This window comes from Salarias fasciatus (genome assembly GCF_902148845.1).
Source record: "Salarias fasciatus chromosome 7 unlocalized genomic scaffold, fSalaFa1.1 super_scaffold_4, whole genome shotgun sequence".
NCBI lineage: Eukaryota > Metazoa > Chordata > Actinopteri > Blenniiformes > Blenniidae > Salarias > Salarias fasciatus.
Genome location: NW_021941229.1, coordinates 16,665,532 through 16,919,013, shown reverse-complemented (window position 1 = coordinate 16,919,013; position 253,482 = coordinate 16,665,532). Strand labels below are relative to the sequence as shown.

At 42.7% G+C, this 253,482-nt stretch overlaps 9 protein-coding genes across 25 annotated transcripts; 6 read left to right on the top strand and 3 right to left on the bottom strand.

Annotated features, from left to right (window-relative positions):
• Positions 1-22,834: 22,834 nt before the first annotated feature.
• On the bottom strand, positions 22,835-60,785 carry LOC115383483 (probable E3 ubiquitin-protein ligase HERC1). The gene is made up of 80 exons (XM_030085673.1): positions 60,710-60,785; positions 55,992-57,003; positions 54,785-54,880; positions 54,514-54,696; positions 54,016-54,228; positions 53,650-53,748; positions 53,348-53,444; positions 53,089-53,232; positions 52,823-52,950; positions 52,556-52,700; positions 52,280-52,451; positions 52,047-52,181; positions 51,744-51,909; positions 51,407-51,532; positions 50,786-51,010; positions 50,490-50,642; positions 50,085-50,217; positions 49,374-49,577; positions 49,079-49,297; positions 48,368-48,541; positions 48,065-48,179; positions 47,836-47,953; positions 47,539-47,734; positions 47,133-47,433; positions 47,010-47,052; positions 46,879-46,924; positions 46,213-46,466; positions 45,673-45,861; positions 45,465-45,585; positions 45,099-45,339; positions 44,806-44,972; positions 44,494-44,646; positions 44,299-44,396; positions 44,070-44,165; positions 43,388-43,555; positions 43,053-43,292; positions 42,860-42,943; positions 42,387-42,612; positions 41,108-41,393; positions 40,069-40,814; positions 39,413-39,626; positions 38,654-38,823; positions 37,474-37,557; positions 36,324-36,510; positions 36,113-36,240; positions 35,780-35,988; positions 35,430-35,689; positions 35,274-35,326; positions 35,003-35,188; positions 34,236-34,401; positions 33,912-34,161; positions 33,489-33,720; positions 33,132-33,409; positions 32,879-33,006; positions 32,531-32,658; positions 32,017-32,244; positions 31,770-31,897; positions 31,473-31,672; positions 30,945-31,059; positions 30,672-30,800; positions 30,453-30,551; positions 30,131-30,304; positions 29,750-30,034; positions 29,421-29,486; positions 29,202-29,327; positions 28,973-29,111; positions 28,585-28,766; positions 28,124-28,279; positions 27,694-27,816; positions 27,371-27,473; positions 26,881-27,050; positions 26,640-26,778; positions 26,392-26,561; positions 26,067-26,236; positions 25,646-25,811; positions 25,459-25,535; positions 25,119-25,371; positions 24,850-25,002; positions 23,464-23,769; positions 22,835-23,386 (listed from the first exon to the last, which is right to left on the bottom strand). Exons 2-80 carry the CDS (start codon positions 56,970-56,972, stop codon positions 23,201-23,203), a joined length of 14,397 nt encoding a protein of 4,798 aa, XP_029941533.1. The 5' UTR covers positions 56,973-57,003; positions 60,710-60,785; the 3' UTR covers positions 22,835-23,200.
• A 2,346-nt stretch (positions 60,786-63,131) lies between these two features.
• esm1 (endothelial cell-specific molecule 1) lies at positions 63,132-65,004 on the top strand. Its single transcript, XM_030085674.1, has 3 exons — positions 63,132-63,783; positions 64,091-64,234; positions 64,408-65,004. The coding sequence occupies exons 1-3, from the start codon at positions 63,477-63,479 to the stop codon at positions 64,500-64,502; spliced, it is 546 nt and encodes a 181-aa protein (XP_029941534.1). The 5' UTR covers positions 63,132-63,476; the 3' UTR covers positions 64,503-65,004.
• A 9,539-nt stretch (positions 65,005-74,543) lies between these two features.
• Positions 74,544-130,928, top strand: arhgap24 (Rho GTPase activating protein 24). 3 transcript variants are annotated; one of them, XM_030084783.1, is made up of 10 exons: positions 74,544-74,986; positions 84,135-84,350; positions 95,415-95,502; positions 121,072-121,194; positions 125,085-125,292; positions 126,734-126,866; positions 127,751-127,824; positions 127,924-128,045; positions 128,315-129,500; positions 129,681-130,928. In XM_030084783.1, the coding sequence occupies exons 2-10, from the start codon at positions 84,150-84,152 to the stop codon at positions 129,943-129,945; spliced, it is 2,400 nt and encodes a 799-aa protein (XP_029940643.1). In that variant the 5' UTR covers positions 74,544-74,986; positions 84,135-84,149; the 3' UTR covers positions 129,946-130,928. The 3 variants fall into 3 exon arrangements, with proteins under 3 accessions (XP_029940643.1, XP_029940644.1, XP_029940645.1); XM_030084784.1 differs by lacking the exons at positions 74,544-74,986; positions 84,135-84,350; positions 95,415-95,502 and adding an exon at positions 105,246-107,150; XM_030084785.1 differs by lacking the exons at positions 74,544-74,986; positions 84,135-84,350; positions 95,415-95,502 and adding an exon at positions 118,227-118,299.
• A 6,743-nt stretch (positions 130,929-137,671) lies between these two features.
• mapk10 (mitogen-activated protein kinase 10) lies at positions 137,672-169,649 on the bottom strand. Of its 8 annotated transcripts, none has more exons than XM_030084786.1 (14): positions 169,342-169,649; positions 156,894-156,965; positions 155,511-155,680; positions 151,760-151,889; positions 151,255-151,313; positions 150,675-150,813; positions 149,779-149,944; positions 148,929-149,000; positions 144,786-144,968; positions 142,966-143,090; positions 142,131-142,157; positions 140,824-140,887; positions 140,579-140,656; positions 137,672-137,934 (listed from the first exon to the last, which is right to left on the bottom strand). In XM_030084786.1, the coding sequence occupies exons 1-14, from the start codon at positions 169,342-169,344 to the stop codon at positions 137,792-137,794; spliced, it is 1,431 nt and encodes a 476-aa protein (XP_029940646.1). In that variant the 5' UTR covers positions 169,345-169,649; the 3' UTR covers positions 137,672-137,791. The 8 variants fall into 8 exon arrangements, with proteins under 8 accessions (XP_029940646.1, XP_029940647.1, XP_029940650.1 ...); XM_030084787.1 differs by lacking the exon at positions 148,929-149,000 and adding an exon at positions 145,837-145,908; XM_030084790.1 differs by having other exon boundaries at positions 156,868-156,965; positions 169,342-169,479.
• Positions 169,650-173,193: 3,544 nt separating this feature from the next.
• ptpn13 (protein tyrosine phosphatase non-receptor type 13) lies at positions 173,194-212,326 on the top strand. Of its 5 annotated transcripts, none has more exons than XM_030084782.1 (49): positions 173,194-173,512; positions 178,637-178,756; positions 183,201-183,367; positions 184,912-184,977; positions 185,391-185,576; positions 185,858-185,945; positions 188,044-188,661; positions 193,396-193,488; positions 194,859-194,958; positions 195,833-196,049; positions 196,704-196,778; positions 196,890-197,061; positions 197,424-197,574; positions 197,696-197,834; positions 198,169-198,321; positions 198,459-198,641; positions 198,758-198,920; positions 199,229-199,664; positions 200,228-200,328; positions 201,613-201,666; positions 202,197-202,286; positions 202,421-202,528; positions 202,634-202,765; positions 202,858-203,345; positions 203,797-203,913; positions 204,974-205,067; positions 205,170-205,255; positions 205,399-205,567; positions 206,347-206,561; positions 206,664-206,762; positions 206,845-207,218; positions 207,332-207,491; positions 207,583-207,738; positions 207,950-208,121; positions 208,262-208,472; positions 208,610-208,695; positions 208,783-208,835; positions 209,007-209,162; positions 209,371-209,536; positions 209,655-209,744; positions 209,826-209,932; positions 210,027-210,082; positions 210,184-210,281; positions 210,431-210,579; positions 210,670-210,760; positions 210,846-211,183; positions 211,276-211,491; positions 211,577-211,639; positions 211,734-212,326. In XM_030084782.1, the coding sequence occupies exons 2-49, from the start codon at positions 178,642-178,644 to the stop codon at positions 211,809-211,811; spliced, it is 7,695 nt and encodes a 2,564-aa protein (XP_029940642.1). In that variant the 5' UTR covers positions 173,194-173,512; positions 178,637-178,641; the 3' UTR covers positions 211,812-212,326. The 5 variants fall into 5 exon arrangements, with proteins under 5 accessions (XP_029940642.1, XP_029940640.1, XP_029940639.1 ...); XM_030084780.1 differs by having other exon boundaries at positions 210,181-210,281; XM_030084779.1 differs by having other exon boundaries at positions 203,797-203,928.
• A 1,216-nt stretch (positions 212,327-213,542) lies between these two features.
• Positions 213,543-219,378, top strand: sdad1 (SDA1 domain containing 1). 2 transcript variants are annotated; one of them, XM_030084769.1, is made up of 22 exons: positions 213,543-213,747; positions 214,046-214,150; positions 214,243-214,341; positions 214,448-214,558; positions 215,368-215,439; positions 215,533-215,633; positions 215,716-215,773; positions 215,892-215,966; positions 216,152-216,253; positions 216,340-216,409; positions 216,501-216,604; positions 216,797-216,854; positions 216,933-216,991; positions 217,070-217,146; positions 217,235-217,332; positions 217,418-217,494; positions 217,777-217,906; positions 217,984-218,075; positions 218,182-218,369; positions 218,479-218,563; positions 218,927-219,088; positions 219,169-219,378. In XM_030084769.1, the coding sequence occupies exons 1-22, from the start codon at positions 213,658-213,660 to the stop codon at positions 219,211-219,213; spliced, it is 2,058 nt and encodes a 685-aa protein (XP_029940629.1). In that variant the 5' UTR covers positions 213,543-213,657; the 3' UTR covers positions 219,214-219,378. The 2 variants fall into 2 exon arrangements, with proteins under 2 accessions (XP_029940629.1, XP_029940628.1); XM_030084768.1 differs by having other exon boundaries at positions 217,981-218,075.
• Positions 219,379-220,075: 697 nt separating this feature from the next.
• nup155 (nucleoporin 155) lies at positions 220,076-232,116 on the top strand. Of its 3 annotated transcripts, none has more exons than XM_030085262.1 (34): positions 220,076-220,291; positions 220,510-220,678; positions 222,007-222,144; positions 222,279-222,375; positions 222,459-222,529; positions 222,612-222,704; positions 222,821-223,084; positions 223,180-223,253; positions 223,326-223,417; positions 223,523-223,620; positions 223,925-224,092; positions 224,178-224,278; positions 224,433-224,603; positions 224,715-224,825; positions 225,045-225,139; positions 225,217-225,302; positions 225,779-225,920; positions 226,021-226,087; positions 226,190-226,305; positions 226,631-226,734; positions 226,892-227,025; positions 227,416-227,607; positions 227,846-227,984; positions 228,068-228,203; positions 228,286-228,439; positions 228,546-228,650; positions 228,763-228,917; positions 229,013-229,142; positions 229,233-229,346; positions 229,446-229,566; positions 229,813-229,923; positions 230,210-230,346; positions 230,716-230,822; positions 231,296-231,434. In XM_030085262.1, exons 2-34 carry the CDS (start codon positions 220,537-220,539, stop codon positions 231,432-231,434), a joined length of 4,104 nt encoding a protein of 1,367 aa, XP_029941122.1. In that variant the 5' UTR covers positions 220,076-220,291; positions 220,510-220,536. The 3 variants fall into 3 exon arrangements, with proteins under 3 accessions (XP_029941122.1, XP_029941123.1, XP_029941124.1); XM_030085263.1 differs by having other exon boundaries at positions 220,144-220,291; positions 220,489-220,678; XM_030085264.1 differs by lacking the exon at positions 220,076-220,291 and having other exon boundaries at positions 220,537-220,678; positions 231,296-232,116.
• Positions 232,117-233,517: 1,401 nt separating this feature from the next.
• ora5 (olfactory receptor class A related 5) lies at positions 233,518-234,657 on the bottom strand. The gene has a single exon (XM_030085188.1). It carries the CDS (start codon positions 234,655-234,657, stop codon positions 233,518-233,520), a length of 1,140 nt encoding a protein of 379 aa, XP_029941048.1.
• Positions 234,658-235,568: 911 nt separating this feature from the next.
• zdhhc8a (zDHHC palmitoyltransferase 8a) lies at positions 235,569-245,764 on the top strand. Its single transcript, XM_030085440.1, has 10 exons — positions 235,569-235,741; positions 241,909-242,030; positions 242,145-242,302; positions 242,660-242,832; positions 242,919-243,021; positions 243,107-243,198; positions 243,300-243,423; positions 243,543-243,648; positions 243,778-243,890; positions 243,977-245,764. Exons 1-10 carry the CDS (start codon positions 235,614-235,616, stop codon positions 245,291-245,293), a joined length of 2,436 nt encoding a protein of 811 aa, XP_029941300.1. The 5' UTR covers positions 235,569-235,613; the 3' UTR covers positions 245,294-245,764.
• The last annotated feature ends 7,718 nt before the right edge of the window (positions 245,765-253,482 follow it).

Genomic DNA, 253,482 nt, shown 5'->3' with positions numbered 1-253,482 from the left:
TCTGCCACTCAAAAAGCGCCATTGAGCAAATCTGCAGCTTCCTCCACAATGTGGCCTGACATGCCCACGGTGAACCCACGCAACGAGTCCTTTCATGGCTCCACAAAACTGCAGCTGGCTGAGTACACAACTGGAGAGGACATTAGCTCAGATATTTTGCATGTTTGGTCGTGGATTATTATGTAATGATCCAAATGTTATCGTAATTGAAACAGACATCCCTTAATTTTTTTATATATATTTTTTTAATTTGTGCTTTTTCTCTCTCAGCTGGGTTTGTGTTGGACTGGATTAGTTGGCATGCCAACTGTTTCTCCTACACAACGCTTGTGTAAATTCAGTTGCTCTGTTAATAGGGAAGGGGACGAGTACTGGGAGGGAAAAAAAAAAAAAAAATTGTTGCATAAGATTTATGGCTTAAAGTAATACTGATATTGAACAAGTGCAAATCCCAGATGGCCCATTCACGTGTCAGAGTATACGTGAAACACAAATAACTTCACCCGACAGAGAACATGCGTCATGGAAGAACACGTTCATATGGGGTAAATCGGCTTGGCCAAATCTCATCGTTAATTCACCGCATCATCGTTCATCTAAATCTGTACCATAATTCTGCCAATGAAGCAATACTGAGCTAACACAGGAGCCAGAAGTGAAAGAAGTAAAAAAAAAAAAAAAAAAAAAGGCCTTGCCAGGTGATTGTTTTTTGTTTTATTTACACATTTGTTATAAAAAATGAAGAAAACCAAGATCAACATTTTCATTTTTTTTCTTTTTTGTTGCGCAGCTGAAAGCTTTAATATTCTGTATGTTGTGCTTTAAGCTGCAGATTTAGGATAATTCCTGGAGGATTTATATAGCGCTTTATGATATAATACAAAATATCCAGAAAACGCTGCACCCAGTATCCTGTTTCCTGCGAGGTAAAATATGTCCCCAATTCTTCTGATGGTCTCATTGGCCTTTCTGAAATTGCATTGTGTGTCTAAGATTACATCCAGTCATCTCTGCTTACGGTCAATACCTCATCTGGACATGAGGCATTACATACCCCTGCACTGCCAGCTATTGCTTATGCCGCAAATAGCATCAGCCTGCTCCAGGATGGCTGCATTGTGTTACAATGCCCTCCTGGACCATTTTCCTTTTCTGCAAGTCATTCAATGTAAAGCTACTTTTCTTGTGCGTTTTTCCCAGCTCACAGGCAATTTCTGGAAAGATTTAGAGAACATGTTTAAGCCATGTTGAATAAGTGATCTGAAAACTTATTATAGCTGTTCTATTTGATTTTGTCTTCATTGTAAATTTCAGGCAGAAATCTGATTAAATCACAGAAACATTCAAGAGATCGAGCTCAATAACTGATGCAAATTAAAAAATATATATAAATCTTCCACCTTCTGGACCGGGCGTGTCTACAAATTCACTTGTCCTCTTTGGACTCCCTCGTCCCATGACTGACTACTTTAATTAAACCATGATTGGGGCTGGGAAGATGGTAGTGTTGTAATAGGATTGCGAGCTTTGGTCTGCGTCCAGCTGAGTCTATCAGGGTATCATGGACCTCAGGGATGAGGCTGAGGCCTTGGACAAGAACCAGCAGAGGCCAAGGTTGATTTAATCAGCAAACTGACTTGTACAAACAAATGAGAGCATTAGGAAGCTCGGTCAACAAGATGATTATGAAAAAATGACGTGGTGTAGGGCTGTAACTATTAAAATGAGCAGCCCAATTACACAGGAGTGGACACGGGAGCGCTGCTGTGATAAACTGCAGCATTAAAAACAGGAATGTAATCCCCCCCCAAAAAATTGTTGCTTGGTTACAGTTTATCACCAGATTACAACACTGATCACAGACTGTTAGGAAATAACATAGAAAATAAAACATTCCTGTTTCATTAACGTCACGTAGGTTGCAGTGGTAAGGGGTGAATTTAATGCATAGTTTGAATAAATAAAGCAGTTATGTGTCAATGAGGTTAGTGAGACAGCTGGCATTACCTAGTATATGATAATTACATCCACACAGCCGCGCTCTGGTTTCACCTTTACAGATTAAGCGGCTCCTAGGCTGCAGCTGCACTTAACCTTTAAGCTCGTGTAATGAAGTAATGGTTATCTAACGCTGATCAGCACCACATGAAGGAAAAAGATTCCATGTGTTTCGGAGCTAATGAGGTCCTGTGAAATGAACCTTCAAGTGGCTGGAGTTGTTCAGTGGAGATGTGGCTAAAGAGGAACAGGTTCCTGACCCGCGCATTCGAGAGACAGAATGAAACCCATAGACTGAATTCACAGCCGCAACTGTTCATTATTTTCATTTGCTGCTTTCTAATCAAAGTGACCCTTGATCTGTTTTGCACAAATATATAATATTAATCTTCTTTCAGCTTGCATTTGCAGCCATAAATCATGACACCCTCTATCTCATCATTTCAATATTTTGATAATACAACAATTTCCTGAAATGCTAAAATCATAAAACAAACTATAACAACTGAGAAGATAAACTGTACAATCTGAGCTTCAGTTCATTTCCTTCCCGGCTGATGTACTTGATATTGAACATGTTTGTTTGCCAGATCTGAGTTTTCAAGGTGTAAATATGGCTTCAGTGTTAATGAAAATGAGAAGCTGATTGCTGGAAAACTTTGTGTCCATGCAGAGTGACTTCAGTCTGTTGCAGAAGGAGAGAAATGTTCAGGACAGGCTTTATTCCCACTGCAGAACTGATTTACAAGCTTGTTGTTGCATACAAAAAAGTGAATAAATCCAAGCACTAATCGTCAATAGACAGAAAGTACTTGCCAATCGAACTGCAAACAAATGTTCAACTTTCCACCAGCTTTAAGAATCCGTTCACTGTTCCTGTGCACAACTTTACACTTTATCCAGGTCAGGCCACAGGGTGCTGGGGTCAATCCCAGCTATCAATTAGAGAAGGGGGGGTCAAGAAGGACTCACACACACACAAACACACACACACACACACACACACACACACACACACACACACACACACACACACACACACACACACACACAGTCTGAACAGTATAGAACTCCAGCAGACATATAGGGAGATTTCTTTCCTTTTTATTTTCTTCTTGAATGTAGTGCACTCTAAATATTTGCATTTGCAGTATGAAATATCTTTCAGCAGGTCATCGGTGTCATGCAGTGTTGAATTAAGCTGCAGCAGGTAACAGTCAGTCCGAGTCCCCGTACTGGGCTGCCTGCCGAACCTGGATGCCACCCAACACTTTCACACTTTCGCAGTTCCTTACACCTGAGCCTAATCAGCTTGGGGGACTTCTTTCTTTTTTTTTTTTTTTTTGGGGAGTAATTCATTCGGAAACACTTTATTTCCACACATATTTCCCCTGCGTCCTGCATTGTTTATTTCCAGCTTGCAGCACTTATCAAATTGATTTTAAGTTCATTTATGGCGCATTGCTGCAACATGTTGGATAGAGCCTCTCTAAGCTGACATTTTCAAAAACAGTTCACAGTCCTAAGTGGCATTTCTCCTCTGCTTTATTAAATGTTGACCTTTCTTAAGAAAGTGGACACAGTTCAGCACAACATATGGCGGCGGTGGGCTGTAGTGACACAGTTACAGAAACCTTTGCCCCGGGACCACATATGCCTAGACAGTGGATCAGGTGTTGATGCACCATTGACAGACTTTCTCTGCCTAATTCCAGATTTGTGGCATACACAGTGTCCACTTGCTAAGCGTAGTAATCCGAAAGGATTGGCAAGTATTTTTAGTAATGGATTTACTGACGTCCGTTGATCCCTTGATGGGTGGCGTCTTTTCGAACAGTCATGGAAGGGTGAGCCACTCCAGTCTGGGTGAGTGAAGTGTTTGTCAGCGTGCACGTTTGGGCCTGTGTGTGTGTGCGGCTGAGAGAAATAAGTTAATAGGGACTAATTTTAAGTTTAAAAGGTCGATTTCTGAAGAGGGAGCTTCAATCTCTGGAGGGCTTCTGCTATTTAAAGATACATAAGAGACAAATTCTTCTTCAAAATACGACATACAGATACAACAAACATACAGCCAAAGGGTCCGATCTGGAGTACAGGTATACTGTTCATTGTGTGAAAACCACACAGGTCTTTCAGCAGAATATCCCTAAAAAGTTGAATTGTTTGTTGTATTTGTCAGTGAAATAAAATTTAAAGAAAAAAAGTATTTCAAGGGAAGGGCGCTTTCTTGACATTCTTGTATATTTTGCAGCTGAATTTCAAACCTTTAATAAACCTATGACAGTGAATTTGCATTCAATTTTCTTTGTTTTAGGTTTTTTTTTTAGGTTAGTCTGACGAAAATGCTCAGGGGCTAAAGGTATATAAACTCTTTGGGTGCGTCATCAAATGCTTGAGAAGTCAATAGTCACAGGTTTCTTACGTTAACCACCAAAAAGGGTCCAGACTGTGGCTCACTGATCCTCTGCTGTATTTAAACGACCTTCATTGTGGTCTTTTGAGTTGATTGCGATTTAATAGGACATTTTAAAGTTCTATTATCAAATTTGTTTGGCTAAAAAAGAAGAACAACATTGTAAATGTGAGAGGGATTTCCCCATTTTTAAGGCATCAGAAGTTGCTATTCTTATCGTGCCTGTTTGAAACTTCATTTTTTTGTCTCAGCCTTGAAGATCAGCACACAACGCTGTGACAGTCAGGGTTCAAAGTTCAGTCAAGAGTGACATAATTTAATAGTTTTGTTGGAACTGTTGGAAAAAAAAAAAAAACCAATTCAACTTTCACGTAAAAGATTATACAAGATGTATTCCATCTTAAAAGTAATCCCAAACACATTTCCAAACATCGCCTTTTCTGACCCGCACGTACGTTTTCTCAAGACAGATGTGTCGACAAAGTGCCACGGCTTAATGCACCGATAATTGCTTGGACTCGTACCAGCACACTTTAGTGTTTCTCTTCCAAGAATCAAGGCGAAACCAGCAGGGAACAGAGTGTTTTTCACCTCCGTGAATCTTTGGAAACAATTTTGTCAGGCAATTATAGAACCAAAAGGAAAAAAAAAAAAAAGAAGAAGAAGAAGAAGAAGCTTTAATAGTGTCGGTATTATGTAACCAAACAGAGCTGTGAGCAGTTTAGAAGTGAGGGGCTCAGGAATATTAGTGAAGGTAGACGCTTCTGGAAAAACTCCCATTTTTGTGTTGCCACTTTTATCATTTTGGGATCTGAACTTTCAAGATTGACTCATTATTGTTGGTAAAGAGATGTCAAATTGAGGTGTGGGTATTGATTATTGCGCCTGTTTTCTCCCCCTGTGCTGCAGCCTGCTGCATCCAGTGGACCCTTTCAACCAATATACTGCTGTTTTCCTCATGCATTTCTATTTTTTCTGCATTTGGCAGTCATTAAATTCCTTAAAATTTACACATATATTATTTTACTTCATGGCTTAATCTAAATGTTAATTATTACGCTGAAAAAATCAAATCGCCTAAATGTTGAAATCTTGCGATTTTAGAAGTTGTCGGGGAAAAACCCACAGTAATCCATGGTGATATGAAGTTTTCCAGCAACCTGACAGAGCGGACCGCAGCCGCAGACGAGTGTGTGTCTGTCCCTGCTTCAGGGAACAAGAGGAGGGAATTACTTTAGATGAGTTTGGGTCGTTTTAGGGTAAGAGGATACGACGCGTTCCTGGTCCAAGAGCCGGGGAAATGAAGTGAGGGGTGACTCTGCTCTAAGGCAGAGCAATAATACGCAACCTGACGTCAGCAGCTCCTTCTGCCTCATCCTTCCTCTGAGACCAAATCCAGGAGCTCCTCTCAGACCGCAGCCACACTTCAGCCCTCCCTCATTCACAGCCGTCTCACCCAAAACATCATTCGGTTTGCTAGATGTTCCTCTGTTAAGGCTCTTGTGCGGTCAGAATTGTGATGAAAATTCAGCACAGCGCGTCTCTGGATGAAAATGAAAGCATGCGTCGAGCCTGTGCAACCTCCAGGTAAAGGTCTCCAGCTGAGCGCGAGGTGAAGAAGAAGTCAAGGTCATTTCTTAGTCTCTTTAAGTAATCGCTAAACTTTCTCGTCCTGTCCGTCAGGCTGCATTTAATCCCAGACCGACTGGAGTAAGCTCCACCAATCAAATGCTCCAGTTTTGGGTAAATCCCCATGAAGACGCTCGGATTTGTGTTTGTCTGGGATGAAAAACTGCTTACAAGATACCTTCTTATAAAGGAGTGCATGTTTTACTGTTGATAAGGCTGAAGGAGACAGTATCAGTTCTTAGAAAGTCATGCATGATCACTTGTTGGATCATTATTTAACGCCCTGGTTGTCAGGTGCTATTCCCGTCAAATATTACAACTGTATTCATCAAGAAAACGCCCGATGGGTGGAGATGCAGCTCACAGTTTAAATCTGTGGGCTTTGCAGCTTCTCAGATCATCAAACTCTCCTTTTTCTCTGGCTGGGATGTTTTGTTGATGTTCTTGTTCTCCCTGATCTCGTCAAATGAGCAGCAAAGCAAATGTATTCATCTGCTTCGAAAACACATGAGAGGCTGTTCATTGTTTTCTACACATGATAGTTACTGCAGTCTAGAAAATACCAGCATGGCCATTTAAAGAAACTGAGAAAGGAGATTATAAAAGCCAGAGAGGGCTGGAGACATGATCACAGGGAAAACACCGAGAGACAGACAACCACAAACACTCATTTCCATGTATTTTGACTATGAGAAGAAACTGAAAGTTGGACTCAAGCCACACCTAATCTCACTCTGTGTATTTAGCTTTAGCGAGCCAGCACATCATTGAATAAAATACTGATAAAAGTGACACCTTTACAGCTCTGAATACATTGAAATAAACTGAAACACTGATAATTCCCTTCATGCACATTCACAGGGGTTCAGAGAGGAACTCCATTTGAGATGCTGATGGAGTAAACGTAAGAGTTACTTCTTTTAGCCAAGTAGCTCACGTAAGGTTTACAAATTATAAATATGCCTGTTATAAACTATTCGAATAAAAATGGTGCAGCAACTCAAAACATTTTAAGTAGTATTTTACTTTTTGAAGTACCTTAACCTGACTTGAGTATCTTCAGAAAAACATTATTTACTTATTTGCAGTTGATTACCATTTGAGCAATCAGACCGGATTTTTCCCTCCTCCTCACGGCTCGGGTGAACTGCTGCTCGGACAGGTCTTGGATTCCCGCAGTCGTCTAAACCGATGCAATATTTATTGAGTCCTCTGCAACCTGAAAGTGAGATAAGAAGCTCCTGGTCACAGTTATGCTATCAGGATCCCTTAATGTTTAATTGACCGTTGGGAATCAGGTTTTTGATGTGTGTGTGGTGTCGGTTTAAACGGTCAGCTCTGATTAAACATGTTGTTTCACCAGTCGTCTATATGACTTGTTAACAGCATGTCTGGTTATGGTGAATGTGTATCTATGTCAGGATGGTCACAAATTGATGCTACTTAAACGCACAAAAAATAATGTAAACAAACAGTTTAAAGCCATTTTATAAAGTTCCGTTTTTAATCAGGACACATTATGACCGGGTTACATCGCACGCCTGTACCTTCAACACTCATTAGAGGAAAAAAGAGGCCTGTAACAAAGCCTTAAATCCAGGTTAAAGTCTTTTGAGCTCATCCTCATGAATTATTAAGTATCCGACAATGGCAAGGTGCCCCAGTTCGATTCCAAGCTAATGAATCTATCACTAATGACTCACTTAGCTCATCAAGCTCGACATCAGTAGACTCAACATTTAAGCAGCAACACTTCAGCAGGACTGCTTGAGCTGGAAGTGTGAGCCTGAGGTGTTGAAGCTCCTCTTCTTCCTCCCGTTTCTTCTCTTTTATTTCCCCAGATGAGGTGAGGGAGGACGCACAGTTATTAGTCTTGTGTCTATTACCTTCCCTCTGTTATTCCTCTAAAATATTGATGCTTTAACGCGCTCGGCTCATTTGTTTTCAGTTTAATCAGTGGTTTATCATGGTGGATTCATGGGGTCATTACAGGCCTCATTATAAGAATGCCAGATTTGTATTGGTGCTTTCAGTTGTGGTTTCAGAGTAACAGGTGTTTAAATCACCGCCATGTTATTTCTGTGTGATCAAACTCTCCAAGTTCATCTGATTGAATTGAGCGCCTGATCAAAAATTCAAAAGTGCAAAACCAGTTTTACAGATCCGTTTACAACAAACTAATATGTAAATTTTCTGTGATCATGCAAAGCTGCTCAAGAGTTTTCAAGAGTTCAGTCTGTGTTACATAATGTTTCCATTAATGCGTGCAGTTCTGATTGTTTTCGTGTTCTACCGCACACAAACCACATTTGCAAAAATCCTGGTAATGAGTAAAATGTTATTAACATTTTAGAAGGAAGGGTGTCACCTGGGCTCCAATGCTCCGAAACCATACAGCGATGAACACAGTATGTGGTCCTTCATTATCTTGATTGGATATGCAGATTTCACAGAAAGAGACTCTGTATGGATCAGAACTGGTCTCATATCTTTTTGTCAGCATTTATGTTTCCAAGAAGTGTGAGATGATGGATATTGAACTCATCTTCAAATTCACAGTATACATATTGAAAAAAATAACTAAATTTCAATTAAAGTATGTTAATGCATATGCCTCTCCTGTCTGTGAGTGTGGGTGAGTTTTCCTGAATCCCAGCTCAATATCTGATAAGCATCAGATCATCATTAAAAACTAAAGAGAAAACGTGTGTCAGCTTAGAAAATGAATTCGCTATAGAATAAAAATGCTAAATCAAGATGAAATACCACACTGTGGCGCCACATTCAGTGAATATTCACTTCTAACTTTTCCGTCTCACTTGTTCTTTGCTTCACCTGAATCATTAGTGAAATAATTCAAACCTTTTGGAGGTGTGGAGATTTCCTCTGGTACAACATTGCTGATACTCCCACATACATTTGTAAAGTGTCTTCACTGTTAAAAACTTTGGAATAAAAATTACTCAGGTCTATTGGTTCTGTACTGCACCACACAGCTGAATCTAATGAAGAAAGTTCAATAACAAGCCCCTCACTGCCATCAGGTGTGTTGAAACACATGCACATGCTGACAATTAAAAAATGAGTTAATCAGATTTGCAAATTGCATCCTGTCATTTGAACTTTACACACTGTCCTAACTTTTTTTTGGCATTACAGCTGAAAGTTCCTTTTGTTTGTATTCTCTTTTTGCTTTTACTTATTTTTTCCTCATCAATTGAGACATAAATAACAGCCTTTACGATATAACAGTGCTGTCAGCTTGTCATAGAAGTCTATTGAATATATTTAAGTGATCTAGAAGTGTCCATCATATCACATTACTTCTCCCTTTATGCCTACTGTGCATAGCATTTATCATTTGTGACATATAATCATTCATTATGCCTGCCGACGTCAGCGATACTGAAGAAAAACAATAGCTGCCACCATGCGCCATGTGAACGGTTCATCATTACAGCAGATAGGAAACGTGTCTGCTCTAAAGGAGATTTATTAAAGTATTGCTGTAAAGAATTATTCCGCCATTCTGATAAACATCAACGCAAGCTGCTTTGAGAAATGCTTCTGCTGCGGAGCCAGCAAGAGGGCACAGCATAAATATTGGTATCTGCCATCCACCGCTGATAAAACCATGAGCAGTAACTCCAGGCCCTCCAGCTCATTCAAGCTGATTATACAGTACCTGGACGGCGCACGGTGGCAGGAAGCCAACAGAAACAAATGGCTGGTGGAGATAGGATGGCTGGAGAGGCATAAAGGTCACATATTGTTTCTCAGGGGTTGAAGACAGAAAACTGTGAGCTAAAGTTTCAGTAATTAGCGAGTTTGTACTTTGACGTGGACTGTTTTTGGAATGGGTGGCACCTGCTTTTTGTTTTTCAGTTATTCAATGCTACGGATCAATTTTGATGATCCTTATTCCAGTTTCATTCCAAGAAATGAACGAACTCTGCTTTTACTTCTTTCTGAACCACTTGAAAAAAACTAATTTTTAGGTTAAGTAACCAAAAACCCTTTTAAATGATCTAATTCCTTTGATAGAGATATGAGTCCATCAACTTTAAATACTGCTTTTGCCACCTCAGAGCTGTGAGGAGCTGGACTGATTCCCAGATGATTATAACAGGATACACATCACACATGTGTCACACACAGAGACTGAACCGCAGCGCCGGACACAGCAGGTGTTGAGATAAACACTCCTTTCACTAACAGGAAACACAAAAAAACATGACTAACCAAGTCCACACAGAGAAGGGAAAGAAAAACAGATGCACAACTGAAGCCCAACTTAAAGTGCAGCCGCCAGGTGCAGACGATCACACAATCAGGCACAGGTGAAACACATCAGGGCAATCAGACACGAGGGGGCGGAGCGAGAGGCAGCGGAAGACTTCAGAGGAAACGTACAGGACAGAAAATGTGCATTGTGACAATTGGAAAAAATGCATTGAAATTATCTTATGTCAGATTTAAATTAAAAAATGAAAATTAAAAAAAGTAATTGAGACCAAAAAAATATATCAAATCTCATATATAGTTGTTCTCAAGAGTGACAAGGTTCAATTGAAATAGTCAAAATTGTAATACACTTGTGAATTAGTCTATTTCACAAAGTCCCTAATTCAATCAGGGGTTTTATTTAGAGTAGTGACTGACTGGCTCTGGATCCAGGCATTAAAATCCTTATCAATGTAGGAATTCTGTATTTTGTCCAGGTCTTCAAATCTACATTGAACAGCTAAAAACACATAATTTAGACACAATTTAAACACATAAAAACACACTAATTAGTCTCTTTATGCAGTTATTATTATTATTATTATTATTATTATTATTATTATTATTATTATTATTATTGTAAACCATCATTAATGCATCTCAGCTATGCACGCAATCATTTTTCTTGCATGGCGATCGAGCTGTCATTCTATGCTGTCGACATTAGATGTGTGATGGAAATGGCTCTAATCTTTCCCCGGCTATAAAACAACTGCCATTTCGATAATTAATCCATCTGATTTGGGAGGAGGAGCCGAGACCGAAGCTCACTAATGAGGACCTGCTATGTGGACGTGCAACTGGTCAGACACGCATCTGTTCCTCTCTGCAGGGTTGGTGAGACACACATGTGCATTGCTCAAAACTATATGCTTTATATAATTAGCCGTTTTTTTTTTTTTTTTTTTAAATGCTTGAAAAAAAATCATCCAAAAACAGAATGAGTACACTCACACCTGCTTGCACTCTGTGTTTTTGCGGATGTACTGTAACATCCAGGATAGTGGATGTTCCTTTTTTCTATTATCCATTGCTCTTATGTTATAAATCTACCGTGTCAGGTCAGACTTCAGATGAGTCAGAGTCAGTAACCCCTACTTACATCACACAGTCATGTATCACATGTGGAAAAAACCTTTGGCTCTGCAGCTGTAACCCCGCTGACAGAAAGCTATCAATTAATACAGAAGGGATCCAGCTGAGTGGTTACAAACTGTCGCTGTATATCAGACTCGGTGGTTGCGGGAAGCCGGCAGCATCCAGCCGCTGACTGATGTTACAACCATGCGAAGGCTTTCAAGAAAATGAGGTTTCAGAGCCAGAACATACAGGAACTGATTGATTGCTCCTAACTTTTCACCTTTATGGACATTAGACCAAACGCTCCCTTCCACTTCGGCGCGCTTGTTTCTCCCTGAACAAGGTTGTTCAATAGAAGGTCAGACTGAGGTGTCACTAATCAGGAAAGCATCGCGCACTTCTCGCTGTATATTTTTTAGTAAGCTCCTGCCTGAGGTTCCTTCCTTCACGGCCGTACCGAGACGGAGCGTCAGGGTAGAAGCCGACGATGAAAGCTCGCCAACAAACACCCCATAATGTTCCTCGGAGTGCAGCAGCAACAGAGGCAAAAGTAAACAACAGCTGTGTGGGACATGTGACCGAGCGCCCGCCACGCAGGGAACGAGCCATATCATGATTGATAAGCCCCGGCATCGCCTTAATTGAGGAGAGCGTTATGTCAGCCTGACACATAGCTGCATACTCTCCTGCACACATCCATGCATACTTTATGGGTGAATTAACATCGCACGCAACAGGACACACGCGCTCTCCACCGCAACATTTATTTGCTGCTCGTTTCTCCGCCCGCCTTCTCTCACCGATTCCTTTGTGCTCGCTTTCTTACAGCTCATACGCCAAAGAAATGTGATCTACAAAGACTGGAAAAGCCTGTCTCCGCATGATATTTAGCTTCAGCATAATACTAATAATGTAGTCAGTGGGGCACGAGAGGAACAGCTGGTCCAGCAACCCGTCCACCCCCTCTTCTCTCTGCCAGCATCCTTACTCCAGGAGGTCAGCTGTGCTGTTCTCTCTTCTTTTCTTCTTCATTCTTTAAGTAAAGTTGCAAACGTTTTTCCATAAATAAGCTTTGTGATGATTCCGTATTTCCAGAGGATAGATCAACATCTGATACACCTTTTGTCTGTCATAATGTCAAACGGGGATTTTTACGTCCTGCAACGTCTCACAGACTATGCAAGTGAGAATAGAGAATGAAATTTTATTAGGAATTATTAGTGTCGTAACGGGCAGATGGATGGGTGGATGGATAGATGGAAGGACTGACTCTCACAGTGCTGACCGGTCTGTCCAGGTGGGTGTCGACGTGTTAGAGCAGAATAATGGCGTCCTCTGTCTCGCGTCACGCCTGGTAGGCGAACTGGAGGGGGTCCAGGTGAAGCTTCATGAGTGTCAAATCTATTAACAAACAGACTGAGTTCATCGGTCCATCCACAGATCCATCCACGCCTCTCTCGGTGGTCTGTTTGCAGCTGCTGATTGTTCTCATTCAAGTCCAGACCTGTCTCATGTAGATTCTCCTGGAGTTTTCCATCCAGCTGCCTCCTATATTTCTCTTTAGCCGCTCCGATATTTTTTATCTTCTACATTCATGCTATTAGAAAGTTTCTTTCTATGAATTGCTCATAGACTATATTGTAGTATTTTCCAAGAGTTCAACTGAACATTTCCATTCACTACAGTCGCTGCAATTTAGATTCATATGTAGGGTTGACCGACTGAGCAGACAGGTGTAAACTGAGCGAGGCTTGTGTAACTCTGAGGTTGAATCGTTTGAGATTTTTATTTGGAAAGGTGAGCAGATGCTCTCTAGTATCGCTGTGACACTTCTCTGGATCTGTGAGCTGGGATTTGTTTACAAGTGAACCCAGGGCATCTGACACTTAGTGCGTAACACAAGAACAATGCCCACAACACACACACACACACACACACACACACACACCAGCCCTGCAGGATGAGACTTGATCACAGACACCTCAAGTGCAAAAGAAAGGACAATCAATCTGAGCCGAGATGAAACTGTTGGGTCCATAGCAAACAAATGCTCTGAATGTATTGATTATGATCATCTAGACCTTTGTGAATCAAATATCAGAAGGCAACCAGCGGCATAGATTCATACGATCAAGTGGATTCATAAGATGATGTAACTGCAGCCGGCACTCTTCCAGTAACAAACTGAAATACACCTTCAGTCACACAAATGAAAATTTCACACCTTTTCTCTCTCTCTCTCTTTTTTTCTCCTTCCATCTTGCAGAATATAAACATGAGCATCACCGGCGCTGAATGAATGAACAGGCTTACCTTTGCAGGTTTCAGATTATACACCAGGCACAGTTCACCGGGTGATTAATATTGCAGTTAACCAAGTAGCTGAAGATGAATCACAGGCTCCGCTCAAAATATAATCTTCACAGCTTTGATGTCAGCACAACTGTATACAAAGACTTTTATGTAGGTCAGGTTAATAAATCGTATCCTCACAGATTTTCCAATATACAGTGAAGGATTTCAGTAATGTCATGACTATCCAGAGTAATAAAGTGGAATTATTTAGCTCGGACCTTAACGTGTAATCAGCATTTGATCCCCACCTGGATATTCTAAAAAAAAAATAATGTAATCCAATACATCAGCCAAGGTTGTGTCTGGCCGGTTTTCAGCGTTACAGTGATCTGCAGCCTCTGCAAACAGTCACTGGACTTGATGTGTGAGACAACATCAGTGTTTCACACAGCATCAGATTGTGAATTGCTGAACACCTCCTAATCATTATCGCACCTTTCTGCTCCTCTGACTTACAGTTCTTTAATCCATCCAGCAACGCTCACTCCAAGGCTCTTTTATTTGCCAAAGGTAGTATTATCATGCACATGAGATTCTCTTTCTGATTCCTGTTGAATTATGAGCTCAATAGATTTCACAGACAAAGGATTTAGAGGCCAGACGAAGGATTTCTTTGAGTAGATGGAGAATATTCCCTGTATTAAAAATTTAAGTATTTCAGGTTTACTATTTGACATTCAAAACCAGTGAATCAGTGAATTTGATTCTGAAGTTCTTGGAGAATGGAACTCTGTAACTGTTTTAAACTCTGTTCATGGAAGCTTTCCTGAAATAATATGTATCATGTTTTTAATTATTATATTTTTAAAAACAATTTCCATGTTAAAACTAAACTAAATTTGCAACTTTCTTTGCATTTTTCTTCTCTTTTGCTCCTCTTGTCCCATCTGACTTGTAGCATTTCTCGCAACAACGTGTTAAAGAAACTGAGCTGCAGGAGTCTCTTGCAGTACATCCAGAGATAAGAGGGGAGGAATCTGTGGTGATGCAGATTATAAAGGAATATAAATGGCTCCATATTTTGACACAGAGCTCTGTGGGTCTGTGTGATTCCCCTGCAGCCACAGTCTGGTGGCCGGAGTGTATCGTGTGTTCATACCTGCTTGTTAGCGTGTAACATGCTGTTTGCAGGCCGGTGCTGCATGTGCATTAATCCAGGTGCCGGGTCCGTGTTGTACCACGCAGCCCTACTTTGTTTGGTTCCTCAGGCCCGCTGGGACCGTAACTAGGTCCCCTTTATCGTGCGTCATCATCTCGCCGTCCCTGCTCTACGCTGTGCGAATATTTGTATGTGGTTATTGTGGAGATTTATGAAGTTGTGTTGTCCCAGAAAATATATGTTTGAGGATCTGTTAGCAATCACCACATGCATGATAATTTGACGTGTATCATTCACTGCATCAGTTAATTTACAACTTTTTTTCTGACAAAAACTCCAAAGTAAATGGAATTATTTGTAAAAACATAAAAAACAAAAGCACAAAAAGTGTTCATCTACAGATCCATCTACTACTTTTAGAAATTCTTACATCTACCTTGCAAAAAAAAGCTTAATTTAAAGGCCAGTTCATTTATATGTCTCTTTGTTCACTAATAATCATGGTCAAGCCCATCAGACAAGAACACGGCCAGATGGCGCCCGCCAGATGTTCATGATTACTGAGAATACAAAATGATTCCCGATTTCAACATCATTAGCAAATAGAAAGCGAGGGGAGGGGTGTGAAAGAAACTCCTGTCCCCCCCCCCCCCCACCCCCCCCCCCCCCCACCCCCACTCCCAAAGTCTCTTACCCAGATGTTGTTGCGTAACAACTCATTGAATTTGAAAAGCGCCCGTTGTTTAGTATTGGCTTCCAACCTCTGGAAGCCGCCAGCCAGCTTTAGTTGTAGGAGGCTGAGCGGCTGCCCACTGCTAGCCGCGGGAGGCAAAGCCCCAGCCTTCGACGATGAGCTGTCTGCGAGCCAGAGGATGGACGGACGCGCTGCTGTGCAGCGCTTGTAAGCCAGAGATATTAGACAACCGGCTCCGGCTCCGCGCAACAGTCAAAAGAGATGACGTATCATAACATGGATTGAAACGAGAGAGGAAACACTGAGCCTCGGAGGGTATCTGGTGTCAGTTACACGCAGGATTTCATTCACTCTTTTCAGAAAATGGCGAGCCAGCCAATGTTGCCGATTGGCAGCTCTCCCTGTTGTGATGGGGATGACGATGTTGCACTGATGTGTGTGTGTGTGTGTGCATGTTTGAAGAACACAGATACAGCCTGAATAAAGTGATTAAAGTGTTATTCTTATTATATGATATATTAGTTAATAGCTAGTAATTATACATCACTATTGGCTGCTGTGTCAACAGTGGGTCATACTGTTGTCCTCTTCACCTTTAAAAAAAAACTAAACAATTCTGGGTAAAACTGTAATTCACAAATCAAGTTAGTTTTAATGGCTCAAAGTTAATTCTAAATCCGTCTAAACAGACATCTGGTGTTGTCGCAGTGCCTCAGTGCTACCAGAGCCAAAGTGGTGGGATACAGGAACATCACTCTCCAGATGAGATTATTTGTCTGGTGACCCATGTGGGGAAATTAGATTGTTGCAGAAGTAATGGTATTGAGCAATGCTGCAAATGCTGCTGTGAGGGAGCCGATGCTTTTAAATGTAGTCGGGGGAAAAAAAAAAAAAAAAAAAAAAAAGAATAGAGGGGAGAAAAAAATCATGGAAGAACTGTGATTCTTGTGATACATGAAAATGAAACGACTATCATTTTTATGTGTAACTATGTAATAGATGACAGGCATGAAATATAAAAATAGAGTTAATCCTACCATACAAATGTTGATACAATAAACTGGAAGGACAATCAAAGTAAATCATATTTAAAGTCATTAAATGAGTTTATGAAACCAGTTTTATGAATTTGTATTAGAGTTAATAATAGTTATATTATACATTATCCACAATGAACAATACTTAGGAAATAGTAAGTTGGTAAGACGCTTTGCTGAGCATGTAACTAGCAACCAAGCCTTATGTAACCCTGCGAATTAAACAGGCACATCTGATACCTGTGATTTAGAGGCTTCCTCTGATTCATTCAACAAAGACACTCCGGTCTGAAGAGATTGTGTTGCTCCTGCAGACTCTGCTGCAATATTAATCAGAGCAGTCTGTCAGGTTCCCACCTTCCGCTGCTTAAATTCTCTCTAAGTCCCACTTGATCTTCACCAGCACCATAAAGTATGCTCTCTCATGACGGGTAAAGTTTGACAGTGTCAGTATTTTCTTAAACCACCACTTCACCCCATTTAGATCTAAAAATTCACTTCAGCAGATACAAGAGACATCTGACCCGGAATATCTTGGGTGTACAAAGAGAAACTTTTAAAATGTTTAATTTAGTTATATTTGGTGTGACGTCCTGAAAAACAAAGCAAAAAAAAAAAAACCCATCAAGTTTCAGTCAGAGGTATTTTAGCTGGTTCAAGTGTCAAAACGGGTAATTTAAAACAAACAGTATGTGCTGGTAAAGTGTTTCCCTCATGGAGTTAAGACAGACATGACTTATTCTGGCCTGAGATAACATTTATTGATTTTTTTTAACATTAAATGTATTAAGAATTAAATGTATTTTTAGAAAAAAAATGCAAAAACTGATAACAATAACAGCAATACTGCTGCTACTAATAATACGAATACTACTACTAATGTGAGGAATAACAATACCATGGCACAATTTCTTGACAATGTTGCATCATTAATAACTTTTGAGTACAAAAGTATAAAAGAGGATTAACCCTAACCCTAAAGATATTACTCTAAGATAGTTAATACATCAATACAATGAAATTACAGCAAATAAAATACTTGAAAGACAATAAATGGTGTTGTAGAAAAATTCTGCAGGTTTTTACTCTTTCAAAGCTCTTCCTTTCATGCTTTGGTGGCTGGTTTTGGTCCGCGGGCCTCGTGTTTGAAACCCTTGCCTTCAGATTCTAGTCAACTTAACTTGTTGCCTGTAAAACTTTACTTTCCAAACAATTAACCTTCCATGTGTGAAGCCGTGTGAACACTGTGGCTGTAAGGCGACAGCCAATAAATTACCGTGCTTTCAAACTGTTCGCATGATGTGAAGTTTCTGTTGCGTCAGGTTTCCCAGCAGCAATCGGAAACAATAGAGCTTCATGTGAAACACTTAAAGAAATTCAGAGGTGAAATAAAAGCTGCGGTCTGTAGCAAGGAAATGCATGTGTGGCGTGAGAGCCAAACGGGTTGGCAGTGCTGCTGCCTGCACCTGCAGCCAAGCAGCTTAACTTAAAGTAAAGTGGCGTGATACCAACCCAACCTGCCAGAAATAGGAGGACATATATCAGATACACGTGCCAAAAAGTGTAACTGCTGAGTGGCCTCACTTTAAATTACGATAATTCATACAGGAAACACTTTTCACCGTGTTCTCTGCTCCGGACTGTCACTTATTTGGCTCGTACGGCATCGCATCGACCTGTCACTCAGCTGGCAAAGCAGGTGAACACACTGGTGTCACATCGCCGCCTGAAACTGTACCAGAGTCTTAAGTGTCTGCGAGCTACACGGGTCACGCAGCGCCGGCCCCTGTCCTGTAACGGGAGGAGACGAGGTGCCAGCCGCCGTGCTGAAACAAGCCCTCACGTCACGTCACCGCCTCACCTCGGCGGTCCACTGACCCGCACACAAGTGCCCTTGTTTTTCACGGCGGCTCTAATCCAGTCACCGTTTGCATCAAATGAGTTTCTGTGATTTTTTTTTTTGCCGGGGGAGGGGAGGGGTGTGTGTGTGTGTGTGTGTGCAGGTAGGGGATCAGGTGAGCACTCGCAGTCAGGTTTTACCTCGGCAAGGGAAATGTAGGTCACACTGTCAGGAATCAGGATGGAGAGACCTCATTCTGCAGGGCCGGGACTATTATTCCACTACCAGCAGGAGAACAAGTCAGGGTTTAGCAGACAAGTGCAAAAATATAGATGTTTACGTTTTTATTCAGTCTGTTGGTACAGTTTTATGAGTCTTGGGATGGATTTAGACATTATTCTGAAAATATTTCAGCAGAGGAGGAGATGAATTAATCACAGAGGGGGAAACCACCCTGCCAATGGTTTGTTATAAACTACATTTATCTGTGTTTTATAGCAAAATCCTCACATTGAAGAAGAAAAATATACTTTAAATCACTTGATTTTCTGCTTCAATATCATAATGTAACATATTCATGAAAAATATGTTGGTTTTTATTGTGATGTTCTCTGAATTCGTCACTTTGACTTTCAGTTTGAGATCCAAATATTTAGCATTTAGAAGACTTTAGATCCATTTGGGTTTATAGAGGTAACAGCCTGCTTTTACCTGGACATAAATATAGATTATTGATTTGGAACTCATTTGTGTTTTGACATTTTATTTTAGCTTTGATAGAAGTAGTTGATTTAATACTGATTTGGTCAAATGTAGAGACAGTTTAGTGCCATCTTCAATACTTTATAAGTACCATATAAGACACTCACAAACCCCTCAGTTTTGGCGTAAGGATATATCTATTTTTCAAAACTTTAAAGTCTGTATAAACACTGTACAGATGACACAGTTGAATTTCTGTCACAGTGGCCCCAAAAACTGACTAAAGTTACACAAATTCCACTATTTATAGTATATAATATGGTTTCACTTCAAGAGACTTATTTAGGAAAATACACTCATTCATTAAATGGAGCTGAGGCAGACGACTTCATTGATGATATTTCCATGAGTAGCGAGAGTTCACCGTGTCTCTCGCTGCCTGCATGTTTCATTGCTAACAGGCTCTCGTGTTTTGAAGGGACGGTTTCCCCTCTGCTCCTCTCTCAGAGGAGCCCTCCCTTTGATGCAGGTCATATTCTGCACTCGTCACCCCCACAATCCACATTTCTGTCACTTCTGACGGATGTGAAAACACAGATAAATTAGGAGATCTCCACAGAGTCCTTTGAACCTGAGAAAAGACTCTTTTTTTTTTTTTTTGTGAATGCACCTGGGCTGAAACGAGCGTAGGTGGCCTAGTTAGAGTGTTGGCACGCAAGCAGTTCTTTCTCTTTAAATAATATCGTGATGCAAAGCGAGGCCAGCTGCACTTGTGGCTGGAGGAGGAAAAGCCATTTAATTTCGGCCCATAACTAGAACACCTCGGTCCTCCGACATGTTTAATAACTATGTAATTTGAACGCGTTGTCGCCCATTTGTCCTGATAAAACAAGCCGACACAGAGAAACAGAGCGACTGACAGTGATACGCACGATCAGCTGTGGTGGATCTTTGTGTGTGTGAGTGTGTGCAGATGATGATCTCTGGACAGTGGTGAGTGCAACAATCACACTGCCCTCCTGTGGGACTAGGAAGTGCCGCACGCTCTTTATGTTAACAGGGCAAAGCCAAGATCTGCAAGTAAAAAATAAAGTATATAAACTACTATAAAGTGCTACAATGATCAGGTTTAGTGACGAAGCAACAGATCAGCCTTCCTCCACACACTGAGTTCCTGTGCTGAACATTAGTCAGCCCCAGCGTTAACGCTACACCTGCTCATCGACGCACGTTTTAAATCCGCCGACCAAAAACCGGACAGCAGAAGACGAGAAAAACTGTCAGGTCCGATTGGGTTTTAATTCATGCGGCGATACTCAGATGGCCAGGATGTGACACAAACAACATGAAAGACACGTCCCGTCTTGTGACAACATCTCAGGCTGTTGCTGGTAGAATAAGGGGCATTATTTATCAGCGGCTGAGCGTCATTCAAACACCACGGCCTCCTGGAGGACTTGTCACTCATCGCAGTGTATCCGTCTCCTGATGGCTGCGTGCAGCGGACTATTGCAACACATTACAGAAGCTTAAATCATGTCAAACTTGTATCTTGATAATGATACTGCAATCTAACGACGTCCACCGTCACAAAAAAAAAAAAAAAAAAAAAAACGTTTTGAGGCTCATGGGTGAATCTGACTTGCTTGGAGCAGTGAAAAGTTGAGAAAAGGTTTTGAATTTTACTGTTCATGTGCTATGAGTCTGGAAAGTCAGAAACTGTTGTGACTCAAAATCATTTCTCATAATTACAGATTTCAAATATGTTCATTATTCAGATAATGAATAGTTTTGCCCTCTGCTCAATTCTTTTGATTATAGTTTGTCAAGAATTAAAAGGGAGAAAATCATGGCTCTGACCCCCCCCACCCCCCCCCCCGAGGCTCTCTGCAGGAACACAGCACTCTGAAAACTCCAGTTGTAACGGCTGAGTGAATTACAAAACGGTTCTTTTTGTGCGAGTTCAAAGTATCTCTCAGGTCCAGATAATCTCTTTATGGGGGAGACATCTAAATCACATTTTAACAACTTTAGTCTGATCCTGTAATTCTAGCCAGGATCTTTTTTTTCCCCTGTATTTTTGGTTGCATTTGTGTGGGTGGAGTTCCATTTCAGCTTAACCTGTGATAACGCTGCGGTCTCTCCCTGAGTGACCCCGGCGTCTACACGCATCTGCAAACAGGATTTCACAAAACACACTCGAATTCACACCTGCTTTAGAGCAAAGACGCCCAGTCAACTGAAAGCAAAGCAATAAAAACCAGCGCTAAAAATCTCTAAACAATTTTTCCCCTTTTTTTTTTTCCCCCCTCGCCTTGGCCTTTCCAACTTTGCGTACCTGTTTGTTTGATGGATGGATGTTATAAATACACCTAGTGAGGCTTCTCATGAAGCAAACCCCCCCCCCCCTCAGCTGCAGGGCTGCTGACTGCAGGCTGAATTGTGCCTCAGCGGCCACACAGTGCACAGGGAAACAGATGGGTAATAAGGTCACAGCAGACGTACCTCTCACTAGCAGACAAATTGCAGACACACCAGCTGTGCTGACTCAGGACAACATTAGACTACGGGGAATTGAATTAAGATCTCTTTTTTTTTTTTTTTGTGTAAAATCGAGAAGTTGTTGCTTTATCTGGTTTGCATAGAAATAAGGTGTGGAACTGGTTTTAGTTGAGGGACCACAAAAGGTTTGCTTGGACAGCAAAATGACACCAAATCATGTTTTCACTTTGCTTTTAAAGATAAAAATACAAGAATTTCCTGAAGTTGTTCATATTTACTGCACGTTCTTACGCAATCTTGTTAAAATCTGCTTTGATGTTATCCTGGGAATATTACTGCTGCGTGCAGTTTGAGTCGATCGTCCTGTTTGAAGTTTGAAGTCGGTCTGATCTTTGATCGGCTTTCAGAGATGTGGCACCTTTTTGTACAGCTGTTCAGTGACTCAATACACCATCTTGTGGTGGAAACTTGTGTTGCAAGACTAAATTGTTAGGGACAACTTGTATTACTTGATTTTTGACAAGCTATACCAGAGACATATCACAAGATCTTCAAGATTAAATCACGGTGGATTTGTCACGTTCCGCTTTGATGCCACATTGACAGACTAAATCAAAATGTCACAAGGCACACCTTTAAAGCCTGTGTTCTTTTAAAGGACAATGTATAAATGTTTACCTCCTTTTTGACAAGTTAAACAAAAACACACGATCTTGTCTTAGTTGCTGTTCATTAGATGTAATTTTTAAGTATTCGATTTCCAAACAGCGTCAGAAATGATCTTTTACAAGTGCGTTTCTGTTCTAAATATAGGTATGAAATGATCCTATTGTTGTGAAGGCTGGTAATGATTGTCCTGCTGCGTAGCTGCTCTGAAGTGCTGTCAGGGCTCATCACAGCACCTCAATGGATAAAAACACATTGAGCTAAATGAAATCTATTTTTAGCCACTGCTTTTAGTCGGAAACCTTGTAAAGGTACTGCATTCAGCTCATCCCATGCAAGGAGGTTCATTTTATTTACACAACATACAGATGGATTTCTGGGCTGTAGAAAGTAGAGGGTTGAAATTTAGGATAATAAATAAACGGCTGAAGTTGTTCACTTTTTTAAAAACTGACTTGGTGAGTTTGAGCAATTTTCAGCATTGTGATACAATATCAGCATTAAGATGCAAATAATTCACAAACAAGGCCTGACATTCCTTATTTAAACACTCTTTATTTTACAACAATACTGCCTACAGTATGTGGGATAGATCATTAAATTATTACATATTTTCAAATACACAGGCACGAGAACTCCTTTAGTGTGGCTTATTCACCGATGCTCTGAAAAATCTTTTCCTCTTCCCTGTAGTAGCTTTGATTCAGAGAAAGCACTGCCATAATTACACCACCTTGCACAGTTGGAAAAATCAAAACACGCATCTTTAAATTAACCGACATACAAACAGGACGCTTTCACCTTACAGGTTTTGGCGGATAAAAATCTGTGTTCAGTGCATAAATGTGCATGGCATCGAAGAAGATACATTCATCACCCTGTGGTCTGCGGCTCTCTGCTTTCAGTCCTCCGTGTCCGAGCTGTCCGCCGGGTCGGTGTTGTGGGTCAGCATGTAGTTGTCCATGTCGATGGAGGGACAGTTGTGGATGGAGTAGCGCAGACGCTCGGCCAGGACGGCCTGGCCCGTGTACGGGGGCAGACGGAGCAGGAAGAAGCAGGTCTGAGCAGTGGGGAGACCGTTGATGGGCTGGAAGTGGAAGTCGGTGTTAATGACGCTACTCTTAAGCACGTGTTGCGGTGATCGCTGGGCCGCGTTCACCTTACCCTGTCCACCTTGATGATCTGGAACTTCTGCGTGATGTCGGCCGGGTTGGAGGGCAGCCTGGACCTGCCGGAGACGAAGCGCAGGAAGAGCACCCGCTCCTCGTTGGTGAACTCCTCCAGACTCTGCCAGAACCAGCCAATGAGCTGGTGGCTCTCGGTGATGTCACGGTAGCGCACCAGCTTCTTCAGCATCTCGACCGAGACCTCCGGCAGGCCGCACACCAGCTGCTCCAGCTGCTGCGCCGTCAGCAGGGAGAGGAGGGGCACGGGGATGATGGTGGACATGCCCTCTCTGACTGCTGCCACCTGCACATAACAGAACAGCCTCAGCTTTGATACTTCTGAGGGAGCAACCACGGTGAAAACAACAAACGGGCTGAGCGGCGAGTGCTGATGGAAGCTGCTGGATTCTCATGGCTGTGCTGTAAAAGGAGAACTTCACACTGACCTGTTAGTACACTCACATTAATACCTGTGTGATCCATGCTAAAGCTACATCTTAGTGCTTCAAGAGTTTTTGCGTGTTTGCAGAATATATATTAAAAAGGTCAGAGGTATGATTGATGGACCGGAAAGAGATTTCAGATGGAAAAAGTGAAGGTCACTGCATTTGATCACCTCCACTTAGTGCCTCTGAGCAAGGTCAATAATCCCCAGAATGCTCTCTGGGTGTGCAGCACTGCTCCTTCAGGATGGGTTAAATGAAGAGAAAAATGTCACCGTGCTACAGAGTTTTATTTTCTTTTAGTAGATCAGGAATCACTTTCATTATGCTTTTTTTTTCCTTCTGACAATGTAAATCTATCTCTAAAACGTCTCAATACTTCCCACAGCCAGAAATATCAACTCCAGCTGCCAAAATTAATATGAGGGGTATTAAGAGAATTATATTTCAGTGCTAAAAAAGACAAAAAAAAGGAAAAAACTCTCAGCTGCTTTAAATACAGTCTTGTACAGTTTTCAAGACTATACTTAGCAGGAGTCTACATTTAATGTTACAAATACAATTAATTAAACAAATCTTTTCCAGTACAGCTGAAGAGTGTTCTGGTCAGTTTTTGTGAGTGTTGTTTCTGACCTTCAAAGTTAAAAAAAAAAAAAAAAAAAAAAAATGGTGTAACGCAGAGGCAAGGCGGCTTCAGGAATGATGGGAAATATAATGACTGCGGTGTAATGAGCTATTAAGGACTCCATGAGGGCAATGGGTTCTCAGTGAGTTACACCCTCAGACAGCCAGTCTTTTTCTAGTCTCTGTATTTGAGTAGATATCATCAGTATTAAGCCTGGACCTAAATATATCTTACAAAAAGCGAATCGAACTAAAAAGCTTTGAGCTGTTTAAAAATGTTGGCAGTATGCCACATTTTGACATATTCTTCTGCAAACCTGAGAATCCATCTCATGCAGCCGGTAGTCCAGAGCTCGCTCCACGTATTCAGTCCGGTTGGTGAAGGTTAAGGAGATATTTTGACCTCCGGGAATCACAGGGACCAGCCTGCCGTCGGCACTGTGGGCTGTGAACGAATCCAGCGGGATCATCTGCGGGACGAGATACGACAGAGGGACGGATCAGAGGAGGAGGCGACAGGTCGAGAGATAAAGAAAGTGAAGTTCATCTGAACCTTTGCAGCGAGTCAGTTCAGATCGTTTCTCACCACATGGAAGTTTTCCTCTGTGATTCCACTGTTTTCCAGGTGGAGGATGCCTTGTAGTGTACGATATGTGAGCAGGTCGACCTCCTCCAGGTCAGACCCCGCCAGAGGCATTAAGCACAGCTGCTTCCACACCCAGGGGGCCAGATGCAGGTCCAGAGGTTTCTTGGTGCGTATGGCCACTGCCATGAGAATACCCAAGAACCGAAACTGGACCATGTGATCCTCTGAGCGGGCCGCCGGATTCAGCAGGAACCTGGAAGCAACGCCGAAAGCCGAGATCGCTTCATGTTAAAACCATTGTTTTGTGAGACGAGCTACAAGAGTAAATAAATATATGCACCTGTCAGTGTTGCAGCCCACGTCTGCGAAGCTGTTGGGAGTGTGAATCAGAAGATCCACCACACCAGACTGCAGCTCCTGGCACAAACACAAACTAACGTGTCAGCGCGCATAAGAGCAGAGCCCGCTTCAGCCCGCCTCACTGCCTATCGCGCACGCTCTCTCGACCTGTGCGGTTTTCATCCTACCTGACACATCTCAGTGATGGTATCATCAAACACTCCTCCGGCGTCGTCTGCTCCCTCCCCGACCAGCTTGACCTTCCAGGCTCGGGACGGCAGCCGCAGCTCCAGAGGATTCAGGCTGACCACCTGCTTCGCGATCTGCACAAAGATGGGCTTGCTGGACCGTCCTCTGTGGGAGTACAAGAAGGGGACAGCGCTGTTGTAAAAACACGCACTACAGTAAAAAAAAAAAACAAAGGAAAACTTGCATTAGAAAATTTTTGCAAGCGAGCCGCTAAAGACAACTTCTGACATTTTGCCAATCAGCCCGTCTGGCTACTTGTAAACACAGCAAGTTGATTTGGCGGCGTCCCGTTTTTCCTCAAGCCAGCCCCTGCGGGCATTCACATCCTTCCGACCGACCAAATATCATGGTCGTCCTTACCGCGTGGAAATCCGCTTCACAGTGATCTGCGGCCCATATGTTTTGCCTTGGGTCATTGTTCTGACGATGGTGCGCGCAAGAGGCAGCGTGTTGACCTTGGGTGACAGGAGGCCTCTGAGCTCGCCCCGGATGATGGCTGTGGTCCCTGAACTATAGCGTGAGGTAGACACCTGGCAAATAAAACGCAGGGAAATAAATCAGAGCGACGATTCAAAACAGGAGCGAGGAATAGAACAGAAAAAAAGAAATGAAAGTAATTCAGTTATTTTGGATTAAGATTTGTACATGTCACATTTCCAAAGGGTAAAAAGGAGACGGGACGTACCACATTCCTGGTGTCCAGATTGAGCAGCCTCCAGGATTTATACATGAGATCAGAGAAGTGGTAGAGGACCCTGAGGCGCATGCTGAGGACATCGGGGCTGCAGTCTTTCAGAGTGTTGTACTGGGGAGGGACTGACTGGGGAAGGCCTATCTGGAAGTTTCCAGAGCCACCTGCGGATGAAGATACTACAGATGTCAGTCCAAACCGTAGTCCTGTTTGTTAAAGAATTGCAAATTTTAGTTCCATACCTGAGTTTTTCATCGAGGTAGATGGGGTGGTCCATGCTGAACTGTGACAGCGGCCAGCAGAGATCTGTCTGATGTTTTTGCCCTGAAGGGAGGTGATGAGCGTGGGCTCCTTCACTGGGTTGGCGTGTCCGAGGCCGAGCTTCACACAACATTAAACAAAGTATTCTTAAAACGATCTCCGATGCTCAAACAAACGTACAACCTCTCAGTGCATCAATTTCTGGCGAAACACGCTGGTTACCTGTCCTTCGCTGTTGCAGCCCCAGGCGTAGACGTCTCCAGTGATCGACAAGGCAAGCACATGTTCACAGCCCACGGCGACGTCCTCTATGAACAGGCCGTCCAGGGACGGCACCATCTGAGGGCAGGATCTGTTCTTCAGCATGGAGTCCGGCAGGCCGATCAGACGCTCTGAGGGAGCAGGGGAATCGATAAATGACTCCATATAGGAAAAAAAGGTTTTGTTTTGGAAATGTGACAATAGCTAACAAGTGCACTTTTGATGAAACCACCTCAGAAAACAGCCCAAAACACATTTGTTTGTAATTTTAAAGTTCAATTGTTATGTTTAAAATAAATTACTTTATAATGACTACATGTCATTACATCACAAAAAAACCCACGAATGAATGTTCTCCAATAAAATAAAAGTGAAAACAGTTCTGAGCATTTCAGATATCGTGTAACTTTGAAACACTGAAACTCAATTAACCCCCAATATGAAAATGTACCTTGTCCAAACGTGTAAACATGTCCGTCTGAAGCCAAGGCCACAGAGAACTGAGTTCCACAACAGACCTTCTTTATCCCCTTGTTACACAGCTGCTCCACTTTCTAAATATAGGAAAAAACCAAAGACAATATTTCATCTTCAGTGTAATAAAGTAGCAGCTCCAAATCCGATGACTCAGTAAAAGTAATAAAGTAAACTACTTGGTATCAATGAGGCAGTGGTAGATGTATCTCCAGGGAAGCAATTAGATGAAGTACCACAAACAAACCGGTCGGTCTTTGCAGTATTTCTAAATGTGAGTTATTGTTAGAGTCAACTTACCTGAGGGTAATATTTTGCAGTGGAGGAACCAATTCCCAATTTTCCGTAATCTCCATCTCCGAATGCCCAGACGACCATGCCGTCCAGGGACAGCACCAAGGTGTGGTTCAGACCGCAGGACACCTGAGAAACAAAACCCAGCAGGGGCGTCTGTCATTTTGGTTCAGGAGCTTCACACTGATGTAGCTGGGCTACATCGGGAAAAACACCGACATTGCTAATGCTACTTTGCTAAATATATGTATTATAAAGTGACCGGCAGTGGACAAGTTATGAACAGTAGTTAAGGTTGATTGAAAAAATGTTGTCTTCTTTGTGGCTTTTACACTCAGCGGAGACATTTCCCAGGCTGGACTGAGCTGTCTCGGGGGGACAGAGTATTTGTGTTTTAGACCCCTGGTTTAAAGCCATCCTTGTCCATTTTTCCTACTTGTCGAACGTGATATCCCTCTAGTGCGGCGACCCTTTCAGGCAGCATCTTGTTGGACGTTGACCTTTGACCCAGTCGGCCCGATTCGCCACTGCCAAAGGTGAATAACTTCCCATCTGCAGTAACCACAGCTGAATGCCGGAAGCCACAGGCAAGCTGGGAAAACAAGGCAAAGTATCATAAGAACTACGAAGAACTTTGTAAAAACAGTAAACAGTAACAATTTTTGAACATAACAGAAGACCTATGATGGATGGAAGGTCTAATTCTAATAGAATTTTTATAGCACTCTGAGACCATCAAGATAATATTCCAAATAAAATGTAATCTCATTATTAGGTAGAATGAAGAACTGACAAAAGTCTGAATGCAATCTCGTCCAATCCAACCTTGTTAAGGCTTACAACACAATGCACTATAAATTGTAATAAAAAAGTCAGAAGTGCTGAATGTGTTTCCACCTGAATGACTTCCTCTCCTTGTAAGGCCTCTATCTGTTTCGGTCTCCTCTGCCTTTCGCTGTTTCCGTGGCCCAGTTTTCCAAAATCGCCATCTCCCCAGCTGAACACCTCCCCAGTCTCAGTCAGGGCCATCGAGTGTCCGTCTGACCCGCAGGATGTGACCAGCTGTGTCACCACATACCCTACAGACAGAGAAGGGTCACCCAGGCTCAACTTAGAAAGGCCATTATAAAAAGAAAGGACCAAACAAAAGCCTGAACCAAGGTCAATACAGTGAAACTTTCTTTCAGCTGGAGACAAAAACAATGTGAGGGACTGAAGAGAAAAGTTAGTTTTAACAGACAAAAGGAGACTGGCTCGGATCTACGTCCCCTGATGAATACCGCACCTTGAAAAGCTGAGATAATGGTGGGGACGTAAAGATCATCAGAATTCCCCTGGCCCAGTCTGCCGTACTGTCCTTCTCCTACGGCGAGGACGGTCCCATTGGACTGGAGCAGGAAGGTGCAGTTCTGACCGCACACAACCTGAACGGAATGAGGACGCCCACAGAAAGAGAGACCGTTAGAAAGCAGCCGGGACGCCACGGACTGGCCGGAGTGTAACGCCGCCGCTACCTGTTGTGTCTGTAACAGAGAGGGTGCCACGGTGGGCATCATCAGGTTTGTTCCCATTCCTGCGAGCTGCCCGTAGCGTCCGTTCCCCCACATGTACACCTCGCTCTTCCCTCCCTGTTGCCAGTCCTAAGAAGCACGAACGAATGCAGTTGATTTTATTAAGCGCCATCAGAGCAGGCTCAGTCAGTCAAGCCGTTGGAGTTGAAAATCGTTGAATACCTCTGGTCTGCTGGTCGCCCACGACATGAGCTGCTCATCCATCCTGAAGCTCCACTTACTGTTATCCTATTAAAAAAAAGCACAACGGTTTAGGTTAGCTGGGATTCCTGTGATATAATAAGAGACACATCTCAAAACATGAGCGCATCATTAAAAAGGTGATGTCGGTTATTTTTAAAAAAAAAAATTTTATAATCATGGCACCTGGTTGAGGAAAGAAAAATATTTCGTATTTTTAACTTCAGTTGCTGGAAATAATCAAGTAAATAAGGAGGATTTTCAGCTAAAAACTTGCACCAGTTACAACAATTATAATCGTCATCACTCACCAGTGCCTTGGCGATTTCAGTGGGTTCCACCTCTTGAAACTCCGATGCAGTGAAGGATTCTGGGAAGGCGGTACCGCTGGCGATGGCCTCGGCGCTGCGCACAGTGGTGGCGTAAGTGACAAGCCAGCCCCACTCCGGCGGGCAGGCGTGAGCGTCAGGGCAGGAATGGTGTGGCGGCCGGGGATACGAGCAGAGGTGCTTCTCTAAGGACAGTCCCACCGTCAAGGAGGCCAGGCTCTGCAGGAAGGCACTGTGGACCAGCTGGTCACCTGCTGCCACGTGAGTCTGCATGAAGAGGAGCGATTCGCAATTAAGTAAAAGCAAAATAATAAATAAAATATCTGCCAAAATGCAACTTTAAAGAGTATCTTAATTAATGACCCGCTCATAGCTGAACTGCTCCTGCAACAGTAATGGCAGCCTCTCCAGGAAGACAGCCAAACAAGGTGCTCGATTTAGACCCAAGATGTTCTGGCTCCTGAGGACCATCCGGCAGGAAGCCAGGACATGATTCTGGCTGATCCAGTCAGGAGTGCAGCAGATCAGCAAAACATCCTGGAAGATGAATGAACATTTTACTCAAGTAGCGCCACAGTACAACACTGGCTGAAAAAAAAAGCATGATCACATTAATTAAAGTACTGTGATGTTCTTTCTTTCTCAGCATTTAATGGAAATTAACACCATGATTGATTCAAATTACCTTTGACCTCCCAAAGCAGGCAGCTACACCAAGAGTTGGGATCCAGGTTGTGCTGACAACGGAGCCCAAACCTGTAACAGTCTGCAACACTGACCCGTCCTGGAGGAAGCAAAGAAAATCAGGAGGATTAAAGTTAGGAAATGAAACTGCTTCAAATGCTCTTTGCACAGAATTTAGGTCAAGAAAAGGAAGCAGCTGCAGTGAATCGTATTTACTGACCTGCAGGGACCAGATGTTGAGCAGTCCTCCGATTCCTCCAGAAACTAGTGCCAGCCCGCTGGAGCAAAATGAAAGAGATTTGACTGCTGTATTGTGGCCGTGAAGTACAAACGCACACTTTGCACTATCCTGCAGTGAAATGAAGAAGAAAACAAGAAGCCGAAATCAGTTTTATGAAGGCAAACTACGTAAAAGAGTCTGAGATGATCGAGATTGCATTTGAAGTTTTAGGTTGTGCGCAGCACTGAAGTTGCTCACAAAATCCAAACCGACCTTGACCTCTGAGCCTTTATCCTGACCACGGGAGCTGTTTGAAATGTTGGGCAAAGAAACAATGGTACCCCCCTGTGGCAATGTCCAGACATGCACAGAGCCATTCTGACAGCCCCTGCAGGAACATGGAGAATAAATTAGAAATCCATCTGAATACAATGGGGAAAGGTCATTTTTACATGTACACTGAAAAATCACAAGCTTATTCTGTTCATTCTGTAGCTTCTGATGCAATACATATATATTTTTGAATCTGTTGTTTCTCCACATAAATACAATTAAAGTTTAAAAAGGTTTGAAACATTCTATTTCATCTGTTTTGAGTGGAGAAATAATTAACAAACCAATCAACCTCTCAATGATATTCCTATATTTGAGATGCACCTCAACAACAAAATGAGCTGTTAGCATCAGATTACAGTCCAGATATAGACACCAAGAGTGCTGCATATCTATATTATCAGATTTGTTTAAGTTTTAGGAAAATCTGCTCCAAACAAAAGTTGAAAAATGAGTTTATTAGCTCACACAGCCAGCATGAGTCGGGGGTCGGGTGCTCGTCCTGCAAGCGGGCACCATTCGGCGATGTTGACGGTGCCAGGATGGAGAAGAGAGTGGAGGACCGTCCAGGTCCCCCCAGAGCGCCCCAGTATCCTCACGGCCTCTGATCTCCCTAAACAGAGCAGCAAGTGTCCTGTGGGGTCCCACTTTAGGGAACTGACATTGTCCTGTAAAGTGGAAAAAAAAAAAATTATTCCAAGATCACACTTCTTACAAATTAACCTGTGAACACACAGCAGCCACACAAGCATTCAAATGACAAACCTGGAAAAGTTGAAGCATCACAGGTTGCTCATTCTCATAAGTCTCAGTTGCGGCCAGAAGGACCTTCCCACTGGGATAGCCCACCGCAAAAGGTTTGTCCTCACTGTGCCACGCGACACACTGGGGGGCTGCCGAGACAGGAGGGGATCATCAACAGACGTCCTGTCATTGACTTAAGCTAACTCTGTTTCACTAAACAGAGGATTGAAACATTAGCTGGGCTTGGACTCAGCGCTGCAATCCTTACCCTCTTTCCTATAACAGTGGGTGAGTTCAGTGCTCTTTACAAGCAGATCTAACTCCTGCATGGTGATCTGCAGCCAGCAGAGGGAGCCATCCAGACGTCCCACCAACAGGCTCTCAGTGGGTCTGTTCTTGGAGGCAGCCAGCTGATCCAGCACCCACAAGCTGAAGGTTTGAGCCCAGCAGAGAGCCGTGACCCGGGAACTCTGGCCCTCCACGTGGCAGAGAGACCCTGAGGAGGAGCACAGAAGGTCACATTGAAGCAAGAACTGCTTTAACCTCGAGATACCTCATCATCAATTTAGTTAGCTGTTTCAAAATGATTTTATTTGATTTGAAAATACTGAAACTTTTGGCCAAACCATGGCCTCTGTCATTGCAAATATTGCAATTTCTTTATATCGTATTCGATTTTTGCATCTGCAAGAGTCTAGTTTTCAAGCAGGATGTCTGTAAATTAACAGTTGTAGCAAGACATTAACACAGAGACCAGTTCAAAAAGGGGTACATATGTTTACCTCTGATGTTCATGATGTTTATGTGTTTGTTCTCAGGAGCAGCCAAAAAGTTTCCCCCTGTACTCCAGTACACAGGAGACATGTGATGGCATCTGCCAGTCCTCTCACTGCTTGATCTGTCCGTCTTACTGCAATGGATCACCACAAGAAAACATTAACCTTCCACAAACTAATTGTAGAGCACGCTATTTAATCGACAGCAACTCCTCAAAAAGCCCTAAAGTTCATGTTTTGCCTCAAAGAACACAAAAATCTGTCTCACTGTTGTGAAAATTATTTGAAAAATTTGCATGATACAGTCAACGTATTCATCTAGATAAAACTCACAATAAACCAAGCAGATATTACCTGGTGATACAGGAGAAGGTGGCCTGCAGCTCCACGGTGTTCTGGCTGATGCTCCACAGCTGCACCACCTTGTCCTGGGAGCATGTGGCCAGCAAACTCTGGTCACTGCTCCAGTGGCAGCTTGCCACCTGAGTGCAACGGAAATATGGCAAAGCCCATTTAGCTACAGTCCTCATGACTAATCGTGAAAACAACAGAACACTTCAGGATCCCTCCAATGTGAAAGGAAAAGGAAGCAGCGGCCGCAGCTCACCTTGTTGTAATGCCCTTCCAGCCTCTTGAGAGGACATTTGCGCAGGTCACCAGCCAAGTCGCAGTATGTCTGGGGCCGATTAGGACTGTCCCGTCCCGAGACCGCCAGCGCCTGCACCAGCTGCTGCGCTGCCCACTGGCGGTGTTTACTGGTCAACCTGGCAGACAGGACGCACGCCGCCAAGGCATTAGCGAGCTCCAGGGGGCCCACTCGAGCACTCAGATGGGGTAAAGGTGAAGGAGGCAGGGACGAAGAAGACACCCCTTGGTTTCCTAAATCTGGGTCAAACAGACACACACGGATGTGAATAAAGCTGCTTTGAAACGATTAAATGTAACACAGCTGGTTTTCTCTCACCGTTAGGGTCATGTTCAGTTCTATCCGCGCTGTAGGATTGGACGCTCTTTTCGGTGAGCAGGGACACCAGGCTCTGTGTGACCAGGAACGTGGGGGGCGTCTGGTCAACGTAGTCCCTCTGCAGATGCTGCGCTCCCTGCGTCGCGACTGTTAGAGCCGTGCTGAGACACCCTCTCTGCTGGGGGTCGCTGATGGCCCCGATGTTCACCCCCGTCGCTGCTGCCATGAGGTCCTGAAACCAGTGATATTAAAATAAAAAAAAAATTTAAAAAAAAAGATGCAAAATGTAAGATTCTGTCTTTTATCTGTGAAGAGGGGAGTGAAATCACTTATATATTAAAAAAAAAACAAACAAGTTTAAACATTTACTTTAAATTGCAAAAACTATAATGGTTTAACAGTAATCAACTGCAGAAAACTGACCTGAGTGCAAATCTCCACCAGCTGTCTGAAAGCAGTGGGGCTGTGGGACACCACGCTGCCTATTGCTGAGGTAAGAAAGCTGAGGCAGCTGGGACTGTGGCGCTCTGTTGTCAGTCCCTGCACACCTGACTGGCTGTTCACACAGGTGTGAGCTCTGCCCGCGGCTGCTAACGTCATCAAACGCACCAGGATGCGTATGTCTGCCAGGCCCAGGGACTCCAGCCCGTTAGACTGGCTGCACAGCGACGCGCTGGAAAACAAGGGAGGAATTAACTCTGGAAAGGACGCGAGCACCAAAACATAAAATATTCTCGTGACATTCACCTCGAGGCGGTCTGAGACAAGGCTCTCATCACCATGCTGTAGGCCAGCAGGATCTGAGCAGTGGATGTGACTCTTCTTAAAGCTTTGAGCCTATCGTGAGAGTCTCTCAGAGATACTGCTTGCCGTCCAAGGCTGAGAGTGGTCCTCTGCTCAACAAGGGCATTGCCTGGTCAGAATAAACAATATCAAAATGAAATCCATCATTTATACAACAAATGGTTATTAAGTGGGACATAAATTTTTTTTTTGCACGATTCAAGAACAGGCATGAAAAAGCCAAAATGCTGATTTGAACGCAGTCAGATTGCTGTGTGTGTCTGTGTGTGTGAGCGCTTCAGATGGCCAAATGAGTGATGAGTCACTATGTTGCAGCAAGTTTAATTAGGGTTGAACACTCCTGCTGCCAACAAGCACAGAGGGACTGTGGGTGTCTGTTACGAGCGTGCTAAACTATCATCAGAGGAATAAACTACATAATCATTCACTGCGATATTAACTAGAGGACACTCAGCTTCTCAGTAACTGTGACCTAAATCTCTACGTACGGCCAGAAGTTTGTTATAGGCAGGTGTGCTGGGACAAAATCTGAACAGCGGGGTGGATCATTTGACGCAGCATGGTAAATAAGCTTAACGACTACATAATGTGTTCGAAACTTATCTTATCGGAAGAAAAAAAAAATCTTGCTTATTTGTTCATGAAAGTGCATTTGGCCTTTTTCTTATTTCAGTTCTGTACCAATTTGCCAAAGTTTGAAAATAGATTACCTTTTGGAGCTCCTTTTACAGAGGTGTAAACCAGGGCTCCGAGTGGATCCGGCTCCATGAAGGTGATGGGGTCTGGGACCAGCTTCTTTTCTGTCAGCCCCAGCGGCCTCAGCAGGAGCCCGAAGTCCTCCAGTCCCGTCAATTTGTCTGTTTCAAACTCATCTTGATGGCTCATTTCCCAGTCATCTGGACAAAACACAAGAGCCGTTCATATTATAGAGGAAATCAGAACTCTACATCCTGCTGCACAGTGAAAGTGCGTTTTCCCTACCATCAGAAGTGCTGTCCATTTGGCCAATCAAATCAGATGTCAGACCTTTAATTCTAAACAACAAAAAAGAATATTTTGTTCATATTCAATAACAATCTTTTTGCCTACATGCATAACATTTTTCATTGATCCATCAGTTCTGTCGCTGTGTTGTACCTTTCATATTTGGAATTCGGGTCGTTCATATTTGCGGCCAGATATTTCTCTCTGCACGAGTGGCAGAGAAGGTAGAAGGGGAAGTTGGAGCCACACTCTCCTTTGAACCACACGTCCACGTAGGCCCCCGTGCTGTCGTAGCCCTTACGCGCAGCACTCTGCCCGCAGCCCGGGTGTCGCCGCTTTATGTGATTGTTGAACTGCAGTGTGAGGGTGTCGCACAGCTCACACTTCACCATCTGACTGTGTTCTTCACCAACCTAAAAGAAAGGAGTCAGGAATCATGCAGGAGAGCATAAAAGGTCAAAACAGACTGTGATTTACTTTTATGTCTGATAAGATGTGTTTACCTCCACTATCTGGAGCGTGTCTCTCTCCAAGCTGAAGAACGACGGGGTGAGCAGGTCCTCGTAGGTTTCTTCATGGTACGGGTCGTCCATGTAGCCCAACTCAGACTCTTCCTCGGCAGAATAAGGGTGAAATTCTACCTGTTCTGGCCAGTCAGTAACTGTGGCGTGCTGCTGGTAGAGCTGTGGAAGGGGGTTGGGTGACGGCAAGTCTGGGAAAAAAATTAAAAAATACACAGTATTAATTAAACACAGTATTAATTGTTCACTTTCTCTACCAACAATAAAAAGAGCTGTGATTTGCATGTCGAATTTTTGTTTTGAATCTCAACACACCAGCTCTTCGGAAAGACGTCCTCTGAGTGGGGCCTGAGCGACGGCGCCGTGCTGGAGGAGGCCTGTTTCTCGTGAGATGGACATCCAAGAAGTTCTCCCTCTCTATCCAGTCAAGCCCTGGCAGCAGGCTGTCAAACAGTGAGACAGTCTATGAATACATGTATGATGGGAAAAAGGACACAATGGCTATTTCCTTCTTCATATCCTTGACCTTTCGTTGGCTTGGCTGCTGGGGCGCTCGGGACACTGCACTGTCTCGGGCCCATCTGGGGACGGGGTCTCGGGAGCGCCCTCTGGCCTTGGTGTCTCAGCTGCCTGCTGCTCCTCAGTCAGGGGGTGCTCCAACATCCAGCTGGCCAACACCTCGATGGTCTGGGAGTCCAAGTCACCTGATACATCTGGGAGGGACCACAGGGAAGTTCAACTGTCAGAGTTCAAAAAGAAAAGATGGATCGTGGAGCGCTGCATCACTAAATTATGTCAGACATCACCACCCAGTGACCATGATGCTGTGTGGACAGAGGTCAGTCTGGCACATCTGCTCTGACTGGCCTGTGATGGAATAAGTTCAAAAAGGCTGCGTATGAAGCCTAAAAAGAGGTGCTTAAGACATGATTATGTCAATGATTATGTTGACATAAAAATGTTTTTTTTTCTTTAAAGGCATATCTATAACAGTCCCCCACCACTGGAACCTGATAGAAGGAAGGAACTTAGACCCAACTCACAATTTTCCCTCTTTTCTGTGTCTCTCCACCCCTTCTCTGATCATATCTTGTTTTTTTTAATGAAAATGCAAAATGCTACAACAAGTCCAACTGGTACTTTTTTTCTGCTTTTGTCTAATCAAGAGATAAACAAACATTTTAACTTGCAATTTGTGGTGTAGATGCACAAAATATCCACAACAGATTGACTTTTATCATGCAGTGAAATTGAACCTTGTGAACCGAAGTGCAAGAAATTTCAAAATGTGCTGCAGTGCAAATTTGAGAAAAAGGTTTTCCATTAGGGTGGAAAACAATCTGGAAAAAAGTCAACTATATAAAGGAGTCACTGAGGTTACAGATGGATTAAAGGCAGTAAATCATGCGGATGAAACATGTCGGTTTGCATCCATCTAAATCATTAAGAGCATTATGTTGATTCCCAAACTATAGATTAGACTTTGTTTTATTTTATCTCACAGAAAATGCATTTGCAAAAGCTTTTTTTTTTTTTTTTTTTTAAACTCCACTTACATTACAGGAAGGCTGCAACACATAGTGAAGGACAGATGTTGAAAATATAAAGCAGGAGAAGCAACAACAACAACAACAACAAAATAAAAATTGCATCACACGCACTACACAAAGCAGTACCTGCTGCCTCCATGGCCCAGAAGATATGTCTCATAGTGAATCCCATTTCTAGCAACCGACTGGTGACAAACATTTGTGTCCGTTCTGGTGGTTGAGGAGAAAAGGAAAAAAGTGCACAAAAAAACAGAAAACAAAAACAGGTTCCACAAATCCACTCTGAAATGCATACTGTTGTGGAACAGACAACGGTCACATTTTGACGTGTATTGTTCCGTTTAGGCCCAATTCTGGATGAGGAACAGCCTCCACTTAGTTTCACAGTAACTTGTGAGACTTCCGGATGCCTAAGAAATTTACCAGCCTCTTAACTGAGCGGTACATTAAAATAACTCTTCTCAAAAAGTTTCTAATTTTTTTTTTTTAAATGACAACAACATAAGTGACAATTACAAAAAAAGGTGCCATTCAAGCATGTGAGGGTATGCATGCATTTGACAGGTTTAATATCGGTCCAGTAGCGGAGTAAAACCCATGCTGTTGTGAGCAGCAGATCTGCTGTGAACCATGGTTGAACATTTAAGACCATGCAGAATACAGACAGTTCCCACCGAGTTACCACTCAATCTACTTTGATCATTTTAATTTCATGCGGGACTGAGTCATTAACTTCAATTTTTATTTAATAGCAAATTTTAGCATGAAGCCAGCACGAGAGGACACAAAACACTGTTGACCTGCCAGACTGAAACATGGAAAACTGTTCGCTTAAAACGATCACTTAATTATTTTCTACAAAAATACTTTAAGATTCAGTCCTCTAAATTAGGGGTTTCCAAAGTGTGGGAAAGTAATTCCTTCCTCAAATAGTACCACACTGGGCCATCCTGGACTCCAACTGTCATGATTCATGTCAAATTGACAATTTTGGTTGAAGACACACACACACACACGCACACACAAATAAAGTTTCAGAATGTAAGGCGTTAATGTTATGTAGATCCAAATGGCAAAAGCTGTTCTCATGCTAGTTAGCTGCTTTAAATTTATATATAAAGCATGCAGTTGTAGCCGTTACACTGCTTTTCTTTTTAAATTGATTTCTTTTCAATAATTAAGATGAAAAATAAGCGGTATTCTCCCTCACAGCTCTGCGCTGGCCCCGCCCACACTTTGAAAACCACTGCTCCACACTGACTTCCAATAGACTTTCCTTCATTGACGTCTCTGCACGCTTTCTTACCCAGACTGCTTCTGGCCTGTGTGCTGCAAGGACCAGGTTCCATGAAGCTAGTCTGCTGTTCTGTGAAGGCGTCACAGGAAGCAGAGCTGGCCAGGCTGAAGCAGGGGTGTAGCACAGGGGTCGTGCTAACCAGGCCCGTGAGTGTCGGGAACCGAGTTAGCACCATGTGCCTGAAGGAGGTGAAGATACAGTATATACAGTAATAACACAATGGAAGCAGTGCTGCACTGCCAGACTGACTAAACACCTGAAAGCATAAAAAGTAAGCTTCTAAGAAGCTGTATCTGTACCTTCCAAAGAAAAAAAAATGTATTCATACATATGAGCTTTATGATCATCTCAACACTATCAAGGCTAGTCTTCAATTTGTTGTCAAAACAACAAAATTGCTTGTCTGGATAGCAATACAATAATTTGTGTTTTTATTGCAGAGTGCTGAAGCTGCTTGCTTATTGAGAGCAGAAGTAACACTGCCAAGTGCCCAAAGTTTCAGCTCGCTGGGTTAAAGAGAAGGACAAGCAGGCCTCAGTTAAAGACAGAGCAGGCACAATGACACTCTTGATGCTTTTTATATCCTAACTCACCCATTCCCTGGACTTCAGAATGACTGCTGCTGCCAAAAGATACAAGTCTGTAGCGACTGGCGTCGACATAAAAACTGGCGATATTTAATGCATTTTTTCTGAAAATCTACTGGACTATCATTTCCATGCAATTTACTCCACCCAGGATTTACCGTTGAAGCCATTCCATACTTACTGGAGGAGGCTGATGGGAAGAAAAGGATTGAAATTATCGAGCGCATCTGCCTGCAGGTTTGCTGGCAGAGAAGATGCCAAGTCGGTGTTGGAAGACGAGGCAGAGGCTCTGTTTGACTGCCCAAAAATGGCAGTGCCTTCCGACCCCGCGCTGTACAAAGAAACGGAACTGGAGGACTTGGAGATCGGCTGAGAGGACGAGTGGTGACCAGACTCTGCAAGAAAATAAGTAGCAATCAAGACACGTTTTCATCTTTGTTAAAGTATGAATTGTTCCAGGACTTAATAAGCAAATAGAAAAAAACAATCTTTCAGAGTCTGAGTTCACTGCAGTCCATTTCCCCATCCTATATAGCCCATTTATCTAAGTAATCATGAACAGATGTGTTTCACTGTACAATCCCTCCTCAATAACCACCTGTTAAGAACTGATTTGAACTTGTGTTCATGTGCGTCCATGTTTCGGCTTCAATATCGAGCTGGTATTATTCAATATTATTATAATTATACTCATAATTATTATCATTCTAAGTCAAATTTTACATATGTGTGCATGTGTGTGTCTACTGTGGCCGGGTGACCTATCGAGGCTGTGCCCTTCCTTCAGCTCAGACCCTAAGACGTATAAAGTGATGGAGAGTGCCTTCATGTGTTTACCTTTCCGTTCTTTGTCCTGCAGCTTGTTAATGGCTCCTTTGTATATCATGACTTGAGCTCTCTCCAAGTCGGCGAGCGACACGGTCTGCTTGATGGGGCAGGGTCTGACGGCCCACTTCACCATGCTCTGCACCACGTACTGCAGCACCGATCTCAGCTCGGCGCTCTCGTCCCATTGTCTGCCGCTCGGTTTGGCCTGGTCGGGGTTGGGGCTACAAACGGGACTCGCCGAGTTGGGTGGGTCCCCTCGAGGCACGAGTAGCAAATCCGACAGCTTCTCGCAGCTAAAAATGACAGTCAGGGATTTCAAACCTCCGATGAGAAGGTATGAGACTCTAACGGCTCTCAGTTCGAGCGCGAAGGCATCGACTTTGGAGGAGTGGGGAGGATCGGTAACCCTTGTGGCGTCTTTGGTCGGGGATGGTGTCGGGAACGGGTCCGTCTCAACCTTCTGCTCCTTTGAGTTCTTCCTCTCCTCTTCTGTGAGCCACCTTCCATCCTCTGATATTCCCTCATCCAAGAAGCTCTGTGTTTCACTCTCTCTCGCGCTTTCCTCAGAGTAATTCCTTCTTGGGGCCGGATGGGCCGCCAGCCACCCCTGCTCCTCCAGCAGCCCCATCAAATAAATCAGATCTAACAACACCGTGGGCTTGAGGCCTCCGAGGCGGGTGATATCGCAGCAGGATATATCACAGGGCTCCAATGAGGTGATCGGCGCATCGCTGGGTGACCAAGAATTCATGGAGCTTAGTTATTGGAAAGGATGGGGAGAACCCACAGATACATCATGGAGTGACACCAGGACGGATTCAACAGGGATTAATTGATTTAAGAATGAAGAGGAAGAAGCAAGAAGAAAGCAAAATCAGCGGGGCAAACGATGAAAGAAAAGTAAAAGTTTAGACAAATTACAGAGAGGAAGAGAAATAAAAACTAACGGAAATAAACTAGAGTAATATTCATGCTGAGAGACAAGAAAAATATAAAAATTGCTTAATGGTAGTTAATGAGAAACATCTCTCATATGTTTTTGTCATACCTGATGGAGAGTTCGGCCTCCTCCCACTGAAGCTTGGCCAGAGAATTTCCTTCTTTCAGGACCCCGAGCACAATCGCCCTGCGCCCACTGGGCTTGTGTCGGCACAGACCTCCGGCACGGATGCCGCTGTCCACTCCTCCGATCACGGCCAACACCGGCCACACTTGAGTGCAAAGAGCGGCGAGCTTGGCCTCTGATACGGAACGCCGATGAGCCAGCAGCTCTCGTGTATCATCGACAGACAGGTCTCTGTCGCTTTCACTCTCTTCTCTTTCAGTGTGGAGGCCTGCAGGAAACGGTCTTTTGTGAATATTTTATGATTAAAATGGTTTGTCAGGGTCATAATAAATGAAAAAAAAGCTGAAAAACTATCACAGAGAAGCAAATAAAAAAGTGCTGGTACACTGTGAGTGAGATATTGCATCCACCTGAAAAGCTGACATCAGTTTGCATCCATAAATTCATAATCAAACATTCATACTTGTGATGCAGTTCGCTAGCAAGATTTAACTTAACCACAAGCATTTAGAACTCAAAGACATCTACTTTTTTATTGTGGTCTCACACCTGTTAAGTGTGGACGAGAGAGAAGAACACAATGTTAATCTTTCACTTGACATAATTTATTAACTCCTGAGCATGAAAACATGGGGAAACCATTTTAGCATAACTGAAAAAAGAAGGTCGGAAAAAAATCTACAGGATGTTAAAAGGGAGATAAATAAATGCCAATTTTCAGATGAAATGATGCCTGTGTTTTATCTTGTCATATGTGTGTTTCACTTTGTGCAAAAGCAGGAGCTTTCAAATGAACTGTGGCTGCAGTTTGAGAGAAATATCCTCATGTGTTACAGACAATAAATGCTGATGTCAGCACAATTCTGGAGAGCATGTCAATTAAACCCTCTGAACTGTGCATTCTTAACACAGACATGGTGGCAGGGAGACCTCCTTCTCAGGGTGGTCTGTTTTTTGACTGTCATGTTCACACCTGCTCTGCTGCATCACACCGAATACCACAATTCAACTGGATCAACCACAAAGTGGCAGATCAGAACGTAGGTTCGGATCTTTTCAGCAACAAGAGTTTAGCCTACAGCTGCCCCTAAATGTACAGAAAATTAATGTTCTGATTTAAAAAGATGAAATGAATAATTAATACATTGCATGTCATTACCAAAGTCCAAACATTTAATAAAATCTTCATTTTTCCTTCACTGAGTTAATTTTGACTAAAGAGAATCCTCAACATGCTCAGCTTGTGAAGTTTGCGTCAGACCTGGACTGAAGTTTCCTGAGTCGTCCTCTCTCAGCAGGGGGCCGATCAGATCCAGGTGGGTGTGAATGTGCTGGTTGATGTGTGGGGACCACTGGTCACACTGATGAAGCCTGCGCAGGAGCTGAACCGTTGACTCCAGCAGCACGGTGGTCCGAGGGCTGCAGAGTGGCTCCCCGGCAAGAAGATTACTGGGCATGCCTCTCATCTGAAGATCACGCAATGCCACCTGGGAAGGATCCATTGAGAAAGAGCGTCAGTTCCAAAAAATTCTGAACAGATTTCTTTTACATCAAAAGAAACTTGCTTCTATGTAACAGATCACGAGATGGATAATCTGTTAATGCTGGTTGTGTTTGAAGCGTTTATGTCATCAACAGGAATATACAATGATTTCTATGTGCTTTAACTTCTTTTGTAAATTGTATTGGTGAGCGTAAGAATGACCAGTGAATGCACAGAATAAACAGTGATACCTTCTCTCCAGGATTGCTGCTATAAAACAAGACACAAGGGTACAGTTCAGAGGCGATCACACCTTCAAATGCCAGCTTTGGGTCCTTGGGGGGAAAAGAAAAAAAAAAAAAAACACAAATTATTTGTGGTTAAGGGAGAAAATGGTCAGTTTAAGGTAAAAACTATATATTTATTTAGAGTGTTTGGTCAGACCTTGTCATTCTTAGCAAACGATACAGTGTGAGCCTCCATGTCCAGGATGCAGGTGATGGTGTCGCCCTGTGTGAAGGAGGGAAGCGTGCGGACCAGCTCTCCTCCATGGTACAGGTTTCCACTGTAGGCGCGGTACAGCCACATGTCAGTGGTGGTGTGGTGGTTGTGATCTCTGACCGGCCAACGTGAAACGCCGACGCACGTTCCTTCATTGCCTCTGTTCTCTTTGGTAATGTAGAACTGTGGAGAGAAACAGAGACGGAGAGAGTCTCTCTCGGCAAAGAAAACTGGATCGTATTTTTCTCTTAATAAGTGAAGCAGATATGAGTAATGACCTTCCATATGAAACAGCCAGAGGTTATAGCAGTGGTCGCCAACCCATAACCTTTCCCTCCTGAACCATGAGAGAGGATGTTCCCATTTTCCAACGAACAGCAGACCAACTTGTGCGGGTCGAAGGAAAAATCGCCAATGGGAATACATTCATCGTAGCTGCCACGCTTCTACAAAACAGTGTGATGGAAAGATGATTAGGGAATGTATAGAATGAAAAACTTCAGAATGCAAAATGAAAGAAACAAACTAAGCGCTACTGATGTGAAAAACATGAAAACGACCAAAAGTTTACCAGTTATTTAACTGAAAGAGATTTATATTTCAAATTACAAGAATATAATATTCAATTTCAAAGCCCTGTTTGATTATTGATGTGGCAAGTTTGACATCAATATACATTTTTAAGCATTCCTCCACCACACCACCAAGGACAACAGGCCCGTCTGTTCCTTCCAGTACTGCTGTTTTCAGTTCTGGTGCTGCCAGGATTACATCTGATTTATACTTGAGCAAATTTTTGGCACTCTTTTGCAATGTTTTACCCAAAAAAAGCATTCAGTGACAACAGATCTTTCTGAAGTAAACACAGACATTCGAACTGAGTGATGTGCGTTAGCCTTTGACGTAAAACATACTAATCTTGCTGTAACTGACATGGGAAATCTATTAATAGTGGATTACCCCTGTTTCTTTCTCAGCCATCTCTTCGTGGTTCCTCTCAGCTAGTGGTTCCTCCCACATATAAACAGACAAGAGCTGAAATAGTTGTTTAACAATCTACAAAAAGAAGAAGAAGCACAAACATCAGTGAAAAACAATTCAAAAAACTAAAAAGAGACATAAATATGATAAATTCATTAATTGGTGTGTTTTTTGGGGAAGCTTTACATCTTCCATAGTAATAAAATACCTGTTCAATTTGAACAGGCTCAGAACAAGCAGGTAACAGTCTTTCTAAAACATGGAAGGCCAAAAGCTTCGTGCGAAGGTTCTGGAAGTGCGGAGAGGCTGAAACAGAGAGGAGCAAGTTGTCATGAACTGAAGCAGCTGAACACACGTATATACGTAAATATGAGTATTTACAGTTATCTCAAATATGTCTCACCTGAAGAGCACTTATGTGAAATAATGGCCATGAGAGGTTCAATCCATTTTACAAAAGTAGAAAGTCTTTTCATGACTCTTAATGACAATATACGCCTCAGAAATACTAAGAAGTCTGCAAGCTGGGATTCAACCACTTTGCTACTTTCAGCACCTAAAAAATGAAAGAGAAAGAAACAGACAACAAGAATGAGTTCACTGCATAGATGATTTATAATTATTATTACATGGCAGTAGAATATATTGTGAATAAAGAAAAATGAAAGAAGAAAAGTTTTCATCATTAAATTGACTATAACTGAATTTGCCACACCATTGTGGCTGGTGGTCTTACTGCTGGACTCCATATCCATCCTGTCAGGCGTCCCTCTCTCTGCAAGTTGTTGTTGCTGAAAGTTGTGGAGGATATTCTGGAGCTGCTCACACATCACTTCCATTAAAGCATGGGAAACATCCATCGGTAGCAAATCCTCACAGGAGCTGAGAGCACAGAATAAATAAATAATAAAGCAAATGCAGTAATAGTAAAAAAAAAAAAAAAAAAAGTACCACTGGCAAGGTCCTGCATACTTTGTTATTAGGTGTTTAAACTGTGTTCCTTCTCACCTTGCAGCTACAGTCAATATCTGAAGCAGGCGGGCACAAGCTAGTCTGACAGCCCCACTGAGAGGCATGCAGCCAGATGTCGAGACTGAGAACCAGCCCTGGTTCAGCAGCGCACAGCTGTTGTTGGTCAGCATGGAAAGGATTTCCAGGATGCCGCATTTGACGATCAGCACCAGATCCACAGGTTGGTAACAGAAATTTAGTGCAAACATTGTAGCGAGGAGAAGGTGCTGGCAGGAACCTGAGCACAGCAGAGGCAGCGATTTGAATACAGGCCAAGAAAAATCAAAACTGCAGTGAGGAGAAGAGCTGTGTTGTTCAAATAAAAGTGTTGCTTTAAGCAAATAAAATAGATGATCAACACACCTGGATGCTTCCTTTCTAATTGGACCCTCTGTTTAAGGACACGCACCACCTGCTGGTAGAAGGTGTGAGCTGCAGATTGCAGCTCTTTCTGTGTACCAATAGAAGCTGACTGCGTCCCAGACTGGATTAAAACAAAAGAGAGAAACATATGAATGTCTGTCTTTTCATCTTTCATCACCTACACTGACAGGATTGCTGTCGGATGTACCATGTAATGCTGAGTCTCATAATTGGCTCCAGAGGAGGAGCTGATGATTTGTGTTCCCAAAGCAAAGCATCCGGAGAGAAACTGAAGCTGCACAGACTGCAGCAGAGCAGGAGACGCCGCAGATCCACCGCTCTTCTCCTCCATCGTCAACAGGAAGTACGACATCTCACACAAGGCCTCCAGACGCATCTGACCGTAACGCAGACGGTTTGAGTCGATAGAAAAGGCAATTAGATTTTCACACAGAACAGAGGCATCATTTCAATGGCTCAACAGTCATAAAATAAACAAATATATCAAAATGGATATTTTCATCTCACACAGACTGTAGCTCTGAGCAGCATTTCCTGTCATGTATTTTCCATATCTTGTTGAAAGCTCTGAATAACATTCACCTACTTTATTCAACAGGTTATGTGGAACCCAATTAATATATGAAACCAAATAAATACAAAATATAAATGGGTTAAAGTTTCCCGCAATGTCTTTGATCCCAAAGCAGTAATGACTCCCTTCAGTAGCAGTGACAGTAACAGTTACCTCAGCCCGCTGTTGCTGCTGCTTTATGGCAAACGTAATGGCCTTCGGATCTGCCTGAGCGCAGGTCTGTCCGGCTGGGAGTGCCGGTGAGGAGGAGGGTGAGGGAATCAGGTTTCCACAGACAAACTGGAACACCTGGTTAAGAATGGGCAGAGTGTTGCTGCCACTGTGAGGCGTGGTGGCGGTCGGGCTGATGCACTGACGCAGGCGATCCCAGGCGTCTTTCATGATCCCCAAAGAGCACAAAGGCAAGCCTGAAACAGCCACAGGGGAAAAATGACAGTGTTGTGTGTCTTTCAAATATGTCTTAACTAACAAAAACTAGAACAATACGTGAAGGACTAATTTCCTCATTATTTAATTAAGAAAGAAAAACATCCATTTATTTTACAGTTTTTTGATTGGAGACAAAAATTTCACAACAAAATTTGAAAACGTCGTTATTCTGTTTTATTTATGAGTGTTGATTAGTTTGACTATCAGTGATAATCAATTTGTCTGATGTGCGCCTGTACATGTGAACTGTTTTGGGACCATAAGCTCTTTGGTCCAATCAAACCAATTTTTTTGTTTGGAGTAATCTTCCTATAATACAGACGTCTCATCATAAATGTATGGTAAAGTCATCGAATGCTGCAGTTTATGATAAAAGACATTTCCACTTACCCATTTTGTTCTTCGGGGATACTGAGGAATTTTTGGACTGATCGCACTAAAAATAAAAAAAGAACAGCATGTTATTGCGAAAAAGAAATTGTGTCATCAAATGTATTTTTTTTGCACAGTGCAGAACTCACCGATTTCCGACCATGAACGGCGCTGGTGTAGGATTCTGTCTTCCTGAAAGCATAATGGCACCGGTATTTAGAACTGACATTTCTGAAGCCAAATCAACACAAAGTGCACCAATCAAACTCCACCTTGCAGCACTGTTAACACCCTGTGTGGTCTCCGGGTCGCTGGGCTCCACCCATGCGGGCCTGACCCCGAGCACGAGGAAGAGACACCGGGACACCACCAAATGACAGGCGGTGGGGAAAGACAAGCTTTCCTCAGACTCCCTGTGACTCTCGCACGGTTGCTTGGGATCCGGCTCCCTCTCTGGGCTGACTGGGCTCTCCATGCTGCTGGGGAGGGTGGAGGTACCAAATGACTCGTACACAGTGACGTTCTGCTGGACCTGCATGGCTTCCCGGGCCGCCATGAAAGACTCGAGGACTTCTGCACAGAGAGGACAGAAACCGAAGAATCAGAAGTGTGAGTGCTTATTATTTGAAAATATCTACCTGTGAGTATTAACATTACAAAAAAGTCATGTAGACTAACCTGACAGGTACATACGACGGTTTCCAAATCTCTCCTCGTCTTGGACCTCCTCCTGGTTGTGATTTGAAGGCGGGGGCACCTGCACCTCGCGGCTACAGTGGCCTACTGATTGCGGCTCGTGATTCTTTCCCGTCGACTCCACTGAGGTACCTGGCTCCTGCCTTTCTGTATCAGGACTTTGGGGAGACTGAGAGAGCTGTAATTATAAAAAATATCGTGCTGTAAATCTAGGCAATAACTGATCAACCTTTTATAAAATAAACAGTGAAAATGAGTGAAGTATTTCAGCAATATTACCTGTTTGGTGGTTGCTTCCACCTGCGACACCCTCGGGGAGTTTTTCAGGGCCAATAAAGTGCTTCTGATTTTATAAACTGTTTCATAAACATCAAACAGCATCTCAGACTGCTCATATCTGCCACAAAAAGAAAAGAGTGATTTAGAAACAACATTGTGTCCACTGTACGGCACAAGAAACATTTTCTCATTTGTACATTTCTACATGCAACGCATTCGCAGTACTGACTTGTCCTCCCAGCAGGCCTCGCTCTCCAGTCCAGTGTGCTTCAGGAGAGCAGCCAGACTGCAGCGACATACAAGCTGCAGGAGAAAATCACCTGAAGGGTCTCCGCTCTCCCACTCTGCAGAAAAAAAATAAAGAAATCAGTCACAATAAAGTTAAATAAAAAAGGAAGAAAACAACAGAATTTTCTGTTAAAAATAAAAAATATAAATATATGTTGGAAAAAAATGATTTTCAATATAACAATTAAAAAAAAAAAGTTGACACATTCACAAACTTAAAAAGACCTGCATGCAGTCCGAGTACCTTTGCTGTGAGCGTACTCCTCCATCTTCCACCACAGGCTGCCGGCGAGTCCTCTGGAGGCTCCCAGAGCCAGCTCCAGCAACATTCTGGTTTCTTCGGTCAGACACAGCTCCGTCAGCCTGGTGTTAGTGCTGCCCAGCAGCGCTAACTCCGACAGCCATGCCAGGCTGGAGTCTGCAAGAAGAGACCAATGAAGAAAAACTGAGAACTACATTAATGTAATAGAGACTATAAATTCTGCTTTTTTTCATATAATGTCACTGAAGGCATCTTTTGTCAGGCTTGGGAGTTTTCTGTGAGTTTGCATGTTCTCCCACTGTGTACGTGGGTTTTTTTCTCCACCCTCTCTTGTTTCTACCCAAAAGTCTAAAAAAGGCATCTGAGGCTAACTGCCGACTCTAAATTGCTCAGAGCTCTGAATGTGTTTGTGTGTGACTTTCTGTCTCTCAGTGTTTACCCTTTGGTGGACTGGGACCTGTCCAGGGTGAACCCTGCCTTCACCCGAAGTAGCCGGAATGGGCTCTAGCTCCTTTAACCCGAAGAGGGATAAACCAGTACAGAAGACGAATGGCGTCTTAATCTTAGATGTGTGCCTTCGAAGAGACGCTCTAATACTTCCCATCATGCTCAAATTAAATCTTGTGATATAAACAGCATTTGGCAGGTATGTATTTATGAGACATTTGTAGAGCCAGACGTAAGTTTTCCTACCCAGCTGTTCAGAGTCCATTTCAAGACCGTTCCTGAGGAGGATATTTGATAGCCAGATCTCTGATGCTTTTTCCTGGAGTGAGGGTGCCGGGCCTTGCAGCATGCCACTGAGGCAGCGGCCGGCTGCCAACGCTACGGACCGTTCCAGGTCCAACAGCCAAACCCATCTGCCCTCTTCCTCCTGCTGCTGTCCGACGCTTGTGCTTTCATCACTTTTATCTATGAGGAAAAAAGCCAATAAGTCATCTCATCACTAATAGGAGGAAAGATTCCAGATAATTTAAGAGTCACTGACTTGAAGATGTTTTCTGAGCTTCCATTCCAAGTTCTTGTTCTTCCAACAGGACTGTCTCTGGTAGCAAACTGTTGAAATCATTGAGATGCTCCAACAAGTCAAGTAGATGGCTCAGGAGCGGCTGGATGGTACCCAGGGGCAGCAGCAGCAAGGAGTACATCACCTGGCACAGCAAGCTGCCAGCCACGGAGTTGTACAACACCACTGGGACAATAAATGAAAACAATAATTGAAACAAACATAAATTACAGAAAACTGCATGCAGGATGCAACAGTATAAACCCTGAAATGAGCTGCTCTGACAAAAACAGAATGTCAGGCTCTTTGACTCTGAACCGCATTGTATCAAACGAGGCTTTCTTACTGTGAAAAACAACAAAATAAAGAGTACAGAACATCAGCATATCAAATAGATATACTCTGCTGTGATCTCCAACTATACCCAATTTCATCTTTTTCGGGGAAATGGTAAAACAAAAAAAGGCTTGCAACTACGATTGCTTTCAAATCATTGTTGAAGACTGTTTCAACAGATTCTGTTCATCGCAAACATCACAACTCTGGTTGTGACTACATTTCAGTGTTGTTTTTGAGATCTAGAATGAAGATAATGTCTGTAAACACACATTCTGCTTAGGCGACAACTGTTACAAAAAATAAATCAAAGTAAGGAGTAACTACAATCAAAGCATTAACAGCTATGCCTCCTACCGTGCAGTTTTTTGATGATTTGTTTGTCCGGGGAACTCTCCTTCAACAGTTCGGTTGACCTTGTGAGTGTTTCAACGGCATAGGGGAGCAGCAGGTCAAGATGCTCACGAAGAAGCGTGACACTGCTGTCATCCTGCAAGGCATGAACAGAATAAACATGAACAGCATTTGACTTTTTAAAAAATCATTATCATGCTCTGTTTTATTTTGTCTTGTTGTATTTTGCACATTCGTAAGTGTGCAGGTCTGGTGATTTTTTTTTAGCCACGACTATATTACTTGTGTATTAAATTTGTTGGCTATGCCCACAAGCATTTCTAACTGTGTGATTGTGTGGACATTTTCATATTTCTTAAATATTTCTTTATAAGTGTTTGATAATGTTTAAAAGTTTCTGTTTATTACCTCTGGGCGGGAATGTATGTAGCAATGGGCGAACAGGTGCTTCTGAAGTCCAGACAGCAGCTGGTGGACGTGGGACGGAGGATCAGTTTGTCCCTGGCTGTCACCACAGAGCTGCTTGTCACTGTTTTTCTCCAACTCCCCAAATTGTTGCTCCTGTATGCAACAATTTTCACCACAAATTGTCATTTACAAGCCACAAGCATCTCATACATGTATAAATGAAAACAAGGCGCAATTATTCTACAGTTAAACCTGTCCTGCACACACATCGATGCAAGAAGTCCGGTGTTCCATACCGTGTAAAAGTCTATGCTCAGCAGCAGAGTTCTCAGCAGCACTTCGGCTAATCGAAGAGGATCGTTGGCTTCAACAGAGCTGGAGGAAGAGGGTGGCCGGGTCGACAGAGCCGGTGTCAGAGGAGGCCCGAGGGCCGCCACCTCCCCAAAATTGCTGTAACCGAGTAGGGACGCTACATGGCTCTGGTCCTGGAGGCTGCTGAGAACCATATCGAGCTGCAGGCGCTGTGGAAGACACAAAAGGGAAGAAGAGACAACTTACTCAGACGTAATCCTTTAAATCTGGGACAACCAAAAACATCTCTGCAGACAAGTACTAATGTTTTCACAGTTACATGTTTTCACAACATTCAAGCAGTCTTCAGCACATAGTGCCTAGCAACACTCCAAGCTGGCACTGCGATTTCAACAAACAGAGTTTCTAGCATGGGCTATCCATCCATTTTCCAGCCAGTTCTCTGGATCACACCCATGCAAATACCACAAAAAAACAGCAGCAAAATAACTTTTGTATGGAAGCAGTTCCCATGTAAGTTTAACCTTCATTGTATAATTAATAAAAGTATAAATGCACAAAAAATAAACACCAATGTGAGCGCAGCATCTGAACCGAAAACATACCTGTCCTTTGGAAAGAACATTTAAACTCTGAGGGCCCTGAGGAAGGAGGCAGAGGAGCAGCTCTGTTCTCTCCCTGAGTGGAGGCAGCAGCAGCGATGCCCCGATTGACAGCGTTTTCAAAACGGCCTGATTATCAGACAGAAATGACAAAAAAGAAGAAAAAATACACGACTGAACCTGATAAACCAAAACACTGTGACAGCTGCTTCTTGGTATACATCTATTTATGTGGCACCAGAACAGCTTGGACCAGCATAATGAAAGACATATGAAGCACAGTCCGTCTACGGATAATTCATATACAAGTGACCAAAAGTATAATATGAAAGTAATTTACTTGTTGAATGGAGTCTGGCATGTCTGTGTCTATTAGTCTGAAGAGCAGGTTCCTCAGGGGCCGGCCCTGAGCGCCCAGCACCATAGCACCAGTTCCCCCAGCGTGGGCCAAGGACAAGTGGATTGACAGCAGCTTCATGCACAGCAAGAGAAAGTGATGGTGGTCCCTGAGGAATGGACACACGCAGCATGTGATTGAGGAGGACGGAAGGAACAAGCTTATTAAGAATTGTTTTCTTTAAAGGACAGTCATTTCGTACGTTATGCTGACTGAATATACAGCTACTGTAAAGTAATTTCATGCCTTTTAGATAAGAAAGGAGCAGGGGGCGTATCATTACTGATGCCATCACAGTAAGTTTCCAGGAAATTGCGTAGATAGGTGAAGGTGCTCTCCTCCAAGTCGACACAAAAAGGCCTGTGCCACGCCACCAGTTGCCTAGAAAATAAATAACAGAATTTTGTCTGCATTGCAATCACTTGGAAAAACCCAAACAAACGTATTTCTCTTTGTTTCAGTTGAGATGGAGGTTCTACCTGTCAGTCGGCACTGCGGTCCAAGCCAAACTGTGAGAAGTGCCAGCAGTGATTTGCTGAATAGAGACTCCCTCTAAACCCAGAACTTTCTTGGGTTTGGTGATGGGCGTAGAAGTGTGGCCCTGGCCACACTGGCCCATGGTGTTATTCCCCCACGCGTACACTTCATTCTCTGATGACAGAAAGAAGACAAATGTTTCAGTCAGAAAACTCGGCAAGTTAAAAATAATAATAATAATAATAATACTAGCTAAGAAGAATGTAAAGTAATCTTACCATGAGAGAGAGCCAGACAGTGGCTGTCTCCACATGAGATATCAATGATTTTGGTGATGCTCAGGTCTTCTATGAACCTTGGCCTCAGAGAGGTTGTTTCAGAGGAGCCACATCCTAAACATGAGCCGCAGCCCCATGCAAACACCTGCAGAAATAACACAAATATATAGGAAGGATTCAAGCAGTTAGCTCAAATAGTCTTTTTTTAATGCCTCACATCATTAAATGAATACAATGGAATAACCAGTTAAAAGCTGTATTTATCACCTGTCCTGACGAGGTGAGGGCCAGAGAGGACTGGCTGCCAGCACACACTTTCCTGATGATGAATCCATGCAGGGCCTCGATGACCTTGGGCCGATACACGCGATTGGTATCTCCGTGACCCAGCTTACCTGCAAGGATGAGTCATTACACCGCATCAGCATCACTTCACAGTCGCTCCAGAGAAATCTGTCAAGCTTCACGTTTAGGTGAAGACAGTGATTTCTATCACTGCATGAAGGCGCTGTGTTAAAGTCGCTGCGACTCACCGTTGTCCCCTCCTCCAAAGGACCACACAGTACGTCCATCCTGCGCCACGGCGATGGTGTGAGAGCTGCCGCAGGCCACCTGCCCCACGCCGCTGATGTCCTTCACCAGTGTGGGCACGTTCCGGCTCTGGCTGTCGCTGTGACCTGCGCCGGGGAGGAAAGCTGCTCAACAGAGTCTGCTCCTAACATGTGATAGGCACAACTAAACTCTGGAAATGCTGAAAACGGGATTAAGCATTTGGAGTAATAAGATGCATACCGAGCCTGCCAAAGTCTCCTTCTCCCCACGTATAAAGCTCCCCGTCGTTGGTCACTGCAGCGCTGTGCCTGTAGCCCGCAGACACGCAAACAATAACCTGCAGGGAAAGAAATAGAAGCAACATCAGAAAACAAAATGCAACAGCAATATCCTTCACACAGAAATCATTGCAAACGTATATGCGAATATACAGAAATAAACTTAAACAAAAATTAATAGAGAGACGAATACATGCAAAATTAATAGCACTTAAAGACATCTAATACATTCCTCATCTGTATTTCTATTGTTTGCAGACTCACTTTGCCCAGCAGAGGTCCTTGTATGATTTTGGGATATTTCTGCGTTGCACTGTTACCATGGCCTAGCTTCCCATATTCTCCATCACCCCAGCTGAACACCTGAAATGATTGTTTTAATAATTCAAATTTTAATTAGTAAAGTTCTAAAATGTATCACATTATAAAAATTGATTAAAACACTGATTTATGGAGTGGAAATTAGTAAAAAGCAGTACAAGCAGTTAGGCAGAGCTCCTAAAACACTACTTTGAACATAATTGCTCAAGTTAATTATATAGCAAGAATTATGTGAAAAAGTGTTCAAATTTCTAATTTATTGTACAAAAACCTTCTAAATATGTGGCGGCAGTAACTTCATTTCCTCACCTCTCCCTCTACAGTGATAGCCAAAGTGTGGCCATCAGAGCCCTTGGAGGAGGACACTTTCTTCATGTTCCTGTGCGGCTCCAGCACGAGTTTCTTGGGCATGGACTGGTTGTTGGAGTCTCCCAGGCCCAGGCGCCCATAGCTGCCTTTTCCACAGGCTTTTACCGAACCATCCGCTGACACGGAGAAGGTGCAGTACTGGCCCGCTTCGATCTAAAACAAGGCAAAGGCGGACAGTGACCAATGACGTTAAAGAATAAGACATGACATCTAAAATCAAAATGATTTAACTTATAGTATTGACTCAGAAAATTTGAATTCCATTTTCAGATACTAGTGGTACAGTATCATGATGAATTACATAGAAATTATGAAAAAATACACCGAAAAAATCCTAAAAAGGCAAATATGTAAATTCTGATGTACAATTACATACAGTACAAATAAAAAAGTGACACCCATGTGTCATGTTTGTTTTTCCCCTGTGGGTGGCCATACCATCTGGGCATCGCTGAAGCCCTGCGTCAGTTTTGGCAGCAAGATTTTCTCCAGGGTCCCTTCTGCCAGCTGATGGCTGCTGTTGCTGCCCCACACATACACCATGACTGTGTCGCTCTCTGTACCGGGAGCAGCTGTGTCTGTGCTGCAGGAGCACAGGCAGTAGGATGCTAGGTTGCAGATCTGTGAAGGTAGAAGGGAGGCGAGCCACTTTATGAGTCACTGCATGAGTTCTTAATGTCAGCAATCATGACACTGAGCTTCTTTTCACCTCCTCAAATAAGCAGAGAGCTGCCTGGGAGAGCCGACACAGTCCATCCGCATCCTTCTTTAGCACCTGAGTGTTTACAGCATCCCCACGAAAACCCTGAAATGAAAGTTATCACGTTTATCTTTCTGCATTTTGCACTTTTCCGCTATATTTTAATAATAGCTGATTTTAGATAACCTTGCTTTCTAAATCAGAGGTATGTATGAGAGTAGGAGGCATTTCTTTTAAAAACTATGGCATGTCACTGCATGATCCAGATAGGAATGTAACCAAGACAGAAAAAAATAGAAAACAGTGTTGCTCTTTGTAGACAATCTAGTTATTTGAGAAAGCAGCAGGCTGTGTTCCACTTTCCCTTATCACCACAAACAAATCTATATTTCATTTCTTGTTGTGTGATGCTTTTTTTATAGCTTATATGTAGGTTGTAGTTAACAGGGGGGAAATGTGCATACATCATTTGCTGTGCCCATCTGCACAGACACATAAGACGAGCGAATAATGTTGCGTGATTGCAATAACCATCTCCAGTTGTCATTTGAACACAAATATTTCAAAGCTGATTAGGCTGCGACAGGATGACTCAATATGCATATCTAGAGAGGACAGGAAGACTGACTCAATCTTAATCCTTATCTGCACGCTGAGGCATCACTCCGGGCTTCAAATGGAGCTGTTCATATGTAAAAAGAGCAGTCTGCAGCGGGGACGGATGAGGCAGCGAAAGCCATTTTCCTACTATGCAGATGTGATGTTTTCCATCAATATGTTCATTAAGAGGTTGCATGAGTTATCACATAAAAATGCTAATGAAATCAAGTGCATGAAAAAGCCTCTGCTGTAATCATAATTTCTATTTAACCAAAGTAATGCATTAATATAAAACACAACAAAGACAGCTGCAACCAGCACATTGTCAGGAATGTGAAAGAAAACTTTAAAATCAATGCAGCGATTGTTCAATTAAAGCTATTAATCATCTGTAATCAGTGGTGTGGCCTTGTGACATATGATCTTGTTCAACTACTACATGGATCTCACCAACCGATGCAGAATAACACAGCATATGAATTATATTATAAATGTGTATTTTTCACATACATATTTTAATGTAAAAAATACATAAATTGTATTATCTCCATCAAAAGTGTTGCTTGATTATTGACTAACTGGAAAGAAGTTCATCTGTAAACCCCGAAGGACATACCGAATATTGCCTCATTTGAAGAAGAGTTTGATGGATTACGTCGAAGCCGACACCAGTGGACTGCTGAGAGCTCATTGCAGGGGTGGAGGAGGAGGAAGACAGTATAGAGGTGGAGGAGGACATCGAAGCAGCCAAGGCAACCTCCACCCACTCCAGCAGAAACTTCAGAGATCCCCTCTGCATGGCCAGGCCGAGCAGCAGCTCCAGCGCCAGCCTGCGGCCGGTCGGGTCGGCGCCGCCGCTTCCGCTGATCACTGACGTCTTCTTCAGGAAGTCGGCCACCTGCGCCAGGCAGTCCAGCCCCACGGATGGGATCTTATTCTCGTTAGCGAGTGACAGCGGTGGTAGCGACGACAGCACGGAGGACGCCGTGGCGAGCACGTCGTTGCAAAGAACGGACTCCGGATGCACGGAGGCTGCATACCTCCAGTTCTGCTGCAGCAAGGAGAAGAGCAGGCTCAACCCAGTTCTCACGCCCATTTCTATCAGAACATCCGTACCTGATTTAATTTTGGATGCCCCGCCCAGCGCGCAGGGCTCTGGGGCCGGCTCGATTTGCCCAGATTCAGCCCCGCTGTCTGTGGACTGGGAGGGCAGCTGCACTCGAAACTTATCATGGTATTTGCTGTGAAGTGCGTAGTAGATCCTCTGCAGCACCACAAGCCTGTGTTGGAGGCTCAGGGTGTAGGAGGTCTGCGTGAGCATGCGGTGAGCCAGCCATCGCTGGCTCTGAAGCAGGGATGACAGGTACTCTTCCTTCTCCGCTAATGCATTGGACTCGTACTCAAAGTCTGGGAGGCGTGGGCCCACAAGCTCCTGAATAGGCTGAGCCAGGGTGACCACTTCCTTGTTGTGAAGGAGCTTATTGTAAAGAAGCGCAGCACCATCTCTCCTGGCGGTCTGGATGCTGTCTTCTGCTGCCCACGAGCTATTGAAGTGCTCCTGCCACAGCGGCAACACATGGGTCTGACAAGGCACCATTTCTGAGCATTATCTATGTTCCCCAGTGCATCTGCAAGACAAAGAGAAGCATGATTGTATTAGAAACGAGGAGGCATGTGCTGTCGATTGGCAGACTTCTAAATTTCACACACATCATTACTTCGCACTTGATTAACATAATGAAATGGCACTTCTTTCTGTGTCATCAATTTACATGCAACATTTGCTGCTGAAATCTGATGTTGCAATGCGTTTTCCTGCCAAGAGAATACAGTGTGAAGGTGTCAAGTTTCTTCTTGTGTGCTGGCGCTCCTCCAGCATACAGTGCATCCAGGATATTGCGACAGGCCCGGTGGGTATCATTGATATAGGTCAACTCACGCTATGATGACTGCATCCCGGCTCACCTTTGCTGCCGGTGGGACTTTGTCTCACAGATGATCATGTTATATAACGTGGGGAAATAAAAAGGTTGTCTCATGCAATGTTGCTCATAATCAATTGAATTCAGATTTTAAGACTCTGTAGTCGTCAAAGCGGATCATGTGATGCTGTGTCACGCCATCACAAGCACAGACCTGCTTTGTCACCGTATCAAGTGAAATTGCTGAAGGAACGGCTGAGAAAAAAACTGAAATTCAAACTGCCAGTACCTCTTACGGGAAAATACGGAGGTCATTATTAACATTATGGTTCATCTAACGCATTTATCGCTTTTCTGCCCTCAAACACCTCAACATAAAAGCATTTTCATTCATTTCAAAATAACTAAAAAGTACAATCGCTCGCCAGGATGTTACGGTATAGCATCGAAATGTTCACACATCCATTCATGACCCACGGTTGTGCAAAATTTAAATCTCACAAAGATGCATGACAAGTTACAGACTGCTAGATAAGTGAGCGTGCCACTTTAACCGTGGTTCGCAGTCAGAGAGCTGAGGCTCTCTTGCCGTGCCAGAGGCCTGTGAGGCTATATGGTTTCCTCCCCAGCCAAAAATAACAGCTAGCATTGATATAGTCGTGTGCTCTACGGCCAGACAGCCACCAACACGAAACCACCAGCAAGTAAGACACAGCTACCACTGTCAAAACTGCTACCAATGGAAAAAAAATATTTTCAACGGTGTCTTCAGAGCATAATGAAGCTAATAATGAAAATGTAGTTATTGTATTATCTAACCAAGTTAAACAATGTTTTCACATTTCATAAAAAACACAAGCAGTGTCGTGTTTCTCCCTCTCCCTTCAGAAAAGCATCCTTAACCACCAGTGTACCAGATTCAAAGGTTTAACCTTAAATATGCAGAACTTTCATCCTAGATCCCTTTATAGCAAATGTGCTAAATCCTATTCCCAAAGAGTCACCATCCCTGCTCTAACATGCCTCAGCCTCAGTCTAATGGAAGTCGTCACTAAGCTCTACATGAAGTCTGACAATGAAACACTCATCACAATCAGGCATGTTGGAATAGTGATATGTCAAAAAGAATCCACACTATAGTCTTCCAGAAAATTCTCCCTGTAAGCAATGCCTACCAAAGTCTCACAAAATCCTGTGGAAAACACTTTGACTTAAAAAGGGATTAAAAAAAATGAACCTAGTGTCCATAAATGTAATACCAACCATAGTAACACAAAAGTGCCACAGTACAATATGGTTCCTCACGGAAAAAGAAAATAAATAAATAATTTGTAAGTCAAAAATGAGTTGCAGTAATGTGTGGTTTCTGAGAGCAGCCATAAACCTCAGAGTGGGTCCAGCAGTTGCCACACTCACTATCAGCTGCAGGTAGTAGCAGCGTGTGTGGCGCAATCATTATTTGTTGACTATTTGTTAACAGAGTGCTGGCTAAAAATGATTTTTTTTTAATCTATTATCAGCAGAATATTTAAAATATCTTTCGTCTCAGACCAACAGGGTCACATTGAAAACAAGGATACTGGCAGGAGTCCTTAGACTGGAGGAGTCCAGGCTGCTGTTCAGTTGAAACAAGCTTAAGGATTTCTTACCTCTCACAAGAGTAAGAGGGAGATTTATAACGTGGGTATGCCTTTGGATCCCCACTCAATGCCTCTGTAGTGCCACTCAAGTCTAAGTAGCTAAAGTCCATCAACTGGGTGGCCATGGATCGTCTGAAGGCCAACAGACACATTACTCAACATCAAGTTGTGTCATTGAGTAGCTGTAGAAGGGGACCGTCATTACATTAAAGGACATTTTCTGTCTTTTATAAACCCAAGCCCTGCCCTAAAGTTACCGATGAACCGACACGATGAACTAGGCAAATAAAACAAACATCCACCACAAGCAGGACTATAGCCAATAATATGCCACTGAGGTGCGACAATTAATCTGGCAAGGCCGCAGTGTCCAAGCTTTATCAGGAGAAACCTGGCTTCATTGTGCTTTTAGTAAAGCCAGTAAAGAGAAATAACACAACTGCAACTGTGATCCCTGGCAAAAGGGGAAAAAAAGGGTCATTAGATAATCTGCATTTTATTGCCATGCAATCAAATAAATTGTACCAGGTCTTGTGGATATATTCAAGATATTCAAAGTGATTGATACAGCATTGCAAGCAGTAATATTTAACCAACTTAGGTTGGAGGGGCACTGGAGTCAATCTCTGCTCACAATGGGTGAAGGCAGGGTGCACACTAGACATGTCACTGGTTAAAACAAAAACTGCACACACATAATTTCATATCTATGGATGCTGAGGAATCAGCAATTCCTCTCAAGCACATGGCTTTTCCACTGTGAGAGAAAGCTGTGCCAGGGAGGGGAACTCAGTAAGAGCAGCCAAATTCAAGACAGGATGGTCCCAGAGTCCAAAATCAGACTGTAGACATTCCAAATATATTCAGCTGATCATTTAAAGGCATGAATCCAAACCCTAATCTGAGGTCACAAGCTAATAACACCATGTACTTTTTTACAAGGCTGAATTTTAATGCATGCATTTGCATGCTTTGAAGGTGGTGTTGGCTTCGGAATGAGCATGATGAGAAAAGAACCCCACAGCTGACCTGAGACAGGATGGACGAATTTTCTTGGCTGCCAGAGTCACCCTGACTGAGCTGCAGGAAGTTGCAATTAAGGGAGGTTTGCACTGTTGTTGCCAGGACAACAATGACCACAATGAACAGTGGCTGTGTGGGTGAGTGTTGATAAAACGGCAACACAGCAGTACTGTACATCTGTGCACAGTCATAAAAATACACAAGGGCGATTCAGACATCTCCAGATTGTTGCAAAAACATGCATCCATCTGCATTTATTGATCTGCAGTCGGATGTTTGGTATTAAGTTGTGCATGCAGGCAGATGAGCAGCCAGACACAGGAGCAGATTTATTCACACATTAGAATATTAGTGCTTTTTTATTATTTCATCGCGTTTGTCGCCATTGGTTTGCATCTCACAGAATAATTAGCTCGTTTTATATTGTAGCTGTCCGCTGCACCAACATAAACAATGAAATGCCATAATCACAGACAGACCCAGACCCAGACACAGAGCGGAATGTAACATTATTCTGCCTCTGCGGTGACAGCTGAGCTAACGCTGGCTGCAGTGCAGTTGCTAGTCTGCTCCATGGCTGTCAAAAACGCCCCAGCCCCTCCGCTGCTGGGCTGACAGCTCTCCACACAAACACCGCCGGCGGACTGGAGCATTTCTACCCGGGTGCGGCGACGCCGTGAAGAGACACCGGGCAGGGCGAGACGCCGTGGCAGTAAACGAAAGCGCCGCTGTTAAATGGTTTGCGTTACCTGTCCCGTCCCGGTGAGGTCTCCCTCGGACGAGAATATCATGTCAGCCTTCTCCTCGCTCCTGTTCTTCTTCGACCGAGGTTTAGCCAGTGATGCGGAGCAGCGGAGCGTCGGTGCGTCAGCGCCATCCAGTGTCCAGGGTGGAGCTCTGCAGCCTCATCATCAACCCGTGGGGAAGAACTCGTCCTGGCGGCCCAAGAAGTTACTTGACTAGAATTTAGGCTGCCTGCCACAATGCCAAACAAGCTGCAGATATGTTAAAATAATCTTTGAGCATTCATTGCTTTATATCTTGAACTCAACTGAGTTGATTCAAAGTCCCAAAATAGTAAGAGTCACACTAATTATCTTCAATTAATCTGATGTTATTGAACATTGAGATGATTTTTGATTACAGCCTTTCATCCAGTGGGCAAAATTACAGTTGTACAGTTGAATTATGAAGAAAAAATGTGTTCCCCTTTGCATGTGCATTGACCACTGATGCCAAATGATTGTTAAAGCTAATTTGGAAACCACTTTAAAACTTAATTCAGATTTAAGTCTAGATCCACATCAGACAGCCACTTGACAGGCATATACTCTGTAGTCAATATTTACTCTCATTGTGCATCTTTCAATGCAAAATCAAAAGACAATTTATTCTTAGTATTTTTTAAGGCAGGGGAATTCTAAACTTTTCAGTGTAGAGTAACAGTTAAAACTGTTATCATAGATCACAAAATATAAAAACATTTCCAACACACCTGAGGTTTAATTCCATGTAGAAAGACCATGTCGATGCACATTATTATCATTTTTGAAAAATATTTGATCTATTATTCACAAGATGGGTTGAAAGATGAATGGACCCCATTTCAAAACATTGCTTTTAATGACTCACTTAAAACATGTTTCTGTGGATGACGGAGAAGTGTGCAGGTATACACATGAAAAACAGGTAAGCATCTAAAAGATGCACACATTACAGAGTTCTTGATGCTTCTGTACGTCCCACTTCAACAGTGATAACCCTGAATAGAGTCCGATGGCCACAGAATGCCTAACCACTGTTTTACTCAGTCAGTCTTCATTTCTAACAGTATCTGTTGGGTTGTTTTTTTTTTTGTTTTTTTTTCACCTTTCAAAAACAAGAACAAACTGTTTGACATTGCCAGAGCACACAGAAACATTCCTGGCACGGCCCTAATGACCCCACTGACCTGCATGAAATGAGGTCAGGGAATAAGGCCAGACGGATCCTGGCAGACACAGTACACCCACTCCAGCAGTCACCGGGTTTGAGTGGCTTCTTTCGGCTATAACTTAAAGCTCACAAGGAGGGAAAAAAAAGTCTAAAAAAAGTAATCTCTGAATGTCACAATCTGTCTTTTAAATGGCTTGTTCAGTGGTTTGATTTGTAAGCTTAGGTGTTTTTTTTTATTTAGTGGATGCAGAACTAATAAAACAAATATATATCACTTCTAATAAATATTTCTGAACAGGACAGGATATATCTTTAAAGTTTTGATCCATTGTTCTAGAGTCTGGGAAAGCAGTCTCTTCTGATGTTGTATTAAGGGAAATGCAGGATGATGTAATTTTAGTCTGAGAGCCTCCACAGCACTGTTTCACTCAGCTACGTTCTGAAACCACATGCAGCAGAGTAACACCTGAATGAACAGCAAATTGGCAGCATTTAAATTAACAACATTATAGTTCACAAAATCTTTTATGAGCAACCAACATCACTCCTGAAACCCTGTTTGCTTTGTCAGAATAAAGGGTTTCTGATGCTTTTATTTCCACACAGATCAATGGTGATGCTAAGTCTATATCACAAGCAATAAGGTTGCTTGCTCTAAATGCTGAATCTCATCGTGAAATAAGCTGCTGTCATTGCAGTTGATGTTTTCTTAGTTATTTTTACACTTTACAAGGTCATCCCAAGATTGGACCCTCTTGACCAGAATTAGCCCTTGGTCTACAGAACAAAAATAGCCGAATATATAATTTATTCAGTGTCTTTTGATTAACCTTCTTGATGAATTGATAAAGACAAAATAAAAAAAAACATCCCCTTTAAAAATTAATGAAACAGTCTACATCAGTAACTATGAATAACTTAATGAAAAGACACATTGATTATTACTGAATTAATGCAGGTAATTGAGATGAATTGAAATAAATGTTTCAAAGAATATTTAGCAGGTCCTTCTTATATGTTAAAGAGGAACGTGTTTATTCAAAAAGATGACTTGTTTTATATGATGTGAATAAGATCTGTTAAATAAATAAAAAAAAAAAAAAACTTGTGAGGATTTCTCTAAAGTGAGTCATAGGAAGTTGAATTATCGACAGGAGCTCCAGTCACGACAGAGCCGATGCGGTGGGAGGTCCGGGGCTCCCGTCACTCAGACAAAAACAAACCAAAGATAACTTCTGACATCAGGTCTCACGGATTTCAATTCCTGGATGGCGGGCCAGAGTTAATCCCACTTCCACGCCGGATTTCTAAAAAGGGGACTGGCTGGCAAAAAAGGGACGACAACACCGGAATGAGGAAATTGACGAGGGCCAGTCATGTGCAAAAACAAAGTTGTTCATCGCAGATAACCATCCAACCTGATGAGCGGCGGGCCACTCCGCTCAAGTCTCAGCGAGGCTCCGGCAGCCCCTCCATCTCTCTCCCTCTCCCCCTCTCTCTCTCTCTCTCTCTCTCTCTCTCCGTCGCCCTCTGTCTCTCTACCTCTCTCTCCCAGCTCCGGCTCCTTCTCCGCATGCAGCGATGTCCTTTCTGCTCATCACGGTGTTGTCCTCCCTCGCGGTGCACCGTGCCGAGGCGTGGGGCGCCAGCGTCAAGTATGCGGTGAACTGCCCGGATCGGTGCAACCCGGAGCGGTGCGGCGGGACGCAGCGGTGCGCACGGACCGTCCTGGACGACTGCGGCTGTTGCCAGGTCTGCGCAGCCGGCAGAGGGGAGCACTGCTACCGCACGGTGTCGGGGATGCACGGGGTGAAGTGCGGACCGGGATTATTCTGCGAGTTCTACAAGGACGAAGACGATTACGGGGATGAATATGGAATATGCAAAGGTATGCGCCCGCTGTGGGAAAAAATGTTGATGCTGTTTCTGCATGCTGCAGTTAGAGATGCCCCACTGCAGTGTCCCCATGTGTTGTTGCAAAATTTCAGCCTGTTTATGATTATTATTTTTGGACGCTTCTCTTCTGCAGGTATATGCTCTGTTATAAGTAATTTTCCCATTTATATTATGACATCCTAGACTTGGAGTTTAGACATTGTATCATAAATGCTGCAGCATTACACTACAACAGTTTTTTTTCTTTTCTGCTTGTCATCTATGGAAAATGACCTAAACATATTTTCATGTTTTTGCAGACTGCTTGTACGGAACCTATGGAGTTGAGTGCCGAAAGACATGCAATTGCAAAGGAGGCATATGTGACAGGGAGAATGGAGCATGTCTCACCCTCTCCTTCTTTGCCAAAATCGCCAGCAAGCTCAAGACTGAACCCCAAACAGGTAAACATCAAACACTACTCTTCCAATGATGTATTATTAATGCAGCTTCAATTCAAATGAGTGCATTTCTCAGTTGGTTGGTAAAAAGTAAAGAATCCTCTCAAGTGGACTGAAAAGGTCATGTGTGAGACATGAACTGAGAGATTACTGATTCCTTTCTCTTGTGTTCTCAGGGACCGAGGTGGGCTCAGGAGAAATCAGCACAGTCCACAACACGGATCAGCTCACAGACAGATCCACTGCTCCAAAGCGGCTTAACCCTCGCTGACAAAGTGCTGACCAGACTGAATCTGTTCAGTGTAAATGTAGCATTAACTTATAAATGAACTGAAAGATAGGCTATATTTTATTATGTTAAACAACGGGAAAAACTTTTTTACGGTGTTTGCAAGTTTTTGTTCAGTTCGGTTGGTCCGTGTTTGACCTCCATCTTTTTTAATGAAATATGCCAACAGTGTTATTTTATTTGCGTTATCTTTTTTTTGTTTTGTATGAGTTTCTGTCGTAAATTAATCATAACTAAGTGAAGGAAGTTCACAATTGCTTTAGCATCATTTACTGTGTCTTCATATATCATAGGATGTATGTTTCTGGATAAAAGAAACGTTCCTTTTTATTATTAACTTCAGCAACAGTTTTTTTTTCTCCTTGAGCAAGTCAACTTTTTTTGTTTGCACTGTATATATGAAAAGTCACCATGGACTATATAATGTGTTTGACACCAGCCATTGTAAAAGCAACAAAAAATGCTCTTGAAAATAAACCAAAGTTACCACTAACTTGTCATTTTACTGCTTGGTTCTTCTATGAAGTTGTTACATAAGCAAGACCTTGTTCAGTGAAATCAACCATATCTGATATATTTGACGTACAACACAGTTTTGGTAGTAGACACAGTGCAATTGCAGAGTTGATACATGATAATGACACTGAAATATAAAACATTTAGATTAAACTATGCCCATAAATACCATTCAGGTAGTTGAACTGGAATTTGAGTCGTCTCACATTAAAGACAATCATATCAGTAAATATAGTAAATTGATTTAAGGGGATGTAGCAGATCAATAAGAAGGAAATGCAATGTATAATTTAAAAAAAGAGGTGAATTTTCACCATCAATGTGTTTTCCAACTAACACATTAACCCATAGACACATATGTACATCACAGTGTGCACTTGTTAAACTTGGCACTTCCACTAAAACACAGCAGGTCAATTCAAGCTATAAGCAACTATTTTTTTCTGAACCCTTAATATTCTTTAGTTTTTTTTTTTTGTGGTTTTCCAAACATATAACCCTAAATCCCAAATGCCGTGTCCTTGATCCTCTTTAAGGAGGAAACTGTTCTGATGACCATTTTTAGAAGCCTGTTTGGTCAATGACTGTTCAGAAACAGCTGTGTGAATGCTGGTGAAATACCGTCTGCCACGGCAGAGGAGCTCTAAATTTCTCTTAAGAGGCACACAGACAGCAAATTATACTATCTATTTATAGGAGGTGGGAAAAGTTGAAAATCCCAAAATGCTGAGAAGTCTGGGGAGAAATATGTCTTTTTAGTCGAAGGAATCCTTGTTGGTCTATTTTCCCATGATTAGATTATATCCAAACACGGGAGCAGGAATGGTTGCTGTGATTTTTTAAACATCCTTGACTCTCAAATTGAGGAACGCCCTACTTTCCTTGTTTCGCCAAATATAAAAAAAAAAAGAATATTTCTTCACATGCAAAAATCCTCTTGCAGTCCTGGAAAACAAATTCTTGAACCGTTCATTGTGTAAAAGGACTGAAGGGCAAAGACATTATCTCTTTATTTCAGTCATTTTAGTGATATCAGCTTACCTTCTCTGCAATAAAACAGAAAAAAGTCTTGCATTAACTTTGCTATAACCTCTTTAAATCACTTGAAATTTTTGAAATACTGTTTTTTTCACATACTCGTGTTCTGCCACATGTTTTCCAGACTGAAATTTTAAGATCTCTCCTCACCTACAACATATAGAGTGAAAAATTAAATGATCATGAATTTTTTTTTTTTATTTATTTGCAAGAAAATCGAGGAATCTACAATTAATGAGTCAGTTTTAAGCTATGGCTGCAATGTCAATAAAATAAAAAAGGGAAAACCATGAGAGTTTTGTATGCAGTGTCTTATAAAGAGCATCAGCATCATGATATTTGATTATTTATATAATTTCAGTTCTGTGAAACATGAATTGTAATTTGGGTTTCTGAACACTACATTACTTCAAATCCACCAAATTACTTTCAGGTAGATTTTTAAAAATCATTCTCTCTTTTAAAATAATCTGAGAAAGTTGGCCACAGGGACTCATTTGATTATCGGACGCAAAATTGAGACGATCATCAGCTTCTTCTCCTCTAATAATGAATGATAATTCATAATGATACAGACCAATAATGCGATCATCAACTATTCCATACAATTTCAAGATATTTGCTCACTTGCTAAAAATATCTGTTATTAACCTCACCTCTTACTCTCAGTGGTCCAAAACTGTTTTCCAGTATTCAGCTTGTTTATTTCCTGTGCTTCCTGACACCTGTGAAAATGGCCCTTCTTCCTGTTGTTGTTGTGTCTGCCCAGGACAGGAATTTAAAAGCACGGCTTTTTTCAAGTGACACTCCAAAAGATGGGAATTTGTAAATGACCCACAACTGGGAAGGCCCCATCCTCTCGCTGGACGTTGGAAGTTACAAGAGGACACTTCCTGGCCGCTATTTTGTTATTTTAATAGAATATTGACACGTGAATATCTAATAAAAGAGGGAAACCGATGTCATGAATCAGATGAATAAAAATAGGGCATTCATGTTTAACGGTGTAGTAGAAAATTAAGGGAGAGTGTAATTTAGAAATCTGACACGATTGCAAGGCCACCACAGATCTCAAGGATGGAATTCCCTGAAATAGATACGAAGTACGCTGCAGGGGTGTAATGCCTCAATCCAAGGACAAAATGTCTCTTTCGCTCACTCGCATGCCGTGATGCCGACAGGTACGGGACAAGGCTGTGTACGGGAGCAGGATCCTTCTCAAGAACTCAGGCTCGAATGTTCCCCTCATTCCCCTGAGAACGGACCGGCCGAGGTCCCACCACCAAACAAAGGACCCTGGAAAATAACAGGAAAGCGTTGGTGAGAAATACCCTTTATCTGACTCCCCGAGCACGTCACTGCCTCCTCTGCAGAAACAAAGGTGCGTGAATGAAGTAGTAAATAACACTGATTTACTGCAAATAGATGTTCTGGTATTTACAGTTTGGCCCTGTCTCAACAGGTTGTTTATTGTAAATGTGGAGTGATAGAGCTCATTGGGGACCGCGCATAACATCATGAAGACGGAAATGAAGGCATCCAATTGATTAGGCTGAGGGTAGATATGAAGATTAGAGCTCATGAGGAGAAACAAGAAGCACGTCATGCCGTGCTAATCTATTGAAGTGATGGGAATACAGTTAGATTATTGTTTGGCTTCTTTAATCAAGAGTTTCACCCTCTTTTTCCTCCCCCCACCTCCCCGAAGACCATTGTGCAATAAACTGGAAAACAAGAGGTTGGATCCTTGACCTCAGTGACCTGACAGATGTCTGTCCGAAGATGAATTATTTTAGTGAGACACAAAGAGAAACAACTTCACTATAACACCTCAGAAATCAGATGACTTCTATGAGAAACAGACGTTTTGTTTTTACCTTTCTTCCACTTCAAGAGTGAATTCGATAGTGATTTATCTCTCAAGGAATGCAAGATGTTTCTACAAATGAATTTAACCTCCACCTCACCTCGACAAGCCCATCAGTAACCTGTACCAACAAATACATCTGAACTATCATGTTGACATTATAATTTTGCATATTTGAGGATAAACGCTCCATTATTCCATTAGATTCCACAAAATAAGGCATCATCCATTTTCTTTACCTGCTGTATCCAACCGAGGGGCACAGGAGCCAATTCCAGCAGCGGGAAGGCAGGGTAGACATATCACAGATCCATTACAGGGCAAACATGACAGAAAATCACACGCAAACAAAAACACACACACTGGTTGTACACTCCAAAGGACACCACAAAGATAGCTACAAATCATCCCTCAGGGGTTTTAGTATCTTGCACTATAAGTTCTTCGCAGGGTGTAACATAACTGTGGCTTTGTGGCAGCCAAATGACAATGAGTGAATTCAAACCTGTGATCAATACGGAATCATGAATTGAACTTTTGACTGTGGGAGGAAATGGGAGTACCCAGATATAATCCATGCATGCACATGGGGAACATACAAATTCCACACAGGAAAGCCCCCAAGCTCAAACTCAAACTGATATTCATTTAACACAAAGTGATCTGACTGGACTTTCCCATCTTTGGAACCGAGTTGCTTCGAGCTACGACTGACTGATCCAGTGATCTGTGCTGTCATTTTCAGACCACCGAAGCGCAACAAGAATTTTATTAGGGACTTTTCAGATTTTGCTGCTTTTATTCAGACTTGTTATGACAGGATTTAAACTGTCTGAGATTTTAATATGCATGTGTGTTGTCTGCTTAAAACCATGTCCAGAGAGTTTTCGGAGCTGACTGAAGCTTTTCATTTGACACAGCGAGTCTCTGGCTCAACACAAGTGCACAGACGCACTTCTGACATTCTGTTGTCATGTGGTTTTCCTGTAGACAGCGCTGTTGTGGGTGACGCAGTATTCTCTGATCACAGTCCTGTCATGTTTGATTTTAGTTTAAACTTTGTTGCAGTCCCAGACACTAAGCGAGTGATAAACTGTTTCATTTCTTCCCTCTCTGATGTCCTGGACAGTGTAGCTTCCATCAAGGCCATGCGTTCTAAAGCAAAACAGGAGCCTTGGCTCAGTGACAGAACACGTGCAGCCAGGCGAGAGTGTCGGAGAGCAGGTGGAAGAAAGACCATCTGGAGGATGGCAGATTCTTACAGATAGCAGGACAAATTTTCAGTGCCGTTAAAACTGCAAAAATTACTTAGTCTTAAATAATGTCAGCAAGCTTCACCATCTTTTCAAGACTATGAGTTCTGTTTTAAATCCCAATCCTTCCACTTCACTGGAGTTGACATCCCAAACCCATGAAAATGAGCTTTTTTAATGATAAGGTAGAGCCACTATACCCCCTTCTGCACTGTCTCTTACAGTAGTCACTCAGTGTTCTGCTGTTTTTGGCTGTTTTGAGCTTGTGTCATTGTCTGAGCTCACATAGTTAAACTGAAACCCTCCTCCTGTCCCACAGACCCAATCCCTCCTCACTGTTTTGAGGAGGTATGGAACGCCACTGCTTCTTTAGTCGGGGACATCATCAACAGCAGCTTGGCTTCTGGCACTGTGCCCTCCTTTTGTAAAAAAAAAAAAAAGTTGTTGTTGATCCCTTGATTAAAAAAAACCTGGTCTTGATCTGATGCTTTTTTTCAAATTAATGGCCCATTTCCAAATTAACCTTTTGTGGTAAAACTTTTAGAGGCTGGAGGACTCCACTTCGTCCTGTAGCCCACTTCATTGTGGGGTCCCCCAGGGATCTATCCTGGGAGTGATCCTTTTTGCTTTATACTGTATCTCCTCACACTTGGAGAATTTTTTCTAGAAACATGGCGTGTCTTATCTCTTATCTCTCTATGCTGATGACTGCCACATTTACATGCCAATCTCGAAGAACAGCCACTGCCCCCTGACCTGACACCCCAGGTTGTGCACGCTTTTATTTCCAGTCGACTGGACTACTGCAACGCACTTTACTCAGGCGTCAGCCACAAATCCCTTTCCCTCTGCAGCTAGTCCAGAACACCAAGGCACAACTTTTACCTGGGACCAAAAAACAAGAACGCCTTATCCCAATCATTGCATCTTCCCACTTGTTCCCTGTTAATTTTCGTATTAATTTTGAGATTTTTATTGTTTGTTTTTAAAGCTTTAAATGAGCTGGCCCCACAGTACATCAAGGACTTCCTCTATATATATATTCTAGCGTGCAAATTGAGGTCTGGGGTCCAGCTCCAGCTCCAGGTCTAGAGCCAGTCTTAAAACCAGGGGGGTCAGGGCTTTCTGCCCCAGACTTTGGAACAACCTTCCCCTCCATTCTACCAGGTTTATCTGTTTGACTTTAATGTTTTATTTGCCATTTTAATTATAGGTTATTGTGATATAGAAATGTTTGCTTCATTGTTTTTTGTGTAGCACGTTGGAAACATTTTTGTTGTTTAGATGTGCTTTAAAAATTAAATGGATTGGATTGGATTGGATTGAATTCTCAGAACAACTTTTTATTTCAGGTTGCAGTTGTTATAGCAAGAAGAAGTGCACAATCTGTTATATGATTACAACGTGATATGATCCATTCATCATGTAAAAAAAAAACAACAACAAATATTCATGGTTTCACCGCAGCAAGATCTTCCAATAATCAAGTGATTTAGCCCTGATCTTTAACCTTTATTCATTGTCCTCTAATATATAGAGACACAATGACCTCTGGTGGCTGTATTCAATAGTATTCAATATTCATCATTATTTATGTGGCTCATGTACCAAACACTGAATTTCTGCAACTCCTGTTCACAATTATTGCTTTTTTTAAATTCTTAATCCTGAAGTTTTCAAAGTCCCCACCAGAGAGCACTGTTGCATCAAGAAGAGAATGATCTTTCCTGAAACTGTTTTCAGGAAAGAATTAATGACAATCACATTCAATACTCTGCATAAATGTTAAGGTGGTGAGGTCTGCTTTCAAAATAAGGTGTATGTATGTAGCTTATTTTTCACATTTGAAAGTGCAGAGGGAATTAGCAGAAGAGAAATCAATAATTGGCCTTCAGAGCAGCATCATTTCCTCCCATAACTTGCTGTTTTAAAGGAACTTGCACAGAAGTTGATTTAAAACATGCTGGTAAACTGAGCCTAGATCCTCTGTGGATGGTTCAGATCCCCCTAACTGTTCTTGTAAACACACACAGGTTTGATTATATTAACATGTGAGCTCTTTGGAGGGACACTCCATCACTTCCAGGATCCCTTCTTCTTCTTTATACTTAAAGTAATAAACACCAACTGTGTTGTTCTTCTGCTGAACAATCTATTTGGTGCCAACTATATCTCTTTAAGCTCGTACTGTAATTCACTACAGTATAAATACTGCATAGATGGTATTATATAATTGCTATAATCAATCTACAATTAGCAGCTCACAATTTGCATATCAGAATACATTTTTAGTTTAAAGAAATGCATTTTAACTTGATAGTTCAGTTTAGTACTCCGTGTTTATACATTTTTTTTATATGTTATAAGTATTTTTGTCTGCCTTCTTGCTTTAATGTCTTTATATAACTTTTGTATCTGCTATTTAACTTACCCCGACGTTGCTCATTCCGCATTACGTTGATTTCCTTGATTTTTCTTGTGGTTTTTGCTGTTCTTTCAACATATTGAGTCACAAATTAGAACAACTGGATTCAGCAGAGAGCTTTCAGTTTTCTTCTTGGCAAACAAAAGCTAAAAAAAAAAACGTGTGAATTAATCGGATTTTGTGTTACTTTAGCTGTGCTGTTGTGATCATCGAATGACTTTTTTTTTTTTTAGTTTGTTCCATGAAATAATCGATCTTGGCCACATGGTGGCAGTGGACACAAACTTTAAACAACTTCAGAGCTTTGCAAAAGCTTTTAACGTTGTAACAAAGAATCAGCTTTTCCAAACACACAGTATTATTTTATTATTTGATTAAATCCACAAGATGAAGTTGGGTTTAATATCCATCCTTATTTAACTATAGAAGATGTGAAGTATTTCATAATTGTTTCTGTTTGTACTGATACAATACTATAGTACATATAAAAGTAGGATTTGGGCTTTATATTTGAAAATCAAAACTCCTTTCCTGTCATTGCATAACCACTATTTCCTCTTGCTGTTTTTCTGAGTCACTGCAAGGCAGCAACCAGCTTGGATAATGTGCACACTTGCTTTAGATACATCAGGAATACCACTATATTCAGCCACAGCTATGTTTCACAGTATTACATGCCATGCCTCACAGATCTGAACTATAACAAGGGATCATAGCATTCAGGCCAGTGGAAGCAGCTATATTTGAAGCTCTCAAATCATATACGGTGAATGAATAGCATTCCAGTTCACCAGTAGAAGTATCTGATTTGTCCGAGATCCCACAAGATTTTTAGTCTCTGTACAGAAGTCAGCAACTGTCCAAATCCCCTGACTGCAAAGGCCATGAGAACAGTGGATCCATTGAGAAAAACTGAATTCAGAGGAGGTTTCCTCCATGAAGCTTCATCCATTCTAATCTCATGAGCTGTTTATCAGATACTGTCTTCCAGAATATCTCACGGGAGTAAAGATGCAGCTCCGGTTTGTTTACATATGGCCACTTCTTACGTCACAAGGTCACAGTGTTTCGTGTCCGGCATTCCTGGTCCTGCAAATATAATAAAACACGCTGAAAGATGGCTGAGGACAGATGGCCCGGAGCCCACTGTTGTTTGTTCTCAGCATCTCATTTAATGTTGATTTAATCAAGAGAGGTTTCTCCTGCCACCAAAGGAACTTATGTTCTGGCCACTTTTTTTAATATTAAAGTAACTTTGGTTTTTGTTTGTTGCTTATACATTACGGTGTACAACTGAGAGCTGAGTGAGATCTTTGTAAAAGCGAATCAAACTTTGACTGTGCCCAAAATGATCAGATGTCTACTACTGCTGATAGCAAGCTCACCAGTGATGCTTATTCATCTTAATATGAGAGCCACCAATGACAATTTTGAACAAGGAGTCATTAAAGTTAACTAATATTGAATACAAAAATAATGTTTACACACCTCAATGGAATAGGTCCAAAAACAGAATTCCTTTATAATGAATCCCTCTGACCTCGAAAGCAACAATTCAATCATATTTCAGCCTCATAAGAAGTACTAAATTCACCTGTATTGTCATCCATAGTCTGATCAATAAACTTTAATTTGTTTCTGCTTTTTCTTTGACAGACTGCTTGATGGAGCGCGCTTCTGTAAGACGGATCAGTTCTCCCACCTGCTTAGTCTGTTGATAGATCAAAAAGATGGACAATAAATTCAGCCTGACCTCTCACTTGACCCTCGAGCGCCTCAATAACCCAATAATCACCTCACACACACTCCCAAGCATCACAATTAAACTTCTCCATCAGCTCCGTCAACCAGCTCCTCTGGGACTGTAACACCGCATCCACTTAAAATCACCCACATTCTCATTATTAGAGAGTGACTTCGTAAATAAACCAATTCTTGTCCAGATGATTTGATTTTGTGGAAGTAATTGTTGTTGACACTCCGGCTACCTCCTCCGTGGACTGGAATTTCCCTCCCTTGTTCATAATGAGAACATTTTTCAGGCTCGGGAGGAGGCTGACACGTGCCAAGGAGACATTAAAATTGCATAAAGGTACAAAGTGGGAATATAAATTGCACCTGGATGTCATGTCTTTATATATCCTTGTATTTTATGAGTTCCATGCATGATCTGATTTAGTCATCAGTAGTAAATTGCCCACTGAATGGTTGTGTGATTCACATTAAATCTCACAATACCACAGCCGTGAGAATAGACAGTAATTTTCTCACACTGTAAATTCCATCATCATTTTTTTTTTTACATTACACATGTTTATTTACACGCAGAACATTCATAAAGGAAATGCTCTATTTTGCTCAGAGAGCTATGTTTTCCCAGAGGAACCACTGCACCACTCTCTAAGGAGAAAAACATCCAAGACGACCCCAAATAAACCAGTTGCACTTTCCACTGGTGTGTATACAGCTGGATTTGCACCAAAGTGAGGACAGAGGGACTAAGTAAATGTTTGCTGAGTTTCTTGCGTGCAGTCATTTGTATATGTCATCTAAAAACACATAAGAAGTGTTCAGGGTGTGTAAACTGCATTAGTCACAGATCAAGCACGGACATTTAAGATTTTAATTCCACATTAAGGGTTTTAAAAATGAGTAAGGTGGCGTGTGAGAGTTTAAAAGCTGCTGGCTGCTTGTCTGAAATCTGACGAGAAAAAAAGAGAACTCTGCACTCCTGGAGTCACAGCTCACGTCTGGAGACTTCCTCAAACATGCCCTCACTCTCTCTCTCTCACACACACACATACACACACATACACACACATACACACACAAAGTTTCCTCCTCCCTCTCTCTCTTCCCTCCTCCTTCTCCTCCTCCTTTCTGCAACCAGCGACGCACAGCCTGCTCAGAGTGTGTGAGCCACAATGACTGGAGCAGTTTGCACTGCTTAGACAGCGGTTGGGAGGAGACCCTGTGTGTTTGTGTGTGTGTGTGTGTATGTGTGTGTGTGTGTGTGTGTTTGTGAGTGTGTGGGAGCACATGTGGGCGTGCATGTGTCTGGGTGGACTCCAGCTGTAATGGTGCCCAGTGTGTGAGTTGCCTGTGCTGACCACGGCGGTCATCCTGTCCACGGCGGAGACTTTCCCAGCATGCAGATAGTGCTGAGCAGTTGGGGGAAAAGTTTTTTGAACAGCTCCTCTGAGCCACAGCTGACTGTGTCTCTCAGCCAGTGCAGCAGCAGCAGCAGCAGCAGCAGCAGCTTGTCTCAGCTTGGGATTTCTGACATTGATTGATTACCTGCCACTGGACTGGATACAGCGGTTTGTGCATCACCACGCTTCAGAGCTGAAGGCTGTTCACTTGAAAGGTGAGTCTCCTCACAATGCTCTCAAAATGAATGGTGATGATTGACATCAGACGTGACGTCCACAGTGTCCCAGAGGTTGTCATTTATATTCACATGCTTTGGTATGTAATATGAGCGTACTGATGCTGTGGGCCCGGCCTGGCTCAGAGGGATTGTGTTACATATTAAAAATGTCAACCACAGATCTGCACAAGTGAGTGTTTGTAAAAATGTAAATACATATAACTTTGGTATCAGATAGCATTAAAGCTGTTTATATATAATCAGTACTGGTTGAATCTAACATGGTCTAGTGAAGCTTCGTGCATGAGAGAATAAGCGTTTAATGGAAACATTTTTTTGAAGAAACTTCCTGTAGCACCTGCTGCCTGATGGTCGTGATCACGAGATTATTGAAATAGTTGTGAACCTTTTTTTCTAGATCAATATTATCAATTCCCTTGATCCAATGTGATTTTTGACCATCTTAGAGCAGGAAAAGCCTTTTGAACCCCCATGTGATCTCTGGCATCACCCTCAGGATCCTTCTCGGGGTATCCCAGACCTTAAGATGGGAAGGTTTTTGCACTGCTTCAGTGGCGGTTGAGTTCATCCACTTGTGTCACTAGCCGTGTGTGTGGTATTCAGTCTACACACAGCGACCCATCAGGGGGAAAAAGTGCTTGACCTCTAGCTGAGGTGAAATCTTTATCTCGACCATATTAGATTATTTGTTGGCTTATGAGAACAGAGGTGTAACTAAAATATCAATTTCCTGTAAGAAGTAATTCTAAGCAGTGTTGAATTACTGTAAAAATCCTTTTTTCTGGATCAAGTGTGATTAAAACTGGTGACTTTTGGCCGCTGACTCAGTTTGAGCAGATCGTTGGACAGTTAGATCATACAAATGTTTTTTAGGGTCATGCAAACTGAAAGTCAACTATATCTAGTTTATTGTGCTGGTCTGGGCGTTCAGTGACATTCAATTGCCATCAACACATTCACAGTGAGAAAAACAGTGGCAAGAGGAAGAGAAAATGTCCATCAATAAGAAATTAAAAGGCTGAGCAGGAAAAGATCAGGCTGAATGGTGATAAAGTAAGACAGAGAAGACATCTCTGCAGCGCGTTTCCTCCACCTGATGGGCTAATGAAAATAGACGATGTGACAGCAAGCAGGGCATGAGCCGTGGCAGGAGGAGGGATGATGACCCCCGTGTGCCAGGAATGTCTGCAGCACACGAGCCGTGCTGCTGGAAAGCCCGGGGATCAGGTTCCTCGTGTCAGCTGCTGCGTTCGACTGTTCCCAGGTCTAACTCCGTGACATCTTTTTTTGTGACGGGAGGCGGCGGAGAGTAGATGAGCTGAACCTACAGCAGAACTGGACTCACCATCACTTTGGAGACTGCATAAATAGTCATTTGACATTTTGAGAACTACAATATGCCTTCTGTCAGTCACGAAGCACGACGCCTTGTGGTATTCTCATTTATGCCTGTAATATATGAGTCTTCACCCAACTGCTGATTGGCTGAGCTTGCTAAAAAAGAAAACTTGCAACAATGTTGCCTATCTGTTGCCCTGAATCTCACTAATTAGAAATTTATATCACAAGGGTTTAATCCGCATCTAATCTGGCCTTACGCCACCTTTCCTTTGGTGCAAAGGGCAGCAAGCTGTGTGACATTTATGGAGGTTAAAATGCAGAGTCAGCTCGGCTCCCACCGTCCCCAAGCTGCTATTGTAAACAACATCCCAGGTGAAAATGACTATGATCACCATGTGCAATTTTCAGTTTGCCCTTCTCACCTTGTAAACCATATCATCTTGTTGCGCATTTAGACAGGAAAATATCCTCCTGTGTGTGGTGGTATTCGTCTCGCTAAAAAAAAAAAAAAAAAAAAAAAAAGCCACATCAACGGTATCATTCATTCATTTGCAACAGCATGTCAAACACATGTAGGATGAATCAGCGGCCGGGCCTTCAGGTCTCCGCAAAACGTCTCTCCGTGGGGCTGCTGCTCTGTTTCCAGACGTACTGTGACACATGGCGGGAGGGAAAAAGGGGAGGGAGGGGCAGTCGTGATGCTCGTGAAGCGGTAATGACTGTATCATACCAAAGAGTCTGCATTGTGAAGTATGAAGGGGCCACATATGGCTTCCAAATTGGTGTGTAGACAAAATAGACATTGAGTCATCGCATTGATTCATAAAGGCAAGCCGGTTTTTTTTTTTATAAGGGGGATTTCAGCAACTACATCAACAGAATTTTTTATGCCCAAGAAGTGTTTAATCGGTGTTTTTGATATGCTGTACTGCAGCTCATCTCCTTGGCTCACTTCCTCTTCCCGATACATCCGTTCTTCACTATTACTCAGCTGAGTGGGTAGTGACTGATCAGTGGCTATATCCTCAACTCAATAATGAGCGGGAGCTCCTCAGGTTCTGACCTCTAAATAACCCCGTCCGGCAGTCGATCATGACTGATCTGAGCGCCATGTGTAGAATAGAGTCATGGATCTTTTTTTTTTTTTCTTTTTTCCTTTTGATTTAATGTGCATGAGTACTTCCATCTGCGAGACTGAGTTGGAGCTCTTCCTCTTTCACATCCTCTCCAGCGATTAGCACGGCAACAGCACAGCGAGCGGCGTGCCCTCCTCTCACCTCTGCAACTTTAAAACAGGAGTCCAACAGAAACAGAGCGGTCTTGGGGTATAGCAGCTTTTGGCAGGCGCGGGTTATATTTGTCTTGAACACATGTGGGTCACGGAGGCCCTGCTGTGTCGACTTTAAGGGGGAAGGTTGCTTCAAGATATTTAAAGGGTTGACAGCACCGGCTGGCTATGTGAAGTTCAAGTTTCTTCTCTCACATGTTTTGTGGTGAGTTGTACAATTAGCAAAGTTAGCACAAACACAACAAAGTAAGACTTTTGATTGCAGCCAATTAAACTATGATAGCACTTTTCAGATAAATAGACAGACAGTGTTATTTCCTTTAATTTGCACTATTGACCTTAGCATCTTGTCAATAAAGTTGGCAGGGAGAACACAGCGGTTACTGAAAATGCAGCAGTAAGGACTGATGAAAGACAGATGGTAATCCGTTCAAGGCATGAAGAAAAAAAAAAAGAATTTATGTCCCTGCCCTTAGCAGTGATAGTCCAATCAAAGCCTGGCAGCAGTGACTTCAGCACGTGTGACAAGATCTGTACTTTTCCATATGCTGAAGCAGTGACCGCTGAAAGGCCGAAAGATCATAAAATGAAGTAGAGATTTAAAGACCTTGAAGGGTGATGTTTATTCTTAAGCCCAGAGGTTCTCAATCTGTGATCTCTGATCCCCTGTGGGGCCGCCTGAGATCACATGGAGGGGCCTGAGGCTTTGCATGCACTAAAGATGTCAAAGTAAGATTTTCACATGTAAAAGCAAAGATTATAGGACCGTTTTTAGAATCTAAAGCAGACCTGGGAAACTTCCCATTATCTTAAAGTCTCCTGCTTTTTTTTTTTTTTTTTTTGGAAGGCCACATACTGATTTAGCGCTCAGCACTCTTGCCTGAAAGCAAAGAGATTCCAAGTCTGAGTCCAACTTTGGAACTTTTCCACGAGGAGTCTGCATGTTCTCTCTGTGCATGCATGTTTTTTTTTCCTCCAGATCCTCTGGTCTATTCCCAGGATTCAAACCCAGTGAAGGTTACTAATTTGACTGTAAATTGTCCTTTGGTGCAAATGTGAGTACAGCCTTGTCCGGGTTGTCCTCTCCCTTCAGTCATAATCAGCTGGGATCAGCTGTCGCCTAAAATGACCCTCAGTTGGATTAAACAGTGTAGAAAATTGCTGCATGCCTTTGTCTGTTGCTAAGAGTTGGTGTAGAATTTGGTTTGCTGCGATGTTAAGGCTAATAAGTGATCAGGGAGGGGATCTGCAGTATCTATCAGATGCAGGCTGGAGAAACATTCCTCCTGCATTTCCTAAACCTACAGCAAATATGTAAAGTTTGAGTTTATAAAAATCGACCAAATACAGCAGCTGGTCTCGTGCTGGATGCTGTCAGTGTGTTGGCTGGTGAGATTGCCAGTTTGCCTACCACGCTCACCAGTACTTACCATTCCAGCCTGCAGAGCTTTATAGCAACCACATAGTGGGAAAAGCGGTAGTTCTAAGTTTGAGTCCAATTTTCTCGCAGCAGCACTCCTTGCTGCTGCTGCTGTGACCAGCCACGTCCTGTGGTCCCTAAAAATTTCCTCAGGTTTCTTTTTTGCATTTTGTGCAACAATTCCAATAACAAAAAAGATAGAATACCATTCCAAAATATATTTTTTTTCTGAACCTGTTGTAACTTTTAGCCCCTAAAAAAAAAAAAGTTACAACCTTCACAACTTTAATTTCTCAAGGGATGAGCAACTCTCTGCCCTGAGGCTTCCATCTCCTTTACTCCAAACGGGCTCAACTCAAACAAAGACGTGTCAAACAGCCGCTTAGGCTTTCTGTGTGCTCATGGCTTCAGTGCTTTCCCATACGGGGAACAAACAGTCTGTGCAAGCACTAAAAACTAGCAACCTCCTGATGCTGTGAGGCTGGTCCTGTGCAGGAAAAGAAGGTCTGCAGCGTCACATTGCAGAGTTCACTGTCTCATCCAACTCTGTTCAAACCTTCTGATCGCCATGTTGTCGGGGTATCGCGCTCGCCATGATATATAAATGAAGCACGTGATTGAGATATTCATTAACTGCACTTTACCAAATACCTATAACTCATTTTTCATTGTTTGTTCATGAAAGCCTCAAGGCCGCAGTGACATTCTGTCCATTACAGAGCTCATTTAGCTCTTTCAAAGAACAACTCTCTTCACTTCAGTCACAATCAGCAGCAGTATTTTACGTTTCACATATAGAAAAACACATTTCTGAGGCCAACAAAAACACATTCCTGAACCTGAGATAGCTCAAAATCCATTACGGCTTATATTAATTCCTTGCTTCAATTGAGATAAACACTAAGTGTGGTTTAAAAGGTTATGCTCCTCATGCAAAAAGCTGTGCCCCCTTTATTTTTTCACTCTTGAACAGTTTGAATTCATCCATTTTTATTTGGCTGCCACAAAGCCACAGATATGTTGCACCCTGCTAAGAAATTATAGTGCATGAAACAAAACCTCTAAGGATGATTTGTAGCTATCTTTGTGGTGTCCTTCCGAGTGTACAACGAGTGTGTGTGTTTTGTGTGTGTTTGTGCTTGTGTGTCCACTGTGTATTGAGCTGTTGTTATTTCTAGTGAAGGTTATGGTGTTTTTTTTCTGCTGACTTGTCAGAGTGGTTGAAGTTTTCAGGCTTACTGTGAGAAATTTTTGGGTATAAAACTTCCTTTATGTGCAGTGGGACAAAATAAAGCGTAAAAAAGTAGTTGCTTAAACGGGAGCAGATGGTTGTCGGGACCTGTAATTGTCGGCTTAGACGTTAAACGCCCCATCAAATAGCCCATCAAAATGTAATAATCCAGAGATCACACTGGATGTCCAATACAAACTCATAGAATAAATTTAGGATTTATGTCTCGAAGCAGGGTTGCATCCAAATCCTGCGTGACTTTATTTTAGAAGGTATGTTTATGTTTATTTTCTTCAATCTAAGTTTGTCTGAAATTCACCATATGACAGCAACCTTGTCTCTGTTTTCTCCATTCCGTCTATAACCTTGTTGTTATGCCATGGAAGAAAAATAACATTAATATAACCTTTCCTTTCCTCACTGCATATCTTGGAGATAATGCCTCAAGGGACACTGCCAAAGACACACACACACACACATGTACAGCCAGGTGTTTTACCGGGACACAGAATAAACCTCTGAGAGGCTTTTTCCAAAGTGCTGAATAGACAGGTAGCGATGTGTTCTTGCAGAGATTCTGCAGCTGCTTCGTAAATGTGCTTACAGCCACATCTGGCACCACCGGGGAGGTTCATCGGAGAGGTGTCTGCAAAACAAATGACTTCACATAAAATCTAGATTTAGATAACGGGTCACCCATCTTACTTTTGGCCCCTGTTTGGATGTTATTTCACGAAATGAGGTATAGTAACCCGAACAAGTGTGTCTCCTTCGCCGGATGACCTCCTAAAGTGCTCATTATTATGATCTATTAGGCAAAATATAGGCAAGCTTTTGCACATACAGAAGGAATAAAGCAGCTGAGGCTTCATAACTGCTTGAGAAAAACTCAAAAGAAGGGATCGGAGAGGAAAAGTTTCCAATCAGATAGGAACACAAATCACAGAGACTTCTTTTGTATTTTCTTTATTTTCTGCAGCAGCTTTGTCTTGGCAGAAATCTTACAGATATTGTAAAGTAAGTTTTGAGCAAAATGAGACCTTTGTGATTAATCGGTGACTCAAAACAACCCGCAGTTGTGATTGTGTGGCTGTCGGTCTGTGTTGGACTGGTGACCTGTCCAGAGGGTAAACTGCCTTCGGACTGGCTTAAAGTTGGATGGGATTTAACTCAATAAAGCAGTTGCCACCAATTTTCTTTTTGGAAATTGTGTCACGATTGGGAATCATCTATTTATTGCTGTTTCAAACACACAATTTCCTCTCCTATTTGGATTTATTTGATATAACCCACAAGTTGGTTCTTAGTGGGTACATAGCAATTAAAAAGACTTACTTTTCAAAGGTCGCAATTCATCATGCTGTCCCTGCAGGAGCTGAGGAAACACTAACTTAATATAGATCCAATGGTGAACATGCTTTCTCGCAGTGTATGGTGATTTATCACATCGGGACATCCCACAGTGGAAATAACAGAAGCGTATCCTATCGTCAGTAATTCACACAAGACTTCTGGGTTATTTGCATTTCCTGTTGTCGCTCAGGCCGGCAGTGCTGTAAACCCTGCGAACTGTCTGCTGCACATGAGGCATGAAATTGTGATGCGGCCTAACACACCCGTCAGCAATGCGTGCACGCCCATGTACATGTCTCACGTTTGATTTATGCAGTGAGAATGTGCGGGCGTTCGTTTGTATTTGGCTACGAGCGTGTCAGCTGACTGGGATCACAGGTGTGTTGGGATTCTACACTTATTCACAGTAGCAATAGTGATGATTGTGGGTAAAGAATTTTTCCTGACTGGTAAAGAAAGTGCTCTGCCCACTTGTTTGTCCCACATGTAGGAAGGGAGCAAAGATGACGTCGAGATGGATAAAAGATAATAGGTGGGTTTACAGCCGCCACAATGCAGTGAAAAACAACTATTTCACCGGAGGAATGCCGTCGGCGTGTTTGCGCATGAACATCCACCCGTGACGGGTTTGTTTGGACCGTCTGGGTCGAACCGAAGTTTTCTGTTCGCCACAGCGGTTCCGTCGCACTTGCTGGGCCGGTGCCTGCACCACTGCCGAGCTGCATCTGGTCCTCATCTGGTCCTGCGGGCCCGTTTGGACGTCCACCAAGCCAAGCACGCTGAGAGCCACTGATAACACGGCCAAGCGTAAAAGCTGACAGCAGCAGCCTCGGCATATGTTGCTGAATGACGCAGAGGTCCGTGTGTTAAGTCTGGGGAAAAAAAAACTATTATACGACTGGATTATGTATGAGACAAGTGACTTTTTAACAGCACACTCTACTGTTGTTAAAAAATTATAATGTCTGACTCTAAAATTACATAACAACACAGAGAATTTTAAGGATTTTGACTTGAGTATAAAGCAAGGAAACGTTTGTATGTAAAATAAAATAACATTAATTTATGTTTTTTACTATTTTAAAGAAGTGACTGAAATGGACACCACTTTCTGGGAATGTTCTGAAACTTAAAACAAACAAATAAATAGACCATAAAACATAAGCCTTCAACAATAGTCTCTGTCCCTCAGAATGTGTGAATCTCAGGCTGTAGTTGAATTATCTGAATTTATGCTTCCAAGAGGTTGATGACAGGTGGAAACGACATCAAGTTCATATTTCCTGAACTTGTTATAAACCTATTTCACACTGATCAGAGATCTTCAAAGCAGAGTTTGCTTGCTGTTAATGTGTGTAAAGAGCTACGTCCAACATTTAACATCCTCCATCACAGTCAACTGTTTGCTGTTTGCTCACTCTGTTAACTGAATAGTAGCCTAATTCGGATAAGCCAGAACAAACGAGGCAAGTCCAAACGCAACAAGAGGATTGATGCACAACAATGTTTGCTGCAAGTTTGTTGGTGTATATTTAAAAACGTGGCAACAACCAGATGGCAAGATGATCCACTGTTTAGCGTGTGCATGACCACTACTTAACATATATGACATTTGCCCCCCCTCAACCTAAATAATCAAACAAACAAAACAAATTTAGTGCTGAAACAGAGAGAATTGTGAAGATATTTTTATTAATTCGTTGCCAGATATATGTTCTGAGGATCTGATTTTGCCTTCTTGAAAATAAAAGCTCCTGTCACATTAAAAACTTTAAAAGCATCGGGGACTGCATAAAGAGAAATAAAATATGACAGTGAGACAAGAGCAAGCCTGCCAGGCCAGCACATGTAGGTGGGTGCCACAAGAGAACAGATTAAAAAGATTTGAGGTTCGTTCTGCGAACTTCTTATCTGCCTCATGAATTCTTCCTCCCACATTTCCACTTTGTCTCCTTGCAGAATTGAACTCTGTGTGACTGCTTCAAGCTCCAATATCTGCGGATCATGTGGAGAAAGCTGAGAAAATGGTTAAATCCAGATGACAAAAGTATACGAACCGAAGAATTAACCTTTTCATTCTATTGGTCGCCTGTAATGCAGGCAGTTTGAGCAATTTCAGTGAGTTTTCATATATATTTGAATGTTTCCGTAAAACTGTTGTGGGATTACTGTTTTTATATGTTTGGGAAAAGGTGAGAACCCTGACCCCTGAAATGTGAGATCCATCATGTGTCAAACAAGGTTTTTGGACGAGTTCTCGGGATTTTGCACCTTGGAGCTTTTCTGAAAATGACTTTATGTCGAAATTTAGATTTGTCTAGTAACTTATAAGAAGCATTAGGTCAACATTTTCTGCCCCAGCACTCTCAGAAACAAACTGAGCTGTATGAGGCCCTGACACATCTTTGCTTTACAGCTTTTATTCTTCCTCTTTTTGGTTTTCACGGTTTCCACCAGTCGAAGCTGTTCAGACTGTTGTGTTTGTTCGCAGATTGGCGTTGCTGTAATGGACGAGCAGTGCGTGTCCCACGGCAGCCCTCAGCACGGCGGAAGACAGGCCGGCTCTGAGGTTCAGAGGCCGCACGTCATCAGGTGTGGGTGGCTCAGGAAGCAAGGGGGGTTTGTCAAGACTTGGCACAGTCGCTGGTTTGTGCTGAGAGGAGATCAGCTCTGCTACTACAAAGACGAAGAAGAGACCAAAGCCTTGGTAAGACTGGAAATCCGCCCGAAGATTTGTCCACTTCACATGTGAAACAATCAAAAACACAGCACAAAAGAAGGGTGGATGGTTGGATGAACAGCTGTCAGACGTTTGCTTACTGGTGGAAACATTGGAAAGTTGGAATGATTTCCAGCAGCTGGTGAATCTGTTGAGTTGAGGTCAACAACTGAAGTGTTTCTCAGTCTTGCATATTGTAAGGTAACCACTACATCTCTGTTCATCCCTTCTTGATTGTCTTTTGACAACTTCAGATCATCATCTGACACTTTCATGCCGCTGTCTCGCTACACTCACACAGTGTGACGGCTGCTACAAGCTGCAGGCTGCTGCAGCTTCTTTCACCTAAAGGAAATGGTGATCTAATGACACCAGAGCTGAAACTGAACAATTCTTTGCACGTTTCCGAGTGAAATATTTTTAGCTTTCAGATGTCTCTGTGGCTCATTGTCAGATTTTAGCAGTTTCCTGTGAACCACATGTCAATCAGGTGTTCTGGATTTTGGTTTGGGGAAGGAAAAGCTGTGAAGTGGTCAACACTGCCTCTCAGCAGTCAGACCGAGGAGCTGAGTGTCTGTGTGTGTGTGTGTGTGTGTGTGTGTGTGCGTGCGTGTGCGTGTGTGTGAATTATGTGCCTCTTCCTGATGGACTGGTGATGACCTGCACATAATTAGCGTTTGCCCATTAATCAAGCGCTCCGTCGCCCGGTCCTCCTCATGACTCTAACGTGAATAAGGGAAGAACACAAACTGGATGTATTCAGATGGATGTTACATTTTAATTTTAGCTTTTTACTGCACTAATCACCCACGCATATTTTAAAACATGTACGGACAACAGCTTGGCTCCTAAAAATCACAAACACACGCGAACTGATTTGATCTGCTTTCTCTTCATGCTGCAGGACAGACTATCTTTCCCATCAAACCAAACTCCTGCCTCAAACTGCTGTTTTCTATATTGCAACGAAGATAAAACTGCTATGAGGGTTTTATAGACTGATGGTTGTAGTAGAAGAAATACTGGCTCTCCATCGTCAGCAATAGTTTGCAGTAGAGATAAAAGGCTGAAAGGTAACATAAAACTTGATGATCTTACGAGTCATATTGAACTTCTAGCATAAAAACGACTCATGTTGTTGACAAGATGCTTTGTCACTGTATTTTTTTGTGTTTATGAATCTTTAGTCCAACCCACGAGCTGAAACAATCATTAAATGCAAGTTTCCTCTTAATCTCATCAAATTATGATGCAACTCTACAGCATCAAAACACATGCAATGTGAGAACTGGCCTTTCTGTGCAGCTTTCAGAGCAGATCATGCAAAATGCAAGTTTTCGTTTTTGGGCTTGCAGTCCTTTCTGTGTGGAGATTACTTGTTCTTCCTGTTCAGAATTCTGGTATTTGCTGATTTGTGTAGTGTGTTTTCTTAACTTGCACTGCATTAAAATGCTCAGGGTCACTTTAACCCAAACATCTGCAGATACATCTTTCTCTCTCTGTACGAGTGCGATAAGAAAATCTGATGAAAACAAGTGTTTTGACTGAGTTTAAGTCAAGGTAAAGGCTTCTCAGCCTGTTTTGACTGAAGCCGACACACAAAACTGTCCCGAAAGAGAAAGGAGGCGGTGACGAGCGCAGACACTCAGGCCATCTCTAACGTTACAGTAACCAGGCAGCCCCTCTCTCTGAGCATGTGTAGCCTGAACAAAGAGCCAGTCAGCCATTAAACACAAAGCAGGATACATGGAGAAATCACTATTTCCACAAGATTCACTTTACAAGTTAAAAATAGATGCAGGCTGCTATTGACAAACTGTCTTGGGTGAAATGATGTCTGGGCAAATGTTGAATTCATTCTCATTTTTGTGAAAACGTTTCATATTTTCAACCAGGGGCCTCTAAATATAGATAGATTATTTGATATATTTTGGTATTTATGTTTAAAATATAAATTATTAGAAAATACAGTTTAGGAGTCTGTAAAAGCAGCTTATCTTATCTCTTATCTGTGTTTCATTTAGCAGGGATTTAATCATTTTCCCCACAGCTTGATTGGTTATTTATCTTGAACTGCCCCCTTTTAGTGGGAGTCAGTCATTTCACAGTCGTTTCTTTGTCTGCGCAAATACACAAAGGACCACATCCTCTCCTGAAAGCGATTCCACCCAAACAAGATCCTCTTTTTTTTTTTTTTCCAGAGGAAAAAAACAAAGTTGAGCACAATCGAAATCTTTATTCTGTTCATCTACCCACACGTCTTTGTCTGGCTGATTTCCCAGCGTACCGAGCCCCGCCAAACCCCAGCCACATCAGCAGCAGCAGCAGAAATCTCTGAAGGTTAAAGCTCCAGACCTGAAGGTGGGCCACTGGCCAGAAGCAGGGAGATATTCCTCTCTGCTATTTCTGTGTTTTAAATGGAGTCGTATTTTAGAAGCAGCAACAGTCTTGGACTGCTGCGAGTTCACCGGATATGTTTTTCATAGCTGTATCAAAAAAGTGACAGAAAAACACTTTCTTTGCTTAAAATATGCTGCTATTTATATTTCTGTGCACGGAAGCGCTATTTATTAATGTCTCCACAACTGTGGCTACACCTGTAGAACAGTCTATTCCTGTAAGTTTCTGTTTTCTGCCCTACATCTGAAACACAGCTGTAATAAATTTTATGCATCTAAAACTGCATGTAGGCATTTTTCATGAAAATTGGGTCACGTACAGTGTGATGCAATCCAAATTCTCAAGTCTAAATGATGCTCAAAGCAAAGCAGCACTGGCGAGCACAGGGGAAAAAAAAAACAGAAGTGTGCATAAGTCCAGAGTTTGCAACGTCCCAAAAGTAGGAAGACGAGCAGGATGAGAAGCAGTTAGAGCCTCGAAAAGTAAAGTTCAAGATCAGGGCAAACACACACGATCAGAGACACTCGAGTGCACAAAGTATCTTTAACTCGGACGGGGCAAGTGATATCTTCCCGTCTCATGTCACAAACGATACGGTGCAGAAGTGCAAAGCCGCTTTTAGCTCAGCGATAATTAATTCTCTCACGTGCAGTGAAGGCTTCATTTATTACCTGCCACATTAGCTTAATTGCTGCCTGTTCACTGGAAACAAGAACATCTGTCCTTCTCTGTTGCCCTGGAAACAATAACGCCGCCTCAGTCTCACGCTTAACTCACTCTTGACTGCAGCCAAAATTTAGTGGTTTGTTTCAGCATTTCATTCAGTATTGATAATGAGTGAGTTTTTGACACAAACTGTACTGTTTTGGCCGTGAGCTGCAGAGGAAGATTATAGAATTTGTAACTGACGTCGTCAGAGATGTTTGTCCATGTGTGCATATGTCTATGCACTGTACACCAGCTATGTGTGTATGTGTGTGTGTGTGTGTGTGTGTGTGTGTGTAAGGTCAGATTCCTGAATTCAGGCACCATGTCCACAGAGTGCCAGTGTATTATATACTTTGCAGTGACAGTTGATATCGCTGCTCAGTGTGTTGCGCGCTGTTCTAACTCACCAATAGGTTAACTTCAAAGACGGCGTTATTATTATTATTATTATTATTGTTGTCGGCGCAGCAGGGCCGTGCTGCGTTTCCCGTACGGTCGGGCCAAACCTCTCGGAGCAACGTCAGGAATCTGAAGAATGGGAGTCGGATGGAGGTGAAAGGTCAACCCGAAGCATGCGTCGGGTACAGCACGTGCAGGCTTAGCGTAAACATGCCGACTGCCTGCCTTCACTCGTCCGTGGACATGCGTGCATGCACAAGCATGCATCTACGCACGCTCACATTCTCCAATACACACAGAGACACTCACACACTCGGATTTCGTCTGCCTGAGCCATAAACAAAGCCAGCATTCATCCAGTGGGTGAAATGGTTTGATTATTGTAATTTAACCCACTTAGCTTTGTCTCTGTATGCCAGAGAAGTATAGGATGCACCGTTATGAATGAATGAGGGATATTGTGGGTGAATACATTGAGACAATTTTGTGTATTAAAACATGAAATATGCATTAAAGTTTAATTAGAAAATTATGATTCCAGACATAACAAGTCCTACAAGTTAGACGATTAATATTCAAAACATGAGGGGGCTACAAAGTGAACTTCAACGGAATGAAAAGCAGCCGTCTTTATTGAAACTGCAACGTATCAATAATGCAACAGTCCAATCGTGCACTGGAAGTCCTTTGTTTTCCCTCCTTGAGATGGAAACGCTTTGCCCTTGGCATTTGAAGGCAGTAAATAAAATGCCACAGCAGTTCCGCAATCGTTCGCTCAGCGAGATCGTGTCGCCTTACTGCCGTTTTGATCAAAACACCAACTCTCTGGTTACTTTTGACAGCGACAAACACAGAGAGCAGAACTTTATGTTAGTCTTGAGTTTCCTGTGAGCCACATCACACCCACACTGTGTTTAAAAGTCTGTGGGAAGGGAACAATAAAGTGGACCTTCTTGTACGCAGCATTAAAAACATCATTTGATGATCACAAGGACACGTTATGTCTGCATGCGAACATGGCATCTGCTGTTAGTTACCGGCTCCATTCTTACTCCTGACATTTTTACTTTTTTTTTGGGGGGGGCACAGTATTGTTCAGACAGAAGGGTATTTTTCACCAGAGCACGGTGAAATCCATCATTAACAGAAAAGAGGTCCGTTCATTGGTATTCCGACAACGTACACTAAGTTTAGAGACAATTTCCTTCGGCTCCCAAACGGTGACTGCATGTCTAATAAGGTCTACATTGATGGATGGAAAAGTCAATTAACTCTCACTGGACTTAACAAGTCCCTGCAAATTCCGTTTCCTGAGGACTTTCTCCTGTCTGCAGTAGTAACAGAGCGTTCTGTGAATGTCAGGTATGTGCAGGTGTCGCGGTATTTGTTCCAGATCGTATGCAGCTGCCGCAGGAGCAGCAAGCGGTGTTGAATCGCATAAAAAAAACAATGATTTCAGCTGGTTATCCCACCGCCCGAAGGAGCCAGCGACCTCGTGTGACTCTTAAGATTTTATTTTCCATTGGCTCCATGCACTGTATATACAGAGTGTGAATAATTCCAGAGAACAGTACCTGCTTTTATGCCCGTGGTCCTGCGACAGTCAGCAGAACTGGCAGCTATAGTGAGCATTTTAATGGATTTCAAAATGTCATTATTACAGATTTAACTTAAAGGAAAAAGTTCAGATTGGTTCGACATCAACTGGCACCGACCCGTATTTCCATTCATGAATATTTAATAAATAAAGTCGACTGTTATTTAATTTAGAAACCTCCCATTTGTTTGGTAGCTCGCCAGTTTAACAGCACACATGGGGGAAAAAAAGCTAATAAAGTTTTTTCTAAGGTTATTTAAGCTCGCCGCCGTACTTCTCCTGAAGGTCACCGTTCAGTCAGACTTCAGCCAGAAACTGAAGGGACCCAGAGAAAACTGTGGATCAGCAGTATCAGTTCAGGGCTTATAATCCACTCCTCTGCGTCCTCTAAGTTTCCCCCTGAGGGAGGGCTGAGGGGAGAATCAGGTGTCAGAAACACGAAAAAGATGTTTTCCTGTGAGGAAGGGTAAAATGTTTAGTTTCGTTTTTTCCTTGCCTTTTTCCAACATGATGCGTCAATTTCAAATCTTTTATTTTTCACCACTTTGGGTCAGCCTGAAAACTAAATCTCATTGTAAACTGATAATGTAGTGCTTCATCTTTAATCTTTCATCATGTAGCAACACCACACGCATTTTAACCTGAAGAATGGCCTTTATAGCCAACACTGCCATAAATTAGACACCTCGCGACGATCTGAACAGTTTTTTTATGTTTAATATGTGATAGAAAATGCATTGACCTCGCTGTGGATATTGATACTCTCCAGAAGAGGAAATCTCCTCCACATGACAGAAGTCACGTCCAGAATATTTCTCATGTAGCTGAGCATGCCGGCTCTGTCTGTATGTCCACATATAGCTTTCAGCATGTTTATGTCACTGGCATGAGCGTTTCATATTTATGTCCTTCATCTGATATCATTCGCGATATTTTTAATCCGGTTGTAAAATGTGACCTGTGTGCACGCTAAATCAAGTATAAGTGCCATTCAGTGCAGTGACCTTCCAATGAAATTCATTGATTTGCTTTAGTGGAGCCAAATTAAAAGTTATCATTTGTCAACTTCAGATATTCTTAATTTTTAAGTTTGTATTCTAAGGCATATTTGCTTTCCCAGACTATTTATTTTCTTGTGTTTATGAGAAAGCATAACTCCAGTCAAACTGTTTTAAGGCGTCTCGTTTCCCAAATCTGTTTCTCTGATTTGCCTCAACACAACATTTTGGGAATAACCTGAGAGAGAAAGCAGCAAGGGGTGCGATTTGTTTTATCTGATAAGAACAAGTCATGACGAAAAGAAATATTTACAGACAGGGGTGAAACCATGAGTTGTTTTTAGAACTTTTTTTTTTTTTAATTGAATTTATTTTAGGTCTCATGGAGATTAAATAAACTACGAAATAAGTTTAAGTAAAAGGTCATAAATGTAAGAAATTCAGAAGCTGATTTACAGTTCAAATCGTCTAAGTAGCATGAGAAGAGCCCTGCTTCTTAATGCCTTTGGAATGATGATTTAAAACATGAAGAAACTGGCATCCAACCAAATATGACTACTCTCTGTGGCATGAGAGCTGGGTGGATGCGCATTGTGGTTGAAGCTCTGTGAGGAGAGGACTCCTTCTCCAACTCATGAGAAACAGTTTATTTAAAGCTTTTGTTTTCATTTCCAGTTTCTTTTTTCTTGATTGAGATGATTTTGCTGCTTTTGGTTCTATGTGAATTGTGGAAACACACTGGTTACATTTTCCAGAGAGGCGTCTATATAATACAAATTATTCAGCGATAGTAACACGCTACACACTGGATACTTGAACCAAAGCATGCAGGGTTTTCTTTTTCTTTCCTGTTACAACTGGCTGCATTGTGAAGTTCAGCTCGACCATGTCCGCAGACATATTTCACTGGGAAATAGCAGATGAGGATGAGCAGGATCGCCTCTGTTTATTTTACAAGTCGAAGTCGCGGTGTCTCCTGCAGCTGTGCTCTCGATTTAGAAATAGTGGAAGTGAGAGTTTGACTGAGGTGACTAAAAAAAGAAAAACACTTCAGAGACATATAAATTAATCCTCTGTCTTGAGTGCAGAATGAGTGAATGTCATGTATTTGTTCGTTACTGGATGTTACATAAGTTGTCCAACTGGGTCACTCAGAGTTACGTTTCGAAAGAATTTACAGTATTTATGAGCAAAACATTTCGCAGCAGGAGGACATGTTGTCCCACAGCTGCTATCAGCTGTAATCGGCTTGTTCAGCAGTATGTCCTTACAAAGTGTATTTTTAGGCCTTACAAGAAGGAGACAGATCCATAAAGCACTCTGACTTTAACAAGGTTACTTTAAGATATTTCTTCTTCAATAAGGTTAAGTAAAGAGTTGGGGAGACATTATTTGCTGCAAGGGAGAACATAAGGTATTCTGGCATTGTCAATTTTGTGATATAAATGCCTCTTAAGGTTCATTTTATTTATTTTTTTTATCCCTTTAGGAGTTATCCTTTAGTTTTATAGGATTTCACAATAATTGGTTTGGCACAGAAACAAGCTAATTTGACTTATTGCACACACTACAGCATTTTTTTATACATAAAAAGTAGTATAACTGGAGCGTTGAGCTTCCTGAAGTGTTTTTCTTCGGAGGCTGTAATGATGTGCGGCGCAGTTCAACCGTCTCTGAAAAACAGCACTATTTTCATGAAACTGCAGATCTGCATGTAATTGAAGCTCGGTTTGGATGGAGATAAAATGTCTCTGCATCAGGAAACCGTGACCACAGTGACAGGTATTCCTACGAGAAAATGACAGGACGTTGCCTCTTTCCGCCGCCGGCGCAGAAATCACTGCAGGCTTGTCTGCGATTGTTATCTAAGAGATCCTGCGTGGATAGAGTTTGATTGAGAGTCGTACTACAGACCGTACTACTAGATATTTTCTGTTTCTCTGTTCCAGAGCTTGTTTGAATCCTCTGTCATGATTTATCTCAGGTTTTCTTCTTCTTCTTTGTGTTTCTAGACTATAAGTAGGTGGACCATGTTGTGGGTTCAGGCGCAGTTCAGACTGTTATTTAAAGTAATAAAATGCATGGTTTTGAAGCTGGAATAAATAAAAAAAAATAAAGAAATCAGCTCTTCTTGAGTTACTGTTTTCAAAATCACAGTAACCACATCTATCAGGTCCGTCTGGCACTGTTTCCAGCAAACAACAAAACGACTGTTTAATGGCCTTTGTTGTCTTCGGGGATTTACACACTGAATTATTTCCCCTGTTAATTTCATTTTGTGGTATTTTCTTGATTCATTACAACTTTTGCATAATTCATTCTTAGTTAATCGAGCAAATTCAGAATGCAGAATTAAAAATTTAGGCTAATTGTGTAGGATTGCACAAGAGGGAGTGCTGTTGTGTATAATATTAGCACAGCTGTGATTTATTCATAAGCACAATGTTTCACATTAGTGCAGCTCTGCAGATATTTGGAACAGCACGACCTTGAGCATGACCTTGACATTGATGGTGCCAAAAGTTGGTCTAATAGTGGCTGAAATCAATATATAAAAATCGTATCAATAGTTTTGTAGCAGTGTTATTGACATTTTGTTAGTTTTTTTTTTTCACATTGGCAAAAGGAACAAAATTACTTTTGGATAAGGCGCAATAAAAATCTCACCAAAAAAAATAATTCTTTTGATGTAATCGTGTTTCTCTCTCTGTATTGGACTGGTGATCTCTCCCAGGTGTTTTCTGATCTTCACCTTATGCGAGCAGTTCCAGGTACAGCTGATGTTCAGGAGCCTTCTTTCACTGATGATTGAGAACAGTAATTATTGGCGAAAACACCGGCGGATCGATGAGTCGAGCTTTAATGAGCTTCAAATAACCCGTTTTACCAATAACGTGAAGTGAATCGACTTCAGTGCAACAGTTTATCTGTTTGCAATATTAAATCAAGTTCATCCTCTTATTTTTGTTGCATGAATATTTTTTACACTATTATTCATTAAACTAACGCTAATACCATTATCAATTATCACAATTATCACACAGTTTTAGGGTAAATATGACCCATCAACACAGTCTTTCCCTACTCCACATAACTTCATCTCTGACTCAGTTTCACCACTTTTAGACGTCGCAGGCAGATGTTTTGACCCCCAAAAAAAGTCCAACTGTATCCCACAAAGTCACCGCCTGTCAGCAGAAGGGCAAAGTAACAAGCAGGTGTTGAAAATAGCAGAGCATTTACCAACTAAACACAGATATTTATATCTCACATCCCCAGCCGAAGCTGCATTTACCCTATCGCTGTCGATATAGTCCAAACAAATGGAGCACCATGTCCGTGGTTAAATGTTGGGTTTTTGACCAAAAAAGAGCATCACATGTGGGTTTAATTGCTTCGACGTGTGCAGGCTGGCCTCTTGACGTGTGTGTATTGCTATTAAATGAAGAGTTGCAGTTGTGGCATTACAGTGAATCGATTACAGTCTGTGAAAACACACCGAAATTGATTTCACTCGGAGCGTACTGTCGGATGAAGCCGCAGAAAGCGACAGGCTGGACCGCTGCCGACAAGCCCGAGCCTCCTGCTGTCACTCCTCTCTGACAGATTTCTCTCAGCCTCTTGTGTTTGTGCGCTCCTAAGTGTGTGTGTGTGTGTGTGTGTGTCAGTGCGTGAGAGTAAAAGATAATTAGGCCAGTGCCAGTGACTTCATCCCCCACTTTAAAACAATGTAAGGACGGGGGTTTTCGTCCCACTGGGTTGGGCCGCGCTAATGCGCTCTTTGCAGGGTAAATATTACTCGGCCTGCGGTCGGGTATGTCTGCAGCAAACAACGGGCCACCAGGGAGGATGTATGGAAAGTGTGGCTTAAAGCAGAGAGGAGGAATATCTTTGGTGTTGTGGGTTTACAGTATAGAGACGCTGCACAGGCCTTTTTAAGAACATACACAGAAAGGCACGCATCTGTAAGATGTTGCTCTTACATGCTCACAATTCAGATGAGTCACCCAGTGTGTGTTCCTGGGATGTTGTGTGTATGGAAAAGATGAGCTTTTGAAGCTCAGCAGAATGTCTTGATGAGAGCAACATCGAATCAGCTGTGTCCCCCCCACACTTTTTTTTGTAGCCTCTATTAAAGCACCTCAGGTAGGGTTTTCCACTTCCTGACTGTCACAGTTATAGCTCATTAGAGTCTCTCTCTCTCACACTCTCCCTCAGCAGGACGGAAACCAGCTCTCTCTCTCTCAGATCCTGTTAATATGCACAAGTCCTTAACAGCAAATGTTGTCACCCATGCACATCTTGTCTGCATTAGCATAAACCCAGATAGAGGTCACTCTAATGACTGTCACATGCAGCAACGTGGGCCTGGGGTCCAACTTGCTAATCAAGTGGAAAGTCAGCAGATTCTGGTAGATTAAGGACAAGGTATTTTGCGGGGTAAGGGAAATTTAACACTTTTTTCTTTTCTTTTTTTTTTTTTTAAGGATGGAAACATAAAACAAAAATCTGTGTTAGATATTCGCAAGATATTCATGTTCTCCCTGTGCCGTGGTGGGTTTTATTGTGGTTCTCTTGTCTAAAGAGTCTTTTTCGTTTTAATCATCTCATTTGTGGGCAGAAAACTATTTGTCCCATTCTGGCATCAAGGGAAGATTTGTTGACAGGAGAAAGTCACAACTTGCCAAATTGTAGCCTAGAAAGAGACATTGCTGCTCCAAAAAGAAGTGATGTATATATGACTTGGTTTCCTAACATGATTGGCTCCAGAGCGACGTGCACTCGACGCAGAAACAGCCCCGTGTGCCAATAAACTCGGCAGCATTCAAGTGCTTAATGTCAGATTTGGCAGCACTGTTTGAAAGATCCTTCAATCACAGTGACGTCTTTAGTTGAAATATTTATTGTGGCGCTTGAGTGTTCATGAATTTGCTTTGTGCATTTTCACAGGGAGCCATTTTCTTACCTGGAAACAAAGTTTCTGAACATCCAAACAACAGCGATGATGGAGGAAAGTTTCTCTTCGAGGTCATTCCAGGTAAGAAAGCAAGCTACTGAATCACACTTTTTTTTTTTTTTGCTTTTTCTAGGAACTGCACTGTGGAAGCAAAATATATATTTTTTTTCTATTCTAACATCATAACCTTTTCTGTAAATGTTTAAAAAAAAAAAAAACTCAGGAGCTATAGGAACTTTTGCCAAAAATAATAAAATTAGGTTTTTTTTTTCCCTTGAAAATTCAAACGCTCAGTATTCAATAAAACAGGGATTTCGGCTCTGTTGATGCGCTGCGTACTCAGGAGGCCCTGAAAAACACAGGGTGACATTTGGAAAATGCGACACTGAAAATGTCAAAGAAACTTCAGTAAAAGGAGTGAAGAAATAAGAAAAACTGTCATATTACTGTGAATTTCTAAAATTTTCATCCTATCCTCTCCCTCCATCGTCATGAATAGAAACTGAGCCACGCTAAGTGATGCATATGTTGCTTTTAATAATATTTAGCAATATACTTAAACTATTTAACACACACACACACACACACACACACTGCTCTCATGAAGGCACTTGCACTTACACACAGCTTTAAGATACAGTGGAAAAATGGTCACGCTCATCATCACAGACACAAATCTTCGTATTTTCCCAGGCCGTAATGGCAAGAATGTGAGCATATCTAAAACACACACATGCTCGGCTGGGAAACAGACGCAGCTGTTGGAAGATACAGTAGCATGAATGCATTAACAGCCCCGGCTGATCTATCTAAAGCCCTGCGGAAAACACCGGATGTGTGCACCAGTCACTTTATTTGCATTGCTCTTTTCCCTGGTGTGCATGCAGATGAGTTTCTCAGAGGAAGCGCACATCATTTAGACCCCGATCCCCCTGGACACACACGAGCAAGTGTCTGAGAAGATGGCTACACACTCAGGTTGATAAAAACAATGTGCCTGGATTAAAGTTAAGTCAGATATACGAGCTGCTGGCCTGGAGTGACCTTGGGGTGTCACAGGTCTGCTTCAAAGACTCTCATTAGAGGTTTTTTTTCTTTTTCTTTAGTGGCTAATGACATTTTTGGTTATCTAACAGTTTACTAATGAGCTGAGGATTAAGAGGTTCCTGCAGAGATAATTCAGCAAGTTTCTGCTGCTGCTTTTTAGTGCAGCTTTTCATTATTCACAGGAGACTTTAACATGTCACCGTGTGATTAATAGCTCTCCAGGGACAACGTGATTGTGTTGCAGAAGAAAAAGCAACAGAAGAGCTTTTGTTATGCGATGTTTTTCATATGCTTATGTGCCTTTTGACATGACAGAACACAGTCAGTGTGTCAGCGGTGATGTGGAACGGGACATTTTCTTGATATAAACCTATACGAGTGTCTGAGAGTGGCTGATATGAGCACACTGAAGCTATTTTTTGATGCTGCGTGAGTCTGGAGACTTCTTGAGACATGATTACAGAATCTGGCTCATAACATATATGTCACCTTTTTCTTCCTGGCATTACAGCGTGACAAATCCTGCATGAACCATATGGACTGAAACTGTGCCCAAATGTTAAACTTTGCACAAAACGTTTGACCGGGTCAAAGCTGGGTCCTCGAAGCAACAAAAAGGGAAGGGAAAACAAAACTCTTCACTTCTCCTTCTTATTTCTGTGTCACAGTTATGGAAAAAAAAAAAAAAGAAGTACATAGCGTTAAGTTCATCATGCATTTGTCTGAATGGCTCCAGGCGGTGAATCGAGTTTTATTTATCAGGGAAATGAATTGTAGAAATGCGCAGACACTGCAGTTTATTTAAGGGTGTAGATTAGAAGATTCATGATTTCTTGGATAAGCGCTGTCTGTGTTGGCAAATGTGTGCCAGGATGATAAATAGCTTTTTTGAGGGGGCAAGATTTTACCACAGTCCTAAAAGTTAATCACATCCCTGATCATTGTTTAAATCTCATTTTCAGCTGACCTTTTCAATAGTCTGGAAACTTTAGGAACACATAACTCTTAAAGGTGAAGTATTAGCTTCCTTTGATTAGTCTAATATGGATAAACGAGTAGTTAAAAGTTACGATAAAGTACAAGGACATTAATTGCCCTTTACTTATTCTCCAAAAATATCATATTAAGTTCAAGTTTAAAACTCAGGGGTGAATCCCCCAAAGGGATAAGATGCCCAGTGTAATTCACTTCTCCACCTTTTGTTTCTCAGACCAAGAAAATGTTGTTTATGGACATTTTACATCAGAAATGGACATTTCTGTACCTGGCTTGTTGCTACTGTGAGTCTCAGACTGTTTAGATTTACTCACACAGACTGAAAAGAAAAGGTTTACACTGTTATTAACTGAATGATCTTCACAATTAGGACCAAACGGACCTGAACAAGCTAAGCCTTCCTTAAATCGTCACTAATGCAGCCAAAGCCTTACCCGCCTCTTTCCATCATTCATTACGCCGCCCGAACGATGGAAAACAAGCCCAGAGTGCGGAGGTCTAAAGCAGCAGAGAGAGCAAATGAAAGGAAAACACAACACATTTCTTCCACTGGTCTAAATGTAGCCTGGACACGACACACGGACAGTGTCTGGCAGACGGACAGACGGGAAGCGACGGGGGGAGACGGCAGGGGGAAACGGGGTGAAAGTCGAAGTTGTACAGAGATGCCCGTTGTCTTGTGAGGGCGGTCGCGAGGTTCAAAGACGAGCAGGAGATCTGGTGACTTCCAGGAAGAGCGGGAGACTCATTTCACGTCGTGGCATTTTTTTTTTAACAGTTCTGGAAAGTTTTCCGCAGTTTCTCTGTACCTTGGAAAAAGTGAAAAGACTGCAGAATAGTTCAGAAAAGCTCTCTGCAGGTTTCCCGCTCTGGTACTGAACTCTCTCTCTCTCTCTCTCTCTGTCTCCCAGACTTTTCAGTTCTTTCCTCTTGTTCTCGCCGCTTTGACTCGTCACATCTGGTTGATGTGTGTTGAGCTTTCAGGAGAGAGGAAGGGAGGGAGGTTTATGGGGCGAACTCACCACACTCTGAACAATATTTAGACTGGAGTCACCGTTGTGTTTGTATTTTCATCTGTACATCAGAGACATCCAGGTACAGACTGTTCAGTCCTTTGTCCTGCATTGGACAGGTCACAACACGTGGAAACACAGGAGAAGAGGAATAACAACACAAATCCGTGCATCCCCCTCCACACTTGCTGTTTCAGTCTGCCTAATAGTCAGGAGGCCCTGTCAGAATGAAATAGTGTTTTTTTTTTCTCAGTCCATACATACATATCAGGACTTTGTGCTGCTTGGGATCACCGTGCAATTTTATCTGATGTTACCGAATCCTCCCAAGAATGTCAGCTATCAGCGTAATCCTGCTGCAGAGCTCGACAGAGCTGCAGATGCACCGAGCAGCCACAGCTTGCCGCCGCTATATTTTTAAGTTGAGGTTACCATGACACAGACTGTTTTCTATTTGGTTTCGTTTCATGACACCATTTCCAGCTAAATATCAGCTGCTTAGATGCCACTCCTTGCTGCCGGATTGTGATTAATTATTCCCACTCCTACAAAACAAGGATCAACACAGGAAGCAGTTCCTGCTGTTTTTGATGGAGAAGCTGTTGCACTCGTCTTTCCCCGAGCTGCAATAAAAACGAGGATTTGGCTCCAGTATCAGTTCAGTATGTCACTCTCTCTCTCTCTCTCTCTCTCTCTCTCTTTTGCCTCGGGCTCAGTCTTTGGATCTCTCTCTCTCGCTCTCTCGGCATCTCTCGGCTTCCCTCCCTGTTGCCCCGTCGGGGTAACTGGTCAGGCTACAGCAGGCTACTGCTGCTGAATTGTGGGAATATTTTCCTGCTTTTCCCCACAGGTCACCATCGCTGCATTCATGAGCAAAACCCTGAGGTCAAGAGCAGCCTGCAACTCTAATGCTGTTTAAAGGAGAAAGCGTCTGCAATATAAACCTGAGGAGCACAAGAAATTCATCTACAGGGATCAAAGCCTTGGCTTGGTTACAGATTATTGCATGAAGGGAGAAAATATTTTGGTATTTCCTCATTTTTAGTGAGCAGACAGAACGCTGGTATGGATGGAGATGAGGGAATCTCACAGATCCTCTTTCTAAATAAAGGGAACAGTGCCCTCAAGTGGATTTGTATGCTATTACAATGCTAGAACTATGTTTCACTGAGTGCAACTCCAGAAAGCTTCAAATGAAAATGCAGGGAGGGGCTCATCTTCCCACACTTTAAACTTTAGTAAATTGACGGTGTATTGTTAACTTCAATCAGCCAATAAGTGGAAATCTATACGTGAAAAACAGACTTCCCCCCCCCCCTCCAAGTACTCCAGGTTCATTCTGAAGTTAAAACAGGTATTTTGGGTTAACACGGCTGCAGAAGTGATCATGTGCTCGGATGAGTATCTGTCTTCATGTGAACGACTCCCCACCTCTCCTGGGTGTGCTCTTTATTTCTGGAAGTTACATGGGAGGATGCACAGATCCTTGGATGAATGGCTGGATTTCGGGTAACCGTTATTGCCAACACATATTCGGCCATTCAGGAGCCGGATGGCAGTGCGCGTTAAGATCAGTGGTATGTAGGCTACTAGATGTAGATGTATTCCTGTTTGACTCACAGTTCAGGAAATAACCACATTTCTGACTGATGAATACATTTGGGGTGACGCTGAACTGAATCCCTTTATTTAGGAAACACTACAGAGGATGTTGCAGAGTAATTTTCGCCTTCTTTGGGGGTGAAACAGTTCAAACACAATGCGAAACCCCATGTAGCAGTGAGTGGTGAAGTTTCTCACTGTCATGATGAAGAAAATGCTCTTGATAACAGCTTGCTGAAGCTCGCCTGGCCTGTGTGATTCAGTGTCTTTGCATTCTGGCATTAATTTTATTTTGCAACTGTGGGAATTAAAACAAAGTAATTAATATCCCTCATATAATCCCTTAAGTGCAGGGGGAATAACAGTCACATTTTTGTCGTAGATGTGCTCCAATATATCAATAGGCCGTGTGTCTTCTCCTCACAGCGCACCTTGCATGACTCAAGTCTGGCCAGTGAGAAACCCAGACAGGAGGGATGGGGGCGTTCTCATCATTATCACGTCGGTAATGAGAAAGTCAAGTCCTAACTGACTGTGTTATCAGTGTGGAATGCACTTTATCAAGATAACGCCCTAATCCCTAAACCTATATGTCAGTCGTCTTATTAAAAAACATTAAAAAGTAACGACTGAATGTCAGGCTGCAGCTATTGGAAGCTGAAGACAGACCGGCAATTTTAAGCCCACAGTCCACTGTACTGTATTCATGATGAGGAAGCCAGGGGGGGATTTATTAGATGCCTGAAATGGCATGCAGACTATATGCCCTGAGTTTGATGATTGAATGATGGATGGCAGAGTTAAAAAAAAAAAATGCACAGCTTCAATATGCCAAACAATTATTGAACGTTCTTGCTTATGGCCAGAAATACAGCAGCTGTGAATATAATCCAATAGGCAGCAGTGTTTAAGGTTAAAGACGCCCCAGTAGAGTAATTGAGAAAGCATATTAATCTGTCGTGCTGACATTTCAGTGTCAGGATATATGTAGGGGGTTTTCAAATAGGCCCGCATGGCTCATCAGTCATGGAGAGCTGCCGGTGCTGCCACTGACTGGGAGTGTGTGAATGTGTGTGTGTGTGTGTGTGTCCTCCTGACTTAGGAGTCCAGTGACGGTGCATTGCTACCTTCAAAGGTATTTAACTTTATTTCATTGCATGCTTGAATATGAATCTAGAGAAACACTATTTGTGTTTGTTAGGCTGTAACAGTGTAATAACACATGACAAATATTGACAACACTAAGTTTGTTAAATTCACTCTCTGTGTTTGACATTTAGATATGTACTGGCTGAATTGTCATTTAATGACACTTAAATTTAATGATCAACTAGTGGCCATAGTTAATATAAGAGAGGAATGCTCTGGAAGGTTTTGCCTAAATTGTGCAAGAAATCTGTATGGCTTTAGCTGAAAGTACTCCAGTGGACAGAAAAACTTTTTTTTTTTAACATTTAATAAATGTGGAAATATTCATTTTTAGAATTAGGATGATGGTACAACTGTCAGTTTTATTCCCCAGATTAAGATCACATGTGTTAAAAGTTTAATAACACATCTACAAAAAGTAGAATACAATACAAATGCTTCATTCCTTCATAAATGTTTTTTTTTTTGTTTTATCTGCTATAACATTTCATGAAGTCTGATGTTTTTGTCTATTTTTTAACCTATAGTTATTACTATACGATAATGCATGAAACTTCACAAATGTAGAAATTGTTGACAAAACACTAAACTCTTAAATTGTAGTTGAAGTAGACAGAACTCTGGATTCTTTGGAGAGTTCAAAAATACGTATTGTCTCTAATTGGTAACTGTGATGGATGAGTGAATTCTTCCGGCTGCTTTCTTCACCACAGTCAAGTTTGAATGATTCTCACAAGTTCGATGAAGCGGCATTAAAGGTGGCTAGAAGGATGAATAACCTTGATTGAACAGAGCATTTGCAACACAGCATATGAGCACATGCTGGTAAAACTGCTGGCCTACTAATTAAAAAAAGCAAAACATCCATGAATTAATTAATCCAAGAGACTCTCCTGCCAGTCAACACGCAGCCCAGACAAGGATCTTCACTTCACTACAATAAATCCTGGAGATAAAGTGACTTTCCCAGCCCATTCCGCATCCTACTCCCCCTCCGCCGTCACGACTCGAATACAATTTAATCCACGCAAAAACTCTGATCAAATTACTCTGACACATGGGACATAAACATCCTGCCGTCTGTGTTTCAGACCGCCTGTCCTGATATACTGATTTAATTATCAGCTGGATGTGAAGCGCCCACACAGCTTCTGAGACGTCATAAATCCAGGAGTGATATGAGCAACAGTATGGCGGCATGCACTAAGAGGAAAAGCAGTGAAATTGATTTTATGGATATCACTGTTGAAAAATGATGACCGAAAGGTTCAGCTCGCGTACAGGAGAGCGTCAGAATATCTTCATTTTGTACGCCTCCCACCAGTCCGAGCCTGTGGGATGCTCCCAGCGTCCCTTTTCTCCCAAGAATTCACTACTGTGATATGACATTTCCAAAAAGGTCAGAAACTGAACGTCTGTCTCCTTCCTCTTCCCCTTCCTCGGCCCGTGTTTATGTATGTGTGGGTGTGTTTATGTGCGTGCGTGCAGACGTGTTTACGCACGTCCGTGTTTTCCCAGAGTGCATGTGAAGTCAATAAGCTGCCGTCCGTGACACGGCGCAGCGGCGCTCGGCCTCCTGGAGGAGAGCAGCCTGGAAATTCTGCTGCTGTTGACATTTCTCATATACGGGGCCTCTGAGAGTCGTGTCTCTGTTGTTGCTCTCTTGATATCTTGAATTTACAAAGCACAACTTTTTCAGACCCGTGCAGTGGATGTGGCTGTTCCGGCAGCATGAAATGAGCTTTGCCAATGTGTTTTGAGTTACTTACTGTAAAATTTAACATCACCCAAAGGTAAGATGGAACTTCTAGGTTGTTTTTAATGTATATTGTAAAGCTCTGTTGTTGTTGTTGTTGTTGTTGTTGTTACTTCTTCTGACTGAAAGATTTCTCTACTTAAAAGTAGCGTCGACTGAGAAAAGCTGTACTTTGAAGTCACCAAATGCTTCATTAGTGACATTCTCCACAAGGAGGCTCTGCAGGGAGTGTGTTGGTGTGTGGAGCTCAGTGCTGAAGAAAAGACAAACCATCAGCCCGAACTGGAAAGGAAGTCATCGGATTTATTGTGTTGACAATAGAGTAAACACTGTGTCGCTGTCAGATCGCTCTGAAACGCTTGCCATGCATGTACATCTCTCAGTAATTCTGATTTTTTAATCTGATCTCTTCAGTTCAAATGTATGAGTAATAAATAGTTGATTATTTACACACAACACTGATTTTGAGTTTGCGCAAAAATTTACATCTGATTTATGGCAAACAAATACAAAACCTCCAGAAGACAGTGATCAATAAAGTTGATTATCCTGGATGCACTAACCGTTGCTTTTCAGCCAGAAATCCATACCGTGCATTGAACACCAATAATTAACACTGTCAAGTTTCGAAATACACAATTTCCCCGTGTCTATTCATTCATTCATTGTTTCAAGAGAATACAATTCTCACAGGGTTGCGAAAACTACCCCACCCCTCCTTTCTCAATAGTGAAAACAGAAATAAACATGTTTTGTAAGATTACATAATTATATTAGTTATCTTTGAGTGAATCTGTGGTCTTTAGTGGTTTAATGACACCACTGGTCCAGTCCTCACAGTTGAGCTGGTGATACTGACATTGGAACATGATCATTTCTGTGATAAATGACACCTGCAGGCAATTAAACTTGACGTGATACATGCTGACCACTTGGTAGCAGCAGAAGTTGTAAAGAAAACACTGATACGTCACCATCCTGACAGCGCTGCTTACTTATTGACACATTTGGACATGAGTTCCTGCCTGTGTGGTACATTAACTTTGAAGAGCTGAAGAAAGTGTTCCGCCATGTTTGTTCACCTTCGTGTAGTTTTCAGGTTCTGTTTCAATAAACAGTGTTTCCTCACCTTTTCCTCAATGGTTGGGCCCCCCACCCCCACCCTCACCTCACACCATCTCCACATTGTTTCTGCTGCGACGCCCACTGTTGTGCTCACCACACTGTCATTCCAGACTAACCATAACCATAGATTACTCTGAAGATAAACACCGGCGTTTGGCTCGCTTGCCAGCCAGCAGCACACTCAGCTGTGGCAAACAGCGATGGCAGTCAGTAACAGAACAAAGTAAAGTATAAATCAGATTATTTACAGCTGACTCACAGCTGGATGCCAACTTTTCATCACTGTTATTCCTGTTCAAATAGCGTCTAAGTGAGTGACTAATTAAATGTCAGAAGTTTAATTGACATAGTGGCTTGACGTCCTGCTGTTGTGAAGAAGACTGCTCTGGTAAAATATGAGCCTTTTTTGATTTAGTTTCTCTATTACCCTGATAGCTTTCTGCTGTTTGCTGTTGCCACCAAAGCATTAAGTTGAGCTGGAAGCAGATACCGGAGGCAGTGTAGACACAGTGTGAGAATTTCCCAACTGAATTCTCAATAATCACTCTATTCCCCTGAAACCAAGTGCACAGCATTTCTCAGTGTTATCAAACAGTAGTGAGAAATGACACCACTGATAGCTTTAAAGTGTAAGAAACTGTTTTGCAAGTCCGTCTTTTATTCAGAAGAATTTCAGAAAACTTATCTGGAAAATGTTCTAAAACTAAACTCATTAACGTCAAGGCAGTGCCCATGAATGAAACCTGTCTGTGTAACATCGGAGTGTTAGGATTTCACCATCAGTTGATAGAGCTGAGTTGATAGAGCGGGTAGTCTTCCATACTGTAAGGTTGCTGGTCTGATCCTCACCCTGTCCATGTGCTGAAGTGTATTTGGGCAACAGGCTGAAACGCAGAGGGCGATCACCTCACAAGGCAGCTGTTACTGAGAGCGAGTGCGACCGACTGAGTAAAGCACTTTACAGACTGCACAAGGGCTGAAAACACCCTGTGGTGCTGACGTCAGAGTTACAAAATCATTGTTTTTGACTTTGAATTCCTTTATTAGTTACAATTTTATTTACAGATAAACATTCAAAGAGAGGAGAGACAGAAATCTCACTAATATTCTGTAGGCAGAGAAAAAAAGAGTGTGATGTATTGTGTGATAGTGTGGGAGGAGACCTCTGAGTAGCACATGATTCATTGTTTTATATGTTATCTGTAATAGCAATCAGTGGATAGACTCCTCTTATGTGTCTCTGCCACAGCACAGTGTGCAGTTTGTTTGTTTCGGTGATGGGAAAAACAGCCCACGGGGGCCTCTCTTAATGACTCGAGCTGTACACGGGGATGATGGCCACCATTTTTCATGAGGCCTTGATTGATCAAGCGCTAAATGGGAAACGACAGCCGCAGCGACAACACGAGAGGATCACGCGTGGGATGAGCGGACATGCAACACTGGCCGCCGCGTTTTCCGTTTCATACGGCACAAGAGAGGTGTTTCACTCCGCGGCGCATCCCCCATTAGCTCCAGACAAAGCTGTCATATATCATGAAAAGATAATAAACTAGCAGCTCGTGGAAACAATTGCTTTTGGGTCTGAGCTGTGAAGGGCGACGTACAGTGCGCGAGGTGAGAGAGAGCGACTTCTACGCGAGGAGTCGTGCGTCTAAAAATGTTTAACTACTGGTTTTAAGAGGTATGTGACACAAGGCAGGCGGCCACAGGATTTCAGCATATATCCAAATAATAATCTGCTGAATCTCCAGGCTTCTTTTCTCCCGAGTGTGAGAGTCTCCGGGGGTCGCTAGCAGAAGGCCGAGCCGGAGAGGGGAACAAGACAGGAAGCGCAGATGCTTACATAACAGCCTTATTGAGAGGATCGGTATTTGACATGTCACATACCAATCTCCACTATCAGCCTCCCACTCTAACCCCTGCCCCCACATGTACTGGGCCGGCCAGGTGTCACTGAGGCCACATTTGGGCCTCCCCCTGCAGCAGTTCTCCGCTGGGCTCCTATGATATGTTTGTCTGACGGGGGGACGCCCGATTCGAGCGTCCCGGCCGGGGGTATGTAAACCGATTTCCGTCTGCATAAATATTTAGACGTCTCTCCGCACGAAGTTAAATCCAACAGGTAGCGCTAGAGTCAATCTCTGACTGAGGGCGAGTTTGAACAGGCTGCGTTTTGCCGTTAAACAGACGCCAATGATGGCTGTTTCGCCTATAAGTCTGCTCGCGGCTGAAATAAAGATAAGGAGGTTATTAAGCAGCGTCCTTCCAGGGGGTGGGGGGGGGAGAAGCCCCGGTGTCTCAGGGTTTTCTCTGCCAGCAGTAGCGGCAGCCTTGCCGACCCTGCACGGCAGTATTTATAGAGCACTGTGGATGAGTCATTTGGCTGAGTGCCCACTCTTCGTTCACCAGATTTACAGGTCCCCACATTGGTGGTGGTGGGGGGGGGGGGGGGCTGCTTGATTTACGACGCACCCCACCTCCCCTCCGCCGCGAGCTCCCACCCCACCCGTCTCACTTCCTTCAGAGAGGAGCAGACACACCATCTTGCCTTCGGTTTGCTTCTTCGCTCTCCGCTCCCCGTCCCACACGCTTCACGACTCTCAGAAGCACGCGCCTTCCGTTTTTCCGCCACCTTTGACTGAAGCGCGTTGTGTGCAGGGAGTGAAAGACTTTTCCCGAGAGGTGGACAGATCAAACCTGGCCTGACCTGAGCGCAGCTGATCGGCGTGTCACATTGACCTGCCTTTGACTTAGCAAAAAAAAAAAAAAAAAAAAAATGAAGTTGTAGGCGAAGGAGTTGCATGAGCCGGACTGGAGGCAAAGGGAGGAGGAGGGGGAGAGTAGGAAGTGCAGTGGAGTGTGTTTTAGCAGAAACAGAAGGAGATAAATCTATCTGTGGCACAGAACAAGAACAGATGAAGAAGTGGCACTGGGGGGCCGGCGGTCAGCAGCGAGAGCGTGGCTTTTGCTCCCTAAGCCTTCAGCTGAGGAGGGGGCACGTCGTCGTCCGCGCCCCATGGATCTCAACTCCAACCCAGGTGTGTCCCTTCGCAGAGCTGTAATGAATACTAACACATTTGCATCTGGTGTGGACTGTTCCTTTACGGCGGCGGAGATAATAATAGACTTTGCACTGTTTTGAGTTTGAGTTTCAACTGGAAGGCGGACCTGGAGTGATTTGTGTCCTCATGCATAAAAACCGGTCGTGGATTAGCTGCGAGTTACCCTCTGCCCTCACTGAACAAGTGTGTGTGTGTTTTTTTTTTTTTTTTTCAAATCTGCATGTGAGGAGGCAGTGGTTTTCAAAGTGACACATCATAGCTGGGGTTTATTGTGGCTCTTAAATCGGATGAGCGGTTAATGATGCTTACATTCCTCACTTTCCTGCCGCGACCGCCGCTTCCGCTTTATTTGTCCCGCTGATATCCATTCTGTGATCATTTCTGTCAGAGTGATTTGTTTCATTGTTCATATTTCATAGAGGTGTCAGCTGGTGGCACGATAGTGGCAGGATGGAAATTACTACCAGGGTCTCGGAACCAGATGAAGATCTTCTTCCATGTGTAACCTTTCCTACACTTCAATTTGTAGTGGAATTATTTTTAGTCTTGCACTTCTCGTTGCCATATCTTATTTCAATAAAATGAATTTTATCCAGTTTTCACTTCCAAACTTTTTATTAAACGTCTAATTAATTCCGTTGTACTTTGACTTGAGTCTTGCTTTGCCGGAAAAATGTGAAGAAATGCTCGCCAAATTTGTCTCAACACCTCTCAAGTAACATTAGTGACAATACCCGCAGGTCTGAACAATCCGTGTAATTTACTGCCACCCAAGCAGGTTGCACAGCATGTGGAGCTTTCAAAAGAAATCTTGCCAGGGGAAGAAAAATCACGCTCGGCAAGAGTGCTCTGAATCCGGGGTCGAATTTCACTTTTCTTGGCTGCTGGAGGCAGATAACAGCCCAGACTCCTGGATTCATGACTCCCAGCCTGCCAGTGAATTCATCCTGGAAAAGACGCTCTCATGTGAAAATGCGAAGCAACAGATGGGAGGGAAGCAGAATGAAGAAACACTGTATTATACAGACTGCTGGAGCAGAAAGGAGATTTTCGGAATTGATGGTGGAGGCCAGGGGGAGGGAAGGGAATTGTCTGAGAGAGATGAACAAGAGGGAAAAGAGTGTGAAAGTCTGTGGAAGTGTAAAACTCTTGGTTTAAATTTGCAAAATAGGGTTCAAAAGAGCAGAAATCAGGATGAAAGGTCCAAACCTGCTGTTTTTAAAGACTGTCGATCGCATACAAACCCTGAACTGGGTCACTTTGGAGTTCACAGAGGAACTACCAGCAGCTAAATCAATAAGTGACTAACACATCTCTGTGGTCGTGTGTGTGTGTGTGTGTGACTGACTGAGTTAATGAGAGGATTCCGGTTAATGACAGACTAACCCAGAAAACTGAATGACAAGTGATACTTTTGCTCTTTGGCCCAATTAAAGAGTCCTGGTGCTGTAGTCAAATATCAGAACATCACCAACACCAGAGAACAAATCAATTTGTTTGATCAACCGACTTGTAGATTGACATTTAAGTGGATAATCAGGCACTGATATTGATTTGTTGGGGCAAAGAAAACTCTCATTTATATTCTTGGTGGATGTTTGACTTTTACGCTGGTAATCAGACAAAAGAAGCCGTTGAAAATGTCCTCTTGTGGTTTAGGAAATGGTTGATTTTTTTTTTCTAGTATTTTGGTCTGCAAATTAATCAGTGTGGGCTGATACTTTTACTTTTATATTCTGGCTATTCAGACATTAACCAGTGTATATAACCAACACTTCTTTAAATAGTCGTGTGCTACTTCACTTCACATCAGTAAAAAGTAACCATCACTTTATTTCTTTTGAATTGCATCTCTTTTATTTTAATTTATTTTAATGCAACAAACACGGTTGTGTTTCTGTGACACATCAGTCGAGCTGTCAGCTCTGTGTGGATCATGTTGATCAATTTGAGTTGTTAGTGAAGATCAATATTTTCAACTCCAATAGCCCAGGTGAATCAGTGGATGAATTATGGCGAGAAGAAGCAGGAACAAAACAGCAGAGACAAACTCCCGACATGCAGACAGGTCAGAAAGGTAAAGCCATGCTCATTTTAGAGTCTGTGAACACTTCAGGTTAAGGTTAACCTCAGGAAGAAGGACACTACTACAAAAGCACCAAACCTCATTTCGGTGTAAAAGCAGTATAACGAGGGGTTAGTTACAGTTGAAAGTCACGGCGTTACTGAAATGTGTTTCATAGGCTGACCAACTGTCCTCCTTTGCCCGGATATGCCCTCTTTTAACACCCTGTTTGGGGCTTTATGAATCCATAAAAACATTTTTGATCCATCAATACGTGGCTGCTGCTCGCAAGCAGGTTGGGTAGCATGGCGTCTAATCAGTCCACAAAATGTTTATTCCACTAATTTATTCTCAACACTACAGATTTTCCCTTTCAAATACTTACACTGACAATATAGTGAGAAATATTTTCTTGAAAGGATAACTCTGGGGATGTAGTGACGGCGGTGTTGTGTAGAATCTTCACATCTTTTATAGCTCAGCTTTAAACTGAGAGGCCGGTCCCGACAACATCAGCAGAAGTTGAGCAGCACACACTGAAACACACAAAGCGCCAGTCCCAGCATCAGCATTTCTCTGTCTCTCCACTCAGATCACCGCCCATCTTTTTTCTTTGACCCGGCTCGCCTGCACTTCCCCTTCGCCGCGGCTCTCTCGGGCCGGCAGTGCTTTGGCCAGCTTTTGTCAGAGAAAACAACGAGGATGACAGCACTGCTGCGCTGGCCGAAATGAAAACACGCTTATCCAGCCGGAGCTGATGGATGCTAACCGCTAGGCGCTCGTGTATTGAGTCGAGAGGGTCTTGATGCTGCCTCTGAGGTCTGCTGTGCACCACGAGGAGAATAAGATTACACTGTGACTCTCACGCCCCTGCTTTGGAAACACATCCTCTGTTTTATGGAGGTAAAGTGGTTTTACTCATTCTCAAGTTTCATGATCCACTCAGACATTCAATAAGAAAACTAGAGGGCGGTGACTGATTCATGTGAGTCAGATTTATCTCTTCTTTCTATCAAAATAATGTTCCTCAATGGCGGCCGCGTCCATTTTCAAAAGCCATCTAGTAAATGAAAATGTTGATTAATGCGTGCGTTCGACACAAGCAGGCTGACTTCGCTCTACAAAGGGATGACGTCACAATTATGGAAAACACTTTGCAACAGGCAGGTTTGTCAGAATAAATATCAAAATCATGCAAGTCCTTCTGCCTGCAGAAGCCACTTTACTCCAGCCCTGTCTGAAAGGTTCAAAGGGCTTCCCAAAGGCCAGACTGACTCAACCTACCAATTTCAACTGCAGGCAGTGCAGGTGTGCATCTCCCCCGGAGCCCTCATCAGTGCTGAAAGGTGATATTAGAAGGTATTATTGAGCAGTGCAACAGGTACTTTGTCAAGTCCACTCCTTGTTAGGTCCCCTGGTGTGGATAAAAAGATTCACTCCCCTTCTGGAGTGCCTGGAAGTTTGCAGCATTTCCTTTTGCATGCTTAGATTGATGTTTAAAAAAAAAAAAAAAGATTTCAACAGAAAATATTATTCAGGCCAAGAATAAGAGTAAAAGAAAACATAAATTCATTACTGATTTTATAAGATTTGCATGAAGCTTAGCTTGTAAACAGTGCAGTATGTGCATCGCAACAATTCTGCATAGTCTCAGCTGATGATTCATTCGGGATCATGGAGGACACACTCCTGAATACTTGACATGCAGTTCATACGTTTGCAGTGCTGTAGTCATGATCATATGATACACATGCGGGACTGGTGATCTGCCATAGTGAGAAATATCTGGGAGATTCCACCCATGTTTGAAGGAGAGAAACAAGAAGAAGAGATCAAAATCTAAGCAGTCATTGCAGACCAGCAGACAGTTAAACAATTAGAGTGTCTTTCTATACAGAAAATGTAAATTCTCTGATGATGCAGCGATGATCTTCCGCTAAAAGTGCGTTTAAACGAGTGCGCTCCCTCTTGGATCTGTATGCTCTGCACCTTTCCAGAAGCTTCCTCTTGCGTCTGCCTGCTTGTATCATTAATGTTTCAGACTTTCTGCATTGCGTGCAAGTGTTCGAGCGACAACAGCTGCCAGCCCTCACCAAAACTCAGCACTCCCAACGCTTTAATGGGACGTTAATCCCCAGTCAGTAGTCGCCGGAGCTGTCAGTGCCGTAAAAGTCGCACTCGTAAGGTTTTTGGTATTTTAACAAACCTCAAAGCGTTATTGTGCATAGTTTGAACATGTTGTTGGTAGTCAAGGACTAATCTCACATTTTACTACCAGTCCCCACTGAAGTAAAGCTGTTTGCGGTTTCTAATAAATGGCCGAGCGTTTCCATTATTGTCCTCTGTGAGTTTTATTCACAGTTGTCCGCTTTGGCCATTTGTCATATTAAATGCTCTTTGGGGTCTTTTCACTTGTGTTGGCACATTTATTTAAAAAATCACATGCACTTACACCCCTTACAGCTGTTTTCCACGGAAAAATTTATTACGTTTTAGGTTGTTTGATTTAAATTTCCTGCCCTGGAGGCAGCCGCTTGTATCCATTTCAGTGAAGTGGAAACTGCAACTTCAATTCTATTTCCTCTTTAGAACATCAATACATCACTTTGTAATAAATCATATCCTAAAAAAAATATTTGAAATTAGATTGATATGATCCTTCAAAATATCCAAATAACTAACTAAGCAGCGCCTCTGTGTGGGTCTCTTAATTATTATCTTTCCAAGTTATGTCACAAGCTCTGTGTTTTTAAGTCCCGTCTGAGCCGTGTTTCCTTTTTCTAAAGTTGAAATTGATTCCCCTTACATAATGGTATATTTACAGCAGCCTTGGCAGGACACACAGACATAGCTCTTTATTTAGTTGGCATGAAATCAGAACAGAGACACTTGGCTCCTTGACAGGCCTGTGACCTCCGTGAACGGATCGAGCCATTGCTTCCCTGCCCGTCCTCTGATAACTCATTTAAAAAAAAAAAAAAAAAACCCTGCTCTCTCGAACTACTCAGCCACTACGTTTGATGATCTTATAGGTTTTAATGATAAGTATCATATTAACCCTTCAAGAGCTGACGAGTCTCCATTTTTTTGGTGCCACGATGACTTGCTTCACTGCAGATGCTTGTTGAGGGACAACAGAGCCAAACAATCCTCGTCCCCTTTGACCTCCCCGCTTCCATTCACTTTGTTACTCATTCAGCGTCAGATGGTAATGGATAGCCACGGCGGCTCTATGGACTCTGTGTTCTCCAGCAGACAACGTCTCTGGGGACTCAGGTGGAGGCTAATGTCGTGATGTCTGTCTCCAGATTATGTCTATTGACAGGCAAAGACCACCGTGACACCAGGAAAAGAATTAGCAATCGATACCTTACCGGGGGTCAAGGGGAAACCGGACACCGATAACAGATACATGGGAAGATATAGAAAGAGTGGGAGAAGCTGTACAGCTGCAGGTTTGGAGTCATTCGTTTGACAGGTTTTGTAAGATACACTGGAAACATTGCTCTGAATGCTCAGTGCTGTTTAACTTCCTGAAATTTAACGAAGCACTGAAAATAGAAAGGCCACAAATCCTTACAGTCGCTGGGTTTTCTTCAAAAAAAGAAAAACAAATGACTGACCCACTGTATTGCAAAAATAAATAAATAAAAAAAAACAATACTACAAGGAATGCAAAGCTCAGAGATCAAAAATGGCAGTGGAATTAAGTCATATTAAGGCAAGATGTTTCTTGAGGAAGTGAAGAAAAAGACGGTCCAGAAGCATCAGTCAAGCTTTAAGTCAGCTGATTCATAAAAGGGCTGCACACCTGAGCCTGTCCTGCATGCACAGGTGTGTATGGAGATACACCCGTACACACTGCCAGAGGGCTGACACACAGACACAGACAGATAATTACACACACTCACACCATCAGATCATTAACCAAACAAACACGTCTGTAATGTTGGAGAGAGTTGTGGTACCCAGAATAAAAGAAAAAAATACTGAAATACACAATGAATCAGGAAACTCCACATGGAAATTTTTATTTTAAAGTTTATTTGACCTGTTTAAAGTTTAAGTTATTTAGTTACATCTACTTATACAGATCAAAACAGAAAACAATAGAAAATGATGTTTAATGAATGTAACAGTTAAATAGAAATAATACCATAAGACGGTTTTGTTGATTCCACATGAAAGAGGTCAACATGATGACGTCATTTTTGTAGTAACTGTAAAAGATGTTAACACGGCGTTGGAGTGTGAATGGGAGATAGCGTGTTTGCTCATGGGGGTCACGACCTGTGCCAAACTGTGACCTTTGCAAGCCCCAAACCTTCACTGAGATCTGCCTATTGTTCCCATTACAGTGCTTCAGAGGAGCATGAGCGTGTGTGTGTGTGTGTGTGTGTGTGTGTGTGTGTTTGTGTGTGTGAGTGTGTGTGTGTGTGTTCGCTCACCAACCCCCTCTTCAAACCTCACCTCGCTCCCCTCCCCTCCTTCCCTTTCTCTTTCACACCCTCTCAGCTGTGCTCACTCACTCATTCTGAGCCAGGCCAGGAACTGGCAGAGCCGCTCCTCCGGTGAGGGACTCCCGTCCTCACGTTAACCCAGCTGGCCGGGACTTTGTAACCCATATAGGAAGCCTCTTTTTTCCTGGGGGGGGGGGGGGATTCGGCGGTGGGATTGCCAAAGATCCTGCAGGAGTTTTAAAGGAAGTATGGAGGTGGTCCATCAGGCGATTCGTAGTTTACCACAGTACGGATTAACCGATTTGCTCTCCTCACACCAAGGTAACAAGGTGCATTGTCTTACTATTTCAATCTCTGGAGCATCCTGCTGCACTGCATTACAGTGGATGCTTTTCTCTGTGCTTTCTTGAGGCTTTCTGTTCTCTCAGCTGTACTTTGCAGAGTGTGTGGATCATCTGGTGCCGGTATTACTCACGAGCGAAACAGACTGTTTTAAAAGGGCATCATCATCCCCAAACAAAAGATAAAAAAGACTGCGGTGCTCGTTTCTGTCTCCACTCTTTCCGATGAATGGACAGACGTTTCGCTGCGTGGCTCAGTGACCGACTTCCTGTCACGTTGGAGGTATTTATGATGCATGGACTTCTGAGAAGACTATCATTAGACACATTATTGAATCTCAGACTTGCCCCTGCTTGCATGCAAAACAAGAGAACTCCTGCAGACAAGAGGGAACAGACACTGATGTCTTCATTTAATCTTTTAATGCTCATGCAAACACACACAGGCACACACACTCATGCATCCACGCTCACAGACTGGAAGGAAGAACTATGACACATTCTTTTTTTTTTTTTTTTAGTCATTTAAAACAAGGTAGTTACAGTGTCTGCATTGTTTTCTGGGCCAGCGGCAGCTGTTTCCTCCACTTGGCAGGCAGCACAATCAAAGTCTGGAAGAATTTAGCGTTTTCTCAACAAGCTCTGCACAGCAAGTTTTCCACCTTTGTGTACAGCAGCAGAATATTTCTCCTCTTTGGCTCCGTTTGAACCTCTGTTGGATAAATAAGAACAATTGCGTGGTGCTTTGGGTGAAAAACACCACATCAAAATATGGTTTAAGTTTTATTATAATAATTTTTGCGAGTTTTCATAAGTGTGATTGGATAAAATGAGCATGTCTGAAGACTTCAGAAGCATGATTGGGTAAAATGAGTACTTTGGTAGTAAAATGGATCATCTTATTAAACTGTCACGTTGGTAGCGGGGTAACATTGCATTCTTATCATTTCAACCAGACTTTAAAATATCCATGTTGAAGGAGTATTTAAACATTATGGGAACTTTTTCTCACTTTAACTACATGGTGTTAATAATAAATATGAAACTATACTGTTAGGTGGCTTGTGTATCAGTCCATCCCTGCTGACCACATAATATTTCAAATATTTGATGCCAGGGACGCAGTGTGTGATTAAACAGGACCACTGCAGACGTGCAGGTCAGGGAGAAGCGGATCGCGGCTCCAGGTATTTGTGACCAATTACAGCACAGTGAGATCCTTTGTTGTCTCCCACCTGTTTTGAGCCATTAGTTAAAGGCTAGTCTGCAGCTGGTTGCGGCCACTCATTAAAGCCAGTGGTCACAACTGGAAGGAACAGTTGTTGGCAGTTTGCTCTCGGTCCCCCTTTGATGGCTGTCGTGACTTTAGCGCACACAGACCGGACTGCTACATGTAATGGAAAGATGGAGATAGGTCATAGCTTTAGTTGAGACCATATAGGCACTCAGATGAGCAATAAAGTCGCATTAATGCAGACATACCAATGTCCTGAGTGTGTTTAGGGCCACATATAGTGTTAGGTGGATTGTATGAGTTCTGTTTTATAGCGTGACGCATTCCGAGTGGAATATTTTCCGTAAAAAAGTGATGAAAGCTTGTATAAATTAAGCAGGGATTTGAGTCTGCACCCCCCACTGTGGAGCATATCATCAAGGAGATTTCATTTTCCCTTCTGCTTAACTTTTTTCTTTTTTTTCTTTTTTTTTTCCTTCATGAAGTCTCAGCGTGAATTGGGGATCTTAATCTGTGTGCTTTATTTAAAGCAAGCTGCCTTCTGAGGAAAACCCCGCATGTTTCTGTGAAGCTGTCAGTTGTTCGCCGACGAGTTTAGAAAACTTTGGAGCGGTGTGCTGGAGTATGGCGAATCGGGGGAATTGTGACAGCTGTCACGGTTGTCTTTTCAGGTACAGTCGAGCCATACGTGAAGATCCTTGACTGGTTCTGTCTGGGAACTCCTGCTAGGATCGGTCTCCTATGGAAAACTCTGTTGAAGTGTGTTGTGTTTTTTCTTTTTTTTTGCTATTCACACCGTAAGCTATTTGAGAATTGTGTGATGGAAATAATCCTTCACAAAGCACCTTAAAGTAGGTTTGTTTCTAGAATACGTTTAGAATATTTACCTTGTGCTTATCATTTTAAAGATAAGATTAGTAATCATCGACCTGAATCCCCAGGCCTTGAAAGTTTCCGTCTTTGATGAGCCTGTCAGCGGTTTTAGCCGGGAGTCAAATCAGTGCTTGACCTTTACGCACAATGCAGAGTTATCCGAATGCCGTGTGCTTATGAATGGGCCGAACAGCATTCTTCAAACACTTAGCACTTGTGTCCTAAATAGTTAATGTTGCCTGTGCGCTAATGGGTTGTGACACATCGGCCGTCTTTATAAACCTGGAAGGCAGCTCGGCCACTGTGGAAGTAAACTGAGCATCAACAGGAAACGGCGAGAGGAACAGGAGTGTGCTGTAATGGCCATGGTATGCTGCATAATCCTGTTGCACGCCTGTTTAACAGCTTCACAACCGCTGCTTCCAAGAGGAAATTCAGTCTGTCCGTGCAAATAACGGAAGGGCTGGTTGATTTTAAATGTGGAATTAAAAACCTTGCAGGCCCGTCAGGGAATCGAAATGACTTTGCTTGACGATCGACACGAACAATGCTGACGGGATGGAGATGCCTGAGAGAACCTTTACGGTGGCTGGTGTGAGCAATCGGAGAATATGTGATCCACATCATTTGCGGACAGTTATTACGCGTTTGTTCTGAGTGATGAATATGACCCGTCGACCACACACAGATGACGGACCTCTGGAGCCTCACAAACAAACAAGACATTTATTGAAAACGTGTCTTTCTCTTGGCATCGCTGGATCAATGCGCTTGTCTTGTCTTGCAAATTGTGTCACTTTATTAATGATACAAGTCTTGTATCAAGCAAAAGTCCGATTTGCTCTCCGAGTTGCTGAGTGAAAGAGCCATCCACCTTCAGATCGGAATTTCAGTGTTTGAACTCGATGATGCCGGGGAACAGCTGTCATCAGTGGAATTTTACAATGGAGTTCATCCAAGTTTGAAGGCAGCTATAATAATAACAAAAAAAGGTCACATTTTGTGACTTTACAGATTGATTTTTCAGGTATCTGTAATTTACTTGAGTATCTATTTTTCATCTGTTTACATTCCAATTCAGTAATTCTTGTATCAGTGTTTTAATTTCGAACATGAGCTACACATAATGGTAGTTCTAATGTATGTGTGCATGTGCACATGCATTTTTCTTATGACCATCCCACCACCAACAGAAAAACCTTCCAAATGTCTTAAAAAAGACATTATTTATTTTTACTTTTGTAATGATATTAATATACTGTTTGCTTTTGGTTGAATCGGATTCCAAATTCTTTTTGGACACCAGTATCTGTGCTTTGATAAGGAAAGCGAATTCTTTTGCACTCTTCTCATTCAAAATCTTAACTTATCCTGATTTCTCATGAATGTCCCATTTTAGACTTCAGCTACAATTCTGAGATTTTTCATATGGTCAGTGAGCATGAAGAGGTCTTAGCCTACTGATCATAGGAGGATGGAAGATTTTGCAAATGGTTTCCAAATTTCATGGAGATGACTGATTGTTTCTGAAAGTAGAAAACTGTTGACTTTCGACAATCACGAACCAATTTGGGACGTCCAGTGCCCAGCTCTGTCATTTTTCCTGATCAACATGATGATCTCTCTGAGTTTACTAAAGATGGATTCAGACAGATTTCTAAGAAAATAGATAAAGCTTTAAAGATATCCCAAAAGAAATAAATAAAAAAAAATCTAGGATTCTAAACTGACGGGTGGAAAAATGTTCAATCTCTAAAACAAAGATGTGCAACATTTCAGGGGGTTAAAGACTTTTACTGTCCTGTAGAGATAAATGGAGGATGGGATTAGGGTGGGTTGTGGGGGTGAATTGCTCAGGACCTTGAAAAGCTTTAGCGCGGCCCTGGTGGTTACTCTCTCTCACTCTCTCACACACACACACACACACACACACACACACACACGGTTAGTTTGACACGCCAACACATCGATACACGGTCCTACAGCCTGCCTATCCGTCATTTGATCATCTGCTGCGCGGGGTTAGCTTCTCAGAGGACCGTGCGGGGCTCGAGACGGAGCCGGGGGTCTCGAGGTTGTGTTTTGGGGAGACGGAGCTGAGGACCGGACCGACTCCATGTGCCGCGAGCACAAGTGAGCCGCTGCTTCACCGGTCAGTGCGCGCACCGCTTTCTCTCACTGCTGCTTTTGTTGACAAAAAAAAATAAAATTAAAAAGCGTTTCTGAAAGTCTCTCGACTGGAAACGTTAAAAAAAATGACACCCTGGTGGTTTAATACCTGCTCCCGAGTCGCGAGGTGAAGCTCTTTTGTGTTTGTTTTGCGCGTAAAATGCGCGAACGTAATAAGGGAAATACTTCAATTACGCGTGAACGCAAACGCAGCCTGGTGTCAAAGTTAAAGACGGGGGGGGGGGGGGGGGGGGGGGGGGGCGTGACAGGGTGGATGTATGGTGTGTGTGTGTGTGTGTGGGTGTGTGCCTGTGCGTGCGTGTGTGTTGTCCCTCCATGTGTAATTAACCAGAGCCCGGGGGACAATCAATAGCGAGCAGGGACTGATCAGCGGATCAGGAGCGGAGGATCCACTCTGCCATTAACATGAAGGACCTGGTTCCTCGACGGAGCTCCACTCATGGATCGAAATTTCAATGTATTTAATGGAAGAGATGGATTTAAGGCTGCGGCCAGGCACTTCCACTGTGACTGCTGGCACAGTAAGGATTATTAATGATGAGTGGGTGCATGGATGATGCGTAAATAGATGGATCTGCTGCTGTGGAGTCTGTAAAAGTTTGTTTTGTTTTAATGCAGTGCTGAGATTGACTTGAAACTTCTGTTTGCTGTTTTGGACTTCATGTTTCCTGATGGCTTTGTCTTGCCAAATATATAAACATAGCTTTATGCTTGTTCAGGTTGTTTCAAAGTGTGGAGCGGGGCTCCCCTGGGGGACGCCACAATGCCTCAGCAGTGGTCAAGGAAGCTTTTTTCCAGAATGATTTTTTACAATTAAAGAAAAAGTATTAAGAAAACTATTATACTACTATTAAGTGCTGTATTAATCAAAGGTCTTTTATATAGCTAATGAAAACTATTAAAAACTTTAATGAGCGCACAGTGCCACAATTTGAAGGCCAGCACTGTAGATCTTAATTTGTTGGTAATAAGCAGCGAAAATGCAGATTAATGCTTCATTAACTCTAACAAGATTCTAAATTATACATTGTCATATATAGATAACACATTTAGTCGAGCTGTTGCTACCTCTGTTGACAGTGTATTATTTTTTCAGCAAATTAAAGCAAATGGAAAGAAAATGCCTTTTGCAAATATTCAGGAATCTTAACATAATGTATTAAGCGGACAGTACATGAAATAATCAAAGCTGTAGCCACTAAACGGTCAAATCATCCGCTTGAGAAAACTGTCATTATTAACTATGTGGTTTGAATGACCTTATATTTATGCAGACACACAGTCACACGTCATCATGCTCTCACAAACAAACACACTTAATCACCCCCTGCTGATATGTTCTCTCTGAGCTGAGCCTGTGGAGGATTGCAGCCTGGAGGAAACAGAAAGAGCTTTGAATTTTATGCTTTTTATTGGCCACTGTTCCCTTATCCTGCTCCCGGGGGACTCCGAGGCGACTCCTTGCTAAACGGTTGATGAAGGGTTCTCAGGCTTCTGCAGAGAGTACATTCGTTTGAATCAAGGTGTGTTAAAAAAAAAGCCACCAGGAAGGGAGACATGCTGGACATGCAGGGCAGTCTGGAAGAGACTGCCCTAGTGTTACAAACAGTCTGGACATGCTGAATGTCACACAAGTCGAGCACTGGCATCTGCTGACTGTTAATGAGATCTCATCAAGACTGACAGGGAGCATCAATCTCACTGTCAAAGTTTGGCTCCACATATAGCTGAATACCCTGCTCTGTGACTGCTCGCTCATGTGAACATCCAAAACACAGAATCATCACCCAATTACCCAATCACTGTCACTCTGGTCAGTGCATCCCTTCAGAAGTGTTTTACTAAAATGTTAACTTATTATGTTACCATTCAGTTCAACAACCTGTGTGACAATACTGACTCCATCATGCTCAAAGGCAGTTTAAATATCTATTTGTCTTTGTTTTTATTCATTAAGAATAGTGTTGTGCTCCAGTCTATAAATAGTTTTTATATGCAACATGCGAAGCCCATCCTTTCTTACAATCAATGAAGCAGGAACCTCGGTGGTCAGAATCATGAATAATTTAACGATTGGCGTGACACTCCCATTTGTCTTTAAATAGCTCATCTCGTCCAATAACACACCGCACGCCGCATCCCCCGTGAAGTACCACGGGTCGGTGTTTGGACGTTTCAACATATCATCTCGATAAAGCCGAAGTGGAGGCATCGAAATGGTTTTGTTGTCATGGCGACGGCTGCAGGCAGATTCGTCATATGAAGCAGGTCCAGACCCTCCACTCGAGTCTGTCCGGCATCACATGGCAGCTGAGTGCTCGTGGCCATTATCCACAAGTTGAGTCAGGATGCAGAGCCTGCCTGCCTCTAATGGAACTATACACCCCTCTACTCCTCCATATGAACATTTCCTTTCAGGTGTGTGTGTGTGGATTGTTTTTGTTTTTGTGTTGTTGCTGTTGTGGGTATTTCAGTCTATTCACACACTCACATCATCACTTGTCATCCTCAAGGTGAAGAAAAATCAATTCCTTCTAAAGGAGATACATCAATTTTTTTGTCAATGCAGTGTCCCAGAGAGAGAGAGAGAGAGAGAGAATTTGTGTTATCAGTTTTAGTCTGATCCCACAGATGAGCGACTGCCCTACACAATATCAGACAGGTGGTCATAAATTCTGCGTGCGTGAGTGTTTTTAACATGTATTTTTCTGTGTTTGTCTCTCTCCTTGTGCAGGGGGAGACCGAGAGCGGATGACAGCCAACCATGAGACCTACCTCCTTATGGCCAGCACCCAGAATGACATGGAGGATTGGGTGAAAACAATCCGGAGGGTCATCTGGGCGCCTTTTGGTGGAGGTCAGTATAAGCGTGCATTCTTTGTTTTTGTTAGCCTAACAGCTTGTTGACCCACGGATTCACTGACATCTTGCTTGTGCAGTTTCAGGTTCATGAGAAATAAAGTCAGTTTCTAAAGACTGAACAAAAAATGTATCATGTTTGTTTATGCACTGAATATTAAAAGAATAAAAGTTGGCTTCATTGTGAGAATAAAATAAATGTGTTTCTTGGTTATGAGTTTTCATACTGTCTATCTGGCAGCTTCAAATAACTGTGCCTAAATCAATTACACGTGACAAGTAAACCAGCAAAAAAAACGTCCATACGCCGGTAATTAAATAAGCCGTGATTCATAGCCGCGGTGCACGCTGCCGTAATTGTTCTCATGAAGCTTTTCCTGACTTTGGTGGAATTAGTGCGGCGATTACCGGGTCTCCCGCTGCGCTGCTGTGGCTTGTTATTGACTGTTGTGGCAGACTCTGGCCTACATTGGCCTACAAGCAGGGCACAAGTGCAGCGCTTGGAGGCGGACGGGCGGTGGGAGCGGCGCTCGGTGAATAGACGAGGCCGGGCCCCGGCCCCTCTGTTTTCAGTGCAGCGAGTTTGACGTCTATTGCAGTTGACTGCTCTTCAAAAGGACGAGCCATTTGTCAAAGATGCCACAGGAAAGGTGGCTCCCTGTTGATGTAGACCCGGGGTCTCTCTGTCTCTCTCTCTCTCACACACACACACACATTTTCCAGCCTTTCACATTTTGCAGCAACAAACCAACTGAACCCTGATTGGTTGATCGGTACTTTGAAAGCGAGTTGGAGGTTTCAGTTTAGAGGTTGGGCAGACCAGGAGGCAACCCCCCAAAACGAAGACCCCCAAAAGGTTGTTCTGCCTTTGTTGATGAACTCTTGCTGTGATGCTGCGACAGTTACGATCCAGCCACAACAAACAGTTGGCCAGAAGTGAGGGGGTGACGTCAGGCCTCTGAGGGATGTGCAGCTGCGGCTTCTCCATCTGGATCTTTGGAGATTTATTCCATGGTAATTACCTGCTGATCATTTGTGGTTTAGGAAAGTATGCGACCATTGTTGCTGTTGGATTGATGGGATGTAGGTATTAAGAAAAAAAAAAAAAAACTTTTGTTAAATCTCCAGAGGGGGATTTCACAGCTATTTGCTTGGTTGTCTTCAGTGTGAGACTTTCCAGACTGCTGTGCTGATTTAATCAATTTTCTGTCTGATGATTCACGACTGGTGGCGATGATGATGAAAGCTCCCACATCTTGGCTTAAGAACAGTTTTGGGATTTTATTTTTTTTAAACACCTTCACGCTCTTTAACACCCATCTTTAACACTTTATCTGTGCTCTGCTTATGGAATATAATGTGTCTCACGTATCCTCGACTAAAACCGCTCCACATCTGAGGCGAAATCTGAGAGAAGTTTGTTTTAATTGAAGCAGGTGTCGGATGGCAGTGATCCCTCAGATCTTTACATCAGCCATTATCTGCAATTTATATGCTGCTTTCTGAGCAGAATCCCAATTCTTTATTTGAGCTGCAAATTGAGATGCAGCTCGGTGCATCCGCGTTTTCAGAGCTGTTGAACTGAATAGCAACTATGTCGTTTTCTTTCAGAGGTCTGTCTGAGTATTTTCTTTTTCTTTTAACTTAAACTTTCCTTAATATATGTGTTTATCAAACACATGGGTTTACCTGATGCATAGCAAGACTTTTAATATGAGTATTTTCACTGGTGGCAAGTTTTTTAATGGTCATTCTGGTGGAATCCCTTCCTGATTAGGGTTTTTTTTTTTTCTTGTATAACATGCATTTTAGCATAAATCAGTAGTCAGAGGGTTTCCTTGAACAGAATACCAAGGTAAACAAAATTGTAAAATGATACTTTTTAAAGTGTATTCGACAGAAGGAACAAATCTGAAGCTCTATTTCACTGAAACACATTTTTAAAAGAGCCGGTATTAATGTTACGTGAACCTCAGACAAACAATTACTTGAGCTTTATATTATGAAAGTTGCCCAGATGTAGAGTCAACAAAGATTTTAAGGATTAAAACTATTGCACCAACATTTGAAATGTTGTACGTTGGCCTGTTGATCTCCACAACTGTTAACAATATCTTATAATTTTAAAACCATTAAGAAGTTCTAACATTCAACAAGCATGTGTGGAGTTAGAAACTGTGGAAATACAATGTAGTTAAAGCTGCGAGGGAGGAAGTCATCCTCTTATAGTTTAAAAAACACTCTTCTGAAAAGAAGAATTCTTTTATATTCATTGATGTACTTGTACAAAGCACATAAAAAGGTTGTGTTCTATTGGGGTCGCTGAATATGACTTATGGATTGAGTATATAAAGTAATAAGGCAATATATGTGAAACATTTATGCAATTACACAGAAAAAAATAGAAAGAGTATCTGGAGGAAATAGGAAGGACATAACAGGAAAAATTAGGCTGTGTTGTGTCTAGACTGCCTCTCTCTCTCTCTCTCTGTCTCTCTCTCTCGCTCTCTCTCTCAGTGCATAGTGCATGTGAGAAACAGCAGGTCCAGGTATCAGACGCAGCCTGGCAGTGATCATTGCGTGCAAACAGTGTGGAGGTGTCGCCCCTGAAGTGCTGCTCCTGCAGTCCGACCCATCCCAGCAGGAACAGCTAACATGCATATAAACACATGCACACACTCTGCCTAAGCTGCTCCACGCACATGTGCTGCTACATGTGACCCGGGAAAAGCATTCCCAGACTCATGACCAGAACGTCTGAAGGACTGACCTCCTTTTCGTCCAGGCGCTTTTCCCCATTTCTTCTCAAACGCGCTTTCCGATACAGGCGCATGTTTTCATTGGTTACTGCGCTGCTGTTCGATTGAGCTGTATTTCACTCTGACAGAAGATTGGAAAATGGATAAACATCTTCAAGTGCTTTTATGGAAATTCGTAACTGTTTACTGTTTTATCTTTGTTTTACTGCAGTAGGAATGTCTATTTTTGTGACCCCGGGTTTTTTTAGCTGCTCATTTTTAAGCAGCGCTGTTTTCAACGGATATGAAAACAGTTGGACTGATCTGCGGTCAGACTGATGCATCCTTCGTGTCAACTTTTTTATTGTTTTCTACTATAACCACAAAAACTGCAGTTGTTTTTTTTAATAGAAAATGTTAGTGTCCTGGCGCTTCAAATTCTGCAACTCTGGTGTGCTGTCGTATCACAAATTTACAAATAGGCACTTTTTCCAGAAACTTACAAGTTGTGTCATTCTGAAAAGGGGTAAGTATGAGTACATACTATAATATTATCACTGTATTTGTTTACAACTTGTAGGAAATACTTTGAAGCATACGAATCATTTTGATCAGCTGTCTGATTCACCTGCTGCTTGCCATGTTAACAACACGAGGACCCCGGTAAGCTGGATCTGGTCCGGCCCCCGTACAGTACCTTGTTGTACCCACTTGTTTGGATGTGTGTGAGTAGCCTCTGTCTGTATCTGGAGACCGGAAAAGTATGCAGATCCAAATCTCTCAGGAAGGCTGCCTTAATCCCCTCTAGTGTTGCGTCCACATGAGATGGCCGCAAATGGAAATTGGCCCCCTTTCTATTTTTTTTTTTTTCCTTCTTCTATGGCGAGTGCCCCAGACAAAAGACGAGTGGTGCTCAGCAGGAAGTAGAGAGATTTGATCTCTTTGTTTTTTTTGCTTGAACTGTCTGGACAACCTTATCTTGGGTCTCTTTCAATCGATTTCACTGCTCTCTCTGATGTTTGTGATGTCCTAACGCCTTTGCCAATTCTTCAAAAAACTACTTCTCTCCGTAAAAAGATGTTAAGAGAAGAAGAGATCAATGCAAATTCAAATATCAGATCAAACCTAAATGTTCTGTTGTGTGTTTCAGGGATCTTTGGTCAGAAGCTGGAGGAGACGGTGCGGTATGAGCGCCGCTTTGGGAACAAGCTCGCCCCTATGCTGGTGGAGCAGTGTGTGGATTTCATTCGACAGTGGGGCCTTCGGGAAGAGGGTCTATTCAGGCTGCCGGGACAGGCGAACCTGGTCAAAGAGCTGCAGGATGCCTTTGACTGTGGGGAGAAGCCCTCTTTTGATTGGTGAGGAAAAATGCGAGCATGGCCGGCTGGTTGAATTTCCCCGGTGCATTTTAATGTGTAGCTGATATGTTAGGATCCCTGAGCGAGTCGGGCTCCTGTTGTGAATCCTGACAGAGGCCATCGCACTAAGTTTACCTGAATAAACTTTTTTTTTTTTTTTTAATCCTGGTGCTCTTTGAAACATGCAAAGATTTTGTTGAACATTCACTTTTCTGAGTAACTTTTGTGACATTTGAAACTTGTAGAAAAAAAGCATTAATGCGTATCACAAAAACAAAGATAAGCTTCAAAACCATTATTTATACTGTTTGTTAGAAAATTATGAGCATCGATAACTCTGTGGTTGTACTAAGAGGGGAAATTGATCAAAAATCAATGATTATTTACAGTTAGTTAAAACATATTTGGGACTATATATTATTTCATGCTGAGGACTTATGAGCTAAAATGATGAAAGAATAGAACAAAAAAAAGGCCTGTTATGGGAATAAAGTTTTTTTTTTCTGTGGTATTGTAGTGATATTAGCATGTCAGAGTTTACCACCTTTTAACAGATGTGTTTTAAAAACAACCCGAAGCTGCCGTTTAGTGGTCTGCAGATTGTTGTGTCGAGAGACGAAACTTTGTATTTTTTTTTATATAAATGTGACAACTTTCATTCATCACTGAGCTAGACCATGAAATCCATGAGTGATGGGATTTACCACCCCTCCACCCACCTCTATCTTCCTCCTCTTTCTTGCGCGACACCCTTCGTTTCCACCATGTAATCACCCGCCTATAAATAACCGCCGGCCGGGGACCGTCGGGGTCCAGGTTATATATCAACTTCACGCCATTTCCTAGAAACACGGGATGCACAATCGCATCAGCTGCTCGTTGGCACATCTCTACCTTACTATTTCTACTTTGCAGCCTCTTCTGTTTCTAGCTGGCGGCTGATCTTTCTTCCCTCGCCATCCCTCGCTCGTTCTCTCATTAGCCTTTGTAACCCCCTGCGTGCCTCGCCACCTGCCCCCTTGTTGACTCATTACTGCCTCAAAGCCTGCAGTGGAAATCCTCTTGCCTTTCGGCAAATCGTCTAAGCTGCCCCCGTGTTTGTGCTCTTCCCTTTTTTTTTTAGTTGTTCTCGTCATCTTGCGTCGCTTCGGTCTGAGTTTCTCGCTTTTGCCGCGCTTCGTCGCCGCGGCGCGTCGCTCTGCAATGAGCGCCGCCGTGCTGATTAACTGCCAAAACAAAAGTTCAGCGTTTCTCACTGAAATGGCCGTGCTGTTTTAAGTCACTTGTGGAGTTTTGATACATATTCCCTCATCTCGTCCATTTTCAGCCTCATCGCAGGAGGCGCCGCGTCGATGTGCGTCTGCCTCCATGCCGCGCACCTTAAATAAATCATGATCTCAACCCTGTCCTATTTCTATTGGTGTCTTGTCTTGCTCTGCAGTAACACGGATGTGCACACAGTCGCCTCTCTGCTGAAGCTGTATCTCAGAGAGCTGCCGGAGCCCGTCATCCCCTTCCAGAAGTACGACGAGTTTCTGGCCTGCGCCAAACTCCTCGGCAAAGATGACGAAATGGTGAGAAATAGGAAGTGATGACTTCCCTTTGTGAATATATCTACCTTAAAATTGTCTTAAAAGTGGTTTCTTGCCTCCCGGTCGCCCACACTCTGCTCTGCTGTTCCTCTCACAATGACTCAGCTGTGCCTGTCTCGACTTCTAACATCTCAATAGGATTTCTGTCTCACCTTAAGGCTCAGGCAGCAGCAGGGGGGTCGGTCTGAGGCTGGCAACTAGTTGAAGATACTAAATGGGAGAAAATATGCAAATCAGCAGCAATTGTCAATTCAAATCACATTGGATAGGAATCTTGCAGAAATCTCCCTCAAGCGTTAGTTGGACAGTTGTGAATTCTGGATGATATAAACACTGGAGGCGTCCATGAAGGTGGTTGAAGACCAGACTGACATGCCCAAGGCTCATTTCTCATTTCTTTCAGTTTTGCTTAGTACCATATATAAACATGAATAAAATTCATCTCTAAGCCCCTATAAATATTTTGAGATCTTTGGAAAGTCCTTTGCTCATTTTATTCACAGTTTAGCCCCGCCCAGTGAAACTGAGACTTTGTTCTTGCATTTACAAGACTTTTTTTCTCAAGTTTGGAGCTTTTGTGGATGAATACATGTGCATGTATGTGTGTGCACGGAAGTATATTTGAGTGACTTTGTCTAAAAATGACTCAATATTTTGTTACACCAGTTTGGGTCTAAGTAAAGTCGATTTTATGAAAATGTACTGTATATATTTATATGGGTTGGTGGGTAGGTTGTTGCATAATTTTTCCAAAGTCTTCTCTGAATGAGTGAATATTATTGCCATATTTCACAAAATCTGAGTCGTTTAACTTGAACTGTGACCTTGTATGAACGTTGAATGACTAAAAGTACAACCTGTGGCAGGGTATGAAGGAGCTGAGGAGGCTTGTGGACAGTCTGCCTTCAGTAAACTACAACCTTCTCAAATACATCTGCAGGTACTGCAAAGACCAAATATTAAAAGATTTTACATTTTGAGCCACAACCGGTATGAAACAATACCAATTCCTGCTTTTGTTCTGTTTTGTTTTTTCCAGATTTCTCGATGAAGTCCAGTCGTATTCAGGAGTGAATAAGATGAGCGTCCAAAATTTGGCCACAGTGTTTGGGCCAAACATTCTAAGGCCAAAAATTGAGGATCCAGTGGCAATTATGGAAGGTCAGTGTTCAAGAACATCACTTCAGACTCGAGTATGCACAATTAGTTTAGATTTTTAAAGTGTTTGCTGAGCAGTACTTCATGCTCTAGTGCAGTTTGAGGAAAAGGTTGGTGCTACTTTCATTAGCAGCATTTTGACTGTATCACTAACATAAACAGGCCTGTTGGTGTTATTTTGTGTTAATGTCAAACATAAGACTTTAGATTGTCAAACACAGCACAAATAAATTTAAAAAATATGACATAATGATGCAGTTTCTTGTTTTCAGGTACCGTTCTGGTCCAGCAGCTCATGGCTGTTCTGATTGGCCGCCACGACGTGCTTTTCCCCCAAGACGAAGACAGCCCCACGGCCATCGAGCTGGTCAACAACAACAACATCGAACTGCCGCGGCGACAAGCCGCCACAACTACCTCTGCCATCACGACAGTGTCCCAGAACGCCGAGAACAACAACACCCAGGTGGTGCGGCAGTGCGTCTGGGAGGCCCCCGAATCTCCCTCTCACCGCCATCACGTCGACAACGGCGGTTCTCCCAGATCGGCGAGCCCGCGCAACGGCGTGGTCGGACGTTTCGACATGGCGCGCAGCCCGCCGCTGACGGTGAAAAAGAACCCGGCCTTCAGTAAAGGCAGCGGGATCGTCACGAACGGCTCCTTCAGCTCGTCGCCGTCCTCCGATCCCAGTCTAGAGAAGAGCCAGTGTCTGACCGGAGGAGGGAGTTTACCCGTGCGGCGCAGCGGCACGCTCAAAGGCTCGGGTACGAAAATGGGCACCAGCGGCGTGACGAGCGCCAGCAGCACCGGAGGCAGCGGGACTGCGGGGCTGAGGATGGGCGTTTCGGGCGGCGACGCGCTCACGGGGAGCCTGAACGCTCGCAACGGCCTGTGGGTGCCAAGCAGCTGCGTCATGCTGCGGGAGAGCAACAAGACGCGCGACGGGGATCAAACGACCAATCAGAACCGGCTGTCCACGTACGACAACGTCCAGTTGAACCACCACAACCTGCAGCAGCAGCAGCAGCAGAACCAGATCCACAACACATGTCTGAACACCAGCTGCGAGGACAAGCAGAGCGTGGACAGCGCCACCTGGTCCACGTCCTCCTGCGAAATCTCCCTCCCCGACAACTCCACGTCCTGCCGCTCCTCCACCACCACCTGCCCCGAGCAGGACTTCTTCGGGGGTCATTTCGAAGACCTGGACGGTCCGGCGCAGGACGGCGAGCCCCCCCGGTCCGGCGGAGGCGGCAACGGGGAGGGGAGGAACGGCAACAGGGAGGCGAGCGGCGACGGCGCGGGGAGGAGCAGCCGGGGCACCAGCAGCAGCGACAACAGCGAGGGCTACCCTGTGGGGAATGGCCCCGGCAGCCACAGCGCTCTGCACAGTCTCGTGGCCAGTCTTAAACAAGAGATGCACAAGCAGAAGGCGGAGTATGAGGCCAGGATCAAAAGGTAGGAACACACACGTGCAACAAACAATCCACTTCACCATCCTCGCAGGATCATTTTCGTTCCTCATTATTTCTCCAATGCATGCACGCTTTGTTTCTTTCACTCTTGTTTTCCACTCACTTCAGCCGCCACCTACCTAAAACCGGTGTCGCCGTCCCCTTTTCTCACCTCCTTCTGCAGCTTGGAGCAGCGTAACCTGGAGCTGGAGTCAGAGATGGTGAGCCTCCACGAGGAGCTGGACCAGGAGAGGAAGAAGTACACCATGGCGGAAATCAAGCTGCGCAACGCCGAGCGTGCCAAGGACGACGCCGAGCGGCGGAACCAGATGCTTCAGAAGGAGATGGAACAGTTTTTCTCCACGTTCAGCGACCTCACCGCGACCGGCGGCAACGCGGCCGCCGACCCCGGCCGACCGGACCGCAACAACACCATCTGGATACAGTGAAGGAGCGCCGGCGAGCCAGAGAAGACGGGAAGCGGTTCATTTTACAATGTGAACATTAGAGACTTCAGACTTTTGGCTGTTTACTGGAGTAGGCAAATTTGAGAATTACACTGCGAACGTTGATGGCCTGGTTTAATTTAAGAAATAGGAGATGAAGGGCTGATGTAAGCTAACTGTAAAAAAAACAAAAAACAAATGTGGACATCACCTGGAGTGATGCCGGAGTGATAATATGTGTACATAACGTTATTTAAAGAGCTCATGGACACTCTTAAATCGACTCTGAAACTGTTGTGGTGCTCACACATCTGACTGGGAAGCGGACGAAAGGGACGGGATACAACAGTCTGGAAACGGTACTGCTGCTTATGTTCGGGTGAGGCGAAGATGGGAGGACAAAAAAAAAAATGAAATGAAATTACCACCTTGGACCTGAAAATGCAGGAAAGTTAAGGGTAAACTCCCTCAGTATTTTTACTCGCGTTTAACATCTATAACCAAATGATAAAAAAATAAAATCTGCCTTGTTCGTGTTCAGTGTGATCCTGTATCTGCTCATGTACATAGAGGGAAACACCGCAGGAGAAAACACAGCCGTTACGTTTGTAAAAAGTAAAGGAAAGAAAAAGAATTGCAAATAATACTTACCTGATATTTAAAGCAAAGTTATCATTGTTTGATATTTTATATTAAGTTTTTTTTCTTTTTTTTTTTTCATGCACTTACGTGTTTGTTCAGTCCCTGCAAGTCTGGTACCGAATGTCCTGTCCGTCAGTGTGTGTACCATTTTAAATTGGAGAGTATGCTGTACATGTGCCTGTGCTGTTACATTTACTCATGACCAAAAGAGCCTGTACTGTAAATATTTTATAGATAATCGTAGACACTACTCGTTAGTCTGCACTGTGGATCGAATGATATTTTGGGACGGATATGGCACGTAATGAGTTGTTACAGATTGAAGAATGTTTTGCAGCTTGTTAAAAATACTTTTTAAGACTTGCACAACGGGTCAATGGTGTAATTCCCTGATAAGGAGTCGGAGTTGGGTGAACGTTAACAGCTGTCACTATGAAAGGAAGTAGAAGCCGAATTCTGCCTTTGAGTGCGTGAAATGTAAGTTTTACAAAAACCTAACCCCCGATATTATTCAAACTCAATGCAAAGAAATGAGCTGCAGAGCAAGAAATACTAACAAAGAGCTGTGAAAGACGGGGGGGCTGGATCGTCAAGTTTGGCTGCAAATAAGGCGCGCATGACAGTGCATGAGACCTCAAGAGTCCAATTACTGAATGTCTGTAAATTGATGAAGTGTATGTATGCAGCCTTAAACCAAATGTCTACACTCATTGCGGGTTTGCTGATGGGTACGCGCGTCTTTAAACGAGAGCCGGACTGGATTCAAACCCAGTCTGCGTGTGCACGGGCCCGCCGCCGGCCACCTCTCCTCAGGAGATCAGGTCCCAAATTGCAGGACATCTGGAATGTGCGCCGGGGGGTGGTAGAGAGTGCCTGAACGACTGAAGGAGGGCCGCAGGGGAGGGAGGGGAGGGGTTCGAGTCTGTGCTTTTCATTTTGCAACCTTCACCAGGAAATAATGGGCTTAAGCCAAACTGACAGTGTCACCTCGTTCCGTGAATTCCACACAAAAGAGCAGATTATGGACAAAAGACAAGGTGGAGAGGAATGAGAGATAGTGGAATATTTTCATGACATGATACTTGATACACAAAGGAAACTTTAAAAAAAAAAATGACTTAATATGAATAAAGATGCATTTTCATGTGAATCTGTGACTGTGCTGTTTATTTCACCTGATTACACTCCCATAGATAGTGTTTTAACTGACAGGTATTTTCATTTTCCACTATACTTTAAAGTATAAATGTAGTCATTCCAAACTTAATAATAAAGATGATGGGAAACTTCAAGCTACAATGCTTTTAATTAAAGCGTGGTTTTAGTTTGACCTCATGGAGGGAAGGTTTTCGCTGCCTAATTCTTGATCTTCTGAAAGATTCTCCCATCCTTGGACCTTCGTCTGAGTGCCCCTCTGATTCTTTTCCACTTAGCTTTGATCCACTTGAGCTTTTCTGTACCTTTCTTGGTAGATAGAGACCCTTAATAAGGAAAGGCGTTGGTGGTAGACACATACTACATTATTGTAAAATATCTTGAAAATATTTGATCATCAGAAAGAGGAATCTGAGGCAAAATTACAAATTTCAAGTGCATCCTAGTTTCCCTTCCTAGTTGTGGTTCGTCCTGTTGTCCTTCAGTGAAGAGGTGGAGCCTTTCTCGACAGAACTTGTTGAAGGGGGCAAATAAAGATCTGGGTTAAACTACAATGGAAAGTGTGACTTTATTTTTCATAAGTACCCTTTAGGGTTATATCATGGAAAATATCACTGCAACGCTTGAGAATCAGACCTGTGCACTGATGCGGCGCTCCGTTCCTCCCTGACTGGCCTGGATGAGCTTAGAGAGAATATACAAGAATTATTATTAATTATTATTATTAGGATTGGTGTAGAATGTAGGTATTTTGTAAGAAATTACCAGTATTTACTGAATTTGAAAGTAAAGCTGTGTGATTCGTCTGTGCAAAAAGATGATTGTGATCACACATGATTATCTCACATAAAGATACAGAGTAAGACAAGAACTTGACTCAACAAAACCCTTTGAATTACTGCGTTTGATAAAGAGATGTATTAATAGGTTCAACATAATTGCCTTCTCTGCAATCTCTCCGTGGCTCATTTCAGTTATGACCTGCAAGCCCTGTTTAAGCTCCTTTTATGGCAGTGGCGTTGAGTCCTGGTCCTGGGAGGCCACTTTCTAGCGTGTTTTAGTAGCTACTCAGCTCCCGCACAGCAGACTGTAAGAAACAGCTTGTTATCAGGCTTTCTGCAGAGTTTGATTATTCCACTGTTATCTGATTCAGATGTGCAGAAGCAGAGAGACATTTGACACGTGGAGAAACGAGGCTGTCCAGGACCAGGAACCCACATTACCGCATTGCGTTTTGATCTGTGAATGAAGTGCACCGACAGTAAATGGTGAGTTCACTCAATCTGGACCCTGCTGTAGTGCTGCCGCAGAGAAAAAAAAAAGGAAATCTGGAGAGGAGGGGATCTTTAATGATGGCAGATTACAAACAATAAGGGGGGGGAAAAAAAGCTGATCCGAAAATCCAGGAGGGATCAAGAAGCAAAACTAAAACTGGGTGGGATAAAACATGAGGGGAACAGACAAGCTTCAACAGATGAGGAATAAAGCCGAAGATCAATAGACGAGCTGACACCGACAAGACTGGAGACGGCACGTATAAACACACACAGGAAGTGAGGAGAAGACAGGGAGGGTGAAGGAGCACAGCAGAGATGAAGACACACACACACACACACACACACACACACACACACACACACACACACACACACACACACACACACACACAGAAACAGGAAACAAGGAACCAAAAATCTCAATAAATTCCAAAAAAGTTGTTAATAGATCAGGAAATAAAGGCTCACAAAAGTCCAAGATCAAAGGTTTTCTTTATTTTCAATCACATACATATACTATTTTTACATACACAGTTCCTTTAAAATGTTGTGTTTACAGTAACAGCTTTCAGTATTTTTTTTTCTCTTTTTCTTTTGCATTTGTTTTGACTTTACTTGAAACGCTATAGCCTGAAGCTTTGAGATCAGCGTGAAACAGATACAATTTTTTCTTTTTTTTAATTTTTTTTTAACCTGACAATGTCAAAAAAGAATGATTCATTAAAACAGCACGCAGTAAAAGAAACAGTAGAGAAGGAGTCATAAAAGAACCGGAGAACAACATCACCTGATTCAGATGAGCTATACAGGGTTTTTGTCGAGTTCCACATGTCGGCCCACGTTGAGGACTAAAAATTCTTAGCATCACCTGACTCTTGCAGTAGCTTGCCTCCCTGTCTGAGTGCAATAAAGTGTTTATTGCATTTGTTGGATGGTTATTATTTACAATACAACGTGAAAAACAAAGACGTAGGAAATCAATAAGTCTGGGATCATGAGCACTAAGTCCGAAGATGTTGTGGGGGTTGGCACAGCCGAATACAACATGTGTCCCTCCATGTGACGAGGATTTATCTCCTTCACACTGACAATAACATTATGGCTGAATGACGAGTCAGTCTTCTTCAGATTACAAATTAATGGTGACATTTTTTTTATTTTCTGACTTTAAGATCCTCTTGACAAAAAAAAAAAAAAAAAAAACTAGAAACAATGTTGTTACATTTCTAATTCAGTGATCGAGGCGATCGGACATGAAAACACACATGATACCACTTCCGAACACACGACTGTGCTGACTCTGTAACATCCTTTACAGCAATCACACGTGACCTTGTATTGAAAGGAAAACAAAAAAAAAACAAATGAAATCATTTGTCCAAACGCAAGATCACATCTCCCAATTCAGTTTTGTATTTACCGCTGGTTGATTGAAACTCACACACACACACACACACACACACACGCGCGCGCGCGCGAACACACACACTGACGAGCAGAGCAGCTAATGACGTGTGTATTTGTGAAACCATTCATTTCATTTCTACATTCAGTGCTGACAACCCAGCTGTTTGTGTGTTAAGAGTTACTTTCGGTGCACCAACCGAGCTAAAATGCACCTTGAGTCACAACAGAATTGTCTGGAGGGACGTCTTATAAAAAAGAGCAACAAGTTCACATTCAGTAAAAGGAAACGGGGGGGGGGGGGGAAGAGGACATTAATATGTGTCAGTATTCGTATTCGGTGATGAAAACGTGAATTTACGGAGAGAAGAGGTGTGTTTGGAATGGTTAAAAATGCCCTGTAGAAAAAGCTGCGACTGTACTGTTTGTGTATTAGTGGTGCGGGAGCCGACTCAAACTCGAGACCCCTCTTTTTTTTTTTTTTCTGAGTGAGAAATTCTTCTGATCTTGTTTAAAACACAAAGGATTTCAAAGTTGCACCCTGTTTGAAAAAAGACTGCCCTGGCCAGACCCTGAACAGAAAGCCAAGCTAGCCGTAGCTTATTCTGGAGACGCCAACCTCAGTTACCCTCTTAGCTCCGTGAAGGTACTGATCATCCGTGTGTGTGTTTATGTGTGTGTGTTGGGTACACTGTACACAAGCCACAGACAGGAAGAGTGTTAACAAAGTAGCTTTTTCAGAGTTATGTCTGTAGGTTGGTTTTTTTTCAGTAGACTTGGAGAGGGGGTTGTATATACAGCAACACGGTGTGTTTAGGTACACTTCATGCAAAAAGAGGATTGCTGTTTTACAGCAGCTGAACTACACAGACGTAGCTCTTCTCTTGAATGACATGTTAAGAAATAAATGTGCAATATTTATACCTTTTTAGTGCCATTTGATATTTAGATCTTCACAAAGTCCAACTTAACCTCCACCCTGAACCAGAATACATATGAACCAATACGGTGAGAGTGGTATAATTGGTTGTAAAAGTTGTTTCGTACATGCTGGAAACATACAGATGTCACTATGTCTTTCACTAAGAGACAGTATTTCTGGTTATTTTGCAGTTCCTTGCATATCATACATCCCCCTGACTTAAAGCATGACCTCTTTATCCAGCTTCTACCAAGTCAAACCTGCATTAAACCATACAATATGGCAGAAGAAAGAAAATTAATGACGATTTCTTCCTTCCTAAAGCATAAAGTTGAACATATTTTATACATATCTTAGTGTCTGCATGGTTGGAAGTTGAAGCGCATTTCATCTAGAGCGCAAAAGCTCTATCTACAGCTCAGATGCCACCGATCACTGCATGTTCACCGTGGATGTTATAGCTATTTTGAAGCAGGCTGCTTTAATATCTCAAAGAGAATATTACCCGATTCCAGTCCGTCAATCATATTGTGAATCTTTCTTTAATTTTGAAACAATGACCTTCTCCAGTTAAAACTTCGATGTAACCTAAAGCAGGTACTGGACAGCAAAGGTCAGCAGAAACCACAAACACTCGCACTCACACACACTTACAGGAGTACCTTTGTGTGTGCCGGCGGGAGAAAACCTGGTTTCACTATTTAATGAAGGCTGATTCTCTTTTGGAGGAGAAATAAAAAAAAAAAAAGGGGGAAATTCATCTATGGGTAAAGAAATCAACACTGGCAATTCTTTTTCCCTTAATATTTCCACTGAAAATGTGGCACCTTGGGGCCTGGAACAGTTTTAAGGCAGAACAAGAAGAAGCAGAGGAAAAAAAAAAAATCCCAAAAATAATATCATTTCTGCACCTGCAATGCTTCATTCCAAAAGGCACTTGCCATATTGTGATTCCATCAGTCAAAATAAAAAGAACCATTCAGCTAATAAGTTATGGGGTCAACGTAACTCATGGCGCCTTCTGTTCAGTTGTTTTCTTCCGTGACAGAAGCTTCTTATGTAGTGAAATGAAGTGTATGAGTTTATTTAAGAAGAAAACAAGCCACTGCTACGAGGTTAACACTCATCGCCTGCCTCGAAACTCTCTACTGCATCGCTTGCGTCACATCTTGAATGGAAGTTTGAAATAAACAGGAATAGTCTCTTTGTGGTCGTACCAATGACGTGCGGCGGCCCGTCGCAGGAGGGTCCAGGAGCTGATCGCACGCCGCGAGGGGAAATAAACGGGACGGCACACTCAAAAAAATCGGACGTCATGAAGTCCGAGCACACTGAAAAATAATCTACCTCTGAGTGTACTGACCCTTTAACTCAGCCCTGATCTTTCTTATTGGCTTTCCCGTGGTTCAACAACACACACACACACGCAACGTACACACTCGCATGTCCTACTGTTACCAGACCGCACCCCCCTCCAACTCTGATCCTGTCTGAAAGTGAGTTAGTCTACATCGTATATAAACAAAAGTCTCTATACAGACTCATTTTAGCATACAGTGAGATTAGCATTGTTAAGATCTAATCATGCAGGACTACAGCGATAGGCAAGGGGCAACTGAGGTGGAAAGCAGTGATGTGGCAAGGTGCGCTAGTCAGAAAGGAAAAAAAAAATCAAGAAGAAGAAGGAAAAAAATTAAAACTCCCAGTGTACTGGCCGTCAGTCCCACTCTGTCCACCCTTCAGCTGTACAGAATTACAATATTTACAAGTATCATAGGGAGCGCCACTCTGAGTGAAAGCAGCTACATATCCCTGCAGAATTACCACATACAGACACACAAACCAGGCAACCTTACGTTTGGGATTCAGTTGGTAGGGGGGGAATGAGGATTTCCCAGACAAGGTTCGGAGCTTAGAAACACAGCAGTGTTACTGAATACGCGTCGACTGAGGAAGCAGGAGGAGGTAAATGAGGCCTGTGTGTTCAGCATTTGTGTTGAGCAAAAACGGCAGCTCACCTTGCCACAATGGTTGGAGCTAAGATGCTCTTGGAAGGAATCGGGAGACCAGCAGCCAGCCAATATGCACTTTTACAGGAGATGCAAGTTTTTAAGCACTTGGTCATTTTTGTTCGGATGCCATATACAAGATATGTGGGGTAAATATAAGCAAAGCAACTAGAGGATCATTAACATATATCTCAGCTTGTTTACTTGGGTTTAAATACCACTGCTGTTTTTGAACGACAATGCACAGGCTTTAGATTTCATCACTTCAGATTCAGTGTTTCCATCACTCATGTTTTTGTTCTTAATATCTTAATATATTCATTTTTTTCTTTTTTTTTTTTTAACATTTGCTGTTTTTTTTTTCTTGTATTTTCACTTGGTCTTTTCTGTTGGGTTCTTCACCTTCTGAAGAACATGGGGTTACGCAGGCAGGCGGCTAGTCACCTGCAACACCCCAAGGGTCCTGCAGAGGTCTCCAGGCTGCTGTCAGTGTCTGAGGCCAGGGTCTGGTCGGTGGACATGGAGGAGATGTCATTGATGGAGGAGGAGGGAGGGAGGCTCTCGCTGCTGTTCACGGCTGCACCTGTGCTAAGGGAATCAACAGCAGCAGGGGGTTACAACGTAAAGGAGTCCCGGCAGGAATACATCCAGAGGAAGGGCTGCGGCGGGAACACACAGGAAATCTCAAGAGTTACAGGAGCTGAATCCAGAGAGACAACAACAACGTATAGCAACAACTTTGGGACATCACAATCACACTGTGTCTACTATGGTAAATAAGATTTAAGTTCGGTGGGATCCATCACTAAGATTTGCAGGGGTGTTTGTGTTTACATGCCACAAACTACTCAATGATCCATCATTGTCATCTTCTTAAGCCAATAATAATAATATTTCTTAGTCATCGTAGCTGAATAGTTGTGCTTTGGGCCAGTCTAAACTTCCTGAGAGCTCATAATGTAATATCTAAAGCAATCTAAGTTTCTAATTTTCCATTAACAGTGAATTAATGTTCCCATTAAAGGAGGACATGGTTTCTTAGCTTTCTCTGACCTACAGCAGAGGTAACTAAATCAGTCTTAATACTGCTCATGAATAACTTTATTCAAGCTCAAATTCAAATTGAACGCCTCGCTGTCATTTACCAGCAGTAGAAAGACTCCCAAAGAAATATAACTGTTGAACTGAATGTAATGTAAAATACAACAATAGAAGAAACTAAAGTAAAACACATCTTTAAATATTTTTTTTAAAATTCCAATACAAATGTTGTTCATTTCAATATATAGATATATTTTCTGTTTAGTTTAGCTTCTTTATGCTTACAGTAAATAAGTTAAAATCCAGTTTTAACGTGATTGTTGCCAGTAAACAGCATTAATGGAGTTTTTATATGAAGATGTGATGGCGAGCTATTGCAATGAATATCAGCAGTGCTGTAACTATCATTTGTTTTTAGACCAGATAGCAGACGTGTTCATATAAAGTCTAATGGTGTGATGCTGCTGAAATATAACTATTATCTAGTATATTAAATGTCTAATAATTGAGTGAGATTTAATGCCTGACTCTCAACGTACAGGGAAACACCAACACTGTTTTTCATAACAAAGCAGCTCGGCACCAAAGCCCGTCTGCATCACACACTTTTACAAGGCTGCTTTCTTATACGTCGGCCATAAAAGTGGGTTTTAGGAACAGTGGACGCAGGACTCGGTCCAAATGCAGCGACTGAATTAGGCCATATGTACAGTGAAGGCGTATTGAGGATCCGCCGTCTGTGTCTGCTTCCTGTTGGAAGGTAATTGCTTAATGGTGAGTGAAGGGCACGACGGCTAATCCACAATGAAACCGAAGCACAAAGCAGGATTAATAGCTGGCATCCATTCCAGTGGTCAGTGTCCTTGTAGGCTTTAACACATCACAAAGAGCTGTTTGAACTCCACTGGAGTCTTAAAAATTAACATAGAACGGAAACAACGGAACAGTTTCCAGTGTCTACATAAAATTATTCCTCTTTACAGATACTCTGCCTGAAGCAGATTTTTGTGACACTGTGACACTCTAATATGGTTTTAGCCTAAAACTCTGCTTTAGGCAGAGTTTTAGGCTAAAACCATATTAGAGTGTCACGCCCACACGCATCTTCACTTCTGTTCATAAATTCAAAAAAGAGATATGAGTACACAGTGTCACAAATGCAGATACTGTAGTGTGCTCCCCCCTCCCAACACACACACACACACACACACACACACACACACAGCCTGACTCAGGCTTCATGCGTGCTCTCAGCTCATTTGTTACCCTGCTGTAGTAAAGCACTGCCGTCTGCAGCTCCTGCACTGCGTCTGACACACTCCGCATCAGGTTCTAGAGGCCAGGCCTTCCATTTAATTACAAATGGTAGGAAACACTGAGAAATGACGGAGGTTGTGAGCTTGCAGACGACGACGGGTGGAACAGAGCTGAACACAGCTGTTAAATTCCGTTTCAAATCCATCATGCGAACTCAACATATCCACTTGTAAAGATGTAAAACAAAGGACGCCAATGCGGTTTAAATGCTGGTTCAAATATTAGTTGCATGAGACATGCAAGCTGGTTTTTGGCTCAGTTAAAAGAGGCTGATGGTTTACAGCTTTCCTTCAAGATGAGGACTTTTAGACGAGAATTTTGTGGAAAAGTGTTCACACTTCTATTCTTTGGATTAACGTTTGTTTTTCTGATCAGTGCATGCTGATGTCTCTGATTATCAGTTTGGACTTCGAGGCTCCTTTGATCACAGTCGAGTTGACCTGGTCAGTGTGTGAGCATGCCTCCATAGCGCCCCACTGTGGCACAATGTGAGAACAGTCTTTATTGTCCACCATAGAGCTGCAGCTGAAGTCTGACATTCCCAGTGATGGACCCACAGAACCTCAACCTTAAATCATGTGATGTTACACACACACACACACACATACATACACAATATAAGAAGATACACACATAACACCTGATTAAAGTTTCTTAAAATGAGGCGTATTCTGAGCAATTCCAAATTAGCACTTATATAACTTGACACAATACGACAAGACTGAACTCAACATGTAACTGAAAAATGCAAACGACAGAGACACATGTTCAACAGCACAATGGGGGGTCTCTATTTACAAAGGGGAGAACTCCAGTAAGGTTATAGTAAATTCACTTACAGAGCGATTAGGGTTATGCACTGAGAGTACCTGAAGGTGAAGGCTGTCCCTTCACAACGCCATTCTTCGTTCTCTCCTCAAAGTTCATCACCTCTTTGTAGATTAGTTCTGCCGCACATTCGGGAGACGACAGTCAGTAAAAAGCACGGCAAATATATGCGTGTACTGCATGCAGAACAATAGGTAATTCATGAGTATAGTCTCAGAATTTAAGACAACAGCGATAGCAAAAAAACAAATGGCAGATCGATCATGGTGGGCTTTGTGGGTCTCACCTTTCCATTCATCAATGGAGTGTTCTCTTTCATCCAGCTGTTTGTCGTAGATCTGAGGTGGAGGCTGAAGGGTGGAGAAAGGACACTGTTTTAGTTGTTATTTATCCGACGGCCTGGTTAAGCAACATCACAGGTTGGTACATCTACACAAATATGCCTCGTCTTAAAAATTCACGTGTCACACTGATGTATCACAATTTGAAAATATGAAATTGTCGATACATTAGCAAAAAAAAAATAAATAAAAACCAAAAAGTATGGAGATGAAAAAATATCCAAACATGAGACTATAAAGTGCTGTTTGACAGCTTTAACAGCTTTAACATGTATGTATAGAAAGAACATGCTGAGTGGAGGTGAATTATGGAGAAATCAAAATTGCAAATGGATAACAAAACATTTAGCGTTTTATCTGACTCTTAATAATTTAGGATAGTCGTGGATTCCCATATGATTCATTGTATACAGCTTCCCTTCCAGAATAAAACAATTCTTTACAAATCAGAATGGAAAAAGAAAACATTCCTAATTTTGTCCTTCTCTCTCGGGATTATCGTTTCATCTCACAGGACACGAATATGGTTTCTGGCATGTATTCAACTGTTATTATCAGTCATTCATAGTGATCCTGTCTCGGACTCTGGCACCATAATCCCTCCTCTCTGTCACCCAATGACAGGACCACCCATAAATCCCTCTGCTTTAACCTTGGGAGGAACTGGGACGGGTCAGCATCGAGCTGCAACTCTTTCTAAACGTGAGGCGCTGCTTTTCAATTAACAATTCAAGGTAATAATGTAGGAGAAATGACCCATTTAATGCAGCCAAAGCAGCGTGTTCGTGATGTTTAATTAATTATCCTTGTCAATGTTATGGTTGATCAATGTTCCCCCCTACAGAAGAACAAGTGTGCAAAGTTTAGTCAGTGTGATTCATGTTATTTTAAGCAGGTTTGAAGTTAAGCTTAAAACTTATCTGAAAACTGATTTTGTGATGCAGGAGACATTACAGATCCAGAAAATGAATCTTAGAAAATAGGGAAATATTTACTTGTCCATAGTCTGGTCTTTTGAATGAGGGAGTGGGTATTTATGTAATCTGAATGCAATTCACACCTCCTCCCCCTCCCTTTCAGTTTTTACTGTCCCTTTGAATATTAATAGGTCTTCTCACATGCCTGGAGGGAATCTTCACAGACTTGACAGCCCTGAACCAAATGTTCCCAAATATCCACTTGTATTCAAACTCATCAGTCAAAACAGGTCCCATTCAATTGTTTTCTTTGATGTAGAGCAGTTGTTATTTACCATGGACATCTCAATGAGATCTCTGGCCTTCATCAGCATGACATGACATTAGAGAAAGGGAAAACAGCAGAAAACGTGTTGAAATGACATTCACAGTCATGATATACATACTGCATCAACTCTATCACAGCAAAATCATCGACAACTCCACATCTACAAAAAAAAAAACAAAAAAAAAAACGCACAGTCATGAAGTCTCCTTAAAAAAAATGAATCAGACCTACAATGGAAAAGTATGCAGAATGCTACGATCAACCAGCACAAACAGTGACACTGAGATTCATCAGCTGGTCATGCAATTATCAATGTACTGCTGCAAGTGGGAGTGGTGTTTGTAGTGCTTCACTGAGCTGCAGATGGCTTTTATTTCCCAATCTCGCTTGTCACCTCATACTAATGAGGCACTGATGAAGTTACACCAATGAAAAAAAGTGGAAACTCCACTATTCTAATGTTACCAAATAAAAAAAGTCACTATTTCTTCAGTAGAAGCAAATTCTAATCGCCAGTACTGGTTTATTCCACTAGATTTGTACTTCAGTTATCAAATATACACACACAAAAAAAAAACACACAAATGAGAATAAAAATGAAAATGAGATGTAAACATAAATAATAAAAAAAACACAAAAATGTTGCTAATTTTCAGTTTGAGTGTATTCTCTATTCAAAATTTCGCTTTGTAAGTCACTTGCTTTTGCTTAGATTGAAAGTAAAACGAGGGGAGTCGTCATCAATACATGAGGACGGGAAAACAGTGCTGACCAATCAAACACAGAGGGGAGACCAGTGAAGACGGTGATCAATACACAGCTCTGCCAAAAGGCCTACTCACCGCCTCCACCTCGGCTGGATCGTACCACACATTGATGTAGGGGTGCTGTAAGGCCTCGTCCACTGATATCCGTTTAGCGGGGTCGATGATCAGCATCTTTGACAGCAGGTCTCTGGCTTGACTAGCTGTGGGTTCGAATACGACAGGAAAGAAAGACAACAAATCCGCTTAAGCTCACGAAGCAGGGTAATAGTTTGTTCCATTAATATGCAAAAAGGGAAAGAAATGAAGCAGGAAGAGGAGGAAAAGGGATGAAAGGAGAAAAGGCAGCTGTAGGAAATGTCAGGATGTAAAGAGAATAATTACAAGTGGTGGAGAGAAAAGATCAAACTGATTCACATGTGAGTCAAAGAGTTTGTATGAAAAAGAGTTTGTCTTGAGTCCAGTGTGGAAATTAAAATGGCTGGAGAAGACGGATGGATGAAGATTTTTTTGACTGACAATGCATTAAGTGTTTATTTCCTCTGTGGATTACATGAGTTTGAATCCCTTTCACAGTGGGCCAGTGCATAAGCTAAAATACCTCTCTTTTCCAGATTGATTTCCTTTAAATTCCAACAACGGTGCAAAATCCAGATCTCCACATCACCAGTGGCTCACCTGGCCCGTCTCTCTCCTCTCAGGCTCTCCTGGACTGATCTGCATTCGAGCACCCTTAAACCACATATCATCTCTCTCCTACACTTGCTGACCTTCACTATAAATAGCTCTCCACCAGCGGAGGACTGAAGAAACTCAACAGAGAATGGAGAGAGACCGATGGGATGCCGCACCGTATTTCGCTTAAGCATCAACACGTCAATAACTAAAGGATGATAAATCTATAAAAAAGCTCTTCAAGTGCTCTCCCTCCACCTTTCCTTGTTCCCTGTCTGCCCGTTTTTTTTTTTCCTTTGCTCCATCCGACAGCAGCGTCTGTCTTTTCTTGACTCATGCTGTTGAAAATAACCAAAGCCCAAAGGAAGTCTCTCCCTCTCTCATGTCTGACTCAGTTCCTACCTGTCACCGTGCAAAATATACAAAACAGAAACATTTCAACCGGGTCTCGCACCGTCCCACTCGCTTTCTCTCTGCATTTCCCTGAACAATGTCACTCCAGCGGGGAGCATCGCGAGCACTAAAGCGATTCATGAGAATTTTACCTGTCGACAGCTTTGATGCAGTAAAACAGACACAGTATATATTCTGCTCTATCTCACAGCGAGGATTTTCTACATCTTCGCTTTTTGGCTGAGACAGAAGGAGTAAACGTGTTTGTTCAAATTCTGCATAAAAAAGAGACCGAATCAGATGAAGCCGAGTGGAGTTTGCATGTTCTCCCTGTATGTTTGTGTGTGTTTTTTCTCCAGGCATACTTGTTGACTTCAAAACTGACATGTAGTTACCTATGAGAAGGATTGGTTAGATGGAGAGAAATAGTATCCCCGAGGGGAACAATAAAGTATCTCATTTAAAGACTCATTATATGTGTGCGATGATTTACAACAGGCAGTCTGAGAACTGCACCTTCTCAACACTGAGTCCGGTGTGGCGTCAGTCATTAAAGTTATCATTGCATTTTTATTACATCCCATTTGAAGGATAAACTATAAATGCTTACGTCCGTTGTTCAGGTGATTAGTGAGTAAATGATGTTAGCATCAACAGGATGATTATAAACACCCATGCAGTGATAGCTTTTCTAATTTTTGTGATAAAGCATCACAGAATCACATACAGAAGTTAAAATAATCAGGTTAAAAGCTATACAAGCATACCAATACGAGGCAATACAATCGACAGAAATATTGGGCACATTTCCATGCTTCTCATGTTCTTACCTTTGAGTTTGTTGTGCTCAGAGTCAGCAGGGAAAAGGCAGTCAGGAAAGAGCTTGGGGAAAGTGAGGCCCGCGTACTTCGGCCGGTTCTCGACGTAGTTCCGCACCGTGGGTTGGAGCTTCTTCATGAACTCTGGCGAGGGCGTGCCGAGCTGCTCGATCACTTTGTTCCACTGATCAATGTCTGGTGTGGCGGGCCGAGATTAAGGGAAACACACTGGGATGCATCACGGCCCGTCGTCGACCGACAAACTATCCTGAAACAGGGCTTTTCATTTCTTTCCCCTTGTTAATGTCATGAGTGCCCTCAGCAAATGAACCGCTTGGATGTGAAAACAGAACACACTCACACTCCACATCAGCTACAAAACCTACCGATATGAATATGCAAACCTTCGTCAATAAATGATGAATCTCGGTAAGTTTAGAACTGGGTCACAGATCTGATGATCGATCTGATAAGAATAAGAATTTTTGATGAAAAAGTGACACACATATCATGCAAATAACCCAGCTGCATGCAAACTGTACATGTGTGGTGCATCGTCTTGGATTTCACATCCCTCTTGATGATATTTTAGTGATATTTTCTCTTTCGCCCCTTCCCACACTTCGGATGACCCCCTCCCCGCCCCGGGTTCTCACAAGGAGTGCCAGTTGAGGCGGCGAGCTGCCAGGGCCACCACATCGTCTCATGCTTCCTCCGTTTTGTCTCCTCTGCACACTGGCTATGATCCACCCATGGCTCAGTGAGCCTTCCTTTTTTTTTTTTCTTCTTCTTCATCCACTAAGACTCTTATCCATGGCTCTTTAGGAAGTAGTTGGATGCACCCAGACAGTTTGAGGAGTTTTTTTTTTTTTTCTCTCTCTCTCTCTCTGTCCTCTGTGTGTCAGTGCCATAAAGCTCGACGCCTCAAAGTGTTTTGGAGTATTCGCTTTTTGAAATAGGGACATCTGAGCGGAGATCAAAGAGATGCCGCAGACCTCCGGCCGTAATCAGGTCACATACACATAAAGAGGAGAGACGGAGCGGCGGAGGGTCGGAAGGATACGGTCAGTCCCAGGGAACAGCACTGTCCCCCTTATCACCTCGCCAAAGATGCAGCCGATGGACCACATGTCCACTGGGATTTCACACGCATGCAAACAGAGACATGCACATGCACAAGCACACACACACACACACGTCATGTGCGTGTGGTCATGGTGATACGTACAACAAACACTCGATTTCAAGAAAATGTTTGACAAACCCCGTGCATCTTTTTTATGCCTTCTCTGATTGTACTTTAAAGAGGGTTGTTTTTTAATTCAATTTATTTTTTAAAGAAACCAGATCCCCGCTGAGATCAAAAACTACATGGAAGCTCAACAGATAAAGAGCGACAGAAACACCATAAAGCACTGTGAAGCTAAAAGCAGCTGCAGATTCAATCATTGAATCTCTGTCAGCTTACAAAGAGTAATTCTTTTTGTCAAACTTATTCTTGATCAGAAACGTATTCAACATTAGTACTAAATGTATAAAAACTATTTGCTATTTGCTACTATTTGAGTTCGATCCTCTCTGTGACTGAACCTCACCAGCAATCTTACTTGAAACTACAGCACATTGTAACACTAGAGGTTTAAATATGTATTCTATGTTAAGCAAGATCTTTGATGGAAAATGTGAAAAGGCGGCTTTTGCTTCTGTCTAGTTTGTCTGTCTTCTATAAAAATATGGAATATTGCAATCTATGGACCAGGACGAGCTCGCAACAGGATAAAACGTAAGACTTAATATTCATGATTTACTATGCACTTAATTTAAAGATCTTACTCTACATTTTTCTGAGGGGATCCCCCTAAATCCTAAACACTGCTCCTTAAAGTGATAGAAAAAGCAGCTGGGAGCAGAACACACCACAAAAAAACTAATCCATCTTGAAACAAGTTGCAGTCCACTGTACTGTGATCTGTCGGCGGAGACGGACTGCTATGCTATATCACCACTTGACAGGCACTCAAGAGGGTGGAGATAACATGAGGGCGGGTCAATACATCAGGTCGAAAAGTCTATGAAGAGCATTACGATTAGAAACGACAGCGCAGAAGCATAGAACTGGCCCATAAGGAAAAGATGAACCAAAGTGTGCATGACTATACTTCATTGATCTACAGAAAGAAAGGGATGTATTAGAGGATAACAACTCCAGGTCACTGTTCCAGCAGAGACAGAGGAGGAGAGATATTGCTGAGTTCATTGCAGGGTTTTCTAGTTTTCCACAACATTAATCTTTCAGGTGCTGCAAGATCACGGAGCGCAGAGAGTAGATTAATACCACTTTCAGCTCCTGTGTTCCCCGCTGCTTATCTGTCTCTCAACAACTTGAGATCATCATTTTGAAGGATGAGGCCGGTGATTTTATCGTGTCAACAAATCCCATGAAAAGCCAAAAGCCAACAATGTTCTGGTGTGCGCCGCATGTTCGCCGACACGCAGTCTCTTCTGTGGAGGTGTGCACTCTGTCCACAACAATTTAGGTGCATCTATCATCCGAGTGAGGCCGCTATCAATCTCTGTTGACTCTCAAACGCTGTGGGCACTGCAGAAGGCTGCAGTGGAACGAAAAACATGGCAGGTCTTGGTTATAAAACCCACACACACTCTGTATCTTGTAACTGTGCTAAACAGGCGTTGGCTGTTTTTATTATTATTAATTTTTCTTTATTTTGGCCTTTGAGAGGCTCTCAGTGAGCTGCGGACTGTCAGTTAAACAACTGCAAAGATTTGGACATACATTTGGAGTACAGAAAGTGGACCTCTTTGCCAATATCTCTTGCTCGTTACCCATTTTTTTAATGTTCAATACTAAATTTCATGTTCTATAGTACGCTTCCTTTGAATCACAGAAGTACTTCAAAAAGTTCACAAATATTTAGTTTCGTTTTCACATAAGACTCATTCTGGTGAGTGTGGCCTTTTTAAGAAATGTGGCTGAAACCAGAGGTCGCAAAACATTGTTGGGATCTTTTTTATTTATTTTTTTTATCACGGATAGGGCGTGACAACAGAAAATATTGAAACCCAACCAAGTTTGTTGAAATAATGTAACACATCCCTTAAAGTTGTGGTACATACATTTGTATCAATTACATTTGGATAACCTGGATAACTTGGTTTAGTTTTTCAAAGTATACCTGTGTTCTTCAAGATCTAAGAATTCTGTAAGACATATCCTTTATCTTGGTGGTTCCTGAACTTTTTTTCTCCGTGGAGAACCCCAGATTGCCTTTAAGAAAGACTAAGAACACATTTTTCTATTCTCTAATTGCAGACACAACCACTCTCACTCTAAATAAAAGCAATGGTCTGTTTTTATGGACTGCTGTGTATTCTTAAGTTTTTAAAATGATCTCCGGGAGATTCATACATGGGACCACATCTCTAAAATGATTCAAATATCCTTCGTTTTGACTTTTCACCATCATTTCCTTTTAAATGAACATGTTACCAGATCGCACCTTTAGCTACTGAACTTCATTCAAACCGCTTAAATAATTTCACCTAAGCTGCTATTAACAGATGCTCAAAGGGAAAATGATTAATCATTCATTACGGAGGGCTTAATAAGTGAGTCTGACTCATGCATGTAGCCACCTCACGTGTGCGCACGTGCACACACACACACACACACACACAGCATGGGGACTGTTTATCCGAACGCAGCCCACTGAAAGGAGTCATCACCGGGATGCAATTACACTCTCCTCACTGCAAGAGAAAACACCAGGTAGCGTTCGGGAAAGGCTCCAAATAGCACATATTTAAATATTCAGAGATGAGGTGAGGCAGAATTTCTTCCTGCTCGTAACCTTTGTTACTGCCGGTTATGTGAATAGCGTGAAAAGAAGACAAGTTAAACGTGTTATGAAGCCAGGCAGATGTGAGTGTAGTTTAGTTCACCTCGGTAACATACAGCAAACATCAGGCCTGGTACCAGAAAATACAGTGAGGGTAAGAAATATAATGACTGATGTAAAAAAAAAAGGACTAATAAAAACAAGTTCGATCCGACTTGAAATTCAAAGTAAATATCCAGCAGACAGAAAAGAAATAGAGTCACCGTCAGAGAATCTTTCTGTGAATTAACAAGGATACAGTCCCGGCCAGGGAAAAGGATTTTGTGGCGCACCATTTCTCCCATAATGCACCCCACCGACCAAATATCCACTGCACGCACAGAGGTGAGGGTGAATCGAAGAAGCAGCCAAAGAAAAGAAGGGGAAAAAGCAAAGGTTAGTAAAATCCACAGTGAGCCTCTCTGAGATGCATACATGATTACAAACTGGCTGGTATCCAGTGAGAGAGAAATAATTAGTGAAAAGCTGTGTTACAGAGAGATAAATTAGAATGAGAAACAGACACGGTCTGAAAAGAAGTGAAGAGACAGAAGCGAAGCCTTGGAGAGACTGACTAGTGGCAGGAAGCTCAAAGCCCAAGAGCCCACGAGCCTCCATTCTTGGGAGGAAGACGGCTAATGAGTAATAACTCGGCTGGCATTCAGTCACATGTCTTGATGTTCTGGGGGCTTTTAATCAGTGACTCATACCTCCAACACTTCAATTCACTCCAGCTCGAGCGCAGAATTGTTGATGAGCTTTCACAGTCAGTGGTATGAAACGTTCAACTGGGACGATCATCGAACGATAGCGTCGATGTTATTTAATTATTCAATCGTTTATGCCAGTGAGAAAGACAAGAAGAATGGATTTTGGTTGGTGGAGTCAGACGTTACATCTCACTGTTCCACTGAAAGTCTCTGCTTTTTTCCTGGAGGTTCAAACTACAGCTGAACGTGACAGAGAGCTTCTCGAATGCAGTCAGCAGTCTGTGACAGGGATGTGCTGGACAAACCAGTACACTGAAAACAAATCGTACTGTTGCAAATATACTATATCACTCTAGATTTTAATCCCCCCTAAATATGATGCGTTCAAGGGACTCTCACCATTCTCCTTGTATCCCATTCCCAGGATGACCTCCGGAGCTCTGTAGTATCTAGTCACCACATAGGGGGTCATCATGAAACTGGTGCCTGCAGTCCTGGCAAGACCGAAGTCCAGGATCTTCAGAGTGCAGTCTGACTTCACCACTATATTGCTTGGTTTGAGATCCTAGAGAGAGAGAGAGAAAACACAGCATGTTTATATAATTTTCCCACAAAAAGTTGATTTACTACAACAGTTTATTTGAGAAAGAATGGATTGTTCCTGATCTCTGACCCCCAATAAGCCAAAGTTGGGTGTGGAAAACCTCCCCAAGAAGGAAACACTTCATTGTAGAAAGACACTAATTGTCTGTCTAATTCTGGTAGCATCAGCATTAAAAGGTTTGTGTAATTCAGCCAGATACAGCGTGCTACTGCTGATTAATTACAGCATTGAACTGTTTTTGCTGACACACTTGTAATTTGTATTGTACCTTATTTTTTAGCTTTAATTTGTCTAAATATTGTATTTCAAATTCTATACTGACTAACTATGAGTTTCAATAAAGTATAAAAATGAAAATACAGTATGCTTGAAAATTAGAATTTGGTATTTCTGACAGTTTGTCTAGTTTCTGAGCTCAATACTTTGACAATCCTAAAAAAAAGCCAAAAGGCTGGCTTTTTCAAAAACCAGCTTCCGGCATGTGTAAAACTCTAAACAAGTCATGCAATGCTTATTAAATAATTCAAACATTCAAAACTTAAATTTGTCATTTTCAAGGGATGAAAAGCCTCTTGTGTTAGACTTGTATTTGTTTTCATGCCAACTACCAATTTAACAGATTTGATTTCACACAACTTACACTCAAAAATCAGAAGCAAAACAAGAACACTGGGCGTTTTCTTTTTCCTACCCTGTGAATAATGCCGGCTGAGTGCAGATGTTTGATGCCACACAGCATCTGGTAGAGCAGGTAGGACATTCTCTCATGGTCGAGCTCCATCTGAATCACCTGGCACAAGTTGGCATCCATCAGCTCCATCACTAGGTACCTGGAGGAAGGTTCGCATTGATGCACGAGTGATTAGTAGAGGAGTCCTTCATGGGACTGATTTTGTAGCAGATCCAGTTCCTTTTTCTGTAACTGAAAAATTATCACGCGCTACCAAGCTGTCTGAATTTGTCTGCGGCTTTAAAAGAAAATTATTGTGAAAGTGAACACTCATTTATCATTCAGAGAACAGGATACCTCCTGCAGACTCAGATTGCACCTCCAGTACTTTCACTGACTGCATGTAAGTGGCTGTGTTCTCACAGACGGAGGTGCAAAGGAATAATGAGCACTCAATGCATGTTAAAAAAAAAAATCATCATCATCATTCTTTTCTCTGGCATATATCAGGTTCAATGAGAACAAACACCTTTCCTCTTGTTTGCTGCACGAGCTAAATGATGATGATTTAATTACACAAAGAAGACCGCACAATACTTACACGTCTTGAAATTCTTCTAATGATTTCTGTGGCGTGAAGACATTTAATAAACTGATAATCTGAAAGAAAGGAGAGGATAAAGAGGATCAACATACAGAGGTGGACAACGAAAGTGAGGGGCAGCAGAAAACAAGCCGGTAAAGACCCTAAGCCGAGCAAACGGCAGCGTAAACTGGAGAAGTAAAACGGAACAAAAGAGTGGGGATAAATGTGGGAGATGGGAAATGCGACAGAGGAGCATAAACTGCAGAGCGAGTCATCACATTCATGCCTTGAAGTGCTCTCTATCTCACTCTCCTGCCAGTTCGCTACATTTCCGGAGGCATGGAATTTAGCACGGTCACAACATTGCAGTGGTTTGTCTGAGTTTTGTAGCAAAGGGATTTAGCGGGAGCCAAAAATAGACACAGACTCGTTTTTAAAGTGTCTTCAGCTCATACGAGGAATGCATTTTCATTGCTACAACGCTCCTCTCTCTTTCCTTTGTTACCTCTGAATCACTTACATTTTTGTGATTGACGCATTTCATAAGTACCAACTCCCGATATGCACGCTTGGCGTGGGTCTGGTTCTGGAAGGGTCTGCTCAGCTTCTTGATGGCTACATTTCTGTCCAGGACAGCATCATAGCCCGCACTGCAGGAGCAGGGAAAAAAGAAGAAGAAGAAGAAGAAGAAGAAGAAGAAGAAGGAGAAGACAGATCAGCGTTAATTTGGCATTTGCGGCCGGATGACTGGGTCTGTTTGTGATTTTTGTGACAAAGTGACAATCCGTGGTGAATGTCACTGGTCACAGAGACAAAAGCGAGAATATGTCACATCTCCTAGGAAACAAAGACTCATGGAAGTAGACGGCTGATTACCACAGTAATTAGCGAAAACAACACTCAAGTCACAAAAATTCACAGATTTGTTAATTCACAAGCCAGAGTTTAGAGGTAGGTAGATACACTGTCAGGCAGATATATGTTACAATGTTGGCTGCACTGTCTGTTACATTTTATCAAGTGTCTATGATTAAAACATGTTTTTTGTTTTTTTTTTTTAGGGAATTTTCTCAGATTCACTTCATAGTTTTGCTGCAACCATTTACCATTACTCTGTACGGTTTTTGCTTTATTGTGTGTCTCTTCAAAAAGTCGACAATATGTTCATCAATAGTTAGATAGTATAATGGATTCTTCTTTGTTCTTTCATTATGAAGTAAAATCATATTGCCTTGTATCGGATTATTTTGTGGCATATCATTTTGACTCGTAGCACAACTTATTTTATTGCATCATATCAATATTTTAACATTTCACATGGAATTGAAAACGTAACAAACTTATTTCAACTTCCTTAACTAAAGACACTGATTTTCTGATTTCTAACACCCTATCATAATATGAAAATGATATTGCACAATTTGTGAAAATACTATTAGTTTTAATGTTTCAACAGAGAAAAAAGAAAAAGAAAGGGTGAGATGTTATTGGGACAAGCTTTCTGTGTCCACACAGTTACTCAAACCATTTTAGTGACCATTACAGCAAAATGAGTGTCTTGCTGGCTCAACACAATCCCAGCTCCCAAGAACCTCGGGGATTTTAGCTCTTTGCTTCAATTTATGTTGGCTTTCAATGAACGGCAGCAGAGAAAAAGCAGCCATAAAGACGTCACATCGCATCACGTTCTCACTTATATCTCAGAGTGCGCCCCCTTCCCACAACCTGCTGAAAATCGAGTTTGGAGCCATCTGTATGGACGGCAGGGCGAGAAACATAGTGGATTGTCATGTCTCTGTAGAGACTGTGGGCTTTGGATGATGTGTGGCCATGGAAACAGTGGAGCCTCCATAAAAGCATTGATCCAATGGGGATTTGATCCAGTCATCACTTTCCTGAGTGAAAGATGATGTCACGACCAGCTAAACTACTTAAAGCCTTCATCCAGACTAAGAAAGCTGCTGAGAGCTCGGCCTGACCGAGCGCAGGAGTCACGAGGGCAGGGATGTGGGCGACGACGCAGGCTGAATGAGTCTTAACTGCGGCAAAAGCAATCAGAATCAAGTTTCCCCTCATTACCATGTTCTCAGGCTTTGCCGGGACAAGAGTCTGGAGATTGCATAAGAAAGCCGAGTGCGTACAGACTCACTCGCTGATGATCTTTACAGATAAGCTTTGTATCCCTACCCGCTCATGTGTGCCATGTCAGTCCTGCTATTAACAGCTGAGGATCAATGTATGGAAATGCACGTCAGAAAGGAATTTAAACTGTAATAACGGTAAACAGATGCTTATGCAATCGAGGTTATGTCACACAGTTTGTGGATTATACGTTGAAGATAGTGAACAGTGTGTCAGCAGGTCACTTTTTTAATTATTTGATCATGCTATGAGAAGAATTTGCAGTCCCAGTCCTGCAGATGAGGCTGTGTTTACGGTGCAGCAGAGCTGACCTCGATAATCAGGAGGATATTATATCAATCTTTGGTGATTTGTGTGATTTGGCTGTGGTAATGCCATCACCATATGACACCAGCTGACAGCTGTGCGCACAACCGAGCAGCACACACAGCAGAGCAGGTTAAATTAGATTTGCACTCCCTGCCATTCATCTCCACAATATCCTTTAAATGGGCACAATCCCAGCATTAGCAGCAGCAGCAGTCTGCCCAAGCTCCTTTTGCAAACGCGCAGAATTGCTTTGGAACGGAAGGAGAGACGGACCGAGGGCATGGGAAGCAAAGGAAGGACAATGGAAGAGAGCAAGTAGAGGGCAAGACGGCCGACAGCGAGGGAATCTTCAAACACTCCACGAGCTCCACTGGAATAAAACAGCTCAGCACATCCAGGAGAGGCTTTTTCTGAGTCTGGGAATAACACCACAGTATCATAACATCAACATAAATATAAATTATAGATCTGTTTGGTCATTTGACCAAGAGTGTAAGATGCATTCCTGTAAGTGGAATCTTGGCAGTGGTTTCACTGCATTCTGACAGGGCAGGCGTGAGGCGAATTACAATGAATACAGGCACTCTCTGCAATCTGGATTAAGGATTCAGTTAAGTGCCCATCCTGTTAGCCCCTTATGGACAGCACATCCATATTCTAAATGAGGGATCTGTCATCAAGTCATAGCACTGAAGATGTTAAAACCCGGTGGCTCTACATCTGTGACTAAATCAATGCTAAAATGCATAATTTTGAACCTAATTTTAATTTGATCGACAACAGACATTTTGTCAAGCTTGCAGTAATTCTATTGGACCTTAATTTTACCAGGTCTGAGATCGAATAATCTCTTTTACAAGCACGTCACTGGGTCATTTTTACACAGATGTATCTTAATTATAAAAGCACCAGTCAGTCAACCAAACAATCAATATTACGAAATAACCAGTAATGAAATTGGATTTTTAGAATGTCTACTCTGGTTTTTACTGTATTTAAAAAGTAACTGCAAGAGAGGACATCATCCACTTGGATTAACAGTGTTTTGCATATCTTTTGAGACTTTCTAAAACAACTAGATTTCACACAAAACACCTGATAAAGAGGTTTGCTGTCTGATTGGCATTTCTATGAGCTAATAGCAGACTGCATTTAACATGTTTGACGCAGTGTCTGAATGTGGAGCTACATCTCGTTGGTAGGGAAGGTGCATCATTTTCCACAAAAATACTTCAATGTTCTGCAGATTGAACAGAAGTCCCTGAAAGCAGAATGAGTCACCAGACATTGAACAGTTTGGAGGAGGAGAGAAGCAGTGAATTTGATGTGAAACGACACAGATGAAGATGTTAGAAAACAATCCTCATGCACGAGAAATGTGTATTTTAAAAGACATTCTTTGTCTGTACGAAAAACACTATGAAAAGAGAAATCTGCATCCACTAACTCCCCCTTATCCTACGTTTCATTTCCAGTTCTTCTTATTTTGCAGCATAAAGATATTAAATCACACGATTACAGGCTGATATATATCTAATATTAAACTAATGGACCCACAGTGGGGCATTAAACAGAGTGAAACAACGTCTTAGTTATTGCCACTCACACAGAAATAATCAAAGAAACTGTAAACTGTGAAAATAAAAATGCATGCGTTCTTCTTTATTAATCTCCTTTCTGTGGGAACTACTAAATGATTAGAAAAAAACATCTCACAGTTTAAAGACAAAAAGGCCCATTAAATATAACAGGAAAGCACATCAAACGGCATGATACAGTATAAAACAGAACATAAAGGAAAGGCTCTGTTGAGTGCTTACCAGACGATTCCCTGAGCTCCAGAGCCAATGGGCTTTAAATTCTGGTAGCGCTTTAAAACTGTGAAGGTAGAGTCTCCCACTTCCACACTGTAGAACTGGTTGTCCACTTTGCTTTTGCTCATGTTGTAATGCTTGGCAATATATGACACATCCACTTGTTTTCCAAAACCCTGCATCAGACAAAAAAAAAGGTGGGGCAAAGGTTAGCAATGTTGGCATTTAAATGTGTTTTGTACTTACCTGCCAAATAATGAAACATCTGGAAGAAAATGGTTAACTGCATCATCAATTGTCAAGATCCGTTCCTCATTCAATAAACCATGTTTATCTGCTTCATTATTGGTTTGTATCATTGCTTTTTAACGATTAAGTTTGTATTAAAGGGTTAGAACTAGAGGACAGCACACACAGAGACAACAGCCTCCTCCTGAATGTCAGAAAGACCGAGGAGCTGATTGTGAAGTACAGCGAGGAGCAGCAGAGGGCATAAACTCCCCAGAGTTCCAAATTCCTGGGTGTCAACATCACACAGGGCCTGACGTGGTCCTGTCACATCAACACCCTGGTGAAGAGAGCGAGACAGCGTCTCCACCACCTCGGAAGCCCGAGGCACTCTCAGCTCCTCTCAAGGTGCTCGGGAACTTTTACTTTTACACCTGCACTACTACTGAAAGTGTTCTGGCTGGAAGCATTACCACCTGGATGGGCAGCAGCACCCAGCAGGACTTATTGACTCTTCAGTCAACAACAGGTAGACAACAGGTGCAAAACACATTTCAATGCATGTTATTCTGTGTAACATTGAAAGTCTTTAACTTGAACTTCACTGGCAAAAAACACAACAGCCGAATTCACAGTTTTCATGCTGAAATTTAGCCTCTAGAAAAACCACATGATAACATTAGAACCACTAATGTCTTTGCACATTCAAAGATGTCATTCTTATGGCTAATGTGCACACAGTCATCGGGGTGTAATTACTCATAATTACTTATAATTAGTTGGGAAGAGCAAACCCAGAATGCTGCCACAACTAAAACACCACCTAATTACAGTTTGTGTAATTACAGCACAACTCACAAACCAAAAAAAAAAAAACAAACTAAACTACATGTTTGTGTGCTTGTGGCTATAACAAAGGTTAAAACATTTCATTCAAACTTTCCAATAAATTCATCTTTGTGACGTGCAGTGTTCACCCCAACATAACATCCAATTATTCCAACACATTAAAGGAAAACCTGCTAATATATAAACACAAAGTTCTCCAGAATGATCCATTCTGCACACAGAGAAACAAACAGAACAAAAACATGCAGAGCAGTGAAAGGTAAATGGAAGTGAATGAATACTGTACCTTTTTTACCTGTAAGGAACACACACCTGACAAAAGGCTATCTTTACATCCAGGACTGGTTGGCTGCAGTTATATAAGAAATGTCTGCTCATAAATACCTGGAAGACACAAACAGAGGAGAGAGGAAATCAGAGGCAGAGCACATGTGGGGATGGCAAATAATTCTTTAAACACAGTTGTACTCATGGAAAACTTTGGTGATTTCTCTGTGAAGTGTTGTTTTTGTTATCACAACTTTTCTGATGGTAGAATGAATCTCACTTAAAAAAAAAAGAAAAAAACAATCGACTGCCATGTCTTCTCTACTCTCTCCCCATCATTCTCAATAAATGGAAAAAAAAAATAGCAAGTCGCCAGTGCCTGCTCTTTTATAAATATGAAATAACCAATATATTGACTCTTCATCAAAGCAATACAGTACGGCCACTGTGATCAACGTCATCGTGTTCCAAGATGTCCGTCTGACTTGTGTTGAAAATAAGAAGTGAATGGTTGGTGCCAGCGAGGAGTGAAAGACAATATGATAATGTGTATGGATGGCTTCCTGGCAAACCCGTCCACTTTCCATCTGGACCAGGGCCAATTTTATTATAGTCTCTCTTTATGCCAGGATTTTTTTTTTTTTTTTTTTTTTTTTTTTAAATGTATGGAGCACCTAAAGTAATAGCTTGAGATTTTGGGAAGCACGATTTCTCTTTGTGAGTTTTGTGGAGAAGGTTCAGTGTGAGGAATACGAGATCGACTCTGTAATTGAGGTACAGAAGCATCAAACAAAGGTTGCACCATTTTCCCTGAGGCAAGGACGACACACTACATAGTTTTTTTTCGGAAAGTAAAAACATTGAACAAAGCAGAGCTCCGGAACATTCTCCAAAGACTGCATCTAAAGATGGGTGATGATAGAGCACTCTGCCTGGAATATCCCTGGTTGAAGAGCCTTTCTGTACAAAGTTTCAATGTCCTCCATGTGCATGTGTGGGTTTACTTCAAAATGGTTACAAAAATTGAGGTATATGTGCTGTTGCATTGGTTTTAATGTTATTCTCTTGCTTTTAAAAAGAATATACAGTGTCTATTATAGACATTTGTTGTTTATGTATGTAAGTACTGCTTGCTGTATTTCGTGTTTTATCAATATCACAGACATTTTTAAACCTTGACCTTGGACTCTAAAATTAATAAATATGTCTCATCAAAGAGGTAATAATAATGTGCCTGACACTAAAATGTCTATAATATCAGGTCATGTGGTTTGAATGGCAGCTGAAGGAGTCTGAGTCCTATGAAATCCGTCTACCCGCATCTTTAGAAGACATAAATGAACCCACAATTGCCAGATATGCCAATAACAGTCACTTCTTTTAACATAAAAAGTGCCTGACTTCATAATTGGCTGATAAACATGACTCCAAAATGAGACTGTCAACCTTTAAGACACTCATCTGAAAACAACAAGACATTTTTCACATACACACAGACAAAAATGCTGTTAGATTTCAGTTTTATTTTTAATTTTAGTACTAATAATTTAAATTTAAATGTAAATGACAAAAAACTGTTTTTCATCTTTTATCCTGTTTAACATCATGTGCACTTTTCAAACCATTTACCAGCGTGCTGCTGGCTCATTAACCTTTTGAACCCTGAGGCTGGATATGATTTCTAAGACCCTGAAAAGATGTGCAGTTCCTCAGGAATGTTCACGTACAGCTGCCACACATGAAATAAGCTTTCGAGGATCCAGGACCATCAGAGATATAATTTGCATAAAAGCTTTGGAGTGATTTTTGGCAAAGCTGCAGAGCTTTTACTCTGACGGAGCAGCTAAATGGGTCAATTTGGTGCAGAAGTAGGTTCTCCTGAGCTTTTTCGGCGGCGGCTCGGGTCAAAACATTGAAAGGGTGAAACAAAGACGGAAAGAAGGCCGTGAATGACTGACTCCCACATTAAGCAGCGGCAAGACAGTTGGCGGCTCTCGCCCACAACGAGCGTGTTTTTAATGGTTTCCCAGGTAATGAAGCACTCGATGTGTGCTAATGATCATCTGTCCTCAATGAACTGATATGCAGCGTTAGGAATGGAATTAAAACTAATAGGAAAACAGAGAGGTGTGGGTGCTATAAAACCCACACGAATGTTACCAAACATGGAGGTGTGTTTGTATTTCACAGAATCTAGGAGGAGATGAAGGGACGGAGCTGCGCTCATGAATTTGCTGGTGAAATAAATAGATGGAAGTTTCTGGAGATAAATATTTTTTTCTGCTCCACCAGCTCCTCTAATAAGAGTCACAGCTGGCTTTAATGCCTGGGCTGAATCCAAAAGGGAGCCAGGCAGCTTTAAGAAAGGAAATGTGGGACACAAAGGAGAGAGATTTGGCTTATTTCACCTGACCTTTTCCTCAGCGTTACGGTCCGAACGACGAGCGGACGAGCCAGTGTTCCTCATTTCTTCACTGGGTGTGGCGCGTTTATATAAACCATAGCATTAAGCACGAAGCAATGCAATAAATTAATAATGTTTCACCTAGTGCATATTCATTGAATAAAGTGCAAAAAGAAGAGAAGAAATGACAGGCACGTGGAACACAGCTGAATACATTATGAGCAAGAAATACAGCTGAAAGGAAAGGAAAGGGTTTGCACATGAGGGGACAGATAGGATTTTTATGCTTAATCCATACACAATTTACAATCCCTCCAACCACTATGATAAAGTCACACCGCATCTGTGTATTTGTCATGACTGACATCGCAGCCGCCACTTCAACCAGCACAATATTTGCTATTAATCTAACAGGTCAACTCAGAATGGGCCGTGGCACCAGGCTTGTTATATCTGTGCCGCTCTAATCTTCAACCATCTGTGTACATAAGATATTAAACCTCTCACAGGCCAAAATGTTTGTCTCCCAGCAGTGGACACTATAGTAATTCAAACACTGCCTCGCTGATGAATGTGGTTTTGTGAGGTTACATGCAAACAGTAGCTTGATAGATGGAAGTACAGACCTCGACAAACACAAGTTGTTTGGGCAGCGTGTTCTGTATTTGATTTATATTGTCAATCTTGTGAGTGGGTGACAATTGACAGGATGTGGGAAAAGCTACAAACCTATCAATGAATTGTTAAAAAAGAGCCTTTGTGTTTTGGTCGGGGCTCGTTTTCAGGACGGATTTTCACCATCAAATTAATTTCATGAAAAAGATTGGGCAGATTTTGCATGTTTGCAACCCAAATACTCAGCTCTGCTGCTCATCCCACAAATGCATCTTCTCAGGCAAATGTGGTCCCATTTCGAAAGGAGATTAGCAGATTTCCTGATGGTATAATATGTACTGCCAAAGGCATTGTTAAAACAATTCCATAATCTACCACAAATTTCCTTTTTTTTTTTTTTTTCAAAAACAGTAAAGTCAACAACTTAAAGGTGCTGTAGGCAGGATTCGGCATCTTGCTTAGGGTTACCTAAGCAAGATGGCGATTTGACCCATCTAAGATGGTGATTTGAAACCCAGCACAGCCAATCCTGTCCTGTTTTCTCTGACATCACGCCCTTACGCAAGTTAAGCCCCTCCCACAAGAATGTGTGACGAACACCCCTCGACCAATCACAGTTAGAGCCTCATGGGCTCTTCTGATTGGTCAAAGATACCTGGAGCTGTCGAGATTCCTTTTCAGCTCAGAACAGAGACAGATGGAAGTGCTGCGCCCTCGCGGTAGTGCAATTATTCTACACTCCTAAAGGATTATCAATGGATACTCTAACATTTAATCCAAAGAAAACACAGAAAAATTAGCATTGACTAGCAAAATCCTGCCTACAGCACCTTTAAGGAAAATTCATGAATAATTTATTGAGCAGGCGTTGTTTTCTGAAATTCTACACATTTTTAAATAAAATGTACAAAAGTAAATGAATCTCATGATATAAAAGGAGTCCGATTTAAATAATTATCAAAAAGAGAAGGAAAGATAATGAGGATTTTCAGCAATTTCCTTCCTCCCCTTTAGCCAGCAGTGAAACAAATCAGACTGCCTGCTGGTTCGTTCAGCCCTCAGACCGGATTCTGCTGATCGTGGTCATGGTTGAAATGCTGCTCGGGTTGTACCTGCAAGTAGACTCAGCACCAGCCTTTAAAATGCCCATATATCATTCTGACTGCTGTAGGTCTCTTCAGAGCAAATCAGCTCCCGCTGGTTGAAAAGGCTAAACAAGTCTATTCAGAGAGGAGAGAGCGGCTCCCACAAGCTGCAGGCTCGGCTCACGTTTTCCGACTGTTAGCAGTAAGTGCGGCACACACCATGACTCTTCTGTTTCCAGGTAGTTAGAAGGACATGTTTGCACTGTCTCCTCTAAATATGAAGCTGTAACTCAAAAAAAGTTACAATGGATAGTGTTAATATCAATATATGTATTTGAAGCAGACTTGAGGGAGACTTTTTTTTTTTTTTGAGGTTCTGTTTTTTTATGACACTGAAATCAGGTCTGTTCAATAATATTTAGATGTGTACTGATGTTTTGCTATACAGTGACCATGGTGGGGTTTGCAGCCTTAGTTAGAGGAAAATTTGACAATTATGACTTGAGTAATGGTAGATTGTACTGCAATAAGTGTATATATTTTTAGTAAAATGTGAAAACAACTGGATTAACTAAATAAATCCAAAACAGATCCAAAATGGACCTGGATAACACAATGGTATGTGATTTGTGAAAGAAGTGCAACTTCAGAGTGGGCCACTTGAGAACCAAGGCTTGACATCCCAACAGCAGCCAGTAATTAATTTCTCATTCTACGAAGGATGTTAGTCGCCTTTTAAGTGACATTTCAGCAGGAGTCTTTCTCTGCAGATTTTTACTGACTCTGAGTCACAGGAAGAGTTTAGTTGTGAGGGTCAGTTAACTGCTAAAAGGGTGAACCATTATCAAGAGTGTGAGAAATGCCTCTAAAAACAGCATCTGAGACGGGAAGCTGTTGTTGAGCTTAGATGGAATTCAACACCAGTGGCACACTGAGTAAGTTCTGATATAGGAGCCATAACATATGGCCTGCTCTCTTTTGAATGCCTTTTAGCGATTCTGATTCTCAAACAATTCCAAATTCCAACTTCAGAACAGTTACTGTCAAAAAAAAAAAAAAAAGAAAGAAATGGCTTAACTTTGAAGCAGCAACATTTTCAGTTCTGCACCCTTTTACTGTTGGTTATTAACCAGAAAGAAACGAAAATCCTGGGGAGATACTGACATTTGAACACTTGTTGGGTATGAGAGCTGCATTCAAAAACTCGTCCTTCCACCAGACAGCTCTTGATCCTTTCTCTTTAATATTGGCTTCATATTGCATCAGTGTAGAAAGCAACAGTGCGGTTGGATGTAAAGGACTTTTGCCGTATAGCTCCGCTAAATTTGCCAAAATCGTAGCAGCCGCCGGGATGTGACTAGGGTTGTCTTTCTAAAATTGACTGCTGATGTCTGTTGGCGTATTTTCGATTTACTGGATGGAACAAGACAACTCAGAGCCTGTGTCAAAGCAATTTCATGCAGGACCAGCAGAGCCATGTGAGCAAGCAGCCATCAGGCCCGAACAGAGAGCATGTAATTGTTCTGCCATGTTTGGATGAAACTTATGAACATCTGGGTGAAGTGTGCCATTTTAAAATCAGACAAACACTCACCAGCATCCAAACTAACAAAAAAAAACTATGCCAATGCTTAGAGATGAAAACTAGACAGAGAGGGGGAAATAAAAATTCAGCTCTGGTTCTTACTTAGACCCATGTCTGGCTTTTTCTGGGCCAGTGCTTTTTCTAAAATTGATGATCGGTCTCTGCAAAAAATGAGAGGCCAAAGATGTGAATCTTGTCCTCTACGTGAACTTAGATCAGCCACACATAAGGATAAGCAGTACACATTCACAAACAAAGACTGAGCCAGAATCACTGAAGCTCTGAGAAGACTCGGACACAAAGAACGAAATAAATGCTCAATCAGAAGAGCAGCCGGGAAGGTTTCATTATCCTACATGGGCCGTTGCATATCATGGATACAGATGACCGTTATTCTCCAGTTGTGGCTTGTCCTTGTTCTTTAGATCCCTGCATTCTGTTACCATCCAGCCCCACGGGCACAACAATGCCCCAGGCCAACAACTAATCATTCTGCATGCTAAGCAGGCAGTGCCCCACTGTACTATTTTGTTGTCAGTACAATTTACTGTCTACAGTGCTTTGAATGTTCAGTTTCATTCATTGGTTTACATATCCTGCAACCAGAAGCAAGTGCTGTTGAGATAGCACGCTGGTTTCTAAAGCTTTTTTTACACTGTTGTGCTGCTTGAGCCTGAGCAGGAAGGAATAAAAACCAGAAACAGACTGTAGTGTGTAATGTTCTTTATAAATCCACTGAACTGAGGCAACATAGCCTATCCTTTGCCAAGTGGGACAACAGAAATCCCTGATGTCTCTTCCTCAGAATAGACCATTTTCCGCAGCAGGTGTTTTGGCTTTTCATCGCAGGAAGAGCGTAAGTGTAATTGAAAACAATAAAAAAAGGGGGGAAAAAAGCATTCATGGTATTTTAGGTGAGATAGTTCCAGCATCCTGATGTTGCATGTTAGCTCACTGTCATGGCTTAATGAGGCAAATAATGAAACAGACGAATAATAAATAACTGTTATTATCGCAAAAATAGAATCCAGGCCCGCCAAGTGACCAAACGGTACAAAGAAAATACATTTTAGTTTTTAACACATGTGACTATTAACATTTTGCAATGGTTGTATTTAGTACAGCTCCACAATGGGAGTTGATCATGTGACATTCCGATATTCTGGAGTAATGTGATTGTGATATGACTTGCAATAAATAAGCACTTAAGTATACAAAGTTAATGTCTCTGGGATTTAGGATGTGTATCTCCAAGTAACCGTGCTTTTTTTCTTCTTGGACTCCATTTGAAACTGGGCCATGTTTATTTTTCTTTCTTGGAGCACATCTGTGTTTGGAGTTCTCACTCAGAGTGCTTCAGAAGCATAGCAGTGGCTGTCTTCATTTTTCTTGATTTTTGCACTCTCATGCTGACTTCTGACCTCTTCACATCAGGTATAACGTGATGTTAAAACAATAAAGATCAAAAATTTAATCCATTGTAAACACAATCTACTGTACTAAGACTGTATCTATAATTAGCAAGATAAGTTGACAGGGATGATGCAGAGTAGAAATACTATTATAATTTAGGCAGTCTGTGTGTTTTGCAAATTTCAATATGATGATACATTTGCAACATATTGTGCATCAACAATTTTTATCAAAATAACAATTACATTTTGCAAACATTTCAGTGATCTAATCAGACATGATCGGGCGACATCTGTCAGATCAAGTATTTTTAAATCCTATATCATAGTAATGTGTCTGAACCATGTCTGCTATGTTGTTCTGATAATGTAGTCGACTGTTTTATTAATTAAATTAAATAATCCACAGCATAATTCCAATAGCTCTACAATGAAACAAAAGTCACTAATATAAAGATTATACTGTGCTAGGTTTGCATATCAAAATAATGTGAGTGTGATGAGCTGAAACCACCCTGCTGCATTTATTGGTAATGTGGCTCAAAATGTTTACAGCAAAGCCAAAAGGTTTTGGTACAGCAGGTGTGTGGGTGTATTCATCTGACATAAAGTTTTTTTGTCAAGTGTCCACAGACTGGTGCTAAAGGACATGCTATGTGCTAATGATATTTCTTCTGTGTGCTTTTTTTTTTAATATTTGGAGCAGTACCCTCATGGTATATCAAGCCAATATCTGCAGAGAATAAAAAAATGTAAGGTTGGTGAAATTGTCAGCACTGTCACCTCACGACAAGATTACCTGAGTTTGAATCTGGGTCACAGTTTGGATGCGCTGTCTGTGTCTGTGGCTTTTCTTTGGGTACTTCAGTTTTCTCCATCCATCCATCCATCCACACTGGATTAATCTGTGATTCTAAATGAGACGTGTGTGTGCTGTGTGATTGTCTGCTTCTCTGTTCACCCTGTGATGGCAGCCTGCCCAAGGCGTAACTTGCCTTTTACTCAATGTTAGCTGAGTTAAGCTTGTATTTTTTTAGTTTAGTCTCTGTGTGGACTGCAGTCAACTACGTATGAGGTAACATTGTCCCAGCAGCTGATGCTTGCATCAACAGTGATGCACTTTTGGCATCTAACAAGTTCCCATCCACTCAGATTTGAGGGCACATTTTATAACGCTGTTTCTGACCTCATCTTGTTGAAGAAAGATCCGTTTTATGTTTTTCAGTTCCTCAAGTTAATCTTGTTCAGTGTAGCGGCGCTGGATTGAAACGGAGTCATAGAGCGATGGTACATGGCTGCACTGAGCAGGCTGATTGACTCCAAGAGAGCTGATGATAAAGCACAATGTGCCAGTCCACGTACCCACAGACACCAGCGTTATTGTTCACTCTCCCATCTGTCTTTGCTTCACCTCCTCTCAATGGTCTCTTCCCCTCTGTCATACACCTGAAAGCCACACTCGATGTGAATGCCACACAATGAACGCCCCAGCATTGTACACACCCGTCTATATCTTCCTCCTTCCATCCTAAACAGTGATGAGAGCGTGCGTTCTCCCTTTCCTGCCTCTCTTTTGTCCCTCCCTCACTCCCACCATTCCTGCTCCCAGGCTCCCAGCCTCGCTGCAACCAACCAGCTCCCCTCCCCCTCCCTCGGAGCTCCATTGTGAGTGCTTGGTTCAGCAGCCTCTCCTGCAGTATGCAGCTTCGCCTTGCCTTCGCTGTGCAGCCTGAGCCAAATGCAGTACAGCCTCCCATTTGGGCTCAGGGGAGGGAGGAAGGGAAGCACTTCAAACTGCAGGCCCGGCCAGGAAAACAAGACGGCACTTGCTCCTGAGCTCATCTACAGGCTGTGAGAATCTTGAATGTTCACCGACGTCTATTGATTTGTTTAGAGATGAAACTCGCTCTGTCTCTGCTTCCGTCTGTAGCCGTGCTTACATCGTTTCATTCACTTCAAGTAAACAACAGACATGTTAGCTGAAAACCTGCTTATGCTGCAGATCTCTGATGAGCCGCACGGTGAAAAAACATGCACGGCTCTGGCAGGTGCTGAGCACATTTGTATGATTTCCAGCTTTTCCTTTGAAAACCTGTCAGGGCAGGCGGGAGCACACTGCTGAACCCGCCATGCTCTCTGTGAAACAACTTCCCAAACACATATGGTTTTAAAAATATTTTGCTTGACATGATCACAGAGATGCTCTGGTACCATGGTAACAGATAACGCTTTCTAAAAATGGACACTGTTGCAAAACTCTGTTTCTTTTATCTTGTCAAGGACGCGATAAAAGAAACATCTGTATCCCCAAGTCACTCATGCTGTAAATGGGTCTGAATAACAAACAGCCTGCGAGTTTCTATGAATGGCCAACTTATGCAACGCCAGGATTATACCGATTTAAAAATACAGACAACTGAAAGCCATATACAGAGAAATTTTGTAAATTTGTTTTGCTGAATTGATTAAATTTGTTGCAGTTTTTCACGCTGTTGTTTGTATTCGTTTGGCAGCGTCTTTAAATGGTTTTATGGCCCTCAAGTTGTTCCGACCTTTGTTGACTCTTAATTCTATTTACAGATGCGCTGCGAGGAGATTGGGGCCGAATCAAAAAGCTTAAAGTCTCGTTCTCAGCTCTCTGTAAAAGCAAATAAAAGCTGCATATTTGTCCGATCAAATCCAATTATGTAACTATGCATCTCAGTGTGCTACAGTGTTTTGTCTTGTTTTTCTGTGGTGGTAAGCAGCAACCTCTGGGAGTAAACTACCGACAATCTAACAAAATTGTGTCATACACTGAGAAACAATGTAGAAAAATAGGCAATATGTTTTGTGTGGTTTTCTGCTATTTGACTGTGGGAAAGACACAGTTTGTAATTAAACTGTTAACATTTTATGCATAGGTGAAGAGTGTTTTAATGTGGGAAATCAATAAGTACATTATCGTCAAATTCAGCTTGAGCCTTTATTCAAAGTTAACTTTAAGTCTCTTATGCAGCATCCTTCCTACCCAAATGTTTTATTTGTCTTGCTGTTTTGATGCCATTCATTTGACTGTCAGAGCTAGTTTCAGATGTAAAATGCTCTGCATTTTATTATTGGGGAATTTCTCATTAAGCCTGATAATATGCAGAAAAAGAAATGCTAAACTCTTGCCATCGCTGAGCGGTGACAAATGATGTTCCTCGGTAATCCATGCGTTCCTAATGACTTTGACCTTCCATGCAGTGAAGGCAGCTATGACAGAAATGGCTCACAAAAGCCAGCTGATGAAATTTAAGAAACTGATGATCAGCAAAAATTATTTCTGGAAGACTGATTTATTTCCAGAATACTGCATTTGATCAAATGATCTCAATCTTGCACGTTTATCTATCTATCTATCTATCTATCTATCTATCTATCTAATACTGTAAAGTGAATATATGCGAAATCGTGGCTGATGATTGGACAAAATAACACATCAATCTACATCACTTTGAGCTGTGAAAAACTGGGACAAGCATTTCACATTATTCACTGACACGTGACTCAACAAATATTCACCAGAAGACCAATTCCATTCTTTACTTTGCTGATTAATCAAGCCTGCAATCCCACCATTACCTCATCTAAATTGCTTTGTCTTATATTATTGCATAACATAGGATTAGTGTGCTGATGCCATGAACTCAACAACACAAAGCAGAATTTTAGTATTATTGAGCAACATAGCATTAGTCTGCTGGTGGTTGTTTCCATTGATGATTCTCCATTGGCTAAACAAGCTACCTCCCCAAAAATCAATGGCATTCGTAATCAGTTTGTGTAGACCTGCAGTATCCACTGCTTCAAATGAAACTTACTGCTTTCTAATGCTGGAGGCAAGAATATCTAAATAATTGCACCTGGCTTTTTCAAATGAGAATGATAACAAAAAAGGAGGAGAAGAAGAATGACAGACAAATTTATCTAATAAAAGGTGGTTGTATATCTCTTCGGGCACTGCAGAAACACCCATAAAAGCTTTGTTTAATTGTAAAGCCTGCATGCTCCCTGCAGCACTTTCACAGGCATGGAAGCCTGTTCCTGAATAATTCAGCAGCCAAGGTCACAAAGCTAAAGCCTCCCTCTTTGCTGTTTTCAACATGGGGATTTTGTTATGACACCCTTTAAGCGTTCGCCGATTCCACAGAATGGCACAACACCTGCAATTAGTCCATACTTGTGGCCCTGCACCAAGCTGGGACAGACTCCAAATTGGAGAGCGTAAATAATACAAAACAGAATGAAAAAGCCCCGTTCAATGGATCGCTGACACATTCATGTCTAAATTTAAACCTCTTCAGTCTGTAAAGCATGACAAGGTGGGTTATAATCATCCAAAATTGTGCACATGAATGCCTGAAACAGCTCATTTAAAGAGATCACATTACTCAGTAGCTCCACAGCTATCAAGTAAATATAATCTGCATGCAGGTAAATAACATCATTCTGCATTTTGACTATTTCAAGTTCGGGTTACTTTTAATAAGAAAGCCTTCAGAAATCATTTAAACTTTCTCTGAATGTTTATCACAGACACTCATAGCCCCATGCAGTGAAGCATGACTCAAAAACTATCCCTATAGATCAGCAAAAGACCATTAATTTATACAGTTTTTTCTGCAGGTATCTAGTTTCCAAGCACTTATGATGGCTCTGAGGCTGGTCCCACATCCCTAGTGGAGTACTGATGGTCTGCATAATGCACAAGGTGCGCAGCTGACTTCTGAGGGGGAGGAGAGCCAAACCCTGCATGTAGGCCTACAGTATGTAGTCCTGTGTTCAGCTTGTGTTTTGAAGAACATCAGTCCTCCATCACACATTTGCACCACTCCTGCACTCCAAATCAAATATGCATAACGCGCCACACAGCAGGAAAGAGTGTTCTTTTCCCACAGATATGTACCATATGGTTGAGGGCGATAGATATGCTTAAATGCTTTTAAATTCCAAGTCTGAATGTCATAAAAACAAAGAGGAGCAGCCTGGATAGCGTCCCTTCAAGTAGTGTCATCCGCGTTGTGCATTTCAAGGCAAACCAATGGTTAATCTCCGTGATGTTGCAGGATGTGTGCATGCATGGAGATCCGATGGACAACATTTTGTCAGGTCAGAACTAACGCCATAATGAAATCACGCCTGATCTTATATAAAACACCATCATCCGCGGAGGTGGATCTGCCAAGATGAGTTTTGTTTTCAATGTCTGCGCCTTTTTTTTCTTTTTCTTTTTTTTTTCTCTCCCACCGAAGCATCATTAGTGGACTTCATTAACCTTCCCTTCCGATCAATATTCATCACTCCACCCTCCGGGCGGGCGGCTGAGGTCCGAGCATCCACATTATACAACCCCGTCCCCGGCCCTTACCATTCCGTGCCAGCTGATGACGATCCCAGTCCGGTGCCAGTCCTTTTCAAAACATCCCGACGGGAAACGTTGCGGAGAGCATCGCTGAGGGCTTAACGGAGACGTTCACGGAGATAACGGAGGAGAGAAAGGCTCGAAAATAAACAGCGGGGGCGATGAGAAAGAAATGAAAAATAAAAGAAGAAGAAGCAGAGGTGGATGGAACCGAGGTTCGCTGATGCTGAATCACTCTCCCCCAGCTCACCACCTTGCAACCATTGTGCTGCAAGATGCTGGCTGTACCATTGTGGACCTACCAGAGCAGAGAGAGAGAGGGAGGGAAGAGGAAGGGGGTACAGGGAAATGTGTTACCATGGCAACCGAACAGGAGAACGTCTGACGTCAAAGCTGGAGCAGAGAGAGAGAGGGGAAGGGAGATCACATGGAGGCTTTCTCCCCGCACGGGAGGGGCAGCATCGAGCATCTCTCTGATCCTATCGTCCCGCCAGCCTGATCTCGAGGCCCGGACAGAATATATTTAACTCTAGTTAGGATCCATTATTTGCGCAGCGCAATCGGTAGATCATGTGATCCACGTCCATCACCCTGAAAGGTTCTGAACACCAGCAAGATGAACCTGCCCACAGCTCCCATCTTCCCTGACAATCTGTTGACCTGCCCCACACCATCAGTGCCACAACCAGCAAATATTATATGGAGCCAGTAAGTACCAGAAGGAGAAAAAAAGAAAAGCAAGACAAACTATTTTTTTTGTTCCTATAACACAACTTGTTTTCTGCATATGCATATTGAAAATAACAATAAGTTACAAAGGCTACACAATTAAACCAGCATATCAGAACATACTATATACTATTATTATTATTATTATAAAAGATCTGCCTTACCCTTTGAATCACATCGTCCCACTTCACTTTTTTTTGCTTTCTTCTTCTTCTTGCTTAGACGTTTATTCAAAGTTTTACACTTAATGGGAGGGCATCCAGCTCTGTACCACTTTCTATATTGCTAAGGTCAGCATACTCTGGATGAAATTCTTTTAAGTTTAATTCAGACAAATACAATTTCTTAAGATAAGCTTCATGTGAACACTTAAGTGTGGCAAAAGTTCCAGACAGTGTATCAAGACCAACTAGAACTCAAATTGTAAGTGTCTACCTAACACAAGTAATTGTATTTTTTTTTGTCGCATATACATTTCAAAGACATTAAAATTCTTAATGTTCCTGTGAAAAAAATTAGGATATCACAGGGATAATGCAAACTGAGAAGGGCTGTGTGGGAGGTAAACAAAAGAAATTGTAAATCTGAAAATTATGTTTTCACTATTAATCAATTAAATTATTTGTACTTAGTATATGTTGGTATTCTTTGCATTTAATAATCCCAGCAACCCCGGTTACTCAATAATCTAAATGCCAACACAACATACTTACTTGAAATGAATAAGCACATATGATTATAATCCAGATCAATCCATCTATCCACATGCCCTCTTTATCTTGGCTTACAGTTGCAGGGACAGGAACCAAAGCGAATATTGAGCGAATGACAATTTTTTTTTTCCAAGCAGTTATTTTTAATTCATCATGTCAAGCATTCAGCTCTGGAAATTCAAATTATGTGCACATTTAATTCACCACAGACAGGAAATGAAGTATCAAAGATGGTGCTAAAAAGCTAAAGGGAAGTTTTAAATGCACTCTTGTGAGACCAAAGTTTAATCTTAAGCTGAATGACATATGCTTTGAAACAGCAGTACCAGATGCCCCATATATTTAAGACTGCCATGACAGGCACATCCTCTCTTGCAAGGTTTTGACAGAAATTTCCCCAAGGGTTCAAACAAGAGCTGATGAGCTGGTATTAAGGACAGTACTGACAGAAATAGTGTGAAGGAGAAGTCCACATTTCTGATGTCTAACACTTTATGAGGCATTGCTCATCCGGATTCTGTCTCCTGATGGGGCCCTCTGCCTCAGGCGATGAACTGACTTCAAATGCTTGTGAGTCACAGGCACAGCATACGACAAATCACTCTGAATGCAGTTTATCAAACAACTCAATGTGGAAAATGCAGTGCATTGGAAGAAGACGGTTATTCATTCATGAGACGTCACATTTACTTTGTCTATGTGGACAGTTCCACAGAAACATTAAAAAAAAAAAAAAAAAAACAGTTTTTCTCATCTTTCAACTTAACTGCCATAAATTTGAGTTTATGGCAAGTAGAAAATAAAAATAGTATGATGATGTTTCCATTAAAAAAATTATCATAACCTGTAATCAGGTCATTTGACATTTTTGTCAAAAAATATTTATAAAATGTTTATCACATGGCACAGAGCATCATATTGGAATATACATCAGTCAGAATGGTACAGCTTTCAAAATGCTCAGTAAAACAAGTATCATCTGTCTCAATCTAAAGAGAAAAACAGCTTTGTTCTCATATTCACTCCCCACCATTCCAGCCTGTGGCGAGTGATAATATCATGCTTTTTAGCACCGACAGGCACAGACAGGCAGAGTCCTCTCACCACTCACCATTAAGATACATGTAATGGTAGACTAAAGCCACTAGATGGCGTAACGAACTCCATAAAAAAAGGCACCTTTGAAGTACCCCAAAGGAAGGAAATACTCAGCAGTGAATTGCTTCCTGACTGCTCAGATGACTCAATTTGATGTGGTGGGAAACAGCTAAATATAGGCTAATTTGGGTTTTTTTTGGCTGTCTTAAAAAAAAAAAGCTCTTTAATACAAAGTAAGTGTTGACAGGCACCAAGATTTGAATTTAGAATTTTTATGATTTTTAAATCAGATGGTGCATTTCCAAGTAGAATTTTAATGAAAGATCAGTCATTGGGCCTATGGGGCCTCCATAGGGTGTGACGGCCCCAGAGACTCAAAATGAGGCGACAAATCACCGCAAAGAAACAAAAATATCCACCGAGGAGGCACTGTGACAGAACGACCAAAAAGTCACATCAAAAAAACTAACAGAAGACATCAGCACAGACATGACACAACATAGAAAAATACTTACAGACTTATGACTGATATGCAGTCATTATGTGTTAAAATAGATTTTTTTTTTCTGAATTAACGAGCTATGTCATGGGGAAAATTGGGACTTTTCTAGGGTTAGGAGATTCCCTAAATACTGTACCAAAAGATGTTGCGTGACTCTTGGAGCTTGTCCAGTTCAGGGGATATCTAATATTATGAATAATGTAACAGCGTTATGTCTTAAATACCATTAATTTACATATCCCTCAAGATAACTTGGAGTAAAATAGAATCAGGAGGAATATAGCCTGTCAGTATATATTGCGACAACACAAGTTTGTTCTTTTTGGCAGTGAAAAAAATAGATTTTTTTAAAACATATTCTTTAACATAGAATGAAATCAAAGAAATCTTTTCAATTAAAAAAAAAATGTTACTGTGACGAACTTTCACTGATAAAGCTTTACAGAGGCATTTCTTTTAGCTCGGAAAGTCTTTGAATGTAGTTACCAAATAGTGTCCTTGTTTGTTTGTTTGTTTATTTGTTTCATAACCAGCCAACAGACGTCTTTTAAAAATGTATAATTGCTGATACTTTATTTTTGACGATGTCGAGAGACAAACATGTGGTAGGAAGGATTAATGGCCATGTAGAAACCACAGTGTGCCTACATGATGCAGGATCACTGTACATTTTACTCCCAGTTGTGTGCGTTGCTATGGAAACGGTTAAATGACAGTCCCCTCGCGGAGAGCCAATGGGCGGCCATAGTAAGGTGTCTGGTTACTCCCAGTCAACCCACGCTAGCTCGGCAAAGGGAGGGGTTAGTCCGCTCCTCCGCAGTAAATGGTAACTTGGTTTCGCCGGAGCTGAGCTCCAGACAGTCCACTGGCTATGAAACGCGGCTTGTGATTAATTTCCGGAGAAGAGATTTCTTTCTTTCTTTGAAAACGTCGCCGCGTCGGACAGCTGTACCTGCCGTGAACGCACCATGGAGAGGTAGACCTGTTGCCTGCCTGCCTCGCCGCGCACCCAACTACTATCCAAGATGTTGCTTTGTGGATGGGATGGCGTCTGGTGCCGTTTGTGTGCGCACTCATAGCCTCATTGGAGTTCGAACATTTCCTTTTCAAGCGGTTTTGTAGCTCTTCTTGCCAGGTGAGTGTCTTTCAAGCAGCTCGAAAAGTGTTGCAATCAAACCTGCTATGGCTAACTTTAGCTAGCTCAAACAGTAAAGCTTCTTTATACTAAAAAGAAAAAAAAAGTTTACAAACCACTTATTTGCTTTGTTGTCGTGTATTCCACTTTACATCCCAGCATATTTGCTTGAACGTCACAGATAAACTTCAGCTGGTGGCGGACACTGGACATCTTTGGTGTAACCTCACTAGTAGCGTTTTCAGTTTTGGGGGTGAAGAGACCCATTGCACAAAGCAATAGATATCGACCAAGCAACCCTTTACCAAGTCCACCTCGGTGTATTGTTTGTCTCTTTTGTAAAACTTTCTGCCGAACATTGAAGTTTTGCAGCTTTTCAAGACTTTTTTTAAATGCATAATGTGCCATCACAGACTGAAAGATTTATGGGGGTAGTGCAGCTTTTCCATCCTCCCCCTTCATTACCATAGAGAAGAAGTGAAGTTAACTTCAAGTCAATGGTCAGTATGTAGACTGAAGGAGTAGATGGTAAGGCTGTGTGGCTGTGTTGGATGAGTTTTCTCATCTAAAGTGACTAAAGGGGAGGGTATATGAGCATCATCATGGGGGGGGGGAAGAAAACAGTCTGAGGATTGGGTTTGTGTGGGGGGGAAAAGGACGGGAGGTTGGAGTGAGGTTTTGCAAAACCATGCTATGCATGTCATGGTACTCATTGCAACCCTGTGATTAACAGAAATGGAGCGGATGAGGTTGAGACCAAAATGAGAAGTGAAGACTGTTGATCCAGAGCTGGGCTGATAATCAACAAAATAGTCATGGCGCAGCACTCATTCTGGTTCTGTTGGAAAAACAAAACACAAATATCTCATGTAGCCTACAGTTTCTTCAGAAAGTCCTGTCTCTAACTGGTTTAAATATTGACTATCGAGATCTCGGGTAGCTTGGTAGTTAGTCTGACATAGGAATATCAACATCCCTCAGATTCATGCAGATTAGTGAGACAACTCACAAACTCGGTCAATAACACTGAACAACCAAGTCTCAACATCAATAGCGGAGTTTTAGTTAGTTGAAGAAATCAGTCCTTTTCTTTGTGCTGCCAGGTGAAGCATCTTCTGCGGAAACATCAAGTGTTCAGTCACTGGAAAGAAGCGTGAAAAGAATGTCAGACATTTGTTTGAATTGCAAATAAATCACAAATAAGTACGTCACAAATGAAAATCAATTATTGGGCTTGTCTTTTAACTTCAGTGAGTCAAAGATCCATTACCCTGCTGTTTACTGCACAGAAAGATTTGTGTGGGACAGGACTATTAAGTTGAATATTGCTCAAGTTCCAGTTTATAGCAAAAAGGATAAGGTGTTGTAAGTTTACATCTTATTTCAGTAGCTTGCAATCTGCTTTAAGTTCACTCCACATTTCTTACAACATCAGTCACTTACATCACTGAGTATGTTGCCTCAAAAATATTGTGATCATGGACTTGATCAAATTTCAAACACTTACAGTGTGTTTTGAATTTGATTCCTGTCCTCACAGGCTGCATAATACCAAATAATTCTGGGAATAGAGGTTCACTCAGAGGTTGTTGTTGAATTTTCCTGGCGTGAATAACTTCAGCAAGATTTTCACCTCAATGTTGGCTCGGCGTACCCCCTCTCACCGGCTTCTGCTCCAAATGTGTTTGCCAGCTGAGACCACACTTCTGATGTTTGGAGGATATGAACAAATTCCTGCTCATATCTTATATTATTATGACTTATGCTTTTGGAAATAACAGTGGAATCTCGTGTTTTTATGGCTGATTGCTTCGAGACTGCAGCTACTATGGTTTTCGCAAGATACAAGTTTTTCAAAGAGACAGCATTTTGCTCTTGGCAAATATGGAGAAGTTTACAAGACGGGCAGAAAATGAAATTCATCTGCCTCTCCTGTTGTGCAGGTGAGGTACTGTTTATTTAGAGGACTGCTTTCAAATCCATTTCATGGGTTGTAGCTGTGTCACAGACAGGAAGGTGGGAGGAAAGGAAAAGCTTCACCTAAGTGCAGGGTAAGGAGAGCTATCACGTTTCCAGGATTATTTTCTTAAAAATCCTTGTGACTGTGTCCAAGACTTTGAAACACTTAACAACAGCAGCATACTATAATCCTTGTTTAGCTTTTTTTTTTCCTTTCTCGAGCTATGTTGAGGGAATACATGGGAATATCTGGGAACAAGCAACCAGTGTTTGCAAAAATAAAGAGAATGAGGCGCTGAAGTGGCGAAGGCTGTCTGCTCTCGCTGTTTTGGGCCGCTGCCTCCTAAGCACCCTCAATAATGAGCAGGACCATAGTCCAATGAGAGAGAAGCTGGCCTGCACAGCAGCCTCAGTGCGGATAAAAACATTCCACTGTAGGTCTCTGTTGAAATAACAAGGGCTGCAAAACAATCAGTCTTCACAGCACCCGCCTGCCCCATTCTCATGGGTAATGAGCAAGATGGGTAGTATCCCACTTCGCCATAAACTTCACGCCTCCCATTGACCAGAACGGGGAAACCTGCATTCCTGCATAAATATTTCCGCTGGAGACATGCTTACTCATTAACTGTCTTCACCAAACTCAGATTCATTGAAAGAACATTGTTTCACACATTAATTTCAGCAATAAAACCAAGCACTAATGAGGCAATTGACCTAAAAGTTTATGCAGAAGTAGTGTGAAAAAAATTCAACTCAAAAAGTACAGTTTGTATATGTAATGTCCTTTAAAGGGTTTAGCTGCAGTTGATCTATTGCTTTAGTTAGGATGGAAATATGTCTGCACCAAATGGATGAATTGCCTTGAAATTATGTTCAGACATTCGTAGTCCAGATAGAGTTTTAGGTGGAACCACATGCTTGTCAGATTTCACACTCACCCAGTTAAATATCTTAACTGCCCAATGAATTGGCACAATGTTTGGAACAGACTTTCATCGTCCTGGGATGATGTCTTCCAGTGATTATAGTGAACGCCTGACTTTTTCCTGAGTGGACCTCAATAGATAAGCTCACTCTCTCAAACATTATACCATCAGTTGGTTTGTTTTTAGTGTACAGTTTTGAAAGAAGCTGTTTTTGGCACAGTTTTTCTTTTTTTCTAAATTCAGAGCCAGGAAAGTGTGGGAAGGGAGGTTCTGTTGCTGTTTAACCATTTATAAAGTGAGACAAGGTCCACCTCAAAACGAAGTCTTGGTTCATAATCTTGATGTGTTTGGAGGAATCCACTGTTGTACTAAACGCATTGACGAACTCCCGGTGCATCATATTAATAGTTCTTCTAGTAAAAGTTATTTCTTCATAAACAGATTAGCCAAACAATCACTTGGTAAGATTTGTGAAGATATGTTCCTCCTGAAGGCAGCTGTGGAGAAGTCTCTTAATCGGAATGCCGCAGATTCGATCCTCCATCTGTCCATTTGTTGAAGTGTCCTTGAGCAAGACACGAAACCCCAAACCCCAGTGGTTGAATGCTTCGCATGGCAGCCACTTCTATTGGTGTGTGAGTGGTGGAATGTGACTGACATTGTGAAGTCTTTTTGGGTGCTGTTAAATCAGTGGAAAACACACAATATAAGGGAACTTTTTAAAAGGAGTTCTGATTCCCAAGACATTCTCCAAAAGGCATCATCTAGTAACTCCAGGTGTAATCTAGCATTATAATAATTTTTTTATTGTGGGTTTTGTCAGTTCTGTAGAGTAACTAAATAAAGTATACTTTAAAAAAAGTTCAAACTGTAAGAAAATTTTGATATTTTCTTTTTTCACAAATAGAATATGTGATTGTACTTTACGATGGCAGCCAGCCTGTGGGGAAGTTGTGAGATAGTTTTTCATAAAAAAAAAAAAAAAAAAAGATTTAATAATGAATTAAGGGCTACAAGAGACTCTGAGATAATTGTAATACATAAGCACTTGTAAATTGCTTGTTTAAACCTTGTAAGAACTATTGATTGTAGAGTCACAGTACAATAGTGGTTCTCTCAAGAGGATATAAATTAGCGCACGCCACATTTTTGTACGTTCTCTGGCTTATGTGGCTCTGGGTCTTTTGCATTGCCCTTATGATTTGCATGCTTGCTCAGCAGCATCGTGAGAACTTAATTTTGGAGTTTCCTTCAAGCTCTGATGCGTCTAAATTAGATGACTTTGTGTCTGATGCAAAAGACCTTCGTGCATGCAGTTTGAGTACATATATTTAAAATGTTTTATTATAGCATGAGACACGAGTTCTGTTAACTTTAGTGTCATGCCATTGTGTTTTGTTATAGGTCATTATTCACAGGCTCTTAGCTCACTATTGGCATAAAGCACACTTATATTCATTTCATAATCAAATCAAATTATTAGATAAATTCAGCTTGTGTGAGTCATACATATGAATGAACTTTTTCCCCTCATACTGGCAGGGAGCAAATCCTTCTTGCTGGTCCGCTCTGTGTTTTTGGATTATGCATTAAGTTGAGTTTCACTAGTTGTGAGTTTGTTGGGCTTTCCACAGTTTAATACGACCACCAAGCTTTTCAGCCTGACCCAGTTGTCGTTTTTTTTTTTTTTTTTTTCCTGAAATGTACTTAGAAATCAGTATGCATTGCTTGAGCGTACAGCAGGTTGCAGCTTTAGGATCACAGAACAAGGATTTTGCTCCTTTAGATTAGTGTCCATCTCAGGAGGAAGCTGTGATCTCAACTCTCGAGTTTTGGTAATAAGGGCTTAATAATAAGGCCCTGCTTGATAAACTACTACTATATGACTCAAAGCTTGTGCATTTCTGTTGTTTGTGTGTGGATCATGTGGTTGTCTTTCTCCTCAGCTGCAGCATATGATAAGAAGGCAGTTCTATGGAAAAATGTGAGGGTTTTCCTGAAGGCCAGAAAAAGAAGGTGTCCATCCCTTCTCAGAATTAGATGCTGTTGTGCTTGAGTTTACTTTAGCAATATGGAAATTACCATCACCGCGATGAGTGGAGTGTGGGTTGTGAACATACCTCAGTTTATATTGTGACAGTTCTTAACATGCTTGTGCCATGTATCTCCAATTTCTGGTTTAGTTTTTGTGTATATTTTGTTCTACTTATTGTTTTATATTTTGTCCTCTTTGCAGAGAAGATGCACGTTTCTCTGGCAGAAGCCTTGGAGGTCCGAGGAGGTCCACTCCAGGAGGAGGAGGTCTGGGCAGTGCTCAGCCAGAGTGCAGAGAGCCTCCAAGAACTTTTCCACAAAGGTAGGTTGTTTCCTACGTAAATGCAATAGTTTTCTTCATATATTTTTATTCTGGTATTTCCTTTTCTTTTTTAACTAAGGTAACTGAATTGATTTTTTTTTTTCTTCCAGCTATAGATGTAGGAACAGGAAACTTGTAGAATGCAAATGCTGCAAATTGTGAGAGTTGGAGCATTGTCGTGATGGGATTACTGAAGATATGTTATTGTCTTTTTTTTTCTTTGTAATGGCAGATAAATAATCAGAAGTAATGCAATGATCATATGAGTCACCTGAGCTCTCAAACTTGTTAAAAAAACAAGAAAATAATTATGGCATAATTGAATTTCTCTTTGATTTCACTAAGAAGGGTGTTTATGGCACCATGTTATATTTAGGAACTGCTGCATTAGTGAGCATGAATAGTTGTAGATGTCTTTGAAATCTGAAAGAGATTAGGCTGGAGAGCTGTGTCAAGTTTATATTCTGTGGGACAAACAGGCAGGATGTGAGTCAGCAGTGCCTTGAAATGTTGGGTGGTGCCTAGTCCTGCATGAAATCCCAGTGCCCCGATTACACCAGCTGTAATTGTGTCATCTAAACTGTTGACATTTGGCCATGTAAATTTCCATGAACGGTAACAGAGCTTCAGACATGTATGTTTCTAAGTAAACAAGCTTGACTTGCGGGCTGGTTGCGATCAGGGCATGTTATAAGAATGTTTCTCTTATCAGTGGTTTCGGTGAATAACTCTTTGATGCTGAGGTCAGATTCACAACAGGAGGAATGTGTCCAAATGCTCCTGTGTTTTAGTGATCAAGGCTACAAAGATAAAATTCCTAAATTATTAGGGATAAGGTTCTGGGATGATAGGTGGAGTGTCTATGGTTATTTTAGTCTTTGTCTGGCATTGTGCTGCTAGTGTTTCAGATTGTAAATGCACCCCTCGTCTTCCTTTTCCAGTGTGGAGATGTGTAGCTATTCTCAGTAAATTGTAGACTCTCCTGTGTACAGTTTTAGACTGCTGAGCGAAGCTAAAATTTGAATCGCAGATGTTTGAACCCGGCTATTATGTCGTCACAGAGCTATGTAAAGAAGCCTCCCAGAGTAGATTAATAAAAGTGACCACTTCACCTTTGAAATGTGTCTGACTTTTTCCATTTTCTTTTTTTTAAAGCTGTTGTTTACTGCAACAACTCAGCAGTTTGGGATGAGGGGAGCTGCTTCTGTTTTATGTTTAAAAACGTTGAATCCATGACAAGAACAATGTCTGTGTTTTGTTCATGTAGACAAAATGTTTTTGCCAAATTCTCTTATTCAGATGTTTGTAGTTTCTGTCTGTGGTGCTTCGAGAGGTACTGTCAGTGCCACAGACACTGTGATTGTACTCACACACACCACCAGGCTATTTTGTCCTTGTGTGTAAACAGCAGTGGTTATTGTGTTTGGATAGAAATGATTTGTTTGAATTGGTGATGTGCAAATGTTTCTGATTTGTTTGGAGTTTCTTTCATGGGTCCATCTGCTGATTAAAGGACTGATTTGTAAAAAGTACAGAAATGAAATGCCTCCTCACTTTCAGGATTATCTTTTCATTTCATCATAAGCAATCCTACTCTAGCTGAAGTGGGTTTGAGTGTATATATGGATATAGCCTTGTGTCCTCAGAAGGAATCCTCCACATTTACAAGGAAACAGGTTCTCTTACCCAGAGATTCCTTTGTCGCACACCACCTTGAACCACCTTGCAAGAATAGCTCAGGACTGAGAAACTATTATAGATTAAACTAAAGGACAAGGCCATTTAGCAGCCGCTACGCTTGAAATGTAAGCAAGTTTGACAGCACTTTGTTGCTGTTCACTGAATCGATGGTGTCAACTGCTCCAATAGACTTCAGTGCACAAAGATAATTTTATCCTGGACCTCATCTTCACATGCTTGAGGTGCCTTCAGGTGATGAATAAACGGTCAACAGACAATAGAGCAGTTGTTATAGAAGCATTTATGTTTTGGAAAATAGATCAGTATGAAAATAGAGGGGAAAATGTTGAAGTAGCCCAATATTTTACCTCTGGACCATACGTTTGCTGTTGTTTTTTTTTTCAGCAGTAGCGTCACTTCCATCTGTTGTGTATTTTTGGTAGCATTTTTCTTGATATTTAGTAGCTGTAACTTGTAGCGGAGTACTGTTGCAAAACGGTGATAGTGTTCAGAAATATACACATGAATCTTACCTGGCCAGAAAAGATCGCCAAGTCCAGCACACATGAAAACTGGCTTGCTCCCTGTAAGATAGCCTCAGTGCAGTTCATTTTTGAAAACATAAATGCCCTGGTGAGCACCAAACAAGCTGAGAGACCTCTTGAAAAGTGGTGGTAACTGCGGTAACTCTGGTGCACTCCAGTTGAAGTTCATTGGATGTGTAAATGCGCTATTGTCCAAGGAGCTGTAAGTGGAACAAAGTTTGTTTCTTGTGTTTGTTCAACAAACACAAGACATGACCAACTCTGGAAGCAGCTTATCCCAGCAGTTTAACATGACTGTGGTGCATGATGGAGAAATTGCTGCTCTGTTCTGGCTGTATTATCCATCATTTAGGCTTTCTGTGAATTTGTAGCAGTTCAAAATCCCACTACAAGAATCAACCGTTGTACCTTTACTGTTGTTGCTTTGCACACAGCTTTGCTGTATAAGTTAATTTATCGAATATACGGCACAGTTGCTGTTCAACAGTGTGTTTACATCAGCTGATCTGAAGCTAAAAATGTTACTGTGAGTGTGAAGTTAACTGAACCAGAATGCAAAGTTTTACTATTATAACTTCGGTCCAGAAGACCACAAGTGTGAGCATTGCCTAAGAGTATGCCTTTTGCAGATTGTTTCCTGCTTTTCCTTTTGATTAATGCTGTGCCAAGGTTTGTCATTGCACTGCATATGTGACTTTGATGATGTGTTTACGGTGCATTGGGGCTGCTAGTTGCTGAACATATAGATTTATAGGGGTCCACCTCTACACACATATGACCTACTGGCCTGATCTGAATGTTTCTGCTTAATGCAACAATATTTTTTTTTCTTGTTTAAAAGAACTCCCTGATGAAACCAGCAGAAATTCCATCTTTCCATTACTCTTTCCTTGTTGTTTTCCATCGTTTGAGGTTTGACTGGCACTCTCTCGATGATGTCATTTCATGGGGGCCTCTTCCTCTGCTGCAGATTAATGGCACATGAGAAGCAATTTTGCTCCTCTGACCATTTATCTTGAGATACTTAATGTTTTATTTTTGGCTCGGTAAGAAATCCCTGATGTTCTGTATAGATGCTTGAAATGTGGTTGGTCAAACTTTTAGTGGTACAGTGAGCACATTCATCCTCAGGTGAAATGTTAGATATTAAACTGATAATTGTGTATAAAAATTAAATAAAATATCAGTGGCAGCATCTGCTGGCTGTATATTGGCCTTTTTTTATGGTAATTGAGAGCTATTCCATCATGGCTACACAGCAGTTTTTTTTTTTTTAATATACAGATTACATTGTTGTTAGACAAAGAACGTACAGTTGTGCAGTTTGTAGTCAAGAGGGAATTAACTGGTGCAGGCACAAGTCACATTTTGTACTCCCATCTAAAAAAGCTACTTTCTCTCTGGAGAAAGCTGTTGATTAATTTGCAGTCCATCTGTCAAGAGATGATTATGATCAGGCTTGGTTTTCTCATGCACTTCTTTTCAGCTTCCAGCTTTGTGTCTTTCTGTCCAGAGCAAAGCTTTGTGTGGGTTACACCTAGTAACCCAGTCTACCTTTATGTAGGATCTCCAAATGGTCACATGAGTTTTAAACAGGAAACTTGTATTTACTTAGTAAATTCCAGCTTTTGAAAGCAGATATTTGGAGCCCCAAATCGAGTTCCTCTTTTCGTCTCCGTGCTCCTCTCAGAGTTAAGTATCAGTCAAAGAAAAGAATTTTGCAGCGCTGCTCAAACATTCCTTTGTGTATTTTTAAATCGTTCTCCCACCATTGCAGTGGCTGTGGCTTTGTAGGAAAAGGGAACTACGCTGTGTAGCCATTCCTTTCTGCTTCCATGCCTCTCCAGTTATTTTCTTGCGGGCTAAGAAAGCAACATGTGTTTTTGTTTACTTCAATCATCTCAAATGTCCATATACGCTAAAGCCTCAGCGAGAAACATCCACTGTTGCTGCATATGTTATCCTGCATTCAGGCTGCAGATGCTTCGCCATATTGAGTGCTAGTAAAAACAGTGTATCGCCTTGGAGAGTCTGAATGCATATTGTGGTAAATGTGATATTGCTGGAGCGTTAAATCTCGGGAACATATTCTTACTTGGAAATGAATGTATCTCAGCACTGCTTCATGGATGTGTGGCATTGGCTAAAGTTGAATAATTCTCTTTGCTCCTTTGCTTCTGGTCCCATCTTTATGTCGTAACTGTGTGTTTTATTTCCAGATCCTTCAGCAATGGGCTTCATTATCTCTCCCTGGTCCCTCCTGCTCATGCCTTCTGGCGGCATCTCATTCACAGATGAGTATGTAACCCAGCAGGATTTAAGAGCCTTCACAGCTCCAGAGGTTCTGGAGGGAACCTCCTTGGACACGGTTTCTGACATAGAGAAGGTATAAACCATTATGTTGCTTGTGTGTTGACAGAAGCTTTTGCTTGTATTGCCGATCCCAAAATGTTTTGTCCATTCAATTTGTGTTTGAATTGATGTATGTCCTGAAGCTTTCAATTATTTGATTGACATGATGTAAAAAAACGTGTGAAACTGGAGATAAATGTTGGAAGTCTGACTTGTGTGCATTCCTTTTAGCTAACCTGAAGTGTTGAAAGCCTTTACGTCCTCTATCACCTCTCGTCAGTCAGTTAAACGATGTGAAAGCTGTTGGAGGAATGTAGTGTTGACCCGTGTCCTTGCATGAGATTAAACAAACAGCAGAAACTCAAAAGCATTGTTCAATAGCTCTAGAAGTGCAGTATGTGTCGTTTTGGTTGTAAACATAGCTGAAATTCTCAATTTGCTCCAACCAATAACAATTTATCACTATTAAGAAAATTGTTGAAAGTCAACCAGCGCATTCACTAACATCCAGAGTTTCAAAGAAAAGGCAAATGACATGTGAAGCTGACTTTCTGTGTGCACTACATCTATTTCTTTGCTTCTATTGACCATATATTTTTAAAAGTTGTTTGATACGTTTAATTGGCTGATTTTCTCAGTTTTGGTACTCCTGAAGTTCTATATTTGTACGGCTACCTGAATGAGCTAAATTGTGTTTGTAGATCACTCACAAGGCAACAACAGTTAGAACTTGTCCTTGTTGAATTATGTTCTAAAGCCATGAGCGTATATATCACCCGCAATGCACAGGATCACCACGCCCCCTCATTTCAACTCTGCCCCTCTGGTAGAAGAGCTAAAAGCTTGCATGACTGGATTCCCATCTCTGGCACAGCCCCACAGACCTCAAAACAGTTTTGTGCTGAGTCAGTTTTCCAGCCCTGGGCCTGCCTCCCAAGCCGAGTTATTTTAGTGCAGGATATATAATCTGTTTCCTTCATTATCAGGCTGTGGGTAAACATACGTCAGCTGCAAAAGCGCCACGATTTTCCTTTTGCTTTCTCAACATATGGAGTCGTATTGTTGCTGTTAAGTTTCCACGTTTTCTGGAAGCGTTAGTGTGCCTTTAAATCTGCACTTGGAAGTCTGTTCCTAAAAGACCTTGAAGGCAACATTGCATTCTTTGGCAATCCCTGAATTATTCTTTCCTTTACCAAGCCCAACATTCAGAGGAAACGATTCCTCTCCCAAGCACTGAGTGGACTCTAATAAGGAGAGGAAAATGGAAAAATGTTTTTGGATTTAGGCTGAAAGCCCCTGTCTTTTTCCTTCCAAAAAGAAAAAGAAAAAAAGGAGATGAATAGAACTTTTATGACTCTCCAGCAGTTGTTCAGGCATAAGTCTGTCTCTTTTTTCAAACCAGGCAGTCTGGCTGGATACTTTGGAAGCTTTTTTGCCAGTTTATATTCTGAATGAAATCAAACCTCAAAAGGGATGTACCTTTTCTCTCTTTGTGTGTAAGATGGGTTATCTAAATCAACCAAAACCACAAAGAGCACAATGCAGCTTTTGAAACCTAACACATGTTTCTCTTCACAGATGCACATGTACTCTCTGGGTATGACCCTGTTCTGGGGAGCAGACTATGAAATTCCCCAAAGTCAGGTAAATAATTACAACTCTATGCACACTACATGATAAATAATTTATTCCAAATGAATTATGTTAAACTAAAAGGTTTGTTTTTGGAGTGAGCTTAAATACTATGAGCGTAAACTTAAAAAAAGGAAAACGTGTGACAAAATACAGAAAATCAGATATGTTATCTCGCAAGTCAGTAAAACACTTGGCGCAGTTTGTGCAGATTAGTGAGAAAATCCCGCCTACTGACTCGACACGTTATGACTTGGACTTAAGTTTTCCTTCGACTTTCCATCACTCAAGGGTTCACACTCATCAGCAATGTTCTCTGACTTGAATTTCAACATAATCCATGAAACAATTTCAAAGATGCTTGTAAAGCTTTTAACTCTTTCATACATAAAGGTCTTTCTATCTTTATTCCATGTCTGCTCCAGCCTATGAAGTTGGGGGAGCACCTAAACAGCCTCCTCCTCAACATGTGTGATGATATTACACTGAGTCGAATGTCGCTGCGCACGGTGCTGGACATCTGCAGCAAACACATCAGAAACTCCAGTGGCGATCCTCCCTTCTCTTACGTCAGAAAACTGGTCCGGCTGGTACTGGGCAGCCTTTCGCAGGTACACAAGTTTGTCTATTATTTGTCACGTATAGTTCAGCTTCTCTGCCAACATTGTGCTATATCAGAGCAGATCAAAAGATTATCACATGATCTGTCAAAGCTCAGTAGGTTTGTTTAATTATGTGACTGACAACGAGGCTCTTGCTAAGAAATCATGTTTAAAGATGACCAACTCTAAGTTAAAAAAAAAAAAAGTTTCCCCTTTGCCCTCACACATCATTTCACCGCTGTTCTTTGTCTTTCTTGTTCCATTTTTCCACTCTTGGCACCTTTTCGTAGTTGGATGGCCTGCTGACTGACAGAGAGTCCCTCCCAGAGAGGAGTAAAGAGATTCGGGAGCGACTCAGGGGCAAAGGTTTGCCCTCAGGTAAAATAACTCACACTGACATGCTCAAAACTGTGGCCTAAAAACAATCTGTTGGCTGTTATTCACGCACACACCTACAATTTTTTTAAATTTTAAAAGTTTTTTGTGATTGTTGTATGAGTGACAGAGAATTGTCTGGAACAAATATGATCCATACTGGCTACATCTCACAGTGTGCTTAACTTCAAGGATGTACGTCCTCTTTGTTGGTAACAGGGAATCCTATATTGTCCCTAACTAAAAGCTGTCTTGATGGTTTTTGTCTTCACTACTAATATGAAACTTTAGTTGTAATCTGTGCTGTTGGGCTGGTGTAATAGGTAAAGTTGAATTTTGTGTTAGTGTTGCTGGAGTAAGATTTAAGCCGTTCTGCATTTATATTCTGACTTTCTGAGCTTGTTGGAAAGAAATAAAAGCAGACAAGGAGCAGCACTCTACAACCTTGAATCGGCTTTAATTCAGGAAAATATGACCAAATCTTCCCAGTGGTTTCTCAGAGAACTCCGGCATTTTTCCAGGCCGTGGATCGGAGAGCAGAGTACAAACATGGCTGCTGTCCCGATTATGTAAGCACAGCATGGCATTGATTACAGTTGCATTTTTTGGAGTCACCAGTGAAGCTTCTGGTCTGCTGTTTGTATCAGTGCTTTGTTTCCTTGGTTGAGCCCCAGCCAGCCTTAGGGAAAGTACATGCAAAGAGTATTACTCAGTCCTTATCCTCAAAGATCAGCTTTTTCCCTACTGTAGCCCAGACACTTTCAGTTGTAAGAGCTGGTCGGGAAACTCCGTCGGGTACTGCATATCATTTTTTTAATATTGAAAACCCTATATCTGTTTACTCTGTAATATAATCTAAAAAACATGTGCTAATAATGATCTTTCTCAAAAAATACACATAATAGACCTTTTGATTGGTCAGTGACCTCTCCTGAAAGACCCTACCTCTCACCCAGGGTTTACTGGGTTAGCCTGTAGCCCACGTATAGCTGATGGATGGATAGAAAAACAACATTCGACTGGAAAAATGTGCTTTTTTTTTTCTACTTTTCACTCATTCCACTTGTAGTTTCCTGCGTTCCTGGAAGACAGTTGGGCTGTCTTTGATGTATTTCCCAAGCATATGCTTTGTAGATTAAACCAACACACGCTGCATTTTTACTGAACTTTAACGTCCCCCATGCGTTCGCTTGGCTCTTACATTCTTCCCGTTCTTGTTTTTGCTCTTGCACAATATTGCACCCTGTTTATCTTTGTCTCTTTAAAAGAAAAATCATCAAGGAAGTTTATTGGCAACATTTCCTGAAAAGCGGTCTTTGACAGTCAACAAAAAACTTTACAAATACAAAGACACTGTGTAAGAAATTGGAAGAGTTTATTCTATTTATGTTGCTGTTTATTGTGCATAATAAATTATTTTACTTGTCTTTAATAGCTGCTACATTGATACACATGGGGGTATTTAACAGAAGCTGGTAATATTTTTTTATTTAAATCCTTTCTAATCCTTTAAAGAAGCAGGGTCAAGGTCACAACAAACAAGCCAATTAGTAACTTTTAAGTTGATTTTAAGGAGAGAAGTAAATTCTTGTTGTTATAGTATGGTTAAACTTGCCAGTGGAAGAAAGTGTTGATCAAAATACACCTCTGCAAACTGTTCCATCAAGCCAGCAGTGTTTAGTTCAAAAGTTCTGACTGGATGTTAGAACTAGCATATTGTTTACTGAGAGTTTATTGAACGTGGCTGCCTGTCTTTAAGGAGAGGGATCGTGGGTGGCCTGTAGCAGGTGCAGTGTCAGCTGAGACAAAGCCAGACAGGCAGTGTTACGATCCACAGTCCCGTGTTTGGTGTTGTTCATGATCTTGGGATGGGTTGCCAGATTGAAGTGATACTTGGGTATAATGAAGTGCATGTTAAAATCTTTGTTAATCGCTCCCCTGACCGTGGATACCTCTGTCTTCACTGCATGTGAAGTTGTTAATAACACTTTTTCGTGGATATTGGGAGCTTACTTATTCAAGAATATGTGAATTTTAAGTTCTTCAAATCTGTATGTTTTCTTGTTGTTGAATAAAAATTTTTTTTTTCCCTTGCTCCTAGGAAGGAGTGCTGCTCCCAGAGTTCTGGAGCGATACAGAACCAGGACTCAGGAGCAAACGTCTCTGAACCGAGGCCTCAGTCGTTCCATGGGCTCACTACCATTCCAGGATCTGTTGAAGGGTGACGAGGGTGCAGCCCCACAGTATTCCCTACCCAACTCTGAAATCCCCGTAGATTTATACATCAAGCCCCCCTTACTCCAGCAGCGTTCCTATCCCCACCTGCACCCACTCCACCCCCAGCAAAAAGGCCGACCTGTGGAACTGGACCGGAGGTCTTTAGCCTTCTACAGTGGGGAACTGGGGCCGAGTCAGGCCAGGAAGAACTGGGCTTCCTCTGTGGATTTGGCGTACATTGACCCAGAGGCTCTTCGTTTTGGTGCTTTGGAGGACGCGCGAAGGGGAAGCAGCGCTTTAAGTACCCACTCCATAGGCAGACGTAAATCGCCCTTCCGATCATCCAGGGAGAGAGAGACTCACTACCTGGACTTTGGTGAGCTGAAGAGTCGGAAGCCTCACCATCACTCAGCACAATCTGTCGGCTCCGGGCTCCCCGGCGCTTACGACCGGATCAAAGAAAAACAAAGGAAACTTCAGGTGCTAAGACAAGCAGTGGATGGTGAGTATACAAGGCAGTGAATCACCTGCTCTGCGTAATGAAACTAAATGTGTTTGGTTGAGTCTTCAGGCCTCGCTGCATAGTTATAGTGTTTAGATCAGAAAGTGCTTGAGTAATTTACAGAACACATCTCAGGTTACACAGCAGATAAACTTTCAAAGGAATGAAGTTTTACCTCTTTAGCATCCAACCTCTATACCCGTTGCATGCTGTGGATGATGTGAACACTCGACGGTCGTCACGTTTCAGACAAACGGATTATGGAGCGGCTCTGCCGCTCACATTATTCCGTGCTAAAAAGGAAACAACCGATTACAACCTGGCTTGGCAGCTTCTTTTCTTTTTCTTTCTTTTTTTAATTGCAACAGGCTACACAATAGAGTCACTTTGTTATTATCATCGCAGGATAGTGGGATTTCAATGACATGTCTGAGTTTGGCTGTATGCCATACTGAGTGCAGTGGTCCAGGGTTCTCTTGCTCTCCCACCGAGACAGTTGTGAAAGTCACTTTGTTTCATGGAGCCAGCTGTGTGCCACTGCGATGTAAACTGTGAGGTGTGGTGAACTCATCAGGCAGCAAAAGCCCGTCCAACAGGGAAGGATCTGCGAGGTGAAAAGCAGCGGATAATTTGATCAGCCAGACTCGCTGCTGGTTGTGTGTCTGCGTGAAACTGCCGTGTGGGATGGGAGCTGTGTGCTGGCCTGAGTGAAATATCAGTGGTGGTGGTTGGGCAGCAGTGTTTAGACAGAATGTATGAGTCACTGGTGCAGAGGTTTCCAAATGGCTGATTCTAATTACAGGCCAGTTTAATTCTAGCTGGCGGCTAGCTGTCACACATGCAATATACAATCCCTGGATTTCTTTTCCTTTTTTTTAAAGCATACAGTTGTAAATATGCAGATACTAACCCATATACATGCAAAGAACTGAAAAATATAGAATAATACTGTATTAAGCTGGGAAAAAAATCACCTTTGTGTGGTCACATGCTAAGACCAAGCACACACAACACAATTGTTTTACACCTCTGTAGGTCAGCCACAGGAGCTTTATGTTTCCCACAGGAGCTTATTGAGTTCTACGAAAAGTCTCCATAGACAAGGTGGCTTTATACCAGTCACATGTGGCTCTATGGGTCTGCTAGCTGCCATTAGTGAGAGTGCTGGTTCAGTGGTTTCATATGATAATCGACTATCTCCTACCTTTTGTTTCCTGTCCTCCTGCTGCTCCTCTACACTTTCCAGGCAGTGGCTGCCTCCAGCCTCCCTGCCTTGCTGGCAGCTATTTTTAATGCTGACCGAGCCACCAACCAAGCATTCTTTTCCTTGACTGTGGCTTTTCATGTCTAGCTATTCCTGCTCTCCTCTTTGCCTGATTGTGATTATTATTTTTTTTTTAATTCGTAGAATAAAACGAAAAGAGTAGTTGAAGCTCAGAATGATATTTATGTTGTGTTACCTGTCAGTTGGAATCTGTATTTACAAGTGAACACAAAATTTTGGGAACGCAGACATTAAAAATCTGCTTTTTATATTATGTTTTTTTTTTTTTACAACCTTTCTAAAATGGAACACTTTTAGAAACAAAACTAATGGGTCAGGGACTTTGACCAACTGTTTGCTTTCTAGAACTGGAGAACTTTTGAACTCATTAGGCCGCAACTCATTCTGGATTTTGCCAGTTAATCTCCAGGCTGGTTTTGAGTTCCCCCGCTAGCAAAGCCCTTCCCCATTTTGACCTAATTTTAAAAACCATAGATGAGTGCATTCTTTCAAATCTGGTGCATGTTTTGTAGCCTTTACAATCCCCTGGAACTCAAACATTGTGTGCCACTCCTGAACACGCTACTCTGATAAGTTCTTAGCTCAAAGTAATCGGCACATAAGTTGTCTTGTTGGAGAATAGACTGTTGATAACCTTAAAAAAAAAAAAAAAAAAAAAAAGTTGTGTTAAAACTAACATTGATATTTGAAAGAATCTTTCATTTTATATGTTCGGGTTATTTCAATATTTTCACATCAGAAACGAGCGAGTTTTTGCTTGAATGGAGCCAAATTAGGCACAAACCAATCGCAGGCTTTGTGTTACTTGGCACGCACGTCTCTTTTTCTCTCCTTCTTCCCTCACTTTTTTCTGTTCTTTTCCTGCAGGAAAGTGATGGCACAGCAGTCGTCAGTGCACTCAGGTTTCACGTATTACACACCGCTTCCAGGCCCTTCTTGTGTCTGCACATCTGCAAAAAAAAAAAAAAAATAAATAAATAAAAAAATCATTTCATAACCTCTGTATCACAACACTTAAACGTTGTTGGTGTGCATGCTTGCGTCTGCATGGGCATGTTTGTACCTGGCCACTTCCGCCTCATCCAGCGCCGAGGAGAGCTCCCACTCCTCCTTTTCGTGCCAAGGTGTTTCAATCTTCAATGAGCAGAAACTGTGCTGAGAGAACCTACGGGCTGTAATTGGAGTCATGCGTAGCGGATGAGGGAATTCCTAACATTATTGGACTTTTCCGGCACTTGGCAGCAGATCATGTGGCTTTGGGCCGGGGCGGGTCCAGCTTTGGACATCAGAACAGAACATTGCTGCTTCAGACGAAGGAGAGCGGTTAGTGGAAGCACAGCTCGCAAATTTTCATAATTGTATTACGTTTTGGTTCGTCGACTTCAAAGCTACAGGAGAAAGGATTATAGAGTTGTTTTTTTTTTTTTTTTTGCGAAAAGCTTTAAACCATTAGATTAATTTCTGATCCATTTTAATCAACTGCCTGCCTGCATTTCCTCTTCACATTGTCAAATACTGTAAAAGTTCAGCAAATGGGCATTTTTGTGCACTTTGTAGAAACTAATCTTTGTATTTATTTTTTGGAATTTTCCTAACTTATTAAGAAGCTTGAGGGGTTTCTGTAATGTATTGCCCATGTGGGATTGTGCTTTAAAGGGAGTTTCCTCTCTGTCTGGGCACACCAGACCAGACTTTAAATAACCTCAGAATGTGAGGTTGTGTCTTTTTTTTTTTTTTTTTTTTTTTTCCAGACCTTATAGAAGCTGTTTGTGAACCTTCAGAAGGCTCACGCAGTGTCAGTTTTACAAGAAGAGAGGAGGAGGGAGGCACAAAGGCACATGAAAAGATGAAGTAAAGGGAGGAGAAGGAAGCAAATAGATGGTTCACTTTATACAAACATAAAGACCATCAGTCCAGACTGCCAGTGTGAATCAAAATCTGCTTTCTTAAGAAGAGTAGTAAAATGGTTATCGCATGTTTTTTTGTTTTGATTTTGACACTTAAAATCAGAGTAAGACTTTAACCTGTCACAAATTGTTTGTCAAGTGAACAGGCACTTTAGAAACATGAAGATCACACCCTGTTACTTATTTGTTGTTGTTGTTATCTCTTGCACGCTCACCTGGTGAAGTTCAGTTCAGTTAATGTTTTTTTTTTTAACTCCTGCTCAATAAATGTCTGCCTGTGCCCAAACAATTTTCAATTCAGTTTCATAGCAATGAATTTTCATTTTTTGCTGGCAAGCCAATGAGCAAGAATCACCTTATCTAAAAATGGGCTGTTTCCCATGAGATAAGTGAGCTTCAAGCTGTTTCATTCTCACACATCACAGAACCCTTCACATCTGAAAATGTATTAAAACTACAGATGCCTTCACTGTCGGCTTTTCTGGGTTACTGCTTGCATGTTTTGCTTTGGGGTTTTGAGCAGATGTGAAATTCTGTGTCAGACCATTGGTAAAAGGCTGTAAATAATCCAAAAGCAACTCCTCTTCTACCCGAGTGTTTTCTACCAGAGATGACACTCTGTCAAAGGAACCCGTGACTCACCAGCAAGTGGAAATGATGAACTATTTTCGGGCGAAAGTCTGACCAGTCTTTCTACATAGTAACTATATAGTTGCTGCTGGGTCATAATGCCTTTTGACTTGAGATGTTTACATAAGACGTGCATCATTACAAAGAGAACTCTGTTGTACTGTGAAACTGTGAGCTAAAATGCCTGAGTGTTGACTGCAGCATGCCATTCATTCGAGTTATGTAGCTGATACTGAGGAGCAGGACTTTCAAGTTCTGGGTGCTAAGATATAGAAATGTGCAGAGCACAGGGATGCGTTTCAGGCTCCACTCAGTGTTTGTGCCCCTGTTTTCCCACTGTATTGTAGTTCTTTCCTGAGTCTCCGAAGCACTGCTTTGAGAAAAGTAAATAACTTGAGGTACGCCGGTCTTTACTGGCTGCGGTTCACCCAGTCAAGCAAAAACAAAATCTCACGCCCTCAATAAAAATGCTTTAACCTGACAGGAGGCATGCCTACAGACACTTGTGCTAAATCTGCTCTCTTGTGTTGTTGCATCTGTTTCTTGTCAGGAGTGTTTACCAACAGCATGACTAATACCTGCTCTGTGTTCTTTTTGCTTTAATGGGCGGTGAACGTCACCGTCTGGCTCAAAAGGTTACTTGCAGAGGGAATTCCAGTGGAGGCAAACAGTAGTTCGTCAGTTCACACGTTGTCCCAAGTCCTGTTTAAAGTGACTTTTTGTTGTTGTTGTTGTTAATGTCTGTGTTGTGTGACATTGAAGAAGCAACTTCATTTTAACATCATTCACAAAGCAACACCAAGTCCATGTAACCAGTTTAGGTTGTATAATTTGCATGGAGGTTATGTCTGATGCTTTTGTTTACTACTGCATGCGATCGTAAACATGACGGTAGTCTTTCTTTGTTCTCAGACCCGGTCCACACCCACCAGAGGTACCACAGTGATTACAGTTCATCCAGTGAAAGCCCCTCATTGACCTCCTCTGATCCAGACTACAGGCAAGGTAATGGACAACTGTGAGGAATCCTTTATCCCTTTTCATGGAGTCATACGTGATGTACTGCTTGATGTTATGTCCAACAGGTGGCAGGTGCTGCACCTACATCACTTTTCTTGTTCCTTTGTCTGCAATAGACGGAAAAAATAAAAGAGCGAAGTAGATTTCATTTTCGAAACGGCTTCATGTACAGCGATAAATCTTTCATATGATGAGATCAGACAAAAAGTATCTACACAGGCTAGTCTAATGACGGGTGAATACCTGGAAGGGAGAGTGAATACAATCAAGTTGAAAACTAGCAGCAACTTCAATCAACTGGTAGTATGTATCAGTTACTTTGATTTGTTTTGTGGTTTGTTTTTTTCTGCCTGAGACTGAGATGTTTGGCTCTGTGTCAGATTTCCTCCTTTCTGCCTCGCCGAATCAGAAGGGGTGCATACTGCAGGTTTAAAACTGAAGTTCACCGGTCAAGCTTGATTTAAAGAGTACAATAAATGACTTGGCACTTGCTCCATTGTCTTGTGACTTCCAAACCAGGTGCTGCTATTTGTGCTGCCAATGAAATACAGTACATCAGGTTCTTTGCGTATGTGTGTTCACTCACTGCACAATGTTATGAAGTTATTTAGTACATGCATACACAACTTTATCTGTTATGTTGTGAGAAAGTTAGTTACACGGCAAAGCGTAAGTAAAACTGATGAGCTCTTGTATTCCTATCTTGTCATCTCTGGTTGGGTTTTGAACCATACAGTTGCATACTCAGTTCACCAGCTTATCGTGTGTTCACAAAGTCAAAAACCCTCAGTGATGTTGAATAACTGCCAGATATTGAGAGTTGCAGTTATAAAATAGCAGAAACACACAAAACTCGTTGCATATTTCTTAGAATAATCTGCAAAATCTAATCAGTATGTATCCAAGCAATCTGAATACTATCGTAGTCTTAAGAGGGACATTTCAAACCAGCTGGCACAAAGCAACCTGAAGATAAATGCATATTTCTTTGGGTTCAAACTGCTAGGAATGACTTTCCACATATCTTTGTTTTTATCTACTGTAAATATATTTAGGTAGATAACTAAATAGAAACATTCATGCAGAATTTAAGTTTGAAATTGGAAACGGGTCAAGTCTATGAAGAAAGAGTCAGTTTCCGTTTAAAAAAGCTGAACTTTATTAAGCATCTCTCACAGTAAGACTCGTACATTCTAAAGATGGTTGTTGGTACATACTGTTACTGTGACACAACTGATTTTATGGCAGTACATCCTCTTCAGCTACTGCTCCCACAGGTGCATGCAGTGGGGCGTCTTTTACGTCATTATGAGGAAATGTTTGCATGTTCCGCTCATGTTCTTGTTTCCTTCCAGCTAAAAAACCAGGTGAAACGGGAAGGTACGGCTCCCAGCTGGCGCTTTCATCTGAACACGATGCCCTGTCACTGACGAGTCAGAATGCACTCAGACGCAGGTAAAACTTGCACGCCCTGTACGACCGCGTTGCATTTTGTCCCTGTTAATCTGTGTTTCTTTACTCGGGTTTATAAATCCAATAAACTTTGAGCTGATGGAATCAAAATGTAATTCCTAAATTCCATAAAGATTGCTGGATCCCTACATTTATATTTAGTATTTTGCATGAAATCAATATGAATCCAAGTGTATGGGGGAGTCTGCAGAGGTTTCTGCTACTGGCCACTCTGAGATGAAAGTTGGAAAGGAAGCCCAATAATTCATTTGATCGAGTTTGTATGTATGGATCTTACTTAAATGCCGGCTGATGCCTTCAACTGGGATGTCAGCATGAGCCGGCTCATTTTTCTCCTGAAGAATCGGTGCCTTCACCACAAAACATTCCACCAAACAGGGAAGCTCCAGATAAGCCTGTCCTGTTTGGTCGTCTGTGCCACACACACACACACACGCACACACACACGCACACACAGCTGGAGCTGCAAAGCAAAGCAGGGTCGGCCCCATGCTTCACTAGTGAGGTCATCTGATGTGACATCCACATTCAGCGTTCTCTATCTCTCTAATCTCTGGCATTACAGACCTGAACTGCCTGCTGCTGCTCTGTCTGCTCACGGGGCAAAAAAACGTGTTTTCACTCCGTTTCCCAGAATGGGAACAGAACAGATCAGGCAGCTTTTAATATCTTTTTTTGCGTCTTCGTACTGTGCGTGTCTTGTTGTTTATTCTAAATCTCTCTGTTATGGAAGAGCAAAACAAAGTCTGCTTGGTGATTTGTTTTTTTTAAACCGATAACAGTTGTTTTTCTCTCAGCTTTAGACGGTATCAGACTGTTCTGACACCCACCCCCTTCGTCTTTTTTCTCCCTGTAGGCAAAACGAGCGGGCAGCTGAAGATGGTCTGGTTGGAGCCGAACTGCTCCTCCAGAGGCAGGAGGAGGAGGTGCAGCGACTCCAGGCCCACCTGGCCAACAGGCTGTCCAGGGCCAACCTCTACCCAGCGGACGACCCCTTGGTCCCTTCTCACCCTTCCATGCTCGAACTGCAAGACCCGCTGTACTCCGCCTCGCTGCCGCTCCGCAAGACGAAGGTTTGTTCACTTCTGTGGAATGAAAATCCATCTTCTTGTTTTTTTTTTTTCCTCCTATTTAAAGAAAAACAAGAAGATGTGTTTGGAGAAAGGTTCCTCCACCACGCACATGATTTATCACAGGCATGACACAGCCCAGTCCGCAGAGCAATCAAAATGCATTGTTTCAGCACTCACACTGGAAGGGGAACTCCCTGCATACAATTGGCTGCCTGTAGCCCGAACCATGTTTATATTGCAATACTTGATGATGTATGTATAATTTTAATTCGTTGCGAGCTATTTGGCAGCGAACTTGTTGACGCTGTGCTCACGAGATGTAAAAATTTGCTGACTGATGCGTATTTCAGTCTGACCTCACTATTTTAATCACTATTATGGTTTGTGGGACCTGTGGGGGAGTTTTAAAATGGTTTCCTCTGTTGCATACTACATTGCTATAAATGTGGTGATTTTAGTTGCAATCCTTTTTTTCCCTTTTTATTTTGTCAAATTTGGTAGGTTCTTCATACTTTTTAGATTGAGGTTAGCTGTCAGAGTTTGTGGTAAATTGATGTGTTTCAGCTTTAGAGAATTTCTGGTTTCTTTCAGTCTTTTTGATCTGAAGGTAACGTCCAATGAGTTTCTTCTGACAGTCGCTTTTCTGAATGACAGACCTTCCATGGACCGGAGTTTGTCAGGATGGCCAGTGAGCCATGCGTTTCCCTAACCGTTCCCTCTTCAATAATGGTGAGGAAGTAGCTTCCCTCCAAGCCACCGCATTCATGTTTTATTTATTTATTTATTTTTTTATCTTGAGCTTTTAACCACAACTGTGTCCTTATTGTCTTCTCACACAAGAAACGTGGCAAGGTGGAGGAAGTGCAGAGGAAGGTGGGTGTTGTGCTGCTGAACAGCCAAAACCTGGAGCTGAACTGCGACATCAAGGGAGTGTGTAAAGACGTCTTCGACATGGTGGTCGCCCACATCGGGCTGGTGGAGCACCATCTCTTCGGCCTCGCGTACCTCAGAGGTACTGTATGCTTGCTAACTCGTATTTCTCTGCTTTTGCACGTGTGAGTCGGATATTTACATGAATGCCGTCATCCCCATTTGCATGCGTGTGCATGTGCTCGCTTGTTTTATGATGCAGCCTCTCAACACAGTTTTCATTAGTCGGTTCTTGTCGGTTCAGTCACGGATGGTTGATCTTTTGTCAAGATAAGTCAAATATTTTTCCTGGAACTGGTGATGCATGAACTAAAAAAAAAAAAAAAAAAAAAAGTCAGGAATATTAAATGTTAGCTCAGTAGTCACAACTGCTTCCTTACTTCCTTATAGATTTTTCTCTTTTCAGCTGATGTCTATCTTGTTTGACTGTTCCCCCACACGTAGACAATGAGTTTTTCTTCGTTGATCTCGATGCCAAATTGTCCAAAGTGGCTCCAGACGGATGGAAGGACGACCCTAAGAAAAGGAAGTCAGATGTGCCTTTTAACCTGTTTTTACGCATTAAATTCTTTCTGGATGACATCAACCTCATACAGTGAGTGCACACACAAACACACGAAAAAAAAACCCCATCTAAATGACACATTGTTATTCAGTTATGTGTCCTTGTATGGTCATGTCACACTCAAGGTCATGTGTTTTCCTGTGGATTACAGACACGCTATGACCAAACATCAGTACTACCTACAAATGAGGAAAGATATCCTGGAGGAAAGGATGCGCTGCAGTGCAGAAAATGCCTTGGTGCTGGGCTCACTGGCATTGCAAGCGGAGTTTAGTGACTACCAGCCTGAGGTATAGAGGTCTCTTCTGTGCGGTCTCATGATTCAACACAGATTTTTCACTTCTGTCATCCTCAGCGTTGTAAGATTGTAACTTTATTTTTCTCAATCTTTCATCTTACTTTATAAATGGTTTGTGTTTAAGTACAGGCAAAGGTACAAGTTGATATTTGTAACCAAAAAAAGAAACAGACTACTTTGTCTAAATTAGGGAAAAGTAATTTGTTTGAAAGCAAAGTTAATCTCTTCACTTTTCAACCAATATTTAGGGCAGGAATAGTACATTAATGACAATAAGATGTACATATTGATCCCACGAATAACACTGCTCTCCTCAACACTCCTAGCTCCATGGGAAGACGTATTTCAGATTGGAGCACTACCTGCCAGTATCCATCTTGGATAAAGTGGACCACACGACCATAAAGGAGGAACTGCCGAAACGCCACAGCAGCTACTACGGAGCAACAGAAACTGAAGCAGAGTTGGAGTTTCTCAAGGTTTGTAAGAGCAGAGAACACAAGAGTTATATGTACCATCGTTATTGTTACTACGCTTTTTTTGTGTCATTTAAAGCACATTCTCGACTGTACCAGTCTTATCTGTTTCAATAGTGTTTTGTGGGTTTGTCTCCCAGATCTGCCAGAGGCTGACAGAGTACGGAGTCCACTTCCATCGGGTGCTTCCAGAGAAGAGATCCCAGACAGGCATCATGCTGGGTGTTTACTCCAAAGGGGTGATCATCTTTGAAGTCCTGAACGGAAATCGTACCGCAGTGCTGCGGTTCCCCTGGAGGGAGACAAAGAAGATTTCATTCGTAGTATGTGTTAATATTTTTCTTTTCTTTTTTTTTGTCTTTCAGCTATGAAATGTTTAAAAAAGTACATGCCCTTGGGTTCTCCCTTTCACTGACATGTTTACCTTCTTTTCCTGAAGAAAAAGAAGATTTGTCTTCAGAACACTTCCGATGGGATCAAGCACCTGTTTCAAACAGACAGCAACAAGACGTGTCAGTATTTGTTGCAGCTGTGCTCCGATCAGCACAAGTTCCACCTGCAGATGAAGGCCCGCCAGAACAACCAGGAGCTTCAGGACTTAGGTAGAGGAGCATTGAATTGATCTGCCGTCTTAAAAGCCAGTCGTGGAAGAGACACTTATGACACGTAACAGTGGGACTCTGTAACCAGCATGTATTGGAGAAGTTTACTGATTATATTTTAAATCTTGCTGTAGTCCAAAGCATTTGAGAGATGGCATTTTAAAGTATTTTAATGCCAAAAACTTCCAGCAACTGCAGCTTGATATGATCATCAGTTCACCCACTATTGTTGTTTGTTGTTATCCAACAACTAAGAAATTTCATTAGCTGTCTGGTAATTTTGTGGTTTTCTTATTTGTGCTTTACAGAAAACAGCCCATTGAGCAGCTTGCAGCATTCTTTTGACTCGCGGAGCGGGGACGCCACAGGAAGAGCCCTGAGCTCAGGCAGTCTGGGCCCGAGTTTATCAACACGCTCCAACCCGGACCACCTGAAGAGGATCTCCTACTCAGAAGTGGCCCTCCACAAGGCTCCTTACGGCCCAGTCGCCATCCAAGACGAGCTTCACTTTCCAGGTTTCAACCCGGTGGGCTCCACCATCCTTTCCAACCCGCGAGCGTTGAGTCGCTCCCACCACAACCTCGGGCAGATGCCAGAGTCTCCGGAGCCGCCGGTGCCAGATTCATACCTTGGCCAGTCGTACGCCAGAATGAGTCAGCCGCCACCCAAACAAATGGCCTTTCACTTCCAGCAACATCAGCGAGCAAGTTCAGACACAGACTCTCTGTCGCAACCACAGGACAAGTGAGTTGTTCTTGTTTATGCAATACATTTTAGTAAATATTTTGATTGCATTTCTAACTTTAAACTCTGCAGAAACATTTTAGGCATTTTAAATATACCAATATGTTAACACACTGTGCGCCTGCACGTAGATTTCTCTGTAAATTCCTCAATGTCAGAGTCAGAAGCCTCTGGTTACTAGGTGAGGACTTGTACCTCGGCGTACCGTACTGATACCCAGAATACTCCACCTCCAGCCTTTAATTGATCCTCTGGGGGTGCGTGTGTGTGTGGGTCTGAGTGCTGTGTGTCCTTGCATCTGTGTTTTCCTGTTACTGTGCCAACAATCCTGTGCTTCTATTTTAATTAGCAAACTTGTTTTTCTGTCCTTGCTTCCTCTAGTGTCACCTTTACAGGTGACAGTGATTTTATGTGGACTGGTGTTCTGTATATATGAAGTAAATAACAGTGCACAAGCAGCAATGTCAAAGAGAGTATTCAGGCTTTCTAAACACACCTTTTTTTCCCTTTTCTCAGTGTTTAGTTCTCTGGATAATTTTCTTCTCTCCCTCTGACCTTCTCAGATCATTTGGCGTGGCGTCCCACAGCAGCCCGGCCTGGAGCCTGAACAAAAAGGAATCTGACTCTTCTTCTCTTGAGGATACTGGCCAAGCCTATGTAGTTGGTAAGCATCCTGACCTGAGAAGGATGATGGAGATGAAGCATTACATTAATGGTCCACAGCTCCAAAGACGTTAATCTGTATCTGACAGATTTATTTCTGTTTTTAATATTCTGGTGGAGTCTTAAGTGCAGCATGTGATGTGTAAATCAACTATATTACGCAATAGATGTTTTTGCTTTTCCAAAACTTTTAATATATTTACTGCAAACTGGCTTAAACAAACTTTCTACAGCCATTTTCTTCCTGAATTGAGTTGCTCTTGTGCTATTTTTCCAAGAAGATGCAGAAAAAAGTAAGAGTGCGAACAGAGCACCTTTTAAAGCAGCTGACAGTAGCAGTTACATGAACCATAAATCATACAATTACACATTAATCTGATTAAAACTGTATCACATGCAAACTTCAGAATTAACTGTAACTGACTGTTTGAATGGAAAACAGAGTTAAATCGCCTCCTCAAACTCATTTCAGAGTTTGCTTCTTTGCTGTTACGGTTTTCAAAAGATGCACGACAAACTTTAGGGTTTGGCTGTATGGATTAGATGACGTGCTTGGTGCATATGGAACCATAAGTCATATTGTCATCACTTTGAGTGTTCTTAGAAATTTAATCAGACTGACAAAAATTGACCCGGTGAACAGCTAGTGACTGTCAACTGTACTGAAGGCGCACAAGTGAGGTGAGTGGCTTTACTAAATGCCACTACTTTACTTTCCTCTGGTTTGAAGCTACTCATCTCGAATGACAAGATTAAAATTATATTGAAATTATACCCAAAGTACAGTCAGTTTTAGTTTAGCTGAATCAGGTTGTCAGAGAATCTCAAATTAAGAAATGTTTTGGCGATTCCTTTATGCATCCTTCCCAGTAATGAACACTTTCCAGAGTGGAAACCTGAAATTCAAATGAAGTCAAGATGTCAGTGTGGGGGTGGGGGATAAAGAAAATGCAGAAAGTCTCAAGCATAGTCTTGTCCCGTTCTTATTTGTCATGCACAGAAACACGAGTCAGTTCTTTCACTGAATTTCAGGAGAAAAGCTGTTGCGCAAAATGGGTTGTTTTGAGAATTTGGTTCAAACCTTAATAACTGAGGTGAACAGATCATCCTAAACTGGCCGCCCTCTTTGGGGTTAGATTCCTGTTTCTGTGTTCGTGCAGTTGTACTCTTCACGGAACGGTGACTCCATGTGAGGAGAGAAATCTCACAATGAACACAGAAAGTAGGACTTCTCGGTTTTGTGTTGAATACAAAGCCGTCTGATAGCCTTGTGTTGTCGTTGCAGGTGTCAGCATGCACAGTTCATCTGGCATGCCTTCAACCCCAGCCTCCCTTAATGGTGAGTTTCTCTTTTTTTTTTTTTTTTATAAGAACAGCGAGAAGTCCGAATAAAGCAAACATTTGCTCTCTTGCATCACCTTTCAGTCTCGTACCTGAATGCTTTCCAAAACAACAAAGTACATGCAAGCCAAAAGCAAAAGTCAGTGTTGTCCACAGAATTAAATAATGCAGAATCGAGTGTCTGTCCTCTCCTCCTGTTGCCCGCCTGCCGGCCGGTGGACCTTCGCTCTGGCCTCGGTCCCACCATTAAATAGCTTAATGCTTGGCACTGAACTCTCCTCCTTTCTTTCGAGCTTAGCCAATCTTTTCAGAGCCATTCGTCAACAGTGCTAAAGTGGGAGCCCCTCCGTGACACAGCACGCCTGCCTGGGCTGATTAATAGTTACAGTGGAGATGTATGAAGGCCCATAAAATGGCTTACTGTTTATTACAGCGAGGTCTGCTCGAGTCTGAAAAAGATAACGGCCCCATATGTGAGAAGTATTTCTGTGAATTTTAGTAACGCCATGTTTGTTTGTGTTGATGCAGATTCGCTAAAGAAAAAACTGAACGCGTTGCCATCCCCAGAGCGAGAAGTTACAACTGTAAACCTGAAGAAAGATGTGAAATATGGCCTGGGTAAGGCTTCGTGTTCTGTGTAGTTAATAGATTAGAGCTGTAAACTGCGTTTCCATCCTTGGTGTTCTTGGATGTTTTGTTTTCCAGTACAATCGCATTTTATTTATCGCCGTGTTCTTGTTTGTGTCGTGCAGGGTTTCAGGTTGTCGGAGGGGAGAACTCTGGTCGGACAGACCTCGGTACGATCATCAGCTCAATCACTCCTGGGGGCCCTGCCGATGTCAATGGCTTCCTCAAGCCTGGTAAGTCGGGATCTGACTCCTCCCTCCCTCCTGCTGGAGCCCATGACAGTGTTTCTTTTGTTGTTGCAAAGATGATTATCAATTCTGAATATCATGTTGATGCAGGTGACCGGCTCATCTGTGTGAATGATGTAAACCTAGAGGGACTCTCTCATGCTTCTGCGGTTGACGTCCTTCAGAATGCTCCGGATGATGTTACCCTGGTGGTGTTGCAGCCTATAGAGAGGCTCTACAGAGGTACAGTCAAAGGCATGAGTGCATTTTTTGTGAAGAGATTTTTATTCATTTTCTTGTTCCGTTCGTCAGTTTTGATTTCTTTGTTTTGACAGAATCATCTTCGGGCTTCAGTCCTTACGATGACAAACTTCCTATCAATTCACATTACTCTGCCCAGAGACGAGAGCTAGACATTGACACCTCATCAGAGGAGCGTGCAGGAAGAGCGACGCCCAGCCCTCCTGTTCACAGCGCCGCCACGCCGTCGTCCGCCTCTTCCCCCGTTCCCCAGCACAGCAGCGCCAATTCTCAGGACTCGAAGACCAGCAGTGTTTCCAAAACCTCCAAACACTCTGCCAACGGAGTCTTGCAGTGCTTGGAAAGAGCTACAGCTGCCGCTCCAGCTGCGTCTGCTCCCCAACGTCACGGGCCAGAACCAAACATGGGCGCGGATCCTCCGCCACCGGCTCTGCCCCCAAAAACTAGAAAGCCGAAAGTGCTGCTCGAAGCGCCCAAAGTTCCAGAGCAGTCAGACTGGGGAGACTCGGACATGGACGAGGAGACTTATTCCAGTAGTCAGGACAAACTGAAGGTTAAAAAGGTGTGGTCTGTGTGTTTATGAAATCTGTGCTCTGTGGTTTTTTGTTTTGTTTTTTTCTTTTTAATTATTGCCCTGCAGAGTAGTCGCTGATTCCAGAGAGTTAATGATTTTTTTTTTTTTAATATAAGTTAGGTATCTATGAATTTTAATTTTACGTATTATGAAGGGTTTTTCTATTAACAAGCATTGCTTTTTATTCGTCAGATGCTTGACATCTCACTGACGTTTCTGTGTAACTTGTGCCTGTCATTGCATTCACAATGTCAATGTGAGGCTTGTTTTTTTTTTTTTTTATTTTAACCTGGACACTGCATGATTGTCCTCGAATGTGTCACGGTATCTGCTCATTTTGCTCCTGGCATAACCGATTCCTCTCCAACGCTCACGCTTGTTCTTTCTGCATGTTCCAGCTTGTGATAATTCACCTTAATGCCCTGTTCTCTGTTTGCAGGAACACTTGATGGAAAATTTAAATGGTAATGCCCCAGTTGTCAGTAGTCTCCGTCCAGGAGAACTATTTGACATTGAGCTGTCCAAAATAGACAGCAGCCTGGGCATAAGTGTCACGGTACTGTTCGGCAAGGTTTTCATCCTTTTTTTTGTTTTGCCCCCCTTTTACCCCCATCTTGTGGCTGTTGTGTGATTGTGTTTGTGTGCTATGATTTGCTTTTTTAACACCATCTGTTGGAAGCTCTTGTAGTAAAATAGCTGTCTTTACTCTTTGCATGTGATCTTTATTTTTTTAATCATTCAGTTTTTTTTTTTTTTTTGATTGCTATTTTAATTATTACAGTAAGTAACGTAACTGCAAAATGGGCAGTAGGGTTGCTTTGTGCTGACTATCGTACATGTTTACTGCTGATGTACAGAGTGATGATTAACTGGTGTGGCACTAATATAATTTGTCTCTCTGGGACGTTGAGCATTAATTGGCATGGGTTCATTTATTTCTGTGGGATCATAGTGTTCAACAACAAATCATTCAGCTGTTTACCTATTTCTGTCAAGAATAATTTAATTTGGCTCATAAAGAATATCGCATTAATACGATTACCAAATTTATAATAGAATGCAATGATTCCTCAATCTTGATCAAACTGACAGAAATGTTTCCACAGTGTCAATGATCAGCTTTTAATAATGGCATCCATATCATCAGACAAACGCCTTTCTCTTCATTTAAAACTGAATCACATTTTTAAAATGAGAAATGTTTTGTTTATTTGTTGGTTTGATAGATTCGGATTAAACGTGACGAGAGAAAATGCCAAAACCCTAATTGTCATTCCATAAATATTTTCATATGCGAAACATTTGGATAAGATGCCACGTAAACCTGCCTGTGATTGGTGTACTGTCTAGATTACCTTAAAACAAAAATGGATTACCTTAAACCCAATTTGTTGTAAGATCCAACATCAAAGTTTGGTCATTTTGCTAAATTTCTCTCAAATGCGATTAGTTAAAATGTTCCTTTTATCTTCTGAAACCACAATGAAAACAAAACATTTTTCATTTAGAAATCACACTCAGAATAACAGAAATTCCTACAGTCATTCCCTACAGAATTTATACATCATAGTATTTGTTTATCTGCACAATCAGATTGAAATCTCTCTCGTGTTTAGGGAGGTGTCAATACGACGGTGCGACATGGGGGCGTCTACGTCAAAGCCATTATACCAAAAGGTGCTGCGGAGCTTGATGGAAGGATACAGAAAGGTACTGGTGTTGAAACTTGCCATTAAACGGAAGACTAGACTATGAACTCATGTTGAAATGAGAAATATCTGAATTAACACTTGCCCGCTCTGTCTTGTTTAGGTGATCGAGTGGTGGCCGTCAATGGGAAAAGTCTGGAAGGAGCCACGCATCAACAAGCAGTAGAAGTTCTCAGAGACACCGGCCAGGTGAGGGAAGACACGTTGTCACCTTACAACTCAGCTTAAAAGTGCAATTTATATAAATCTGGATGTTGCATTTGTAAAGTGTGATATAAATAAAAGATATTGGCGTCTGTGACGCAAAGTAACCGACTCCTCTCGGGCCTCAGACGGTGCATCTGCTGATGGAGAGGGGTCATCCACTTTCGGACAGAGTCCATGCTCCCGTCACGCCGCAGTTCACGCCACCGTTAGCTGGCAGTGACCAGCTTCACGGCGTGAACAAACCGAACCCACCAGAGGTCAAACGAAAGCCGGAGTACAGCTTCATCACACAGGGTGAGGAGAGCGTTCGCTGTCCCGATGAGGGGATGTTCAGCAGTGTTTTTCAGTCTGTGAAATGGTTGTTTTTCTGCTCACCCGAGACCATCCGATCCTCCGATATCATAAATGAGCACAAACCATCACCGGCACGTTGCTGCCTCTTGAAGGTGTGTCGTCTTTTTGCAGAACCAGACACGTTTGGTTTTTCTGCGCGTTGATAAGTGATAACATGATCTAGTTGTAGGAGTGTTTCACAGCTTTTCCCACCGCTCTCTCTGACGTAAAATTACATGGTACGTATTACTTAATCTGAGTTTCGGGTTTCATACATGACTCAGTGAAATTCACTAAGTGGAGACGTCAATTATCCTGTTTCCAGCGAAAAGGAATTCAGGGGGAAAAAAACCCCTTGACTTGACTTCACAGCTTGTACTGCAGACTGAATAATAGTGGTGGCACAATCCTCTTGTCTTTTTGTTGAAGCTAAGTTCTGAAGTTACTCTCTGTTAACGAACTCCAGAGTTTTCAGAGTTTTTTTTTGTTTTTTTTCCCCACAGCAAAACACCCACTTGAATGGCAGCTAATTCAGTATCAGTGGACCAAACTTCCTGAACAAAAACATGAATTTCTGTTATTGATATTGAAATATTTTGACTTCTTTTTGTATTTTACATTCTTCTGCAAACTTTATGGAAGCTATAAGGAGCCACAGGTTGAGAACCTCAAGTGCTCAGATCACGTCTTAACTTTACACGTTATTGGAATCACTGCACATAGTTCTCGGTCCTCTGCAGATAACGTGTTCGACGTGTGCTTGCTGAAGAACACGTCTGGGCTGGGCTTCAGTTTCAGCCGAGAGGAGAGCATCCCCGGGGAGCCCCCCGGCTCCAGCATGGTGCGGGTTAAAAAACTCTTCCCTGGCCAGCCGGCTGCGGAGAGCGGCCGCATCAACGTGGGCGACGTCATCCTACGGGTCAATCAAACCTCCCTGAAAGGACTTTCACAGCATGTATGTGGCAGGACTGTCATTTTGCCTTCCCTTCTGCATTTTGGGGATAATGTGGATAGAAATTAGGTTTCTTGACATCATGCTTTATTATCATACTCTCAGGAGGTCATATCGGCTCTACGGGGAACAGGACAGGAAGTGACTCTGCTCCTGTGTCGACCGAAACATGGCGTCCTTCCTGAGATGGACTCTTCTCTTTTGGTTCGTTCTTAGAAAACTCCTCTGATGTTGTGTGACAATCAGTATTGAAAATTGCTGATTAAATTTCATTGTCTCCTCTCAGACACCAATGTCATCGCCCAGAAAGGAGCCCGTGACCCAGGCGGAGTCCGGCCTGAACGCCAGCACAGTCTCCTCTCCCCAGCAGGCCAAGAAGCAGGGGCTTGTGGAGGACGCCTTGGAGAGGCTGCTGCACAAAACTCCCGCGAGACAGAACAGCTACAGCGACAGCACCGACGGCGATGAGGAGGTGGAGGAGGCCTTCAGCCCGGCCACTCTGGAGAACAGCAGGCAGACGTGGGAGAGCAGCGTGTACCAGACGCCCGGCAGCAACCCGGGACAGGGGTCCTACAGCAGCAGTGGAGAGCTGGACAACACCTTCCACTCTGCTTTCTACACCCCAAGCATGTCACTGCCAAGATCGGACATCAGCGGCCGGTATTTGATTTGAAAATGATATTTGATCACTGCTTGTGGTGCATTTTGTTATTGTAAGAGTCTTCTTTTTTTTTTTTTCTGGAAATGAATTTTATTTTGTTTGTTTTGGATAGGGGTTTTTCCTCCCCTTCGGCAGCTGATTTGGAGTCACCCTCTCTGCTGTCAGTGCCATCCGCCTCTGCCCCGAGCCCTGATCCGCTTCCTCCTCCACTACCCCTGCCCTTAAACCTCACACTGTCCGGCAACGGGCAGGATGCGGACGAATTTGCCCCGGTAAGACGTTGTCGGAGCGCTGTTTTAAATTCCAGCAAGCTCTTGCGGCCCACTTGCGATTGGTTTACCTGAGATGGTTGTTCGTTGGCAGGAAGTGGAGCTCAGGGTCTCTCTGGTGAAATCAGAGCAGGGCAGTCTCGGCTTCACCCTGACCAAAGGTAACGATCACAGCTGCTACATCCACGACATTGTCCAAGATCCAGCCAGAGGAGATGGGAGGCTCAGACCTGGGGACCGCATGATTACAGTAGGCATTCATTCCACATGTCAAAATATATATATATTTTTTTATTATTATCACTGTATTCTGAAATAAGGTTTTCTTTACTTCTGAGCCTGAGATGATAAAATTAATGCCAGACTCTTGTTTACATGTCAGCTGTGGAGTTCGACTGTGTGTTTTCTAATCTCGTCGAAGCACTCCTTCAGCTCTGTAACGGATCGATCTTTTCTCTCAGGTGAACACCACAGATGTGAGTAACATGGGCCACACTGAGGTGGTCACTCTCGTGCGCGCCGCTCCCCGGGTGGTGGACTTGGTGGTCGGCAGAGTCCTGGAGGCTCCCAAACCCCCCATAGAGGCCCACCTGCTGCCCGACATCTGGTTCAAGAACAACCAGGAGCCACTGGGTAGGGAATAAAATCCCCGGAGTGTGTGAGATTCCTCTCATGTGCAGGGTGTCTGTCGGTTTTTAGACATTATGTGGATATTTTCTTTGTTGTCCTGCTAAATGGCTGATTTCAATCATCTTCCTGCTTCCTTTGCTCAGGGCTGGTCCTGGAAGGTGGGAGTGACAGTCCGTACGGAGTCTTATTTGTCAGAGACGTCTTGCCGGGTTCGTCCGCTTCGAAGGAAGGAAGCCTCAGGCCGCTTGATCTCATCCACTACATCAACGGGGCTCCGACTCAGGACCTGACTCTGAGCGAGAGCACCAGACTGTTGGAGCTCTCGCTAAATGAACTCACGCTGAAGGCCACAAGGTAGTCTGAACCGACGACGATCATCACCTAAAGCGGGATTTGTTTGTTCCATTATCACTACTGACAGAATATACAGAATGTTTACTCACAATATACACAAATATCTTAAATTGTTCTTTCTTCTTTATTTCTCACAGGGATGGAAAGCCCGTTTTTCCAGAGCAGAGATGCGTCTCTTTTCTCAACAACAACATTAGTCCAAATGTCTCATCCAACGTGAATGGTTTGTAGTTAATCTTATAAAATTTCTTGTATTTAATGTTTTAGTTTGTTTTTTTTATCTTTCTGACAGTTAAAAATTTTGTTTTAGGTTTTAAAGGTGAAGATTCAAGAGATTTAGAGGGTCTTGCTGCACCTTTAGAGGTAATCTATCACTTTTATATTGGAAGCAAATGGCAGAAAAATGTAAGCGGTGTGTTAAAGACAAATTGATGATAGCTATTATTGCTTCATTGGCGTTTCTGTTTTGTTACGATGGAAGAATCTACTGAAGCTGTGATTTCAAAGGGGTTGCATGGTTTTTTGCTGAATCAGGAGGAGATCCTGAAGCTGGATCTGGAGAAGCCCCCGTCAGGAGGTCTGGGCTTCTCTGTGATTGGAGGGGAGAGGGGAATCTTTGTGAAGTCCATCACAGCAGGAGGAGTAGCAGAGTCCTCGGGACAGCTGCAAGTCGGCGACAGGCTGCTCAAAGTGAGCATCGTTTAACATTTAGCGCTCAGGATTTGACTTTAAATTCACACATGTGCATTTGTTGCATACTGTATTTACACTTGAAATTTAATGCAACTAAATGTGAAGTTTTACAAAACAGTTATACAAATCAAAGTTAGTCTGGATGCTCTGAGATGACGCTAAAACTCTTTTAAGGAGTTTATGTCTGACTTTCTTCAACTTGCAGGTGAATGAAGAACTGATGACGGGCGTGTCCCACACCAAAGCCGTCACCACCATCCGCAAAGCCAAAGGCCTGGTCCACCTTATAGTGTCCAGACCGCCGGACCAGAACCCAAACACATACCTGGCCTACCTGCCAATCAACTCAGACAAGTGCAACGGGAACACAGGTACAAGTCAACGCTTTGAACAAAGTTTGAATGATCTAGTCAAATTAAAACTGTCCGTCTAGCAAGGCGTTTGCTGAATTTCAGCCTTTTCTGCTCTTTCCCCCATGTTGTTTTCCAGATCTGAGTGAGGACAGTGGAGTGAAGACTAAGCTGTTTACACCGCCTGATAATCTCAAACCTGGCAGCTTCCCTTCCATACCGCCAATAGGTACGAATGCAGTCAACAAAAGAAGGTAAATGTATTAAAAGAACAACGTTGTGAACTGTTTGTGAACCTGCCGTGTTTCAGACTACGATGATGGTCCGCTGGAGCCGAGAGGAGGGACGGAGCAGAGCGCAGAGCTTTCTGAAGACACAGACTGTGATGGCTCCTCTTTACCTGAAGACTCTCCTCAGGTACAAACGAAACCTCCAAAGCTGATCAAGTGTTGCTGGTTATATGTACTTCTTTCTATGGCTTGTTTAACCTGAGTTCTCTTCGAACCATCAGAGTTCTCGAAAGGTGATGTGGCAAGAGGAGAGCGTTGATGATCCAAGGAGTGAAAAGTAAGATTTTAGCTGGATTTTTTTTTTTTTTTAACTTACTACAATTAAGATTATATACGTGATATTGAGCCAGCTGTTTCATGCCTGCGTTGTATCAGCAGCTATCTGCAGATGAGCGCTGGTCAGCCGGAGGAAGATGAAATCACATGGGGAAGTGACGAACTGCCGATAGAAACCATGAACTCCAAGTCAAGAGACGGTCAGACCACCTTTCCATCATCTTTAGATTTTAAGCTTAAATTTCCAAACAACTGTCAGCCTGTTAATGAGGTGCTGAGATGAAAGCTGATGAAGACGGGTGCAGTAACGGGGCACGATCAGGCTACCTCACATTTTCCTTTACAACAGACGGACCAATCATCACGGAGGACGAGCTCACGTCTCTGCCCCTCGTCAAAGTGGTGCCCGATGGCCAGTACACTGGACCGAAGCTCAACAGCGTGGTCCGCATGATGAGAGGACTTCTGGAGCAGAAAGTCCCCCTGCAGGAGTTTGAAGTAAGACACCTCGGACTTGAATAGTTGTTCATTATAGAATGATGCTGCAGTTTGTTTTCTTCTTTAATAAATTAATCTTTCTGCTTGCAGAATCTTCAGAACCTGCAGCCGCTGGATGACTGCTTGATCGGTCAGACGAAGGAGAACAAGAAGAAGAACCGCTACAAGAATATTGTTCCCTGTAAGAAAATACTTGTAGAAGATTGACCAAAGTTGTATTCTTCGGTATCGGATAAAACATGATTAGTGCAACGTTTCCTTTCTAGTCGACACAACAAGAGTCATGCTGGGCAAAGATGGAGGCTACATCAACGCCAACTTCATCAAAATGCCAGTAAAAGACGAGGACTTCATATACATCGCCTGTCAGGGACCTTTACCCACCACTCTGGGCGACTTTTGGCAAATGGTCTGGGAGCAGAAGTCCAACGTGATCGCCATGATGACCCAGGAGGTGGAAGGCGGGAAAGTGAAGTGCCAGCGGTACTGGCCCGACACGCCCAGGACGGCGGAGATGGTCGACGACAGGTTACAGATAGCGCTCCTCAAGGTCCAGCATCTGGATAACTTTGTCATCCGACTCATCGAGGTCAAAGACGTACAGGTCAGATCAAAGAGAGATTTCTCACTTGCTGTTTTTAATCATACATTAAGGTTTAATTTAACAGATAAACATTATGACCCATCCTTCTGCAGACGAATGAAATCCAGCATGTAACTCACCTAAACTACACCGGATGGCCCGACCATGGAACGCCCTCACAACCCGAGCAACTGCTCACTTTTATCTCCTACATGAGGCATGTTCATCGATCGGGGCCGATCGTCACGCACTGCAGCGCAGGCATCGGCCGGTCAGGGACCCTCATATGTATCGACGTGGTTCTGGGTCTCATCAGTAAAGATGCTGACGTAAGTTATGAATGATGAATTGCTTTTTACCAGGAAGCATCTGCGATCATTTTGCCCCAGTCTGACGGGAATTTTTTTTCTGCAGTTTGATATTTCGGACGTGGTAAGAAATATGAGACTCCAGAGACAGGGAATGGTCCAAACAGAGGTGAACTCAGCTTTTAATATCTTAATATATGTGACAGTCCATCCCTTTTGCCTGCATGCTTTCTCACACATTTGCTTTCTGTTCCTCTTTACAGGACCAGTATATTTTCTGCTATCAAGTGATTCTCTACGTCCTCAGATGCCTTCAAGCAGAAGAACACATCTCAGGATAACACAAACCATGTATTGTCGTCATGTCGAGGCTGGGTGACTCACTAGAGCGAAACAGGAAAACGAAAGTTGAAACAGGCAGACATTGCCAAATTACACAACACAAGTTTTTATTGCCTTAAAATATTTGACTCCTTGAAAGTCAATCCATAAAAAGAAATCTATATTTTTATTTTTGCTTTTTGAGTTCTCTCGCTCTGGCTGCTACTCCCTTTCAATGCATTTATGAGAACTGCTGATTGTATTTCTTATTGTTACCTACAAGAGAACACTAATATTTTTTCAGATTCTTGGATAAAATAATTATTATAAGTGAATGATGATTTCATACTTTATGTGGAACATTATTGTGTATTTTGAAGCCTATTTTGATGCTGGAACATGCCTTGACAGAATACTATGTCAGTATTTGCTTTGTAAATCTACTATACAGTAAACTGCTCACTGCCTGAGGCAAATTATGGAATTAAAAGTGTACATATTCAACTCAAGAAAATTAAACTGGATACATTTTAAATCAAGTCTGGACTATTATTTTATTTGCACATCCTTCACGATGCGATTAATCAGAAAAATATTTACGTTTTCTGTTGTTGCTGAGTTGTTTTGCACCCAGCTGCACACAGAATAGATGTATTGTACTGAAAGAGTTCCATCACCAGGTGGTGCCAAAACCAGCACCAGTTTATTGATAAGCAATAAGCAATGGTAAGTGATTGATTTGGAAGTTGGTGCTCACTCATGGCAAAAAACTTCAAAAAACAAGACCTGTGGGGTTCGAAATGATGAACAAATTTGGTTTTGTTATGATTTTGATGATTAGTTTAATTATGTACTGATTTTTTTCTCTATAATTAAATGGTCATTCTAAAACGTGCCTGGAGATAATTACTTGTTCATAATGCAACTTTATGCAAAAAAACAAATGGTTACTGCTGGCCCTGACTTAAACATCACCACACGCTGCTGTTAACTGGCCTGAGTATTTTTATAAAACATGTGAAATCAGGGTTTTTTTCAGGCACCAAGCTTTAATTTTAGAAGAAATATCTAAAAAAACCACACATCTGTGTTGATGCCAGATATGAAGGTAGATTTGTCAAACTGTTTTGAGGTGACAGATAAACAGCAGTAAAGGAAATTTCTTCTTTTCACAATAAAGGTATGCACAAGATAATCTCTGAACATATCATGATGAAACTGGAGCTGCAGCGGCAAAGAACTACACCAAATGCAGCCAAGAACAGGTTGTCCAATACAGGAGCACTAGAATTACACCGTTGATGATTGAATAAAGAATGAACTCTCAAGTGTCTCAATTTCTGTTGTAATAATTCAAATAGATGGGTCTTAATTTGACCAAAGCACACTGATGGATGCTTCTGTCCTTGCTTCCTCGCTTTTGCTGCAATATGGGAGATTTGAGCGATATTGATATAATACACTGGTCACGAGGCTTTTCCTCAGTGGTTGAAAGTGGACCACCTATGTCTGTGATTTCTCTGAGGAAATGTCTGTAATGGACCTGGACCACACAGCAAGAAGTGTTATGAAGACAAGTCAGTTCCAGAACCACCATATTTCAAAATAAAAGATTAATTCGAGTTCAGAGTAATAAGATAAGTGCCAGAAAAGTACACGTGTTTAAGTCGAATAGCCTGTGCAGGTTTGTTAAAAAGAAAAATACATGAAAAGTCTGGAGAGAAGAAGTAGTCCCGGAAGTGACGTCACCGCTGCGTCAAAATTAAATGGCGGCGTACAGAGTGGCCACGCTTGCCCAGTGAAAAGTTGTTTATATATTTCATGTTTCTTCTTCCCGCAACGTATTGAGAGTAACCAGCTGGAGTCATGTCCGGACGGCAGAGCAACAAGTTGCCGAACAACCTGCCGCAGCTTCAGAATCTGATCAAACGGGACCCGCAGTCGTACGTGGAGGAGGTAGGAGCTGCTAGCCGAGGCGGCTAAAGGCTGAGCTGGAGGACTCGTGCCGACATTTAAAACCCCCTGTGTTGTCTCTCGATAAATCCTAACATCTGATGACAGCCCTTCATTACGTTTTTTATTATCCCTGTTTGCATGCGCATTGTTAGAATACTTGGATCGAGTACGTTTCTGCCAGGTGTGTTAGAGTAAATAAGCAGGATAAATAGATGAATGTTGAGGGTGTAAACTTCCTTTTAGCCCTGATGAAGGAGAAAAACAAATTTACCAATGGTTGCATGTTTGTTCCCAACAGTTTCTGCAGCAGTACCGACATTACCAGTCCAATGTGCAGATCTTCAAACTCCAGCCTGACAAACCCAACAAGGAGCTGGCAGAGTTGGTCATGTTCCTTGCACAGGTAGCAGAGGTGTAGTTATACACCTATAGTGATGCAGTCCAGCCACATACTTTCTGTAAACTGTGTTATTGATCCCTCTGCTCGCTGTTCAGGTTGGTCACTGCTACACCCAGCAGCTGTCTACCTTTCCTCAAGAGCTGTCTGAGTTACTCCTGAGCTACCACACAGTCCTGGAGCCAGACCTGCGGATGGTGAGAACTTCTCAGACTTCAGCTGGAATGTAGATGAGCGTGTTTATCCACATTCACTTCAGTGGTTTAGGAGATAATGTCCCGAGTCTCTTCCTTTTGATTTCAGACCTTCTGCAAAGCCCTGATTCTTCTGAGGAATAAAGACTTGATCAACCCCTCAGGCCTCCTGGAGCTCTTCTTTGAGCTGCTGCGGTGTCATGACAAACTGCTCAGGAAGGTACATATATAAATATATATATATATATAAATACATGGTGGTGTCTGCCATTTTTTATTGTTTATCAAATTACTACAAAGCATGCATCTAAGTTGCTATTTGTACGAAATACTACAGTAATGTATTGTCTCACATAATCCCTAAGAGTCTGCCTTGTGAGGGTTTTTATTACGCAAACAGAGCAGATGTTAAAGTAGCATTGCATCTAATCTGCTCACACAATGCCAAAAGCAGCATTAAATAACCTCTGGGAGAAAACTGATAGAAGAACTGGAGAAAATCCCCATTTTTCATTTGTAACATTTATATTTACTTATTTTATCCAGTGAGACTTCAAAAAAAAAAAGTCCTGTCCTTTATTTTACTGTACTGTATTTTGATTGTGAGGACAGAAGAGATTACATCAGACATAATCAAATATGCTGAGTAAGATTTGTAGCTCGATTCGATATATTATTGTGCAAGATAACATTTTCCACCCGCAAGGAGCAGGAATACTTTGACTCTTTTAAAAGTTTTAATGCATCTTCGAGTAAATTTTGAACATCATTTCATCATTTCGTTTGTGTCTTCTTATCAGAACAACACAACCAACATAATCTGACAGCCAAAATCTTTTCAAATATTTTTTTTGAAACTTGATTTATTTCTATGTATTTTCAATTCCAACACTGGATCAGTTGTTGATTTTAATTTTTGATTTTTTATATACATATTTTGCTGTGTTGAGTTGATTTATCATAACTTATACCTGTAGTCTGGGTTTCTCATTGTTGCTTTGTCTGAATAAAAATGGCTTCTCCCCACAGACGCTGTACACACACATTGTGACGGATATCAAAAATATCAATGCCAAGCACAAAAACAACAAGGTCAACACAGTAAGTACCTGTTCTGCCTCATATTTGACTATAATTTTGAGATAATATTTTTTTAAAGGTCCCCTCACTCTCTACTGCGGCTGTGCGTCTCAGTCATTGCAGAACTTTATGTACACCATGCTGAGGGACAGTAATCCCATCGCGGCCAAGATCTCATTAGACGTGATGATGGAGTTATACAAGAGGAACATCTGGTGCGTTGGAACAGAAGTAAAGTCCACAAAGCTCTTATTTATTGTCCCATTTATCTGAGTTGTTTTTTTTTTCTTTTCACAGGAATGACGCCAAAACGGTAAATGTCATTACAACAGCCTGCTTCTCAAAGGTGACAAAGGTATGCTTTGTTTTATTTTGTTTTTTTTTTGTTTGGAATCAGAAAACTAATGCTCGGTTCTCTGTGTTGGATAAGTGGAAATATTCTTTATAATCACCAGCTGCTCTGTCTTTTTCAGATTCTTGTCGGAGGCCTCAAATTCTTTCTGGGCAAAGACGAAGATGAGAAAAGTGACAGTGACTCAGATTCAGAGGTACTAAGCTGAAATTGTTTAGAAAACTTTTATCAAACTCAAATTTTCCACTTAAAATACTTAAAACTACATGCTACACCGTGCAATATATAGATCTCATAAACTTGGGAATGACTGATCAGCAGTAAAACTCATCTTGGATCAGTTGTGCCTTTCATAAGTCATAAGTGAGCCTTTTCTTTCAGAATGAGGGGCCGTCAGCCAGAGACCTGATGGTGAGATACTCCACCGGCAAGAAAAGCACCAAGAACAAGAAGAAGATGGACAAAGCCATGAAAGTTCTCAAGGTGAAGCCATTTCAATGTTTAATCCCACCTCTGTTCAGGTGAAGTGGACAGTTTGAAATCATCACTGTCATGTGTCCCCAACACAGAAACACAAGAAAAAGAAGAAGCCCGAAGTCTTTAATTTCTCCGCAATTCACCTGATTCATGATCCTCAAGGTAAACGCAGCAGCCGCAGAAGACCGCATGACATTATTTGTGAGTTTATCCAGACCTGAAAACTGTCAAATGTATATTTCTCCACGCTTAGATTTCTCCGAGAAGCTTTTGAAACAACTGGAAGCCTCAAAAGAGCGTTTCGAGGTGAAGATCATGATGATGGATCTTATATCCCGGCTGGTTGGAATCCACGAGGTGAGGGATCTGTGTGGAGGCTTTCTGCTGCTCCAGTTGGGAACACATGCAGACAGAAAGAAGAATTTAAAATCAAACTTTGTCAGTTCACACTAGTTTCCACCTTTTGAAATATTTCAGTGCCACAGATCAACAGCGGTGTCTCACACTGTGTGTGTTGAGTGTTCACTCCGTCTTCTCTTCTCTCCGCAGCTCTTCCTCTTCAACTTCTACCCCTTCATTCAGAGGTTTCTCCAGCCGCACCAGAGAGGTAAAATCAGCACCAGTCAATGAGTGACGATATGTTCTCGGCTGGCAGGAAGTTTCTGACCAGCTGATTTCTCTGCAGAGGTGACGAAGATCCTGCTGTGTGCCGCTCAGGCCTCCCACCAGCTCGTCCCTCCGGAGGTATGCGTCACGAGTCCGATCAGTAAACCGAACCACTTCGCTTTGTCGGGCAGCGCTGCTAACTTTTGGCATTTCTAGATAATCGAGCCGATGATCATGACCATCGCCAACAACTTTGTGACTGACAGAAACTCTGGGGAGGTCATGACTGTGGGGTGAGTAGACGACACGTGGGCTTTTAGTTTTTCTGATGTAGATTTAAGAGCCAGAGGGTTGAACCTCTCTGTCCTGTTTGTGTTTCAGGATCAACGCGATCAGGGAAGTCGCTGTTCGCTGTCCGCTGGCCATCAATGAAGACCTGCTTCAGGATCTGACTCAGTACAAAACACACAAAGATAAGAGTAAGGAGTTTTTCTTAATGCTTTGCAGACTCTGAGGTTGATCTTCTTGTTTATTACTTTAACACAAAATGCTTCTGTGTCACAGATGTGATGATGTCTGCCAGAGGTTTGATCCAGCTGTTCCGGAGTCTCAACCCACAGATGCTGCAAAAGAAGGACAGGGTGAGGCCTCTCTGAACTTCGGCTTAGACCAGACTTTTTTTGTGTGTTAAAAATGCATGCAACGCACAGTTTTTTTTATAATAATAGTGGTGGAAACAAAAATAATGAGTTTCCTTTTAGAGGAAGCACATTTATTCAGAGAGAAAGTGCAGATGGAGGATAAAAGCAGTTCAGATCATCTCACTGCTGTAAACCCAGAAGCCGAATCAATATTCATTAATGTGTGAGGATCCTTTAAATTGACCAAAGCTACATTTATGTTCTGATACCGGTTGCGTTCAGGGGAGACCCACAGAGGCTTCCACCGAGGCCAAGATCAAGGAGTACGGAGAGCTGCAGGCCAGAGATTTCATCCCTGGAGCTGAAGTCCTGGAGGTGGAGGGGGAGAACAAAGAGGGCGCCGAGGACGGAGGTCAGCTGCTCTTATGTTATGGAATCTGATAAAAACTCTCTGAATTTTTAAGTTAAATTCTCTTTATTGTTCAGCAGATGGCTGGGAGAGCGCCAGCATCAGTGATGATGATGAAGATGGGGAGTGGGTGGACGTTCATCACTCATCTGATGAAGACACGACAGAAGTGGTGAGAATAAAAAAAACTTTCCTTTTTCACTCGCAAAAGCCTGTTATGTAACGATGGATTCGCGAAACCTGATTTGAATCTGAAACTGTTCTTTGTTTTTCTGCAGACGGAGAAGCTTCAGAGCATTCCAGCGGAGGAGAGGCAAGCCATGGCGGCGGCCGTCAGCAGCAGCCGGTTCCTCACTCAGGACGACTTCAAGAAGATCCGTCTGGCTCAGATGGCCAAGGAGGTGAACGCCGCTCCGGGAAAAGGCCAGAAGAGGAAGAACGTGGAAAGTGACGATGAGGACGAGAGGTGAGAGCACAGTATGAAATCACGCATCGAGCCTTGTCTGATGCTCACGTAACTTATTTACTGAGACGTATAGAAAATCTCACTGTCGTCGCCTGCGTTTTTGTCTCAGGGGGGAGCTGCTGAGCCTGAGGAACATTGAGAAGCTGCATAAGAAACCAAAATCGGACAAGGAAACCCGACTGGCCACAGCGATGGTGAAGTTTGATGCCGATTGTTTTAGATTTCTGACAGTGCAGATTGGAGATATACCTTAGAAACAGTACCTGAAGCTGTGACTCTGAAGAGCATTTTGTTATATTCTGCTCATCACTGCAGTCATTTTATTTTCCTCTGCCATAATCACACCTACGTTTTTCTTGATTATTCAATAAATGTCCAGAAACTGACTAAAACCTGCAAACAGGATGTAATTTTTGAACTCCCCGGTAATGGGAATAAACTGTCAGTTGAGTTGATTTCATTTACTGACATAAAAGAAGCAAGTGTTTTTATTTGCAGAGCTTTAATGTTGAAAAATCTCATCTATTTTCTGAAATGGACTCTGTTTGTTTTTCAAGGCGGGAAAAACCGATCGGAAGGAGTTTGTGAGGAAGCGGATCAAGCTGAACCCACACGCCAGCACCAGCAACAAGGAGAAGAAGAGGAAGAAGAACTTCATGATGATGAGACACAGTCAGAACGTCAGAAGTAAAGGAAAACGCTCCTTCAGAGAGAAACAGGTAATTTAACCCTCAGTCAGATTTAACTGTGGATAAACTCACTGTTTGATTTGAACTGATAACATGTTTCTTTTGTCCAGATCGCCCTGCGAGATTCACTCCTGAAGAAGAAGAAGCATAAGTAGGGACGCGGTCTCGCGTTTTCCTCGTGCTGGCCGTCAGACGGCTGTCACAAACCTGAACTTTGACTGTGTCAAATATTATTATGCAACATTGACATGATCTGTAATAAAGGGTTAAGCCGTTGTTTCACCAGATGGACTGTGTATGCTGAAATAAATCATTTTTTCATGGTATTGGTATTTCTTGTTTTAACATATACACAAATTATTGTTTTTGTTGTTTTTTGTTTGTTTTTCAAAAATTAGCAAATACATCAATCTAGTTTTCAAGATTTAAAGTTTTATTTCATAATTATGGTTTCTTGATCATTTAAATTTCAGAATACTCCCTTACTTTGGATATTACTGTTTGGACATGCTTGTGTTAATCACAGTAAAAAATTTTGATCGGAATATATTTGAATTTGAGTATACTTGAGTCTGTCATGATGAGCAAAACATGCACCTAAGTTATAATTGAAATCAAACTATTTTGAACCATTCTTTCTGCAATAGTCTATCCTCTGTACTACATCATCCGGTTGTGGAGTGAAGGTCATCTGCCATGAAGCATAACCACACCGTCATTCGCCGATTTGGATTCACCATTTACCCACACATAAAATGCATGTTTTTGGACCTTGAGAGTAGAGGAGAAAGGTTACAGATCTCAAATCAAAGCAATAATTTTGTGGGTTTGAGTTCAAGCCAGCCTGTGTGGAGTTTTCATGTTCTCTTTCAAGTACATGTGTTTTTTTTTTTTTTTTTACACACATACTTAAATTTCAATAAATTTGTCATTTTGAATGTCAGAAAACTCAAAAAAAGATTAACTATGAATAATTTAATGTTTATTTCTGTTGGGCTGCTGACGGTTCTTTTGACCGCCAGGTGGCAGCAGCTTGCTGTAGTCGAGCCATTCTGCGAGGAATTCAGGAGACGAAGAAGAAGCTCATGGCGGTTTCTGTTGGCAGTGCATGAGGTTGGCGGGCTGTGCGCTGTCTGTGACTCTTAAGTTCATTTACTTGAATTTGGCGGTTGAGCCGTTCACCACAACCTGACAGAGGAGTGACTCGGTATCACGCGGAATCTTTCCAGCCTGGTAAACAAATCAACTCGCCTTAGAACCCCCGTCTTGACAGGAGCTAGCTGTTAGCTTGCATGCTAAATAACAGTTAACCGGCGTCTTACGAGCATAAAGTGATTCTTCCGAAATATTAAAGTTCAGCCATATTACAACATGCCTTTTCTTCCTCATGCAAAACTAAGGTGGCTCTTATTTCCTGTCGTTTATTTGAGTTTGAACCGTGTGCCGTGCAGATCTAAGTGAGCGGTGGTCACCCAGTCATGCCGTCCGCCGCTGGACCGAGCAGTCCCACCGCCGCCCTGGCTGAAGCCCTGGAGAACTCCTCCAGGCTGATCGACAGACACCTGCAAGATGACCGCTGCTTCCCGGACCTGTCGGAGCTCCTCAGTGTCCCCTCTCACAGTAAGTCCCCGGGAGGGAAGACCTCCGAGCTTTAAACTCCTAACTACATGTGACGAGGCTAAAGCTAGCCCCTTCAGTGTGTCGAGCTTTGGGAAAAGTATCAAGTGTTTTCTGTTATGGTCTGCAAGGTTTTTTTTCTTCCATCACCTGAACACTACAGCAACAAAGGCTAAGGACAAACGATACACTAAAACCTAAAGTAAACAAACCTTCACTCTAATCGACACATTCAAAAATGTGTGGTCTTGCTTGAAGTACCTTGAATAAACATTAAATATTCCACCAAATAATCATAGTTTATTAATTCCTTTTTGGGAAATTGATTTTTCTGCGTGTACTCTTCCTGTGGATGTAAAGGTTCTTGCTCAGGGAGCCACAGTGGTGATCTGTCTACTGTGGGATTCGAACCTGTGCACTCTACATCCACAGTGATGATTCCTCCAGTCAAATGATATTGATCATTCAGAGGGCAAATTTAGTCCAAACTATTGGATTCAAAACGTTACAAAGTTACTGTTACTCTCTTTTCCTGAACAGAACAAAGAAAGCTTTATCACTGGCATCAGGTACAACTAACACACACTACTGAATTCACTAACATGAAGGATTTTATTCCTGAGAGCACGAGAGCGGACATTCAGAAGTCCTACGGTATTCACGCGAGCTTAAAACATTATCGTTACTATTATCATTATTGCTGATTATCAATGATATGTTGCCAAATCAATATTTTTTCACACCCATTGATGCTTCTCCGTCATGCCTGGTAAACTTCCAAAGGGAGTTTGCTCCCATGAGTTGCTGTCAGACTTGATACTGAGACTGTGAAGCAGAAATGTGAGAGGTTCACATTTCAATGCGTGGCTGAGGATTTCTTGTGTCCTGCTTTCAGTGCATTTTGTGAATGAGTGCGTGCATTGCATTTCAGTTTATTTGCACATTGGACAAAATCATGCTGCTTTGTCAGTCTTTATTGTTCGGTACCGTTTCTACAATAATCACCAAACTCAGACAACCGTGAGGCATTTTTCAAAAATCCTTCAATCATTTGTACTAGAAGAGACTCGAGAAGTAAATTCACTTTCACCTTGATTGAACCAATTGTCAGTTTGAATGAACCTGTAGTCTTGTCTGCAAATGCTGACTAGAATATTGAATAATTTACAAACTCAGTTGTGTTCATTGAATCAATCTCCATAAATCCTATGTACTTAAATGCTCTGTCACAGTTTGTCTCAGTGATAGTAACGATACCTTGTCTGTGGCCGTCACTGCACTCCAACATGCATCACGCTGATATAACTTCTCATCCTTCATTCTCATGACAGACATGCCGTCCCTCTCCGGAGGAACTGACATGGACTACCCGCTCCAGGGACCCGGTTTACTGAGTGTGCCAACTCTTCCAGAGCTCAGTGCAGTCCGCCGAGTCCCTCTGCCACCGGAGCTGGTGGAGCAGTTCAGCCGTATCCTTTTGGGTTTTTAGGACAACTGGCTCTACTTTTAGATGATTCAGAAAGTTCCACGATACATCCTAGGAATGTGTCTTTCTCTTGTTTTCCAAAAGAAATTTCTGTTTCTGCTTAACCATTTTATATAGATATGCAGTTTAACTGCATGATGGGAGTTTTTCCAGAGATTTCTCGAGCTTGGCTCACAATCGACAACGACATCTTTATGTTCAATTATGAAGATGGGTGCGTAACTTTCACTTGGATTTTGAGATAATCTGAGATGCATAATCATAAAGCATTGTGTTTCTGTCATGTTTCCTTCGCAGAGGGGATGTAGCTTATTTTGATGGCCTGATTGAAACAATTCTGGCAGTGGGCCTCGTGAAACCAAAACCAGGTAATTCTGAATATCCGCTTTGAAGGGTTTTTGTTTGTGTTTTTCTTGAAAAAAGACTTATGAGTTCTGTTTTGCTCTTCAGGGATTCTGCAGCCACACATTCACTACCTCTTAGTCCTCGCCACGTCTGTGGACGTCGTGATCCTCGGACTCAGTTTCCCCAGAAGCCAAGCTGGTGAGTCAATCTTGTCACAAGATAATAAAATCAGACTGCATTAAACATGACATACAATATGAGAAGCATCCTGTTTTGTTTGCGGTGGTGTTCATGATTTTTTCTTCTGTTGATAGGTCTGAATGACAGCATGTCTGGCGGGATGCAGCTCCTCCCAGACCCCCTGTTCTCAATCCCCACTGACAACACCTACATCCAGTCCATCACCTCCACCGACCTTGGCCGTATCTTTATGGCGGGGAAGGACGGCTGCCTGTATGAGATCGCCTACCAGGCGGAGGCGGGCTGGCTGAGCCAACGCTGCAGAAAAATCAACCACTCCAAAAGCTCTCTGTCGTTTCTCATCCCCTCTGTGCTTCAGTTCTCCTTCTCTGAGGATGGTGAGGAGGGATTACTCACTTCCATGAAGTGTCAGACATGTGCTTCGCTTGCTTTATGTATTTCTCACTCATGTCGTCATCCTTCGTGTCCACAGACCCCATTGTGCAGATTGCAGTCGATAACTCGAGAAACATACTCTTCACACGCTCTGACAAAGGCGTCCTGCAGGTAAAGTATCTTGTAGCGGTATTTTTTCCCATTGCAGTCTTTGAGAATGTGAGATGATTCCCTGTGTTTCAGGTGTATGATCTTGGTGCTGATGGTCAAGGGATGAGTCGTGTGGCAACAATGTCTCAGAGCTCCATAGTTGCAGCTGCTGGAAACATTGCCAGGTATATATCTATGTATGATGAACTCCTCGTGTTTCTTTTACGTGGCTAGTGAAGCTTCATACGCCAAGAAATTCTTTTAAAATTACAAATTTTGTTGTGTTTCAGGACGATAGATCGTTCAGTGTTCAAACAGATCATCCAGATCTCAGTGATTGATCGATCGGAGTCTTCCGACTGCCACCTGCTAGCCGTCACACATGCAGGTAAATATTGCATATCTTTGTAAAAACCCTTAATAATTTCTTTTTATGTAAATGACACACACTTGAATACAAGCATGAGATTATTTACATTCCTGACAATGCAATTTCACAACAGTTATTTGATTCAATGCCAAAATAATTTCTTACTTTTACTTTCACTGTCACAACAGAAGTATTCATCCCTATTACTATTGCTAAAATGATTTGGTGTGTCATGATTTAAAAACTAATGATGGCCTTGAGGTAATATTGAATGTCTGTGTATGATTTTTGGGTGTTGTAACGATATGATCCGTTTCTCCAGGTGTGCGTCTCTACTTCACCACCGCACCTTTTGCACCTCCGCACCAGAAGCAGGTCGCGGTCCGGCCCAGCTTGTTGGCTTTGATCCACGTCCGCCTGCCACCGGGCTTTTCTGCTTCCTCCACTCTGCAGAAACCCTCAAAGGTCCACAAAGCTCTCCACAGCAAAGGTAACGCACTAAATCAGAATCAGGCTTCTTCGGTTATTTTCAGCACGCGATTGGCGCAGCCTGTCATGCACTTTGTTTGTTGCAGGTGTTCTGCTCATGGCCGCTTCCGAGACCGAGGACAGCGACATTCTGTGGTGCATTAACCACGACTCCTTTCCCTTCAAGAAACCCTTGATGGAAACACAGGTTTGCACATAAATCATTTTTTCTCTTGGCATAGTACAATACATAATAGTACATTAATAACTATTGCTTTGGTTCTGTTATTTCTACCTAAATGGCTTAAGACAATAAAACTGAAACAACAATTTTCCTTTCTTTTCTGTGTCTGATGTTGCAGATGATGTCTAATGTCGATGGACACTCTTGGACTCTTTGTGCCATTAATGAAGAGAAACCCGCCAAGATTTTCACTCCTCTAAACAAGGATCAAATCCCCGTCACTGATTCCCCCGTGGTGGTCCAGCAGCACATTATCCCCCCTCAGAAGTTTGTCCTTCTCTCTGCCAAGGTTAAAGCTGTTAAAACAGCTCATTATGCTGCAAACACACAGTTTTAATCTTGTTAAAGTGTAACAAAAGAGTGCTAAATTTCTTAAGTGTTGATCTTTGCTTCTCTACAGGGGAGTCACATTTTCCAAAAGCTGCGCCCAGTGGATCAGCTCCGTCACCTCCTGGTGAGCTGTGCCGGAGGAGAGAGCGAAGAGATTGAACGCTTCTTCAAGCTGCACAGGGTAAGGACGTGTGACAGTCGCTGCGGAACGCTGTTTAATCCTGTTATAGCGGCGCGTTTCCTCAAACCTGTGCACGCTTGGTTTTGGGCTCGTGACACAAGCCGCGTGTAGCAGCCGGCATGACACATCAAGTCCTTCACACAGGATTGAATCTGACATTTTTATTGCACACACAGACAGCATATATTTAAATTCTGGCTCTCGTCTGTGTCTGTACAGGAGGAGCAGGCCTGCGCCACGGCATTAATTCTGGCTTGTTCCAGTTCTGCCAGCGACCAAGAAGTTTCACAGTGGGCCACCAGAGCCTTCTTCAGGTCCAATAACACTGCTTGCACTTGTGTGTATTTTTGACGCGTTTCTCAAACTAAAGTTGGGTTTTTGTTGTGATCAGATATGGAGGAGAGGCCCAGATGAGATTCCCCGCCGCCATGGCGGCTCCCAGTACAGTTGGACCAATGATGAGCTCCCCAGCACCAGGTGAACAAGCAGTTTGGAAAGTCTTTACCTCAATATACAATTTATGTATTGTGGAAGTAATCCATGTTATAGCTTTGCACCAGTTCATTGCATGAAGGTACAATTTATCATCTTTTTAGCTTAATGATTTGAACATTTTATTACAGAATAAGCAGCGTCCTTTCAAAGATGTGAAGTCAGTTTTTGCAAATTGTGCCTCCCTGTAATTCCACTGCAAACCACAAGATGGTGATGTTAGTCACAACAGCTTTTAATGCATTTGCTTTAGTATGTTTTGGTCAAGTGAAACTATCCCTTTAAACAGCACATTGTCACATCCTGGTCCCACCAGATCAAACAGTTTTACAAACTACGTTTTTACTTTTAATTAACCGTCTGATTCATTAAAACTGTAAAAAATAAACAAGTGAAACACGTCACCTTTGCTCATAACATCTTATTGTATTTATTCATGCGCTTGTAATGTCCCCATTCAGGGATTGTACCCCCAGCACTGGCCACACCCTTTGCACCAATGCATTCTGGATCTGCTCCCATCACACCCATGTCTGCCGGCCCAGAGGTGATTTTCTCTGGCAAACACAACGGCATCTGCATTTACTTTGCTCGAATTCTTGGGTAAGAAACTCCTGCTGTTGTTTGCCTGTTTCTTGAGTCGGAGCTCTGGATGCCGAATGACTGATTGGAGTGTCTCTCTTTCTCATTGTAACTCTCACAGGAATATTTGGGACGGGACACTCGCTGTTGAAAAAACAATCAGCAAAGGAAATCAGACTGTCAGTATTGTGAGTATCAGGATTATGTCACCTCTCTTATTGTACGGTAGCTAATCTGGGTGTTTAGGGTGATAAATGCTGAGCACAGGTTGTGATCTGTTCTCCCCACAGCTGGAAAGCAGTGTTGCTGCGTGTGACGTGGAGGCGGTTCGCCTCGAGCTCTGCGGCCTGCAGGAGTTCCTCGATAAAAACTCCCAGTTTAGCCCCTCCTTTCTCGGTTCTGCAAGGTGAGAATTATTTACTCTTAACACTGAATTACTGATGTGTTGGCACATCCTCCTGGTCTCACTGGATTAAAAACAACACTGAAGAGATACATGTGGCCTCAGCAATGCTCACTATGACTAGACGAATGACTTTTATCAATATTCATGTATTGCAAGCAGATCAGGTGATATTTTCCGACACTTGAAGCACTGTTGTTTCATAATTCTTTTTATTTTCTCTGTAAACACTTCCCCCATGAAAACAAAATCGGTAAAAATGGGAGCAAATCTTCCAAGCTCTACACTAATGCCCAAAGTGTGTAACATCTGTTGTACCCCCTGTTAGCTTCAGCTCCCCTGCCAACCTGCAGCAAAGGCTTCTGGGATTTATGCGTCCTGATGGAGCCAACTCTCAGCAGGTTCAGCAGGAGCTCCAGAGGAAATACCACAGTGAGTTATGAGCATAAATACTCTTCTTTTTTTTCTTTTTTTTTCCCCCCACTAAGTGGTTACACGAGTCAGTGGGAAAAATGTAAATTGACTTCTTTTTTTTTTTTAATGCTTTAAGGTTCTCTAATTCCAGTCTGTTTTCCATCTCCTTGTCCAGCCAAGGCTCAGGTCTACGAGAAAGTGTCCCTGCAGGGGATCCAGCAGCTGGTGCATCGTTCCTGTCAGACTCTGGCCCTCTGGAAGTTTCTCTGTGATCATCAGTTCAGCCTCATTATGTCCGAGCTGCCAAAGGTACACGCGTTCAAAACATACACCTGCGTGGCCAACAGATGCTCGTACATCTCCACACCGCACTGAAAACCCGGGGAGGAGCGCACCAGCTGCTCTCATCCTGGAAACTCATTTTCTTCAAATCGAACAGCAATTTGATGATGTGTGTGTTGTTGCCAAGTGTAAACGCTCTCTTGATCACACATTCCAGCTACAACACACCCACAGAAATAGTAAAATGAATTCAACATTTCCATTAAATATGTGGTCATAAATGAAAACATTGGAAGACTGAGGAGGGCAGGATTGAAAGATTGGAAATCAAAGGTTAAAAAATCAACTATGAGCTTTTAGATTCTGAAGTTTTTGAAGAGTACTTGTGGCTCATTCGTCCCTTTCTGCTGCTTGCAGGAGTTCCAGGAGCAGATGAAGGGAGTGAGCTTTAAAGACGTGGTGATCCGAGGGAAGGAACTGTCCGGAGCGCTGATCACCGGACTGATTAATGTCTACATCAAAGACAACGCCTCTGTGGACGCCGTGAGCAATCACCTGAGGGACATCTGTCCCCTGCTGTACAGCAGCGACGACAGCATTTGCTCCAAGGTCCGCACTCCGCACCCCAACACGGCCAAGTTTCATCATCGTACCACTTTCACGTGGAGTTAAATGTGTCCCACCTCAAGGCGTGTCACATTCTTGTTTAATCGATGCGTCTGTGTCTCTTCCCACTTTTCTTTTAATCTTCGAGATAATTTTTTTTTGGGGCACTAAGAGCTTATTGATTCAGCCGCAGCGATTTATGCGCCTCGGTACTGAATTAGCCTGCGTTCCCCTCTCTCAGGCTAATGAGCTGCTGCAGAGCTCCAAGCAGATCCAGAATAAAATGGATAAGGAGAGAATGCTGAGGGAGTCCCTGCGGCTCTACCAGCAGATCAGCCAGCACACAGACCTGCCGCTCGTCTGCTCCCAGTACCGGCAAGGTAGGGAAATGGCAAACCAGTCACCTGAACTGTGTGTGTTTGTTATTGTTGCGGTGTGTGAATAATAGAGTGTAACTTCACAGTGCGTTTCTACGAGGGAGTCCTGGAGTTGTGCCTCACAGCCGCCGACAAGAAGGATCCGCAGAGGCTCGGGCCTCACTTCTACAAGAACGGCGAGCCCGAGGAGGACCGAGTGGGGCAGCAGGCCTTCCAGGAAAGGTAACGCAGAAGACAACCAACTGGAAATCGGTGGATTGCTTATCGGTCATATTTTCATCCTTTTATTGTTTTCCTTCCTCAGACTTTCGTGTTACAAGTGCATCACGGACACCATGCAGGAGCTGGTGAACCAGAGCAAAGCCGCCCCCCAGTCGCCCAGCGTCCCAAAGCAGCCCGGACCGCCCGTCATGACCTCCGACCCCAACATGCTCAGCAACGAAGAAGCCACAGCCCACGTGAGTAAAGAGCCGGGAGGCGTGCGAACGCTCCTCTCTCTCTCTCTCTCTCCGCGGCGATCGGCGTTAGCAGCGTCCGTGACGAGGCTGTGTTGTTCCCGCGCAGTGCGAGCAGATGCTCGGTCTGGCTCAGAGGTCTCAGGACGAGCTGTTTCACATCGCTCTGTACAACTGGCTGATTCAGGCCGACCTGACCGACAAGCTGCTGGAGGTATCGAAGCCGTGCCGAAATAATCGTCCATTTTTAATCTCATTGCTTTGAAATTTCATAGTCGTAGCTGTGTGTCGGTCACATGTCCTGCCGTGGCTTCATTTCCATCCAGGTGAATTCTCCGTACTTGGAGGAACACCTGATGCACATGATCAAACAGGACCAAAGCAAAGTTCATAACAAGGACCTGCTGTGGCGCTACTATGAGAAGAACCGGAACTTCGGCAAAGCAGCTCACGTTCTGGCTCGCCTTGCTGACATGCACAGGTGTGAAAACGTCGACGCAAGGATGTTAAACTTGATTGATCGCTTCTCGCTGCTCCGTCACCACAGTGACTCCTCGTGGTTTTGCTTTTCTCCAGCACTGAGATCTCCCTGAAGCAGCGTTTGGAGTATATTGCCAGAGCTATCCTGTCTGCCAAGAGCTCCTCCTGCATCTCCGCTCAGGCGTCCGACGGAGAGTTTCTCCACGAGCTGGAGGAGAAGATGGAGGTTCGTACGCTGCAATGATCGCTGAATGGAAATCTAGTCATGAAATTCAGCAATCGCTTTAATGTTCCTGTTTGTCTTCTGTCATTTCAGCTCGTACGCATTCAGGTGCAGATTCAGGACACCCTGATCAGGCAATATTCCCATCATCCCTCAGTGAAAAACGTCATTTCTCAGCTGGACTCTGAGCTCATGGACATCACAAAGGTAACCACGTATTCCACAGAGTGAATGCCTTTTCACACAACCCAGGAGAACTTTGTAAAGTTGTTAAAAAAAAAGTTCTTTGTTTGGTTTATTTTTCAGCTCTACGGAGAGTTCGCCGATCATTTCAAACTGTCTGAGTGTAAACTGGCCATAATCCACTGTGCCGGACACTCTGACCCCATACTGGTGCACTCGCTGTGGCAGGAGATCTTGGAGAAAGGCGAGTAAAAATCACTTAAACCTTTAGACCTCAGCATTATTAAGTCCTCTCAGTACTAGAACTATTGTTTTATCTGTGCAGAACTAGCCACTACATTGATAATACACACGAAGCACTATTTCCCTTTTTTTTTGTGCGTTTTGAATTTTTTGAAGAGTTGCAGTTGTGAGAAGTTTGCATGTTGGCATGATGGAGGTGAAAGGGTGACTGTGTGACGTGTAACTGATCGAATCCTCCGCCCTCCAGAGCTGGGAGACACTGTTGCCATGAGTCCAGCAGACAGGATGATGTCTCTCAATCTCAAACTCGTGTCACTGGGGAAGATTTACGCTGGAACGCCAAGATATTTCCCTCTGGGTACGGCTCACTTTGTTGTTTTTTTAAGTCCAGTTAGCATTTTCCTTCCTGCTGGAATATGACATAATTAGACTTCCCGTTTGCATCATTTCTGTCGGCGTGTCTCTGCGGTGCAGGTCTGTAGGGTCACATCGGTCCTCCAAATGGCACCATAATTATCCTACATTTACAAAACGGCGTGTTCAAACTTGACTCGTGGAAACATTGTTTGATTGGGAACACATTATGGGTTCCTACGCGTAATAATGAGAGATGCTGAGTGCGCCGATCCGCTCTGTGACCGTAGAGTTCCTGGTGAAGTTCCTGGAGCAGGAGGTCTGTCGGCTCCACTGGGACGTGGGCTTCGTCACGTGCACCATGCAGGAGATCGGAGTCCAGCTGCCGCGCCTGCTGGAGGTCTACGACCAGCTCTTCAAAACGAGGGTACAGCCCAGATTTACTTTCTAATCCAATCAGTAAAGGAAAAGTTACTTCAGATGTGAGAGAAAATAAAACAATGAACATTTTATTAGAACAAGTTTAGAGCTGCTTATTTACAGCGTAACGTTTCCAAGCAGCCTTTAACATCACCTTCAGTGCTTCCTCCTCTTTCACTGCCCTGCTAGTTATCATTCACATCCTGTCTACAACAGAACTCTGCCCTCTTTTTTTTTTTCTCTCCTCCTCCTTGTATTCGGCCCATAAGTTTTTCACAGCGGCGTCCTCTGGGTGGATTTATCACTGAGCGTTCAATCCACCGCCGTAAACCTACGGGAGTGTAAAGGCGGTGACATTTACACCTTTCTTTTGCAGGATCCGTGCTGGCAGCGCCTGAAGAAGCCTCTGCACCTGGTGGAGTGCATCCACGTGCTTCTGTCTGGATATGTGGAAGACCCCAGCAGAGTGCCAACATACGACAGGTTTGTATGAGCCTGACATACATGTTGTGAGATCCAGATCTGCTCTGAAACGAGTTTTACACTCTGCTGTTTTAACTCTTTCCTTGGCTGGTGTGATGAACAGAATATGTGCCTCCCCAATTCAGGTTTTCAGATGAATGGTAAAATGGGGAAATGGAAGCCTTTTATCTGCAATTTGCAGCAGTTTTAAATCCAGCTCTGATCCTGCTCACTGAAGGTTATTTTCCTCAATCTGGTGCATTTTGGCCGTTTCTAGGCAACATGCAATATCTGTCAATCACCTCAGTGCGCCGGCAATCAGCAGGCAGTCCAAATTGTGCACTACATGCTGCAGCTTTTTGCTCATGTTTGGATAAGCTGTACATGTGTGTGGTTTTAGCCTCTGTATCGCTGTTAAATCCATGGCGGATATGATGTATGCTAGATAGGATGGGGATGAAAGAGTTAACTCGTTCCTCCCCCGTCGGTTTCAGGCGCCGATTCACAAATGTGTGTCTGGACAACATCTGCGGCTACCTGGTGGAGCTGCAGTCTCTCAGCCCCAACTCGGCCCTCCAGCACACCATCGGAAACTTCAAGTCTCTGCAGGCGAAGCTGGAGAAGCTCCACTGACGGCCCAGACGGCCGCGGCCGCCCGCCCGCCCGCCCTCAGCGAAACCAGCCCACACGAAGTGCGATTATCAGCAAGCACAACTCCACGGTGTTCGATTCCTCGGCTCCGGCCCGCCTCGCCGCTCCCGTGGGGCTTATTGTTGAAAGTCAGATGATCAAAGTGGGAGAGGCTGCAGACATGGGTTTTATAACTTATTTGATACGATTTTGTTAGTCTGTACGTTTTTTGATGTTGCATAATTTTAGGAGAGGGTTTGCAATGTGTGCAAAATCCCAAAACTTGATAAAATATTGATTCACCCCCAGAAAATCTGACTTTTACTGGTTTGTCGGAACATCTTGAGAAAGGACTTAATTTTTTATATTTTCTTATGAATGCAAATGACAGAGCTGCTTCAGGCCTTTTCATCAGACTAATAACTCCACTTCAAACAATTTGAAACATGTTGTAATTATGTACATAACTTTGCTATTATTTTGTCTCATCTGCCAAACGTCATCCACAAACTTAACAAAAAAAAACCTTTTCTTCGTGTTATTTGCAGTAAACATATCTTCTGTGTGTGTGTGTGTTTGAGAGAGAGACTTTTTTGATGGTTTTGCTGAAGTCAGCCCACACTGCTGAGATCCACACGAAGAAGACAGCAACTCCTATAAAAAAACACTTTTTAACGAAATAAAACTTGCCAATAATGACCCGGTGTGTGATGAAGATATTTTGAAAACACTACGGAGTAATTAGTCGTGCGAAACGGCCACGCCGGTGTTCTGCGGTTTGCGTGGAAATGCTGGGATTAATTATCAGGCGCACGGAGCGGTAAATTGCTGTGACTTGAAGATGTGGAACTGTTTATGTAATTATCTTTAAATTAAAGCAGCACTCCGTTCCTTACCGGCATCATCAACAAGGCTCTAATCGCCAAAGGCCTCCAATTAGCCGTGCGCACTCGTGCACAATTATGTTTAATTTCTAGCCTTGTGAAAAATCACATCGTTTTGACTCGATGCTGGGACGGTTCTTTCAATGATGCGGTAATTCGCCGTATTTGCATAATTTCAAATGAAGTTAACGACATAATGTTGAGCAGGTGAAACGATGGCTGATTACTCAATCACATCAAATCAAGAGTTTTCACATCATCATGGTTTCATCTGATCATTCCAGATATTGTGTATCCTAAACACTTCATAGACAGAACAGCCCGTATGGACCTAACTAACCTATACTGTAACAACTGAGTCAAACGATGACGGAGTTGCACACTTCTGATGGTGCACGTACAAGCATCAGAAGTTTATATATGTGCAACACCTTTCTGCATCCTTGACTCTTAATAGAGGCTCCTTATTTTGAAAGCCAAAGCAGATACAGCTTTAAGATAAAAGGACATTGTTAGGCAAATTGATATCCATCCATCCATCTTTTAAAAATAACCCCGGGTTCAACGTGTCGCCTAAAAGGAACAAGGACAGGCTGAGAAATGAGACAGAACCCCTGACCCTTGGATTATCTCGACCTGCTCTACCATCACATGTTTTCCATTTGTTAGCATGGAAAATTTACTAATTTCCATAATTTTTCAGAACCTGAAGGAAATCTTGGTATCTTTTGATATTCCAGTGAAATAAATGGACAAATAAACACAATATCTTCCTTATTAGTCATGCATTATGTTCCTCTCAAAAGAAAATTAGCAAGTATGATAAAGATCTTAAGGATGCTAATGCCCTTTGATAAGCTTTCAGGATGGAACAGATAATGCATTCTCCTCCTCCTGGGAGGGTCATGCAGGTGTTACCTAACAAATACAAGATCTCTGTGGTCTAACAAAGGCTTAGTGGAAACACTGAGACATGCAAAGTTGCCAAAAAAAAAAAAAAGAAAGATGAAAATAAATCCTGTATGTGGGAGATCTTCGACACTAGGTTAACTTCTAACACTCAGAATTATGTAACATTGCTAAAACTGTAAGCAATGGACAAGGCTGAATCTTAGCAGTGCATATAGATAAGAGCTTCACTGAACATTGTATATACAAAATGAATCTACTTTAACTTCTAATCAAGTTCAAGGGGAATAAATCTATCTTTTGCATGAGCATGTGAGTTTCTTGACTCCGTGCAGGAAGATGTACGGGATGATGCAGGTGTAGGAGGCGGCGATGTAACTGGCCACCTCCACAATGATGGATGAAGTGTGGATGTTGTTGGTGATGCGCAGCAGCAGGTGAGTCAGCCAGCACACCAGAACCACGCTGGCCACCGCCACCACGCTCTTGGCCGCCCTCACCTGAGGGCCCGAGTTCGAGCCGGGCTTCGGCGGCGCCTGGTCGGCCCTCGCCCGGCTCGGTGGAGCCGAACCTGTGCGGTCCGTGTCCTTGAGCGATGCCGTGTTGGGGGTTCGACTTGAAGGATCTCGGCTTGGACCTGCGGAGTCAGACACGTCCGCGTAAATGCCGGTTGACGACATGGAGACTTTGAGATCGTCCGAGGCGCTCGGGGCAGAAGCGACGCAGGACGGCCGGTCGTCGCTTCCGCTCTCGACGGTTCCGCTTTCCTCCCTGAGCGTCTGCCTCTTAGGGTCGGGGCCGTGGCTCTGGATGCGTCGCCGGTTTTGGGACAGAGTGACGACAATCTGGACGCTGGCGAACACGATCCCGGCGAGAGGGAGAGCGTTGGCCACCGTCAGATAAGTTATGTCATAGGCCTGCTGGGCGATCGCGTTGGGGAAGACGTCCAGGCAGTCGTCCTCGCTCCCGTTCCCCCCCTCCACTTCCACGAAGAAGAAGTGCGGGACGCTGAAGACGGCGGCCACCGTCCAGCTCCCGGCCAGCAGGCAGCCCACCAGGCGCAGGCTGTCCAGCTGCACCGGGGCGCCGCCGCGTTTCAGGGAGCCCACCAGCTTCTGGTACCAGAAGGCGCTGATGAAGAAGGTGGTGAAGATGCTGCTGGTCTCGGACAGATCGGCACAGACGCGGAACACCCCGCAGAAGGTCTCCCCCAGGAACCAGCGCCCGGCGAAGTCTGCGATGGTGTCCGGCAGGTCCACCAGGTAGTTGGTGATGAGGTTGGAGATGGCCAGGTTGATGAAAAGCACCTCGTTGGTGCGGATGCTGGATCTCTGCTTGGGAAGCGAGCAGATGGCCAGCCAGTTGTTTCCTATGATTCCTGCTATGAACATCAAGCCTCTGATGATGGATTCGATCAGCTCCTCCACGTCCATCACTGCAGATCAGACGGCGGCGTTTCCTCTCTGAGGCGCATTTAGTACAGAACCACTGCACTGTGGAAGGACTGGTTCCGTCTTGATATTTATAGACGAAGGGAGAAAAGTCCAACCCAATCATCGCACAGTGTTCCAGCTGCGTCTTGTTTTCCCTCACGGAGCCTTCATCACGAGGTCCCATTGAGAAACAGGCGCGTTTTCTCATTACCGCCAATCCAAGAAACTTTGTTCTGACTGAAAGCTGCTGTTGTAAAATGAGAAAACATAGAGAAAGATCTCTCAATTATCAGTAAAAGCTTTTGGTTCTCTCACAAAACTCACTAAAGTACATGAACCTTGACTGGTTTCTGTTCAACCCAAAATACAACACGAGAACAGACACAAAGGAGACATCAACCTTTAATCCTTTCTCTCACATCTTCAGCAAATCATATAAAAATAGGAGCAGGATTTATTCTCTGTTAGTATAAAAACAATAGTTCTTAATATGGATCATGACTGCACAGATGTGAAGCTTCAGTCTGATAAATATAACCATTTTCTGATCAGCAGGTTATTGATCAGAAATGAACAGTGGTGTCTTCATTGAGGCTGCCAGCAGTGGAGGATCTGGTCATGACATGGTGTGAAGTGCTGGTCCGTCCCTGGGACGACGGGGGGGGGGGGGGGGGGGGGGGGGGGGGGGGGGTCTGGAGGGAGCAGGGCGCTGGAGTCTCGCGTCATCCCACAGTAGAAGCACCACCTTTGGGACAGACGGGAGGAGACATCTGTGCGCTGCTGCCTGCCGGCCGGGACGCACGGCCGGAGCGGGATGCGGGCTTTTCTCCTCCTCCTCCTCCTCCTCCTCCTCCCACTCCTCCTCCTCTGACTATGGTCTTTTTTGCATTGCCGCACTTGATGAGGGACTCTCTCCGGACCGGTGCTCCGGTGTCTTCCGCCGCGATGAGCCGCCGATGAGCGCAGAGGACGGGAGGATGCCCGCCGCCAGCGGCGCAGACGCGCTGAAGCCCAGCGCCTTCATCCCGGTGTGCACGGCCGCCTGCCTCCTCATCGGATCCACCTCCCTCTTCTTCGTCTTCACGTAAGTACCTCCAAGTCCGGTGGAGAGAGAGAGAGAGAAAAAAGATAAAGAAAAAAGAAAAAGAAGAGCTGTCACATGCAGTGTGTGTCTGCTTCACGGAAACATCCATTCATCCACACACACTCATCCTCATTCATCCATTCCAGTAAATCTCTATATGGGCTGATTGCAGAGGCAACATGTTGGAATCGATATTCCTCTCATGCATCCTCACTGAGCCACAAATTCACTTTTAAGTTTCCTTTCATCGTAATCTCACTATTACTGTATTACCATTTTTTTATTCTAATTTTTAGTGTTTATTGCACAAACTTTTTTTTTTTTTATTAATGCTCCAACCAGCCTTAAAACAGTTAAAAATAGTTGCATTTCTTGCTCCTGTGGTCTGGCTGGACCGTCATCGGGAGCAGCTCACATCTGACCTGGTTGGCCTGCAGCTTGGTGGCTGCACAGTCGCACCCTGAGGACTCAGAGTAAGCACAGTTTAGGGGATAAGCCACCCACAATCAGCATGTATCAGCGTGACCCACATGTGTCGGAAATGAAGCCGGAGGAAAATCAAAACACACACACACAAACACACACATAAACATCCTGCAGGAACAGACAAGCTGCACACTTTGTGTCTGGATTGGACATCTTGATGAGAATCGAGGTTTCAGATGAACATTTTTGGTGAAAGTGTGGCAGAAGTTAATTTTAGCCTCCTTGTTTTGACCTATTTGTGAGGAGAGACGGGCGTAGCAGAGAGATGAAAAGACAGCACTAAAGCCAACGCTGGCATGCAAGAAAAAAAAAATTAAAAATACTATCCTGTAATACCCTCAGAATCCAATTGAAATGATGATATTGGTTTGTCTGATTTTTTTTATTTATTTATTTATTTTTCTCCACAAGTCACATCATTTTGAAGCTTTGACTTGTGCAGATCAGGAACAGCACAGTATTGTCCTAATGCTGTTCCCCATATGGGAAACCTTCCTATATCCACCGCTGACGCGCTGACTTGAGGATTCACATCGGCTCTATGACGGTCTACTGACCCCTGACCTCTGGAGCCATATCTGTCCTAGTTTCTCCTGTGTTCGCCAGCGGTGCACCGTTTCAACTGGAATCTGACACCAGATTGGGGGTATGGGATTAGGATCCTCTGGCTGATGCCATGTGATTCCCCCATCTGGGAAAATGCTGCCTGAAATCTTTGAGTTCACCGTCAGCTGTTTGACATTCAAGAGAAATTTCATAAAGGACAAGTTTTTCCAGCTCTTGCTTGCCCCAGCATTGCAAACTATTTGTTTTATTGTTTTCTTTATCTGTAAAGTTGATAGATGGTGGTTGAGAAATCAGAATTTTTCAAAAGTATAAGGACGTCTATGTATTTCTGTATGACTGAGAATAATCGGAACGCATTACTCTGATGGGATCTTGTCTTTGTGGTGGTCTAGTTTTGGATTGAATTCTGCCAGACACCTGATCAATCTATTTTTGAAGCATCACGTGCGCATCGTTCGATCATTTTACACAGAAATGCTCTCAGGTTTTAATCTTGTATCGTTCAATTTCACATAATTTCATCAAGTGATATATTGGTAATGCGATTACTTGTTTTTCCAGGCTAGTTGAGGCCCAGACCTTAGATTTTTGTGTGAAATTTTCTCGGTCAGGAATCGAAATGACTTCTGTGGCGACCCTCTCTGCGGGAAAGTCCTGAAGCTTGTATCTGTGACAACCTGACAGGTGTCTGGGACTTTTGGGGCTCAGCAGCTCACAGGCGAGAGGAGGCTGAGAATCTCCTTAATAAGTCCATCTACACTCTGTGAGAGACAAAAAGAAAGAAATCAATAACCTGCTGACATGATGGATTGAAATGAGACGATTTAATTGAGACTGCAATGCTCGCCCAGCAAAAACCCGGACTCGGAGAATGATTGAACTAGCAAGTGATGATTCAAGGGTTCTGGCTTCTTTGTGGAATTAGATCTGCACTTAGAGGAAAAGTTACCTCATTAAACAAACAAAAAGAAGTCAGCTCTGCAGATCAGATAGCTCCTGAATGAGGAATCTGAATGTCCAGTATGACTAAACTTGGTTATAATGTTGCAGAAAGCTGAGATTTGTTTTGCTTGTTAGAAATGAATTACAGTGAGTCAGGTACTATACGTGCAGTTAGCTGGAATCAGCAGCACAGGCTTAGATTTCCACAGCAAGTTTGTTCGAGTCGGGGAATGCCCTTTACAATCATCCAAGCGTCTTGTTTTCCTTCTCTTGATAAAATTAATCAGTTCCTGGTTTCCTCCTTTTGTTCTTCTGTCCATGAACTTGTGCCTGAGTTTGTGTTTAGGGTTGGGTGCATTGTTAAACTGAGACACACCACCTATTTCCCACAAAGATCACAGGCCCGAGAAAGGCCAAGAAAGAAAAAAAAAAAAAATCCCCTCAGTGATTGTACTATGTCTCACTTTGCTGCCCTGGACACTGCACAGTTTGCTTATCAAGAGAGGAAAGCGTGCAGACAACAGACACTCTGAATTATTACAGTTTAAACATTTTGCAATTATTTTTTGTTTTAACAACAAAAGTAAGGCCTGTTACACTTTCATTACACATCTAAGGTGGCTAACGTTAGTTAGGGATGACCTTCATTAGCTGGAGATCATCCCCAAATAAGCAGCGAAACCCCGGAGGACGCTAAATTAGCAGAGGCTGCATTCTACTGCTCGGGGAATGACCGTTTTCATTTAGAGTGAGTCATAATTTTTAGATAAAAGAGCTGAATAGTCAGTGAACCTACTGAGAAAAGTATTTGTTCATTATGCCATAAATACATTGGAATAATAAATAAAAGCTCGGCTACAGCTGGTGTGTGTGTGTGTGTGTGTGTGTGTGTGTGTGTATATACTGTACAATTACAGGAGTTATAGCATAATGGAACCTATTTATATGAAGTAACGTTGATTCCCAGAGTAGATCTAACGTAGTTATATGTGCTCGTTCACACTGAAGCACATGTTGCAGGACTGTGTGGGAAGACTTTTTGCGTATTTATGCCGTCTCTCGAAATGTGGCAGATTACAGGGCCCTGATGTCATTCATGCAGAAGCGTGGCGGCATTTCACGAAGGGGAGGTCCGGGCTGAGAGCGCCGGTGAACTCTGGGCCGGTCCGCCGTGCCACTGACCCACTGCGGGGATGAGGCTGGCGTGCAGATTGCAGAGCAGCTTACCGCTCTGTGTGATTTAATAGAGCTCTGGCCCCGCCGGTTTCATTAGGTGGGGCTTGTCCCGCCACGCCGCGGCGTAATGATTTGTCTCTCCCTGCCGTCCAGATGGTCTCAGACCAATGATGGAGGCTCTCCGTCCACATGCTGTAATCTGGCCCACATCTATCTATTTTTAGAGCAACTCAAAAAAGAAGAAGAAGAAAAAAAAAAAACACAACCCCCCCCCACCTCCGTCACTCTCCTGCTAATATTTTAATCAAAAAACTTAATTAATGCTGAAGAGGGTCTCATTTACTGCAGTCTCTTTTTAGAGGGTTTCACTTAAGCTTTTAAACTTCTTCTGCTCGCGGTGAGAGCGAAGCGTGTCTAACTAACCAGCTTGAGTTACACAGATTAATGTAAATGATCAGCTATGACAGTTTAAGCACATGTCGGACATGGCCACATTCAGAGAGGGGAACTCGGACGCAAATCCTGAACAGAGGCCCCCGGGGGAGGAGGTGGGGAGGGACTGGCGTTATGATCTTCAGTCATTTCGTCTTGAGTTTCTAATCACGTCGTCATCCCCAATTTCTTCAAATCTACAAGAAAACCTTGCACTGTTTGTATTATTTGCACATCTATCGAGCGAAGCTTGATATATGTTGAGGGGGCTTCTGCAGAAGCAGAGAGGGAGAGTCCTGCAATTCTGCACCAGCAGTCATGAATCAATGGGATTTATCTGGTGGCCGGAGCACTCCGGTGTGTGATATACGGCCTCCACTGCACGCTCTGCGTTCAGCATTTAATGGGCGGGCTCCACAATGCACTGGACTGGCAGAAATGGTCAGTAATCCAGAGTTTATAATCCAGGGATTACTGGGTTTGCAGCTGGCACGGCATCAGCGGGCGCTCCTCTGGGGGGTGGGAAGCCCCTCGCCCTCCCCCACCGCCTGAACCCAGCCCAGGGGTTTTGCCGGACGGGGACAGTCTCTCCTGAGCTACTCTCACGCTCAGGCAGACTCTGAATTCACTCTCGCACGCTGCGGCTGATCCGTGAAGTCGCTTCTTTAATGTTTTACACTTTTATCTTCTGGGTAAAAACCTGCAGCAAGATTAAAACTTACATCCCTCATTCCTCCTTGCGCTGATACAATCACACACTTTGAAATGTTCACAGATCTCCCCCGAACAGAATATAGGTTAAATGAGCGATGTTCAATCAAACACTGTTAAATATAATCCACTGAATCTTCTCCTCTCCGTCTCCCACCTAACCTGATTACACTGCCCCTCCCTCTAATCTCAGGCAGTAAAGATATAATCATTCACCCATTCCATAGAATTCAGCACATCCGCCGAGCTGGTGGAGGAGATAAGTCAAGTCTGAAGATTTCATGCTGGTTAAAATCCTGACAGAACACACAGATTAATGTTGTGATAAGAATATTCAAATTTTTAGCAAATTCAGAATGTTTGTTTACTAATTTTACAGATGCAATGTTTAAACGATAAGTTTTTTTTAAATAATATCTTATGATCCTGCAGGCTGCAAGGTGATGTAAATCTGTGGGGGCCTTTCTGTGTGGGGATTGCATGTTTTACCTGTGGATTAGGTTTGGAAGTGTGTGTGACCCTCCTGTCTCAGTGTTAGACTCAGCAATGGACTGGTGACATGTGTAGGGTGCAGCCGGGCTCCAGTGAAATCTGCAATGCTAAATTTGACAAAGCAGTATAGAAAGTATTATTCATTTGTGGTTGTCGGCACTCTGGTCTCCCTGAACATCCTGGCTCAGTTCTGGATTCAGGGGCCTTTATGAGTGAAGTCTGCATCTCGTCTTTGCCAGGTTTCTCTGGGCACTGTGGCTTCTCTCTTAACATCTACTTGAGGTTCTCGAGTTGCGATCTGTTCAGGATGTACTCCACATTCATCCACATTTCAGCACGGAAACAGTCCATCTGTGACTTCGAGTTAAAGAAAGCAGAGCAGACACTGAATGAATGCAAGACTGCATAAAAAAAGAAAGCATGAGCACATTTACTGTTTTTTTTTAAATACTCAGCTTATCTGAAGTGCTTTTAGACAGTAAGTACATGCTGTTCATGTTTTTCTTTCTTCCTTCTTTGCCATTTTGTCAAAGTCATTGTTGCATGTGGCCATCGTTAATGTCTTTTTTAGCTGTAAAACTGAAAAACATGTATAGTAAAAAAAAAAACGCAAAAAAGCTACAAAACACTAATAGTGTCACTGAAGGCTTGTATTATTGGATGCCAATACAGTGGAGGCAAACAAGGGTGTTTCGAAAGTTGTGCTGAATGTAAAAACATGGTAAAAAAAAAGCTCATAGACGGACTTTGCTTATGCAGTTTGTTGCCATTTTCATCCATACGCTGACACACAACAGTAATGGCTCCAACAAAATCTGTTCGATCTACATTACCAGCAATTTAAGGTCCAGTAGTCCAAGAAAACTTTGACACATGGCCAGGGGAAGATGGGGGAGTGAAATACCGACCGAACACGTCCCCAGCTGCCTCTTTCACTGTGTCTGAAGTATTATGTTGTTCCAGCATAATTCCACCAGCAAAAAGCCTGACGCAGAACGCTGCCTGAGGTTTCTGCCCCCGCTTGATTTTTTTTTTTCTTTTTACAGTGTGTAATGCAGGGTGCAGAAAGATTACCCCTACTTAATCCCTGAGGCACGTTCACTGTAAACAATTGCTTTGGGACCCACTGCTCCCTTCACGACCAATGAGATAAAGACCATCTATTAAAATCTTTGTCGGAGCTGTGATTTGTTTTAACCTCAACCTTTGAGTGATGAATACTTTACAACAGGCTGAAAAAAAAAAAAAAACCCACCGCCAACCTCCCATCATAGCAAGTGCTTTGACTGAACACGAGTGCAGGGGTCAGTTGTTATTCATTTTTTTATTTTTATTTTTATCTTCTGTGTTTATACATTCAGATGCCCATGGCTGGCTGTGACCATCTGCCCCGCTGTGCCACCATGCTGTGCCATCCTTTTCCTTTTTGTGCTGGCCAACTTCACCATGGCAACATTTATGGATGCTGGTGTGCTCCCGATGGGTTTGTAATCAAAGCCATGCCTTTGCCGACGGAGAGCAGAGAGCTCTCGTTCGCACCCTTTTTCGGGAACTTGCGGGCGCCGCTTCATCCGGTTTTTCCGGTGTTGTTTTCCAGCCAGCGAAGACGAAGACAAAGACGACGAGTTCCGCGCCCCGCTGTACAAGAACGTGGACGTGAAGGGCGTCCAGGTGCGGATGAAGTGGTGCGCGTCCTGCCACTTCTACAGGCCCCCGCGGTGCTCCCACTGCAGCGTCTGCGACCGCTGCGTGGAGGTACGTGGACGGGTGGAAAACTGGGCGGTGAGCAGAGGGGTGTAGATGCTCTGGAGTCAACGGAGCAGTGCTGCCTGGTGAAAGTCAATAAAGGGGATTTCTGCAGAGTGAGTGATGGACAGAGGGTGATGGAGGGAGAGAGAGCGAGATCTCATTAATCAGGTTAATCCTTTTCTCAGATCCTTTGTGGTCCCTGTAGGAATACAATTTGAAAAAAAAAAAAAAAAAAGGGTTCAGGCAGTCTGTATTAAACTGACAGCGTTTGACATCCCTCAAGCTACAAATGAATTCTGGGTTTTCACAGTTCCAATATTGTTCCTGTATATTAAAACGCTTTTCCGGTTGATCTCCTTTCAGGACTTCGATCATCACTGCCCCTGGGTGAACAACTGCATCGGGAGGCGAAACTATCGCTATTTCTTTCTGTTTCTGTTGTCTCTCACCGTTCACATGATCGGCGTCTTCGCCTTCGGCCTCATATATGTCCTCCACCACATGGACGAGCTGTGGCAGCTGCACTGCACCGTCACGTATCCTTCAGGATTCACGGCACCTCTGAATGTCGGTCCAGTCGACGGCATTATGCATCACATCATTTCCTTATCGGCCCTTCCAGTCTGGCGGTTATCAGCGTGTCGGGGCTGTTTCTCATCCCCGTCCTGGGTCTGACCGGATTCCACTTGTATCTGGTATCTAGAGGACGCACCACAAACGAACAGGTCAGATTTTATGTCCCACGTCCAACTCCTGGAAACGCGGCGCAGTTAAAATACAACAATAATTCATCTCTTTATGCTCTCACAGGTAACTGGGAAGTTTCAAGGCGGAGTAAATCCTTTCACTCGAGGTTGCTGTAACAATCTGGAGTATCTGGTCTGCAGTCCCATATCTCCCAAGTACGAAGTCTTCTTTTTCTGCTATTTTATCTTCGGCAGTGCAGGCAACCTTGTAGCACTCGATAATACCTGACTGTCTCCTGTTTGTCCTGCGGCACCAGGTACACGGCGAGGCCGTGTAAGAAAGCAGTCATCCACATTCAGCCTCCCTTCCTGAGGCCGGAGCTTGACAGACAGATGTCAGCCAAAGTCAGGGACAACGGGATCCAGAGCCGGGAGAATAAAGTATGCAGGAATACTTGAATATCATCTCGCATCCTGTCCGAAGACTGTGACCTCGGTTGTCAAGCAGTAGAAGATAAATCCCTCATGAGTTTTTTTTCTTTTTCTTTCTTCCCTGCCAGCGGACCTCAAGTGGAGCTGTCGAGCTGTCAGACATCAAACAGCTGAAAACTCCACCGCCGCTGCCACCAAAACCAGATCATGGTCTCCTGAAAAGCCATGTGGACGGTACAGCAGAACAGCAGCATTTGATTTGATTGAACAACTGATTGTGACAAACTGTTAACTCTTACTTAATTTAACAATCACATTGTTATTCGTTTCATCCACTTGACGAGGATCTAACTTGTCTTTCAGACCTGGGACATCATCCCAAATCCATCATTCCTGTGTCCATCCCCACTGTGCCACAGCTGCGGCCGGTCTTAGAGGCCATATCCAGAGGATCATCTCCCATTCCTCCCGAGCAGGTGACTTTGGGTTGTTCTGGCTCTTTTTTTTAGATTATTCCTCGTCTGATAAGACTTTGCTGTCTGTGTGCTGTTTCCTTGTTCAGCTGCTGAAGACGTCAGAGCATCAAGGGAACAACAAAGGTCCTGACTTCCAGTCCGAGTCCAGAGAGAGTCCGGTGAGGGGCGGCCATCAGGCCGGCCTGCCCGTCCAGTCGCCTCTGCAGACCAGCGCGGCCTCCAGCTCTCTGCAGCTCAACTCTCTGACCCTCAACTCCCGCTCCCTCTCTCTGAAACACGGCGGTCGCCATGGCAGCAAATCCCAGTTGACCGCCCTGCACGCCGCCGACGGTCTGGGATCAAATCCCCCGCCGGGCATCATCTCCACGTCCAATCTGCTGGCCAACCACGGCGGCAGCAGCAGCAGCAGCCTCTCCTACGACAGCCTCATGCATCCCGCCGAGCCTCAGCTCATGGCGTCCAGAGGAGCCCCTCCGGGCAGCTACCACCCTCACTTCATGACCCTGGGAGCGGACGGCGCCATGCAGCGGCCGGCCCCTCACTCCTACAGTCCCGTCTTCATGGGCGTGGCCAGACAGTCTCCCCAGCCTCGAGACCCGTCTCCTTCCTTGCAGGGGCTTTCCTCGAGGGATCCCTCGCCGTCTTTCCAGGGCTTCATTCAGAGGGATCACTCTCCTGCTTTCCAGGGGCTGATGGCGAGGGACCTGGCCTCCCAAAGCGTGGCGTCGCGGGACGTCCCCCCTCCGGGTCTGATGATGCGGGACATGGGCTCTCAGAGTCTTCGGGACAGCCTCCGGGATCTGGTTCAGCAGGACTCGGCGCCGCCACGGTCTGCCGCCGCCCGCTATGACAACTTTTCCAAAACTATTATGGCGTCGCTCCACGAGAGGCGGGAGCTGGAGGAGAGGGACAGGATGCTCCGTCTCCAAGCCCGGTCGCAGGCGCTCTACGGCCCGGACGTGGGGATCTACGACATCCCCAGCAGGAGGAGCCTGCCGCCGGACAACATCCGACCCCCGGGCTCTCGGGGACCGACTCCCCCGGCCTACGGCTCCAGGGAGTTCCTGATGAGCACGGGTATTCTGGGCTACGGCCTGAGGACCTCGCCTCTCTCCAGCTCCTCCACGTCCTCGCTGACCCGCGGCCCCAAAACCTCCAGCTCCCCTCTCCAGAGCAGCAGCAGCAGCAGCCTGCAGAGCAAGGGCAGGTCCTCGTCCCCGGCCTACTGCCCCTCCGAGAGGCAGACGCAGGGCCTCGCCTCCTCCACGTCCACAATGCCCCGTCTGTCCTCCTCCGCCGCCTCCTCCGCCCCGCTGTACACCTCGTACGCCACCACAAAGCGCTCCTCGCTCCCGTACTCCTCCGAGGGGAAGGACTCTGCCACACTGGGAGCGCTGAAATAATAATTAAAAAAAAAAAAAGAAAAAAAGAAGGATATTTCATGTTTCTGATCGTGTGAATGAATCATCTATGCAGTGTTAGTCTCAGTCTTCACAGCTCCAAAATCTTTTGTAAATAAGAGGCCATTTGGGACTTTTTTTTGTGTGGGAGTGTGTGCGAAAACACAAGTTCACACTGAAGAATAAACTTAGAATTATTCTCGCAAGGTCATGTAAGTCTGAACAAATCACACAAAAACTGTGAATCTCAGGACAGTTGTGCCTCCTCTTACAGGCAGAGGGCGCTCTCTGAACTCAAAGCAGAGGAGCCATGTGTGGAATACAGATTAACTTATTACCCATTTCTATGTGTTTTGATATTGCTTTTGTGAAACAGTGTAATACCACTTTATCTAATTTGCCTACTGCTGAAAAAACCCTTTGTTTAACTGAATTTTGTAGTTGTTTATATGAATAAAGTTATTTTGTAATTTCCACGTGCGTTCTTATGTTGTTTCATGATGAGGAGAGCATAACAGAAAACATCATGAAGGAGGCTCATGTGCTCAAATATTCAATATGTCTCCTGGCAGCAGGATGAAATTGCATTTTACTGGTGGCTATCAATCTTTCTTCAGTGATATTACACTTGTGCTCGATTGTACTCCCAAATCATGAGATAATTTTAGCCCATAACTCAACGACGGAGACAGAGCGGAATCCACTTTGACAAGTCCATTCATTGTATTTTAAAACCGCTGCAGTTCATGAATACATGCATCTGTAGTGCACCAGGAAAAAAGGGAAATTAATAATATGGAGCTTAGTGAAACAGTGCACTGGACTAGCGGGGATGATTTACTGAGTCTGCAGTGCCGGTTGCTGTGCTGATTTTTGTATATGGCACCCTCTAGTGAGAAGGATCAGAGGGTGGTCGGATGTCAGCTTGATAGCCAGATTTAGCAGATGATGTTATTATGTGCAAAATGCCAGAAAACAGTGTGAGGCCTCGGCCAGGGGTTACAAGTAATTGAAAAAAACAGAGGTGGCTCTGTGATCAGCTTAATTCCCTATGAGTGCCTCCTCATTTTAAAATAAGGGGAAAACTCATGAAAAATGAAGGCCACAAATGCATTTTATTCCTCAATAATTTTTTTTTTATGCTACCTTTAATTCTTTCTGTTTGATATTTAGTTTGACCTTTCGCTTAGTGACCACATCACGACTGATTTACTCTTTACAACAGCAATATTTCTGATAACAGGAAGGTTTCTGACCTTAATCCCCCCAATCGGCTACGACACTTTTCTTTTTCAGACAGTAAATGATAAGACCTGGCACTTTCAGGCCAAGTTTTTAAGCGAGTTATTGTTGTGCTTGACCTTACAGCAGACAGAAGTGCAGATTTGACAGTAAGGCCTGAAAGGCATGACTGATTTAAACTGTTGGCAGGAACTTGCAGCACGACTGACAGATCTCTCACCAGACCGGTAAATTTAGCAGGATACAAAAACAGCTCACTCAGTGCAGGCTTAGTTAAAAACCTGACAGCAACAAGAGATGTAAAGCAGCATGAAAAAAGAAGAAGAAGAAGAAGAAGAAGAAGAAGCCTCTCTGTTACAGTGCCAGATAGCAACAAGTAAAATGTAAACAACATTGCTCGGCAGTCATTTAAGCAGTTGCTCTTGCCAAAAAATGTCTAACAAGATTGCAGATTGTACAGCACAACTTTTCATTGGGGAGACTGTAAAAACAAGGGTAAGTTTGGAGGAGAAAGATGAGGACAACGTCAGAACCTCGGAACTATCAGGAATGATCCAGGACAGATACGAACCACAATCCTCCAGTAATGGAGCCAAACAAAGGTTTCAAAACTGGACATTATTTAATCATCTGTCTTTACAGAGAAGCTCTGCTGGATTGCAGCATGCAGCTTTACAAAACAACCAGATGCCTCAATAACAGTAAATAGTCACACACTATCAGATTCAGAATGTTTTTAAAAACAACAGGAATCAAAAGTCAGATACGGATCACATAAAGAGCAATATTAAATTATATCAAAATATACATAATATTTTAAAAAAACATTCAAAATGCAGCAAGTGCAAGGTAGAAATGACATTTCTCAACATTTCTTTTTCATTTATTTAATGTGCTGATGGCAGTTGAAGAGAAACCGTCTCTGTCAGTTTAAGTCCAACATCATGAAATATTTCATCAGAAGCATCTGATCATCCATGAAAAGGTGTCTGATCCTTCTTCAAAAGCATGTTCATCTTCACAGTTACATGACCACCCCCCCCCCTTCCCTCCCTCCTCTCCTCTCCTCTCAAGTGTCTGCAGACTGCATGATCGGCTGCAGGATGTTCAATAAAACAGCAAAGAGAGTAAAAGCGAGAAACCACGCCCAGATCTACGCTGATCCATTTCTAACATCTCTGAACTAAAACTAGATCTATACGTTTACTTCCGATGCCAGCTCATTTAGTTCGGGGTCAAGGGGCGCTAAATCCAATGTAGAGTGAATACTTAACCGAGATGCGTGTTTTTGGACCCCGACCAAATTCAAACCAGAGATTTTCTTGCTGTGAGGCGAGAGCAGTAATCACTGCTGCACAGCGCGGACCACCACAACCACAGGAAATCAATTTTTCTTTTGCTGTTAATTCTCTGTAGTCCTGTTTTTTGGTTGTTCTTTGTTAGTTCAGGGGTGTCCAGCTGGCCCATGACCCCTCTATTTCAGCTCTGTCTGGCCAGACTCCCAGACTCCATCTGCTTTAGTTAATTTGGTGATTACTTTTTGCAAATAAATTATCTTTGTGAATTGCATTCCCTGGCACAGCATCTTCGTATGTTTCTGGCCCCTTGGTTGAAACCCTGGAGTTTACTGAGGCCTGCTTGTTGAAAGTCTTTTTTTTTTTTCAAATGTGCACATACACTGAAATCGTTTTTACTTGTAGCACAACAGTTTTTATTTCTTTCCTTTGGTCGGTCTTTCAAGGTTACTGGTTTTAGGTCGGAAATGTACGGATGGCTTTCTTTTTGTTAAAACATTCATCATAAACTGAGAAAAGCACATTTCAGTTTGATTTTATCATATTAAAACACACACACACCACTCAGTATAACACACCTTAAATGATTTTTTTACAGCAATTTTCAGCATCAGTCTGTTACTCCTTATGTCCTGAACACTCCATTATTCACCTGTCACGTTCAAGTAAGTCGCTGTTTTTCTCAGAGGGGGCAATGATGCTGAAATCCCGCTGATATTTTGTCCCCCTCTCACACCTCTCTCGCTCAAATCCAACTCAGTGATTCCGTCCTGGCGTCAATATTTTTAGACTTGGCTTTGCTTTTCCCCCCTTCATCACTGGGGAATCTACACAGGCTGCACACACTATAGCAATCATTTTCTGAAAAAGAAAGACGTTTGACGGTCGTGGTGTTTTCTCCTCCTCACTCCGCTGTTGTCTTGCTGTCATTCTTCCTTTCACCCCCCCCCCCCTCCACTTCTCCGTCTTCACGCATCCTGCTTTTTTTACAGCCGGAGGTAAAACGGTAATGACACTAATGACAAGACTGCTGTGCGAAGAGGGATTGCAGGTCGTTGAGTTAGAAGAAAGGGGGGGGGGGGGGATCAAAAGTATTCGGTGCAGACTGTGGTGTCTGAGCGGCTCTCCGTCTTACATCATGCTATTTTTATAACGTATCTTCATAACAAACTTCACCTCAGAGGAGACCCGTGTCCTCATCGTCGGCATTCGTCTCAGTAAAATGACATGGCATCATTGCGATACTGAATGGGACTATAAGAAATAAAATACAGCACTTAAAGTGGATTGAAACTGCGGTGCAAACATTCAACATTCACCGGGGTGTTTTATATAAACTGAAAGATGTGTTTGTCTCTGGTAAGTACTGTTTTATTAAGGAATCCTTTTCAAATCCACGGCACATCCATCTGTGTCAAATCTACCGGGTGTATTTCAGGTAGGGGGAAAAAAAAGTCCTTCTTAATGTTTCATCATCTTTTCTTTTGTGGTTTTTGAAAGATTAGAGAAAATTCAAAGGGAAAAAAAAATGTCAAGTTGTAGGCAGAGCGAGGAGGACGGATTGCTTCCTCGGTGGAAAACCATGAACAATATTAAGAAAGGATTATTTTGCTAGAGAGAGTGATGTACCCACAACTCCCTCAACGCTCCACAATAAGCCTTGAATGTCAGATTTTGGGATCACAATAATAAAACAGCAGTTGACCATGTGAAAAAAAAACTTTTGTTTTCCTAAAGTGGGTATGAGGAAAAAAAAAAAAAGACCCTGATAACAACAGTCACTGTTCACTAATCTATTTACATTCCGTGCTTCCTGCTTTGCAGTCGCTCCCTCCTCAGTGTTGCCATGGTTCTTCTTGATAACTGCACGCGCGATATTATAGGAAACAGAGTAAAAAAAAAAAAAAAATTACGGGGCTGCATTTGAGGAACACAGACTCCTCATAACCTCCCGACACGTGCCGATTTCTTTCAAATCAATCTCTGTGTCACCTAAATCTTTTACATTACTTCTTCGCATGCTGTCGACTGACCTACATTTACGCCACTGACTCCCTCTCCCCCCCCTTTCCCTCTCTCTCTCCCTCTCTCTCTCTCCCTCTCTCTGTCCCTTTTTCTCAGCTCATTGATATGCTTGATCATCAGAGGCATCGCTGAACTGGCTGATTGTCATTTTCAGCTGCAGAGCCACTGATGCATTTCATTTCCTCTCTGGGCTCTCTGTTGGCGTGATTAAGCACTCACTGCTCTGACACTTGACAAGGAAGGGAGGGGAGGGGGGGGGGGATTGGGATTAATAGCAACTCTTGCTTGTTTTATATTTGGATGAGGGGCCGCATTTTGTAATATTTACATTATTTATCAAATCGCTACAAAAGGATGCATTGTGGGAAGGCCTGCGCTCCAGGGGCGATCCTGAAGGCGACTCCTATTCCAGGAGGGGGTGGGTGTCAAAATAAATCAATGTGAAAGCCACGACTTCAGGTGCCGCTTTGTCATTTATAGCCCGAAGACAAACAATCTCTCTGACTGGATTCTTTGTCCAAGCAGGAACTTTTAAATATATTCCGAGTTTGATTAATTTGCATTAGTTTGTCTGCGCTTAACACTTTAAAATGAGACCTTATCTGAATGGAAAAAAAAAGAAGAAAAGTGACCTTTCTTTTCTGAAGCACGTTTGATGACCTTTTCTGGTATTTCCAGCGTGTTCGGAGTGGTTGGTGGCACCACCGGAAATACGAGTCGCATTCAAATAACTGCTTCCATTTGAGGACCTCCGAGATGTTTAGTCTCCGCATTAAAATGAATTAGCCTCGGCGGCACGTGCCAGCCCGAAACGGAGCAGAGGTGGGCAGCGCGGGGGCTTAATTAGAACAAAAATCTGCATTGACTGGGCCTGTGTGTGGCGGCGTCCACAGGGAGAGGATGCAAAATGCCCTGCTGGCTGTGTGGGCATTTCACTGAAATGACTATATCATCACACACACTGTAATGTAATATGCCTTTTTTCTCTGTGGGTGTTTGTCAACAGATCCCGTGTGAGGCACTGTACTCTGCCCCTTCGTGTTTATCCCCGTGTGTGTGTGTGTGTGCGTGTGTGTGTATAGATAATGGGCAGCAGTAATTACGTTCATCCCTGTCACATGGTGGAACCAATTTACTCCCCATTTGCCACGGTGATGAGAGAGGGTTTCATCATCTGTACAGCAGCAACAAAACGGCATTATTTACACTTTAAGCTGAGGTGTGTAGCCGCAAAAAAAAACAAAAAACAAAAAGCGGGCCTGCTTCAAAATTCATCAGCGCGCCCGGCGGAGTGGGATTCATTCCCGCTGCCCACACTGAAAAGATACTTTCAAGTGTATTTGTCAGCGGAAGATTTCAGATGAGGCAACAGGTGCAGAGAATGAATCACTCCGGAAAAGCAGCAACATTAGAACATTTTCCGGTTTAATGGGATGTCAGGTGGACAGCGGAGGAGCACAAAGTCCTTCATTAAAGAGAAACATTGTCGGAGTCAGCGCAGTGTGCAGCGGAGCTGCCGCCGCCGCCGCCGCTGCGGATTTTTTCCTCTGATGTATTTTTATTGGTTTGTTAGCAGATAGTAAACACCAGAGATGTGTTATAGGGGTGGATGGGTGGGGGTGGGGGGGTATGGGCAAGATAATGTTCAAAAATGCCCTGGAATGATGTGGCAACCACGATTTTGACAGCAAAACGCACACACATACACACACCATTCACTTTTGACTGCAAGCTTCAAAGCCTGCCGGCTTTCATGGAAAATCTCACAATTTATCTCTTTGTGCAAAACTAAAAGGACTATTATTTTCATGAATACTGACTAGAAAAAAAATCTTTGAACCTTGAATCTGTGAAAGGATTTAACCCTTTATAGACATCTGTCACCGTTGCAAATAGAGTTTTCCTGTCAGTAAGATTGTAGTTTGCTGCTTCTATTGGTTGCATTTTCCATTTTTTCTGGTTTGTTATTGTTTAGTGATAACATTATAATATTTCCTCAGTGTTTCTTTTGCATATTCAGCTGCATCGCAGTGAGAGCACAACAGTGTGTACTATTTCTATGAACCTCAAGATTGTGCAATTGTACTTTAACAAAACTATATCATAAAGCGTGAGCAGAGGAAAGGCAGGAAACTCAAGATGTCTTAAATGAATCACCTCATTAAAAGTCCTCAAGCTCCTTCAGACTCTTTCTTATAGTTTGAGATGTGGCTTTCTAAAAACTTGTGAATTCCTGCTAATATAAAGCCGTTTGAGGCTGTGAAGTCGTGATTAGCAAACTGCTGAAAGGATCCTAACATATTCTACTCAGTACACAGCAGCTGAAAGCACGTCCAGGCTTTCCACCTGAACAGATTAAGAATCTGGCTTCACAAACATCTCTCCTATATGACTCCTAAATGGACAATTCGGTCAAGGGAACGATGCTGAGCAGCGGTGGAATCGTTGGTTCGACCACCTCTTGTAAATCTTTCTCCTGTTAGGAAAATTCTCTTTTGTTGCTGGAGTAACGGCACCTTAGTTTGCGCTCACAAAAAAACAAACAAACAAATGCTTCAAGCAATCAGCATCCTTGAGCTGAAATAACTTTTTATTTATTTATTTTACAAAAAGGCTAATTAAAATCAATTGTAGTGAGTTAATTGTTAGTAACTACAGAGTTACTGTGTGCAAAAAGATTTATTGCTGAAGTGTTGCTGTGGTTGGTTGAGCACGACGTCTGTGTGTGTGTGTGTGTGTGTGTGTGTGTGTGTGTGTGTGTGTGCCCTCGTGCACACACATCAGTTTGATAACTGATTCATTCGTCAAGTACTCCTGAAGTTAATTCAGAATGTTTTGGAGGAAATATGAATATAACTACTGACAACATGAAAAAGCAATAATAAAACAGCTGAGATAAAACACCCACACCCAGGCGGCAGCAGACGGGCGTTGGAAAGGTCAGAGGACATTTTCGCCGACTCATCGCAGGTGCTATGAGCTAATGTTAATGTTAGGACCATCATTCCTTAGTGCTTCCTCCAGCAAACAGGAGTTCGGTAAAACAGTAACTGTTAAGACAATAGCATGATGCTGAAGAGACAGTCTGCAGGGCTCTGCTGCTTGATAACAGTTTTAAAGAAAAGACTTTTTACTGTTATTATTATGCTGTTAACACTAATTGCCAGAAACAGTTACTATTTCTGTTGATCGGTCTGCATTCCTTTCAGCATCCTCTTCCTCATGAACACTGGCAGTAAACTTTCCGCTGCACGGCCTCTCTCTCCTGCAGCTGCTCGGGTCTCATTGTATTCATTAAAAGCTTTCTCTCGTTACCTTCGATGCCCTCCATGATTTGGCTGCCCTCATACCTGTCAGGCCTTCTCCATTCGCACACCTGCTCCCGTTCTTCATAATGCTCGCCGTCCTTGTGCCGCGAGTACAGGAGCTGCTGCACATCACCTGCACCCCGCTTAAAACACAAACATACATCGGCTTGGATTAGCATACCTTTATATAATTCAACACTTTGATTTTCAGGTATTATGCTTTGAGAGAAAGAGTCCTTTGGTGTTTGGAAAGGTTTAAACAGATACATTTCATTTTTATTCTTATTATGCAGCTAACAAATGAGGCTGGGAACAGATTTGG

What these genes read in the sequence shown, in the direction of transcription:
- sdad1 (XM_030084768.1), top strand. Translation starts at nt 213,658, where the DNA reads ATGTCCGGACGGCAGAGCAACAAGTTGCCGAACAACCTGCCGCAGCTT. An exon ending in CGCAGTCGTACGTGGAGGAG is followed by an intron (nt 213,748 to 214,045) that starts GTAGGAGCTGCT and finishes TGTTCCCAACAG; the next exon opens with TTTCTGCAGCAGTACCGACA. An exon ending in GCTCCTTCAGAGAGAAACAG is followed by an intron (nt 219,089 to 219,168) that starts GTAATTTAACCC and finishes TCTTTTGTCCAG; the next exon opens with ATCGCCCTGCGAGATTCACT.
- ora5 (XM_030085188.1), bottom strand. Translation starts at nt 234,657, where the DNA reads ATGGACGTGGAGGAGCTGATCGAATCCATCATCAGAGGCTTGATGTTC.
- nup155 (XM_030085264.1), top strand. Translation starts at nt 220,537, where the DNA reads ATGCCGTCCGCCGCTGGACCGAGCAGTCCCACCGCCGCCCTGGCTGAA. An exon ending in AACCCTTGATGGAAACACAG is followed by an intron (nt 224,279 to 224,432) that starts GTTTGCACATAA and finishes CTGATGTTGCAG; the next exon opens with ATGATGTCTAATGTCGATGG. An exon ending in TACTTTGCTCGAATTCTTGG is followed by an intron (nt 225,921 to 226,020) that starts GTAAGAAACTCC and finishes TAACTCTCACAG; the next exon opens with GAATATTTGGGACGGGACAC.
- esm1 (XM_030085674.1), top strand. Translation starts at nt 63,477, where the DNA reads ATGTCCTTTCTGCTCATCACGGTGTTGTCCTCCCTCGCGGTGCACCGT. An exon ending in TGAATATGGAATATGCAAAG is followed by an intron (nt 63,784 to 64,090) that starts GTATGCGCCCGC and finishes ATGTTTTTGCAG; the next exon opens with ACTGCTTGTACGGAACCTAT. An exon ending in CAAGACTGAACCCCAAACAG is followed by an intron (nt 64,235 to 64,407) that starts GTAAACATCAAA and finishes TTGTGTTCTCAG; the next exon opens with GGACCGAGGTGGGCTCAGGA.
- mapk10 (XM_030084786.1), bottom strand. An exon ending in GGAGCTCAGGGAATCGTCTG is followed by an intron (nt 151,890 to 155,510) that starts GTAAGCACTCAA and finishes CTGCTCCTGCAG; the next exon opens with TGCGGGCTATGATGCTGTCC. An exon ending in AATGGGATACAAGGAGAATG is followed by an intron (nt 149,001 to 149,778) that starts GTGAGAGTCCCT and finishes CTGTGCGTGCAG; the next exon opens with TGGATATTTGGTCGGTGGGG.
- ptpn13 (XM_030084778.1), top strand. Translation starts at nt 178,642, where the DNA reads ATGCACGTTTCTCTGGCAGAAGCCTTGGAGGTCCGAGGAGGTCCACTC. An exon ending in TACCTGAAGACTCTCCTCAG is followed by an intron (nt 209,933 to 210,026) that starts GTACAAACGAAA and finishes TCGAACCATCAG; the next exon opens with AGTTCTCGAAAGGTGATGTG. An exon ending in GAACTCCAAGTCAAGAGACG is followed by an intron (nt 210,282 to 210,430) that starts GTCAGACCACCT and finishes CCTTTACAACAG; the next exon opens with ACGGACCAATCATCACGGAG.
- arhgap24 (XM_030084783.1), top strand. Translation starts at nt 84,150, where the DNA reads ATGGACGAGCAGTGCGTGTCCCACGGCAGCCCTCAGCACGGCGGAAGA. An exon ending in CTGGGCGCCTTTTGGTGGAG is followed by an intron (nt 121,195 to 125,084) that starts GTCAGTATAAGC and finishes TGTGTGTTTCAG; the next exon opens with GGATCTTTGGTCAGAAGCTG. An exon ending in GAGAAGCCCTCTTTTGATTG is followed by an intron (nt 125,293 to 126,733) that starts GTGAGGAAAAAT and finishes CTTGCTCTGCAG; the next exon opens with TAACACGGATGTGCACACAG.
- LOC115383483 (XM_030085673.1), bottom strand. Translation starts at nt 56,972, where the DNA reads ATGGTGCCTTGTCAGACCCATGTGTTGCCGCTGTGGCAGGAGCACTTC. An exon ending in TGGCTGAGAAAGAAACAGGG is followed by an intron (nt 43,556 to 44,069) that starts GTAATCCACTAT and finishes ACTGTTTTGTAG; the next exon opens with AAGCGTGGCAGCTACGATGA. An exon ending in CTCTGTTACAGACACAACAG is followed by an intron (nt 29,112 to 29,201) that starts GTAGCGGCGGCG and finishes CATTCCGTTCAG; the next exon opens with GTTGTGTGCGGTCAGAACTG.
- zdhhc8a (XM_030085440.1), top strand. Translation starts at nt 235,614, where the DNA reads ATGAGCGCAGAGGACGGGAGGATGCCCGCCGCCAGCGGCGCAGACGCG. An exon ending in GACGCACCACAAACGAACAG is followed by an intron (nt 243,022 to 243,106) that starts GTCAGATTTTAT and finishes ATGCTCTCACAG; the next exon opens with GTAACTGGGAAGTTTCAAGG. An exon ending in CCTGAAAAGCCATGTGGACG is followed by an intron (nt 243,649 to 243,777) that starts GTACAGCAGAAC and finishes CTTGTCTTTCAG; the next exon opens with ACCTGGGACATCATCCCAAA.